The sequence below is a fragment of the Triturus cristatus genome, chromosome 8 (genome assembly GCF_964204655.1).
Source record: "Triturus cristatus chromosome 8, aTriCri1.1, whole genome shotgun sequence".
In the NCBI taxonomy this organism is placed as follows: domain Eukaryota; kingdom Metazoa; phylum Chordata; class Amphibia; order Caudata; family Salamandridae; genus Triturus; species Triturus cristatus.
Window position 1 is genome coordinate 37,266,750 of NC_140591.1, and position 246,644 is coordinate 37,513,393.

Here is a 246,644-nt window from a genome sequence, read left to right on the forward strand (position 1 = left end):
ACAACAGGGTTAACTTTGGCCCACTTGATTCTTACCCCATTAGATCTCTCTGCAACTATATCTCTAACAAAACTGCTGGGGTCTGGATGTATGTACCCCCAGGTCAGTAATGTTACAGAGATACTATTATGGTCACTTACTGCTTGCTCTGTTATCCATAAATCGATATATGCAGTGTTGCAGGAGACGAGAATATGGTTGATGTTCGAGTGGGCATCCCTACCTTTAAAAGTTGGGCATTTAATGTTGCCCTTTTTCGTGGAGCAGTCAAGTAGTTCTCAGTCCAGTTTGGCTATCAAGTTATTGAGTGCAGTTCCATAATCGTTGTGTGGGAAATGGATATATGGTATACTGGCATTGAGGTCTGGCTCCCCCAAGAAGCCACATGTCCTTTGTTTTGCATATGGGCAGGCCTGTATATTAAAATCTCCAGCCCATATGAGGACTGGTTGGCTCTTAGATAGGGCCAGCATCTTATCAATCTCTCTCCCAATTTCATATACTATAGGACCCCTGCGTGCATCAAAGGTATTATTATAATAATTAATTATAATTAAATCCTTGCCCGTAACATGCCCCAGGCGTAGTAACTGGGCGTAGGGGGCCACCTCATGTTGAGTGTTAGGTTTAAACTTGATTAACTTGGTTGATGTTAAAATTAAAAGGCCACCTTTCGCCCTTCCTGCAGCCGAGTTCACTGCCAGTACCCAATGAGATGTGTAGCCTTCCACATGAATTGGTTCTTTATACCAGGTCTCTTGGAGACATATAATGTCAAACCCTTGCGTAATGAAGTCATTCCAAAAAGGAGTGTTCAGCTTCGCACTGAGGCCGGCTATATTCCAGGTCGTGATGTTAAGGCCTCCGTCTGGTAATATAGCATTCTTGAGTGTAATGTGGCTAATTGTCGATTTGACGACACCTGCCTTAGGAATATTTTGTTCTACTGCTGATATCCTCAAGAGTGCTTCATTGGACTCCACCACGTGGGGTTTTCTAAATATGGCACTCGATCTAGCCCCTAATGATGCTTCCCTGTTAGTGGTGTGACTATTGTAGTCACCTACTGCCCTCTGTAAAATGGGTATATTATCAGATATACAACAACCCAGGGAGAGCAGGGAACTACTTAGTGCCCCTCCTCTACCCCCCAGTCAATCGACGGCCTCTAAACTACTAAACCGGTTTTGCATAAAAATAGGGTCTAGGGGAAGAGGGCGTCTAAACCAACGCCCTTGTGGCCAACCCCTCCCATTCCTATGGACAATTGTCCACCCGTCCGGTTTTATAGCAAAGTGGCCAGGGGGATAGAAGTAAGTCAAAGGAAGGGCACTAATAGATGCACCTCAGTTAGAATGACTCCAGTTGCAAATGTAATCAACTATTTTGGGGTCATCAAAGTTGATTAGAATACAATCCCCCCTTATATTTTTCGCCAAATGGCCAACCCATGGCACCCGCCTAACCATGAGTATCTTACAGGTTTTGTGCGATGGAAGTGGTCTATTTTTGTTGAGCCAGTGCACAACCCTGTTTCTCAAAGTTATGGGGGATTCAACTTCGTGTTTACCCAGTTCGGGGACCCCTGTTAGGATTACAACAAATGGGGAAACTTCAGGAGGCAGATATGGGATGTTTTCTCCCCTTGGGGTCTGGGGTATAGAAAGCCTAGAATCCTGTTTGGGCTGGGTTGTATTATACTGAGCAGGTTGCATCTGATCGGGCACTACTATGGGTTTATTAGTTGCGATTAAATCCTGATGGTTTGAGGGTAGTGCTGGCTGGTTATGAAAAACTGCCGGGGCATTTTCTGCTCTAGAATTATCCAACAATTTGGGAACCCCAAGTTGGTCAATGTTGTTTACAGAATCAATGTGACCCCGAAGCCCTTGTTCAATCCTAAGTAAGTGAAGTTCGATCTTATGTATTCTTTCCTCTATAGGGCAGAGGAGAGACCTGATTGCATCATAAATGTTAGATAGATCAGAGGTCCTTCCCTCGTCCCTATCTATTACATTTGTCCCCCCACTAGCTTCCTGGCGCACCATTCTAGCAGATAATGAGTGAACTGGGGGTACGTCATTATCTGCTAGTACAATCAGAGGGAGCTGCTCCAGAGGAGCGGGGGGCATTCTAGAATTTCTCGGGTGACTCACAGGTTTTTTTTGTTTTTTTTTACCTATCTTGCCCTTCCCACCATTTATGGAGGTAAACCCTTGCTTGTTTTTAGGGACGGCCCCAGGATGCCTCACACGCAATTGCCTGGTGCTTGGCTCCGGCACTGTGCTATGGGCAAACGGCAGTGAACAGGGGGAAGTCAACAGTGAGTCAGAGACCGTGGATTGTTCTCCCATAGGAACAGCAACTGTTCCGCTGGGTAGCAAATCCAGGGTCGAGGAATCAATTTCGGAGCGTGGGGTAACAAGACCTTTAGAAGCTTGTTGTAAAGGGGAGCACACATTGGCAATATGGCCCATGGAGGACCTCCTAGCCGCCGCAAGATCCTGTGAGACTCGGCGTTCCAGCAACGTAATTTCTTGGTCGATGACACAGTTAACCTTAAAGATGAATTGGTCCATACTTCCAGTAAGATGAATATTTGGCACTCTACCTTTAGTGTCTTTAGCTGGCATAATGAAGGCAAAAAGTCACAATAACAGGTTTGGGCACAGTGGGCTTCACAGGTCGGGCAGGAGGTGGACAGGACAAATGAAACCAGCAATCAGAGTAACTCCCACAATATATCCTTATCAATGACTCTCCTACAGAAGAAGAAATAACTGCAGTACCTTAAGGCATATGCAGGTGATGCGTCGTTAGAGGGGTCGCCCAGTCCAGTCAGCTCCTGTCAGTGACGGGCAAGGACGGGGTACCGGCAGTGGAGATATAGAGCCCAAGCGCCTGGGTCTAAGGCTGCTGGGAAGTGGAGTCTTTTCCCCCGCGTGCCGTTTCCCTCACGGCGGTGTTAATTGCACAAGGATACGGTTTGGCAGCTTCTCTGCTCCCGAGTATGGATCACAGCTGTGGCCGTTCCCCTCACGGCGTATTCAGGCAGGCTCCTCTCAATAAGCACATTCAAAATGCTCGTATTAGTTCAGATCTCGGGTGCCCTGGACTTGCGGGAGTAGATGGTATCTTTTGGACCTACAGGACGTGTATTTTCATATATCTGTTCTGCAGTTCAAGGAAGGGCAGTGACATTATCAGTTTACACTGCTCTCCTTTGTCTGTTGAAGGTGGTCTCGCCACAAGGAGTCATAGACCATCTCCAGATCACTGTAACCCTCTTGACATCATTGGGGTTTGCAATCACTGAGCCAAAATTGCACCTGACTCTTTTGCAGAGACTGCAGTTCATTGCAACTATCTTGAATATAGTGCAGTTTAAGGTTTTTCCTCTGCCACGAGTTCAAGACATTCAGGCTGTGATCCCGATGTTTCAGGAGATCTTGTTGAGTGCTTCACGGAGACTTCTTGGCCAACTAGCCTCTTGCGTTTCCTGTTCAACTGTACCAGAAGGCACATGCAGGCTCTGCAATGGATTCTGAAATTCCAGTGGGCCCATTAGCAAGGAAATCTGTTGGATGGCATCCAGTGTTCAGAAAAGAGTGCTTCCTATCATTAGTGGCTGCTTGATTAAACTTTGTCCAGCATCATGGCCCTCTCCTTCTCCCATATTTTATAATGATGATTGGAGAACTCTGTTCCAGTAGGGGTGAGTGGGGTCCTGTGCCTGGGGGCTGTACATATCTCTAGTCGGTTGGAGTGTCTAGAGCAACTCCCTGATCGTGAACCACCTGACAGGATCTTTGAATGCCAAAGTGGACGAGCTAAGTGACGGCACCTGGCAGATCACGAATGGCGGCTAAATCTCAAGGTGGCACAGGGCATCTTCTAGCAGTGGGAAGAATCCTGGTTAGGTATTTTCTCCACCATTGAGAAGGCACAATGTCAAAAGATGTGCATGTTAGTGTACCTGTGATAGCACTCACTAGGACATACATTGTGTCTGAGCTGAAACATGGGGCTCCTCTACGTTTTCTACCCCTGCCTCTCCTTCCCCAAGCTGCCAAAAAGTTTAGGAATGTCTGTACCCATGTCATGATAGTGGCTCTGGATTGGGCAAGGCATGTATGGTACCAGGAACTTCTGGGCGTGAGCATCTGCCTTCAGTCCATGCTTCCTCTTCAAGAGGATTTCCTGTTGCAGGAACATGGTATGATCCTTCACCTGAACCTGTGAAAGCTACCCCTCCATGTATGGAGATTGAGCAGCACCTGTTAACTGTGTTTGGTTTGCAACTTGATCTAGTGGATGCCATCCTCACCTCTAGTTGCCTTCCACACAGTCCATTTACACCAAGCTCTTGAACAAATGTTTTGCCTGGTGTGGTTTCGGCAAGACAGACCCCTTACTAGTAATGCTGTCAAATCTTAATCAGTTATTTTGTCTTTGGCCCAGTAAGGTCATGTAGTGGCCATTACTACAGGGTATTTGTAAGCCCTTTCAGCCTTTCTACGTTTGCCGGTTTAAGGTTTACTTCTCTAGATCATATATATACGAGTAATGAAATAATGGATTACTGACTAACAAAAATTTCCATTTTCAAAAAAAAGTTGTTTCCGACGTGGACAATTAAAGACCACACAAGCCATCATCCTATTGGCCAGTCCCTTGAATTTAAAGTAGTTGGGATGGAATGTTCAGCATTCTTTCTCCTAAACATAGAAGGAGCAGCAGAATGTGAAATGTGGGTGAAATATTGTGGCTTACATTGTAGTAAAATGTGTAAGTAAGTAATTTTATTTTTGACCGTTCGATTATTTAAAATCTTTACAGTAAAACCAACTAAAATCAGCACCCACCCTCCTTGCCTCTCCTTCCCTCGAGGCATCCATCTGCCTGGACCCCTATGTCCAACAGTCACTTTTTTGCTGCGAGATCCCTTTTTGCCGTTGAGCATGGGGTTGATTTCATGTTGCACAAGTATTACGCTAAAACCTATTAAAAGTGACTGTCTGTCTCTTCTTTGCCCTTTGAGGATGTAATTACCAGTTCCTTGTAGTCTGTCAAACATTCTCTGAAATTCTGAGAGCGTGCGAGTTCGCACAGCCGTTCTATGTAGTAATGTATTTATGAACGCACTTCTTAAGCCTGTCTTACATATTGCCATTCTTGCGAGAATATAGGTTTTTGTTTCCGAGGGACACCAACCTCCTACAGTATAAAGATTGAATAATAATGGGGACAGTACGCAACCCTGCTTCAGGCCATTGTTGGTTTCGACTCTTGATGATAAGGTTGTGGGGCTTCTTTTGACCTGGACCTAAGTCCCCTCAAAAGCTTCAGTGGAATCCCCCAGGATGTCAGTTTTCCCAAAGTCTGCCTCTATCAATTCTGTCAAAGGCTGTGCTGTAATCTATGAAACAGCAGAACAGCGGCGAGTGCCTGTCTTTGACCACTTGTTTAGAGAGGTAGGCCAGGGCCAAGATGTTGACCATTGTTGAGCTGTTTCCCTGAACCCGGTCTGATGGAATGGGAGAATTCTGTAATTGTTTTCCCAATCCTCCAGCTCTTTCAGTAGTAATTTCGCATAGGCTTTGGCTTCTACATTAAGCAGGGCTACTAGCCTATAGTTGGCAAGATTAGAGTGATCGCCTTTTTTATGGATGGGAAAAAGAACTGCTCCTTTCCATGATTGTGGTATCATTGCCATTGAATACGCGTGTTTGTATAGTAGGGTAAGAATTGAGGCAAAGAATGCTTGAGCTGATTTAAATGCCAGGGCCGGAATGCCGTTAGGTCCTGGGGCCTTAACGTTTCTCATTGTTCTGATCATCCTTGTTATCTCTCGTTCTGAAAAGCCATTGCCCTCGATCGTCTTTGGTGCTACTTCCAGTTTGCTTTTAGAGTGGCGTTCCATGTCATAACTTATTTCCGGGGTCTTCTTGGAAAGGACATACTCTGCAGCTGGTAAGTCTCTGGAGTATAATCCCTTTACATACGCTTCCCACTCGTTGCTTGCGATATTGTTCTCCTTTCTCGTAGTTTGGGAGTTCAGACGGTTGATATATCTCCATAGTTTGGTGGTGTTCTTTTCTTTTATCAAGGCGAATACTGTGAGCCATTTCTGTTCAGTATCCTTCCTCTTGTACTTGCCTACTTTTTTCCTGTAAGCTGTTCTCAGTACAGCTATGGGTAGCGCTCCTGGCGGTGTTCCTCTTTTCTTTTTTGCCCTGAGTGCCTTCATGAGGGTGCGTGTACATTGACTTAGGCACTTTGGTACTTGTGGCTTCTTGGGAGATGATGCCTTGTTGGAAAGCATTTTTTGCAGTGGTTTCCCCCCAGTTTCTGCCATAAATCATCCGTCAGGGCTTCCCAGTATCTTATCACCCTCGGGTGGTCCTCCCTTAACAAGCATGCTTCCCACGTTGATGCCCACTCCTGTAATTTAATTCTGAGCTTAGTTATCCATTTTATTCTTTTAAGTACTCTGAAGCATTCGTCTCCTGTGCATTTACCCATTACTTTCTGGAGGTCTGCAGATTCCATTCCCAAGTGGAAGGTTACGCATAGAGGCCTGTGGTCACTTTCCGCTCTGTCGTCAACCGTAAAATCACTCAACTTATTGGCCAACTTCTCATTAGTTAGAATGGAGTCAATAGTGGATATATTCCTAAAGGTCGGTTTAGGGCACCACATGGGTGAGCGTAATTTCTTCGTCTGATGAGTCGAGTGGAGTTTAAAGTTTTTAAGAAGAGAGAGCAACGGGCCAGCCTGGTGCCCTTTGCTTAGCATGCCTGAGGCCCTTTCCAGTCCTCTCAAATTGAAATCACTGGCAATGATCACATTGTGATGCTTATATTTGATTAACTTCTTCCAGTGTGGTGATGAGGAATTCCATACCAGCTTGTGTCAGTGCCGGATTGATATAACAATTTATTAACAGCAGGCGAAACGGCTGACGCCTTGCCCTGATCCCATCAATTGTCATGGCTTGCAGGTCTGGAGAACTTACTCTTATGTCTGTGATTTGAGTTTACTTGCATGGCTTATAAAGATCGAGAGACCCTCTGATGGCCGTCCGAAGATGTTTTTTTGTGGCAGTTATCCGATGTTCGTGGAAGCCGGCTGTGAGGGTTGATGTCATTGCCCAAGTTTCTTGGCAGCATGTGATGTCCCCTTTTGCAAGGTAGTCCTGTGTTTCCTTGTTCGCTGCACTTTTACTTAGCCCTGCAATGTTCCATGAAATAAGATTTAATTCTTGGTGGAGGTCAGTGTTTGTTGGTTGATGTTGATCTTCTCACCCCACCATTTAGGAAAGATTACATTTCAGAGATCGACCGACAATTGATGGACTGCTCAGCATATGAGGCAGTCAAATGTAATCCTATGAGTAATGTAACCAGTCTCATGGAAAAGAAATTGGAATTTTGGAACACTCAAGGATTGATTACTGTAGCAGAATGTAGATATCTCTTCAATCCCACACCTACAGCAGCTTGCATTTACACTTAACCTAAAGTCCATAAGGGGAATACATTTCCACCTGGTAGGCCCATTATTTCTGGGATTGGCTCCCCAACAGAAAAATTGTCTGAGTACATTGATCTATTCTTACAACCTCTAGTACAGAATCTTCCCTCATATCTTAGGGATACTAAGGACTTACTAAGTAAAGTGGAAGATTTTGAGTGGACAGATGGTCATCTTTTTGTTACGTTGGATGTGAGTTCTTTATATACATGTGATGGAGCGGGTAGAACAAAATTTTGTATACCCCCCCCCCATTCTGCATGATTATATTAATCTGAATAATTAACTAATAGTAATCTTATTAATTGGTTTGCAGTGAAATACTTATCAATCATATTAACAAAAGAATTACACGTGGGAATTGCACTTTGCATGGCTGTATTCATTGTAAATTCACTTGTGTACGCATACTAATGGTAGAAAATTAGAATATTGCATGATATATGTTGCTTTGGTGATGTAATTGTGATTTGTGCTTTATTAAGTGCGTATAAACCGCTTTGAGTGTTGCTTTCTGCTAGATAATTACACACACATATGGGTATTAGCGAAGGGATAACATTTTATGAGACATTTCTATGTTTTAATTACGTTTTTGTGTTTCTTTTGCTTAAGTTGCCCATTTCGGTCTAGACAAAATGGCTGAACGAGACGTTGAACGTGACTGCCCCTGACAACACGAGGTTCTGGGTGAAGTGCGCAGGCGTCACCGCCAGCAGCAGTGTCCTGGACCTGACCCCGGGAGAACATGTACCTTTCAAGGTCTTTCCGGGAACTTCGCCAGCAGCAAAGACAATGGACAATTTAAAAACCGGAACCAGCAATTGCGATGAGTTTATTACACAGACACCATGAGAACTTTACCCCACGACCCCAAGTCGACCAATCAGGACTTTCTAAAACCCCGATCTTGATACTTTTTGACATTATTTTCATTATAAAAGTAGGTAGGGAATTGAACTATAGGCGAATGCTTCTTTGATGAACTCGATTTCCTGACGTTATGCTGACGGAGAGGACGGTGACACTGCTGGACAGCTCTTATCCTGAATCTTTGAGAGACTGAATTGCGGCCTAACTTTGCTGAATAAAGATTTTTCCCCGACCTGACTGACTTAGAGGACGACTTTTAGCCAGATTAGGTAAATATGATTTTCTGCAATGCTGATGATGATTTCTAACGATTTTGCATTATTTCTTAGATAAAGAATACTTGATTAATTGACATGCGTTGTGTTGATTATTTGGAGAAGAGAATTAGGATAAGGTGTAGTGTATAGATAGATGAGTTTAATCACTAAAACCATAGAGAACAACTAAATGATTCATTGCCTTATGAGAGGAATATCTTAGGGTTGAAGTCAACGTACGTCGAGTAAGGTAAAGGTATTCCTTTCATGTCAGCGTGTGGAAGCTTATTCCTCTAGGAAGCAGATCAACGGAGTGTGAGTATTGGTGTTATGGGCCCCACCAATGAATGTATTTGAGTGAATTTACTGTTGAGGTATTTGGTCTGTGACAAAGGGGGAATTTGATGTTCCACGGTGCAACAGTTTTTCTGGTAGCAGAGTTATGGTTTTATTGTTTTGGTTTGGTGATTATTGCATGTAAATAGCTTATTGATTATTGGATATTGGTTTATGTACTAACACTCTATGTGAGTCGCATTGAGTTTTATGTTGTTTGCACGGCTCCTGGGATGTAGGAAGTCAGAAGTTTGTAACGGTTCCGTAGTAGAGCAGAGGTAAGCACTGTTCTCGGGAAAGACGGAATTGTTGTTATCCTGTAGTTACACAGGAAAAACGTGTGACGATTGAAGTTGCACGACGCATTGTCTGGGTTCGATTAGGTGACATCGCCGTGTGTTGCCATTAGAGACATTTTCTGTGTGAGAAAAGTGTGTAAGATAGCGAAGGTTACCTGTGAAATTTTGGCCTTAGGTACCAGGAATCCAAATGGCATTCCGATAACGCTTATCACTGGAAAGGTAATAGGTATTCTCTGAGCTTGTTAGAAGGACAAAGTAGAGGGAAGCGCTGCTTTGTTAACGTATGTCATAATTCTGTAGTAGGACAGACTGTTCGCTGTTCTCGGGAAAGACAGGATTCTGTGTGAATGTACTACTTTTTCATGTGTGAAAGTGCGTGGATGTAAAGGCATTCGGGTTAATTGTGAAACTCTAGTTTTATTTCTCAGGAGCATTGGGTCTCCAACTATGTGTCTTAATTCTGGAGAAACGGTTAGCTAATGCTTGTTAGGAGGGTGAGGTAGAGGGATGTGCTACTTTATCAATGGAAGTAACGATTCCATAGTAGGGCAGAGATAAGCGCTGCTCTCGGGAAAGACGGAATTCTCGTGAGAAAGGTCTATTGCTATTCTTTGTTTAGCGAAGCGGACAATGGTGGCGCTTTATGTTGTTACTAACAGAATTGTAGAAATTGAAACAAAAACTTACTGAGCTGATTTGTGAAGGAGGGGTAGACAGGAGCAGGAGCTGCCGCAGCGGCTGCTGACGTCAGAACGACCGTGCTGGGATTGGACAGTCGGTCAGAACCGTAAAACGCCCCGGATTGGTGCGTTAGTGTGCGCCGCGTTAGGAGTGGAGAAATACAGGGTGACGTAAACGCTCCCTATTGGTGCGTTAGTGAGAGTCACGCTACGATTGGACAGAAAGCGGTACAGTTGTAAAAGAGACTAGTGAGACACGGAAGAAGGGAAAATGTATTACGATCCACCAGAAAAGGAGAAAAAGTCATGGTTTGGTAGAATTAAGAAGTGGTTGAAGAAGGACAAACCGATTGCAACTAGGTAAGGACAGTTTCTTCCTCCACCGAAAACCCCTGCATCCTTTATGGTTGCGAAATATGGATATCACACTTGTATTTGGTTAGATAATTGGGTCAAGTATACCGAGAAGGACGGAGTGTTGGCTTTTCTGGAACATGGTTCATTTAATTTGGCTGTTTTGAGAAATTTAAGAGAGAAAATGATGAATTTAGAACCGAGACCTAGACCGACTCAATTTGAGGCTTTGACGGAGTGAGAAGACGAGATGCATGACCGAGAAAGACAAAGAAATGGTAGAGGATATAGGTACCTGTTTGGCAGATCATACAGACATGAGATGCATGATGACCGAATGAGATGGTGGCAGAATGCGAGTATGACTGAGGGTTTGTTTCCCGTAAGAACTGCAGGAGAGAATGAAGGACGAAAGTGCGTAGAAAAGAGACATAATGTGGAATTGAGAGGGTATGGAATGAATGAATCAGAGGATGATGTTCTTGATGACATGTTCTATAAGAATCCACCTCCTTATCGACCAGAACCAGAAATATTAACCCCAAGTGCCCCAATGAAAGAAACAGTACGAATCATAAAATCGGAACCAGAGTTCCAAGATTTGGGAAGAAACAATTCCATTAGAGAGGTAGAAAAGAAGTCTGGAGGAAAATTAGATGGAGAAAATTCTGTAGAACTAGCAAAAACGACCCTAGAATTAACTGAGAAAATAAGAGAATTGACTAAGAATTTAGAAGCGGTAACTGTTCCAGTAACGATAGGTCCAGTAATGCCTATTTTTGATAAACAGAAAGATAGCGAACATTGTTTGACAGTCCCTTATAAAAGTAGTAAACTAATTGACCACCCAAGAATAGTCAGAGTGAGAATCCATGGAGACAGACTATGAGTATGATTGAACCGAATTTTTCAAATAACCCGTTTTTAGGTCAAAATTATGCAGAAAAGCGTATGACTATGATAGAGACAGTGTCAGAAACTCAAAAAGATTGTGGACAAGGAAATGTAGAAGAGCAAGTAGGACCATCAACAGAGGAGTTGAGTGAGTGGTTGAGAAGCTTACAAAAGAAAGACAAAGGATCCCAGTCAATAGATGTGGCCAAATTACGAATGGTACTGGAAGAATTAATAGTAGGAACTATCCCGACAGAGAAGTTAAAAACTTACCAAGATGAGGAGTTGTTATTTCTGTGTAAAAGCGTAACATGGAGAGCAAAAAGTCTTCATGAAAGATTAGAAGAAGTGGCAAATGAAATGGGTATTTATTATTGAAAAGGTAAAAGCACTACAGAAACCCTATTGAGTAGATTTCACCTGAGAGTTATCTTGTCAGATATTGGAGAAGAAGCGGATATTCAGGACAACCTGTATGTTGAAAACGAAGGGAAAGTGAAAGATGATGAAATGCCAAACTGAATGAGACCAGAAAATTACTGATGGAAAGACAATAAAATACTGAAAAAGACAAAAACTGGTAGAACCACGTAGGTGCTTAGAATCCTTGGGTTAGAAACTAGTTGTGAAGTAGAAGAGGCTAAGTCAAAAGACACGGCTCATTTTAGAAAGACGGCAAACATAGAAAGTAGCAAAAGTAGATGTATCTTCCTTAGAAGATGGTGCAAAATGTGTTGTTGTTGTACAGGATTATTAATGCTTCTTTTGAGTGTTCTTGCTCTACTAATTTCATTTAAAGTTACTGTAGAAGGTGTCTGGGTGAAGATTGGTAAGAAAATATCAGCTATTAAAGATTTTGTAGTAAAATTAGGTAGTACATTTATAGGTACGATATTATTTCCATTAACATGTGTGATTTCCTTAGTATTAATAATTAGACTAGGTTGTATTTGTTGTAGAAAGAATAAAAACCAGAAAAGAATAAGAAGAGAAAACTTAAGGAGAAGGGATAAGAAACAAGAAAGAGAATTTGAAGAAATAGAACTAGAAGAGATAAAGGAAAGCATGTATAAAACAGCAAAAAGAGAAGAAACAGGGGAAACTGAAATATGAATGAAAGAAGAAATCAATTTAAAATTCCGTAGAGGGATACAACATTTTTGGTTGGTGTGGTGATATAATCACCAAAGGGGGGATTGATGGAGCGGGTAGAACAACATTTTGTATATCCCCCCATTCTGCATGATTATATTAATCTGAATAATTAACTAATAGTAATCTTATTAATTGGTTTGCAGTGAAATACTTATCAATCATATTAACAAAAGAATTACACGTGGGAATTGCACTTTGCATGGCTGTATTAATTGTAAATTCACTTGTGTACGCATACTAATGGTAGAAAATTAGAATATTGCATGATATATGTTGCTTTGGTGATGTAATTGTGATTTGTGCTTTATTAAGTGAGTATAAACCGCTTTGAGTGTTGCTTTCTGCTAGATAATTACACACACATATGGGTATTAGCGAAGGGATAACATTTTATGAGACATTTCTATGTTTTAATTACGTTTTTGTGTTTCTTTTGCTTAAGTACTGCTCATCTCCTGAGGCGGAAAGCCGGGAGAAATGGTCTAAATCTTGGTGTGATTTTAAAACTTTTAACCTGCATTTCGTGTGATACTGTGCTTTTTTAACGAACTAAGGATCCTACTCACCACTCGCCCAGTGCACTCCTCGGCTGACGCCATCGGTGGGGAATCACTGCGGCCACGCCCACCAACCTTAGGCCACGCCCCCTCCACCCAGTATTTAGGCGCGCTGACTTGCTAGCGCGAACAGAGTACTGCTCATCTCCTGAGGCGGAAAGCCGGGAGAAATGGTCTAAATCTTGGTGTGATTTTTAAAACTTTTAACCTGCATTTCGTGTGATACTGTGCTTTTTTAACGAACTAAGGATCCTACTCACCGCTCGCCCAGTGCACTCCTCGGCTGACGCCATCGGTGGGGAATCACTGCGGCCACGCCCACCAACCTTAGGCCACGCCCCCTCCACAATATATAAAATGTGTATCTTCCGGAAGCGCAGCGGACGAGCGCAGCGGGCGCGCTGATTGCGTGCCGAAGGCGCGCCTAAGGCAAGCCCGTCTGCGCCCGTCCGCGACCCGACTGCGCACAGCGCCAGCCACGCTGCCGGTATAATGCCCCACACAAAAAGGATAGTCATGGCCCGTGAGGACCTATTGGCGCTGGACACGGCGAAACCTTGTCAGGCGACTAGACTCGATCTGGCCCAGTCGGATCTACCATCCTCCTGTCGGAGGTGCGGCAATTTACTGGACATCGCCCCGCCTCTATCAAAGACATGCGCTAAAACATCATTTCGCACGACTGTTACAAATACCCCCCCCATTCTGTTCAGATCAGCACTGTTGAACTGTAGATCTCTCCCCAAGCATGCAAACGACATTAGCCTACTTATTATGGAGTCTAAATGGGATGCCTTGTTCCTTACAGAAACCTGGCTAAACATAGATAACATGGCTTCGATCCCTATGGCAACACCCCCGGGATATAAATTGAGTTTTTCAAATAGAGAGGATGACAGAAGAGGCGGCGGAGTGGCAATTATTTTCAAGGACACACTCACTTTAACGTCCTCGGCTCCTACCACCATCCCAGGCGTAGAAGGGCTTCACTTCTGCTTTCAAATTAACCCCCAGCTATCTCTAGCTGGCTTGATTATCTATAGACCCCCGGATTGCCCCTCCTCACGCACCGATGAACTTCTGGATTTAATTACCCTAAGCTCCCTAGCTCACCCACACTTTATTGCAGTGGGCGACTTCAATGTCCATGCTGATAGGCCTGACTGCCCCCAGACCACTCAACTCATTGCAACGTTGCAAGCTGCCAATCTTACCCAGATTACCTCAGGACAGACGCACCGGGCTGGCCACATGCTAGACCTCATTTTCTCCAACATACGGGATTCTACAACTCTCCCACCACAACCATTAGTATGGACAGATCATTTCCTAATTCCCTTCTCCATCTCCCTCCCATCCTACTCTCAGAAATCAGGCAAACGCTCGTACATGCGTAGGAAATGGGATAAAATATCTGAGGATACCCTATGCCCGGCGCTGGCAGCCGCCCCCCCCAACTGACTTCAGACGCTAACGCTGATGCAATGATGCTGAACCACTGGATAGGTAGCACAGTGGAATCCATTGCTCCTGCCAAAATTGCTACATCTCGAAGAGAATCTCCTACCGCCCCCTGGTTCTCCACTGAGCTGATGGCAATAGAAAGCAATTGCAAAAAGCTGGAGCGCCTCTGGAGGACAAATTATTGCGTAGCAGCTAAAACTCGCTACAAAAAAGCCCTCCGAGGTCTATATCGATCCATAAAAAAAGCTAAAAAATCATTTTATGCGACCTCTATTCAACAAGCCGAACAATCTAGTAAGGAAGTATTTAAGATTGTTCAATCCTTCCTCAAACCGAGGGCCATCGAGACTGAGATTACCCCATCAGAGAGACTCTGTGTGGACATCTCAGATTTTTTTGATAATAAAATCGCTCAGGTTTATGAGTCCTTCTCTACCCCGGTGCATACAGCAAGGGCAGACACAGAAATAAAAGGCTTACCCCCCCTCCCCCTAACACAATTCCATCTTATCTCTCGCGATGAGGCGCTGAACGAATTAAATAAATGCAAATCAGGAGCCCCGGACGATCCCTGCCCACCAAAACTTTGGAAAATTATGTCGGATGCGACTGTAGATCCACTCCTTCACATATGGAACACATCCATTGTAACTGGCACGTTCCCAGATTGCTGGAAACATGCCACACTTCTCCCCCTAAAGAAAAAGCCTAGTGGTGCCTCAGAACGACCGTGCTGGGATTGGACAGTCGGTCAGAACCGTAAAACGCCCCGGATTGGTGCGTTAGTGTGCGCCGCGTTAGGAGTGGAGAAATACAGGGTGACGTAAACGCTCCCTATTGGTGCGTTAGTGAGAGTCACGCTACGATTGGACAGAAAGCGGTACAGTTGTAAAAGAGACTAGTGAGACACGGAAGAAGGGAAAATGTATTACGATCCACCAGAAAAGGAGAAAAAGTCATGGTTTGGTAGAATTAAGAAGTGGTTGAAGAAGGACAAACCGATTGCAACTAGGTAAGGACAGTTTCTTCCTCCACCGAAAACCCCTGCATCCTTTATGGTTGCGAAATATGGATATCACACTTGTATTTGGTTAGATAATTGGGTCAAGTATACCGAGAAGGACGGAGTGTTGGCTTTTCTGGAACATGGTTCATTTAATTTGGCTGTTTTGAGAAATTTAAGAGAGAAAATGATGAATTTAGAACCGAGACCTAGACCGACTCAATTTGAGGCTTTGACGGAGTGAGAAGACGAGATGCATGACCGAGAAAGACAAAGAAATGGTAGAGGATATAGGTACCTGTTTGGCAGATCATACAGACATGAGATGCATGATGACCGAATGAGATGGTGGCAGAATGCGAGTATGACTGAGGGTTTGTTTCCCGTAAGAACTGCAGGAGAGAATGAAGGACGAAAGTGCGTAGAAAAGAGACATAATGTGGAATTGAGAGGGTATGGAATGAATGAATCAGAGGATGATGTTCTTGATGACATGTTCTATAAGAATCCACCTCCTTATCGACCAGAACCAGAAATATTAACCCCAAGTGCCCCAATGAAAGAAACAGTACGAATCATAAAATCGGAACCAGAGTTCCAAGATTTGGGAAGAAACAATTCCATTAGAGAGGTAGAAAAGAAGTCTGGAGGAAAATTAGATGGAGAAAATTCTGTAGAACTAGCAAAAACGACCCTAGAATTAACTGAGAAAATAAGAGAATTGACTAAGAATTTAGAAGCGGTAACTGTTCCAGTAACGATAGGTCCAGTAATGCCTATTTTTGATAAACAGAAAGATAGCGAACATTGTTTGACAGTCCCTTATAAAAGTAGTAAACTAATTGACCACCCAAGAATAGTCAGAGTGAGAATCCATGGAGACAGACTATGAGTATGATTGAACCGAATTTTTCAAATAACCCGTTTTTAGGTCAAAATTATGCAGAAAAGCGTATGACTATGATAGAGACAGTGTCAGAAACTCAAAAAGATTGTGGACAAGGAAATGTAGAAGAGCAAGTAGGACCATCAACAGAGGAGTTGAGTGAGTGGTTGAGAAGCTTACAAAAGAAAGACAAAGGATCCCAGTCAATAGATGTGGCCAAATTACGAATGGTACTGGAAGAATTAATAGTAGGAACTATCCCGACAGAGAAGTTAAAAACTTACCAAGATGAGGAGTTGTTATTTCTGTGTAAAAGCGTAACATGGAGAGCAAAAAGTCTTCATGAAAGATTAGAAGAAGTGGCAAATGAAATGGGTATTTATTATTGAAAAGGTAAAAGCACTACAGAAACCCTATTGAGTAGATTTCACCTGAGAGTTATCTTGTCAGATATTGGAGAAGAAGCGGATATTCAGGACAACCTGTATGTTGAAAACGAAGGGAAAGTGAAAGATGATGAAATGCCAAACTGAATGAGACCAGAAAATTACTGATGGAAAGACAATAAAATACTGAAAAAGACAAAAACTGGTAGAACCACGTAGGTGCTTAGAATCCTTGGGTTAGAAACTAGTTGTGAAGTAGAAGAGGCTAAGTCAAAAGACACGGCTCATTTTAGAAAGACGGCAAACATAGAAAGTAGCAAAAGTAGATGTATCTTCCTTAGAAGATGGTGCAAAATGTGTTGTTGTTGTACAGGATTATTAATGCTTCTTTTGAGTGTTCTTGCTCTACTAATTTCATTTAAAGTTACTGTAGAAGGTGTCTGGGTGAAGATTGGTAAGAAAATATCAGCTATTAAAGATTTTGTAGTAAAATTAGGTAGTACATTTATAGGTACGATATTATTTCCATTAACATGTGTGATTTCCTTAGTATTAATAATTAGACTAGGTTGTATTTGTTGTAGAAAGAATAAAAACCAGAAAAGAATAAGAAGAGAAAACTTAAGGAGAAGGGATAAGAAACAAGAAAGAGAATTTGAAGAAATAGAAATAGAAGAGATAAAGGAAAGCATGTATAAAACAGCAAAAAGAGAAGAAACAGGGGAAACTGAAATATGAATGAAAGAAGAAATCAATTTAAAATTCCGTAGAGGGATACAACATTTTTGGTTGGTGTGGTGATATAATCACCAAAGGGGGGATTGATGGAGCGGGTAGAACAACATTTTGTATATCCCCCCATTCTGCATGATTATATTAATCTGAATAATTAACTAATAGTAATCTTATTAATTGGTTTGCAGTGAAATACTTATCAATCATATTAACAAAAGAATTACACGTGGGAATTGCACTTTGCATGGCTGTATTAATTGTAAATTCACTTGTGTACGCATACTAATGGTAGAAAATTAGAATATTGCATGATATATGTTGCTTTGGTGATGTAATTGTGATTTGTGCTTTATTAAGTGAGTATAAACCGCTTTGAGTGTTGCTTTCTGCTAGATAATTACACACACATATGGGTATTAGCGAAGGGATAACATTTTATGAGACATTTCTATGTTTTAATTACGTTTTTGTGTTTCTTTTGCTTAAGTACTGCTCATCTCCTGAGGCGGAAAGCCGGGAGAAATGGTCTAAATCTTGGTGTGATTTTAAAACTTTTAACCTGCATTTCGTGTGATACTGTGCTTTTTTAACGAACTAAGGATCCTACTCACCACTCGCCCAGTGCACTCCTCGGCTGACGCCATCGGTGGGGAATCACTGCGGCCACGCCCACCAACCTTAGGCCACGCCCCCTCCACCCAGTATTTAGGCGCGCTGACTTGCTAGCGCGAACAGAGTACTGCTCATCTCCTGAGGCGGAAAGCCGGGAGAAATGGTCTAAATCTTGGTGTGATTTTTAAAACTTTTAACCTGCATTTCGTGTGATACTGTGCTTTTTTAACGAACTAAGGATCCTACTCACCGCTCGCCCAGTGCACTCCTCGGCTGACGCCATCGGTGGGGAATCACTGCGGCCACGCCCACCAACCTTAGGCCACGCCCCCTCCACAATATATAAAATGTGTATCTTCCGGAAGCGCAGCGGACGAGCGCAGCGGGCGCGCTGATTGCGTGCCGAAGGCGCGCCTAAGGCAAGCCCGTCTGCGCCCGTCCGCGACCCGACTGCGCACAGCGCCAGCCACGCTGCCGGTATAATGCCCCACACAAAAAGGATAGTCATGGCCCGTGAGGACCTATTGGCGCTGGACACGGCGAAACCTTGTCAGGCGACTAGACTCGATCTGGCCCAGTCGGATCTACCATCCTCCTGTCGGAGGTGCGGCAATTTACTGGACATCGCCCCGCCTCTATCAAAGACATGCGCTAAAACATCATTTCGCACGACTGTTACAAATACCCCCCCCATTCTGTTCAGATCAGCACTGTTGAACTGTAGATCTCTCCCCAAGCATGCAAACGACATTAGCCTACTTATTATGGAGTCTAAATGGGATGCCTTGTTCCTTACAGAAACCTGGCTAAACATAGATAACATGGCTTCGATCCCTATGGCAACACCCCCGGGATATAAATTGAGTTTTTCAAATAGAGAGGATGACAGAAGAGGCGGCGGAGTGGCAATTATTTTCAAGGACACACTCACTTTAACGTCCTCGGCTCCTACCACCATCCCAGGCGTAGAAGGGCTTCACTTCTGCTTTCAAATTAACCCCCAGCTATCTCTAGCTGGCTTGATTATCTATAGACCCCCGGATTGCCCCTCCTCACGCACCGATGAACTTCTGGATTTAATTACCCTAAGCTCCCTAGCTCACCCACACTTTATTGCAGTGGGCGACTTCAATGTCCATGCTGATAGGCCTGACTGCCCCCAGACCACTCAACTCATTGCAACGTTGCAAGCTGCCAATCTTACCCAGATTACCTCAGGACAGACGCACCGGGCTGGCCACATGCTAGACCTCATTTTCTCCAACATACGGGATTCTACAACTCTCCCACCACAACCATTAGTATGGACAGATCATTTCCTAATTCCCTTCTCCATCTCCCTCCCATCCTACTCTCAGAAATCAGGCAAACGCTCGTACATGCGTAGGAAATGGGATAAAATATCTGAGGATACCCTATGCCCGGCGCTGGCAGCCGCCCCCCCCAACTGACTTCAGACGCTAACGCTGATGCAATGATGCTGAACCACTGGATAGGTAGCACAGTGGAATCCATTGCTCCTGCCAAAATTGCTACATCTCGAAGAGAATCTCCTACCGCCCCCTGGTTCTCCACTGAGCTGATGGCAATAGAAAGCAATTGCAAAAAGCTGGAGCGCCTCTGGAGGACAAATTATTGCGTAGCAGCTAAAACTCGCTACAAAAAAGCCCTCCGAGGTCTATATCGATCCATAAAAAAAGCTAAAAAATCATTTTATGCGACCTCTATTCAACAAGCCGAACAATCTAGTAAGGAAGTATTTAAGATTGTTCAATCCTTCCTCAAACCGAGGGCCATCGAGACTGAGATTACCCCATCAGAGAGACTCTGTGTGGACATCTCAGATTTTTTTGATAATAAAATCGCTCAGGTTTATGAGTCCTTCTCTACCCCGGTGCATACAGCAAGGGCAGACACAGAAATAAAAGGCTTACCCCCCCTCCCCCTAACACAATTCCATCTTATCTCTCGCGATGAGGCGCTGAACGAATTAAATAAATGCAAATCAGGAGCCCCGGACGATCCCTGCCCACCAAAACTTTGGAAAATTATGTCGGATGCGACTGTAGATCCACTCCTTCACATATGGAACACATCCATTGTAACTGGCACGTTCCCAGATTGCTGGAAACATGCCACACTTCTCCCCCTAAAGAAAAAGCCTAGTGGTGCCTCCGACGACTTGAGCAACCTCCGTCCCATCTCTCTGCTGGCCGCTCCGGGAAAAATGCTCGAAAAACTGATTCAGCGTCAACTGAACAGTTTTATCGGGAAAAACGGAACCCTACACGAAACACAATCAGGTTTCAGGACTGGGTTTAGCACCGAAACGGCCCTCATTGAGGTTGCCGAGTCGATTAGATGGGCTTTAGACACAGGGGCATCAGCTATGCTGGTGCTCCTGGATCTTTCGGCCGCTTTCGATACGGTGGACTACGCAAGACTAATGGCAAGGATGCAGGACACGGGCTTGGGGGACAAGGCGCTGCTTTGGCTTCAATCCTATCTAACAGATCGCTCTCAGAAAGTCGCACTGGGTGCCTTCTCCTCCAAACCAAAACGCCTGTGGTGTGGCGTCCCCCAGGGGTCGGCACTCAGCCCGCTCCTTTTTAATGTCTATCTAGCCCCTCTTTTCACCCTGATTGCCAAATGGGGGGTCAAGGCAATCTCATATGCTGAGGACACACAACTAGTTTTTCCATATGTTGAGGTATCAGAGGCAGCTTTTAGACAAATAAGGGGCTGCCTTCAAGACGTGGCCAAGTGGATGAATACCAACAAACTTAAGCTGAATGCATCCAAAACAGAGGTTCTATTTTTTGGGAAAAATACGCATCCTCCTTCAGACCTATGGTGGCCCTCCAAAATGGGTCCTGCCCCAGCCCCTGGTACCAATGCGAAGAACCTGGGAGTAAGATGGGACGTGAATCTCTCTTTTTCTTCGCACGTTCAGCAGGTTACTACTGGATGCTTTCACAAACTCAAGAACCTCCAGAAATTTCTGACTCTCCTACCTGCTGAATGTCGCAAGATGGTGGTACATGCAACGATCACGTCCAGACTGGACTATGCAAATGGCCTTTACCTTGGCCTGCCCAAATATTTGGTGCAGCGCTTACAGATCGTGCAGAATGCGGCTGCGAGATTAATAAAACCAATCCCTTTCAGACATCATATCTCTCCGCACCTGCGCGAACTGCACTGGCTTCCAATAGCAAGCCGAGTAAAATTCAAAGCTCTTACCTTGGCGTTTAGAGCTCTGAAAGGTACCTGCCCTACTTACTTAAAACTCAGACTCCCCCGTTACCATCAGGAGAGACATCTACGCTCTAATTCTCGGCTTCAGCTAACCATTCCACGAGTTAGGAAGGCCAGACTTGGGGGCAGATCTTTCTCAGCAGGCACGGCGAAACTTTGGAACGCCCTGCCTCTGGCTATTCAGTCTGCCTCAACAGAAGCAAGTTTTAAGAAGCTCTTAAAGACCTGGCTTTTTGTGCAATAAACTTACACCATCTCACCTAGCTTCCTCCCTGTTGAATGCACTCTCTTAGCGCCGGGACACCTCCTTGAGAGGTAGCTGTTCGCGCTCTACAAGCATCTGTATTATTATTATATTAAGTTGCCCATTTTGGTCTAGACAAAATGGCTGAATGAGACGTTGAACGTGACTGCCCCTGACAACACGAGGTTCTGGGTGAAGTGCGCAGGCGTCACCGCCAGCAGCAGTGGCCTGGACCTGACCCCGGGAGAACATGTACCCTTCAAGGTCTTTCCGGGAACTTTGCCAGCAGCAAAGACAATGGACAATTTAAAAACCGGAACCAGCAATTGCGATGAGTTTATTACACAGACACCATGAGAACTTTACCCCGCGACCCCAAGTCGACCAATCAGGACTTTCTAAAACCCCGATCTTGATACTTTTTGACATTATTTTCATTATAAAAGTAGGTAGGGAATGCTTCTTTGACGAACTCGATTTCCTGACGTTATGCTGACGGAGAGGACGGTGACACTGCTGGACAGCTCTTATCCTGAATCTTTGAGAGACTGAATAACGGCCTAACTTTGCTGAATAAAGATTTTTCCCCGACCTGACTGACTTAGAGGACGACTTTTAGGCAGATTAGGTAAATATGATTTTCTGCAATGCTGATGATGATTTCTAACGATTTTGCATTATTTCTTAGATAAAGAATATTTGATTAATTGACATGCGTTGCGTTGATTATTTGGAGAAGAGAATTAGGATAAGGTGTAGTGTATAGATAGATGAGTTTAATCACTAAAACTCATAGAGAACAACTAAATGATTCATTGCCTTATGAGAGGAATATCTTAGGGTTGAAGTCAACGTACTTCGAGTAAGATAAAGGTATTCCTTTCATGTCAGCGTTTGGAAGCTTATTCCTCTAGGAAGCAGATCAACGGAGTGTGAGTATTGGTGTTATGGGCCCCACCAATGAATGTATTTGAGTGAATTTACTGTTGAGATATTTGGTCTGTGACAAAGGGGGAAGTTGATGTTCCACGCTGTAACACATGTATCCCGAGAGAAAAGGGTCTAGAAGCAGTCCAACATTTTCTAGACACCAGAGATGCCAACCTACATGAACACAATGTCATGCTCATCGACTTAATAACCTTAGTCCTAGATAACAACTTTTTTCTACATGAAGGCAAATGGTTCAGACAAACAAGAGGAGTGGCAATGGGCGCAAAATGTTCGCCATCCTTTGCAAATCTTTACATGGGTCTATATGAGAGGATCCATGTTTGGAGACATTGTCCAACCGTCTATACTGAAAACATCATTCTGTGGACTAGATATATAGACAATGTGCTTCTTTTTTGGTCATGTACAGAGGAAGATTTGATTAGTTTCATAAATGTTCTAAATGACAATAATTTCTTTGTACATTTCACATATCAGTCAAACAACAAAAGTATTGACTATTTGGATACAACATTATATGTGGCAGGACAGAACATTAGATCCAAGGTATTTCGTAAAGAAACAGCATGCAACTCTGTTTTGCATGCAACTAGTGCCCATCCCCAAATGCAGACCAGATCAATCCCATATGGGGAAATGATCAGAATAAGACGTAACTGCAGCACAGACCGTGATTTTGAATTTGAACTTGAGAACCAAGAAAGGAGATTCATGAATAGAGGCAACTCGGGACAGACTCTGGCCTCTGCCAAAGAAAAAATTAGCAAGATAAAATGATCTGACTTGCTACGTGACACACAACAGACACAGAAAAGAAACAAAAAAGATCGAAGAAATAAACCTGCTTTGGTGGTTCCCTATAGTGCAGCCAGTTCGGATCTTTTTCGGCTCATGAGTAAACATTGGCATATACTTAGAATGGATGCCACTTTAAATAAAGAAATTACAGCTAAACCAAATATCATACACAGCAGGGGAAAAACACTTAAACAGACGCTGTGCCACAGCTATTTAAGACCTAAGCTTATTAATACCTGGATGCCTACACCACCAATTGGTTTTCATAGATGCAGACAATGTAGTATCTGTCACTTAGCAAAAAACAAATTAACTGTATTTAAGTATAATACACATAAAACATATAAAATCAATGAATTTATTACCTGCAATTCAAAATATGTGGTGTATTGCATTGAATGCTGCTGTGGTATGATATATATAGGCAGCACCATACGCCCCTTAAAAGAACGTATTCAAGAACACGTTTGAGCTATAAGGAATAAAAATCTGGAGTACCCATTGGCTGTACACTACAATGATCAACATATGACAGAGGGCAAAATAAACATTGCCTTCCATGGAATCCAAGGACATGTAGGCATGTAAAATCTGGCAGCTTCTGCTTGTGTTTCTTTGTGTCAAAAAATAGCAAGAGTGTGCCCAGGTCTGTCACCCTCTCCATACCTGCGAGCCCGGGAGTGCTTGCCCAGAAACCTTACCTCCCTATACCAGTGCTTAATTTGTGCCAGTGCTTTCCGGTGCTTAGCACCGGCACTTATTTATCAGGGCCGGGTCTAGAAGTCAGGGCCAAGTTACAACTCACATCAACGGCTGCACAACGTATGTAGTGTCACTGTCAGCCAATATAAACAACTGTTGAAACACTGTCTTTCTAGTGAAGATCTGAACTGATAATAAATCCATGCCTTCCGTCTGTTTTGCCGGTGGATGGACCACTGTTTGGGATGGATTTGGTCCTGTCCAGCCGCAGGTGCGTGTGTAACCTTAGTGACACAGACACAGATCCTAATCACGGTGTTAAAACTGCTCCTCTTGTAAGATTAATTGCGCCTGCTTTAGTGCACTTGCGTGATTTGAAAAGGCACAGAACTTCCAGGTATTGAGTGGAAAGTCAGTGCAGGGTATTGCTTTCATTATATAAATGTTATTAGGGGCAAGCAGGGGCAGCGGATTGAGGATTCACACACTTCCCGTACTTTACGGGAGGGTTGGTGCCCGGACAATACTATCTCTGCAGAGGCACCTATCTTCCTAACGAAACGCATCAATTACCTGGACTGTTTTTGTGGCATTGAAGGCTTACTTAATTTTACCAAGAAGCTCTTTAAACTAGCGCCGCCAAACCTGCTTTCTGTTACAGCTCCCCGGGTCACGTCAGGTCCCACTTGGACACACTGTTACGGAGGAGCCATGTCCGGTCGGCGCGCATTCTGTGGCAGGTTGTTGAATTTCCTGTCTGCCAGTCGGGCCCCAAAGCACCCAGGATATCAATGGCCTGCTGCAAAGCCTAGAGTTAAAGGAGGAAGCGGTGTTTAAGGATTGACCACCTGCTCACTTCCTCATGACCTGGACCTGTGCTGTTGCTGTGCGTGCCCTGCCCAGGCAGAGCCCAACTTATGCCCTGGACTCACCCTGCCAGCGTGAGTCTCGTAGTGGGAGCAGGTGGCACAGGCTGAGGCTGCACTGCAGCATGGCTTGCTGTCTGACTGTGAAAAAGAGACAGGCTAGTGATCCACGTGGAGCCACGCCTGTAGATCCTCTCGGTAGATCATTCTGACAGCTGTAAAGAGATTCAGGTAAATCAGATATTCATTTATTTAATCTGCTACTGCTGACATTTAAAAAGTTTGTGTAACAAGAATTGAGAGGGGACTCCAGCACGGAATAACCGCGCGCCTTGGAAAGGGGCGCACTAACGTGTCTGTCTCTGCTGTAAATGAAGGGCCATCTAAGGTGGAAGTTTTGTCTCAACTAGCAGTTTTGCTGATTTATTAGTGAAAAGGGTTTAATAGCCGTGCTTGTTAGTGGCACTATGAAGCAGCAGCCTTTGTTTTCCCAGCGGTTAGAGTTTTGACTACTGGCAGTTTTCACTCTGACCATAAAGCAGCACAGAGGGTTAATATGCCTACTGCAAAGAAAGTCTACCAGCATATTGTATTGTATTGAACTGTATTGTATGTAGCTAACTCAGTGGGTTGCTGCATTTGTCACAGAGATCTCTTTGTTACATATGGATCAGCCGCTAACTGGAGCGGAGTTTGGGGTGGAGGGTGCTGATTATTTAAAAATTAAATAATAGGTATTTAAAAATTAAATAATAGCCTTAACTGCACCTGCTGCAGAGTTCGACTTTCTTCTTGCTCAAATGAGTGTGATTTCTGATATTTGTTTATTTCCATAGACTTCATTGTATGATTTTGGTCGCAAGAAAGTGCCACAAATTTATTCATTGAATGACCCTCACAAATCCACTGAATCTATGAAAATGTCACACATAAGCAATCTGAAACATTAGCAGCTATACTCAAATGGGTGCAATTTCTGATATCTAAATGATTCCTTCGTCTTCATTGCTTGATTTTGCTCACGAGAAAGTGTCACTCACATTTGTTGGAATGTCACTCATAAGTACACTGAAATTATGAAAATGTCACACAAATCAATATGAAACCTTGGCAGCTATGCATAACGTCATGAGGCACGCATGCACATGCACTACGCACTAGCCAGCAGTCCGACACAATTAACTGAAGTAGCAGCATGCCGTGCAGCGTGCAGCAGCAAGCCTCTTGAAAAAGGCAGTAATCAAGTAATTAACTAACTCTGCTTTTACCTGAGCATGCCACATAGGTAATTGAACGGTGGAATCTGCTTGTTCTTCAATTTTTTCTGACCGCAGTTTCTTCACGGGCACCTGAAATTTGGCATCTGTTTATATTGCAGTGTTCAGTGTCTGCCATGTCTGTACAAGTCAATGAAAGGTTTGATTGGTTTGTCCTTGAAGCTTCATTGTGCGGCTGGCGCTCGGTGATGCAAGTTCGATTTGCACAGTGTGACTGTCACAGGCCAATTAGTAGCAAAGACAAATGATTTAAGTGGTCTAATGCTGGAGTGAGATATTGGATTTATATGCAAATTAATGCTCTCCGGCAGTCAGGCCACAAGCCCGATAAAGAGAGATATAAACAGAGCGATGGGAAGTGTAGGATGAGGACGGGTCCTTGCACTTCCTTTATGCAAGCTCCTCGTGGTACCCTCAGGTGCCAGCTTGTCACACTGCTTATCAATGCCAGACAAGGGATTATCCAGAAAATGAAAATACCTCCCTATTTGACTATCCCTGTAAAGCGCCGGTGAGCAAAGAGGGACCCCACCATCCCTTGAGGTTTTCAGGGGAGTTTGTGCTTAAGAAACCTTTTTTCATAGCTAATGATAAAAAATAGGGTTTTAAAGAAATTCTCCAAACAAAAAATGGCGCCTGAATGCTTGCCCATGAAAAAATACAAAACGTATTTTCAGTTTGCTGAGTCTGACTGTTGGGGTTTCCTTCCTTTTGTCACCCTTTCTCGACTTTTCCTTTCATTAATGTTTTTTTCCTTTTCTCACCTCTATACTTTTTGTTTCCTTTTTGAAAATTCCAGCCTTTGTGACCGCAAAACTCTTTCAAAATCAGCCTTATGTGGGTAAATGTAAAGTCTGCAGTGCTAATAAAAACGAATGCTGACAGTATAACACCCAATGTAACTCCAGGGAACATGTCCAGTCCTCAATTCAAATACTTAGTTGTTTCAAACACTAAGTGTTGAAGTTAAATTGTATTATATATTTAATGGCAATCGAACTTTGATACTGAGTAAACAACACATGTCTTGTGTTGGGCTGCAAATAATGACCAATGGAGGGAGCTAGTAAGTGCATATTTTGTTACATTAGTCACCTTAAACCACCAACCTCCTTGATGCCTTTCAAAAACATAAATGTCACATACACAATGATTAGCATTCAGCACATCTTAAGTCAGCTGTTTCCATATGATATACACAAATGGACTAGGACACAGGTTTGTAGAATTGCTTGCATTTGTTTGAAAGAAAGAGATATGCAATTATGCCATCCAGGTGTTAGATATGTCAGCACAGGCATGCTTGAGGTAACATAGAATGTTGTTACAACTAACTTTCTTAACTAGGATGGCACTGAAGCCATACTGGACAATCTATGCCACAATACATCACTGCTCTCTGCGAGTTGGTACCAACCAAAACAAGAAACACTAAATTTGGCATTAATTCCACTAAAAATGTTTCCATGTGGTGCCGGTGGAGCTGAAACAAACCAGTCTCAAACTGTAATGCAAGTTGCACAAGACTATTTTAACTGAAGATAGCCCCTCTCTAAAAGATACCTGTAAGGCCTCCATAGTGCCATAAGGAGAGCAAAAAAGTTTTAATTTACAAACTTCATCTAGCAGGTCTGACTGAATAAGAGAAATCTTCAGCATCTTTCAAGAACTGTCTAACCCAGATACCCAGAAGAACAACCCCTGCGCATCACAACAATATTGTGACAAAACTCCTGGATTTATTTTGTTCACAATTAGCACCATCAGTGACTCCAACATTACTGCCCTGTACCATCTGCCTGATGCTCTCTCTCCTTTATTCACAGTTTTCATACTTTCTCTGCCTCTGTATATATGTGCTATATTGCTATTGCTTCACTGCCAGCACTTAACTTTCCCTGTTAGCTCTGGCATGACATAATAATGGCATTTTATTTAGGAGCGTCGGCATAAACAATAGGAAGATGGGAGCCCATAAGGTAGTAATTATAGGAGTCAACTTTCAGTGCATTAGTCATTTCAGCCTATTTATTCCAAAATTGTGCTTTAAGTGCGCTTTTTGATTTAATTTTTCTCATAAAGGTCTCGGGCTGGGGGAACCTACTATCAGACCCTTACTTAAGGAAGGCTCCATTGCTGAAAATTCAGATGTGGTATTACATCTGGCTTTCAGCAGTGGCAGTTGAGGATGTGGGTGGGGAGAAGTGGGTGGAGCCAGTGGAGGAAGTGGGTGGAGCCGGGGGAAGGGGTGTGGTCTCCTAAACAAATTTGAGCACCTGCACTTAATGTTTTACAAATTAAGCACTGCCCTATACGCCGCTTCCTGGAACTTAAGTAGAAGGGAACGCATGGAATTCAGAATGTGTTTGTCTTTAGTGGCTTCATAGCGTGTCTCCAGGGAGAGAAGGTCAGGCTCCAGCATCACACCTCTGCCACTGATGGATTTGAGAATTCCATGCTGCTTAGCCATACACTCCCCCCTGATAACAGCCTTCAGGGCCTCCCAAAAGGTGGCAACCGAGTCGACAGAGCCTTTTTTGAGTGTAATATAATCATTAATGGCGGCACGTATCTCCTCCTTGAATGCAGTATCTTTGCAGGTTTTTGGGTTGAAGACGCCACAACGGTCGTCGCGTCCATCTATCTGGAAGGGTAATTTGCAACAGCACAGGGTTGGATAATGTTCTAGGTAAGTGTTGAATGCTTTTTGCCCAACCTTTAACTTCGTACGATCCCACCCAGAAGTTAAGCCGCGAGGAAGTACAGTGAACAGATAAATGAAAGGTGTACTCTCGAGACTCTCCATTCAAAGATCGCCAAATATTTACCATATCAACTGCGACATAATGTCAAGGAAAGCAGTACGAGCCCTAGTGAGATGTAGCTCATGGTGATCAGAGCAGTCGACTTCGATGTCAAATAAAAGATTATGGTCTCCCCCAATAAACAATTGTGGACTAATCACCACACACTGCTTAAGTACGGACTGGAATAAATCAGGGCTGTCAATATTGGGCCCATATGTGTTCAGTAGTGTGAAGTGTGTGTAACCATAAAGAGCTTGTACCAGAAGGTATCGACCGCCAGGGACCACGATGGACTTGAGATGTTGAAAGGGTACCGGTTTACGTATGACAATAGCAACTCCCCTAGTATAGGAGGAGTATGATGCAAAGTATTGTCCTCGAGTGGTGGAGAATCACTCCACCCATCCTCCCTGTCCCCCTGGGGCTGATCATCAGGAGGCGTGGGCTATCGCGTCCGTCTACGCACCTCGAACGCCAGGTGCTGCTGTTTGGTATCTCTTTTGCCCATTGTTCAAGCAGTGAAGTTAAGCAGTGAAAGCATGCACAGCCAAGTAACATGGTGATGTTATTCAGGTAGGAGACACACACCAGAAGATAGGCAAGGAGCCCTTGTCGCTGCCAGAGGACGAGCCCCTCACTGGACAAAGAGCGGGGTGCTGGTCACGAACACCCCCAATGTAGCAGTATCGGACCTTAGTGACAGTAAAACAACTAGGCCCCACAAAGCATCCAGAAGGTAGCAGTAGAGTGCAGGGTGCGTCTCACCCTCCAGTCAGCAGGTATATGCAGGATAGTGAGTTGATCACTGCTTAAGCTAATGCCTATACCATTGGAAGCCCAGTGTGCATACAAGACGCCAATCCAGTGCTAGGAAGACATTGGTAGGCCGTAACTAGGCTGCAGGCCCACACAGCAGCCAGCGGGCCAGGCCGTCCAGTCCCCCCGACTCCACTCCACTCCATTTGCACTGGTTCGACTCCGCGCAGCCCTCCGCCTCCGCAGCCAAAAGCAGACAGCGGCCACTCACTCTGGGAGTTGGGGAGTCACGGGCGGGGGGGCCGCAGCCCAGGTGGTCTTCCTCCGTCGCTCTCCCGCTAGGCACCCCCGTGGGCCCCGGACAGGTCTGCAATGATTCAGGACATCTGGTAGGCTATATGCATCTTAATGCCGATGAAGGGACAAGTGACAGAGAGGGATAAACAGCAGGAAATTTGCTGCGGCCGGCGGAGCGGCATCAAAACACCACCAACTTGGTGTAGTATGAAGCCACCCCCTCGTCAAGTGCTTTTTACTCAGTTTCAGCACTGCTGCTGACATGTGACTGAGCTCCCACAACTATACCATAAATGCACATACAGAAATAGTTAGTGATTTCCAATCATTGTTTCATGGACTAGGAAAGCTTAAGACCATTAAAGTGCAACTTCACATTAATAAGGACATTGTTACCCAAAGAAATTCGTCGGATTGCTTTGATCTACAGGAAGTGGTTTAGAAACAACTGGAAACGCTCGCTGTTGAAGCTTGATATCATTAAGCGCTCTACTGGCCCACTCCATGGGTTTCACCCATAGTGGTAGTGCCCAAAACAGACAGACAGGGTGCCATGCACATATGTGTGGATATGCACCAAGTTAGCTAGGCAATTGAGAGAGAAAGACATTCAAGTAAACACATCACAGACCTAATTACACACCTGAATGGCGCCAAAGTCTTTTCCTGCCTTGATCTGAACAAGGGGTATCATCAACGGGAAAAATTGGAAAATTGCAGGTACATTACTACCTTTTCGACCCATGTTGGTTTGTTCAGATACAAGAAACTAACTTTTGGGGGTGTCGTCAGCTACAGAACTTTTTCAGGATGTCATTTGCCACAGAATACGGTCTGTCATACATGCGTTCAATTACATTGATGATATACTGATGTTTGGAGCCAATAGAAAGTAACTTGACAAGGCTCTTACACAAGTATGCCATTTACTTGCTGACGCAGGTCTCGCTTTGAACCCAGACAAGTTTGAGTTTCACAAAACAAAGCTCAACTTCTTTGGACATATCTTCTCTGAAAGGGGAATGACACCAGATCTGGCTAAAGTACAAGCTTTATCGCCCACTAGTCGCCCACCGAATGTTACTATGTTGTGATATTTCCTTGGCATGGCCAGTTACTGTTCCAGGTACATTTGTAACTTTGCACAGTCAGGGCCCCCATGAGGGACTTAACAAAATGGAATGCTTTGTCCAAGTGGCCACATGAATTTGATCAAAGTTTAAGAACATCAAACACACAATCAATAATGCTACTGAGATTACCTATTTTGATCCAAAACGACATACTGAGATTGGGTAAATGTCAGCCTGGTGGGGTTGGGTGTGATCCTCGGCAAGCAAATGGACACAACAAAGCTCAGACACACAGTGTGGCTTATGGAAGCACAAGCCTATCGCAGAACAAATGTGCTTATTCACAACCTAAGAAGGCCTTGCTGTTGTGTGAGCTTGTGAACACTTCCATCTGTTCTCATACGAAAAACATTTCACTCTTGTCACTAACCACCAGGCGTTGCTCACCATTTTCGCACATCTGAAAGCCAAGAGACCCCCTCGCATAGAGAGGTGGGGGTTGCGACTGCAAGAGTATGATTACACTTTTGTGCATAGGCCAGGGAAAGATAAAAAATCTGCCATTTTTTACGAGTGCCATTGCTCTGTCAAAGTGCATCGTCGAAGGCAGATAAGGCCTGTGTTAACTTCATAGTCAAGTCAAGTACGCCTTACGTGTTACCTGTGAAACAAATCCTTGCAGCTACGAACACAGATCGAGATATGCTTGCCACCAAAACATTATTACACAACAGTCCTGGGGGAAAATACTTGACCACTTACGGACGACTTTGAATAGCAAAAGTGTGAGAAAAGAGGTTTCTGTTACGCAAGGAGGCATTATCTTGCAAGGTAAGAAAATTGTCATTCCCGAAAGTCTGAGACAAGAAGTAACTGAACTCGCACACAGGGCTCATTGGGGCATTGTTGCCACAAAGAGAGCTCTCCGAGACTGAGTGTGGTTTTGTTGTCTTGATTATTTAATAAGAGTTGAGAAAGTATTGGAGGCCTGTCATTTGTGTAACTGTTTATCTCCCAAAACAACACAACACCCCCTTAGCATGTCTGACCTTCTGGAGCAAGTGTGGGAGAGGCTCGCCATTGATTTCTTTAGACTTCTCAACAATAGACATCATCTCATGGTAATCATTGATGGGTACTCATGATTTTCCCTTGTGGAAGATCTGTCCTCCACCACATATGACAAAGTCATTTGGACATCAAATGACAGTTTTGCAACATAGGCTGTTCCTTCCATTCTGAAGTCTGACAATGGCCCGCCTTTCAACAGTCGAGTTTAAAGACTTTCTCATGAACATGTGTGTTAAACATTAAAAAAGTACACCTCTCTGGCCACAGGCAAACAGGGTTATCAAACGTTTCATGGGCACCCTAAAGAGAGTAGTTCAGTGAGCTGCGATAAAAGGAAGTGACCTTAGATCAGCTTTGTGTTCATCCCTTTGTGCTTACAGATTTACTCCCCATTCCACAACAGGTAAAAGCCATGCCACCTTGATGTTTGGTAGAGACATGGTAACAAAATAGCCGCAATGGACAAATCATAGGTTGGCTGATGCTGACGAGGTCCTTAACACGGATTCTTTGCACAAGTCCAGGATGAGGACCTATGCTGATATGCGCCAATGTGCTCAGTACATGGTTTTCAAGGAAGGAGACCGAGTCCTGGTCAAACAAAAACGGAAACCCAAGTCTGATGCTCCATTTGACGCTGATCCCTTGAGGATTGCGACAAGTAAAGAACATATGGTGACTGCTCAATATCCTTGAAAGTCTATCACATGAGACTCTTCATACTTCAAGCGCCTGCCACGATGTTAATCGGCGCCAGATATTAGAAGTGTGAGTCCACAGAGCCCCACTAATACACCTGCCTCTGCATCACCCGACGCAGGCACCTCTCCTCCGCCTCATCAACATCACATGACTAGACCTGGCAGGCTGGTTCAAGCCCCTCGATGACTCATTGAGGAACTAAGGACGGCCCAGAGGGTATACTATGCTGCTATCAGAGAGGCTAAAGGTTGCTCCCCTGATTTACTTAGCAGAGGAGCTGGGATCCAAGATCATTGCCTATGCTGATGATACCCAGCTCCTCTTCACCTGGAAGAAAAATAACCTGTCCCCGGACAAAGTGAAAAGCTGTCTCTCTGTTGTTTTTAAATGGCTTGCACTGGCACAGTTGAAGTTCAACGAGGACAAGTCGGAGGTACTTCTGTACAGATCCTTTCCCCCGCTTTTTAGGGAGGCTCTTTGGCCCACTGAATACCCCTCGCCTAATTCTGTCGGCAACCCTGCTAAGAACCTGGGGGTCTGGTTCAGTGAAGACCTCAGGTTCTCCATGGAGATAAAGAAACTTACGGGAGTGTGCTCACTGAAAACACTCAGAAAGTTTTTCCCCCGGTTACCTAGGCCAGCTAAGGAAATGGTGACTCGTGCTCTAATCCTGTCACGCATTGACTATGCCAATGCTTTGTACATTGGCCTGCCTAGCTACCATCTAAAAAACAATACAGAATGCGGCTGCTAGGGTTCTGCTCGGTATACCAGGAAGATCAAGCATGAATCAACACATATGGGATCTCCATTGGCTTCCGTGGCCCGCCGTGTCCAGTTTAAAGCCCTTACTTTGGCGCATGAAGCTCTACACGGATTGGGACCTCTTTACCTTAGGAGACGCTTTGCCTTCTATGTTCCTCGAAGACGTCTGCGTTCCTCTGCGCAGCGTCTGGCAGTCATTCCCCGCATTTGCCTTACTCGTATGGGGGGCAGCTCCCTCTCTTTTAAGGCGGCTGAAGCTTGGAATTCTCTACCGCTGGAACTGCGCAACTTTCAAGATACAAGGCTGTTCAGGAAGCATCTCAAAACCCTGCTTTTTGATTAAGCCTAGGTATGCTTAGCCTCCTCTGCTTTCGACAATAGCACTCCGCACCGGGACACTCTCGAGTATCCGTGCATGATATAAAAGCATCATAACATAACAATGTATATATGTAATACAGGGGAGATGTAGTGTCTTGTGGGTATGTGTAGTAGGTCCCTTCTGATCCCTGAAAGATTCCGTAGTGGAAGATCAACAGGTGAGAGTAAAGGTGACATAAGAAGATAAATCTCATAAAATATTGCATTTGTGGTGGGATAGAAGGTATTTTAAGGAAAATTTATAATTCTGGAAATAAACGTATAGACAAAAAAAAAAAGGAAATAAAGGAATATAAAACGTTGAAGTATGGCATCAGGCAACATGTATAACCTACAGCCACCAGAAGCATTTTAAAGGGTACAGGTGTACCAAGTGTGAAATGGGAAAATTGGAAAGAATATTTTTGCAATTACATTTCCACATTTGACAAAGAGGATGAACCACTCAAACAGGAGGAAAAGAAAAAAAAATTGTTAAATTTTTTGGGTGCAGGAGGTTTGACAGTGTATAACAATATTACTAAGAAAGTAAGAGCAGGAGGTGAGAGAAAAGTTTACGATGAGGCAATGGAGGACCTAGATGGATACTATAAACCAACAGTATGTGTTGCGGTACACAGATATAAGTTCTACAGAAGGAAACAAGGAAAAGAAGAAAGTATTGATGATTATGTGTCGGCGCTTAAGAACTTGGCACTTTCATGCAAGTTTGAAAATATGCATGATGATTTAATTAGAGATCAGATTGTGATGTGTGCCGCAAATTCGAACATACAAGATGCATTATGGGCTAAAGGAGAAAAACCACTTCAACAAGTTATAGAAATTGTAAAAAAAGCAGAGTTGACAGGTAGATGTGCAAAGGTGGTAATCAACTAAGGGAAAAATAAATCTGAAGAAACAAGTGTAGTGGCAAAGATAAGTGGGAGCAAGACATATTCGAAGAACAAAGTGAAGGATACACCTAAATTTAAAGGTAATGCAGGTCAATATGAACAGTTGAGGTGTTACCGATGTGGTAGCGGAAAACATTTGGCAAATGATTGGAAATGTCCAGCAAGGAACAATAAATGTACCCAGTGTGGAATCATTGGCCATTTCCAGAGAGCATGCAAAAGAAAAGTTAAAGAGAAAGTGAAATTCGTAGAAGACGAAGAAGAGGGAGAGTCCGAGCAAGAATCCTCGGACGAATCAGTGTACAACTTATGTATGCTAGATATAAATGAGGAGACTACTAAGGAGGATGAGGAGAAGTGCAGGAAGAAAAAACCCACGTGCTTGGTGGAAATTGGAGGCGTGAGTATTAATATTGTAGCTGACTCCGGTTCACCATGCACAATAGTTAACCGTGAAGTTTGGAAAGAGAAATTCAGAGGCAAGGTGGGAAGACAATTAGAGAAACCGGATATCACACTCAAGACATTCACGGGCGAACCAATTGAACTAATGGGGTTCAAGGAACTAAAATTCACATTCAAGGAAAGGGAAACTAGCAGCAAATTGTATGTAGCTGTCACTGGCCCATCAGTACTTGGTTGGAAGGACCAAGGCAAACTCGGAATAACTCTCAACCCTAACAGTGTTGAACCTGTCCTGGTGACACAACAGGAGGACTGTGATTTGGTTAACAAGTTTCCAAAAGTTTTTAATGGAAAAATAGGTCAACTTAAAGGGTATCAACACGTAATCAAGCTCAAGGAGGGTGCAGTACCTTGTTTACATAAGGTGAGACAAATTCCGTTGTCTCTAAGGGAGGAAGTGAAATCCGAAATAAATAAGCTACTTGATGCAGAAATAATTGAAACAACAGAATCGTCAGAGTGGGTCGCACCTCTGGTGGTCGCAAGGAGGGCCAACGGAAAGTTGAGATTATGCATAGATTTGCGCGACCTCTATAAAAACATTCTAATCGACCAATTCCCTTTGCCAAGAATAAATGAGATGTTGTCTCTTACTAAGGATATGACTGTATTTTCTACAATTGACTTAGCTGCTGCATACCACCAGGTACCACTACATCCCGAGAGCAGACACCTTACCACCTTTGTTACACCCTTTGGGTGCTTCAGGTTTAAAAGGGTACCTTTCGGACTAGCATCTGCAGCAGCACTGTTCCAAAGACTGATGCATGAGATATTCAAGGGAATAAAGAACTTACTCATCTTCCAAGATGACATTCTCATAATGGGAAAAGACCAAACGGAGCACGACAAACGGCTGGTACAGGTACTAAAAACTTTGGAGAAAGGTGGGTTGACGGCAGAATACAAAAAGTGCAGGTTCAGCAATGATTCCGTCACTTACCTAGGACATGAAATCACTAAGGATGGTGTAAAACCCAAGAAGGAGTTGATTAAGGCCATCAAAGACGCTCCAGTGCCACAGAATAAGGAGGAACTCAGAGCGTTTTTGGGTCTGGTGGAATACTATTCCAAGTTTGTAAAAAACTTTTCAATGAAAACTTACTGTATTAGAACCCTTCTAAAGAATAAGAACAAATTCGAGTGGTCACAAGACTGTGAAGACAGTTTCAAAAACCTAAAAAAAGAGATCTGTGACGCACCACCCCTTAAAGGTTTTGACAACGATCTAACATGTGTAGTCACCACCGATGCAAGTGGCAAGGGTATTGGGGCGGTCCTTACCCAAGTGGAGTGCGATGGAAAAGAAGTCACTATCGCTTTTGCCTCCCGATCTTTGACGCCAACGGAAGAAAAGTACTCCGTCATAGAGCGTGAGGCACTAGCATGTGCGTGGGGACTGGAACATTACAGACAGTACATATGGGGGAAAAGAATCATTTTACGTAGTGACCACAAACCATTGACAAAAGTACTCACTGTGAAGGGATTATTCAATGCGTCACCTAGGTTGGCAAGATTGTCTATAAAACTATTGGATTACAACTACGAAGTGCAATACTTGCCGGGAACTAAGAACGTTGTTGCAGATTTTCTTAGTAGGTTACCCTTGCAGAATGTGGAAAAAGCAGTGAAGGAGGAAGAACCATGTGTCGCAAGCGTAAATGAAGAGTTTCCAAGTATAACTATGGAAGCATGGAAGGAAGAATATGGAAAAGATGGAACCTTAGGTGAGGTTAGAAGACTCATCGTAGTAGGATGGCCCAAGAAAGGGGTCATGAGGAAGGAATTGCGAGCCTTCTAGGAATTAAGGAATGAGCTATCTGTGGAAAATGATTTGATTTTAAGACAGGGTAAAGTGATACCCCCTACTACTTTAAGAGAGAGACTTATTGACATATGCCATGAGGGTCATCTAGGCATAAATAAAACAAAACAAAGAATAAAGAGCTGGTATTGGTGGCCTGGGTGCGACATTCAAATTGAGAGAGCGGTGAGAAACTGTATACCATGTGAGAATTCAGATAAAACCCAAACTACCCTAAGACCTCCACTCCAACCGTTAGAGTGTCCTAACATGGCGTGGGAGAGAGTTGGAGTGGATATTATGGGTCCGGTAAGATGGCTGGAGGAACAGATGTATGTAATGGTCTTAGTTGATCACTTCTCTAAATGGCCGGAAATTAAGGTTTGTAGGAAGGTGGATGCTTCTGACATTGTCACATTTTTGGACAGAATATTTAATAGAGAAGGCATACCAAAAACTATTGTCAGTGATAACGGAAGTCAGTTCACATCTGACATTTTCAAAAAGTTTATAGACAGGAAAGGCATTAAACACAAAACTACAAGCATCTACCACCCAGCTGGCAATGGAGCCGTAGAGAGGTTTAATAGGGTGATAAAAGGCATCATCCAGTTGGCAAACAACAATAGAAAGTGCTGGAGAAAAGAATTGGACAAAATGGTATGGGGTTACAGGATAACTCCAGGAGAAAAAACCATGGTAAGCCCGTTTGAGATTATGAGAGGAAGAACTCCCATATCTAAGGATAATATCGGGTGGCTCAAAAGCGCAAGGAAATCAGAATGGTCTGTAGAAAAAGTGAGAAAGAGGATACAAGAGGATACAAGAGGCGAAAGACCAGAGTAAAGGAAAATTTGACAGCAAATATAAATGCAAGGACATCAACCTGGAAGAAGGGGATAAAGTGAGAGTAAGGAGAAGTGGTAATGTTGTTAAAGGACAAAATAGGTTCTCGAATCCGTTATTAGTGGAAAAAGTGTTTTGCAATTCAGCACTTCTTAGTGATGGAAAAGTATGGCATGCCTCCGCATTGTCTGTTTGTAAAAGAAAGGAGAGTGAACAAAGAGACACATCGGGACATAAACAAAAGAGAACGGATGAGGATAGTATAGGGCATGACAAGCTGGGTCGGATAGAACTAGATTCAACAGATTCGGAAGAAGATGGAGATCACATGTTACAACAACATGTGAGACAAAACAGTGGAGACAGTCAGAGAAGTGAAGTTATCTAAACCGTAGGAGTTAACAGAGAACTGAGTACAAGCGAATCTGAGGCATCCATTGGACATGGTAGTGATAACGAGATGGAGGGGGAACTGGAGGTTGTTGAGCCTGGTGGAGAAAGGTGTGTTCCAATGACCAGTACCACTAGAGGTTCCATGGGGTCAAGTGACAGGCAGGACCCAAATCAAGAACCGGGGTGGGAGAAGAACAATTTGGAAGAGGAGGCCACCACAAGTAGATGTGGGCGCAGCGTGGTTAAACCCAGCAAATATAAGGATTTTATTTGTGAATAGTCTTACGTGTTCTACATCTGTTATTGATGTTTTCCTTCCTTACTTAGTTCTTCTCTTTTCTAGAGGAGGAGATGTGTTATGTTGATTGCTTAGTTCATTTGCATCTTGCTTGGCTCCTTCCACCGCGCGCCCCTCCCTCCTGCGCGCGGCAGCCACCAGCTGGAATGTTGACAGCTGGACGTTCTAAGGTGACAGTTGGAAGTATCGTCATATGTTAGGTGTTGCACTTAGCCTCCGGTTGAGTGTGTTGTCCTGTAGAGTAATAAACCTACTTACTGCTAAACCTTCTGACGTCTCATCCTTACGCAGTCACTTGGGTGTGTCTGGGTAATAATAGTTTATGACACAGTGCGTGCAGTTAGTGGCACTCTGTAGAAAAAGGACGTGCACTACAGATCCCCATGTGTGGCATGGTCATTTGCATGCTACTGGGCTGGGGAGAACGTTACATATGCTATACCATGTCATAATGTATGGATTGATACCAGCTGAGCTATCTATGTCCTACAGACCTCTGACCTATTATAATCCTACGGTTTACGGCGTGGTAATGCATGTATACGTTTTTCCTTAAACTCAAATACACAAATATTTACAAAATAAAGAAACTTTACACTTCTCGCCCAGCCTATATGTTTTTGACGCATGGCTTTTTCATATTATTTCTGGACCAATTCCAATAAATTATGTCACATTTTCGAGTGCTGGGACGGTGTTAAATTCGACCCCCCAACATCCTTTCCATTCGGGTTTCGGTTTCTTCTCTTCCTTCGGCCGCAGCTGGTTTCAGCCTCGAGACCTGGTCAGAGTCACTGCAGTCTGTGTTACTGCTTAGTCCGTTCTCTTTCAGTTACTCTCAGCTCCAGACCGGCAGGCACGTGATTTCCTTTTCCGGTTGTCAAGGGCAGAGACAGCACCAGCAGTGAATGCAGTCACTTCCGGCCTCTCCCTCCGACTTCAGCAGCTGTAGGGTTGAAAGGATCCTCTGTCTGTGCGGTGACCTTCATCTTCGGATCTCAGACATCACCCCCGGCCTCAGATTGTCATCGTCACCGTCCCAGGCCGAGGGAGAGAGGGCTCTGAGCAGGTGTATGCGCAGGTAGGAGTCTTCCTGTCCACCTCTCCCCGCTTCTCGACAACCTTAACTCCCCACTCCCCCACTTCAAGTTATGGCCTCTCCCCGCCTGCGGCCCTCTTCACCTCTTCCCACCTCTCCTCCTCTCCCCTCTCCTGTGCAGCCTCTCTCCTTCCCACTTCTCCTCTGCAGCCTCTCCCCCTGCCACCACTCCTGTTCAGCCTCTCCCCCTGCCACCTCTCGCAGCCCCTCCCACCCCTCCTGTGCAGCCCCTCCCACCCCTCCTGTGCAGCCCCTCCCACCCCTCCTGTGCAACCCCTCCCACCCCTCCTGTGCAACCTCTCCCCCTCCCACCCCTCCTGTGCAGCCTCTGCCCTTCCCACCTCTCCTGTGCAGCCTCTTCTCCCCCCCCACTTCTCCTTTTCAGCCTCTCGAAGCCCCACCCCTCCTGTGCAGTCTCTCACCCCTCCTGTGCAGCCTCCCCCCCCCCTCCGACCCCTCCTGTGCAGCCTCTCCCCCTCCGACCCCTCCTGTGCAGCCTCTCCCAGTCCCACCTCTCCTCGGCAGCCTCTCCTCTCCCCGTCTCACCTCTCCCTGTCCCATATCTCCTGTCCCTCTCTTTGCCTCACACCTCGGCCCAGAGAAACCCTCCCTCTCAGCATGGACTCACAGAGGAGGTGCCTGCGGAGCAGATAGTGAGGGCATCATCTCTCTTCGCGGTGGATGGAAACGGCTGCTGTAGTCTGAAGAGCTGCATGGGCTTCCCTTCTACTCCAGTTGTTGCTATCTCTTCTACACTCACCCGGACTGTGCACAGAAACTCCCCTGCTGCGGTGGGGAGCACGAGGTGCAGGCAGGGCAAGACCGTATCTGTCCCAGGGCGGGGTTCTATGTTCACATATATAGCGCTTGATAGCCCTGACAAGGTGTAAGGCACATGTTAAAAGAGCACAGTACACTTTTCTGTGGGTGCGATATGGGTGGACAAGCTACTATGGATGGGGAGTGTTTTAAAACACCGAGGTTCAGACTTATATATTTCTATGTTTGCCGCTGCACCTATTCCTGATTTAGAAGTGAAACTGAGTGGGTAGTGGGACACTAATGCCCTGGATGGTACAATCTGTGTGAGACAAGTGTTGTCTATGTTGTAACTGTTTTGGCATTGTGCCTTTATGGCAAAGACTGACCAATCTATGTCAGAGCAAATATTTAGCTGAGCATCAGTGTACGGGCAAAGTATGAGAAAAGATGTGCTATACATGCAAGTGGATGCCTAAACGTTTTGGCTTGGTCTCTGTTGGATGTGAGCATAGGAAGTGCCCAGTCATGAAAGGATGCTATCCTTGGGGAGGGTACAACCTTTCATCATCTGCAGCATGGGTGCTCACAAACTGTTTTGCATCGGCCAAAAATACTGTGGTAGCTTCTGCATTAGGGTGTTGGGCTCAGCCCTTCTTATTTCAGGTCTGTATTGTTTCCCCATAAATGTTTGCTCTTAATAAGCTCCTGGCTGCCTCACCTTCCCCCAGCGCATCATGGGGCAGGCAAACAATAATAGGACGGCCACTGCGCATCTCCCCTAGCGGCTTGCCTGTTTTTCAGTCTTTGATTTCCGCAAGAGAGGTGCTGCAGGAGTAACCTCATCATGCTGATGAAATTCAGTCTTAACATAGCTGCCAAGGTTCCAGATTGCTTAAGTGTGACATTATCAGATTTCAGTGTAATTAGGAGTGACATTTCAATGACTATGAGTGACACTTTCGCGCAAGCAAAATCAAGCAATGAAGACGAGGGAAGCATATATAAATATCAGAAATTACACACATTTGAGCAACGGTGAACTCTAAGAAGATCTTAAAACTACTGCAATTGACCTATGGCTTTGTTGTTACTCCATATTGGTGACTGCTGTAATTTCTACTGTAATGCTCTTTGTCTATCATATATTGTTAGAAAGGATAGACGGACCGGGAGGGTCGGCCGGGGTCAGGAGGAGAGGTCTCCGGGGAGAGCCGTCTCCAGCGATCGTACAGACAAGTAACTTCCCCCCCACAGACAGATACCACACACGGATAAGGTTCAGTGTTCTTTATAAGCACTTCTTAAGGTACGGTTGAATGGTACAAGGAGGTCTGGACTCAGGGGTCCCCTCGATTCAAGTCTCTCAAAGCAGGGTAAGGGGTAGCGGGACAGTCTGTCTACCAGTCAGGTAGTTTGGATGAGATGATGATTAGCTCACAATCCTCGAGCTTAGTTGGTGCGGGCCGCGGCAGCGCCAGCAGGTCCCGGAAAGATGGTCGATGTACGGTCCGCGGCAGCGCCAGCAGGTCCCGGTGAGGATGGTCGTTACAACGGGCCGCGGCAGCGCCAGCAGGTCCCGACGAGGATGGATGTTGTAGAAGGCCGCGGCAGCGCCAGCAGGCAGGACGATGGTTCACAAGAGCGGGCTACGGCAGCGCCAGTAGTCCGTCAAGGCTGAGTTCTCTCGGTGTCTCTCGACTCCAGGATACAACTGCCTTCCTGCTCCGGAGTTGCCCCAGTTATAGGGCAGGCGCTCTTTGATGTCCGGACCCTCGCACTTGGAGGTCGGAGGGCCCGGGATGAAGGTGTCCAGACACCCAGCAGGGGGTGGAGCCCGCGCCTGGGGGAGCTGGAGGCGATCGGCACCTGGCGGGGGAAGAGCTCTTGACACTTCGTCCTCCCATTGACCTGCCAAGTGGTCCGCTCACCTCCCGGGTGGATGGTGGTGCCGGGCTGTCGGGGCCGGTCAGGCCCGGGGTTAGGGTCGGGGCGAGGCCACGCGGCCTCGTGGTGCAGGGCCCAAGATGGCGGCTTGAACCGGCCGGGGGAGCCGGTGGGGCTGGTCCCCGTGATGAGTAGAGGTCCGAGGGCAGAAGATCCGTCGGGAGACGGGGTACGGGTGCTTTTCGTGGGTTATGCCTGGTGGGCCGGAGCTCGGGCCCTGTCGTGCGGGGAGGGAGCAAGCCCTTCGTGTGGCCTGTCCAACATGCGTCCCCCCCCAGCTGAAGGCGGGGAGAGTCACCCATCTCCTTGGGGACTCTCTTCGTCGAGGCGGAAAAAGCGGGACAGGCCATCCGCGTTGGCGTGGTCTTGGCCTGGTCGGTGCTCCACAGTGAAGTCCATTCCCTGCAGGGAAATGGACCAGCGCAAGAGTTTTGGGTTCTCCCCCCGCATCTGCATCAGCCACTGCAGGGGTCGATGGTCGGTTTGTACCCGGAAGTGGGTACCGAAGAGATAGGGCCGGAGCTTTTTGAGGGCCCACACCACTGCGAAGGCCTCCCTCTCGATGGTGCTCCAGCGTTGTTCTCGGGCCAGGAGACGTCGACTGATGAAGGCCACCGGCTGGTCATGACCTTCGGGGTTTAACTGAGAAAGGACGGCTCCGATGCCGTGGTCGGAGGCGTCGTCTGTACCATGAATTCCCGACTGTAATCGGGGGCCTGGAGCACAGGGGCGGTGCATAGAGCGGCCTTCAGCTTCTCGAAGGCCGCTTGACAATCGGGGGTCCAGTTAATCCGCTTCGGCTGGTTCTTGGACGTGAGACCCGTGAGGGGCCCCACGATGCTGCCGTAGTCCTTCACGAACCGCCGGTAGTAGCCGGTGAGCCCCAAGAAGGCTCGGACCTCGGTCTGGGTGACGGGGGGCTGCCAGGACTGAATGGCAGCAATCTTAAGTTGTAGCGGGGCCACCAGCCCGCTTCCCACTTGGTGCCCAACAGGGGTGTGGAAATTTTTCCAAAATCTACTTGGCCAAGGGACAAAATGTTTCACCAATCTACTTGTCCTGGGAAGGTAACTGCTTGCCCCGCCTATTCCATAAATTACTAAGGGAGGTCTGCACAAAGAGAACCTGCAGTGCAACATACTTTGCAATATATATTTCAAGTGCAAGTCCAATTATACAATGCATGGTCATGCACTCTTAAATGCAACTGTTGTAGGGTGGCTGTACAGCATGCGTGCAGATGTGTCAGTGTGCACTGCACCCAATTATCAACTAATTTGCATGTAACACTTTCATATTAAGACAAATAGTACCTAAAGGCAGAGTGCAGACTTATAATTTACTACATTTCTGGAAGTGTTTTTGGCACAGACAAGACTTTGTCGAAATATGAACCTATAGGATAAAAGGGTGTTCTCCATCATAGGGCGAACTCATAGCTGTCCAGCTTCAAAAATACTCAGATGTGATGCTCTGATAAACTTGTGAATGGGAATAGCTGCACTTCTTGGCAGAGCTTATGAACGGTTCATGGGGCAGCAAAATCAAGTAGCAGATGTGCTGCGGCTCACTGAGGCAGGATACTTAAGTACAAATACACAAGAGGCAGTAATATAGGCAGTTAAATCAATCTCTTATTTTACACTTCTGGTCAGGTGTGGTGTGTTTATATTATTGTGCACTCACCGCTACATCTCTACATTCTTCTCCCACACAAAGAGCATATGCAGCACTGGCAGTAGCAGTACAGGGTTCTCTCTTGCATATAGTAATGGCAGCAGCTGAGTAAGCTACCCTAACATGAAAAAGTGCAGCTCACCAACTGATGTTCAAGTTTGTCTCTCAGATCTGTAGGACATGTAGCAGCAGTGATATCTTTATACTCACACAGCTGGAAAGCAAGCGTTGGTCTCACAGAGAAGGGAAGGAGTGTTAGTTTGAAAAGACAGTAAATCTAGAAGTGCAGAGCTGAGCATCATTGAGACAGGGGCTAGTGAGTAACTGCAACCACTCAAAATGTCATGTCACACCTAGCAAGGATGCCCAGGCTCAGTCACAGTAGAGTTGGAAACTTTGTCCTGACCTCTTGGATAGTCAAATGGTATCTGGTGAATGAAGTTTGTTTATTCTTCAGCAGATTTAGATCCAATAATAACTGAACAAACACCCAAAGCGCCACTACTTTATTTTACTTTCCTCTCATGACACATCAGGGCTGGTGGCTTAGTGGACTAATGTGTCCACTGTAAGGCTCTGTGTTTGACCTTATGGTCACAGGTTCAAATCCTGCTGGCTCCACTTAGCCTTTCATCCTTCTGAGGTCGATAAAATTAGTAACATTGAGTTGGGTAACAATAAACAAATGTTATTCAGCGCCAAGATACCCTTCTGGGTGAACATGTGCTTTAAAAATGCACGTTAGGTTATCAAGCCAGGACACAGGCGTAAACACTTAGGCTCTTGCACTGCATGTGGTATAAAGTCCGAGTTCAGGATTCTTTCCTTTCACCTTTAAAACTGGGAAAGCTTCAGAATCTGCTTCATCTGTGAAAGGAAAGCACCATGCTTGTCATGTGAGCCTGGTGTGGGCATTTAATTTTTGCAAAGGTATTGGAGTGCTTTTCATGAGCACCAGTTACATTACAAAAGGTCATGAGCATTTTTGTTTAGGCCAGAGCAGATTAAGTGATCTGCCCAGAATCACAGGATGTTTAGCAATGCTGAGACTTGAACCTGGTCCCCAAGGTTCAAAGTCGGCAGCTCTGGCTGTAACTGGGGAGTTGGGAGCTGGGTGGGTATGTGTGTGTGAAGGGCATAGGGATGGTGGTTGGTAAAATGGTGGGGCAGTCCCACTCTCTCTTTAAAATAAGGGGACTCGTTGCTCCCTTCTTTCAGTCTGGAGTCTATGACAGGAGGCCCTCCGCCTACCTCTTCTCCTGCCCTGCTCTCCAAACCCCATGGCAGCAAGTCCTGAATACTGTATTCAGAGGGCAGTGTGAGTGCAGCAGTGGTATCAGGCACAGCCTGCGAGCTGTCTGCTCAGTGGTTGAAGTGCATTAAAAAAAAAAGTATGGGAACTGTGATGCTGCATGAAAAGGGGGAGGCAGGGTTAGAGAGTCTGGGGGGGGGGGTCAAAGTAGTGGCTAAAAAAAACAAATATTTTCTAACTTTTTGTGGTCTTTCACCTTCAGGTAACTACATGTATAATGGACAGCTTTAGTTGAAATGAAAGTTACGTTAATCAGTGGGATATTATGAAACCTCTATTAGTTCATGCACTGACCAACCCATTAACATTTAGTACAACAGGCAGAAATCTCTCTGACAGACCGTCCTAGGCACTGGCACCCACATGTGCAGACAGCACATGCATCTCTATGGAACGGTGACTGTGCAGGTTTTGCTGCAGAGTTCTGATGCTAGCCACAAGCATCCATCTTGCAGGACACTCAACTCCACCAACTGTCAAAAGAGCCGGGCCAGCCCTGGATTATTTGGGGTAGAGGTGGAGGCTGTGAGATGCCTGTACACAGGGTCTCTGCTGAAGGAGGTTCTGGTCACCGCAGGTGAAAGGGGCAATGACACAGCTCTTTATCCGCAGGGGCCTGTCCTGGAGGAATTGATTCCACCTAGTAGTGACACTGAACCAGTGTCAATGTGGGCTTATGACCCTGAGATCTCCTGAAAATCATTTCTGTACTCAGAATGAAAAATAATGTGGATGGGCGTGTGAAGGCATCGAGAGGGATTTTGGGCTGGGAATGAGGTTGAGGGGCAGCAATAGGGGGGGGAACAACAGTCTAAACATTCTTAATGTACCTCCAACGTACCCAAGCATTGAGGGCTCTTTGTCTAAATAGATCACATCACAGGCAAACTATGACACTTTCAGATTACAGCCTCCATTCCCTGTAAGAGGACAGCTAAGGAGGTCGAGAGTATGCTGCAGTGATTGGTTTGTAACCTACGTGCCAGATAGGAGTATGGTAGTTTGGTAGGCTTTTGCACCTGCTACCACATACAAGGTAAAAAGACCCCTGCAGTTCCCCTGCTCCGACCCCAGTGGGTTAGATCATAGGAGGGGGATTTGGGGAGGAAGAGACAGGGCCGATGCGCTTGCAGCACGTGGCTGCAGGCAGCACTCACGATCCTCACGAGCCAAGCAGTTTTTCAAAAGATAGTTAAACAGACACATGTTCCAAAACATAGCAGGAAAGAAAGCATGAAACATTGGCCCGTGAGAGAAAAATAAGGCGAGGGAGAGTGAATGAGACGAATAGTGTTACTCATGTCACAGTGTGTGCAATGTGAGGCACACACACACTATTGATTCGGGACCCTGGAATTTCAACATCTTTTCGTCTTTACATATATTATATGTAACAGCACACAGCGGCTCACTGTTCACCACCTTAATTCTCATACGGGCAAAAAGTAGACTAATTCGATCACGCACTTTGCAGGTAACAGATAGCAGCTTCTGTCCCTAAAGGAAATTAATATAAATCAACCATCCGCCCCATCACTTTTTTTTGTTGTTGTAGGTTCTTGGTAGTTTAATATTTACTTGCTGACAGCTCCTTATTCCTCATTCTTTACCTTTATGGTGCACACAGCCAGGTCTTCTGTGAGTTGTCTGGCTTTTTCTCCTCAAGTTTAGGGCTATTCCTCTCCTCAGTTGGAAGTCCAGCAGCTCTTCCTTCAGGGCAGGAAACAACAATAGTATTTTGAGAGTCCGAGGCTATGTCTGAGCCTTGAGGGCACCCTGGTCAATTACCCGTTCGGAGGTGGGATCCAGTGCTCCTTCCAAATCCACAGCGAGTACGAGGAACTGGCTCCGGGAGACCAATCTATTCAGTTCTAGGGGGCATTGGAGGGAAGCTGTCTTCATCTGTTTGCTTCTCTTGCCCCAATCGCCATCCAGTTCTGGTGTGTAATGGAGCCGGCCTGTTTTTCTTCACCCTGCAATCATCGTTTTCATTAAACGGCTGCAGAATGAGGCATCCGAGGCCAAACTGTTTGTGGATTACCGTGGGGCAAGGAGGGCTCCGAGGCGACCCGCGAGGAGGCACAGCACTCCGGCTGGGGCGGTACGGGAAGGAAGTGAATGCGAGGGAGGGAGAGGGAAGATGGAGAGAGAAGAGGAAGAGAGAGAGCAGACAGGGACAGCAGATAAAGAGAGAGCTAGTGAAAAGGAGAAGAGAGGGGGCAAAGCAATAAAGGGGGCAGAGAGAGGGAGAAGCAGAGGGAAAGAGAAGGGAGAAGGGCTAACGCAAAGAGGAAGAGAGACAGACAGGGGGAGCAGATTAAGAGAGTAAAAAGCAGAAGAGAGAGAAAGAAAGCCGTCCCATCACTTTTCAAATCCACCAGCTGTAATGGGCAATACAGGGTAAAACAAACATATTGCTCATTTGCTATAATGCTACCGTGTGGTTTAGCTGAGATACTGATCACGGGAATTTGAAATGTTTTCAACCCGGTACAATTCCTTAACGCCACATTTAGTATAATATGAGCCGTTGCATAGCAGAGCTCCACTTACAGAACAGTCAGCTCCAAACCCCAAGTTAGCGCGCTCGGTTTTCTCTCCTGGATTCTGAACTGAGCACTAGAATAATACTGTTATTTTCACTGCAATCCGTTGAGCTCTCAGCAGGATCTTTGCATTTTTTTTCCTTCGCGAGCAGAGAGAATAAAGTTAACTGTACTCCTACGCCCCGCCCCCTGGTGCCGCAAGCTCACTTGGCATTAACTGGGTAACATTAATTACACTCTTTCTCCTCACCTCTGTCTCAGGTCGCGCCACCAGCACCAAAATATTTCTGCTACCCTCGTGTTAAAATTGAGACAGCTTCCTCGTGGTTCTGCATGTCCACCCCATTAAGCTTGAGAAAGCGAGACTACCGCTTATTGAGACTGACTTTCCAGTCCCCCAGCCAATCACTGGCGAGAGCCCAGTCCTGGGCTGCTAGCCAATCACAGGCTTCAAAAGTGTCTCCGGCTCTCTGGCAGCCTTTCTGATTGGCTGCAAGTCCCAGAGTGCTCCGACCTGTATTATGCATGCGGTTTAATGTCTACTTGTCCATCGGACAAAATAGACATTAAATCTTCTTGCCCGTGGTAAAAATCAACATGGCTCGGGCGTCGGGCGATATGATTTCCCCACCCCTGTGCCCAAGGTAGGTCACAGACCCTTGGCCAATTTGGCACTTGCCGGCCTTAATTGTGAGGCCGGCCCGCTGGAGGGCCTGTAGGACCTCTTGGAGGTGACGGAGGTGGTCGGGCCAGTGGTGGCTGTATACAGCGATATCGTCCAGGTAGGCAGCGCTGAACTCTTCGAGCCCCGCCAAGACCTGGTTCACGAGGCGTTGAAACGTGGCGGGGGCATTCTTCATGCCGAAGGGCATGACCTTGAATTGGTAGTGGCCATCGGGGGTAGAGAAGGCTGACCGTTCCTGAGCCCTGGGTGTGAGGCCGATCTGCCAGTAGCCCGCTGTTAGGTCGAAGATACTGAGGTAGCGGGCGGCCCCCAGCCGGTCGATCAGCTCGTCTGCTCGGGGGATCGGATGAGCGTCGGTCCGGGTGACAGCGTTCAAGCCCCGGTAGTCGACGCAGAATCTCAGTTCAGGTGCGGTGCCGGGGGCAGCGGCTTTGGGGACCAATACAACCGGACTGGCCCAGGGACTGTCTGAGGGCTCGATGACCCCGATTGTGAGCATCTTGGCCACCTCCTCCTGTATGCAGGCCCGTACCCGATCTGGTACGCGGTAGGCCCGGTGTCGGACAGGGGGACTGTCCCCGGTGTCCACGTCGTGCAAACACCAAGGGGTGACCCCGGGGGTGAGGGAGAACAGGGTAGCGAACTGCAGCAGGAGGTTCCGGCAGCCCTGGCGTTGCTCCGAAGTGAGGGCGTCAGAGAGCCGGACCCCGTCCACGGAGCCGTCATTCTCCTGAGTCTTCAGAAGATCCGGGAGGGGTTCGGAGTCTTCCTCTGCCCCACTGTCCGTAGCCATCAGGAGGCTGAGTTCTGAGCGCACAAAGTGTGGTTTGAGTCGGTTGGTGTGGAGGACCCGAAGGGGGTTCCGGGAGGTCCCCAGGTCGATGAGGTAAGTGACGGGGCTTTTGCGCTCGACCACTTTGAAGGGCCCCGTCCACTTATCTTGCAAGGCACATGGTTCGGTGGGGGACATCACCCATACTTGTTGTCCAGGCTCGAACTCAACGGAGGAGGCATTGTGATCATACCACTTCTTCATGTCCTCCTGGCTGGCCTCGAGGTTCGCCTTGGCCATCTCTCTGAAGCGCCGGGTCTGATTGCGTAGGGCCAGGAGGCATTTGAAGACGTCTGGAGGGGTCTTTAGGGGGGCCATCTCCCAACCTTCTTTTACTAGGCTGAGGGGCCCTCGCACAGGGTGCCCGTACAGGAGTTCGAAAGGGCTAAAACCGAGGGACTTCTGGGGAACTTCGCGGTAGGCGAAGAGGAGGCACGGGAGTAGTACATCCCACTGGCGACGGAGGGGCTCTTCCAATCCCCCAATCATCCCCTTGAGGGTGCGGTTAAAACGCTCCACTAGTCCGTTCCCTTGTGGGTGATAGGGGGTCGTGAATCTGTAGGTGACCCCGCATTGTTGCCAGAGGGACTTCATGTATTTGGATATAAAGTTCGTGCCTCGGTCGCTGACGACTTCTCGGGGGAAGCCTACCCGGGAGAAGATCCCCATTAGGGCCCGGCCAACCACCGGAGCCGTCACGGTCCGTAGGGGCACCGCCTCGGGGTAGCGGGTGGCATGGTCCACCAGTACTAAGATGAACCTGTGTCCTTGTGCCGTGCGGGGGTCCAGAGGCCCCACGATGTCTATCCCCACCCTCTCGAACGGGGTGGTGACCACAGGGAAGGGTTGCAGAGGGGCTTTCAGCTTCCGACCACTCTTCCCGCTGGCTTGGCATGTGGGGCAAGATCGGCAGTGGTTCAGGACGTCGTTCCTCATCTTCGGCCAGAAAAAGTGGGTCACTAGGCGGCTGTACGTTTTATCTTGGCCCAGGTGTCCAGCCAGGGGGACATCGTGGGCCAGGTTGAGCAGAAAGTCTCTGAAGCGGAGAGGTACCACCAGTACTCGACCGGCCCCCAGCTCGGCGATACTTTGCTCGCTGTATAGCAGGTCGTTATCCCAATAGACCCAGTGAGTTCCGGTGGAGTCCCCTGCGTTCTGGGCGCTGGCTTGTTGGCGGAGTCCCTCGAGGGAGGGACAGGTCTTTTGTTCCTGGCGGAACTGTGCTTGGGTGGGCCCCCCCTCTTGACGCCACTGAGCCAGGTCAGGAAGGTCCTGGGGTTGCGCGTCCCCTTCGGCCGTCGGGTCTGGGAGGCTGGCCTCGTCGTTGTCTTCTACTGGGGCGACTGGGGGCGGAGGGGCTGGCCATTCTGGTTCTTCTGATCGAGGGACGGCACGGGCGGCCATGGACCGGGTGGTTATGCAGGCCCAGTCCGGGAGGCCCAGCATCCCCAGGTGCTCTCTTCTTTCGACGGTGGCCCACGGGGAACTCTCGAGGTCATTCCCCAGGAGGCAGTCCACGGGGGCATCGTCCCGGACCGTCACCTTCAACAGGCCGGAGACCCCTCCCCATTCGAATGGAACGCAGGCCATTTGACACATACTTTCAGAGTTGTCTGCCGAGCGGACGGGGCAGAGAATGTTCGGCAGGATCTGCTCGGGCTTCACCAGGTGACAGCGGACGGCCGTCACACTGGCGCCTGTGTCACGCAAGGCCTCGGCTCGCTGTCCATTAATGGTCACCCACTGACCGTATTTCCTGGTGTTAGCGGGTAGGGGAGCCCGCGGGACCATGTCTCTTCCCCCTAAGCACGCCAGGACCATGGCGGCCGGTTCCCACTCTTGCTGGGCCGGCTCATACTCCTCTGGTTCCTCCAATGATCGCTCTTCCCCCAGGGCGGCGGCAGCTACCTGGCGGGGCTTGGGTGTTTGGTTCTGCGGGCAGCTCGGGTCATTGGCGTAGTGGCCGACTCGCTGGCATCGGTGGCACGTGACGTTGGCTCGGACCCCAGGACGCCACGGGGGGTTGCCCCGACCGGCTGGAGCCGGGGTGCTGGCCACGGGTGTTGCGGGCAAGGCGTCTCTCCCTCGCCCCTGGCCCCCTCCTCCTCCCCGAGGACGGTGCTGGCCTTGGTTGTTTCTGTTCTGTTCGTGTGGCCCCCTCCGGCCCACTCGGGTGCTTTCCCATCGGTCAGCTTCGGCGGCGAGCTGCCGGGGGTCAGTCAGCTTACTGTCGAGGAGGTGCTGCCTGAGCTCGACGAAGCAGTTGTTCGACAGGTGCTCCCATACCATCAGGTTAAAGAGTTGTTCGTAGGTGGTGACCTGGCTCCCCTTTATCCAACCCTCGAAGGCACGGCTGAAATAGTTCACGTATTCTACCCAAGTTGTACCTGGGATCCGGGTGCAATCCCTGAACCTCTGGCGGTACATCTCGGGTGTGAGGCCGTAGCGGGTGAGGAGGGCAGCCTTCATGTGGTCGTAGGACGACATTTGGTGATCTGGGAGCTGCAGTAGGGCATCGCGCCCCTCGTTGATAAACCTCCCCCAGAGTCCGGCTCCCCAATCACTCCGGTCGATCCGGTGGGAGGTCATGGCGATCTCGTAGGCTTTAAACCACTGTTGTATGTCGTCTTCTCGGACATACTCGCGGACAACATCCTTGGGGATGTGGACTTTTTTCTCGATTGGCCCCGGGGTGTGTGGTCGCTCAGGCACCCCCAGTTCTTTATTCTGTTTCCGAAGTTCTATTTCCGCCAGTTTGCGCTCGTGCTCGAGCGTTATTTTTTTCTCCTCCAGCTCTCTCTGTCTCTGCTTCTCTTCTCGTTCATCTCGGAGCCGCATGTGCTCGAGGTTGAGTTTCTGTTCAGCTAACTTGAGTTCCCCATCCATCTTGAGTCGTGCCATTTCCAACTCGTGCAATCTGGTTCTTTCTCTTTCTCGGATCTCCTCCTGCGAGAGGCCCGTTCCCCGCTCCTCGGGAGCTGTGGCGTTCCCCTCTGGTGTGATGCTGCTTTGGTCGGAGGGTCCGGCGACCCCAGTTTCTGTCCACGACTCTAGGGCGTGCTTTAGATCATCTTTGGTACTCAGGCCGGTGGTAGCAATGCCAAGTTCTATGCAGAATTGTCTCAGTTCGCGGTGGTTGTATTCTTCTAATTTATCCATTTGGAATTTCTCGGTGGAGTTGCTATCTTTGGCTGACATCGTGTTGTTGTCGTGGGGTGAGCTACTCTCTGTACGATTACGCGTTGATTCGGATCGCGCCGCTGGCCACCAATGTTAGAAAGGATAGACGGACCGGGAGGGTCGGCCGGGGTCAGGAGGAGAGGTCTCCGGGGAGAGCCGTCTCCAGCGATCGTACAGACAAGTAACTTCCCCCCCCACAGACAGATACCACACACGGATAAGGTTCAGTGTTCTTTATAAGCACTTCTTAAGGTACGGTTGAATGGTACAAGGAGGTCTGGACTCAGGGGTCCCCTCGATTCAAGTCTCTCAAAGCAGGGTAAGGGGTAGCGGGACAGTCTGTCTACCAGTCAGGTAGTTTGGATGAGATGATGATTAGCTCACAATCCTCGAGCTTAGTTGGTGCGGGCCGCGGCAGCGCCAGCAGGTCCCGGAAAGATGGTCGATGTACGGTCCGCGGCAGCGCCAGCAGGTCCCGGTGAGGATGGTCGTTACAACGGGCCGCGGCAGCACCAGCAGGTCCCGGAAAGATGGTCGATGTCCGGTCCGCGGCAGCGCCAGCAGGTCCCGGTGAGGATGGTCGTTACAACGGGCCGCGGCAGCGCCAGCAGGTCCCGACGAGGATGGATGTTGTAGAAGGCCGCGGCAGCGCCAGCAGGCAGGACGATGGTTCACAAGAGCGGGCTACGGCAGCGCCAGTAGTCCGTCAAGGCTGAGTTCTCTCGGTGTCTCTCGACTCCAGGATACAACTGCCTTCCTGCTCCGGAGTTGCCCCAGTTATAGGGCAGGCGCTCTTTGATGTCCGGACCCTCGCACTTGGAGGTCGGAGGGCCCGGGATGAAGGTGTCCAGACACCCAGCAGGGGGTGGAGCCCGCGCCTGGGGGAGCTGGAGGCGATCGGCACCTGGCGGGGGAAGAGCTCTTGACACTTCGTCCTCCCATTGACCTGCCAAGTGGTCCGCTCACCTCCCGGGTGGATGGTGGTGCCGGGCTGTCGGGGCCGGTCAGGCCCGGGGTTAGGGTCGGGGCGAGGCCACGCGGCCTCGTGGTGCAGGGCCCAAGATGGCGGCTTGAACCGGCCGGGGGAGCCGGTGGGGCTGGTCCCCGTGATGAGTAGAGGTCCGAGGGCAGAAGATCCGTCGGGAGACGGGGTACGGGTGCTTTTCGTGGGTTATGCCTGGTGGGCCGGAGCTCGGGCCCTGTCATGCGGGGAGGGAGCAAGCCCTTCGTGTGGCCTGTCCAACATATATGGTCCAACACCATCGTGTAGTATCAATAATTTATATGCCTAATATCATCTATTTAATTCCTAAAGCACTCTAACATCTTTCGGTCCCTCTCTCAGAAACAGTTCATTTGCTTTATAGTTCTGCTCATACCAATGTAGGGTGTCGGGGCACTTCACATCAGACACACATTATACCAGCACGATGACTCTTTCGTGGGTACTCCAGTCATAATTCCAAGCACCTCTCCCCTGACAACAGCTGAAGTGTTTAATAGGTACTTCATCCATCAAGCAAGCAATAGTGTGGGGTGAAACTGAAGTGCTTTGCAGTGTTCACAAGCAACAAGCATTCTGTCTGGTGTACTGCAAGAAATCGAGCACAAATATATAATTAGCAACTGGGGGCTCATGCCAGTAGGATATTCGGAATCAAAACAATCCCACAGTGTCACCTGTGACCTTAGTACTAACACAGGCCGGCACTGACTTCAGGCTGCAGTTGCCTGACCATGCGCTGCCATTCATTGTGTAAATCACACAGGCTGGTGGCACTTACTTGGGCAGTAGTCATAAAGTCCGGAGGAGTGTGGCGGGTGGCGCTCTAACAAATGCTTGACACGCGACGCCGTCTCTCTGTAAGGCAGTGGCTGCAGGCTTACTTAGGCCGCAAGCCACTGCGCCTCGCGGTAATTTGGGTTTGCCGGCTGGCCGCCTCAATTATAGTCACCCTCCTAGCTGGCAGGCCAGTTAGTCCCGGGGCTGGGCCGTCCAGTGACACGCAGACTCTCTCCTGGCGGCCGCTGCTACCTGGGTGGGTCGCTCACTCCTCGAGTCAGGCTCCCAGGTCTGGCCTTGTTGAATTGAGGGGGTTAAGTAAAACGGCTGAGTGATAGGGCACGGCAGCGCCGGTGCGGAGCTGCAGGCAGCGCAACGCTGCAAGCGCCATATTTGAATAAATTTGCGGAGCCGCGCAAAACACTAGGCAGCTGGCACTTTCGTTTACAACCTTCCCGGACCGGCTATGGCAGTAGGATGTGACGTCCCTCACGCGCCGGCCTCAAGCACACAATATGATTGGCCGACTGCTCCGGGGGGTTTTGGTTGCCCAAATCTTATTTACAGTATCCTTCTGAGTGCTCTTTTTCTGTAAACAGGCATTTAAATCTTGCTGTGCATTCAACAGCAAATGTCAGGCTTTGTCTTCCGGGTAGCTTGGTGTTTACTTTTCTTTGTCTTACTTGAAAGTGAGAGGATTTTGGTGACATCATGCTGGCTACAGGGGGTTATTCTTGTAATTCTGAAGTGTGGTGGAAACAAACATTTTAATACCATCAATACACGAGGTGATGATATCTCCACACATTGTTTGTGCGCTGTATAATTTTATCAGTAAAACTGTATGTTTTTGCAAATGTAATGGCATTTCAATTAAAGATGTGTTGTTTGTAATGACAGTCCATTTTACCCCATGCCTCTCTACTCTGCACCACTACACTCTGCTTTGCAGCACTCCACAGTACGCCACTACGCACTGTCACTGCACTCTACTCTACATCATTTCACGCCTCTCTACTCTGCATCTCTCTACTCTGCCTATGCACTCTACCCCACTCTACTTTACTATGCACCACTGCACTCTACGCCACTGTGCTCTACAACTCTGTGCCACTGTGCTCTACACCATTGTACTCTAAATCACTGCACTCCACGCTACTCTGTTCTACTCTGCGTCACTGCTCTCTTCTTCAAACTACTCTACACGACTTCATTCTACACCATAGCACTCTCCGCCAATCTACTATACACCACTGCACTCTAAGACAGTCTATTCTGCAGCACGGCACTCTGACACTGAGCTCTATGCAACTCTACTCTGTGCCACTGCATCCACGCCACTGCACTCTATTCTACACCACTCCATTCCACTGCACTCTGCGCCACCACACTCTACTCTGCATCACTCCACTCTACACCACTGCATACAACCCCGCACCACTGCATCGTTCCACCCCACTCTACTCTGCAACACTGCATTCTCCACTACTGAAATTTACGACACTCTACTCTGCACCACTGAGCTGTGTGCCACTCTACTGCCCTCTATGCCAATTTGCTGTGCACCACTACACTCTGTGCCACTCTATGCTAAGCCACTCTGATGCTCCACTCCATTAAACTCTACTCCACTCTGACAGTCCACTTTACAACACTCTATGCCATTCTACAACACTCCTCTACGATGCTCTACCCAACTGTCTCTGCTTCATTCCACTTTAGTCCACTCTATTCCACGACACACTACTCTCCACCACTCTGCCACTCCACTCCAAAACACTCTACTCCACTCTATGCCACACCACTCTACGCCAATCTACTCTGCTCTACGCCACTCTACTCTACACAACTATACTGTACACAACACCCAATATGCCACACCACTCCAGAACACTCTATACCGCCCCCCAAAACTCTGCTCCACTCTACACCCTCCTACTCTACGACACACTCTTACCTCCACAACACTATATGCCATTCCATGACACTTAACTCCACTCTATGCTACTCGGCTCCTCTCTACACCACTCCACGACTCTCTACTTCACTCCACAACACTCTACTTTACGACACTCCACTTATGCCACTCACTTTTAGCGATGCTTAACAGCAGCCAACATGGTGTACAACAAGCCAATAGCTCTTGCACAGGTGAGGTCTATTTCCTTCGCAAATGCTTGTTATTTTAGGTATATAGTTGAGTGGGTTACTGCTTTTGACATAGAGAGCCTTTTATTACTTACAGATCATAAATTACAATCCTTCTAATATAGAACAGTGAGCTATGAACTCGCCTCAAGAAACTGCATGCAGACTGCAAGGGTTTAGAACTTTTTTTTTCTCTCAAACTGTTGTTGTTATATGGTTGCTAAAAAGACTTTTTTGGGTTAGAAATAATGTCTTATTAGTACAGACAACCCCAAGCACTGTTACTTTTTAAATCCTGACACAGGCCTGTATATTCATTTTTGTTAGGCACTGGGAAATTGAGTGATCTGCCCAGAATCACAGGATGTGGAGCGTTGTTGCTGAGACTTGAACCCGGTTCCCCAGATTCAAGGTTGACCACCCTAGCCGCTAGGCCACATCCTCTCCACATATAAATCCCTACCAATAAAGCCAATGTGTAACTCCTACACATTGAAATCATCATTGTCTTATGTGCCATCCTTGACATTGAGTTACACCCATGTATGATTTATTGTCTTTGTACAGTCTGTGCGTGTGATTAAATCGCTGTGACATGCTACATTAGGATAAGGAGCGCTATAAAAGAATTAATTAAAGAAATTAGTAAGTCCTATTTAAATTGCTATTCATACAGACCAATACATCTGGCATTCTTGCAGTGCAAGCACATCTCTCATATTCAGTCAATCAATCACAGACATTTATATAGCGCGCTACCTACCCGGAGGGTCTCAAGGCGCTGGGGGGGGAGTGCCGCTACTGCTCGAATAGCCAGGTCTTGAGCTTCTTCCTGAAGGAGAGGTGGTCTTGGGTCAGGCGCAGGTCAGCCGGGAGGGAGTTCCAAGTCTTGGCGGCCAGGTAGGAGAAGGATCTTCCTCCTGTTGTCGTTCTTCGGATACGGGGGACGGCGGCGAGGGCGTGGCTGGCTGATCGGAGATGTCGTTTGGGAGCGTAGAAGTTGATGCGGTTGTTGAGGTAGCTCGGGCCTTGATCGTGTAGGGCTTTGTGTGCGTGGGTGAGGAGGCGGAAGGTGATTCTTTTGTAGACGGGGAGCCAATGCAGGTCTTTCAGATGTCCGGAGATGTGGCTGTGACGTGGGATGTCGAGGATGAGTCTGGCTGAGGCGTTCTGGATCCGCTGGAGTCTCTTCTGGAGCTTGGCGGTCGTTCCGGCGTAGAGGGCGTTGCCGTAGTCCAGTCGGCTGGTGACGAGGGCCTGGGTGACCGTCTTCCTGGTCTCGGTGGGGATCCACCGGAAGATCTTCCGAAGCATGCGCAGGATGTAGAAGCATGACGAGGAGACGGCGTTGACTTGTCTGGTCATGGAGAGGGAGGAGTCCAGGATGAAGCCCAGGTTGCGTGCGTGGTCTGTCGGTTTGGGTGCGCAGCCCAGGGCGGGGGGCCACCAGGAGTCGTCCCAGGCGGAGGGCGAGGAGCCCAGGATGAGGACTTCCGTCTTGTCTGAGTTCAGTTTCAGGCGGCTGGTCGTCATCCACTCGGCTACGTCTTTCATCCCTTCGTGAAGGTTGGCTCTGGCGGGGTCGTTGGTCAGGGAGAGGATCAGCTGGGTGTCGTCGGCGTAGGAGATGATGTTGAGGTTGTGTTGGCGTGCGATGGCCGCGAGGGGACTCATGTAGACGTTGAAGAGGGTGGGGCTCAGCGAGGATCCTTGAGGGACGCCGCAGATGACTTCGGTGGCCTCTGACTTGTACGGTGGTAGACGGACTCTCTGTGTTCTTCCGTCGAGGAAGGAGATGATCCATTCCAGTGCCTTCTCCTGGATTCCGACGTTGCTGAGGCGCTGCACTAGGGTGCGGTGGCAGACAGTGTCGAATGCCGCGGAGAGGTCTAGGAGGATGAGGGCTGCTGTTTCTCCGTTGTCCATCAGGGCTCTGATGTCATCGGTGGCAGCGATGAGGGCGGTTTCGGTGCTGTGGTTGGCTCGGAAGCCAGACTGGGAGGGGTCGAGGGATCCATTCGTCTCGAGGAAGGCGGCCAGCTGCTTGTTGACGGTCTTCTCTATGACTTTGGCTGGGAACGGGAGGAGCGAGATGGGGCGGTAATTCTTGAGTACGGTGGGGTCCGCTGTAGGTTTCTTTAGAAGGGCGCTGAGTTCGGCGTGCTTCCAGCTCTCCGGGAAGGTGGCGGTGTCGAAGGAGGTGTTGATGATGTCCCGTAGGTGGGGTGCGATGACCGCGTCGGCCTTGTTGAAGACGTGGTGAGGGCAGGGGTCGGTCGGAGATCCGGAGTGGATGGAGTTCATCATGCGAATGGTGTCTTCGGTGCTGATCGGAGTCCAGGCGCGGGCGGTGGTTCGGTTGTGGCGTGCGTCGGTTGAGTGCTGAAGCTGTTGTGTATGTCCGCGATCTTGTTGTGGAAGTAGGAGGCGAGGGAATTGCAGAGGTCTTGCGATGGGGTGATGTCGTTGTTTCCGGCGTTGGGGTTGGAGAGCTCTTTGACGATGTTGAAGAGTTCCTTGCAATTGTGTGCGTTGTTGTCCAGCCGGTCCTTGAATGCAGTTTTCTTGGTGGCGCGGATCAGTTGGTGGTGCTTCCGGGTGGCCAGCTTGAGGGCGGTCGTGTTGTCCGGTGTTGGTTCTCTTCTCCAGGCTTTCTCGAGGGCTCGGCAGTTCTTCTTGGAGCTCTTGAGTTCGTCGGTGAACCATGGGGCCTTCTTGCTGCCGGGTCTAATAGGCGGGGTCCTCAGTGGGGCGAGTTCGTCCGCGCAGTTGTTGATCCACTTCGTGAGGTTGTCGGCGGCCTGGCTGGGGTTCGCTGAGCTGGCGGGGGGGGTGCCGGCTCAGGGAAGCGGCGAGCTGGTCGGCTGAGATCTTGTTCCAGCTTCTTCGAGCAACCGGTTGCTGGTGGTGGTGGATCGTCGTTCTTTGGAAGGTGAAGTGGACGCAGCTGTGGTCCGTCCAGTGGAGTCCAGTGGCGTGCTTGAAGGCGATGTCTTTGCTGGATGAAAAGACTGCGTCGAGTGTGTGTCCGGCGAGGTGGGTGGGGGTGGATACCAGCTGCTTGAGTCCGAGGTTGGCGAGGTTGTCGAGCAGGGTGGTGGTGTTGCGGTCGTTGTTGTTCTCCAGGTGGAAGTTGAGGTCCCCCAGGAGGATGTAGTCAGCGGAGGGGAGGGCATGCGGGCTGACGAAGTCGGCGATGTCCTCGCTGAATTGTGTGCGTGGTCCCGGGGGTCGGTAGATCAGGGTCCCCCTGAGGGTGGTCTTCGGGTCGGTGTGGATCTGGAAGTGCAGGTGTTCGGCTGTTTTCAGGGTGTCGTCGGTGTTGGTCGAGATGTGGATGATGGCGATGCCTCCTCCAGTCTGGTTGTCGCGGTCTCTCCGGGTGATCTTGTATCCCTCTGGGATGGCGATGGCGATGTCGGGTGCTGAGGAGTCGTTCATCCAGGTTTCCGTGAGGAAGGCAACGTCAGGAGCTGTGGTGTCGAGGAGGTTCCAGAGTTCGATGGCGTGCCTGTGGACGGAGCGGGTGTTGAGCAGGATGCACTTGAGGTGGTTGCTGCTGGTGTTCGGCTTGGCGGGTGCTGGTGTGGGGCAGGTCCGGATGCAGGTGAACTTGCAGGCGTGGCAGCTGAAGGGTCAGTGGGTGTGCTTCGGGGTGGCTCGGTAACATCCAGGGATGCCGCCGGTGTTGAGTGCGCTGAGTTCGGTGGCGTTGTAGGACAATCGGGTCGTCTTCCGTCTGTGGGGGCCAGGGGTCCTGGCACTGGGCGCGGTCCAGGGGTCCTGGCACTGGGCGCGGTCCAGGCGCGGACGGGCGCAGACGGGCTTACCTTTGGCGCGCCTTCGGCGCACAATCGGCGCGCCCGCTGCGCGTGACCACTGCGCGTTCGCACGGTCGCCATATATGGCGAAGTGCGAGGGGGGGCGGAGCGGCTGGGAGACGGGAGCGGGGAGGGTACAGAAGGAGAAAAGGGGCGTGGTTAGCGGCGGTGGCGGGAAGCGGGGAGGGAAGAGACGGGGGCAACAAGAAAACAGGCAAACAGGCACTACAGAAATACAAATTTCCAATACAATACAATAAATACAGGGGCACAGGGCAAGAAAGCGGGGCCCAGGAGCCTGCAGGTCAGGCGAGCACGGACCACGCCGCTCGGTGGCAGGGGGCGCGGTCAAGCGGCGGCAGCCGGGGCAGCGAGGCAGGCAGGCTGGAGGCACACGCAGCAGCTGGTGGCCGTGCGGCGCGGGGGGTGTCCTAAACTAGGTCACTGAGCAGGGACTGAACAAAGTCAAAAGCTTAAGTTATTCTGAAGTGATAAACTGTGCGTCTTTTGTTTCTCCTCTGTTGAATTGGTGTCTAGGAATTAGGCTCAAGATAGCTCTCTGCCAGAATTATACTCAAACAAAAGGAGGGCTGATGGCACTTTACAGTCGGCCTTTGTTTTGGGCTCAACTGGAATCTAAAATAAGCAAGCCCCCTTGCTGCCTACTCGTTGCTTCTCCAAATAGAAAGCAGAGATTGTGGCGGTGCTGCTAAATAGTGTCCCTGTGTTGACAAATTACAACGGGACAAATTCAGCATGGTTCACTGGGGCCAGACAAATCCCCGATCTGATTCAATAATAGCTGCCGGATGGATCCCCCTGCTTATTTTAGAGAGAAACTAGGTTCCTATATATGGAGCCCAGCACAATTCACAATGAATTGGCTCTATAGTAACAATAAACATCACCATTATCATATAGTCTTCAAAACCCAAACCATCTCAACTGCTTGGTTATCCTATTTGGTGCTTATTCTCAAGAGAAATCAAGTTCTTTAATCTGGAGCCTGCAACCAATCATGACCAATTGGTTACATATTATCAAGAAACATCAACCTTGTCGTCTAGCATTAAAAATACAAACCATCTAATTTATCACTCTTATTAAGCTGCAGGGTGTTTGGCCCACATTATTTTCTTATTGGCCGCCATCTCAAGAATGTTGAGTCCGTTAAGCCAACAGTGTTCTCTCTCGGATAGTAGTGTTTCAATGTCTTCTCTAGGATATGGTTTTCCTTCTGACTCTATTATCTGGAATTGAATCTGGCTTAAATTATTACCATTTTTATAGGAATGTTGACCACAAGTGCTTTTTTTATTAGATTTCGGTGAGACCTTGCACATGCTGTCTCTTCAAGGCATGTTGTTTTCTGTTAGTGGGCTTGGAGACTGCCCATTACTTACCATTGCATGGCTTCTTATCCAATCTCCATTGCTTGCTTCCTGCTGGCCGCCTCTGCGTTAGCCACCTCCCTCTTCTTGGATGTGACAATCCCCTAGAGCACGACCCAAGTACGTGTCTCCTTACACTGCTCGCACTTTTGGCAGGTATTTTTTTTTTTGTTGTAAATTTGTTTTATTGATGTTCATAGAACATACAACTATAGGACTCATCATTGCATTAGTACCTTACACAGTTCGCTTATTTTCAACATTGAGCAATCAACACTTGTTGACGACAATACAAAGAACCCATAGACACAATTATACCCATTCAACTTCCACAGTCCGGTTTGTCCATTTTGGTCGGCAAACTGAAAGTCTTGCATATTCCGTTTGACAACTAGCCACAAGCGGTAAACTGTCCTATCTACCAAATAAGTGCGAATGACCTCCCTTTCGAGAGTGCCCCAACTATGTGTTTGGACGGGTGTGTCGTTATCGCCACTAACAGAAGTGAGGCGATAAATATTGTATAATTCCCAAAAGTTCTTGGGCCTATTGCGTGGGGGGAGTAGCTCACCGAAAACCTCTGTCTGCGTACTACAGAATGTCATGTTGTTCTTCCATTGGGTAAGCGTAGGGAGTGGGCCTCGAAACCAGTTAATTGCAACCCTGCGCTTGGCCATCAGCATTCCCATGTCAACCAACCTACGGGTCCCTTTGGGAATACGTTTAGAACAACCTAATAGTGCAAGTGTAGGATCGGGGTCTGGAGCCAGTTTCGTGATCTGACCTATTTCCTTGAAGACTGAGACCCAAAAGGCAGCTATGCCTGGACATGCCTAGGCCAGGTGAAGGAAGTCTGCAAACTGAGCATGGCATCTGTCACAGTTCGTGTCCTCTCGCAAACCGTACCTGTGTAGCCTCTCCGGTGTGTAGTATACCCTGTTTAGATATTTGAAGTGTACCAGACGGTGTCTGTCATTGAGTCAGATACGCTTTGTGCTGGTGCAACAATAGGTCCACATAATATCGGTTATTTCTATGTTGAGGTCTCACTGCCACGCTAATCTTGCTTTGGTGTAGTGATTGGCTCTCTATAACATGAACGCCTTGTAAATGGTCGCTACTATGCGCTTGGGGGATTTCGCTTGTATAATGAGCGTTAAGGCCAATAGTTCCAGTGGTTCTAGATATTCATCCCCCAGTAACTCTCTCAATGCATGTCATGTTCTGTGAAATTAATATCTCGTCAGTATAGTTGGTGCGGACTCAGTGTTAAAATCCTCCCACTTTCTAGCAACCCCACCATCAAACAACTCCCCAACAGTGCGTACACCCAGAGTGTGAAGCGCTTGCGTGACCCCTATTTCTCTGCATTGATGCAACCACATACACCAATCTAGCAAAGCTGCTGGGGAATAAAGGATCGCGCCAGCCTGTAATTGCAATAAATAGTGCCAGGCATGTGTTGTGGCATTAATAGAGTCTCATATGCATATCCTACGGTCGGTGGCCTGAAACAGCAGCGAAGGGAGAGGCAGCTGGGCCGCCACCTCCAATTCTATACGTAAGTGTGGTATGTCTGGGGAGCCATGCATCCAGTAGTATGCATATGCAGCTCTGTAGTATAAATTAAAATCCGGTGCCCCCAACCCGCCCAAAGAGTAAGGCAGTACCAATATCTGCCACTTCACCCGCGGCTGCTTACCTGCCCATGCCAATCTAACCATGAGCGAAATAAGGCGATCAAAAAAGACTCGCGGGAGAACCATGGGTATATTGGTAAATAAAAACAGTAGTCGTGGGAGTACTACCATTTTCATGATGGATATTCTGCCAAGAAGGGAAAGAGGCAGCCTTATCCACTTCTCAACATCATCTTCCAACTTGCTAAAGGCTGTCCCATAATTCTCCCTAAATACAATGTCGGAGTCCGTGTGTACTTTAATGCCCAAGTATCTTACAGCTTCTGTGGTCCCCAGCAGGGGATAATCCAGGTCAAATTGGGGGGCTGCGAAGTAAGAGGAAAGATAATGGACTTCGGCCAGTTGACATGTAGCCCCGAGAGGCCACCAAATCGCACCACCTCCCGTAGGACTGCCGAGAGATTTGATTCCGAGTGTCTGATGTACAGGAGTGTATCATCAGCGTATGTGCATACTATGATTTTGTAACGTGGAAAGCATATACCCAGATTATGATGGTATTCCCGTAGTGCACAGGCTAGGGGTTCTGCCACTAAAGCGTTAAGCAGCGGAGATAATGTGCAGCCTTGTCTCGTGCCCCGGAAATGCTAATGGGGTCGGTCACTATATCGCCTATTTTAATATGGGCCGTGGGCTTGCTGTAGAGTGTGCCCACTAATTTGTAGAAAAACCGGGCTCACTCCCATCCTAGTTAGCACCTGTGTCATGAATGGCCACTCTACTGAATCAAATGCCTTCTCTATATCCAGGAAGACCGCCACAGCCGGTGTTTCTGGCCTGATGTGCTGCAGGGCTCCAAAAACAGTTTGTAAGTTATAGGTTAAATTTCAGCCAGGAACGAACCCCCGCTTGTTCCGGAGCGACTAAGATTAGGACTAAGGGGACCAGATGGTTAGCTAGGATCTTTGCAAATATCTTCGTGTCCACATTGAGGAAGGACAAGGGACGATACGATACGATCCCGCCGCCGCTGACCCGTAGCTCCGCCTCCCCTCCTCTCCCATTGGTCCTCCCGGCTGACCCTCCCTCCCGGCTCCTACCTATGACGCCCCCTCAGCGACCGCGCAGCGGACGCGCCGACAGTGCGCCAAAGGTAAGCCCGTCTGCGCCCGTCCGCGCCTGGACCGCGCCCAGCGCCAGACCCCCTGGTCCCCGCGCCCGCCAGCCCCCCCCGCAGGACCTACGACTTCGCCACGCTCATCGCACTCAACACCGCCCGAGCACCTGGATGCTACAGAGCGTCCCCGCGACGCACCCATGGACCCTTCGTCTGCCGATCCTGCAACTTCTCCTGCCTCCGAACAGGCGCTACGCCCACCAAGACGGACAACAGCAACCACCTCAAGTGCATCCTGGTCAACACCCGCTCCGTCCACAAACACGCCGTGGAACTCTGGAACCTCCTCGACACCGCATCTCCAGACGTCGCCTTCCTCACGGAAACCTGGATGAACGCCTCCTCAGCCCCCGACATCGCCATAGCCATCCCGGACGGCTACAAGATATCCGGAAGGATCGCATCAACCAGACCGGAGGGGGCATCGCCATCGTTCACAAAAGCACCATTCGCATCTCGACTGACTGCATCGACGCATTCAACGCCGCCAAATACCTGCACTTCCAGATCCACACGGACCCCAAGACTACCCTCAGAGGCACCCTCATCTACAGACCCCCGGGACCACGCGCACAGTTCAGCGAAGACATCACAGACTTCATCAGCCCTCACGCCCTCCCCTCCGCCGACTACATCCTCCTCGGGGACCTCAACTTCCACCTGGAGAACAACAACGATCGCAACACCACCGCCCTGCTGGACCACCTCGCCAACCTCGGACTCAAGCAACTGGTCTACTCCCCCACCCACTACGCCGGCCACACGCTCGACCCTCTCTTCTCATCCAGCAAGCACGTCACCTTCAGCCACTGCACCGGACTCCACTGGACTAACCACAGCTGCGTCCACTTCAGCTTCAAAAAGAACACGGTCCACCACCACCCGAAGCAGGTTCCCCACAGAAACTGGAGCAAGATCACCGTCGACCAGCTCACCACCTCCCTCAGCCAGAACCCACCTATCAGGACAACGGACCCTAACACAGCAGCCCTCGACCTCACGCAAAGGCTGACCTCCTGTGCCGACGACCTCGCCCCACTGAAGAACCCACTCACCAGGCCCAGAAGCAAGAAGGCCCCCTGGTTCACCAACGAACTCAAGGACTCCAAGAAGGCCTGCCGCACCCTCGAAGGCCTGGCTCCTCGACAAGACCACAGACAACATGACCGCCCTCAAACTCGCCACCCGCAGACATCACCAGCTCATCCGCACCACCAAGAAGAAATCTCTGAAGGAACGACTGGACAAGAACGCCCATGACAGCAAGGAGCTCTTCAACATCGTCAAGGAGTTCTCCAACCCCAGCACCGGCAACAACGACATCACTCCCTCACAGGACCTCTGCGACTCCCTCGCCTCGTACTTCCACCGCAAGATCGCCGACATCCACAACAGCTTCGGCGTTCCACCCCCGCACCCATCGACCGAACCTACACACCCCGCGGCCATCCTCCAGACATGGACCGAAGTGACCCCCGAAGACACGACACGCATGATGAACACCATCCACTCCGGATCTCCGACCGACCCATGCCCCCACCATGTCTTCAACAAGGCCGCCTCTACCATCGCTCCCCACCTCCGAGACATCATCAACACCTCCTTCGACACAGCCACCTTCCCGGAGAGCTGGAAGCACGCCGAGCTCAGCGCACTACTGAAGAAACCAACAGCGGACCCGACCGACCTCAAGAACTTCCGCCCCATCGTCAACAAGCAACTGGCCGCCTTCCTCGAGACGAACGGATCCCTCGACCCATCGCAGTCCGGATTCAGAGCCAACCACAGCACCGAGACCGCCCTCATCGCAGCCACCGACGACATCCGAGCCCTGCTCGACAACGGTGAAACAGCGGCACTCATCCTCCTTGACCTCTCCGCAGCATTTGACACTGTCTGCCACCGCACCCTAGTCCAACGCCTCAACGACACCGGCATCCAGGGGAAGGCTCTGGAATGGATCATCTCATACCTTTCCGGCAGAACACCGAGAGTACGCCTCCCCCCGTTCCGATCTGAGGCCACCAAAGTCATCTGCGGCGTCCCGCAAGGATCGTCGCTCAGCCCTACTCTCTTCAACATCTACATGAAACCCCTCGCTGCCATCGCACGCCAACACAACCTCAACATCATTTCCTACGCCGATGACACCCAGCTGATTCTCTCCCTCACCAGAGACCCCGACACTGCCAAAGCCAGCCTACACGAAGGGATGAAAGACGTCGCCGAGTGGATGAACATCAGCCGCCTGAAGTTGAACACGGACAAGACAGAACTCCTCATCCTGGGACCGTCGCCCTCCGCATGGGACGACTCCTGGTGGCCCCCGGCCCTAGGCACCGCACCCAAGCCAATGTACCACGCACGCAACTTGGGCATCATCCTGGACTCCTCCCTTTCGATGACTAGACAAGTCAACGCCGTCTCCTCATCCTGCTTCCACAACCTCCGCATGCTCCGCAAGATCTTCCGATGGATCCCGACCGAGACCAGGAAGACTGTCACCCAGGCCCTCGTCACCAGCAGACTAGACTACGGAAACACCCTCTACGCCGGTACAACAGCCAAGCTACAGAAAAGACTTCAGCGTATCCAGAACGCCTCCGCCCGACTCATCCTGGACGTCCCCCGTCGCAGCCACATCTCGAGCCACCTGAGAGACCTGCACTGGCTCCCTGTCAACAAGAGGATCACGTTCAGACTCCTCACCCACGCACACAAATCCCTCCACGACCTAGGCCCAAAGTACCTCAACGACCGCCTGACCTTCTACACGCCCACCCGCCTGCTACGATCCGCGAACCTCGCCCTCGCCCCTCGCATCCAGAGAGCCACCGCCGGAGGAAGATCCTTCTCCTACCTGGAGGCTAAGACATGGAACTCCCTGCCCGTCCGCCTGCGGCTAACCCAGGACCACCTCACCTTCAGGAAACGGCTCAAGACCTGGCTGTTCGAGCAGTAGCAGACCCCCTCCCCCTAGCGCCTTGAGACCCTTCCGTGAGTAGTGCGCGATATAAATTCCATGATTGATTGATTGATCACAGTCCTCCAAGGGCTTTCCAGGTTTGAGGAGAGCTACTATCACAGCCTCTGACATGGAGGGTGGCATTTGTCCTGTAACACCCATGTCGTCGAAAAGCGTAGTTAGTTGCGGAAGCAATTAATCTATGAATGCCCTGTAGAATGTAACCGTGAGTCCGTCGGACCCTGGAGCACTCCCTGCCCTCATACTAGTTAAGCAGTCAGTATCAGACCACAGGAGGTAGCCCATAAACCACAGTGAGACTGGGGCAGTACATGATAACAGACAACAATGTCTCAACGTGGAATTCAATGGAAGGACAAGTAATTCAAAGGTGAGCTGTATGTTACAGTATCAAAGGAATGAATCCATACACAGAGGACAACAGGAGACCAAGTTGGTAGGAAAGAGTTGTATTTTCAACACATGATGAACATATTGCGTCATATGTACATATCATATAGGTTTAAAAAGCACTGCGTGACACTTAGTGAAAGTGTAACCGAAAAAATACTGTGCACAAGTGCTCGTGGAGTTTGTGACGGCGCAAGTGACACATAAAGTGGTATATACAGCGGTGAAACGGCGCAACAAGGAGAACAATGGTATTTTGAATATGCCAAAGTTAGGGCATTTACACAGTAAATGTATGGGAATTCAAAGGACAGTAAAGCAAATGCCCATGTTTGCAAATGCGCCAACAGTAACGCTGTTGAAGTCGACGGCGTTTCGGCCCGTAACACTCAAGGCCATCATCAGGACTGGTTACACATATTTTGGACAGTGCTAGGGTAAAGAAAAACAATTCTCAAAAGCTGGACCAAAACGAGGGAGAAAGGGGGACAGTCGTGCAGATGGTTGTGAACACGGCGACGTATAGTGGCCGTGGGTACGGGTCTAATGTGTGGCCATGGGCCAAGGAGCAGTGATCGGACGAGTAGTGAGAGCGGGTATCACGACGGCGCGAGAATCGGGTGAGGCGTGCCCGAGTGGGCAGAGGTAAAGTAACTAGAGACCGGGGCCAAGAAATGGTGAGCTGTGTGGTAGAATTATGCATAGAACTGATAACGGAGTGAAAAGAAAGAGAAATCGCACAGGTTGATGGTGGCAGGGGTGCAAAGGAGTGCCACAGTGAGGGAAAGCGGGAAGTGACAAGGGGCAAAACAATGGACAAGGGACTTACTCGCATGGAAGGGGCGAGCCGGGTGAATCGGCAAAGCTGGACCCCGTGTGGAGTCAGGCGGGTCCGGGGAAGTCCAAACTGGAAGGGGTAAGGAAAGCTGGTGGTGAGGAAAAGAGCAGGTAGGACGTGGGGAGGGAGACAGCAGAAAAGATAGGAGTGACAAAACACTTACTCCTTCGGAAAGGGCGAGCCGAACGAAACGGCAACGCTGGACCACGTGACGTTAGAAGGGTCCGTGGTAGTTCAGGCTGGAAGGGGACAAAGGACAAGGGGTGAGGAATAGGCAGGGGGGAACAGTGGGAGAGAAGGGAGTAAGGGAGACACTTACTTCGGGGGGGAGGCGGAGAGCAATCAATGAAGAAGCTGGAAAGGAAAGGGGAAGTTAGAAACGGGGCAGATGGACGGTTCCGGGGAGAAAAAGCGCGAGCGGAATCTACTTACATTTTGTCGAGGCGAGTGAATCACCGAGAGGGGGTCCGTGAGGAGGGGCGTGCCGGTGTGAATCAGGCAAAGAGTGAAGACGGAAGTGCACTGGCGAGAGTTTATGAGGTCAGTGCTTCCAGGTCACGAGGAGCGTCAACCAATCCACGGGAAGGAGCCGGTGGCAGGACGCGCGCGGATGGGTGCTGGGGGATGATAGGCTGGGGGGTGCTGAAAGGGGAGTGAAGCGGAAAGGTCACCAGTAGAACGAAGAAGGAGTCATGGCAACCGGTGGTGTGATAACCCGCAAGGACGCGTGTATCGCTCGAGTGGGAAAAAGAGGAGTGAAAGGATAACATTAGAAATGAAAACAATATGGTCAAATCAATAGACCCAAAGCGAACCAAATCTGGACGAATAGCAACTTATACAGAATCTTATACTTATACAGAATCTGTATAAGTTGCTATTCGTCCAGATTTGGTTCGCTTTGGGTCTATTGATTTGACCATATTGTTTTCATTTCTAATGTTATCCTTTCACTCCTCTTTTTCCCACTCGAGCGATACACGCGTCCTTGCGGGTTATCACACCACCGGTTGCCATGACTCCTTCTTCGTTCTACTGGTGACCTTTCCGCTTCACTCCCCTTTCAGCACCCCCCAGCCTATCATCCCCCAGCACCCATCCGCGCGCGTCCTGCCACCGGCTCCTTCCCGTTGATTGGTTGACGCTCCTCGTGACCTGGAAGCACTGACCTCATAAACTCTCGCCAGTGCACTTCCATCTTCACTCTTTGCCTGATTCACACCGGCACGCCCCTCCTCACGGACCCCCTCTCGGTGATTCACTCGCCTCGACAAAATGTAAGTAGATTCCGCTCGCGCTTTTTCTCCCCGGAACCGTCCATCTGCCCCGTTTCTAACTTCCCCTTTCCTTTCCAGCTTCTTCATTGATTGCTCTCCGCCTCCCCCCCGAAGTAAGTGTCTCCCTTACTCCCTTCTCTCCCACTGTTCCCCCCTGCCTATTCCTCACCCCTTGTCCTTTGTCCCCTTCCAGCCTGAACTACCACGGACCCTTCTAACGTCACGTGGTCCAGCGTTGCCGTTTCGTTCGGCTCGCCCTTTCCGAAGGAGTAAGTGTTTTGTCACTCCTATCTTTTCTGCTGTCTCCCTCCCCACGTCCTACCTGCTCTTTTCCTCACCACCAGCTTTCCTTACCCCTTCCAGTTTGGACTTCCCCGGACCCGCCTGACTCCACACGGGGTCCAGCTTTGCCGATTCACCCGGCTCGCCCCTTCCATGCGAGTAAGTCCCTTGTCCATTGTTTTGCCCCTTGTCACTTCCCGCTTTCCCTCACTGTGGCACTCCTTTGCACCCCTGCCACCATCAACCTGTGCGATTTCTTTCTTTTCACTCCGTTATCAGTTCTATGCATAATTCTACCACACAGCTCACCATTTCTTGGCCCCGGTCTCTAGTTACTTTACCTCTGCCCACTCGGGCACGCCTCACCCGATTCTCGCGCCGTCGTGATACCCGCTCTCGCTCTCACTACTCGTCCGATCACTGCTCCTTGGCCCATGGCCACACATTAGACCCGTACCCACGGCCACTATACGTCGCCGTGTTCACAACCATCTGCACGACTGTCCCCCTTTCTCCCTCGTTTTGGTCCAGCTTTTGAGAATTGTTTTTCTTTACCCTAGCACTGTCCAAAATATGTGTAACCAGTCCTGATGATGGCCTTGAGTGTTACGGGCCGAAACGCCGTCGACTTCAACAGCGTTACTGTTGGCGCATTTGCAAACATGGGCATTTGCTTTACTGTCCTTTGAATTCCCATACATTTACTGTGTAAATGCCCTAACTTTGGCATATTCAAAATACCATTGTTCTCCTTGTTGCGCCGTTTCACCGCTGTATATACCACTTTATGTGTCACTTGCGCAAAATCCGTTTGAAAATGTTCTTTTCTGAAATAACGGAAGCAGTATCGGCAGAAATAACTGGACTAAAGAGGAAATCCACCTTTTGTCCAACAGGACCTAAGGTCCCCAAAGAAATTGCAACTTTTGAAAGAACCATCTTATCAGGTATTCAGGCAATGGAGAGTAAAAAAAGCTTTGTCAAGTATAACTTAGCTAAAAAGGAGAAAGATGCCCTAATTAATCTGCAAAATGACAGATCCATTGTGGTGAAGCAGGCGGACAAAGGTGGGGCAATTGTCCTCTGGGATGTCAACAAATATAAGAAGGAAGTACTCCGCCAGTTGGAAGACGTGTCCTGCTATCGGAAAATTAAAAAAGACCCAACTAAGGAACTACAAGACCAACTCTTCAATATTATCGAGGAAGGTTTTTCACAAGGATTCGTGGGCCCCAAAGAACGCTCTTTTCTTAAAAATATGAATCCGAGGATACCGGTCTTTTATGCCTTGCCCAAACTTCACAAAAATGAACTTGATCCCCCAGGACGGCCTATAGTATCCGGCTGTGAATCACTTATTGAGCCAGTGGCTCAATATATTGATTTTTTCTTGAAACCATTTATAGATCAAGTACCGGCCCATTTGAAAGACACTACTGCCTTTCTTAACAGAATAGCATCCGTGCAGTTTAACAAAAGCGAACAACTGATGGTTTCAATGGATGTGGTCTCACTCTATACCCAAATTCCCCAGGATCAAGCGTTGGAGGCCTTAGAGTGGTTTTTAAGTCAAAGAGAAAGACCGGTACAAGTTCCTACGGAATTTCTTCTGTCTCTGGCCAAGTTTGCATTATCCAAAAATTACTTTGCTTTTGACTCACAGTTTTTTTACCAAACAAGAGGCGTGGCTATGGGCTGTCCTTTCGCCCCGGAGTTGGCTGTACTATTCATGGGTCTATATGAAAACAATTTCATATACAACAACAACCCGTTTGTAGCAAACATATCCAACTACATGCGATATATCGACGATATTTTCCTAATTTGGACCGGCACACAGCAAACACTGAACGAGTTTATTGGGTGGCTCAACGGAAGGACAAATGACATCAAATTTAGTAGTGTTTCGTCAAATGAATCAATCACATTTCTGGACGTCAAGGTAGTGGCTTCGGATGGAGAGCTTGAAACAACACTTTTTCGCAAACAGACAGATCGGAATAAGGCACTACATTATACGAGCAACCATCCTCGCAGTCTGCGACAAAATCTACCTTATGGTCAGTTCTTGCGAATCCGCAGGAACTGTACCAAAAAAGAGGAATACTTCATGCATGCCAACAAATTAAGAGACCGCCTTCTTGAAAGGGGATATCCGAAGAGATTACTTAAACACTCTTTGAAGAGAGCTTGGTGGACACCAAGAGAGACATTGCTGGAGCAAAGAATTAGAAATAAGGGCAACAGACCAGTCTGTGTAACAACATTCTGCCCTAATAGTCACCAACTCCGGAAACTCATTCTAGGCAATTGGCATTTGATAAAGGACCTCCATGATGAATTTTCTACCCCTCCAATGTTTGCTTACAAAAAGGAGAAAAGTGTAGCAAACTACATAGTTCGTGCTGCCCTACCTAAAGAAGAACAGCGCACATTAAGGAGCATGCTCAATTTACCGCCAGTAGTTGGTCACCACAAATGTGGTACATGTATATGTTGTGAGCAGACCATGGAGGGCGATGTATTTTCTTTCAACAACATACACTGGAAGCATAACACATTTAGCAATTGCAAAACTAGGAATGTTGTCTATGCAATAACGTGTTCCTGCCCAAAGTTGTATATTGGGAAGACAACCCAGGAGGTTCGTCAACGTATCACCCAGCACAAATCCAGGATTAGACGACGAGTGGAGAATGCCCCATTAGTCTATCACTGGGTTAATAATTCACACAGCGAGGATGATTTGAAATGGACGGTCCTGTCCAAGATTGAAAGAGACCCGCGAGGAGGGGACTTGGAAGGCCAATTAAGCCAACGTGAGGCATTATTAATCATGAAATTCAATACGGCGATCAATGGCCTTAATGAAGTGGTGGAGATATTCAGACCAATTTCTTAATCTGACAGACAACATCGTCTTTTTGTCACCACCGGTGCGTCTGTGGGCCCTGCTGTCCTTAAATATGAAACTACGTACGGCTTTTCTGTCAACTTTGTTTGACAGTCCATGGACATTGCCGAACATTTTGCAGCCCCTTTTTAGGATGCCTTCATCTGTTCGATATGTAATAACATGTATACATATTTTTTTTTTATTCATTTTTGAACACACAACTTTAGAAGTTTGAACCACATTGCCCAGCAGCCACCTGGCGGATGTTTTTATTAACCTACTGCTACCAGTTTAAGCATACTCCCATAATGTATTTCGAGTCTTTTTCGAATTATGTCCCCGCCTTCTAAATCACACCCCTAGGGGTGCTAAGTTCGAACTACATATACCAGCAACCTCTGTGTCTGGCAGTTTCAAATCATCACAAGTTCCCATGATGCAATGTGTTTTTTCACTCATGGTTTTGACACGTTGAGAGACAGACGGACGAAAGGTGCACTCCCGGTAAGCTGGCGGGTATACTAAGAAATAAGACGGTTTAAAGGACGTGAGGTTGTGAGCACTTTTGTCTCAGCAGGTTTTACGATGACTTACACCGCTTTGTTTATCTTCAGATACCGGCGCGGGAAAATCATTCGAAATGCACAGATTTACTTATCCAAGTAAGTGTTGCACTTCCTTAGGCTGGTTGAGGTCCAGGCCTTCAAAGCTTTTTGACGGCAGTTTCGGGTTTTAAATGGTTGATGATGTTAATAATTGGAGCCCGTTTCTCCCTCGCTTTAGAAAAGCCAACATCTAACTAGTGGTAGCCGGAAAGGAGGACACGTTCCCCTGATCCAGTAAGTTGAGTTAGTATTTTTATTTTAACCCAAGTGTGTTGTGTGTCCTGTGCTATACGTTTTGTCCGTTTTTAGCTATGAAAGAAACTATAATGCAGTTGATTTCTTGTTTAGGTTCCTTTTTATTGGAAACAACTTGGATCGATTTCAGGCAGATAGATTCTGATATTCCAAGGTGGGTGATGTAAGGCCGTAATGGTGCTTCGTAGGTACTCTGACGTTAAAGTTTTATATCCTAAAACGTTTTTTATTATTTATTTCAGAAATTGGTTGGTCCTGAGGAGAACCCTATATTCAGTGGTTCGAAACGCGTCGACCAGTCTAGTCCTTGTTTTGCACCGCTTTTCAAGATATTTTTGTTTGCCTTGTGTATTTCAAAAGAATTTGATCAATTCATGGTGTTTAACGAAAAAACAAAATGTTTTTTGAGATGGAAAATTGAGATGTAATCAATCTACAAAGTGAAAGAAAGGTCGCTACAAGGACCCAGTTCTTTACAGTGTTTGTTTGTTTTGGTGTATGCATGAGTATATTGGCCATGAGTGTTTGATGAGTGTTTGTATGATTGTTTGATTCACCGAGGGGAGCATTATTTATGTGTTGTTGTATCACAAGTTTTGTAGAGTTTGTATTTATGATCTGAGCGCAATGAAGCATTGTTTTCAGCGCTAAATCAATTTGGTTATGTGAAACTAATTAAAATTATTTCCGTCAAATAATAAGGAAATTCAAAAAAACCCTCCTCTTATGTTTCATTTCTTATTAGGAGCTATTAAGGTATCCGGTTGAGTAAACCTCAGCTTGAACTTTTTGTTCTGTTTTTCTAGTCACAAACTCCACGAGCACTTGTGCACAGTATTTTTTCGGTTACACTTTCACTAAGTGTCACGCAGTGCTTTTTAAACCTATATGATATGTACATATGACGCAATATGTTCATCATGTGTTGAAAATACAACTCTTTCCTACCAACTTGGTCTCCTGTTGTCCTCTGTGTATGGATTCATTCCTTTGATACTGTAACATACAGCTCACCTTTGAATTACTTGTCCTTCCATTGAATTCCACGTTGAGACATTGTTGTCTGTTATCTCATACTAGTTAAAGCAAGAATGATTTCGTCTCTCTCCATGGGTCTCATAAGGAATTCCCTATGTGTATTGGAGAGCCATGGGAGTTGTATGTGTACCAAGTAATCCATGATCTCTTCGTCCGTTGCAAGGTGTCTGGAGACCTATAGAGCAGTATAATATTGTCGGAATCTGTCCGCCACTTCTGTGACCTCAGTCAAAAGCTCGCCCTCCGCAGACTTAACCACCACCGTATGCTGTACCCCCCTTCGTTTTTTAAGTAATCGTGCTAAAACTGACCCCTGTTTCTCACTCTCGCCATATGCCCTGGCAGTGGCATATTTACCAACATGTTTGATCTCATCCTCTGCCGCCGTATTATATTCTTCCAGCAACTCTGCAAGTTTCCCCCTAACCAAGCTGTCCGCATCAATCAGCAGACAACACTCTAAAGCTTTGATTTTTCCCTTTTAAGTCTGTCAGGCGATTACGTATAGATTGGAGAACCCCCGTGTGCTTTGATATAGTGATCCCCCTAATATAAACTTTAAAAGCTTCCCAGACGACTTGATAGTCATCCACAGAGCCCATATTCTTATCAAAAAAGGTCTCAATGGCCTCTGCTAGTTCTTCTTTGAATACAGCGTGTAGTAGAGAGTAGGGGGGAATGCGCCAAGTGAATGGGGTTATACGCTTGCTAGGGGAGTCTATTATCAATAGGATCGGCGAATGATCAGAAAGTGTTCGTGGTAGCACATGGCACGAACGAACCTTATCGCAAAGGGGGCTAGCCGCAAGCCAATAGTCTATACATGTATGTAAGTTATGATATGCTGAGTAGTGTGTGTAGCCTCCTGTGTTTGGATATATCAAATGCCACACATCTCTCAAGTCAAACCTAAGTAGCATACTTTCAACCTCTCTGGATGCGACTGTAATGTGTCTCACAGGACCCCCCGATCTGTCTAAATTGGGGTCACAAACCAGGTTGAAGTTGCCCCCCCCCCCCCTCCACAGCTGGAGAACGGCGTTATGACATCCCACTCTATGTGCCAGTGTAGTAAAAAACTCAGGATTATCAAAGTTTGAAGCAAAACCAAAGGGGATGATGGACGGAGTGTTGAACATTGCAAGCACTCACCACCAGTCAACTGATCTGGGTTTAATCCATCATCATTCTTTAGCTCACTCCGCCACCCCAGTTCAGACATGGCCATATGCAAATCAGTCTTGACCCTGTGCCTCATGGGAACAGTCCAGCCCGAACTGCCAAGCCATGCCTTCCCTGGACCGGAAACAAGCATCCTGGGACCGGTTTCTGGCTCACCAGCTGTCATCAGCCAGGCTAGATTGAATCCAGTGGCAAAGTGAGCAAGGGACCCACGTCTGGGCATACCCTGCCAACTGGCTTGGCAGTTCGGGCTGGACTGTTCCCATGAGGCACAGGGTCAAGACTGATTTGCATATGGCTGGGTTCAAACTGGAATGGCAAGGTGAGCAAAAAAACTATGGATTTAGGCCCAGATCTCTGTACTGGGGTGAATGTATGACATTGATAAATGCAAACACGACAGTTGATGGACAGAATGCAGAACAAAATTTGGACCATATATATTCATGATATGTAAATCCATGCCCTTGCCGCAGCACCTAGTAATTACATATCTGCCATCGGCATCCGTGTGCAATGGGTGAATGGTTAGAGCGGATTTAGGGTTTACCCAGGTAAGCATGCCCCGCGCATGCGTGGTGAAGCCTGCAGCATGGATATTACCTTGCAAGCCCCTACTGCGTAGCATGGGAGAAGTAAGTGGGAGCTGTGTTTCCTGCAGAAGGGCCACATCTATATTATGCCTCGTCAGATAAGAAAGGACTTTACGAAATTTTCTGTGATCATTTAGTCCCCTTACATTTCATGTGAGTGCTCGAAGTGTGTCTGCTTGGGGATCTCGACTGCCCCCATCTATTTGTGATTTGGGATCCGTCATCTTCGCCATATCTCAGTAGTGTGTGAAACTGTGGCACTGCATAGCAAGTGTGGTCGCTCAAGATCATGTACAATACAACGTCTGAGTCTCAACAACCCCCCACCCACATCAAGGCCCCCCCCCAACCAGGACCTGACGAAAGAATACTCATAACATCTCCTGAAACCAAACATACATTGCGCTGCATCGAGCCAAAAGGCAACTGTCCCTTCCACCAATGAGCAACGAAAACAATTCCCCCTAGTGTGGATTACACTTGCAGGCGGAGGTTGCCGACTATGCACCGTCGGCTTACTAGGCAGCAGTTAACAACCCTCCGCACTCCCACACGCTAATTTTAAGCATTAGCAAAGGACTCACGCCTCCCCCGCACATATTATAACAATGAAGCTTTGTAAGTGTCCAAATCCGCAACTCCGCCAGTCATTATTGAGTAAAACCACTGGAGTAGGCATGTTCAAAACAACAGTCCCCCTAATTCCTCTCCCAGTGCATCCCGGCTGCTAGTATCTTAAATAAACAATTATAGCAAACTACTTTTCCCCCCCAATGACATGGATCCTATCTGTGTTAGGAACAAGCAGATATCAGTCCTGCTCCTCCATGGAGCCGCCAACCGCACCAGCCGAGCCCTATCTGGGCTGTGTCGCTGTCCCCTGGTCCAGTCTTTCATGGCCTTTTGCAGTATATTGGGGTCTGTAAAGATGTGCGACTTGCCCTGGCGGTTGACGTGCAGGCGGGCCGGATACCGCATTGCAAAGTCAATGTTCCGTTCTCTGAGCTGCTTCTTGAGTGGCACAAACTAGCGTCTCGCCTCCTGCACTTTTATAGTAAAGTCTGAAAATAAAGCGAGTACAGATCCCTCATAGCGCAAAGTTTGTTTCTCTCTTGCAGTTCCTAATGCCGCATCTCTGTCACGGTAATTTAACAACTTTGCTATTATTGGCCGTGGAGGGGCACCAGGTGCCGGGCGCGGGCCCAAAGAGCGATGTGTGCGCTCAACCACAAACATGGGCGAAAATATATCAGAGCCTAGGAGCGTGACCAGTAATTTCTCTACGAACTGTTCCATGTTGCCAGTAGCTGTCGATTCCGGCAGGCCAGTAATTCGTAGGTTGCATCTTCGAGACCTCGCCTCTAGGTCTTCGATATTATCCTGTAGAACTTGTAGCATCCTGTCCATACTTTTGTGGTCTGAGTCTGTTTCAGTCTGTGCCTCTTCCACTTCGGAGATGCGCCTTTCTGCCATGTCGATGCGTTCAGCTTGTTTGTCTAGCCTTTCGGACATCCGGTCCATGCAATATGAAAGGGAATCAATCTTTGTTCCTAATACCGTAAGTGTATTTTGCAGGCCCTTTTCCATCGAGGCAAGCATATCCTTGATATCTCCATCTTGTGACCCTCACTCCCGCTCATCGTCTTGCTCTTGGTCATCAGCTGACTGAGCACGTTCTCTAGGCTTGCGCTGCTCAAAAGACATCTATTGTGTTTTATCCGTTCTGCCCATTGCCGCCCGCAACAGTAGAGTCCAGAGGAAACAGTGCACCAACAGCCAGTGATTACGTATGTGGCGGCAGATGTATGACAAGAGGAGAGGGTCAATGGTCCACCACAGCCCGTCGCACCTCTCACAGAGATGATAGCCAAGCACACTAAACCACTTCAAAGGCCCCCGACCCACCGGTATTGGCGACGTCAGATCTGTGAGGCCTGGGCCTGGCATATCCAGATGTACCACACCGATCAGTGTGAGCTCCCAGCAACACAGTGCAATGGGCGTCAAATCAGCAGATGTCAGGGAGACCCCTCGTGTTGGCGAGATGCAGAAACAATGTCTGTGGTAACTGTGGGGAGCAGTACTAGCAGACACACCAATTGACAAGCGCCTTAAGGGAGGGAAAGCCAAAGGGGTAGCAATACACGGTCCTCTAAGCTGTTCACCTCACAGTGAGTTATGGTGAACATTGCCAGTGGCGGGTCGCACCCTTCTCATTCCGCCTTTCTGTCAGGGTCAGACGGCAGGAGCGAGCTTTCCCAGTCACGCGGCAGCGCTCCTAGGGACTGGAGCGTGCCCCCAGGCAAGGATGTCGCGTCTCGCCCACCCCACCTCCGAGCCGATCACAACTGCTCCCCTCAGCCGCTAGAACCACTCCGGTAAAGGCGACTCGCCAGGAAGGCGTGTCGGCACCGCTCTTCGCCTCACACTGGGACAGGGCGTCGCACACCGCGCTCTACCAACCACAATCCCTGGCAGCGCTGTGGGCGATATACGCTGCCAAAAGCACCGACCTGCTCCTTCCGGTGCAGTTACCCGGCCTGGATGCACTTCCGGCTGGCAAGTAAGCAAATAGAGACCGGGGATGTGCTGCCTGGTCCGCTCGCAGCTCCGCCTCTCGTAGTTCTCCATGTACCCCTTATCACAGCGCAGACAGGAAGCTTCAGTATACAGCGAATCCCTTTAGCTACGAAATGCTGCAATTTACGGGAAGCGCTGCCCCAAGTGAATGCAGAATAAATTGAGGATTGTGTAAGAGAAATGCAGAGCCTCTCTGTTAGGCGGCCATTTTCAGCGCCGGCAAGCTCCGCCTCTCTTGGCAGGTATTTTTTTATTTTTGTTGAGCCACTCTGAGTGCATCTTTTGTAGCTGGCTCTGTCGTCTGCTCCCTCCCGTTGTCTGTGTTTACTTATTATCCCTCCTTCCCATTGCCGTACCCCCAGACAGCACAATAAATGAACCAGGAGGCCATATACCTTTGTTCCGTCCCCTGACTTTTGTTGCAACTTTTATAAAGAGTGAACTCGAACCGAAGGTTTCGGAGCGCTTTACACAAGCATACATTCATTTTGTGTAGGCACTGGACGATTAAGTGATTTGCCCAAAATCGCAGTATGTTGCGCTGGCACCAAGACTCCAACCTGATTCACCAGCTAGCCATAAGGCCACTGACTCTCCCCATCTCAACTGTTTCTTTTAATCATTCCAAACGTCTCTTTACTTGATTTTTTTCTTAAGGTATGTTTCCCAGTCCCTGCACACCTCCAGACGCACCGGACAATTTGACTGGCAGTACCTTTAACCATACCGACATTGGAAAGAAGGTGTGAACGTGTCCCAGCTCTGCCATCCTTTCAGGGGCACCAGACTGACTTTTCCAAATCTTACCAGTATTTTAGTAGCTAGTCTGACAAATTTAACCTGGCAAGACATTATGCGCGACTGACTGCCACATCCAGGAAGTATTTGGTTGCCCGCAGTCTGTGATTGAACAATAGTTTCCACTACCGATCTCCCTGGAGATAGCTAGGGGCGTTTAGGGGACATGTGCGATGCAAGGGGGTGTTTAGGTTAGCGGGGACGTGTGCGATGCAAGGGTGCGTTTAGGTTACAGAGGTGACATGCGCGATGCAAGTGGACGTTTAGGCTACAGAGCGGACATGCTTGATGCATATGACAATTCTCTGAGGGCCTGTACCTCCTCACACCGAGAAGTACCACTTAGATCAAGGGAGACAAGCATGAGGGGCTTGAGTCTGCGATGCTGGCTCGGAAGGGATGGGGTGCTGTAGGAGGGGCATCATATGACGGGACGCTGCAAAGGTGTAGGAGGGGCAGTGGCATTGCTAATGTTATTTATTTTTGCACTGGGAAACTTGCATGTGAATCCATCCCCATCCCTCTTTCTTCTACTCCCACCCACCACCCCATCCCTATCCATTCTACATAATGCCACACAATGCCACTACACGTAATTCAGCACCACTGCATGAAACATAATTACATTCCACATAATTCAACTCCATAATTCAACTCAACGCCTCACAATTATTTCCCACGCAATTCAGCAAAACATCCACACCACATAATTCCTTTCCATTCAACTCATTTCGCATCTCACAATTCCACACCACACAATGCCACTCCACATCATTCCACTCCATGCCACTTAATCACAGCCTAACAAATTCCACTTCACAGATTTCTACTCCACTATATAACCATTGATCTGTTTGTGATACAACTACAATGTCAGATTTTCCTTAGCCTGGATTAGCAGTGTCAAGGATTGAAATCATTTCTTGGTCAAGATAAGAAATTATAGCATTTGGTGCAGAGATGTTTGGTTTCTGTGATTGGTGGGCAAGTAACTTAGGGGTAGGAGAAGGCAGATGACGAAACAGGACTATCAATAGAAGGGTGTGACGCACCTTCAAGTTTTTTGTTCTTAGCATACCTATGAGCCACCCTACCTTTACAACCATGGCATCTCTATTTTACAAAGCATTATGGTGATGGTTCTGGAATGTTACTCAAGTTAGTATACAATGCAGACCCTCTCCTCCAATACCACCTCCAAACTTTAGGTGCTCTGATGGTTGTATCAATACTCTTAGAGGCTTTAGCTTTTGGTTTTCATTTGAGCATCCGATAGCCTCAGACCCCCATTTATGGGCAGCTGTTGTGAAAGTTGATGTATTGTTTGACTGGCGGTGATTGTCACTAAAATATTTCAACCATGCCACTTATCACCCCAAACGGTCTGGGATTTTGTGTGTTCCAACATAGAGTGGACCTGGACTGGCTGTTTGGGCTGGACTGTTGCTATTGGAGCAGACCAAGACTGATTTGCATACGACCGAGTCCGGTCTGAGGTGTCGTGGGGTAGAGGGGATAAAAAATGATAGACTGCGGTGTGCTCCAAATAATTACATGTGGATGAGATTAATCCAAGCTTTGCACTCCTCTCTTTTTTGAATTCCTCATATTGTTGCCTTGTTTGCAGTTGCTGAGTAAGAGAGAAAGCACAATGTTATTTTAGACTCTCTAAAGTCAGGAACCCCATCCTATCAGTCATTAGTGCTAAACCTGGACTCAAGGCACAGACACAATCATACAGACAGAAACTCAGAGACACGTACACAGACATGGAGAATCATACAAAGACTCCCTCTCATGTTCAAGCTGTGTCAAAAATAAAATAATTAATATGGTTTAGTTAACAGTGCTAATATAATAGAATGGTTCCTCCCCCATGAGTGGCGAAGGCGTGGACTTGAACTTGTGAAATGGGTCTAGGGGGCGTTCGAACGAATCGTTCATCACAATCGCATAAACCGCATCCGTAGTGTCCTGTGAAGGCAGTATGAAAAGTGTTGTAATACATGCCCAACGATGAGGTGAATGAGGAAATGGCTTGATCCTAATAGTATAATGCAACTTGACTGAATCAAATGCGAACACCTCCCCCCCCCCCCCCCCCCTCCCTCCGACCGACATAGGCTGCAGACATCCCATCATCGAAGATGACATAGGGAAGCTGCTTGAGACATGATGGAGACACAAAAGCAGGCAAACATGCGTAGTCCACAAACATCCCTTAATCAAAACTGATGTAGAGGAGCAGCTAGAATGGTCCAAAGCTTTGATTGCTCTCAACGTAACAGCCCAAACGGGTCTAAAACAGACACAAACAAGGCCAGATGCAAATCCACATAGATGCCAGATGCAAAGGCACAATCTCTCTCATGCACACTCCCCCTCTCCCCACTCCCCCTCTCCCCCCCCCCCCCCCACACATTTTGAAAATAGACAGACTGTACATGGACCTCGAGGGGGAGGGGTTTGGGGAGACTTTGGAGTTTGTGTTTGGTCTGGTAACAGAGGACAAATACAAGGGTGTCTGACTGATTAAATGTCTAGATTCCTAATCTCTACAAAGTGTTTAAATATCTCACTGAATTGTTTCTAAGGTGTGCCTCAGGCTTCAGTCCTACAGACTCTTCCTCCTAGAGACCAGCTGTGCACTCCCCCTCCAGTGCCCCCGGATTAAGCAAAAAACCCTCAGAACTATCGGAAAGTCTATTCCTCTCCACTCCCTATGTATCGCTGTTCTTTCCAGTGGTGTTTTCCAGCTTTTCTTCTACTTTTATGTACACTTGTATCACTTTCCCTTTATTTCTCCTGTCTATTTTATCCTTTCTTCTGCATTGTTTATTTTTCCTATGCGCTCTTGTCTCCTTGCCCCCAACTTTATCACGAGAATAAGGTCCTTTATTAGGCCACAAAGACTCGCTTGTAAAATGAAAACAAAAAGGTTATCTTCAGACTGGGCCTGTAAGCAGGATTCTGTGAGCAATAGTCCGTTTTCCCACTATCCCTACAAAAGAACACGTAACCTTCTTTTTTTTTTTTTTAATACCAAAATGGATCCGGAAAGAAATAGACATGTGACAGTGCTTTATTTAATTTTTAAAAGGAGAGTACCTCATCCTCCTTATCTTTTTTGTGTAGAACATTTTGTTTTTTGTAAAGATGGTTAGTGTAGGTGGCAACAGAGGACCTTGTCGGGGGAAGCAACGGAAAGTGGGTAGAGCGGGAGTGGAAAAGCAGCACATGAGGGAAAGCAACATAAGGACGAGAGGAGTAGCAGCAGAGTGAGAAAGCATGATGGAGCGCGAAGTGGGGGTAGTTTGGTGGGGGTGAAGCAAATGAGAGAGAAAGTTGGAAGACAAATGCGCTCTCATGAAGTATTTAAGTAAAGAAAAAAGTAGTTAATTAAAGGGAGCAGTGAAAGGATACATGGTAAAGAGGCTATGCTCCAGGAGAGAGACCAGCACAAGGACTAGAACCGCCATCAAGTTAGAAGCCAGCAAATGAGTGACGACAAAGTAACCAATGGTAAGCAGTAGACGATCAATAAGCACAGGTAATTTGTTGGTAACCCCACAATAGGTCTTTTAGGCTCGACCTATGAAAACAGTCTACCTAATAAAATTGTCCATTTTTAGATTTTGTCTGCACATCGCTTGCCAAATCCCTTGTGATTTAAATTAAAACATTAAAAAGGGCTTTGAGCCAGCCAATTTCTTACCATTGTTTGGCTTCCACATCGCTCTTGTGTCCCTGCTTTCTGTTGGTCTGTGCCTCCAGCTTCCTCCTGGGCTTCGTGTCTACATCCTTGCCCTGGAGCCTGGACCAAGTAATGCGTCCTTTGGCCAGTGTTCTTCTATTGGCAGCAGGTACCTGTTTAATTTACTTTGCAACATGCACTCTTAGTGCATGTCTCTGCATTCCCTCTCCTTGACCACCATCCTTCTCCCACTGTCCATGGTGTTATATTCCCCCCTGATGTGTTTCCCACCCTTGTTGCTTGACCCCCACCCACCCTCACTCATTGGTTGGCTCCCACGTCATTCCTGTTTCTTTACTTCTTATTTGTCCACACATTCCTCCTCACCATTGACTTCCTCCTGGGCTTTGAGTATACATCCATGCCCTGGAACATGGACCAAATACTGCTTCCTTTGGTCAGTGTCCTTCCACTGGCCGCCGGTACTCCTTGTTTTACTTACATTTCAGTGTGCACTCTAAATGCATGCCTCTGCAGTTCCTTTCCTTCACCCTCCTCCCACTGTCCATGGTTTTACGCCCCCAACTCTCTGTGGTATCAGCCTTCCCCTGTCCCCGATGTTTTTCCCAAACTTGTTTTGTTTGACCCCCCACACAGTGTCTGCATTAGCCCATTGAGCTAACTGACATTGGCATTTTCTTTAGGGAAGTGGTTGCGCTTGGGTAATTTTCATACACTGTCATCATGTCTTGGGTGTTCTCCCAGTCTTGTGCTAGCGTGACAGATACGAGTATGCTCTGAATTAATGCCTTAATGGTTTGCCAGAGCGCATCTTCCCAACAAGCTCCGCTCTGGGAAGCTTCATGTTCTGGCCAGCTGTTCATCCCAAACCTCTGACTGTACAGAGCAGTCCTGAGTGAACTTTAATTTCCTACAACCCGCAGTAGGCCCGTCTTCCTATTCCCTGTTTCCATTTAAACACATAAAACAGGATGGAACCACTCTGACACGAAGCAACTGCATATAGTTTAAAGTGCAATAAAATAATGTTTAACCAATTTGAAGGCTGGAGATTTTAGAATAGTGAAACTCTTAGCCAAGGAGCAGCAAATGCACGTTATTAGGCAGCTTCGAACAGGCAAGGCCGCTCAGTGGGTTCTGTTTGTGCCTCAGAGAATATACTACACTTTCAGAGCATAACAGTTTTTATTTCAATTTTGTGAAAGTACAGACAGCCCAATTCTGCATGTGTTGGGGGTGGTGTCTCCTGATTTTATTTTGTGTGTGGAACTCTCCCTGTGATATTCATCACTGCACCACATCCCTGTGAAAAGCACAACATGCACCCACAGCTCAACTAAAGAACAGTACTGGGGGGTAAGATCAAAGCCACAAAAGAAATAGAAATGACTCGGGTGGCACCAAGGGTTAAATCACATGCTGCAGCCTTTCACCCTTAATCACTTGACAAAAAAGACGTCTATACCCAGGCCGGAATTCTGGGACGAATGTATTCTAATTAAGCCATCGCTCTTCTGTCCCAGGATCTTTCATTCACTGTGAGCAGACAGCTGGCAGAACGGTACCACAATATGTTATCTTAAATAAATGCATCTTGACCGCATCCTCCCTCTCCTGGCTTCCATAATGAGTCCTTTTCAGTGTTTTCTCTAGCCCTGGACTCAGTACATTTTACTTGAGGGTGGGGGTTGGGTGGGGTGGGGATCTACATGCCTCACCTCTAGTGATTCTGGGTTAAAACCCCTTAATAAAGGGTGCAGCGTGCAGTCTGTTTTGTGGATTGCAAACTCTGCTGCGGAATGTTAAGTTGGGTGTTTATCTGCTTAACTGCTGATTCCTGGGTGATCTTGGGTTGCACCACCACCTGTAGCCTCCAGGGGCAGCACACACACCCTACGAAGAGTCATTGTAGACAAGTAGTATCTGACAGAAGACTATGGTCCAGACAACTCTAGTTAAAGAAAAAAGAAACTCTTTAGGCTTTCAGTTGTTTCATGAGTACTTTCTCGTGGCTTTTGTTGGTCTTCCTCCTTCGTAAACCTCTTGTGACAGATTTGCGGCTTCTTCTTTCTGGGGCTTCAGCCTGGAAGACCGGGTAGCTCAGACAGAACAGACAGAAGTGATAGATAAATGTGGGTTCTTTTACCTGTTCATGTATTGCCCTGATCCTTCTATTCCTTCTGTTTTCTTCCTTTTACTGTCTCTGGGACTTTCTCTGCAAAATTTTCCTTTGATTTTTTTCATTTTTTCATTTGCTTTCTTGACTTCTGTGCTACCACTTCTTTAAAAAAAAAAAAAATGCTTTTAGACCCTACTATGCCTGAAAACATTAGACCCATCTCACTGCTTTCTTTTTCTCTAAGGTTTCAGAGAAATTTGTAAATCAGAAGCTCTCTACTTTTATTGAGGCAAACGAGCTTCTCCATAGGACACAGTTGGGCTTCCGGCCCCTTCACAGCACAGAGTCTGCATTAGTGCTTGTCTCTGAGTCCATCTGCCAATTTGTTGATAGGGGTGATGCTGCAGCGCTGCTGATGCTGGATCTCAGCGCAGCCTTTGATACTGTATCCCACAAATTTCTACTTTAACGACTGTGGATCTGCGGCATCAGCTATATGACCTTGCAATGGTTTGCTTCTTTTTGCAAAACCGCACCTTTCATGTTGCACAAAAACCTTTTTTGTCTGAGGTTTTTGCGTTGCAACAGAGGGTGCCTTATGTTATGTTATAACATTTTATAAAGCGTGACCGCTGCCCCAGCAGAGAGGCGTCCCAGCGCTGATAGAGAAACGGAAGAGGCAGACAGAAACAGGCCTATGGCAGTGAAAGAGGTGTGTTTTAATTGCCTTCCTGAATTCTAGATAGTTGCTCAGGCTACGAATCTGTACAGGCAACGAGTTCCAGAGTATTGCCGGCATTGTACGGAAAGAACGTCCCCCAGCGCTCACCCTCCTTACCCGGGGGACCACAACCAGGTGTTGCCCCAAGGAACGGAGTTGGCGTGTGTGTTCATATGGCAGCAGCAAGTTGGTCAAGATTCCTGGGCTGGCATATTTCAAAACCTTGAAGGCTGTGCAGAGAGCCTTTAACTCAATCCGCCTGGCCACTGGAATCAGTGAATGGCATCTGTCACAGGACCGGCTCTACGGGGACCAAGAAGGGTTCTGGCAGCCGCATTTTGGACCCTCTGTAGTCTTAGAATTTCTGCTTTGTTTGCCCCAGATGGCTCCTCCTTGAACCCTACTTTATTCAATCTTTACATGCGCCCCCTGGCTGATATCATAGCGTTGCATATCATAAGCCGTTGTACACAGCTAATTATCATCCTGTCACAGGACGAAGCTAACATGGCGGCTCTGTTAAGGACCTGTCTGATGGATTAGGCTGAGTGGATGGACCTCAAATGTCTCGAGCTCAATGCTGGGGAAACAGAGGTCCTTATCCTAGGTTAGCAGCTGTCGATTTGGTCCTCCACTTGGTGGCCTGATTCGCTTGGATCCTTACCTGCCCCAAAGCCTAAATTCAAGAACCTTGGCATCTGGTTCGATGCTAGGCTCTCTTTTGATATCCAGATTACAGCCTTAGCTGGCAAGTGTTTTGGGATCCCAAAAAATCTCTAAAAGTTCCTTGGACTACTCCTGGAAGCCCCCAGAAATACAGTACTCCAGCCTGTGGATATGTCCAGGCTGGACATTTGTAAAGTCCTGAACCAGGGAGTCTCATGGTATCGGCTGATGAGACTTTAGCGTATACAGAACGCGGAAGCCGTTTGCTGAAAAGGCTTTCCTTTAAAGCAATGTGCTATTGCTACTGGGCTCCTAACAATAAGGGCCCTCGATATTTGCATCCTTTTGCTAAACACTAAAAAGAGCACCCACTGGATGATGTTCCTTTAGTTTTCTAGCTGCCAAGATGTAGAGCTCTCCTCCCCTTTCACTCAAACAGCAAAAAACTGAACTTTCGTTCCGCAAAAATCTAAAGACCTGGTTGTTTAGGTCAGTCTGATTAGAGATGTTTTCTTAGCATGCTGTTTGGTTCTAACGTTCAAGAGCGAGACCTTCGCGCTGGGATACTTTGGAAAAAGTAATAAGATGCCTTACAAATCATATTATTGTTATTATTGAGACTTCCAGTTATTGGTTTGGAGGGTATGACATGCTTCAAGTTGTAGAAAGTCTGTATGGTAGACTCTGTAGGGTGACTATAATCTGAGGATCTCTGTGCTTTAAAAAAAATAAATCTGTGAGGGGTGCAGACAGGAGGGAGTAGTTCGGAATAAACAGTCTATAATAACCCAAAAGGCCTAGAAAGGCTCACATCTGTCGTTTGTTTTTTAGGAATGGAACCTCAGTTATAGCCTTTCACCTTTTTTTCCCGTTCCCCAGTAGGTATCCCTTTGTCTGCTGAAGTGTTTTTAAAATGGCAGTCAGATATTTTAAATGGTCTGCATTGGGGACTAAAGATAATGATGTAATCTTAATATGGACCAGCATGTTGTCAGTGTGGCTCTAGGATTTGATTCTTAAGTCTCTGGAAGCTGGCTGGTGCTCCATGCAATCCAAAGGGCAATACTGTGAATCTATAGAGACCTTGAGGGGCAGAAAAGGCAGTTTTTTCTTTAGCCTCTGTTCTCAAAGAGACCTGTCAATACTCTTTTGTAAGGTTTATATTGCATATATACCGAGGGTTTCTGAATTGGTCATTCATTTAATCTATTTTTGGAAGGGGGTAGTTATCAAACTTTGATATTCTTTTGACCTCCCTGAAACCTATATAAAAGAGGATGCAACTGTCCGAGTTGGCAATTGGGGCTATGGGTGAAGACCAATCGCTAAAGGATGGATTTATGACAGACGTTTGGGTTAATCAGTTAAATCTGGTTTGTAAAGCGCTGCTTATCACCTGTGAGGGTATCCAGGCGCTGGTGACTTCCTTACGAATAACCTCTCATCTAGCTTCTGGTATTCTGTATGGTCTCTGTTTTATCACCACCCCAGTCTCTGTGATTATAGCTTGCGCAAATCTGCCAGGTACATCTGAGAAATTCTGAGGATGGACGCACGGCACTAGGACCATTACTAATTGAGAAGTCGTCCATGGTACTGCCGTGGCCCGGTGCAGTACTTGATAAATTATCCCCAGGAGGTGAGGGTCCAAACCATTTTTTTGAATATTAATGTGAAAAGTTTGGGCATCGGTTCAGAACATTTGCAGTCTACATTTGATCTTCCCTATCGTTTCGACTATTTTGTAAGGGTCTTGCCATTCGGCTCCAAGTTTATTCTCTCTAGAAGGGAGCAATACTGAAACCCAATTGCCTACTTTTAATTCTCTCAACTTTGTCCCTTGTTCGTAAAAGAACTACTTGATCTATAGGGAATTATCTAGTTGGATTTCAGCCAACTCATGCAGTCTTCTTAATATGGATTTTAAATGTACATTATATTTAAGGGTCCCTGTTTTATGTTTTTGCAGATTAATACAGACAGAAGACCATTTATTTTCCTGTCTATTTATTTTTAAATGTTGAGAAAAATGGAAATTGTGTTGTTTTTTTGACTGATTCTATTTACCGTCAATCATGATGGCCAGGCCCATAGCTGTGCGGATTGAAAGGTGAAAGGGTTATCATCTGAGTGTGTTTATATCACTGAAACCTGTCAGGCATTCAGGCATGAGTGCATATTTATTGGTTAAGTAAATGTAGAAATATACTTGTTTCAGCTTCATTTTTTCACACAACCCTAAATAATAATGCAAATATACAGATAACATTAGCAGGAAAAGAAAATATGGATAAATACAGACATAAATGTCAATAAAATAAATACTCATAAAACCGGTCGCTCTGCGAATATTCCAAAAGTGTTTTATCATCCTGGGAGGTTTCTTTTCGGGCATCCAGAGTCATTTCCAAGAGTTCAGAGTTTCCTCCCGAACAGTAATTCGGAGAAAGAGCAACCTAAAACTATTCTGGACTTGGTTGCGAATAACGTATAGGGCCAATTACAATAATCGTCCCAGTCCTGTCCTTCCCTGGTCATCATCTTTCTAAGAGTTTGTTTTAGAGTACCATTATATTGTTCTACCAGCCCACCAGTATGAGGTTGGTATACTGAGGTGAGCTACTGCTTTATCCCCAATATGGCAATTTATTTTGTATCAGTCTGGAAACTGGATACCCTGATCAGCTAAGAGCTCTTTGGGAAACCCCACTCATGAAGATATTTTGATTTAGATGTCTGGCAATGATTTTGATAGTGGTTTCCTTTATTAGAAGTGCTTCCATATAGTGGGTGGCATAGTCAACCAAAATGAAAATATATTTATTCCCTTTACTTGATATGATGAGAGGTCCTACCAAATCTAATCGACTTGCTCAAAAGGGGTTCTTGTTATGGGCATGCTTTTCTAAAGGCACTGCTGTAAGTTTATAGGCATTCTTTTTTTGACAAATTGAGCAGTTGTGACAAAAAGATTTGATATGATTACAGATCCCAGGCCAGTAAAACTGTTCTAGGTTGGCTTGGGATGTTATTTCTAGTCTAAAATGCCCTGCCAACTTAAATGACCAAGGAAAAGGACTTACTCTTGAAAGCAATCATGGACTAATAACTGAGGCTTATCTCTTATTTTATCCACTCGGCACAATAGAACCTTTTGTATAAAAAAGCGGGGGTATACCTGATTCCTTCGTTTATCATTCTCTTGGGCCTTTCGTCAACCATTCTGAAGGGAACTGTCATTGACTTGGGCAGTCTTATAATTTTTGTCCAGCTATCATAGTTCCGTAGTGAAAAAACTGTCTTTGGGGCCCCTTTTAAAACATTTTTTTTTAATCTCCATCCAGGTTTTTTTATTAATCTCTTAGCCGCCCCTGGGGAATCTAGTCCCGCATGGAGAAAAAGGAGTCTGTTCTAGCCAATCCTGCTCTCGATTTAGGAAAGTCTTTAGAAGGTTGAGAAATAGGGTTATCGGTCCCTATAACGGGATCTTCAGGTAAATTGTGACTACTTTTGTGACTGGTTTTCCCTGTAGGTCCTCTTATAGGGACTTTAGCTATTTTGTCTTCTCGCTGATCTCCATGCACACATTTGATAACAACCTTCGTTTGAGGAATTATCTGCTGTGGGGCAACAACCCGGTAATAGCTGGGACCCGCTTCCTGCGTATAATAGATTGGTCAGGGGTGGGGAAATCATATCGCCCGACGCCCGAGCCATGTTGATTTTTACCACGGGCAAGAAGATTTAATGTCTATTTTGTCCGATGGACAAGTAGACATTAAACCGCATGCATAATACAGGTCGGAGCACTCTGGGACTTGCAGCCAATCAGAAAGGCTGCCAGAGAGCCGGAGACACTTTTGAAGCCTGTGATTGGCTAGCAGCCCAGGACTGGGCTCTCGCCAGTGATTGGCTGGGGGACTGGAAAGTCAGTCTCAATAAGCGGTAGTCTCGCTTTCTCAAGCTTAATGGGGTGGACATGCAGAACCACGAGGAAGCTGTCTCAATTTTAACACGAGGGTAGCAGAAATATTTTGGTGCTGGTGGCGCGACCTGAGACAGAGGTGAGGAGAAAGAGTGTAATTAATGTTACCCAGTTAATGCCAAGTGAGCTTGCGGCACCAGGGGGCGGGGCGTAGGAGTACAGTTAACTTTATTCTCTCTGCTCGCGAAGGAAAAAAAATGCAAAGATCCTGCTGAGAGCTCAACGGATTGCAGTGAAAATAACAGTATTATTCTAGTGCTCAGTTCAGAATCCAGGAGAGAAAACCGAGCGCGCTAACTTGGGGTTTGGAGCTGACTGTTCTGTAAGTGGAGCTCTGCTATGCAACGGCTCATATTATACTAAATGTGGCGTTAAGGAATTGTACCGGGTTGAAAACATTTCAAATTCCCGTGATCAGTATCTCAGCTAAACCACACGGTAGCATTATAGCAAATGAGCAATATGTTTGTTTTACCCTGTATTGCCCATTACAGCTGGTGGATTTGAAAAGTGATGGGACGGCTTTCTTTCTCTCTCTTCTGCTTTTTACTCTCTTAATCTGCTCCCCCTGTCTGTCTCTCTTCCTCTTTGCGTTAGCCCTTCTCCCTTCTCTTTCCCTCTGCTTCTCCCTCTCTCTGCCCCCTTTATTGCTTTGCCCCCTCTCTTCTCCTTTTCACTAGCTCTCTCTTTATCTGCTGTCCCTGTCTGCTCTCTCTCTTCCTCTTCTCTCTCCATCTTCCCTCTCCCTCCCTCGCATTCACTTCCTTCCCGTACCGCCCCAGCCGGAGTGCTGTGCCTCCTCGCGGGTCGCCTCGGAGCCCTCCTTGCCCCACGGTAATCCACAAACAGTTTGGCCTCGGATGCCTCATTCTGCAGCCGTTTAATGAAAACGATGATTGCAGGGTGAAGAAAAACAGGCCGGCTCCATTACACACCAGAACTGGATGGCGATTGGGGCAAGAGAAGCAAACAGATGAAGACAGCTTCCCTCCAATGCCCCCTAGAACTGAATAGATTGGTCTCCCGGAGCCAGTTCCTCGTACTCGCTGTGGATTTGGAAGGAGCACTGGATCCCACCTCCGAACGGGTAATTGACCAGGGTGCCCTCAAGGCTCAGACATAGCCTCGGACTCTCAAAATACTATTGTTGTTTCCTGCCCTGAAGGAAGAGCTGCTGGACTTCCAACTGAGGAGAGGAATAGCCCTAAACTTGAGGAGAAAAAGCCAGACAACTCACAGAAGACCTGGCTGTGTGCACCATAAAGGTAAAGAATGAGGAATAAGGAGCTGTCAGCAAGTAAATATTAAACTACCAAGAACCTACAACAACAAAAAAAAGTGATGGGGCGGATGGTTGATTTATATTAATTTCCTTTAGGGACAGAAGCTGCTATCTGTTACCTGCAAAGTGCGTGATCGAATTAGTCTACTTTTTGCCCGTATGAGAATTAAGGTGGTGAACAGTGAGCCGCTGTGTGCTGTTACATATAATATATGTAAAGACGAAAAGATGTTGAAATTCCAGGGTCCCGAATCAATAGTGTGTGTGTGCCTCACATTGCACACACTGTGACATGAGTAACACTATTCGTCTCATTCACTCTCCCTCGCCTTATTTTTCTCTCACGGGCCAATGTTTCATGCTTTCTTTCCTGCTATGTTTTGGAACATGTGTCTGTTTAACTATCTTTTGAAAAACTGCTTGGCTCGTGAGGATCGTGAGTGCTGCCTGCAGCCACGTGCTGCAAGCGCATCGGCCCTGTCTCTTCCTCCCCAAATCCCCCTCCTATGATCTAACCCACTGGGGTCGGAGCAGGGGAACTGCAGGGGTCTTTTTACCTTGTATGTGGTAGCAGGTGCAAAAGCCTACCAAACTACCATACTCCTATCTGGCACGTAGGTTACAAACCAATCACTGCAGCATACTCTCGACCTCCTTAGCTGTCCTCTTACAGGGAATGGAGGCTGTAATCTGAAAGTGTCATAGTTTGCCTGTGATGTGATCTATTTAGACAAAGAGCCCTCAATGCTTGGGTACGTTGGAGGTACATTAAGAATGTTTAGACTGTTGTTCCCCCCCCTATTGCTGCCCCTCAACCTCATTCCCAGCCCAAAATCCCTCTCGATGCCTTCACACGCCCATCCACATTATTTTTCATTCTGAGTACAGAAATGATTTTCAGGAGATCTCAGGGTCATAAGCCCACATTGACACTGGTTCAGTGTCACTACTAGGTGGAATCAATTCCTCCAGGACAGGCCCCTGCGGATAAAGAGCTGTGTCATTGCCCCTTTCACCTGCGGTGACCAGAACCTCCTTCAGCAGAGACCCTGTGTACAGGCATCTCACAGCCTCCACCTCTACCCCAAATAATCCAGGGCTGGCCCGGCTCTTTTGACAGTTGGTGGAGTTGAGTGTCCTGCAAGATGGATGCTTGTGGCTAGCATCAGAACTCTGCAGCAAAACCTGCACAGTCACCGTTCCATAGAGATGCATGTGCTGTCTGCACATGTGGGTGCCAGTGCCTAGGACGGTCTGTCAGAGAGATTTCTGCCTGTTGTACTAAATGTTAATGGGTTGGTCAGTGCATGAACTAATAGAGGTTTCATAATATCCCACTGATTAACGTAACTTTCATTTCAACTAAAGCTGTCCATTATACATGTAGTTACCTGAAGGTGAAAGACCACAAAAAGTTAGAAAATATTTGTTTTTTTTAGCCACTACTTTGACCCCCCCCCCCAGACTCTCTAACCCTGCCTCCCCCTTTTCATGCAGCATCACAGTTCCCATACTTTTTTTTTTAATGCACTTCAACCACTGAGCAGACAGCTCGCAGGCTGTGCCTGATACCACTGCTGCACTCACACTGCCCTCTGAATACAGTATTCAGGACTTGCTGCCATGGGGTTTGGAGAGCAGGGCAGGAGAAGAGGTAGGCGGAGGGCCTCCTGTCATAGACTCCAGACTGAAAGAAGGGAGCAACGAGTCCCCTTATTTTAAAGAGAGAGTGGGACTGCCCCACCATTTTACCAACCACCATCCCTATGCCCTTCACACACACATACCCACCCAGCTCCCAACTCCCCAGTTACAGCCAGAGCTGCCGACTTTGAACCTTGGGGACCAGGTTCAAGTCTCAGCATTGCTAAACATCCTGTGATTCTGGGCAGATCACTTAATCTGCTCTGGCCTAAACAAAAATGCTCATGACCTTTTGTAATGTAACTGGTGCTCATGAAAAGCACTCCAATACCTTTGCAAAAATTAAATGCCCACACCAGGCTCACATGACAAGCATGGTGCTTTCCTTTCACAGATGAAGCAGATTCTGAAGCTTTCCCAGTTTTAAAGGTGAAAGGAAAGAATCCTGAACTCGGACTTTATACCACATGCAGTGCAAGAGCCTAAGTGTTTACGCCTGTGTCCTGGCTTGATAACCTAACGTGCATTTTTAAAGCACATGTTCACCCAGAAGGGTATCTTGGCGCTGAATAACATTTGTTTATTGTTACCCAACTCAATGTTACTAATTTTATCGACCTCAGAAGGATGAAAGGCTAAGTGGAGCCAGCAGGATTTGAACCTGTGACCATAAGGTCAAACACAGAGCCTTACAGTGGACACATTAGTCCACTAAGCCACCAGCCCTGATGTGTCATGAGAGGAAAGTAAAATAAAGTAGTGGCGCTTTGGGTGTTTGTTCAGTTATTATTGGATCTAAATCTGCTGAAGAATAAACAAACTTCATTCACCAGATACCATTTGACTATCCAAGAGGTCAGGACAAAGTTTCCAACTCTACTGTGACTGAGCCTGGGCATCCTTGCTAGGTGTGACATGACATTTTGAGTGGTTGCAGTTACTCACTAGCCCCTGTCTCAATGATGCTCAGCTCTGCACTTCTAGATTTACTGTCTTTTCAAACTAACACTCCTTCCCTTCTCTGTGAGACCAACGCTTGCTTTCCAGCTGTGTGAGTATAAAGATATCACTGCTGCTACATGTCCTACAGATCTGAGAGACAAACTTGAACATCAGTTGGTGAGCTGCACTTTTTCATGTTAGGGTAGCTTACTCAGCTGCTGCCATTACTATATGCAAGAGAGAACCCTGTACTGCTACTGCCAGTGCTGCATATGCTCTTTGTGTGGGAGAAGAATGTAGAGATGTAGCGGTGAGTGCACAATAATATAAACACACCACACCTGACCAGAAGTGTAAAATAAGAGATTGATTTAACTGCCTATATTACTGCCTCTTGTGTATTTGTACTTAAGTATCCTGCCTCAGTGAGCCGCAGCACATCTGCTACTTGATTTTGCTGCCCCATGAACCGTTCATAAGCTCTGCCAAGAAGTGCAGCTATTCCCATTCACAAGTTTATCAGAGCATCACATCTGAGTATTTTTGAAGCTGGACAGCTATGAGTTCGCCCTATGATGGAGAACACCCTTTTATCCTATAGGTTCATATTTCGACAAAGTCTTGTCTGTGCCAAAAACACTTCCAGAAATGTAGTAAATTATAAGTCTGCACTCTGCCTTTAGGTACTATTTGTCTTAATATGAAAGTGTTACATGCAAATTAGTTGATAATTGGGTGCAGTGCACACTGACACATCTGCACGCATGCTGTACAGCCACCCTACAACAGTTGCATTTAAGAGTGCATGACCATGCATTGTATAATTGGACTTGCACTTGAAATATATATTGCAAAGTATGTTGCACTGCAGGTTCTCTTTGTGCAGACCTCCCTTAGTAATTTATGGAATAGGCGGGGCAAGCAGTTACCTTCCCAGGACAAGTAGATTGGTGAAACATTTTGTCCCTTGGCCAAGTAGATTTTGGAAAAATTTCCACACCCCTGTTGGTCTATTAATACCATTTTTCCATGAGTCCTTTGTCTTTCCTGTTCTGTTTACAGAATCTGTCTGTGCATCGCAGTTGTCCACACTTGAAACACTGGGTTCTTGTATTCCCTCCTAAGCCTTGTGGAAGGGTTTAGAGGAGTGGAGAGTCATTTTTATATGTTACCGATTTCAGGGTACCTGGGAGGATGCTGCTGCAGGGGGTTTCAGATGTCTTACTGGTTCAAAAGTATTCTTAATGTTTTGTACTCTGTGGCGTTCTCAAGAGTCAATCTGGCATGTGGTCTTAAGCACTTCTGGGTTGAAAGTGGGAGGTCTTCCATGAATTGCTCTAGATATATCTTATTTATGATGTCCTCTTTGGTACTTTCATGTGGTTTCAACCATTTATGCGAGGCATCCATTTGCTTAAAAAAAAAGTGACCTGGGTGTGTCTCGAGCATTCCCTTTCTCCCTCCGAAAATCTAGTCAGTAACTCTGCTCATCTTTCCCCAGTTGCTCTAGGATCATCCTCTTAACTTTTTGATAAGGAGTATCTCCCATAGAGCAGGCAGTCTGATAAGCCGCTTGAACTTCCCCAATCAATATGGGAGAAAGGTAATAAATAGGTCCACCTGTTCCTTTGCCAGCAGCTGGCCTTAGCAGCTCAATCAAAACTTATGAGAAAGGCGGTTGGATCTCCCACCCCCCTTGTGAATTTCTGTAAGGAAATGGTAGGCCCAATCGGTGTAAGTCGTTCGCTTTAAGAGATTCCCGTGGCTAACTGTAGTTGGTTTTCCGATAATTGATAAAGCTGCTCTGCCTGTATTTTGAGGGTATACTGTCAGCGGACTTAATATATCGTTCTAGTGCCCATTACAGTTTTTGCTGTCATTCAACTAGGTGATGTACTAGGTTCCTCATCTTGTTTCAAATGGAGGGTGGAGGGGAAACCCACTTCTGACACCAAGTTTAGCCGAGTAGGGTCTGACCAAAGTCTACAGTCCAGACAACTCGGATTAAAAAAAAAAACAATTTAGGCTTTGAGTTTCTTGAATGTAAAGTCCTTTCCCTTGGCTTTTGTTGGTCTTCCTTTGTTGTAGACCTCTCGTGACAGATTTGCTTCTTCTTTCAGTGGTTTCAACGTGGTATCGCGGACAGAACAGACCGAAGTGGCTGGTAAGTGTAGGTTCTTTTCCCTGCTCATGTATTGCCCTGACCCTTCTAGCTCTTCTTTTTTCATATGCTTTCTCGAGACTCCCCTTTTTTTGATCTGCATAAAATAAATAAACAGAAAAAAACACAATATCCCAATTCAAACTTCACCTCTGAATAACAAGTGCTTTACTAATAGAAGGAAAAGGAGCAATACTTTCTCGTGGTCCCTTTCTTCCTGAGGCTTCTATGACTTTCTTTCCATAATGACTTATATGCCTCTTTCCCCACTCCCTCCATCCTTAACCACTAAGCGCTTGCTCCATTCCCATATACAGACACCGACCTGGTCGAGCCACACTCTCCGGTGATCGTGGCTAGGACCGAGCATCTCTCCGGGCCTGCGGACCCGTGGGAGGTCCTTGACTGGAGCTGAAGCCTCCTGAAGTCCTCCATCATCACGGTGTTGTCCTCTGGCTCCTTGGGGTTCTCACGGAAAGGTTACTAGCCGCTTGGTGCCAATCTCGCTTCCTCATGGTATTCCAGGATCTCTTTCCCCGCTCTCCACACAGCTGGTTCTCAACTTTTACTCACTCTCTTCATCCGGTCTCCGCTCCTCATCCTCTCATCCCTGTCTGTCTTCTATCTCCCTCCAGCTGCCTGCCTCCAGTCCTTTCTCTTCCTATGGGAAGGATGTACATTCTTTTCCTGTTTTTGTGTCTTTCCCTTGTTTCTCCCATTGTCTTTCCCTCTTTTTAATGGTACTGTTTGTTTTCTCTTAGGCGTCGCCGTGGATGACCCAGTTTCCACTAATGCTGACCTCGCTGGTAAGTATAAGACCCACTCTTGTTTACATTCCCCTCCCTGGTCACAGTCATCCTAAAGGGTTATGGAGTGAATACTGCACATAGCACATGTCACTCCTCCTTTACCTCTTTAATCGCAGGCATGCACACCAGCAGCATCGAGTCTGCACCGATCTGAAATATGTAAGTAAAAAAAAAGACAAATTCAATAGATTTTGCATAGGATAAACCTACTAGCTTTGCCAATTAATTGTATTTGTATCAACATGATGGCAAACAATAAGCACACATTTTAATATGAAGTTTTAAATAGTTTTATATGATTCAAGCTACATTTATTTTATCACATGCATTAAATCAGTGATACTCTAAGTAAAGCCCGGGGGCCGCATGCGGCCCTCCTGACCTTTACATGCGGCTCCTGGGCAGTAGCAGCAGCAGCACTGGGCTACTGTTTACTCGACTCTGCACTAACATGGAAACATTTTTTAAATGTACAGCAAACACTTATTGAAAGGTTAATTGCAGTTAGGGAAAGGAAGTAACTAGGCCTTTAACTTTAGGAACACCTTTTTTTTTAAAGACTACTACTAGATAGACCTGCTTTGCTTCCCCTACTTCCACTTTATTTACCCCACCCGTCCCCGCAGGCATCTCTGCGGCCCTCAGTCACACTATAGACCAAACTTTGCAGCCCCCGGGAAAATGTTTGTGAGTACCCATGCATTAAATGGTCTTTAAATAGGCAGCATTTATAAAATAAACTTTGTACCACCTAACAAGCACAAAATAAACTTTGCAAACCTAATAGTTGTCGTATGTTATGTTAAAACAATTTGTGAAACGCGAGGCTACTCGATGGAGTGTCCTCGCGCTGGCAGAGGGAGGACAGACAACAAGAGATGGGACTAGTCGTTAAAAAGATGGATTTTTAGTTTCTTCTTAAACAGTTCAAGACTATCAGCCTCAGGTATGGAGGAAGACTTCCACGCGCGGGAACCCAAATAAGCAAAGGGTCTCCCACCCATCCGAAGACATAGATAAACTCAACACTTACTTTGATTAAGTGCCACACAGTTTTGCAATAGTCTGTTATCATTTACGTCACCCGTTTACAATCTATGCTGCTTTTGCTTCACAAACTGTATTTATGTATGAATATGTATTTAAAATGCTTTCAGTCTCTATCCCTCCACATCTATGATGCTAATTAAATAAACATGTCCCACAAGTAGAAGTACCTGGGTCCTTTTTTAGAGTTTTGCTGATTTGATACTCGTCTACCAAACTCTAAATAAAGCCGGTCATTTTTAATCTGATTATTGCAGAACATAATTCTTCTGGTAGGCATCTTTTAAAAACAAATTGGCAGATAGAATTGAGGCTTTGATATCTGTATCTTCGAGTCCCTTTTCACTAGCGATGTTGCTAACAAGTGCCACCCGTTTTTAATTTGCTTATCTATGTTGACACTAAGGTGTAGCAATCTTTTACTCATGCAGTGCGTTTGCAGCAAATACACCCACAAAAGACTGTTTAGGGCAAAATAAAAGTTGATGGATAGAGCAATTGAATTAATCTTAGCTTCTGGCAGTTACTCGTGCTACATATCAATCCGTCGTTTTTGCACACCATGCTACCTCAGTTTGAACCCAAACATATGCAAATCAGCCTTGACCCAACTCCAGTTGGAACAGACCAGCCCGAACTGCCAGATTAGGGCCTCCCTGAACCGGTACACAATAACCCCGGACTGGTTTCGCTCTTATTAAGGCTCATCAGCCAGTGCCAGATATAGCTTGGTTTCAGTGGCACAGCGAGCCTATGTCTGGGCCCACCCATCGCACTTAGGGCAATAAACAAGGTGATAGCTGGAATGCCTTCATTCATCTCAGCCACTGGCAATCACTCGGGCCCTGCATCCCAATTTGTCGTTTTTCGCTCACTATGAAGATTTCAAGGTGCGCGGTGTCTGACGGGGATGAGAGGAGGCAGTGCTGTGACGTATAGAGAACTTTCTATGCTGGTTTATATCTATATCACTTAGAAATAGATCCAGCTCAAACGACACACTTTTTAGAACTGGGATGTTATTGAACATATGACCACCTGCGATTTTGGAGTAGCTATTACACTAATGAGGCATTCCTTGGGTAGTACATGGGCATACTACCACCCATGGGTTTTGAGGCAAATCCCAATGAAAGTGACAACAGGCACACGTCATTTTGATTGCATCTTCCCATTTCGTGGAGCCTTCAACTGGCTCCGAGTTGAAGCTAGGATCCAACTGAAGGTGGCATGCTTTGACTCACAAAACCTTACACAGTTCTGGTCCCAAATACATAACTAGTAGAATCAAACTTTCAAGAGGTGGAAGGGATTGTAGAAGTGCAAAAACCCTCATACTTGAACCACTCAGATAAAAAAAAGAAATCTCACAGCCACACTTTCGCCGGATCTGCTCCTAAAATATGAACTCACTAACACCCTTAATGAGGGCAATTACCTTATGCAAACTCTTCAAAAAAGAAGTTAAAGCTGTATTACTAGACAGAAATGTGACATTAGGGAATTTATTTTGAAACTGTTCTTTCACAGCTTTGTATATTGTACCCTACTATTCTTGACATCCTGTGTTTCGTTTCCTATGAACAGCGTTTCATAACCTGATATTGTATCCTACTTTTTTGTACCTCGTTTTATACTGTATCCTACTATTTTTATAACCCACTTTTGGACTCCTGTGTACAACCTTACTTAAGTGACCTATGCCTTACTGTACCCCAACCCTCATTCAACTCTCTCTTTGTACAGCACTCTGACAACTCGATGGCCATGTTCGCGTTTTATAATGCACTATAAAAATAAAAAGTGTAGACCGGGATTTGTGCTTAAACCTTGCACTGGGCATAAGAGAGCAGAATGTTTTTACTTTCTCCATACTTTTCAAGCTTTGCATCCGTGCTGCATTGTACAGCACGTGTACAGAGTTGGAAGAGTAGTAAGGCATTGGTATTATGCTGGAAAGCTCCCCTACCAGTGCGAAACCTATGCTTGTTGGAAAGCACACACTCTTGCACTGTGGTGAAAGGTTGTGTGCATTGACGTATAGCAGCCTGAAGTGCGCCAGTTCTGAAGAAGGGAAAAACACCACCACATCTTTTTACTTTTTTTATCTGCAGTGCAACAGGTCAGTTACAGCCCGTAAAAGCTCTGGCCAGCATGGTTTCCAATCGGAAACATATCCATTATAATAGTCAGTGCGTCATACAAGTGAATTAACTTCATGGCAGCATCTATAATTTTGCAACCATTCAACACATTTGGCCTCAAATCACTTACTTTAAATCTTTGCATGTTTACTAGGGCATCCCCTTGCATCGTACACTGGCTTCTCTTGCTGGGAGCACCAGTGTACTCCTCATCCCCACAGCGACAGTGTAGGGGGCTTGGAGGCCTTTTAGTGGGCAGAGAATCTCGGTCAGCCCGTGAACCACCCACCCCATCATCCACCTCCCAACAGGATCAACAAGGGGGAAAGCTCTAGTGTTAGGCCCAGCACATCCAAAAGTTTGGCAACCACGGTTTCCCAGTTTCATGCAATAATGTACCCTGTGTGCCCTTCTCCTCTCTGTACCCCGTGTGCCTGTGTGCCCCTTTTTTCCCCCTGTACCTGCGCTGCCTGCCCCGGTCAGCACACTCCTTCCCTGCGCCGTTTTTTTCCCGCCGCTGCCTCCCGTGCGGCCCCGCCCCCCTGCCCCTACTGGTCCTTCCAGTTGACCCCTTCTGCCGTCCCTCCTTCTTAAGGCGACCGCTGCGCGGCGGAGTCAGTGACCCTTAACCTCGGGTAGGTCACTTCCCCTGCCGCTGCAGCTCCGCCTTGCTTCTTCACCTGACGCCGGATTGCTAGACTGTACCCCGTGTGCCTGTGTGCCCTTCTCCTCTCTGTACCCCGTGTGCCTGTGTGCCCCTTTTTCCCCCTGTACCCCGTGTGCCTGCGCTGCCTGCCCCGGTCAGCACACTCCTTCCCTGCGCCGTTTTTTTCCCGCCGCTGCCTCCCGTGCGGCCCTGCCCCTACTGGTCCTTCCAGTTGACCCCTCCTGCCATCCCTCCTTCTTAAGGCGACCGCTGCGCGGCAGAGTCAGTAACCCTTGACCCTCTGGTAGGTCACTTCCCCCGCCGCTGCAGCTCCGCCTTGCTTCTTCACCTGACGCCGGATTGCTAGACTGTACCCTGTGTGCCTGTGTGCCCTTCTCCTCTCTGTACCCCGTGTGCCCCTTTTTTCCCCCTGTATCCCGTGTGCCTGCGCTGCCTGCCCCGGTCAGCACACTCCTTCCCTGCGCCGTTTTTTTCCCACCGCTGCCTCCCGTGCGGCCCAGCCCCCCTGCCCCTACTGGTCCTTCCAGTTGACCCCTCCTCCCCTCCCTCCCTCTTATGGCGACCGCTGGGCGGCCGCGCAGTGGACGCACGCAGCGGGCGCGCCGAAGGCGCGCCTCTGGCAAGCCCGTCTGCGCCCGTCCGCGCCTGGACCGCGCCCAGCGCCAGGACCCCTGGCCCCCGCCGATGCCAGACTACCCGACGGACCTACGACGCCGCCACCCTCAACGCACTCAATGCCGGCCGGAACCCTGCCTGCTACCGAGCCACCCCAAACGCACCCACGGACCCTTCACCTGCCAAGCCTGCCGATTCACCTGCCTCCGGACCAGCACCACCCCCGCCAAGTCGAGCACCAGCAGCAACCACCTGAAGTGCATCCTGCTGAACACCCGCTCCGTCCACAGGCACGCCGTGGAACTCTGGGACCTGCTTGACGCGACAGCACCGGACATCGCCTTCCTCACCGAAACCTGGATGAACGCCACCTCAGCACCCGACATCGCCATAGCCATCCCGGACGGATACAAGATCACCTGGAAGGACCGCATCAACCAGACTGGAGGAGGCATCGCCATCGTACACAAGAACACCATCCGCATCTCGACTAACTCCGACGAAACCTTCACCGCCGCCGAACACCTGCACTTCCAGATTCACACTGACCCCAAGACCATCCTCCGAGGCACCCTCATCTACAGACCCCCGGGACCACGCACACATTTCAGCGAAGACATCGCAGACTTCATCAGCCCGCACGCCCTGCCCTCCGCCGACTACATCCTCCTAGGGGACCTCAACTTCCACCTGGAGAATAACAACGACAGAAACACCACCGCCCTGCTGGAAAACCTCGACAACCTCGGACTCAAGCAACTGGTGAACACTCCCACCCACTACGCCGGTCACACGCTCGACCCCGTCTTCTCATCCAGCAGGCACATCTCCTTCAGCCACGCCACCAGACTCCACTGGACCGACCACATCTGCGTCCACTTCAGCTTCAGAAAAACTACAACCCACTACCACCCGCAACAGGTTCCCCGCCGGAGCTGGAGCAAGATCACCGTCGAGCAGCTCACAGCCTCCCTCAGCCAGAACACTCCCACCAACACAACGGACCCCAACGAAGCAGCCAGCAACCTCACCAAGTGGCTGACCGCCTGCGCCAACGACCTCGCACCACTAAAGAACCCTCCCAGCAGGCCCGGCAGCAAGAAAACCCCATGGTTCACCGAAGAACTCAAGGAATCCAAGAAGAACTGCCGCACCCTCGAGAAAGCCTGAAGGCTCGACCAGACCATAGACAACAGGACCGCCCTCAAGCACGCCACCCGCAAACACCATCAGCTGATCCGCGCCACCTAGAAATCGGCACTCAAAGATCGACTGGACAACAACGCCCACGACAGCAAGGAACTCTTCAGCATCGTCAAAGAGTTCTCCAACGACATCACGCCCTCGCAAGACCTGTGTAACTCACTCGCTGCATTCTTCCACCGCAAGATCACCGACATACACAACAGCTTCAACACACAGACCACGCACCCTATCACCGAACCTACGCCCGCCACCACCACCCTCTGCAACTGGACCCCGATCAGCACCGAAGACACCACCCACACGATGAACTCCGTCCACTCCGGATCACCAACCGACCCCTGCCCACACCACGTCTTCAACAAAGCCGACGCCATCATCGCACCCCATCTCCGGGACATCATCAACTCCTCCTTCCACACCGCCACCTTCCCGGAGAGCTGGAAGCACGCCGAGCTTACCGCCCTCCTGAAGAAACCAACGGCGGACCCCACCGACCTCAAGAACTACCGTCCCATCTCGCTCCTTCCTTTCCCCGCCAAAGTCATCGAGAAGACCGTCGACAGACAGCTTGATGCCTTCCTCGAGACGACCGAATCCCTCGACCCCTCGCAGTCCGGGTTTCGGGCCAACCACAGCACCGAGACCGCCCTCATCGCAGCCACCGACGACATCAGAACCCTGATCGACAATGGGGAAACAGCGGCCCTCATCCTCTTGGACCTCTCTGCGGCGTTCAACATCGTCTGCCACCGCACCCTCGTGAAGCGCCTCAGCAACATCGGAATCCGAGAGAAAGCACTGGAGTGGATCATCTCGTTCCTCGCCGGAAGAACCCAGAGAGTCGGCCTCCCTCCGTTCAGATCAGAAGCCACCGAAGTCATCTGCGGCGTACCACAAGGATCTTCACTCAGTCCAACCCTCTTCAACGTCTACATGAGCCCCCTCGCAGCCATCGCACGCCAACACAACCTCAACATCATCTCCTACGCTGACGACACCCAGCTGATCCTCTCCCTCACCAACGACCCCACCACCGCCAGAGCCAACCTACACGAAGGGATGAAAGACGTCGCCGACTGGATGAGGAACAGCCGCCTTAAACTGAACTCAGACAAGACGGAAGTCCTCATTCTGGGATCATCACCCTCTGCCTGGGACGACTCCTGGTAGCCCCTGGCCCTGGGCACCGCTCCCAAACCAACGGACCACGCACGCAACCTGGGCTTCATCCTGGACTCCTCCCTGTCGATGACCAGACAAGTCAACGCCTGTCTCATCTTCAAGCTTCAACGCCCTGCGCATGCTCCGCAAGATCTTCAGATGGATCCCCACCGAAACCAGGAAGACCGTTACCCAGGCACTCGTCACCAGCCGACTGGACTACGGGAACACCCTCTACGCCGGAACCACAGCCAAACTTCAAAAAGACTCCAATTCATCCAGAACGCCTCCGCACGACTCATCCTGGACCTCCCCCGACACAGCCACATCACCGGACACCTGAGAGACCTGCACTGGCTCCCCGTCAGCAAGAGAATCACGTTCAGACTCCTCACCCACGCACACAAGGCACTCCACGACCTGGGCCCCAAGTACCTCAACGACCGCATGACCTTCTACACGCCCACCCGCCAGCTACGATCGACCAGCCACGCCCTCGCCACCATTCCACGCATCCGCAGAGCCACCTCCGGAGGAAGATCCTTCTACCTGGCTGCCAAGACCTGGAACTCCCTCCCCACCCACCTGCGGCGAACCCAGGACCATCTCTCCTTCAGAAAGCAGCTCAAGACCTGGCTGTTCGAGCAGTGACATACCCCTCCCCCAGCGCCTTGAGACCCTCCCGGGTGAGTAGCACGCTTTATAAATGCCATTGATTGATTGATTGATTATTGGGACAAGTCTACACCACATGAAAGAAATCCACTGGGGTGTGAGAGCAGCGGGTTCACATGGGGCTGACCAGGAGGCTCACTCTGAACAACCTGGCAGGGGTGAGGTGTACGCAGTGTAAATAGTATGTTTGCACTAAGCGGAGCCTAGAGGGCATTGTAAGGACTCTGGGAGCCATCGGCGCGTCACGCCACTCCTTCTCTTCCAAGGTTCCAAGCCAACTCTCCCAGTGGGTTCTAAGAGTACCTAGAGTTTCCGGGGCATTAATAATCCGTGTGCGATAGATCTGAGAGATGCCTCGGTTAGGGCCCCCATCATTCTCTTGGCCTCCATTGCGCTGAATTGCGGGATTGACGTGCCTGGGGGAATATGTACTCATAGTGCGAGTCGCAACTGCAAGAATTTGTGAAATTGCGTCTTGGACAACGTATACGTCTATTGGAGATCTTACAAGGAGGATCTATGTAGGCCTGTCCAGACGTCGCCTATTTATGAGATGCCAGTGGCATCCCATCGAGTGGACCCCTCTAACGCCCCCCCCCCAACCATGTACCATGGCACAAGGGGGTGTGACGAAGCGCAGCCCTCCACCCACTTAACCCCAGCCGAGTCACTTCCGGAAATGCACTGGGGGTGGCGCAACCATAGAACTTTGCCATAATTAGTGAAAATTCCACTGAGGCAAGTTCCAGCCTGACCACCCCCATTGAGCCAGTCATTGATGACCAAGAGGTGTGACGGTGAGTAGTACAAATCCAAGTTCGCCATACCAAGGCCCACGTCATATGGAGCGTGAATGACAATTGGAAAAAGCCAGACGAGGCCTAGCATTATATCATAGACAGCGATAGCTACTGAATCCCGCTCTCTGAACCAGTGATGAGAAATCATGTGTGTGAAATTTTGGAAGAGGTACAGAAATCGAGGCAATGCCATCATTTTTTACAGAGCTATTCTCCCCATGACGTTCAACGGTAGTGTCTGCCACCTCTTCAGTCAGTTTTACGAGTTAGAGGTGATTTGTTAAGGGACCATGTCAAGTCCGCATTAAGAGCCACCTGGATGCTCAAGTAGCGGAAACTAAGGCGATGGATCAGGATAGTTGTTTGCCAGTCCACAAAGTTTTGCGATGGCGGTAGTTGGATTAGTATTGATTTGGCCGTGTTGATGACCAATCCCGAGGCTTCTGCAAGGAGCTGCAGAAGTCTGAGAGCCAGTGCTTGTCGGGCTCGAGCGCTACAATAGAACGTTGTCTGCGTAGAGTGCAATGTAGTCTTCATGTCCCTTGTCCCATCCCCTAATCTGCACCTTATGAGTTGAGCGAAGTGCTCAATTGCAAATGCAAAAAGAAGTGGGGCAGGGGGCAGCCTGATGAGGAAATTTGTCAGAAACCACCTCAGCTTCATAATAAGGAACTTTTGACACCAAAGTACTGGATTTCAAAAGAACCAGGGGCCATATGTAGAAAGCAAAATTCGCCGAATTTCGGCGTTTGCGATCACAATTTTGCTAAGTGGGATGTAGGAAGGAAAATCTGCATACAAAATAAGGAATCGCAAAATTTGCGATTCCTTATTTTGCAAATGCATTTAAGGAATCCCAAATAGCGATTCCTTAAATGCAATGTAGAAAGCACCCAAGTTGTGCTATTTAGGCTTAAGGAATCGCAAATTACCACCAACTTCAGGTTGATGGTAATTTGCGATTTCTTTCAATAATGCAGTTTTTAGCATTATTCAAAGTGCCATGTGGCACACATACATGCCCTTTGGGCATGTATGTGCGCCACATGTGCACCCATGCTCTTTACAGGAGTGCAAAAGGGTGTCATGTTGACACCCTTGCACCCTTGAAATTGCATTCTCAATTTGCGATTCTCTAATTGAGAATCGCAAATTGAGAATGTCTTCCTATTCATTCCTATGGGCCTTTTAGCCCATAGGAATGAATGGCAAGGTATTCCTTATTTGCGATTCTCAATTAGAGAATCGCAAATAAGGAATAGGTGGGATTCGCAAACAAAATTGCTAATCCTACCTACATAGCGTTTTGCTATTCTCTAATTGCGATTCCCTAAAAATTGCAATTAGAGAATCGCAAAACACAGCCTACCTACATATGGCCCCGGGTCTTTAAAAACTGCTAAAGACCTTTCAATTTTTTTATATGAGTGCTAACAAGATGGTTGTAGTTTAAGCTGCGGAGAAGGGCTGAAACAGAATTCCTCTTCCGTCCCACTTTCCAGTGTGCTCTAGCTTGAGTCAACTGAGAATTGCACAACTGTGGGCACTGGTTCTTTCTAGTCTAGATTGAACGAGCCCAGAGACGTGTACTGCACACAACACAACCAATACCCTGAGGACGCTTCTCGCATGAACACCATACTATTATACATTATTGAGCCTGTCGGTATTCCCTGTTTTAACCGGCCAATACTATGAAGCTAGGGAAAATGAAGATGACCACACAATACGGAAAGAATTCTCAATAACAAGTTATCTACTGAATTTGGCTGTGATATATAGAGACGGTGGTCACTTATGTTGAAAATTTATGAAACAAGGCAAACTATATTTCTTAGAAATGCAAATGGCCACATCACGCAAACAGCAACACAAGTCATGACAAAAATTCTAAGTAGGTTCTAAAATGCTAATTATTATTTGTACAGTGGTCAACAGCAGGATAAGCATGTTTTAGCTGCGGGCAGATACACATGACGACAACAAAGGCGTTGCTTGGTCCAAGCAGGGAAATGAAGGAAAAAAACAGTCAAAACAACGAAGAAAAGACAACGTTTCTGCATTTTTAACATTCTCTTTTCCAAATATCTGGAAACCTTGAATTATCTAATGTGCTGCAGTACTCCAAGAAGTGCTGTAAATGGTTTAGGAAACGAGCGCGATGGAAGTTTGCACAAGCAGTTCGTGAGGTACCCGAACAGTATTCTGGCTCCCTGCTGTAGAAACAGGTGAAAGAAGTGCCAAATTGGGTCCAATAAGCAGAGCGAGGAGAGTCCATCGTGGGTTCTTTACAAATATTAACACACCCCGCTGTCCAGTCTCGGCAATGATAGCCTTAACTAAACCTTTTGTTGCCAAACACATTCTTAACCCAGGCCTCATGAGAGAACTTTTAGTTAAAGGCAGACATTTACACCAATGTGCTGAAAACAAAAAAGTAGAACTTCAGTGTGCGGATAGTGTGGGCAAACTAGTGGGGCAGAAACATAGTCAGTGTTCACTTTCCTATAAAAGGGAAAAAAACTACAAATAAAAAAAAGACAGAGGACATACAGAAACAGCATGTATAAATTGGTGAAAACATTGGCCACGGCCCCCTAAAGATTGCATTAATCCTTGGTAATGTGACAACAAATATGGTCTCCCTCCCCCCACCTCCATCACACCAAACCCCCTCCTAGGCTTCACCCTATTCTTCCCACCAGGAGGGCAGTAATATAGATATAAAAGCATTCAGACAAAAAAGGGAGGGCCTTAGAAATGTTAATTTAAACACCTCCCCCTTCCTTTTCAACAGCAAAGGCAATTCTCTTAGTGTCTACACCCTCACGACATAAGCCCCATTAGCAGGTCAGGAAAAGGCTTGTATTAAGAATCATGGTATGTTCGTGGCCAAGCAGCAAGCCCTCACAGCTATCTTAAAGTTACTCCTACATAGCTAATTGAACTAAGAAAAGGGATGACAGACCAATTTTCAGCTCGTGTATAGAGAATGCTACCAGCATTTCCGCAATGGCTCGACAGCAACTTTTTTTCAGCATGACATCACACAGCAAAGGATTATCGAGGTTATGGCAATATGGGCCAGCATGATATGAATTCAGCAGACAGCATTGAATCTTAAAAACGGGTTGATCACTTACAAAACTGGTCAGTTAGCATTAGCAACCGCTCTGGATCCTGACAAAACATACTCTTTCTGTGATCTTAAATATAGCTCCTAGTCTTTGGCGGCCTGTAACGGCCTCTAATGTTCAAGATTAAAACAGCTCCAGGTTACGACTTGATATAATTTCTAAGAACACCCGGGACAAACAGATTCTCCCTCATGCAGCCTGCCCGCTATCGAATGTATCTTTCTTCTGCACATGCCTATACACGAAACACTGCCAACCCTACGATGTTAGTGAGAGCACACTGAATATGCACATAGGTCTCAGTTAAAGTCGCCAGAGGTGTGATGTGGCATTCTACACAACTCTAAAATAGATAATTAGGTCGCCTGAGATAGAAAAGCTATCATCTTGCACCGTGCATGCTTTACAAACCAGTTCCTTGCCAATAAAGATGTCACAGGCTGTATGAGGAGCTAGGCATGGTTATCTATTTGGCTTTGCTTTTCTATGGGGCTGTTGGCAACTTGATTTCACTAACCACAACACGATACACTGCGGATTAGAGTTTTCCACCTGAGCGCGGCATACAATAGGCATCCTTTGAGCATGTGCTGATGAGTGGTGACTAAAGTTGAAAGCAGGAGTATAATATAAAATTTGTTCATTTACAGCATTGGATGGACGCCGATTGTCATGACCTTCTCCGCAATGTGCATTAGATGCAGTAGCACTACGGCAATCCCCAAAATGCGATTTATAGCGATCTGCACAGGGAAAGCAGCCAGGACCAAGTGACAGCGGGTGGAGGATGATTGGGGTCGGAAGAAGAACCAAGATAGGCACATGATTTACAGCTCTTAGCTGCGCACGTTTGGAAAGCCAAAACAAGTCGCAGCAAAGGGAAAAAAGTAGTTCTGAAAACATGCTATACTGGTAACTACTGGAGTAATACTGTAATTTGTGAACTCTCTCGGTGAGGGATAAATACTAGAGGAGGTATGACCAATGAATGCCATAAAAAAAATAGGAAGAAAGAATAGCAGAGTGACAATAGAGACCGCAAACGGCAAGCCTACGGCCAGGCTATAAGCCCAGAGAGTGAATACGGCATGTCTCGAAGAGATAGCCCATGCACTGCTTAGGCTCAACCTAAAACTTTGCATGTGAACATGTAAAAATGGAAGTGTTTGTGCGTAGGGCCTATGCAACTAATCAGCACCCACTCCTTGACTGTAAGGTGACTAAATATATGCTAAACATGAAATATACATGTAGGCTAAGTATGAAATATACATTCTTAAACAAACACACTATATATGTATTGTAAGATGAAGTCCTATAATGTACGCTTAATAAAAACCTAATGAAATGTATCAATTTAATAATAAAAGTGCATTTTGATTTTCAAAAAGGTTGCCAAATTAAAATTGTTCAAAAGTTCTGAAAGTTTGGGAAAAATCCCGTTCCCAGCATCCGCAGACAATGTTTCCAGTGGCACCCCAGTAACTAATTCCAGAGAACAGACCTGATCGTGTCCCACCCAGACACTGGCAGATGAGAGAGTGGCAGCCAGGAATGTTTCCGATGATGATGAGCCGTATTCCACATCTATTGGTGGCTCACAGTATGCATTCTGTAACAAAGGCAGTCTCCCAGGACATCCGTGCAGGTGGATTCTTAACGGACCCATCAGCAACTCTACATCCGTAGATTGAACGGTTTGTATGATCAGACATAAATCCATTGCTCACTCAAAATTGTGCAATATGCAGTGGAACACGGGCTGTCCACAATTAACCCATATTGCCTGAAAGGACAAAGACTAATTCTCGTTCAGTTCTTGAAGCAAGGGTGCGCTAAAATACTGCATCTTTCTATCCCAACACAGCAGCACACGTCCCAGTGCCATTCTCATTTGGCCATGAGGTAGAACATCCATTGCGGATCAGCAAAAGTAGAACCAGAATGCCAACACCCAGAAATAGGACGAGTGGCAAACCTCCAAACACGCTGGACACTATGGAGTGTATGAAAGACGGAATAACTCTGAAAATAGTCTGGAACATACTGACGAAACCAGAGCCAATCACTTTTAAAAAAGTGTGAAATTCCTGCGGTATTTGATTAATTTAATATGTGATGCACAAGTTCTCCTAAATGTAGCGAGGTTGGTGCAAAGAAGCGATTTAATTTTTGCCGTAGACATTGCAACTTAGAGATCAAATATCTCTCTTGCAGATGTTAGCAAGACTTATTTCTGAAACAATAAGGCTTTCAGTCAATGTAGACTATCAAAGTTCACAGTGGAGATAGCAATTCGAAGACAAATTGTCTCCTGATCTGTGCAGGCTAGTGTAAATAAGACATTGCCACAACAGTCACTATCCGGTAAACACTAACCACATAGGGTACATCCGGTGTCATCCCACAGTAACCTTGATCATTCATCATCAAATAGCTTCCATTGGAAAACAACCTACATGTTTGACAAATCCTAGCAGATGGAAACCCTTTCAGATAACTGGCCATGATTGCTTTGAACCCATTACATGCCCCATGAAGTGCTAACTCCCTGTAAACCAAGAACGACCAAAAGTGTTTTCACAGTCTATACCGCTAAGAAACCCTTTTGACATCCGTAATCGAAAGGTTGGGCCCATGTTTTATGCCGAAATCTCTCCCCCCCCCCCCCCCCTCCCCCCGACGCTTCATACCTGCCAGCCTATAAATGTTTCAAACCGTTCATGAAGAGAAAATGTGGTATTGGCAGAGATATAAAGCTGTGTATTATCCAGCTCTTCAGATGGTGTTTCTGACACTGTGACTGGCAGCATTTCTAAATGCTCTATGTGTAACATGGTGTACATCGTGTCTTTCTTTGCCATGATTTTCTGTTTGTTGGTCAAATTATAGGCCAAAAAGAAATCGGTGATGTTAAGTGTCGCCATTGTACGCAACTACTACGTAAGGTTTCCAATGTCCAGCTCAATAACATTATTGATCGGAGCTGACTCTGTCCATGTTGTAAAAGGGACATATCACTTTGTATTATGTCAATAGCTGATTATACAGTGTTACTCGGAGAGTAATCCCTATTGGATAATGTAGTCACCCCATTGTCCACAACTGACAAAGCTTTCTCTAAATTAACTCTATTTGGGAAACTTTCCAAAGCGCATTGTATACAGCATACCGAAAGCGATTGACGTGGCTTCCTGTGACCGAATAAAACATCCAGTAAATCTGTGTCATTGGAAAGGAGAGACGGGTGTGTTTTCACTTCATCTAATTTAGAGTGTTGTAACCAATCAAGGCATAACTTCCCCACTCTATAAGTCGTTACTACTCCAGTGTTGTGTTTGCACATAACGAGGTTCAGGTCTGTTTATTCTAAAGCCCTTCATGTTGTTAGGAAAACGTGCATTGCTCCCATTGTTGTCTAATGGTCACACTAACCACCCAAAAACCAAAGGAAATGATGGCAGTTCGGGCTGGACTGTTCCCATGAGGCACAGGGACAGACTGATTTGCATATGGCCATGTCTGAACTGGGGTGGCAGAGTGGGCTAAAGAACGGTGATGGATCAAACCCAGATCAGTTGACTGGGGGTGAGTGCTTGCAATGTTCAACACTCCGTCCATCATTTCCTTTGGTTTTTGCACACTAACCACCCTTCAGGACTGGAATGTAAAGAATTGTATGTACTGTTCTCAGGCACATTATTTAACTCTTCCTCAGTAGCTTGTCAGTTGTTGCCAATTATCTAAATGTGGAAATGTGAGAATGGTGTATTTAAGGTCTTTTATCTTAGCTAGAATGAGACAAGCGGTTTGTTGCACCGTTTTGTTAAAAAATGTATGTCGCAGTATTAAGCATGCTCTAAACAAAGCCTAATTTCCCTGTACTTGACAATCTTTTGATCCCCAAGCCGATTTTAAGTCAACTTTGTCTTTCCAAAAGCTAAACCCTTGTATCGACACCTGGGAAATAAAGGACGCCTAATAAATTAATTCTGTTTCTGTTAACCTACTTTTCTATGCCGGAAATGGGACAAGTTCATAATAATAAGACACTTGATCAGTAATGTTGATGCCTGAAAAATATGCAAACCTTTGTGCATATGTTTTTGAACTACCCACACTGGGTGTAGGGCAATGTTCCCACTGTGTGAAATTAAATACTGCCTTTGGAGTACTAGCTCTATGTAAGAAATTATATGTATAATGGTGAAAACAGTACATTTCATCATAATTAGACGTGCCGCTATACAAATCTTTATTTTCAAATACAGTATAATGTTCTAGCTCGGTGAATAGTTTTCAAATCCCAATCATCCACGATGTTACCAGTTGTCCTAATATCTTGAAGCGTCAATTTAAAAACATAGGGTATTTGTAACGTTTGTAGGTCCACATATTTCAAAAGGAACTTTATCCCATACAAAACCATCAAGCACCGGAACAGCTGAAATGTTCACAAGGGACAGGTCTCTTTACAGTTTGTGTGGTGTAGAATTAGGCTTCAATACCTCCACTACAGGTTCAACCGCAGAGTGTTGTGGGAGATAGTGTCCATTTAGGAGCAAAAAGAACACAATTACACAGCCGAAAAGAAAAAGCAATGAGGTGCAATTCAATTGTAGATCAACGGTGGGATAAAATACTTTGACTTGAGCCAAATCAGTTTTGCACTGGTTCCATGTGAACTTTCAGATGGATCCGAAAAAAAAGTCATCAAAATCGATGAAATAACCAGAAGCAGTTTGTGTTAAGACTGGGACTTCATGCGGTGTTGGTGAGCTTGTAACCGGCTCCACTGGTTGAACATCGTAAATAACTTTGTTACTGCCATCAGGTGTAGACTTTTGCGGAGTTGCATAAGAAACTTCAATGTTTGTTGATGTGACTGGAAGTAGCATAACTTCAGTGTAAGATCTCGCCAGCCGGGGTGTGATGACTTCATAGTAGGTTAAAGCTTGCAAAGGGATTTCCTGTATAGTAGTGAGAGGAGGCGGGTAGCTACTCAAGATCCCTTGTGGCCTACTATTTGACACTGGCCACATGGTGTGGTTTGATCAGGTCTATGGACACAAACCTTTTGTGTTTACAAACAGCAAATGGTGGTAAAAGTACAGTTTGGGTACCTTCCACTACCAGGACAGACACAGGTGATCTGTATGATAGGACAAATTATTTTTTAGGCACCATCTTCTCACGGACCAGATCCCTGATCTTTGGAATCCAGCCAAGAGTTGCCAGTTGAAACCCCACTTCACCAGTGGCGGAACGTTTCTTTACTTCGTAGCTGTTGTCCTCACGGAAGTCATTCAGTTGCTTCAAGACAGCCAAACATTTCTTGATATCAAAAAGTGTTTTCACCACCACTGGCACAGAATTGTCTATGTCAGACGCACACATCAGGACCCCTAAAAGGATCTCACAGGCAGTCTGACTACCCAGGATCTTCTTGGCAGATTGTTTAACGCTCTCTGGACCCCATATAGGTGGTGAGTCCAACTACGACCTGAACCTAATACTCTAGCTGTTAAAGACTGCTTTAAGTCATGGTTCTTCCTCTCCACAACACTATTTCCCTCAGGGTGATATGGTGAGGAGTACTGCACAGCTATACCCAATATTTTCCATTGAATCCCGGGAAGCCTTAGAGGCAAACACAGGTCCTCGATCTGAAAGTAATGCAGCTGCTGCATATGTCTCGATAAAGACTTGCAAATCTTTTATAACAGTTTGAGCGTCAGCTGATCGATGTGGCCATACCCATAGGAATCAAAAAACGGAATCCACTGCTAGTAGTATGTATTTAAAATAGCTGTTACTTCATAATGGCGTGCAGTGGTCCAAATAAATGCAGGCTAGAGGCATGTTTTGAAATTAAGAGAGGTGTCTGTGGTGAACGTGCTATGGTTGAAACTTTAATTTGTTGACATATGTCACATTTAAGGACATATTCCTTGTTATTTTTGTTGAGGCCTGCCCACCAGTATCGTTGCTGCAGCAGTGAAACTGTAGCTGCCACCCCTGCATGAGCAGAAGGCAAACCCTCGTGAGCGGCTAATATAAACTCTGGCCGTGGTAAACGTTTTGGGTAATGGTGTGCCACAACATGAAGCTGTGACAGCAGTCATTATGTCCCCATCTATTCTCATGCTGGAACGAGTCATTGCAGCAAGGACAGCAGTTTGCACTGCTGCCTTTGTGGCTTCATCAGCCATTGAACTCCCTACAAAGTGTATAGCTACACGTTGGTGACTCAGTGCATAGATAACATGAGCCTATGGCAAGTTTGCATTCAGATTTGCCACCTTTCCACATTGCAGTTTATGCTTGATATTATAACCTTTTGAGTCTGTGAATCCATTTTGGCTTCAATAATGTAAGTACTGGTTGTAAGACTGGAGACAGTAATATGAATCGCACTCAGTGACTGCGGGGAATTCGGGATCGGTATTTTCTAGTGCCAGAATCATGACTTTTAGTTCAGACAGCTGTGCAGTGCAATCAAACCCCAATGTTTTTAGAGACTGGAATTCGCCATCCCTCATTTTATCCTTCACTGCTGCACAAGCGGAAGTGTATTGATGTTTTGTCCCCAGTGCAGGCTGGGCAGAACCATCCATATATACAATGAAGACATACTGAAGAAGAGGCATAATTTGGCTGGGCAGTGGACATTCTTGTTCATAGTGCAGGTATACTTGTGTTTGTAGTGTAGAGTCAAATATGTAGTCTACATCAGTCGCTGTCAGAGATTTGGCCCACTGTATCCATCTAGGGTGTAAGGCTTTTGAGTATTGAATGCTGGCCTTTGTGACAGCCTCTAAAGTCGCAACGGGAGTCATGACAGTTATGCATTTTCCCTCAGCCAATGATCCTTCTCTTGTGGAAATGTGGATTTTCCTGATCAGTTATGTCCCCTATCTTGGACCCCAACGGTTCTATATGCATGTTACAAGTACATGTATGTTCCCTCCAGTTCCAGTTTCTAAGACGCAAACATATGTGTGTCTACCGTCGACATGTTCTCTGTCAGATCCGCCATCACAGGGCTGGATATTCGATTCCTAAGTATGAAAGGCCACCGACTTTATATGGCTAAGTTACCTCATTTTTACAGTTCAGGCAAGTAGGCCCGATTCTGTCCTCAAAGCCTTTCCCTGCTCTCTGCCTCTGACAGCTTCAGCTTGAGCTCGCATCTGTATCCATGAACTTTGTCCTACTCCCTGTGCAGCTAACGGTGCCTGCCTCGGCCAGTTTTCGCCTGTCTGCCAAGAAGTTGTATTTCACCTTCGAATTATCTATTTTGCTCTTCAGCCGATGCATTCCTGTCCAGTGATTTAGGTAAACATTTCCTTTAGCTCACAAGCAAAGGACTCAGCCTTTCCGTCCTCCTGCAAGTGATTCATAGCCCTGTTGCCATGGAAAGTTTTCTATCCCTCACATCTCATATAGACACTTAGACGCTTGTACACGCACACAGTCAGTATAGAATAGATTCTGTCCGAGAGTCTCTTCCTTGTGGATAACATAGTTCTTTAAACATAGGATGTTAGATATGATTTGGGATTAGGTTGACTTGACCCTCAGACTTCTCGTCTCCACATGTAGAGCTAAATGTCAAGTCCCCTTCACCCCCTAGTTGCACGTCAATTACACGTCATGCTGCCGCGCGCGCATCTATGCCAAGTATTATCTTATAGATCCACCTATGTCTGATAATTCTAACCAATCATGTTTCTTTTATTCCTTATTACGCCTAGTTTCGATTACGTACCTGTTTTGTCACTTTTCTTATCAAATGTTACGCCTTCTACATTCGTTTCATTGTAATGCATTTATTATAAAAATACATGTCTGTCAATAAATTATTGTACTTCACTTCCTGAACCCTCGTGGTGACGGAACCTGAAGGCCGCGACTCGAGTCGGCCATTTTGAATGGAATAAAGCCCATTAGAAAACCTCTTATACCACGGATTCTGCCTCTTGTTATTTTGAGCTATTTTACTTTATTTAAGATCCCGTATGAAATTCAGTCCGGTATTTTTATTTACCACATAATGGCGCCCGAACAGGGACACTTTCTCATCTCACGCGCCGGCGGTGCGTTGCAGGCCCGGTCTCCTGCCACAGCTGGACGGACCATAAACGCGTACCAGCAGGATTTCCTGTAAGCTCCCTCCGGTCAAGCGGGGGCGACTGAGGCTGCGATCAACCCAGACGAGGCGGTGAGAAGTGCGAAGTATCCCGACCAGAGCCTAGCTGAGAGAGCAAGATCCGAGGTATACTGAGGCCCACCAGGTTTTCCGAAATCCCGACGTCCAGAGGGTCCGCTGTCCGCAGTTATCGAGTCCTGTCCATTCTCTGAGGCCTTCCGTTTCAAGGAGCTACTCGGTGAGTACCATCGCCGGGGAGGCGTGTTGACGCGCACATAGGTTGTGCCGGTCAAGACGGATTTGGGTACACAAATCCGGTCTGCACTGTTTAGCAGTGTATATGTACTGTTTAGCAGTATATCAAGTATTCCGAAGTATTCAGTTATTGTCAAGAATTCAGCGTGGTGATTAGTTAGGCAGACTGTCATCATTGTCGATCATTGTTATAATGTTTAATGTTTAAAGTATTCAGAAATGTCTTGCATATTGTGGTATGAATGACTGTTCATTGTTCACTGTTCATTTATTGTGTTTTTCGTATTAAGAAAATTCAAGAGTAAGTATCAGATCAGTTGTAAATATGCCGCTCTTCTCGAAGTTAAGACAGATTACTACCAGAAAAGGGGTGCTTGAAGAAGCAGTTCCTATTCCTCCTAGGGACACCCCAGGGCATTTTATGTACCATAAACATGGCTTAGATGCCATATTGTTTCTTGATCTATGGGTAGATTATACCAAGGGATTACCGGAAAGTCAAAGGTGGCCCGCAGCGGGAACCTGGGATGCAGAGTGCATCATGAAAGTGGAGGAAGAGTTATGGAAAAGAAAGGTCAGACAGTCACAGAAAGACGCTGTTGAGTTATGGCGTAAAGAATCTCATAGACGAACAGAAAAAGCACGTAGACAAGAAGAGAGGAGTAAAGAAAGTTCAAATAAAGTTCAAGAAAATCTATTAATTGAGGAAGGTATCCGAGTGAAATCAGAACAAGTAAATAGACAAAGAAATGCTCTTATGAATGGTATGTATCCCCTTCTAGCCGAAGGACTACCTAAGGCTGTTACAGAGATGCCAAAAGACTTGCCACCCCCATTATTTCCAATTAAGGTACATCCAAAAGGGCATCCCAGAACCGCAGAAGATGTTTTTCTTTCCTCATATCTAGACGACGCAGCTCCGGAGTATGCTAACGCCACACCACATAGACCGTCTGGCGGAAGGGTTCAACGTCAGGATCAGGTATCTGTCCCCGTGCAACAGCAAGTCCCGATACAAGCTTCGGCAAGCACATCTGTTTCCGCATCTGTCTCCGCAGTCGATCCTATAGGGGTATCGACACCCATAGTTGCTGTGTCACGTTCAACGAATCCATTCACACCCGACGCCCCAGATGGGGCCACGGGAGGTGCTAGCAGTACCTTTACACCACCCAGAATAAATAAACTTGTTTTTCAAGAGTCAGCGCATTCACGTACACCTAAATTCGTAAGTGAACGTACGCTTAAGGAACTCCTTGTAAATTGTAGATATGACCCGGTGGTTGGTAAAGAGGACGAAATGGTCCTGGCATCATTACGTATTAGGCGAGCCGCAGAGTATTTAGCGAGGTTACCAGGGATGACCACGCATCTGGATAACATATATCATTTTGTTCAAACAGGACGAGATCCAGGATGTATTAACAGAGCTATGGAATTCCAGAAAGTAGAGATACAGGGGGAACTGTTACGTTTCCTCATAAACTGTGTAATCAGAAATCAAGATCGTCCGGGGGTAGACCCGAATGCAATGCTTATTCTTACAAGATGGAGTCAGAATATATCAGAAGGGAGACACGATAAGCAAAATTGTATAATAGCCATGTGCCGAAAAATACGTAAAGAAATAGAGCGTATTCATGAAGAGAGATTGGGAACAGACGAGTTCGAGCAAGATCAAGTGTCCGAATCAGGGAATTCCGCAAGACAGTCAGAGACCATAGCCTATGTAGGCAGAGGAAGATCCTGTGAAAATACTAGATGTTTTTCTGATCCCATACACTCTGTATGTCCAAATAATAGCAGAACGTATCCGACGCCTGTAATAAATCTGAAATCTCCTGAACATTCGTTTCAAGCCGCAGATAAAATACTACGAGAACGAAGAGGTTACCACCTCCTCGATTCCATGGATGAGCAAGAATTAGCCAGATCAGCCGTTCACTGGATTGACAGTCCTGAAAAATACGGTGATGAGACCGTAGCACACACGTTTTTTAATCTCAGTGCAGATGAACAACGTTTAGCTGGAATATATATGATTCAGCAACTCCTCATATTATATAAGAGCCAACATGCTGACCCCGGTCCTTTACCTGATATATTAACGGAACTACTCACGAACAGATGGAGAGGTTCTAGTAACAAGCTAATTAAAGAGATATTAGTGTCACGTAAACAGTATGTCCTTTTTGTAAGTCCAGATTCTCTCTCCCTGCCCCGCAGAGAAAGAGCAGCGTACTATATGGATAGGCAAAATCCTTTACGAGAAGTGCACCCAATAAAAGGCGAAGACAATGAGTTTCACCGTGTATTTGTTTACACACCCATATCAAAAATGGAATTATTAGAAATGAAGAAAGTAGTACCTAGTCATGATAAAGACCCAGCGGGTTTCCACCGAGAAATTAAAGACATGTTACTGATGGGAGAGTACACCTTTCCTGATATTATGACGATATTAAAGGTGCTTTTGCCTGCTGGCATTTATGAAAAACTGAAAGAAAAAGAGTGGGAAGTAGGAGACCAAAAGATAGACTGGACAGCATTAGCAGAGGAAGAAAGGGGCCGAGCTGCAGGTTCAGGGCTCGGGGATAAAGTTAAACTGTTACCAGGTTTACTAGTACAGGTACTGCCACGTTTATTAACTACAAAAAAGGAAGATTGGGGTGCAATTACAGCCTGCAAACAAAAGCAAGATGAAGACACAAGCGATTATTATGCTCGATTTGAAAAATGTTTTGGTATAAATAGTGGTATAAAAGCAAGTAGTGACTCATATCCACATTTATTTGTGACAAAATTAGTGGAAAATGCGTTGCCTCCAGTGAAGAATAGAATATTGAAATTCGAGAGTACCTGGCAAAGTAACACTCCGTCGCAAATGCTACAAATGTTACAGTATCATCACAATAGAATAAGGGATGAACAAGAACACGAGCATAGACGCATGAAGGATACAAAAATGAAAATGCTAGTTTCTCAGACAGTACCAGCAGATGGTCACAAAAAGGGTGTGACACATTCTGGTGATTCTGCAGTTCCTGTAAAAGGAACCTGCAATTACTGTAAACAACTAGGCCATTATGTACATGATTGTCCAGTCCTGAAACGTAATATAGCTACAGGTATTGCAAAAGAGAGACCACGATTAGTTAGACAAGATCAGAATGAACAAGGAGCTATGCAGCATGGACAGTCCATGCCAGTTCAGCAACAGTCCATGCCAGCCTCACAGCAACCCATACAGTTTGTGCCAGCTGCACCACCGTTGCCTGCTACTGCCACACAAACCACAACACGACAAATGTATCAGACTGCACAGTATGAATACCCTGAGTATCAGCGTTACGCATGAACAAGCCTAGAGAGGGAAGTTGACTTACCGCTTATCGAGATTCCTGTAGATCAAGAAGGACCTTATGTACATAGTGAATTATTAGGTCAAAATAGAAAATTCTTACTCGATACAGGGGCAAGTCGAACAACAATAAAACGTAGTGAAGTTCCAGGGGCACCCCTCTCAGGCTCTCAAAATGTTTCCCTTGGTTTTTCGGGAAAACCTATTGTTAATGAAGTATCACAGCCTCTACCACTTACGATAGGACCTTTGACACGAACTACAGATTTATTGCTTACTAAATCATGCCCAGAAAATCTGTTAGGAATTAAGACTCTGAAAGCACTAGGAGCCATAATATGTTGTTCTCCGGAAGGAGTAAGGTTGTTTTTGCGTGATTTTAAAGGTCACTATGTGTCTAGAGACATGGATCCCCGACTACAGACTTTACCAGTACATCTATGGGCACAAGGCCCTACGGATGTTGGCTGCATGAACATTACACCCTATCGAGTTACATTGAAAGCAGGAGTGGTACTACCACGAATGCGACAATACAAGTTACCGCATGATGCTGTAGTGGCTTTGCTGAAAATCATTGATGAGCTGATTGCCCAGGGAGTAGTTGTAGAAACAGACTCCAATGTATGTAATTCACCGATAATTCCGATTCTTAAACGAACTGATCCTACTGCCCCACCAGTATACCGATTGGTTATTGATTTGCGTGAACTAAACAAGTGCATTGTACCACAATTCCCTGTGGTCCCTGATATATCATCATTGTTGACAGCAATTGATTCCGAAGCAACATTCTTTACTGTAATTGATCTCAAGAATGCCTTTTTTAGCGTCCCAATAGATCCGGAAAGCCAATATTTGTTCGGATTCAGTTTAAATGGGCGCAGCTTTAAATTCTCACGCGCTCCCCAAGGATTCACAGAAAGCCCCAGCATCTACAGCCAAGCACTGAAACGAGAACTTGACAGTATCCACATGCCAGTCAATACTGCACTGCTTCAATATGTCGATGATCTGCTGATCACCGCGAGAAGCGAGCCAGAATGTGAAAAAGCTTCTCTGACAGTTTTACATTTCCTAGCCGACAAGGGGCACAAGGTGTCCCCTTCTAAGCTGCAATTCTGTGTTCAGCGAGTTATTTATCTTGGTCACTCGCTGTCCAAGGAGGGAAGGCAGCTTACACCAGATCGCATCCAGTTAATTGCTAACATGTCAATACCCCAGACACAAAAGGAGGTGCGAGCTTTCATAGGCCTCACTTCATATTGTAGGCAGTGGATCCCTCAGTACGCATTTCTAGCAAAACCACTCATTCAGTTAACCACACAGGAGGCAGCCACATCGACTGTTCTCCCTTGGACTCAGGAACATACACAAGCTTTTGAAAGCCTAAAGGAAGCTTTATGTCAAGCACCTGTTTTAGCAACACCATGTTATAGCAAACATTTTACACTCTTTGTTACAGAACGCGAAGGTACTGCCTTGTCAGTACTCACTCAGGATCAAGCAGGATCACGCAAGCCATGTGCTTATTTTTCCAGTACATTAGATCCCGTAGCTCAGGCTTTGCCTGCATGCCTGAAATCAGTGGCAGCGACAGCTTTAGCAATCAGACAAAGCGATGCCATAGTATTAGGACACCCATTGACAGTTCAAGTACCACATGCAGTAGAGGTTCTTGTGAACCGAACACAAACACAACACTTGACCATAGCAAGACTTACCGGTTATGAACTGACATTGTTTCAACCACACATAGAGATCCGACGGTGTAATACATTGAATCCTGCTACACTATTACCTGTAATTGGAACAGACCCACTAGCTCATGATTGTGTTGAAATCATTGAAATAAAGACGAAACCTAGACAAGACTTGACAGACGTTCCATTGTTAGATCCAGACCTGACGTTGTATGTAGACGGATCATGCATGAGAGCAAGTACAGGAGACTTAGTGGCCGCGTATGCAGTCACAACAGACACTGAAGTTATTGAGACAAATTGTATAGATACTTTGTCAGCCCAAGCAGCAGAACTTATTGCCCTAACACAAGCCTGTATTCAAGCCACATATAAGAAAGTTAATATATACACTGACTCACGTTATGCATTCGGAGTTGTACACGACTTCGGCGTGCTGTGGCGAGAGAGAGGTTATTTAACCTCCCATGGTGCCCACATTCAGCACGGACCCCTCATTCATGCTTTGTTAGACGCAATACATCTACCCACTGCTATATCGATTATGAAATGTAAAGCACACACGAAGGTTACTGATACCATTTCTCAAGGCAATGATTTAGCTGACAAAACAGCTAAACAGACTGCTCAGAATCGCACATTAGACATGACAAAGCCAATAGTTCAGACACCAACACAGTGTATGACAATTAAGGATCCCACACTTGACGTAACTGACATACAGACACATGCCACAGCAGAAGAAATAAAGAAGTGGACTGAACTAGGAGGGATCCAGACAGATCAAGGATGGATGACGAAGGAGAAATCTGTATGGTTTCTCCCTGATTCCATGGTTCAAGCCATTATAGCTACAGTTCACAGTCCAGCACATTTAGGAGAGAAGGCTATGCTAGACAGCATTCAGCACATTTGGTTCAACAAACATTTACGAGCAGCAGCTAAACAAAAAGTTCGTACCTGTATGATATGTTGTCAGTTTAATCCAGGAAAGAGTGTTCCCGTAGAGCAGGGTGGATTTCAGCCTCCTGACCATCCTTTTGAAGTCCTCCAGATGGATTATATTCAGATGGAACGTTGTCAAGGATTCAAATATGTTCTCGTAGTTGTCTGCGCTCTCTCCCGTTGGACAGAGGCGTATCCCGTATCAGATTACACTGCCCCGACTACTGCCAAGCAGCTAGTTCGAGAATTCTTCCCACGGTACGGTTTACCACGTGTTGTATATTCAGATAACGGTCAGCCTTTCTCATCCGAATTAATGAAACATGTCTCACTCTTGTTGGGATATCAGTGGAAATTCCACTGTGTCCGACACCCCGAGGCAGCAGGTCTCGTAGAAAGACATAACCAGACACTGAAAATCAGACTGTCCAAAATATGTAGAGAGAAAGGTGTCGACTGGATAGTAGCATTACCAGTTGCACTCTTTTACATGAGAATGGTAGCACACTCTAGAACAGGGCTATCCCCGTATGAGGTGATCTTCGGTAGACCGCCGAATATGTGGGGGACGCCTATACCACGCAAAATAACTGACATTGACTGTAACATGCTGACAGATTACTTGGCTTCCTTGATGTCTGCACTACAATCTTCTCGTTCACAGGTAGCTGCAGCCTTTCCCGACAACACTGAGGCGAAACCCCATGACGTTGTTCCGGGTAATCTTGTCTTTGTGAGAAATTTCGACAGGAAAAATCAACTGGAGCCCAGGTGGAAAGCACCCAAGTTGGTCCTGTTGACCACAAGAACAGCCGTGAAGATCGAGGGACGCAAAGGGTGGATTCATTCAAGTCACGTAAAAAAATTTCATGGACTACCTTCAGATATAGACACTGTGCCCTGCACTCCCTCACAGACTGATTCAAAACTTCCTTTTGTTGAACAGAATGACTCTCAGTGCTATAAATTAAAGCTTAGGCCCAAACAGTCGAGCAATTTGATTGTTTAAGTCCTCTCCAAGGTGAAGCGGTTGAATTGTCTCCGACATGTATCCCTTGGACCTGAGTAGAGAAAATACCCGAGAAATGTTGAAACGACAGGCGTATTGTAAATCACTGCGTAGCTACTGTATGAGGACATTATTAATTTTGTTTTTATTGAGTATTTTAGTAATTATTACGAGTGTGATTTTGCACATATATCATCCTATCTCTAGACATGTTTATAATGTTGCTGCAGAACATTCTTTTAGTGACCTACCGCCACATGAATTATCTTATAGACTTGCGCTGCGCAATAACACCTTCATTAGTATGTTACATCATTCCCATCAGACTAGTAATGCGACCAATTGTTGGGTGTGTGGCCGACTTCCTCCCTATCAGAATAACAAAGGAGTTCTGCCTTTCTTTCCACATCCATTCACACACAATGGCTCCTGTGGAGCATGGTTTAGTTTATTAAATTCCATAGACCCAGACACAGCAGTTTATCAACAACATTGGATATGGGGAAATCTGAATCTAGTTTTATTCAAAGTCTGTCACCCTAATAAGGAGGGTCACCCCAGTAGAACAGGAACTGATTTAGAAAATGAAGTGTATAAATTAGGTAATTTTACGCCTAATCTTATGATTTTGAATGTCAAATCCGAAGTTGAACTAATTCTGCCCACTATGTCAGTATTTCCAGTAAAGGGTGAATTATGTGTGAGAAAAGTTGGTTCCATACACATGGGCCATAGCCAATGCGTTACTACAGTAGAATATAGTGATCAAGGCAAATCTTCATTTAGAGCTTCTCGCCATTCTTACTTCATATGTGGTCAGACGGCATATATGCGTCTGCCTCTAGATTGGGATGGTACCTGTTACATAGCATTCCTTTTGCCACCTGTTTTCCTAGCTCCCCCTGATTATTATCGAAATGTTCATTTAGTACACAATAGAGAGCGAAGAGATCTCCCAGTTGTCGATTATACTGAAACGGCATGGGACAAGTATGTAGATTTCAATAAAGGTATCTTTCCCTATATAGGTACAATATCAAATAGTAAGCTGATACGCAGACTCACCAAGACTCTTGAAGCTGTAGTAAACGAGACTATAGCCGCCCTAGGCAATCTGACAGAGGAACAATCAGTGATGAGAATTGTTGTTCTCCAGAATCGTCTTGTCCTTGACGTCATCCTGGCCGATAGGGGCGGAGCTTGCAGGGTCATCGGATCCAGCTGCTGCATATTCATACCAGAAAATTCGCCATCTGTATATAAAGCTATAACACGTCTTCATAAGATTGTAAGCCAGATACACGAAAATCCAGGCACTTGGACGTGGTCCGGGTGGTTTTGGAGTGTGATATCAGCCTGGGGATGGAGAGTTTTATCCTTCCTAGGTATTGGCCTTCTTATGCTCTTCAGTTGTTGTTTATGCCTGCAAAGTGGACCAGCGATTTGTGGTCTGTGTGCCACATCATGCATTCCATATCACAGGTCTCGTTCAGAATGCCGGAAGGAAGAAGAAATGATGCTCCATGAGCAAATCAATGGAATGATGAAGATTGATGTCTCGTGAAGGGCAAGAAGGGGACAAGGAGGGAATGTGGAAATGTGGATTTTCCTGATCAGTTATGTCCCCTATCTTGGACCCCAACGGTTCTATATGCATGTTACAAGTACATGTATGTTCCCTCCAGTTCCAGTTTCTAAGACGCAAACATATGTGTGTCTACCGTCGACATGTTCTCTGTCAGATCCGCCATCACAGGGCTGGATATTCGATTCCTAAGTATGAAAGGCCACCGACTTTATATGGCTAAGTTACCTCATTTTTACAGTTCAGGCAAGTAGGCCCGATTCTGTCCTCAAAGCCTTTCCCTGCTCTCTGCCTCTGACAGCTTCAGCTTGAGCTCGCATCTGTATCCATGAACTTTGTCCTACTCCCTGTGCAGCTAACGGTGCCTGCCTCGGCCAGTTTTCGCCTGTCTGCCAAGAAGTTGTATTTCACCTTCGAATTATCTATTTTGCTCTTCAGCCGATGCATTCCTGTCCAGTGATTTAGGTAAACATTTCCTTTAGCTCACAAGCAAAGGACTCAGCCTTTCCGTCCTCCTGCAAGTGATTCATAGCCCTGTTGCCATGGAAAGTTTTCTATCCCTCACATCTCATATAGACACTTAGACGCTTGTACACGCACACAGTCAGTATAGAATAGATTCTGTCCGAGAGTCTCTTCCTTGTGGATAACATAGTTCTTTAAACATAGGATGTTAGATATGATTTGGGATTAGGTTGACTTGACCCTCAGACTTCTCGTCTCCACATGTAGAGCTAAATGTCAAGTCCCCTTCACCCCCTAGTTGCACGTCAATTACACGTCATGCTGCCGCGCGCGCATCTATGCCAAGTATTATCTTATAGATCCACCTATGTCTGATAATTCTAACCAATCATGTTTCTTTTATTCCTTATTACGCCTAGTTTCGATTACGTACCTGTTTTGTCACTTTTCTTATCAAATGTTACGCCTTCTACATTCGTTTCATTGTAATGCATTTATTATAAAAATACATGTCTGTCAATAAATTATTGTACTTCACTTCCTGAACCCTCGTGGTGACGGAACCTGAAGGCCGCGACTCGAGTCGGCCATTTTGAATGGAATAAAGCCCATTAGAAAACCTCTTATACCACGGATTCTGCCTCTTGTTATTTTGAGCTATTTTACTTTATTTAAGATCCCGTATGAAATTCAGTCCGGTATTTTTATTTACCACACTCTCACCACAGCGGTCTGAACAGCAGTCAGTATTTTTTCAGTAGGTGCACAACAAATTTCACCATTGGCGTATCAATGTGATGTATGTGCAATTGATACTGCCACCTTCATTAAAGGTGAGATATGTGTTTTCTGTGGTCCCCACCTCACACCGATGACCAAGTATGTTGTGTTTACACATGTATGTAAGTGTTTAGCTGCCTTCTTGTCAGCTTGAACTGCACACAGAATCTGTGTGTGCTCTGTTGTCCAATATGAGCTTGAAAAGTCTGGACGAATCAATTCATAAAACAGTTTAATCCATTGTGCATAATCTGGTATGTATGTATTATGAAAATTTAGAAATTCTAAAAGCGATTGTAACCTTTTGTTTGAGCTTGGTGGTTGTGAAAGCGTGCATTTCATTAAGAAGTGTGGCGGTAAGCTTTTGCCTTCTATTGACCACTCTTATTCCAGAAACAGGACACTGGCATAAGCAATTTTTGATTATTTTACCATTTTGAATTTGTATCCATCCATTGCAAGTTCCACGATCTACTCTGACCAGATGTGCATCTGAAGCATCATATGTGAGGTATATCTCATGGACATATGATAATGCTTCATTGGTAAGTCTTTGTAACAGTTCTGTTACATGGGCAAAGAACAAACCTGGGATGTTCTTATACCCTTGAGCCAAATGGGAAAAAAAAACTTTTTGTGACCTTAGCGTGGTAAATGCTGTCATATACCTATTTTCAGGTGCTATGTTTGGCAGAAAAAGCCATTTGAAATGTCTAATGTGGTTTTGTATTTTTTGCACACTGTTATTCATTAGTGCTGCACTGTGGGCATTTTGAACTGCAAATCTGCAAGTATGACTGCTTGTCTATAGTCTAAGACTAATCGATGTGAGCGATCTGGTTTTGCTACTGGAAACAAGGGATTGTTCATTGGTGAGTTACAAGGCTCAATTATGCCTTGATATTCTAGCTGTGTGAGTATTTCCCGAACTGCCTTTTGAACCTCATGTTTTATCGGGTGTTGTGTGTGGAATTGTGGGCTGGACCTTATGGGTATTACCTGATAATGCGAATCCTCATCCCAGGCCCCGTGTTTGCAATATAATGCTGGGACTTGTACAAGGGCCCAATCCTTGGCATACGCTTGTTTTAATGATTTAGGAACAAGTTTGGAGAACGTTGGATGGATCTTTTCACTGGACTCCTGTGGAGAAGATCGACCCTATGGTTAAAATTTTTCCTTATTAGTTTTTTTATTACCCCATCCTTTTTTTAGAAGACTTATGTGCCTGTTTTGAGTTATTCTTTTCAGAATTGCCCTTAATTTGTGGTTTACTAGATTTGGCTCCTAAACTATCTTGGACTATTCATGTGTAGGTTTCATCCTCCTTCCTGTACATGCTTTCCACTTTCCCCTGCAGACTCTGTACTGCTTTAATGTACGTTCATATGTTTCCAATCTTTTTTAAACATTCAGCAGGTCCAGCCATTTCTTTCACCCTGTAGATGACTTTCACCACTTCCATATTCTTAAAGGGATGGAGATCTTTGTATCAACCTTTCAAAGTTTAGCAATATGAGGTCATGTATAATGCTCCCAGAATGCTCTCTGATTTGATGCAGATATTTGCAGAACCTTGAAAACAAGATTGAGGATTCTTTGCTATCAAAATAAGATTATGGGAAACAAAAATATACAATCATTGGCAAAACCAGTAGGTCTAAAATTGGTGATCAGCTTTTTAGTTCTATCTATGTGTGACTTGTTTTGGGATGGTTTTTGTGAAACCTTATTAGTGTGGGTGCTGCCGGGCCCTCACCATTATAATAAACATTGGCAAAAGCAAAAATAGTTTTTGGTCTCAAAAAGCACACACTGCCACAGTAGTTACTGTCGCTGAACTAAACTACTTTGTGTGCTGATATGCTCCTTGTGAAAGAGCAGAATGCTGTCGCTCACAGTGAAGCCAGCCGATACAGAGAGACAGAGGCAGAATTTCAATAAACACAAAAGGTCATGGTCAACGCCAGACCAAATTAGGGGCCCAAGTATTAAAGATGTGTTTACGCTATTACAAGCTAATCTCAAAAGAGATTTAAACCTTTTGCTTTCTTCTATAGAAAGCTGAAATTTCTTACCCCGGTCTGAGGCACGGTCACTTATATGCACCGTGAATATACTGGTTAAGCTCACAGCACCTATGTATTTCAGCCAATGCCACTTTACAGCACACCAATGAACATTCTGCTCATTTTATGTGATCTGATTCCAGTAAAATACCATCAGATAACTGTCGGCGTGTGGGTATTGCGGGCCGGAAAGTCAGACGAGGAGGCCAGATATAGTGGGCTATAGTTTTGTTTTATTGAACAGAAGTTCTGTTTACACAGGTGTAGGGTTTTGATGTAGCTGTGGAAGAACTCCTCGTCGCGGTCGGGTCGTCGGGGTCGGTGTTTCAGGGACGTCTCCGTTCTTGGTTGTAATCGGCGACCCTAGACAGTGTGGAAGTTCCTCGGAGGACCGGAAGAGAAAGAAAGAGGAGCCGTTAGTCCTGCTGGGACTCAGATGAAGACGCTGGCCCCGTTACCACAAGGTGAAGAGGAGTAAGCAGACTGTGTGGGGAAAGGGTAAGAGGGGGAAAGGCAGGGGTTGGTAAAGGAAGAGTGCTCGGAAGGTTCGTGAGAACAGGGTCTGTACACGGTGTAGGGTGCTGTACATAAGTTACAAGGTGGCGGGACGGGATGGTGAAGAGAGAGAGGCTATATATAAGGGAAGATTATATGGGTACATAGAGTACTCTAACAGACTGAGGGTATGGTGGAAGGTACTCACGCGCTCCGCCGTAACTCTCCTCCGAGTTACGGCCGCTCTCCAGCTTCCTCCGTGGGACTCCACCACTCTTCTGACCACTCCTCGAGTTCTCCACTTCCGTCTTCGTTCTCCACGTGCTCGCCAGCCGAGAGTTCCTGCCACGATCTTTCGACCCCTCCAGTCTCTTCGGATCCGCTTTTTCTGTGGGCGCCTGGTTGTAGATAGGCGGGACTTCCGGGGCATCGGGCGACTCCTTCCGCTCCGTCGTCACTCCTGATTGGACCCTGAAAGAGAGAGAGGGGTGGGGATTCCGTTGTCACGGACGCTTTGGAGATCCTTCGGAATCGGGAATCCGGGAAGGGACAGTTCCGGAGAGGAGGTAATCCGGGTGGTGGGCGTGAGGGATTGGGGACCGGGGGAAAGGATCCGTCACATCCCCTTCCCCTAGGAATGTTTCGTGTACTTGTTGAGGACACGGGATAACGGGACAGGTAGTCCGCGTTCCCTTGGTCTGCCCCTTTTCGGTGTACTGTGGTGAAACGATAGGGTTGGAGGGCAAGGAACCAGCGGAGGACTCGGTCATTATGTCCTTTGTTTCGGGCCATCCATTCCAGAGGGGCATGGTCGGTGTATATAGTGAACTCACGACCCTCTAAGTAATAGCGGAGACTGTCCACTGCCCACTTAATAGCCAGGGCTTCTTTTTCTACCACAGCGTAGTTGCGTTCTCGGGGAAATAACTTCCGGCTGAGGTAGAGAATGGGCTTCTCGTTACCAAACAGGTCCTTTTGGGATAATACCGCCCCCAAACCCTGTTCGGAGGCGTCAGTCTGCAAAAGGAAGGGTCGCGTATAATCAGGGCTCACAAGCACGGGACCGGAGGTCAAAGCACGTTTGAGGTCGGAAAAGGCCTCCCATAACAAGGGTGTTGGGTTTTGGAGCAATGTCTCCGTGGCTGCAGAGTTTTTTAACAGGTCTGTGAGAGGGGCTGCTCTTTGTGAAAAATTGGGTACAAACCTCCGATAATACCCTAGGAGGCCTAGGAACGCACGGAGGTCTTTTTTCGTTTTCGGGAAGGGGAGGGAACGGATGGCTTCGGTTTTGGTAGATTGGGGTCGGATGAGGCCCTCCCCCAGGAGGTAACCCAGATATTGTACCGTTTGTGCGGCCAGGGTGGTTTTGGCGGGATTGATTGTGAAACCATATGACCCCAGGGAGGTGATGACCTTGTACAGGTGGTCCAAGTGTTGTTCCCAGCTATCACTATAGATGATTATGTCGTCTAGGTATGCCCCCGCGTACTGGGTGTGGGGTCTTAAGACGTGGTTCATGGCTCGTTGAAAGGTGGCGGGGGCCCCATGAAGGCCGAACGGGAGAACAAGGAACTGATACAACCCCTCAGGGGTAGAAAACGCTGTTTTCTTTCTGTCCTCTTGCCTGAGGGGTATCTGCCAATACCCTTTACAGAGGTCTAGCGTGGAGATGAATTGCGCATTCCCTATGCGTTCGATCATCTCGTCGACGCGCGGCAGGGGATACGTGTCAAAGGATGAAATTTTGTTGACCTCCCGGAAGTCAATGCAAAATCTGACTGATCCGTCGGGTTTAGGAACGAGGACGATTGGAGAGTTCCAGTCGCTTACTGAGGGTTCTATTATGCCCATCTGCAGCATTAGTTCGGTTTCTTTTTTTATTACCGCCCGACGGGCTTCAGGAACTCGGTATGGCCTTTGCCTGACCACCTTCCCGGGTATTGTGGGTATAGTGTGTTCGGTGATGGTCGTATGACCTGGTACCGAGGAGAACACGTGCCGTAAGGGGTATAGGTGATTTTTGAGGTCGTGACAGTGTTGGGGTGTTAGCCCCGAGTCTATGCAGGGGGCAAAGGAAAGGGGTACCTGTTCTACGGTGGTAGAGAGGACGGGACGGGGGCCTTCCCATTTTTTAAGCAGATTCACATGAAAGATCTGTTTGGTGCCTCGTGTAGGATCCAGTTCTATTTCATATGTGACAGGGGTTACCTGTCGAAGCACGGTATACGGGCCCTGCCACTGCCCTAGGAGTTTGTGATCAGAGGATGGCATCATCAACAGTACCAAATCCCCGATGGCAAAGTTCCGGGTTTTTGTCCCCTTGTCATACTGTACTTTCTGTTTATTCTGGGCATTTTCCAGGTTTTGGTGAACGATGTCTCTCATCATTGCCAAGTGGGTTTGTAGGTTGGATATATACTCAGGGAGGGGCCGAGTGCGGTTAGGCTCGGCTTCCTGGGCCATATCTAACAGGGTACGTGGTGGCCGGCCATATAGCAACTCATATGGTGAATAGCCTGTACTACTCTGGGTTTTGCAACGTATAGCGAACAACGCTAGGGGCAACATATCTTCCCATCTTTTGGCTTCTAACCCCAGTAACTTCTTCAGTGTTTGTTTCAAGGTGGCATTGTAGCGCTCCACCAGCCCGTCGGTCTGGGGGTGGTAAGCCGAGGTCCGGATTTGTTTGATACCTAGTTGTGAACAAACCTGTTTCATTAAGGCTGATACAAAGGGGGTGCCCTGATCGGTTAGGATCTCTCGGGGAAATCCTACTCGGGAAAATACGGAGATGAGGGCTTTCGCTATGTTCTGGGTAGTGGGTTGTCGTAAGGGCAAAGCTTCCGGGAAGCGTGTGGCGTAGTCTACGAGGACCAGGGCATATCGACAGCCGCTACGAGAGGGCAACAAGGGGCCTATGAGGTCCATCCCTACTCTACTAAACGGGATGTCAATGATAGGGAGAGGTTGTAGGGGTACCCGAGGGGGTCGATATCTACTGTTTTTTTGACACACCGGGCACTCCCGGCAGTATGTTTTTACTTGTTGGTGGACCCCGGGCCAGTAGAATCTCTCTAGAATGGTTTGGCTGGTTTTTTCGTCACCAAAATGTCCGCCCAGCAGATGGCTATGTGCGAGAAACAGGACCTTCTCGCGGAAAGGGCCGGGGATCAACAGTTGGGCCTTTTGCTGGGCCCCTCCCTTTCGGTATAACAACCCCTGTTTCTTGAAGAAGTAGGGACCTACGGTAAGAGGATCCTCGTTTTCCAACGCCTTAGCCCAGGCTTCCTGCAGAACGGGGTCTTCTTGTTGGGCTGCTCGAAATTCTTGGTCTGTCTGCCATGGATGTTCGTCCGGGATCGCTGGGAAGACGTCGACATAGTCCCTTTTCTCCTTCTTTTTCTGTGCTTTGGTTTTCAGGAGCTTGGGTTGTGTTGTTGGAGAGGATGGCCCCTGAGGAAAGGGTGCTTCTTCCCACCATTGGTTGAGGGAATCCGTTGAATCCTGAAGAAGTCCGGGTAATCCGGGATAGTCACTCCCCAAAATGGCTTCTTCGGGAAGAGAGGGAATAAGTCCTACGGTGAGGGTGGTTCCCGGATCCTTTGGATGTTGGACTTGGACTTGGGTGGTGGGATATCTTCTCGTATCGCCGTGCACACATTGAATGGCAACCGTTCCCGAGGGAGGTTCGGCGGGTGTCTGCAGGGCCTGGGGTCGGAGAACACTCTGTCGACATCCAGAGTCTGCCAACGCTGTGAGGGTTTGTCCATTTATGGTTACGGGTCGGTGGAAGGAGGGTGGTTCAGAACCGGGTACGGAACAAACGTAGTTCCTGGCCAGACCAATCTCCATGGGTTCTTCTTTGTGGGGACACATGCGAGCGATGTGACCAAAACCTCCGCACCCGTAACATTGGGGTCCAGGGTTGGTAGGTCGCGTAGGCACCGGTGTGGGAAACAAATGGGTCATCACGGGTCTTTTAGGTAGAAGAGGGCGGAGAGGTCTGATGCCGGTGGTGAGAGGAGGTTTCTGGGGATGTTCCTCCTTGCCTCGTGGGGTCTCCTGTGCTCGACTGTAGGCACTGGCTATGTCCACGGCGGTATCCAAGGTGAGACGGGCATGTTGACGTACCCACCTTTGGGTACCGGGGTGTAGAGACGAGAGAAATTGTTCTAGGTGGATCTTTTCCAGGATCTCTTCCTTGGTGGACGTTTCGGGTTTCAGCCACCGAGATGTCAGGTCCTTGATTCGGAACGATAGTGCTCGAGGAGTCTCTTGTGGCCTTTCTTTGACCTGACGTAACCTCACCCGGTAGGCCTCTGCGTCGATGCCCAATCGTTCCAATATGCACGTTTTGATATCCGCATACGGAGTGGTGCCTTGCACGTTGGCTTGTTGGTAAGCGGCTTGTAAATCACCAGTCAGTAAAGGGCCCAGGTAATGGCCCCAACGGTCTACAGGCCATGACGCAGCCTGGGCTAACCTTTCAAAATTCGTAAAGAAGAAATCCGGATCTTCTCCCGGCACGAACTTCTGGAGGACCACCGAGGGTAATGAGGTTGTGGGTCTCTGCTGCTCGAGGGCGGTGGTCAATTTTCCCATGGCTTGTTCGTGGGTGTCTCCCTGGCCTTTCAGGACATCGTGGAGTTGCCCACGATCGTTTTCGGCGGTTTTCAGGAAGCGTTCCATCAATGTCCCTAATTGTTCTTGGGAGGTAGCCATCCTTTGCAGTACGGCCTCCATGTCTCCAGCTGATCCCACTTCTGACACCACCTGTCGGCGTGTGGGTATTGCGGGCCGGAAAGTCAGACGAGGAGGCCAGATATAGTGGGCTATAGATTTGTTTTATTGAACAGAAGTTCTGTTTACACAGGTGTAGGGTTTTGATGTAGCTGTGGAAGAACTCCTCGTCGCGGTCGGGTCGTCGGGGTCGGTGTTTCAGGGACGTCTCCGTTCTTGGTTGTAATCGGCGACCCTAGACAGTGTGGAAGTTCCTCGGAGGACCGGAAGAGAAAGAAAGAGGAGCCGTTAGTCCTGCTGGGACTCAGATGAAGACGCTGGCCCCGTTACCACAAGGTGAAGAGGAGTAAGCAGACTGTGTGGGGAAAGGGTAAGAGGGGGAAAGGCAGGGGTTGGTAAAGGAAGAGTGCTCGGAAGGTTCGTGAGAACAGGGTCTGTACACGGTGTAGGGTGCTGTACATAAGTTACAAGGTGGCGGGACGGGATGGTGAAGAGAGAGAGGCTATATATAAGGGAAGATTATATGGGTACATAGAGTACTCTAACAGACTGAGGGTATGGTGGAAGGTACTCACGCGCTCCGCCGTAACTCTCCTCCGAGTTACGGCCGCTCTCCAGCTTCCTCCGTGGGACTCCACCACTCTTCTGACCACTCCTCGAGTTCTCCACTTCCGTCTTCGTTCTCCACGTGCTCGCCAGCCGAGAGTTCCTGCCACGATCTTTCGACCCCTCCAGTCTCTTCGGATCCGCTTTTTCTGTGGGCGCCTGGTTGTAGATAGGCGGGACTTCCGGGGCATCGGGCGACTCCTTCCGCTCCGTCGTCACTCCTGATTGGACCCTGAAAGAGAGAGAGGGGTGGGGATTCCGTTGTCACGGACGCTTTGGAGATCCTTCGGAATCGGGAATCCGGGAAGGGACAGTTCCGGAGAGGAGGTAATCCGGGTGGTGGGCGTGAGGGATTGGGGACCGGGGGAAAGGATCCGTCACAATAACTTTCTGTTATAATCCGTGATTCAAGGACTGATTATTAAGCCTATATAGAATGATTCCACTATAGACCCACAGACCAGCGGGACAAAGACACCTGTTAAAATGTATTATAGTGGTTAGTGCACAACATTATTACTAGTGTCAAGCACAAATCGGTGTGGAACACATTTTTACCCGTGGAGGCACTAAGGAAGAGGAAATATGTTAATGGTCAATCTGCTATTCCGGGCGGCACATGGACCCGTTTTCTTACATTCTGACTGGCCCGTTACTTTATGAAGCTTGTGCCAACCCCTGTATGGATTTATGATTAAAGCGGGCTTGTTCACATATGGGTAATACCGCGAATGATAAACTCTGACTTCGGAGCTAAATTTCAGCAGGTCAAACCTATTGGGCTTTAACACCTGAAATATGCCCAGTAATTAAGAGAACACCCAGTATTTGATGCAGTAAATACCATAATCACAGTTTATTCCTCAAAAAGTTGTAATTGGTGATAAATATTGCACCTGGTCAATCCCGAACCCTTCAATGTCTGATTGTTTTGGATGCGTCAATTATTGCATCAATTCATAATGGAGGCCTTAGTTGGACATCTCACTTTTCACCAGATCTCAAGCCTCATTCCCCTTTTAGCAGGTAGGTCCTCCCCTAACCCGATTGTCATAGCATTCCCTTCCTTCTCTCAAGCTAGCACGATCCACAAAGCAATATAAAGCATTGAGGTGGGCGTTTGCTGGATGGTAGGTCTGCTGGACTTCTGTGTTTGCTACAGAAGGTGCACAGAGTATATGTATGTGTGTATATATATATATATGTGTGTTTTGCTGCGTTTCTGTGTGTGTCGCCATATCTGTAAGGTATGTGTTTCTTCAGAATGTTCTCTTAAGGGAGTTCCACTCTCTTTCCCTCTGTCAACAAGGTATGTCCCCCGCGATGTGTGTCTGTCTGCAGAGTGTGTATATTTCTTCAATGTGCGTGTAAAGGTGTGGGTGTTAGTGGAAGTTGTGTATGTTTCTGCAGGGTGCTGTTTGTCTGTGCAAGGGGTTGTCTGTAGGGTGTGCAGGGCTTTGTAGGGGTGAGCTGCTGCCGGTGTGTTGGTGTTGGCAGGAATTATGTGGCTGTAGATGCCTGTCTTTTCTGAAATGTGTATGTCTACTGAAGTCATATCTTTGTGCCTACAGTGTGTGTGCTACACCAACCTTTTGCACACGTTTGGTACTTGTTGCTGCAGAGATTGTGACTTCCGTCTGCCTTCTACCTTCCTTGAGCACTTTTTGCCTCTTTTTTTTTCTTTTTGCCTCATTCTCCCTGTTTTGACTTTCCTGCTTTTTCTTCTGTTCTCTTTTTTTCCCCGACTTTCCCTGCTGTCTGCAGGTTCCCTCTTCTCTCTTTTTGCCCCCTTTGTAGCCTTCTCACACTTTTCTACCTACCCGTAGTTCCTGTGGTTTCCTACTTATACCTCTGGATAATTCCCTCTCCCAGACATAGTTAATGGCAGCTGCAGCGCCAAAGACACGCTGGTCTGCACCTGTCTGCACCCCTACCGTGCCCTGTGACAGAACCCTAGTCCTTCTCCCGCCTACCGCAGCCCTAGACGCTACTCAGCCACAGACCTCCATCCCCTTAACACCGGAAAACCACCTGATCGATGCTCCTGCACCTTCCCCTCTTAACACTGGAGGTTGCACTATCATGCCAAGCTTGCCGGTTCAGAAGAAATATGAACCACAGAGCTCCAAACCCACTGCCTGCAAGATGACCTTTCCAAATTCTTCACCAGCTCCAATACCTGGATCACCTTCTGCGCAGACTCCCCAACCAAACTCAAGCCAATCACTGCTCTTAGGAAAAGACCTCAAGCGAACTGAGACTCTTGTGGTAAATAATTTAATTACCGGAACTTAATTTGATGCGGAAAATCTATAATAATAGCTCAGTAAAATAAGAGGCAGAATCCGTGGTATTAGAGGTTCGGAACGGGCTTTATTCCAAAATCAATTCGAATTGAGGACTCCATATTCCATCACCACGAAGGTTCAGGAAGTGAAGGACCCCACTTTATTGACAAGTAATCATTTATATACAATAGGCCTTACAGTGAAACAGATGCCGGAGGCGTAACAGTTGATAACAAAGATAAGAACATACATGCGTAACTAAAGTGGGTGTAACTGGGCGTAACTAAAGAACGTCATCAGATATGATGTCATAAATGGGTGGTTCCATGAAAGAATTTCGCAATGTCAGCAGAAATACTTGGCAGAGATGCGCGCGCAGCAGCATGACGTGTGATTGACGTGCAACTAGGGGATGAAGAGGTTGACATTTAGCTCTGCATGTGGAGACAGAAGTCTGGGGTTATATCAACCTAATCCCAAATCATATCTATTATCCTATGTTTAAAGAACTGTGTTATCCAGAAAGAAAGGACTCTTAGGATAGAATCTTATTCTATACTGACTATACTGACCGTTAGTGCGTGTACAAGCGTCTAAGTGTCTACACTAGATGCGAGGGCAGAAATCTTCCATAGTAATAGGGCTATGAATTACTTGCATGAAGACAGAGAAGCCGGGCCCTTTGCTCGGTAGCTGGGAGAATGTTTACTTAAACTACTAGACAGGAATGTATTGGATAGGGAGCGGAGCAAAGCAGATAATCTTGAAGGTGAAATACAGTTTTTGGCAGGCAACAGGCTGGAGTCAGACACCGTTAGCCGCGCAGGGAGTAGGACAAAGTTCATGGGTACAGATGCGAGCTCAGACTGGAGCTTTCAGAGGCAGAAGGCAGAAAAGGCTTGATGGCAGAATCAGGGCCTACTCGTCTGAACTGCAAAATGGGATAAGTGAACCATATAAAGCCGGTGGCCTTTCATACTTAGGAATAGAATATCCGGCCCATTCATGGCGGATCTGAAAGAGGACATGTTGACGGTGGACGCACATGTGTTTGCGTCTTCATAACTGGAACTGGAGGAAACATACATGTACTTATGGTTTATACATGAAACCGTTGGGGTCCAAGATAGGGGACATAACTGACCATAAAAATCCATATTTCCACATTCCCTCCTTGTCCCCTACTTGCCCTTAAGAGATATCAATCTTCATCAATCCGTTGATCTGTTCATATAGCATCATTTGTTCTTCTTTCTTCTTCCGGAATCTTGAATGAAAACTTGGATGTGGGATACACGAGGTGGCACACAGACCACAAATCGCTGGTCCACATTGTAGGCATAGACAGCAACTGAATAGTATGAGAAAGCCAATACCTAGGAAGGATAGGACCCTCCATCCAAAGGTAGATAATACACTCCAAAACCAACTGGACCAAGTCCAGGTGCCTGGATTCTGGTGTATCTGGCTTACAATCTTATGAAGGCGAGTTATGGCTTTATATACAGATGGCGAATTTTCTGGTATGAAAATGCAACAGCTTGATCCGATGACCCTACAAGCTCCGCCCCTATCGGCCAGGATGACGTCAAGGACAAGACGATTTTGAAGCACAACAATCCGCATAGCAGACTGCTCTTCTGTTAAATTGCCTAAGGCGGAAATAGTTTCGTTCACTACTGCTTCAAGGGTTCTGGTTAATCTACGTATCAGCTTACTATTGGTAACTGTACCTATATAGGGAAAGAGACCTTTATTGAAATCTGTGTATTTTTCCCATGCTGTCTCAGTGTAATCGACTATTGGGAGATCTCTCCGTTCTCTATTGTGTACTAAATGAGTATTTCTATGATAATCAGGAGGAGCTAGGAAAACAGGTGGCAAAAGGAATCCAATATAGCAGGTACCATCCCAATCTAGAGGCAAACGTATATATGCAGTCTGACCACATACAAAGTAGGAATGGCGAGAAGCTCTAAATGTAGATTTGCCTTGATCACTGAATTCTATTACAGTGGTGCATTTACTGTGGCCCATGTGTATAGAGCCATTCTTTCTTATACATAATTCACCTTTAACCGGAAATACTGACATAGCGGGCAAAATTGGTGCAGCTTCGGATTCAACATTCAGGATCATGAGATTAAGCGTGAAATTACCTAATCCATATACTTCATTTTCTAGATCAGTTCCTGTTCTTTTGGGAAGTCCCTCCTTGTTAGGGTAACAGGCTTTAAGCAAGACTAAGTTCAGATTTCCCCAAACCCAGTTGTCTTGATAAACTGCGGAATTCGAATCTAGGGAATTAATTAAACTAAACCATGCTCCACAGGAGCCATTGTGTGTGAACGGATATGGAAAGAGAGGCAAAATTCCATTATAGTTCTGATAGGGAGGGAGTCGGCCACATATCCAACAATTTGTAGCATTGCTAACCTGATGGGAATGATGTAACATACTAATAAAAGTGTTGTTGCGCAGCGCAAATCTATATGACAACTCATGCGGGGGAAGTTCACTAAAAGAATGTTCAGCAGTAACATTATGAACATGTTTAGAAATAGGATAATATATGTGCAACAATATACTTGCAGCTATTATTAAAAGACATAAGAAAAACAAAATTAATAACGTCACTGTGCAATGACTACGCAGTGATTTATAGTACGCATGTTGTTTAATTCGCTTCCTTCGGTGTCTTTCTCTATTCGGGTCTAGGGGATTCATGTCAGGGACAAATTCGACCGATTCACCTTGGAGAGGACTTAAACAATCAAATTGTCTGACTTGGTAGACCTTAATTTTAGTCTGTATTGTTCTTTGTCATTCAGTTCAACCAAAGGAAGCTTTGAGTCAATCGGTGAAGACACGCAAGGTGTGTCATTTACATCGGACGGTAGTCCATGAAATTTCTTGATATGACTTGAATGTATCCAGCCTTTTCGACCTTCGATCTTCATGGCTGTCCTTGTTGTTAACAGTACGAGTTGAGGCGATCTCCACCTAGGATCCAGCTGGGACTTTCGGTCAAAGTTCCTCACTAACACCAAATCCCCTGGAATTACGTCATGGGGTTTCACCTCGGTGTTGTCGGGAAAGGCTGCAGCTACCTGTGAACGACAAGATTGTAGTGCAGACATCAAGGAAGCCAAGTAATCTGTCAGCATGTTACAGTCAACATCAGTTATTTTTCGTGGTATAGGCGTCCCCCACATATTTGGTGGTCTACCAAAGACCACCTCATAAGGGGATAGCCCTGTTCGAGAGTGCGCTACCATTCTCATATAAAAGAGTGCAACTGGTAAGGCTACTACCCAGTCGACACCTTTCTCTCTACATATTTTGGACAATCTAATTTTCAGAGTTTGATTATGTCGTTCCACGAGACCTGCTGCCTCGGGGTGTCGGACACAGTGAAATCTCCACTGATAGCCTAACAAAAGTGAAACGTGTTTCATTAGTTCGGAGGAGAACGGCTGGCCGTTATCTGAGTAGACAACACGTGGTAAACCGTATCGTGGGAAGAATTCTCGAACCAACTGTTTGGCAGTAGTCGGGGCAGTGTAATCTGAAACCGGGTATGCCTCTGTCCAACGGGAAAGAGCACAAACAACTACAAGAACGTATTTGAATCCTCAACATCGTTCCATCTGGATATAATCCATCTGGAGGACTTCAAAAGAGTGATCAGGAGGCTGAAATCCGCCCTGTTCTACGGGAATGCTTTTACCTGGGTTAAACTGACAACAGATCATACAGGTACGGACTTTTTGTTTAGCTGCTGCTCGTAAATGTTTGTTGAACCAAATGTGTTGAATGCTGTCTAGCATAGCTTTTTCTCCTAGGTGCGCTGGACTATGTACAGTGTTAATGATAACTTGGACCATTGAATCAGGAAGGAACCACACAGATTTTTCCTTCGTCATCCATCCTTGATCCGTTTGGGTCCCTCCTAATTCAGTCCATTTCTTTATTTCATCTGGTGTAGCATGTGTCTGTATGTCAATTACGTCAAGAGCGGGATCCTTAACCGTCATGCAATGTGTTGGTGTCGGAACTATTGTCTTTGTCATGTCAGACGTGTGGGTTTGAGCAGTCCGTTTAGCTGTTCTGTCAGCTAAATCATTGCCTTGGGAAATGATATCAGTAACTTTCGTATGAGCTTTACATTTCATAATTGATATTGCAGTGGGTAGATGTATTGCATCTAGTAAGGCATGAATAAGGGGTCCGTGCTGAATGTGGGTACCGTGAGAAGTTAAATAACCTCTCTCTCGCCACAGCACGCCGAAGTCATGTACAACTCCGAATGCATAACGTGAATCAGTATATATGTTGACTTTTTTATTCGTAGCTTGAATACAGGCTTGTGTCAGAGCGACGAGCTCTGCTACTTGAGCGGACAAGGTATTTATGCGATTTGTTTCGATAACTTCAGTATCTGTTGTGACTGTATACGCGGCCACTAACTCTCCTGTACTTGTTCTCATACATGACCCATCTACATACAACGTCAGGTCTGGATCTGACAATGGGACGTCTGTCAAGTCTTGTCTAGGTTTCGTCGTGATAGTGATAACTTCAATACAATCATGTGCAAGTGGGTCTGTTCCGTTTACTGGTAACAGTGTGGCAGGATTCAATGTACTACAACGTCTGATTTCTATATGTGGCTGAAACAATGTTAATTCGTAACCAGTGAGTCGTGCTATAGTCAAGTGTTGTGTCTGTGTGCGGTTCAAGAGAACCTCTACTGCATGTGGTACTTGTACTGTCAATTGGTGTCCTAACACTATGGCATCGCTTTGTCTGATTGCTAAAGCTGTTGCTGCCACTGATTTCAGGCACGCAGGCAGAGCCTGAGCTACGGGATCTAATGTACTAGAAAAATAAGCACACGGTTTGTGTGATCCTGCTTGTTCCTGTGTGAGTACTGACAAAGCAGTACCTTCGCGTTCTGTAACAAAGAGTGTAAAATGTTTATAGTAACATGGTGTTGCTAAAACGGGTGCTTGACATAAAGCTTTCTTTAGGCTTTCAAAAGCTTGTGTATGTTCCTGTGTCCAAGGGAGGACAGTCGATGTGGCTGCCTCCTGTGTTGTCAACTGAATGAGTGGTTTTGCTAGAAATGCATACTGAGGGATCCACTGCCTACAATATGAAGTGAGGCCTATAAAAGCCCGCACCTCCTTTTGTGTCTTGGGTATTGGCATGTTAGCAATTAACTGGATGCGATCTGGTGTAAGCTGCCTTCCCTCCTTGGACAGCGAGTGACCAAGGTAAACAAGTCGCTGGACACAGAATTGCAGCTTAGAAGGGGACACCTTGTGCCCCTTTTCGGCCAAAAAATGTAAAACCGTCAGTGAGGCTTTTTCACATTCAGGTTCGCTTCTAGCGGTGATCAGCAGATCATCGACATACTGAAGCAGGGCAATGTTGACTGGCATGTGGATACTGTCAAGTTCTCGTTTCAGTGCTTGGCTATAGATGCTGGGGCTTTCTGTGAATCCTTGAGGTGCGCGTGTGAATTTAAAGCTTCGTCCATTTAAACTAAATCCGAACAAGTATTGGCTTTCCGGATCTATTGGGACGCTGAAAAAGGCATTCTTGAGATCAATTACAGTAAAGAATGTTGCTTCGGAATCAATGGCTGTCAGTAATGAAGAAATGTCTGGAACTACGGGGTATTGTGGTACAATACATTTATTTAATTCGCGCAGATCAATAACCAATCGATATACTGGCGGGGCCTTGGGATCAGTTCGTTTAAGAATCGGGATTATCGGGGAATTACATACATTGGAGTCTGTTTCCACAACCACTCCTTGGGTAATAAGTTCGTCAATGATTTGCAGTAAAGCCACTACAGCATCTGGTGGTAACTTGTATTGTCGCATTCGTGGTAGTACCACTCCTGCCTTTAGTGTGACTCGATATGGTGTAATGTTCATGCAACCAACATCTGTAGGGCCTTCTGCCCATAAATGTGTGGGTAAAGTCTGCAGTCGGTGATCCATGTCTCGGGACACATAGTGCCCTTTGAAATCACGTAAAAACAATCTTACTCCTTCCGGAGAACAACATATTATAGCTCCTAGAGCTTTCAAAGTTTTTATACCTAACAAGTTTTCTGGACATGATTTAGTAAGCAATAAATCTGTAGTTCGTGTCAAAGGACCAATCGTAAGGGGAAGAGGCTGTGATACTTCGTTAACGATAGGTTTTCCTGAAAAGCCAAGGGAAATATTCTGTGAGCCTGAGAGGGGTGCCCCTGGAACTTCACTACGTTTTATTGTTGTTCGGCTTGCCCCTGTATCAAGTAAAAATTTTCTATCTTGGCCTAATAGTTCACTGTGTACATAAGGTCCTTCTTGATCTACAGGGACCTCAATAAGGGGTAAGCCAACTTCCCTCTCTAGGCTGTTTCATGAGTATCGTTGATAATCAGGATAGTCATACTGTGCGGTCTGGTACATCTGTCGTGTCGTTGTTTGTGTGGCAGCAATAGGCTGCGATGGTGGAGCCGGCAGAGACTGTTGCGGAGCTGGCATGGACTGTGCATGCTGCGGGGCTCCTTGTTGGTTCTGATCCTGTCTAAGTGGCCGTGGTCTTTCTTTTGTATTACCTATGGCGATATTATGTTTTAAAACTGGACAATCGTGTACATAATGGCCTGACTGTTTACAATAGTTGCATGTCCCTTTTACAGGACCTGTTGAAACACTGGACTTTGTCATACCCTTTTTATGACCGTCAGCTGGAACTGTCTGGGAAACTAGCATTTTCATTTTCGTGTCTTTCATGCGTCTTTGTTCATGTTCTTGTTCCTCTCTAATTCTATTGTGATGGTACTGTAGCATTTGTAACATTTGTGACGGAGTGTTACCTTGCCAGGTACTCTCGAATTTCAATACTCTATTCTTAACTTGGGGCAAGGAATTTTCAACTAACTTTGTCACAAACAGATGTGGATACGATTCGCTGCTTGCTTTTATTCCACTATTTATACCAAAACATTTTTCGAATCGGGCGTAGAAATCACTAGTGTCCTCGTCTGGTTTTTGTTTACAGGCTGAGATTGCACCCCAGTCTTCCTTTTTCGTAGTTAATAAACGTGGCAGTACCTGTACTAGTAAACCTGGTAGTGTTTTGGTTTTCTCCCCAAGCCCTGCACCTGGACCTCGAGCTTTTTCTTCGTTTTCTAATGCTGTCCAATCTATCTTTTGGTCTCCCACCTCCCAATCCTTTTCCTTGAGTTTTTCATAAATGCCCGCAGGCATTAATACCTTCAATATTGTCATAATGTCGGGGTAGGTATACTCTCCCATGAGTAACATGTCTTTAATTTCTCGGTGGAAACCCGCTGGGTCTTTGTCATGACTGGGTACCACCTTCTTCATTTCTAATAGTTCTATTTTAGATATGGGTGTGTATACAAACACACGTTTAAACTGATTGTCCTCTCCTTTTATCGGGTGCACTTCGCGTAAGGGATTCTGTCTATCCATATAATACGTCGTTCTTTCCTTGATGGGCAGTGAAACATGTTCGGGACATACAAAAAGAATGTACTGCTTTCTGAATTCTAGTATTTCTCTAATTAGCTCAGTACCTGAACCTCTCCATTTATTCGTGAGTAATTTAGTCAATATATCAGGTAAGGGACCAGGGTCGGAGTGTTGGCTTTTATATAATATAAGGAGTTGTTGAATCATATAGATACCAGCTAAACGCTGTTCATCTGGGGTGAGGTTCAAAAACGTGTGTGCTAATGTATCATCACTATATTTTCCGGGACTATCAACCCAATGAACGGCTGACCTGGCTAATTCTTGTTCGTCCATAGAATCGAGTATATGATAACCCCTTCGTTCTCGGAGTAGGTTGTCAGCGGCTTGGAACGAATGTTCGGGGGACCTTATATTTATTATAGGAGTTTGGAAATTTCTGCTATTATCTGGACGTACCGGACGTATCGGATCAGTGAAGCATCTAGTATTATTGCAAGATCCTCCTCTATTTACATAGGCCATGGTTTCTAACTGTCCTGTGGGCAGTTCTAATTCTTCCTCGTCTTCGGTTTGTTCAGGTTCGTCTACTGCTAATCTTTCTTCGTGTATTCGTTCTATTTCTTTGCGGATGTTTCGGCACATAGCTACTATACATGATCGTTTATCATGTCTCCCCTCCGATATATTCTGACTCCATGTGGTAAGAATTTGCATTTCTTTCGGATTTACCCCTGGTTGGTCTTGATTTCTGATCACACAATTTATGAGGAAACGTAACAGTTCCCCCTGTATCTCCACTTTCTGGTACTCCAAGGCTCTATTAATACTTTCGGAATCTCGTCCTGACTGGACAAAGTGATATATATTTTCTAAATGTGTAGTCATTCCTGGTAGCTTCCCTAAATATATAGCAGCTCGTCGGATACGTAATGATGCTAGCATCATTTCGTCCCCTTTTCCGGGCACAGGGTCATATCTACAATCTATTAGAAGTTCCTTGAGCGTGTTGGGAGTTACTAGTTTGGGCGTACGTTGGTGGGCTAATTCTTGAAAGGAAAGTTTATTTACTCTGGGTGGCGTGGAAAAAATGTTTGATGTACCTCCGGTAGCCCCACCTGGGGTGCTGGATGTGAAAGGATTCGTTAAACGTGATATAGCAACTATAGGTGTGGATACAGATGTCGAAGCAGATGTGCTTGCCGGAACTTGTGTCGGAGTTTGCTGTTGCGGAGGTACAGACGGAAGAGGGTCTTGGCGTTGAACCCCCTCTGCAGGCGGTCTATGTGGCGCAGCATTAGCATACTCGGGAGCTGCGTCGTCTAAATAAGAGGAAAGAAAAACATCTTCTGCGGTTCTGGGATGCCCTTTGGGATGTACTTTTATCGGAAACAATGGGGGTGGCAAGTCTTTTGGTATCTCCGGAGTAGCCTTAGGTAATCCTTCGGCCAGGAGAGGATACATACCATTCATAAGGGCATTTCGTTGTCTGTCTACTTGTTCTGGTTTTACTCGAGTACCTTCTTCAATTAATATATTTTCTCGAACTTTATTTAAATTCTCCTTACTCTTCTCTTCCTGTCTACGTGCTTTTTCTGTACGTCTATACGATTCTTTACGCCATAATTCAATGGCGTCTTTCTGTGATTGTCTAGCTTTCTTTTTCCATAATTCTTCCTCTACTTTCACGATGCAATCTGCATCCCAGGTCCCAGCTGCGGGCCACCTCTGACTTTCTGGTAATTCCTTGGTGTAGTCTACCCATAAATCAAGAAATAATATGGCGTCTAGGCCATGTTTATGATACATAAAGTACCCTGGAGTGTCCCTAGGAGGAATGGGAACAGCTTCTTCGAGTACCCCTTTTCTAGTTTTGATCTGTCTTAATTTCGAAAAGAGCGGCATTTTGAGAACTGATCTGATCTGATACCTAATTTTGAACACGTTCAATACAACGAAACACAATAATGAACAGTCATTCACACCACAATATGCAGAACGCATTTAAAACATTTAACATTTAATGAACAACAATGATGGCCGTTCACTAAACATAATACTCGATACTAACTAGATAATTCTGACTTCATATACTAGACATACTTGATATATACTGCTAAACAGTACAGATACACTGCTGAAACAGTGCAGACCGGATTTGTGTACCCAAACCCGTCTTGACCGGCACAACCTATGTGCACGTCAGAACGCCTCCCCGACAATGGTACTCACCGGGTAGCTCGGAACGGAAGGCCTCGGAACTGAACTGAACTGGACTCGGACCGGACTGGACTCGACTCGATACTTCGGAACTTCGGAACTTCGGAACTGGTGGGCCTCTGTATACCTCGGATCTTGCTCTCTCAGCTAGGCTCTGGTCGGGATACTTCGCACTTCTCACCGCCTCGTCTGGGTGTTGATCGCAGCCTCAGTTACCCCCGCTCGGCAGGAGGGAGATACAGGAAATCCTGTGGGTACGCGTTGTTGTCCGTCCAGCTGTGACAGGAGACCGGGCCTGCAACGCACCTCCGGCGCGTGAGATGAGAAAGTGTCCCTGTTCGGGCGCCATATATGTGGTAAATAATTTAATTACCGGAACTTAATTTGATGCGGAAAATCTATAATAATAGCTCAGTAAAATAAGAGGCAGAATCCGTGGTATTAGAGGTTCGGAACGGGCTTTATTCCAAAATCAATTCGAATTGAGGACTCCATATTCCATCACCACGAAGGTTCAGGAAGTGAAGGACCCCACTTTATTGACAAGTAATCATTTATATACAATAGGCCTTACAGTGAAACAGATGCCGGAGGCGTAACAGTTGATAACAAAGATAAGAACATACATGCGTAACTAAAGTGGGTGTAACTGGGCGTAACTAAAGAACGTCATCAGATATGATGTCATAAATGGGTGGTTCCATGAAAGAATTTCGCAATGTCAGCAGAAATACTTGGCAGAGATGCGCGCGCAGCAGCATGACGTGTGATTGACGTGCAACTAGGGGGTGAAGGGGACTTGACATTTAGCTCTGCATGTGGAGACAGAAGTCTGGGGTTATGTCAACCTAATCCCAAATCATATCTATTATCCTATGTTTAAAGAACTGTGTTATCCAGAAAGAAAGGACTCTTAGGATAGAATCTTATTCTATACTGACTATACTGACCGTTAGTGCGTGTACAAGCGTCTAAGTGTCTACACTAGATGCGAGGGCAGAAATCTTCCATAGTAATAGGGCTATGAATTACTTGCATGAAGACAGAGAAGCCGGGCCCTTTGCCCGGTAGCTGGGAGAATGTTTACTTAAACTACTAGACAGGAATGTATTGGATAGGGAGCGGAGCAAAGCAGATAATCTTGAAGGTGAAATACAGTTTTTGGCAGGCAACAGGCTGGAGTCAGACACCGTTAGCCGCGCAGGGAGTAGGACAAAGTTCATGGGTACAGATGCGAGCTCAGACTGGAGCTTTCAGAGGCAGAAGGCAGAAAAGGCTTGATGGCAGAATCAGGGCCTACTCGTCTGAACTGCAAAATGGGATAAGTGAACCATATAAAGCCGGTGGCCTTTCATACTTAGGAATAGAATATCCGGCCCATTCATGGCGGATCTGAAAGAGGACATGTTGACGGTGGACGCACATGTGTTTGCGTCTTCATAACTGGAACTGGAGGAAACATACATGTACTTATGGTTTATACATGAAACCGTTGGGGTCCAAGATAGGGGACATAACTGACCATAAAAATCCATATTTCCACACTCTCCTAAGCCATTGCAAGCAGTTAGAATACTTTGCGAGACATACCAACCACAAAAATGACAGCAGCACCTACATACCAGCTCTGTTTCTTCCATCAACTAGTTATATCCACCAAACACTCAGCACTGACTGATCGAATTGACACCAGCTCCAGAAACACCAAAGAAATGCTTGCCATCCTTTGATGGGGTGGCGGTCGTGGAACTGGCGGCTGGGGACGTGCAGTCCTGCACTATGCAGTCACACTGCACTGCTTTCACTCTACACTTCACTTTTCCTGGGCAGCCGCTCCTCCTGCAAGAATGGCTGACTTCATCCCTTTCTCAGCAGGCAGGCTGGCTTCTGAGTGGATCAGAACAGGGAATGCAGCAAGGGTTGCACTGACGTGATGCCCCCTCACTTCTGGGAAGCTGGCTGTGTCGGGCAATAACCAGCGCTGGTTGCACAGTAGTCTTCTGAGTACTCCTTGGAGCAACAAGTGGGTCAGTGGGTCCCACTTCAATTCAATTAATTCTTTATTCGATTTTACAGGTAAAATGATAAGACATAAAATATCATAAAAATGTACTTACAGATTATCATAGTCTAACTCATTCATGTTTTAACACCCCCACCAAAAAGCGTACAAGAAAAAAGCAAACATGAGGATAGTTTAAAAGCTGTAAAAACAATAGAGCAGGCCTAACTTGGGTAAAATTCATTGGCTTTAAGATTGGAAATAAAAACTTTTGCCGCAGATTATTGTATTGCAGACAAAACACAGTGGTGAGTAGAGTATCGTTAATTGTTACATTATCACAATCACAGCGGGGCAGGTCCGAGTACAAAAGACAACTGTAATTAAAGGGGATAAGGCGAGGAAATCGGTTCAACCGGATATGGGTCAGCAGAGGACGCTGATGGCGTGTCATATTCCAGGTTAAATATGGTTCTATATTACTGACAGTTTGTACTTAAATTGCATGCCGCATAGTGTTTAGTTAGTGCAAAATCCTTACGCTCTGATGCCAGGTTGTCTGTAAGCGCTGGTACTGCCTTTATGCCCTCAGACCTTGTCAAAGCAAAGGAATGATCATACAGATCGGACTGCCCTAGGGCCACATACCTGACACACATGCCAGCCATAGGATCTGCTAAAACTAAGTTCCATCTTTAACCAAATGGAGTTCCAGAGCTTTAAAGGGCCACGGCGTAGCTGGTCAATGATAACGTCTAAGCCTAACTCCTCATGAACAATTTCAGAGGATATACTTTGGGGGACCCCTAAAAGACCTCTTAAGAATTTATTTTCAGCTACCCGACCATAACCCCATATTCCTGTACCGTAGCTCACTAAAGGGATGCACTTGGCCCTGTAAATTTCCAGGACCGATTGGATGTGAGTGCGTCCGACCCGACGGGAGAAATCTTTAATACGGAATGTCACTCTATTAAAAGCCGTAACATTCTGGGATATAAGTGAGTGCCACTTAAGCTCTGAGTCTAGTAGAACCCCCAAGTACTTCAAGTTTTCTACCTGGCTGATATGTTGGCCTTCAACTACGTGTTTCTTTGTTTTAGTGTTAGGGGGGCCGAATTTCATAATGTGAGACTTAGAGAAATTTGTCAACAAATCAAGGCTGCTCATGAAATTAATAAAAAGAGTAAGGAGTTTTTGTAAGCTATTAGCAGTGTGGGCAATTAACACCGTGTCATCCGCATAAAGCAAGGCACCCGCCATTAAAAGACTACCTCCTGCTTTAGGAACGTCAACACCTGGTGCAGACAAGGCTTGCTCTATGTGATTAATATCAAATATAAATAAAAAAGGGGCTAAAATACAGCCTTGTCCCACCCCACGAGGCAATTTTAAGTGCTTAGTGCATTCCTCATTGGGACCTAACCTGACGCTAGCTGAAAGGGCAGTGAGCAAATCACGCAGGAATCTTTTATTAAAACTGGATCTACGTCCATCTGTTCCATCAAGGACCAGAGCTTGGAGCGATTGATTCTGTCAAAGGCAGAGCTAAGGCCATGAGGACCCCCCCCCCCCTTTTTAACCTTAGTGTATTTACATGTTAATAAGTAAAGATTAAAGGTTTGCTCAATAGTCCCCCATCCGGGGTGAAACCCATATTGTAGGTCAGTTAGAAAGCCTCTGTCCTCAGCCCAATCAGCTAGGCGGTTTAATAAAATCCAGCCGATGATTTCACCTCTGAGACAATGAGGGGAGTGGGCCTAAAACATGTTGGGTCTGATCTATTGCCCTTTTTTAAAACCAGGACTATCATGGAGTTGGACCGGGTTGATGGAAGAGGGCTGTGGCGGCTGCTGCATTTAGATGTGATTTCAGTAGTGGGGCCTATAGGTCAATACAGTTTTTAAAGAGGTCCCCTCTGACCCCATCAGTCCCTGGAGCCTAATTAAATGGTAATTGGGAGATAGCGGTGCTGACCTCAGATAGGTTAAAGATTATGTAATCATCTTTCTGGTGTCAATTAATGGGGCCGACTCTTCATCTAGGTTATAGATAGCTGCAAAATGGTCGACCCAGGCCTGAGAACGGATGGGACAGTCCTGGTTGGAGAGTTGATCGTTACTAAAAAGGGGGGAATTAACAATGCTCTAAAAGGCAGAGCTAACGCGTTGTCTACTGGCAATTTGTACTCGCGTCTCCTCTTTAAGTTGGGCCTTACGTTCCTTGCAAGCCGTTCTAAGGGCTGCCCTGGCCTTCCTAATCTCTGCTTGGCATCGTGGCTTCACCTTCAGAAGATTCCAGAGATCCTTGTGGGATTTGGAGCACCGGTTGTCAAACCATTTTTCTGTATGCGTTCCCCGAGATGTGGCTGTTTTACAAAGCACAGATTTAATGAACCTGCAGATGTTAACAAATGATGTTAAGTGGTAACTCCTCTTCGGACAAACCTATACAGAATTCCGTATGACACGAGGAGGTCAATGTTTGTGTAAAAACCTCTGGGACATAGTGGCCTACCTCACCCTTCAACCCTGATCCGTCCGGGTCAGAGGCTCTTTATATAAGGATATTGGACCTGGTGATTTGTTATTCCAGAGAAATAAAGCTGTTACTGGATTATGATCACCTAGGTGATGACATAAACCTTAAAATCTAAAAGTGCAGGGAAAAGGCAACTAGAAACAAAAATATAATCGGTAACAGCAAAATGTCCCCTCCCCTTAAATGTAGGCATTCTCTCGTATTGGGAATCCTGAGTGCTATCCATTAGGTTTCTTAAGTTAAACTCTGAAACAAGGCTGCTTGTGGCGTCGCCTAGGTGGGAATGTTTAAAATGCACCAACTTTTCTGATGAGCCTTCAAGGTTGGAATCCCTGATCATTGTACATGATTGACAGGGGTGCAAATTAAAGTCCCCGGTGATCATGATTAGAGTGAAAGGTGGTTCCGCTGAGTAAAAGTAGTCCATAAGTTGCTTTAAGGCTAGCGATTGAATCTGACTCCTCTTTGGATGTGACAGCGTTGTAAAAACCATTAAGAAGCAATCAACGCTTGTTGGGGAGTGTAAAAGAGTACCCTGGGAGGTCAAGGAGGAGGACTTTAAAACCTCTACTGTGCTCTAGTCTTACTAAGGTTATTAGACCACCCGTAGCCCGTCCACTAGAGGAGTGGGTTGCTGGGACGAAGTAAGAGGAGAAACCGTCGAGTTGTAAACAACCTACAGTTTCCCACGTTTCCTGTAGACAAATTATGTCATAACTCTTTATCATACAATGCCACCCTACATATGTGAGCTTACTCTGTACCCCGGCAATGTTCCAACTAAGAAGCGCAATAGTGTTTGGTTTCCTAGTAATATGTTCCTGGTTTAGAGTGGCTAGAGTCTGAGTGCCAGTTGGAAGTGAATGGTCCAGTCAGTCGGGGTTTTCCAGCTCACTCAAAGGGAAAAAACGGTTGGTTAATTATAGGGTGGGGGTGACAATGGGGGCCTGAGGTTAGTTGTCTCATGGCGCGACTTTAACTGGATGGAATGCCAATCTTTCCTGACGAGGGCATCAGGATTAATGGGCGTATAAAAAAAAAACAAGGGGGGAACGGATATTTGATCCATTGGATCACCTTTATTCCTCAGAGCATGGAGGGTCAGGCCAGCTCATGCAGGATTGTTAAAGTTCACTATAATACAATCGCCCACAAAAGATTTATGAGTTCGACTCAGCCAACTCACCCTCCTGGCCATTATGATTTCTTCAGCCAATGTCTGAGTGGGATGTTGGAGAGCATTTACCCTGTTTGCCAACCAATGAACTACTTCGTTCTTTGCAATTGGATAGTAATACTGGAGGGGCAGTGTATAGGAGAAACAGTTGGAAATGTACAGGGGGCAACCAAACCCGAATTAGAACGACTACCCTGGATGGTAGACTGGGCGTTAACAGAGGCTCACTGTCCAGGATTGGCTATGCAGGGTGGTACAGTTTGAAAATCAGCTCTCACCTTTGGAGATAGTTGTGAAGAGGCAGTAGATGGAGCCTATGCCCGGGCATGATCCTGAGAGGGCGTTTCTGCCCTTGCAATATCCATAAGGTTTTTAGGAAGAGCTCTACTACCAATATGGAGGTCGTTGAGCCAGCTGCCAATGCTTATTTGGTGGTTGTTCACTGTCCCATTTAAAGACCCCACTGTTTGCTCAAGAGCGCTTATCCGAGCGTCAAAAGAATTGTGACAATCCTGGTTTCCAGGCTTTTAAAAGACCTAACAAAAAAATTGTAATCTGACTACACGCTGTATGATTGACAAGCCCTTCCTTGGGCTGGTTGTGGCCTTCCTCATGGTTTTAACAGAAGAGGGTTGTCCTAGGGTAACAGTGTTGCGTCAAGTGCCCATTTCATCAGGTTTATCAGAGCATTTCAACGTGATTTCCATCGACTCCGGCTGAGAGACCTGAATGCTAGGACGGCCAACTGAAGGGACATGAGGGGAGAGAAGGGGTGTTGGTGAAACTCCAGCGTTAGTCTGAGTCAGAGTAGGACCAGCCTCTCACCCCTGTCTGGGCAACTGGGTCTTGTGTGGTGGTCCGGCGATTAGCTGCCAGTTCTATTTCTGCACTGAAGATCTCATCCGTTAGGTCCCCCATCACCTGAGTCAAAAAGGACGGGATCGATGAGCTGGCTCTAGGCCTGGACTGAAACAATTTAAAAGGGTGAATGGGAAGAAACTTCTTGTGACGGAACAAACAATCTAGCAGGCCGCAAAACCACGAGCACAAAGTCACAAACCGACCCCAGAAATGCAGAGGGCATGTTCACTCTCTAAGTCCTAAGGGCTCCTCCATCCGGGCACCAAAACAAGGGGGGTGGCCAAAGCCAGCCTCTTCCGGGCTATGGCGGGCCCATCCAGGCCCAGTCTTCGCCAGGCATGCCCCACGCTGTGGGACGCCTATTACGAAGATATTCTGCACTACCACACCAAGCAAAACACAGCATGACTCCTCCCAGCGCTGCGAGACGCCTCTTCTGAAGTTATCCTGCACTACCGTGCCAAGCAAAACACAACGTGTCTCCTCCCAGCTGCGTTGGAGGCTCCCACGTTGCGGGACTCCTCTTCCGAAGTTATCCTACGCTACCGTGCCAAGCAAAACACAGCGTGTCTCCTCCCAGCAGCGTTGGAAGCTCCCACTTGTATGCAGTCATGAGAAGTGGATACACTGTCTTCACTTTCAGAACCGTGGGGTTGGTTCTCTTTTCAAGGGTCTTCCACGGTCTGCTCTCAAGACACAGTCTTTGTGTAGAGTGATGATCTTCCCAGCATAGTTGCTCCAGCTTGGCGCACCCACAACATAGGCATTTTCAAGAGGAAAAGAGAAGACTGGTCTCATCTACGGAATTCTTTTCACCACGATTACCCGAAGCAACAGCAGTCATACCCTTCCCTTCACCATATATCAGGTGGCAGTGCTACATGATGGCTAATCAATAGTTCCTCTAAGCAACAAGTCTAATTGAAATTCTAAAGCAGTCTTGTTTCCTCTTCCCCACTTCAGTATCTAGATATTCTCCCTCCCGCTTCAGGAATGTCAGCAGGACACTTCAACTGTCTGGGAAAACAACTTCAACTCCAACTTGTGCTCAGTGCTAGACATTGGGTATCCACAGTGGCTTTCACAACCCTTTACTCTGGCTCACTCATGCACCATGCATGCTCCAGGCCAGCCACATTCAGTAATATGCACAAAACACACTTCAGATGCTTGTGCTAGAACCTGTGTTGATGCATGGACGTGGAACTTTACAGAAGTAGGCCAGGAGGCTTCCAGTCGGTCACACAGATAAAAAGGTCTGGCAATAACTCTACGTGCTAAATCCATGACAGTGAGAGTAGTCACGGTCTTGTAACTATGGAGCCACAAAACACAGTATACTGCGACTATAACTCTATATGCTAAACCCATAACATAGTGAGTAGACGCTCTCAGTGCATTGAAAGCACTCTTGATTCACTCCTGATAAGGGGACAGGCTTAGAATTCTGCGCACATACCTGATTAATGTGAGGTTAGTCTAAAGTGTAAAAAAAGACTATTAGATGTAAGCAGTAGGCACTTAGACAGGGGAACAAAACTGCATGCAGGGGACATTCTCATCCCAACACCAGAGTTTTTTTTGGGGGGGGGGGTTCTTTCTCATATGACGATCTTCACACTTGTGTATGTGTGTGGTCTATGACACTGTCTTGTGGATCTGCTCCCATGTATGTGTGCTGTGCATCAGAATTCACCTACTGCAAGTTCTAATCCTGGAAGAAATTTCATAGTTACCACACACTGCAGAGATTTGTGTGCAAAGTATTGTTCACAGGTTCTAATCGTAGTTATAGATAAGGTTAGTATGGTCAGTGTTTATCTTGTGTTTTCCAGGTTGAAATCCTAGTGAAATAGCTCCTCCACATAGTGTACTGACAGAATGAGCTTGAAGTCAGCAGAGTCCTACTTAAAATAACCCGCAAAAGATGTATTTATAAAGTGCACCTGTATCCCACCCATCTGCCCCTCCAGCCCCCTCCACCCCCGTGCTGAGCCCTTTTCTGGCTATTTGAGGTAGTTCACACTTGGGGCTCCATACATTTTTTTCCCCACAATATGTGTCCTTTTTTCCAACATCCTCCGGTTTTAACAGTACTTGAGGTTTGTGGATTCCCCTGGAGGGGAAAGAAAAAATATAGCTAAATGTTGAATTTTTTAGGAAAAATAGGAAAAAAGGGATCAGGATAAAAGTGTCAAAAAACCTAATTTGTACCATTGTTTTGGCATTTTTCAGAGAGGTAGCTAATTGTTCCTATGTTTGGTGCTCGTAACCTACTTCCAGTTTGTGCTGGAAAGCAGTGTGAAATGAAAGTGGTTGTATGTGTGGCTTCCTCAAGATTTTCCCAAGGAAAATAACTGTTGAAATAGAGAAATAGATATTGAAAATTAGTAGGGAAAAACAGCAGTTTGTGTCCTATTGATCTGTAACTTTTTGTCACAGTGGCCGATTTACGACAGCAATATACCATTACGTCTGCTAGACCCTTCTGGGTGTGGGGATATATAGGGTTTGTAGGTTCTCCAAGAACCCACGGTACCCAGATCTTCACATTACGATGGTTTTTCATTGTGTTTCGAGTATAGACCAATTCCTATAGTGAAATAAGTAGAGTGAAAAATGGGTATGAAGGAAACCTATGTATTTACCAAATCCGCACAAGATATGAAGTTTAGGAGCAGTGGTTATTTGTACATCTCTGAATTTGTGGGCACCCGTTCTAGCGTATGATTTTCCATACATTTCTGTGATGGACACTTCCGGAAACCGCATGAATCCACAGAATTCCTACCACCCACTTTAGCTCGCTTATGCCAATAAGAACGCGGTCCCACTTATGTGGCTTGACCTAATGCCCGCAACAGGAATGGATCAAACCAAGGTCAATGGGAGCCCTTGGAGCAATGCAGGGTTGTAGAAATTTTGTGGATTCTTGAAGATTTCCAGAAGTTTCCACCACAGAAATATAATGAAAATGTGTAATTTCAGACAAAGTTTGAGGTCTGTAGGGCATTGTGGATAAGGAAATCTCATTGGATTCACACAAGTACACCACCCTGGAATCCCCTGGTTATTTACTCTCAAAAAATGCCTGTGGTTGGTAGGTTTCCATTGGTGAAGGCTGAACGTGGCCCCAAATCGCATAGCCACCCATATTGCTGATCTCTCCATGTAGCACTTTTGGCCCACCTACACATGTGAGGTACCGTTTTTATTGGAAACTTGGGGGAATGTTGTGTGGTAGAAAATATTTGGCTCCCCGCAGATTGCAGAAGTTTTCCTCAAAGTAATGTGAGGAAAATGTGTTTTTAGTACATTTTTGAGTTTTGCAGGGCATTGTGGGTAAGAAAATGGTACAGGGTGCATGCGAAGCACACCACCCTGAACTCTCCCAGATGTCTAGTTTGGAGAACTGTCTGGGTCTGGTGGGTTTTTCCAGGTAGCAGACTACCCAAGCCCAAAAGGTGCAGCCGTTCACCATTGCAGGTGGGATGATACTGGGAGTTTGTCACACTCTTCTGGCCCCTTTGTAAAAATAACCTCCAAAATAATCAAATGTCCTCTTGCTTACCACCGGGATGGAATGCTTTGGTCCTCAGGGGAGCAGAAAGACTGGGGTTTTAGGGGTGAAGGTGGGGCCTGATAAGATGAGAAAGACCCACCTCATTTTATTAAAAATATATATCGCCTTTGGGGGGCGGGGGGCAGAAAGACTCATCCCCCTTAAGTTAGGATAGAGTCATAACCTTGCCGGGCAGCCCCCACCCCTCTATTTGTTTTTATTTTCCTTTGCATCTACTGGACTTTCTGCCCTCCAAGGGGCCTGATCGGGGTAATTACCCCCATCTGGACCCAAAGGGGACAGAAAGACTGTTTACCCTTTTATTATGGGTGGAGGCCAGACCATGCCCATTCTGGGCAGCCCCCACCTCTCTGTTTTTATTTAAAAAATAAATCCCTAGTGCCTTGTGGGCTTTGGCTCCCCCAGGTGGGCAGATTGGGGACAATTGCCCCGTCTATTTACCCTTTTACTAGGGGTAGGGGTATGGCCATGTCCAGTCTGGGCATCCCCCATCCCTCTATTTATAAAAACAAATAAAATCCTCAAAGCCTACCAAGCTTTCTCTGCCCCCGAGGGGTAGATCTGGGGCAATTGCATTGCATAACATCTAGAGGGAGCACAAGCCCTTGCCCAAGGGGCCACTCCCCCGTCACTGCTGTTCTAGTCGGTAGATCCCTGCTTGGGGATCGCTCCCTTGTGGAAGCAAGGATCCACTGGGCAGAGTTACTTTTGGAAAGGGGAGATTCTCCCCTTTCCAACAATCCCTCTTCCATTAGAATGGGTGCTCGGGGCTGAGATAGTGAAAGTAAAAAGAAGCCCATCTGCTCATTTTACTTTAGCTTTTACCTGCAATGACATCAGATCCTCCTGCTCGCTAATCGTCATTGTAGTAAAAACAAATAAAATGGATCAGAATGCTCGGGAGAAGCCTGATCAAAAACCCTGAGGTTGACAATACTATTCTGTGCTGTTTATTCCCTCTTGACGACTGCACCAAGGGCACAACAAGCCATTTAGCAATCAGTACTGTAAATGCTGTTTTCTTCTTGTAACCTGATTTGACTAGAGAGATAGCGATTATATGCACACCTGCTGTAAATCTAGGAGTACAATATGGGACTCTTGAAGGATCAAGGTGTGACCGCACACTGGTGGGCCTAGACACCATGGTTACTAATAGGAACATAGCATGTCACTGGCTTTCCCCAAGTCCACCCACGCTGGTGGCATGGTGTACTGCCATGGACTGATTTGTGAAAATGAAAGAATGTGTCTGTGCCCACAAAACCATACTAAGATCTAGGGTAAATGGTGCTGTTACTATGGACTGATGTCGTATAGGATGGACATCTTGTTTATAATGGTGTTAATATCATTTGGCACTTGAACACATATATGGCTTATATTGGCTTGTTCACTTTAAAAGTAGTAAAACTAATAAAATTCTGTGTGGCGTGACCTAGGGGGTCCAACATGACAGATGGGCTTTAGGCAAGCTCCTGCAGCACACAACACTATCTGCATCAATCCTGCTGGATTACTACATCTAGACATGTTTTAGAGGCCCGCATAGGCGGTGTAGCAATGACCTCGCAGCCCTTGTATTGGAAGAGAGGCGCCTAGAGGATTATAAAATGACGGAGCCGCAATCGCCAGTGCGTAAGGCCTATGGCCCTGGTTGCAGACTGCAGTAGGCTGCGTGAGGTGCACCGGAGTGATCAGGGGCCGGCTTCAAGGAACCTCTGGCCCACTGAGACGGAAAGGATGGTGGGATATGCGGTGGCAGTGACTGCATCCACACGAGTGAGTGGAGCCAGGGACCCTGAGTGGGTCGTGGGGGAGTCCCTGCGATTGGAGTGACAGAAGGGGCCTGAGCTGCCAGGGCCTAGGCGGATCTTCGGGAGAGGGTCTGGCGGCCAGTAGTGTAGATCCGGTGGCTTGATGGGCACTGACGCTAGCTCACAGTGCCACTAAAAACCCCTCTAACCAAGAAGAGAAGAGTTCTTGGCAACTATCGAACATGACAACCCTGATCCCTCAGGATCGTGGAAACCTTGTATTACTTTTCGCTCAGTCACTCGTGCTCACTTTGTCTCAGAGAGATACACAGAATAAACGGTGGGGATGTTTTTCAATAAGCATTTATTGAACCAGCATCATTCTAGTGTAAAAGAGGTGTGCTGAAACAACCATTAGACAGTAACAGATATAAATGATTATAAGCACCAACAGAGTAAATGGATGGTAGATTTCTACCATTGTGCTAAAACAATGAATACAGACAAGTATATAAAATACATGACAGTAAAATGCGTACTCCTACGATGCAACCGTAACTAAATGTACCAAAATATACCTAGCACGTATGTAGGTGTAAAAGCCAAGAATCCCTCTAGGATAAAGTCAACCCCATTACCTGAAGTGAGAGACTGTGGGACCCTGTCTTGGTCTCGAGATGGACACCCCACTGCGAGCTGGAATGTCTGCGTGCAGGAGGCTCAGCGTCTCGCATCAATGTGCGGCATGGAAGTGGTTTTCTCCTCCGACTATCTCAGTAAGATATGGTGTTTATATACCCGAAGTAGTACCATCAGGGGTTCTACCTTGCTGTGTCATGTCGGACTTAGGATGACGGAAGTAATTACCCTTGTACATAGATATTATGCAGGAGATGGTAGTCCTGCTGGGTTTCCAAGAATCTTCATGCATAATAGATGAGGCTAGTTTTCCGGGAAAACCTCACGTCCTGTATGCAATACCGTAACTAGGTAAAAGGTCAGTCCCATGAACCGTTATGTAGTGTAATGGTAGCGGAGAATATAGGTGAAAGGTGAAGTTGCTACCTAAGCATATATTGGGGTACCTATATGAAACATAATAGAGCCGGACGGACTCTACCCACACAGGGCCTCTCCTACACGCTTTTGAAAAAAGCTCACTTGAGCAAACACAACAAGCAATAACCGCCTGCAAATTGGGTTCCCCCATGGACGCATGTCCTCCTGTGGTCCTCCCTAAGATCATTGACATTGTCAATCCGGTAATTAACAATTTAGTAAACTCATCACTGGCCACAGGTATAGTTCCTGCGGAATGGAAACTGGCAATAGTCAAACCACTTAAGAAAAACAGAACATGGATCGATCCATACTTTCAAACCTCCAACTAATATCATTACTACCCATTCTTGACAAAATCACAGAAAGACCGGTCAATATACAACTAACCAACTTCTTCAAGAACGCCAATATACTACACCCCCGCCAATCTAGCTTCTGCCCTAGACACTCCATGGAATCTTCACTACTAGAAATAGTTGACACACTGAAATTAACCCTAGATAAAGGTAAAAAGGCGGTGCTGATTCTTTTAGACCGTACTGTCGCATTTGACACCATCTCGTGTGACATTCTCCTCACCCAGATAAAGAATAGCGGCATCTCCAACACAGCTCTAGCATGGATAAAATCGTTTCTCACCAATCAAAAACAATCAGTGGCCCTAGGAACTTTCCTTTCAACAGAACGCCCCATCACATCGGGCGTCCCAAAGGGCTCATCTCTCAGCCCAATGTTGTTTAATATCTACATGGCCCCGCTCATCTAATGATAACCTCCTTTGGCATTAAAACAACATCATATTCAGACCACACACAGCTGATCCTGGCCTTAGACAAAGATTCTAATAATGCAGAACTCAATTTTAAACTATTCCTCACAGAGGTTATCCGTTGGATGAAGCTCAACCACCTTAAATGCAACACGAATAAAAGCGAGATCCTGCTGATAGGGAAGGACAATCCATTCGAGCCGAGCCAATGATGGCCTGAAAATGCACCCACCCCACCAAACATAGGAGCAGTAGCTAAGAACATGGGAGTGAAATTTGATGCCTTGCTCTCGTTCCGAACTCATGCCCTGACGGTGGCAGGGACGTGCTTCAACATAATCAAAACACTTTAAAAAGTTATTTGACTACATTCCACTGTCCGTGAGGAAGACAGTTGCGGTGGCACTTATCCTGTCTAAACTGGACTACTGTAACAGTTTACTTACAGGAGTTAACAAACCAGTACTAAAGAGACTACAGGTGGGACAGCATGCACCAGCCCGCTTAGTGTTGAAACTGCTTTGTAGATCATCTTCCTCAGCAGCCCTAAAAACCCTGCACTGGTTGCCTATGCAGAAGAGAATCCTATTTAAGGTTCTGCTAGTCACTTTTAGAGCCTCCAGACAATTAGGACCCAAATATCTATCGGACAAGTTTACCTCCTACAACACTGCCAGGAGACCTAGATCCTCATCAGCAAATTTTCCTAAACCCCCTATCTTTAGGTGCAAAACCAAAGTAGGTAAATCTTTAGCTGCTCTAGGAACTAGAGCCTGGAACCTCATGCCTACACACCTAAGGCTGGTGGAAGCAGAACCACAGTTCAGAAAGTCATTGAAGAGTTGGATCTTTGGATCCTCAGATACCTTCTGCTCATCGCTCATTTAAGTGATGGAACGGTCTTCCTTTTCCTCTCCCACATAGCGCCAGGATGCTCCTTTCGGAGTGATAGTCGCGCTCAATAAATAATCATATCAAATACAGATGTGGGTCAATATGCAGGGCAGGTATGTTTTAGTACTCAGGACCATCTGCAGGGAGTTCATGGTACTAGGTAGTGTTCATGCACCCCCACCCTTTAGTCAAACATTTGTGGAACGCTTGGTAGACTTAAGGGGGTCCACACCAGACGGTTTAGCAGTCATCGATGGGGATTGGAATGATGTGATACATCCCGAGCGGGATAAGTGGAGGTCCTTTGAAGTACCCGGGGTGATGTCGGAGTCCCGTCTGAGGCCATTACTAGATATGCTGGGATGGGTTGACTCATGGAGGGCTCATCACCCAATAGATGTGAGGTACACCTTTCTTTCCTCGGTCCATGGCAAATTTTTCTGGCTTGATTATATTTCCATCCCCAGAGGTCATGTTCACAGAGTTTCAGAAGTGGTGATCATGCCCAGGGGGCTCTCAAATCATTCCCCGGTGGGCCTCCCCAGCGGTCCTCCTTGTAGGCCCGTGAAGTCCTCCGATCCGATGGAGGCTGTCCCCGTGGCACATGCACGACTAGTCCTTCACATATCCATGAGGCTTTGAATGACTACTTTTCACTTAATGAGGCGACTGCCTCCTTTGCTGAGGTTCTGTGGGAGGCAATGAAACCCACTATACACGGTATTGACATTTGCTTTTGCGCAGCAGAGTGCAAACGACACAGGCAAAAATTACTGCAAATGGAGGCACATATATTGGAATTGGAGCGGCTTGGGCGGGAGGGAGATGGTGGAGGGGCGCGCAGACAATTGGGTCTTATGCAACAACAGTATCAGTAGGAACTAATGGAGCAGGCCAAGCGTGCGTGGCTGGCCTCACAGAGTAGGATTTATCAGTGGGGCGATAAGTTGGGTCGGCTATTACATAGACTGTGGCAGCATGCACTAGCACCTGTTCAGATATCCATAATACGTGACCGAGATGGCAGGGCGCTTACTGATCCGACAGAGGTGTCCCATAGATATAGATGTGCAATTCAACAATACAACCAATATTTGTCATACACATTGAAACAATGCAGTAGACCTGAACATACCAACACCTTTCCAAACAGATGTACAAAACAATAATTTACATAACTAAGACCTACTTCAAACAATGCATACAAAAACCAACATGTGTGTTATCACTGACATTAAAGCTTAACATAATAAATCCCAGTCCATACAGTTATTTTTACAAAAACCAGAGGGAAAGAAAAACATTTTTTTTTAGAATTAGACTGTTTTTTATGGGACCTTCAATCACAAACCTATCAGATTGTCTATCAATACGGGTTCCCTTGAAGCCAACACTTTTTCAAGAACAGTGAAACACCTCTCTGGTAGTTGGAAACTTGTTGATGTGTTTTGAATCCACAAATATTTTGATAAAACTGGGTAATCATCAGAACATCGAACTGGGGATAATTATTCTTAACTCTGTAGTTCATTTGCGTTTCATGTACTTGAAGACTTTTGTTGGAAAAAACAGAGAAGACGGCACATCACTTTCACTTAAATAATGGCTTTATTTTACAACTGATGTTGCAAGAATTCTGCAGAGAAATAAAATTTGGTTTTGAAACGCTGTAAAGCAGCCGCCCTTAGGGAAGCCATTATTGAAGTGGAAACTCTACCCCTCCCGGAGTACCAAATTGTTAGCGTGAAATCTTAAAGTTAATAAATTCCCCATTTTCAAACACACAACCAGTCTATGTGCATTCACACTGTGTCCACCAGGTCATGTTCACTTTCACACGAATGTGGCAGTCCCTCAAAAGAGCCTTGGGACGATATAGGCATTGCCTGGCCACTCTCTGCAGTGAACCTACAGTTACCATTCTCATTTAAATGCTACCTAATTGTCTTTTCAATCTATGGTTTGGTTTTCATTTTGAGAATGATTCTATTTTTTTTCAATTAGATGTGTTGTGTTTTGTGTTCCTTGTAATGTTATTCTTTCCTAAGATATAAACATGATAAAGTGTAAATGTATTCAATAATTGTCTTGATATGCCCTAGGACTTAAGCTGTAACTCACTGGCCAGTCCCTACAAGCTGTAAACTATTATATGGAGGCTTTTGTTCCTATTCAGAGGAACATTAACATGCTCATACGGGACTGTTACTTTTGGAGCACGAACAAGGCTGATTTGCAAATTAATGTTTTGTCTTTAGTAGCACAGTGAGCTAAAAGCAATCAACTGAATTGCTGCCTAGAATAATACCAATGACAGAGAGTAATTCAGACATTCACTTTTTTACTTTGCATTAAAGACCTAGGACCTGATTTAGATGTTGGCAATCTGGAGGTCCGTCCACTTCATTTACAGGCAGGCGGGCCTCCAGTGTGTAGAAAGCGGAGACTACAAAGTCTCCTTTTCATGTATAAACCTCTGACAGCCCTACATAGAAAGGGCCGTTGGAGGTTTGGCAGTTTGCATGCTTGATTAAGATTATAAACTGCCACCTAAAAGGTGATGGTATATAAAAAATGTCAAACATTTCAATGACACCCATGCCATGGGACAGCAGTCCCACGATGGTGGTGGGGGGTTCAGGTTCATTGTTATTTTTTTCTTTCTTTCTTTCTTTCTTTCTTTCTTTCTTTCTTTCTTTTCAAAAACAAAATCCGGCTTTGGGATTTTATTTTTTAAAATTAAATAAAATTACATTAAAATTGAAAGTGTGCAATTCCCTGATGCGGCCTGAAGGCACACTTTCAATGAGTTTACAGGAACTGCCATGATGGTGGGTCCTGTAAATGCAAGAGATGTCTGCTGGGCTGCAAGGCATCTCATCTCAAAATTTGGCGGGAGGAGTACCCTCGCCATGTTAAGAGAAAGGTTCTCTGCATGGTGACGGCACGAACACCGTCCGAAAACATCTAATTCAGGCCTATATTGTACAACTTATTAGAAAATAAGTACTTATGATGTCTTCCGCATAGTGTTCTATGTGTTGCTTATATATTTAGAGATTACAAATATTTTTGCATCCACAGAGAGCAGATTTGTGAACATGTAAGATGAAGAGTAAAGAAGAAAATACATGAATACTCGAAAGCTGTCCGATATTCAAGAAGAGCTCGAAATAACGTCAAACCGTAATTATGGATAAAACAGCACAGTAAGAATCTTGTATATGAACAGACAAATCCTGCAAGAAACATCAGGTGCAATCCAGTGGCTTCAAGACGCTGAGGACCCTCATGCTGCCAAACCCAAAACATTGAAAACCACAACAATGATACGGGTACAATACAACCAGTATTAAAAGATTCCAGATGCCGCCCGTCGTCTGAGATAAGTATTAGATAGGTACAACTGTGCTCCACTTCCTAACATGATAACAACAATACTGTAGTATTAGACCATTATAAACTCTGTTTTGAATGGACCCTGCAATCTCTAGAAAAAGACGATAGACGTACAAAATATGAATTGTGAATCAGACATCCGAAGGCACAGCTAAAGAAAGCTTTGGCTATATACATTAATGCATACTATCCTAGAATGTAAAGACTTTTTAACGAGGTTTGTTCTTTGTATGTTTCATAAAGCTATACGTTTTATTCTTTGTTCACAGACTTTAAAAATATTAACTTGGGTTAAAGACACACGGCCTAATAGATAGATATATTATCAGTTTGGCAAGCTTTCCAAACTCCATTCAACATTATAAACAGGTAAGCATACATTGCAAGTACTACCCATTTGCAGTTAATGTTGAATTACAGTTAGTTTGTCAGCAAGCACATTAGTCAGTCGGGGAACACATTAACATAAACTATGCCAAAATATAACTGACCCTTTGACACTAAACCTTAGAGAAAAAACATGAAAACATGCATACACAACAAACTTAAGAAGATCTTTGGTTTCTCCTCTGTACTAAAGCAGCATCAGCAAGCATGCACTGGGGAAAAGCGATAAAGACTCAGTGAATGCGTCAAAAGTATTCATCAACCATCACAACTGAGAGTTCATTCGCAAACAAAAACTTAAGAAAAGCATACAGATGCCTACATCCCTACATTGTCATCAGCAACAACTCAGTAAAAAACCTATTTATATAAGATGAGTTTAAATGAGCAATCTGTTCTACAGGTCATATATCGAACACATACAAGAGAAAAAAGAAATACATGCAGTGAATGTGGAAAGAACTTTACTCTCTCAGGGCATCTAAATATCCATCTTCGAACACACACAGGAGAAAAGCCATACAGGTGTAATGAATGTGGAAAAAGCTTTACCTCTTCATCGACATTAAAGAGCCATGTGCGAACACACACAGGAGAAAAACCATATACCTGCAGTGAGTGTGGAAAGTGCTTTGCTCTAGCAGGAAAACTAACGGTTCATCAGCGAACCCACACAGGAGAAAAGCCTTACTGCTGTAATGAATGTGGAAAAAACTTTGCTTATCCAGTTTCACTAAAGAACCACCTGCGAACACATACAGGAGAAAAACCATACACCTGTAGTGAATGTGGAAAGAATTTTAGTAAGTCCACAAATTTAAAGACCCACCGGCTAACACACACAGGGGAAAAACCATTTGTTTGCAGTGAATGTGGAAAGCGCTTCACTCAGATATCTGGTCTGAAGAAACATCAGCGAACACACACAGGAGAAAAACCATTCAAATGCAGTGAATGTGATCGGAGCTTTACTCAAAGAGCAACCTTAATGCACCATCAGAGAACACACACCAAGGAAAAACCATACACATGCAGTGAATGTGGAAAGAAGTTTCCTTTCTCAACTAGCTTGAAATGCCACCTACGAACACACACAGGGGAAAAACCATACTCTTGTAGTGAATGTAACAACAGCTTCACTGATTTATCAAAACTAAAGATCCATCAGCGAATACACACCGGGGAAAAACCATACACTTGCAGTGAATGTGGTAAGAACTTTAGTCTGTCAGGAAACCTAAAGGTCCACCAGCGAATACACACAGGACAAAATAAATCCTACACCTGTAGTGAATGTGGAAAGTGCTTTGCTGCGATACATAGTCTGAAGAAACATCAGCGAACACACACAGGGGAAAAACCATTCACATGCATTGAATGTGGTAAGAGCTTTGCTCAAAGAGCAAACTTAATGCTCCATCATAGAACACATACACAGGAAAAGCCATACACATGCAGTGAATGTGGAAAGAGGTTTCCTTTCTCATCAAGCTTGAAAGGCCACCTACGAACACACACAGGGGAAAAACCATATCCTTGTAGTGAATGTAACTATAGCTTTACTGAGTTATCAAAATTAAAAATCCATCAGCGAAGACACACAGGAGAAAAACCATACTCCTGCAGTGAATGTGGGAAGAACTTTCGTGTGTTAGGAACCCTAAAGATCCACCAGCGAACACACGCAGGAAAAAAAAATCCTACACCTGCAACGAATGTGGAAAAAGCTTTACTAAATCAGCACATCTAAAGAGCCATCAGCAAACACAAGGGAAAAACCATACACATGCAGAGAATGTAGAAAGAGCTTTGCTCATTTGCCTTAAAGATTTAGCAGCATATCCACACAGAGAAAATACCATACCTATGCAGTGAATGGGTCAACATACCTTAACTGTCATCAGGGAGCACACATGGAAAACAGCATAAAAAATATAGGATGTTTTTCAGTTACTCATAAATTCTCTAAGATATCACCTGTAAATCCACACATGTCGATCTGGGAAGAGATTCCATGATTTATTATACAGAATGGTCAATTAGTGAACACACAAAAATGTGTAATGGATGTGGGAAGAGCTTCTATTGTTTTGCATCTATTTGTGTATAAGCAAATTCGCACAGAGGAAAACCCATACACATGGATCGAATATAGGGTGAGTTTCAGTCTGTCATCAATTTATAAGTTGCTGTCAGTAAATACAAACCCATCCAAGAAAATAATTTGAGCTGCAGTAAATCTGGGAAGAGTTTGTCACTTTTCAACATGCCAAAGTGGAAGGTTTGTGAAAAAACCATATCTGGACCTCAGTAATGTCGGATACATTTTCCATTACTGCCCTTCCCAACCTTGGAAAAACAGAACATCTTGAGTCCATCCTCCCGCTGTTTCTGATGCCTTATGCGTGCTAGAAAGAGAGAGATCTCGGTGCTCCTATTGCTCAATATCTTGGTAACCTTTAACAATGTTGACCATGGGGCACTTTTTCCATTCCATCCATGCACCTGCAGATGGGGATTGCTGTAATGAATTATGTAAACGTTAACTTCAATTTATAATCTTTGTAATTTTGTTTTAACTGACATCCCCATGACATTGATTCATCTGTTCATCCCAATGGTGTCACTATTTCTTTTTTGATAGAATTGTCTGTGTATTTTTATAATTTTTTTAAACATGCTTGGTTTCACTTACTGTTAATGCTATTTGTTATATTAGTAAACAACAGTCAATGTGCAGTGCACACTTGGGCGCAAGAATACTTTTGGAAACATAAAAACATTATTTTTATTTCTTATAAACTCTGGGAGAAGCAGTGTGCTTCCAAGGTTCAACATAAAGGACTGTACCAAACCTGTAGGGGATAAGAGAAGGGAAAGAAGCTTATTTTTAGGGAGTAAGAGCATGCACGCAACCAGGATGGACATGGCACTATAAGCTGGCTCTCACCGGCCGGACTAAAAGCCTTTGCAACTAAGAATACAACTTGTGCCGTTCTCTTGCTCTGCAGGACTAGAGGTTCATGCCTCGCTTATACTGAGAGCTTTTCTGGCTCTTACTTTGCGATGTGTATGGTGCTTTTTATGTGGGTTTCCTGCACCAATAATGCATCACCTTTAATCTCAAACTTCTGTCACCCTTGGAAGGAAACGGAATAGCTTTGACTAGACCGGCTCCTTCTATGTTTTAATGGGAGCTCAAAGGTCTTTTTTAATAAGGATGTTTTTCATGTCTTTGTGGCTTTTGCCCACCGTACATATTGCTTTATTAAATTTCAGGAACAATTGTCTTTTATTGATTTTGAAGAAAATTCATTAATCTTAAACCTTTAGTACGTTTGCAGAAGTTTGATTTTATGTTTGTCTCAAGAATCTAAATCTATAAATAACTTGAATAAATTAAAACAAATACCTTCGTATCCTCCACTTAAATCTTAAGTAGATGAGATAGAAGAACCATCACTAATTAAAACTTTAGCAGAAATCCAGGCAGTTCGTAGCAATACAGATATCAGCCTAGATATTAAATATACTATAAAGGATCTTGTCTTGTTTCACAAATTTCTCCCAAAATTTACCCATCTGCTTGACTTGGAAAATCGCAGAAGACCATATATAATCTCCAGGTTTTTAACCCTCCAAAGTCCCATGAGAGCCTGTCATGCTTATGTGAAAATGTTCCTATACAAACTGTTAAACTTTAATTTTGTAGAGAGATTTGAGGTTGATAATGCTCCTCTGTCACCTAGGAAGGCAAACCAGTCTAAACCAGAACAACTTATTTTCAAAGTACTACGTCATCACTACCATGTCATGATAAGGAAAGCGATCTAGGAAATTCCTTATGAAATGGTGGATGGTAATACGATCTATATTCCACCAAGACTTTGAAAAAGAAATGGTAAGCATTAGTAATCAATTTACTACACTTTCACCAACTCTGAAATTTAGGATATAAATATGTCCTGTTTGACCCCTCGACCATGCAAATCTTTTAGATGGATCAACAAAACCCTTCAGTAATCCCAAGGGCGTAATTGAGATTCTTGATCAACGTCATCCTATCCATATGAGGCAACAAGATATTGTTGATTTCTAGTCTATTTGATTCATACTGCTGTGTCCTCTGCCACACATCTATTGTTTGTGGCTGGTTCGTAGTGTGGCATCACTTCTCCATCTTATGCTTGCTCCGCTGGGCTTCACTATTATTGAACATTCCATCATTAATGTTTGTTTGTTCTGTGTTGTATGTATTATTTGTTTTAATATGTTCAAAGATTATTTTATTACTATTTTTATTAATACTTCTCATCTCATTCATCTTTCTCTTCTCTGATTCTTTCTCCTCCTTTGTTATTTTTATGACCTTAAATTGTCAAACCTAAAATTGTTTTATTAAATGTTAAACTCTTCAGACATAGCATGCCTGAAGCATAAAGCATAGACAGATCAATGAATATCTTTCTAGGCATAATACAGATATTTGTATGATTCAGAAAATTGATGTGAATGATACGATTTTATCCTCCATGGTTAAAGGTCATTTTGGATGTTTTGTTTTTTCTCCGCTGACAAAAAGATCAAGCATTTGCAATGTAATCGGTCTCGAATTGTTGAGAGTTTAAGTTATTGGAATTGTAAATGACAATTCCTTTTATTTATTTGTTTAAAAAACCAACTCATAAATAAAAGGCATTGTAATTTAAAATCCCAATAGTTCAACATCTTGCAAATGCTTGTTTTTCTCTATTTCTGTCTGTCTCTCATTTCTTATATCAAATGAAAGAAAGAAGCATGCATTGTCCACAGCACGCCAGATGCACCCAGCTGCCCTTTCTTGTTGAATGAGGCTCATCAAACATTGTGTCTTGTCTCTTCGAGTTGAGTGAAACTGCAGCTTTAAGGATGATAAGCAGCAGCCATGGATTAGCACCCGAGGCTATGGATGACTTTAGACCTGAGACAGAGCGGCACGGAAAAAAGAGAAATTAATTCCATTCGGATATTGCTGCAGGGCCCAACATCTTTATCCTTGCGAGATAGAAAGAGGGCAGGAGAGGGAGAGCGGGGCAGACCGCTTGGAAGGACACAATATATACCCAGGAGAGAGCACAGCGCACACCGTTTATGGGAGGGTGAGCTGTGTGACCGACACATACAGCTTATGTTGTATTGCAGCAGTTCGGTTTCTCCATACTGAGCAGTTTTAGATCAATTTCTCTCCTTTTCACCCGTGCTTTAGCTTATAATGTTTACAGCTAAAGCGCAAGTGCATGTGGGGGTGACTCCTGGATATAGAATGACTTCATAAAAGGGGAATAGTAACTCGCATACCCTCAGTGCCTTTCACCAGTCTCGAGATTAAATCCCATTTTGCACACTGATCATGCTGGTAAAAATGTCCAAGGCGTAAAGAGTTGTGGGGAGGATTCCATATGAATGTTGTTTGTTATGACTGCATCTTAGTGTAATGAATGTAACCCAATTCGGTTGGTAAATCATAATCTCCAGAAAGTGCGTAGCGCTTACAATTCTCACGCCCAGGCGCATGTAAGCGGTTTGTATTATTAATAGCCAGTCAGCTCAGAATGCAGAGCCTTTGTGGGACTGTTTTTTGCCTTCACTCCATTCTGGCCTTTCTTATAAAATGCCTTTGTATATTCAATGGCAACTGTTCTGGCGCGTAAAATAGACTTAAATAATGTCGTGTGTATGCGAGATCCAATTGTAATTCTGAATATAAAGGCAGAATATAGCAGATATTTTGAACAATAAAATAGACACATCCTGGTTATTTGAAAAAACAGATAAAATATAAGTTTTGTTCATTTTGCCTTGCTTTGACAATATGCAACTGTAATCTGCCAATTTATTAAAACGCTGTGTCTCTCTGTTTTAAAGTCCTGTTGACTCCTAAGGTGTCAAGTCTTGGTTTGCGATTTATAAGATATAGCAATGTTTAAAGGGACAGTCGCATATTCCAGCGTGCGTAGATTTTACCAGGTTTCACTCATTGCTAAATGTAAACAAGTCATATTTTAAAGTATTTGTCACTGCCGGCCAAGCTGCATGTAGTCCATGCCTGTGCTGCACAGAGCGCACCAATGCGATTTTATACCGAGCGGATCAGAGCCTGGGGTCAGCTCACGCTGCTAAATATTGCTGACCGTTTTTTCTTTTATGCCTGGTGACGTCTTGCTGCTTTTGTGAGCAGTGTTATCTGGTGAGGTTAAGTAAAGACACTGGGAAGAGTGGAGGAGGAGTGGAAGGGCCCTACTAGCAGATGGGACCTGGAACAGGGGCTAGGAACTCCCTTAAATAGTTTTGTATTTAGTCAATATTTATGATCCTACAACAGATGAGCCAAATTTTTGGAAAGCTGTTACTTCTGAAATTGTTAAGCTTCACCGTATTCCTTTAATTACTAGATAAGGCTCTATTTTTAGACCAGACACACTATTGAGTAGACTTTCTGTGACCAAGTTTAAACCTTGAAAGTTTCCTGTTTGTAATTGTTTTATTTTGTTTTCAAAAACACAAAATTATTCAATATTTGTAGACTTCATTTTCCCACTGGTATAAAATGTACCTTTTTCTCGAATCCTTGTTCGCCATATAACAGGATTGATCAACTACTGGCATCTAGAACAGGGTTCTCTAAAGTCAGTCCTGGAGGGCTGGATCCATGCCAAATTTTTCGAATATCTCCATTTAGATAAATGTAGTTACCTTAACTATCTGGCATGGATCCTGCCCTCCAGGAACGACTTTGGAGAACCCTGATCTAGAGGTTTATGCCAAACATTCCCCTGTCCCAAGATGCATGCAATTGGTATTTAAGACCACGGCATGATATATTTTTTAATTAAAATAGGCCAACAGTAGCTCCATAAATCCTGCTGAAAAATGAATGCTGATATTCTTCTCGAAGATGAATGCAAAACAAATTAATACATTCTTTTACGCTATTTTTTATGTTGATACAGACAATGACATGTCTAATATAACCATGTGGGATTTGTTCAAGGCTTATAATAGAGGTTTAGCTATCTTACGGTTAATGAAAACAAACTATTCTCTCATCAATAACTAATTTATAAAAGGAGATTACTAAATAAGAAAGGCTATTTTCTCCTCAAATAAGTGGTTTATAAAATACAACTACAAAAATTAAGATACAAACATGGTGGTCTGCACATATCGAAGAATAGAGCAAAGATTTATTTTCAAGCCAAAAGATCTAGGAAACTCCTTGCTAATTGCGTAATAAACATGATAAACCAACAAAACATGCTATTCAATCAGATTTCTGACAGTTGTGGACATCTTTCAAGGATATTTTATCTTGACTAAAGACAACAAAGATTCTTTACGTGTCCTAATTTCTCTTTCGCAATTCAATCTGCCAGTGCTTCACTTAATTCTTGATAATCATCTGCCCCAAATGGCATTTCTGCTGAGATGTATAAAACCTTCACTGCACAATTAGCATCCTATTTTCTTGGGCATTTTGCACAATATGCAGCTGTAGCTGGTTATTTTTCTGAAGCCTTGATTGTAGTTTTTCCTAAGCCATATAAAAATTCCACAATTGTTTCCAAGTACAGATCAATATCATTAATCAATTAGGATTGTAAAACCCATGCCAAATGTCTTGCTAATTGTACTTGGTTAGCTAATTCACACTAATCACGTTGGTATTATGAAATACAGATTATGTGTGTAGAACATCATACTGGTTTGCCATGGTCTTTCATCTATAGTAAGGACCCACCATCAGACTAACTTGCAGTAGATGCAGAAAAAGTGTTGATTAAGTTAATTGGCACTTTTATGTCGGTTTATGGTGCTGTTATTTTGGTCAGCTTTTATGAACATGATTGGAGATTGTTATATTTCTCCTACAGCTTAAACTCTTAGATAATGCTCATATTTATAACTCCTATCTCTTTTAAAGAACTAGACCGGGTTTTCCCCACTTTTCCCCTTCTTTTTATATTGGCTATTCAACTTCTACTTAACCTTATATGGAACTCTCCTCATAATAAATGTCTTAGGCTTGTCAACATTATTGCTAAGACTTCAGCATATGCTGATGATCTATTATTTATTTCTGATCCAGAGACATCAATCCTGATAATACTGAACAGAATTAAAAATGACTCACTAGTTTCAGATTATACCCTTAATGTAAATATGATAGCATTGTTTCCTCTTACTGGATAATGCACATCAAATATGATTAAACAATATAATAGTGTCTGATGTCCAAATAAACTTGAATACCTCAGAATCCTTTTTGCAAATACTTTACAGTATACTTAAAAATGAATGTGTTATTCAAAAAGTTAAAATGGGAAATGAATCTTTCTTAATTTGACTTAGTAGGGGTGAATTCAGTCAATTAAAAATGGTGGTTGTCCCGCAGTTGTTGTATGTGCTATTGATGTTACCTCTTTAAGTCTCATTATCCTTTTGTAAATGGTTGCAGAAAATACTATCCAACTTAATTTTTAATAACAAATCCCCAGGAAAAAGTTATTTAGAACTCCAACATGACATTAACAATGCTGATTTGAGACTATCTAATTGTTACGATAACCACACTACCTTTATTGTATGAGTGGGTTCCTCTTTGGTTCAAAATGCTATGTTAACCTCTACTATTATGTGAGTTAAACTTGAATACCTAACTAATCACTTCCCTAATTTCGATTTTAACTATCTTCATTATAAAAACAAACAATCTCCAGTTATTAGAGCAACACAACTAGCTCTCTTGTATGATCAATTATTTTATACTAGCAATAAACATTCTAAACAGACCTCTTTGTGGATAAATCCTGCTATTAAACTTCATAATAATATAAATTATTGGAAAAATTGTAGAGATCCCAGAAATTTTTACTTCTCCAAAGTAAGTCAAGTTAATGATTTTTTTTTTTATCATTTACTGATTTACTACAAATGTTTTTTCTACCTTCCTCTGAACTCCCTAAAAATGGAATGCCATCAATTCCATTCTTCGTTCCATAATGTTATTCCAGTTATAGTACCTAAAATAGAATTGTCTTTAAATATTTTTCATCACTATGATCATGTTGCATAAAGGTTTACAAGAAAATATTATCCCTGTTTCCTTATATTAATCAGATCTCTATTTTTATACTGTTTATGGGCTCCTGTTAGACTGTTCGAAGCTAAACTACTGGATTGTTATATTTGCTGGCTTTGTCATGTTACTAATTGTTCTTTGAAACATTTATTATTTGACTGCCCATTGTTATATATGCTTTTCAGTCTGACGTATGGGCTATTATTTGTAAAATATCAATATATGCAATAAATTGTCATATTCTGTTGTAGGTAAATTGTTTGCTCTATCGTCGTGCATATCTGTCACTAACCAGGCAATATTTAATCCATTAAGTTTAATTGTAAAGATGCTAATTTATTGTCTACACATACCTGGTGGGCATGGATCATATTTACAACACAAGGTGATAGAATGTCTTCTCATCCTACTCTTACATTACATAAACATGATATTTTGAGGAGACCACTCAACTATTATGTTTTTCAAAATGTATACCTTTCCATCGGTATTAATGTAATGATCTAAATGATACTGTGTATTTCTAATACTGTAACTTCATAGCTATCTTATTGTCTTTTGATATATTCTATTGATATGATTCATCAATGCTTCATATGACTTTATAAGTACTAGTATTTTGTTATTGTTTCTTCTTTCTGTACTTTTTTTCATGTTTATTGTACTGTCTGATTACAAAATCTCAATTAAATATGTTTAACTCAAAACTTATTTTTAGAAAAGTAGAACCTTATGGAGAGCTGTACATAATGTGTACTCCTTTTAAAAAATAAAAAAAGCTACACTAAATGTAGACGCAATCATCAGACACCCCACAAACCTCTATATTAACTTGATACTATCTGATCTCTGTTGACAATGATTTGGAATGCGGGGGTACTCCAGGGCTCAACCCCATGTTACTTAACGTCTGTATTGCCCCCCTTTTCAGTGGTGGCTCAAGCCTGGGGATTTAATATTGTGTCGTACGCTGGAGACACCCAGTTGATGTTTGCTTTCAATGACCTAGACAACTCTGCTATAGACCATTTTCAAGGCTGCCTTCTGCAGTGGCAGACTGGATGTTTAGGAACTGCCTCTGCCTAAACTTAGAAAAATCTCTGAGATCCTAGTCTTCAGCACCTCTTCTCTGCTGGATATGGAGATAATTTGGCCGTCTGAACTGGGCTTCCCTCTTGCCCCCACCTCTGTGGCCAAAAACGTAGATGTCAAAATTGGCACCTCACTGTCCTTTACACCGCCAGTCAATGCCACAACTGGTACATGCTTTGCTCAAGTTTCTACCAGCAAACACTCGCAAATGTATCACTCATGCCCTAATAACATCTAGGCTTGATTATGCAAATATTCTGCTCCTAAGAGGAACCTAAAGGGCGTGTAAATAGACTACAATGCCACAGCTCGCCTGTCCCTGAGTGTACCAAAATTAACTCAATCCGTTAGGGACCGAAAATACTCCACTGGCTTCCTATCAGTCAAAGAATTCAATTCAAAGCACTTTCATTCACTTATAGAGCTGTGAATCTGACAGGCCCAAGTTACATTCAGAACCAAGTGAAAACATATCCGCCCCAAAATGCTCACCAAAATTTGCTTGTCGGCCCAAGAATATACAAATCCAGAGCCGGGGGCAGGGCTTTCTCTTATCTGGCACCCAAACTGTGGAATTTGTTTCCTGATTGTCATAGGAATATACAGACAGAGTTCATGTTCAAAACCTAGCTAAAAAAAGCACTTTTTTAAAGAACTGTGAATGCTCCTCCGGTTTCTGTCTTAGACATTTCAACTATTCTTTCTGGTTACTTTACCTGCAACTAGCCCTGGAACGCTCCTGCTGAAGCAGCTTTCGCACTTCTATAAAACGTCATTCTTTGCACAACCAAGGCCAACATGCTTGATTAATGATGTGAATGCTTCACGTGAAGGTCTATTGTGGAGATCATGCATACGGTCTGCAACACTGGAGAACTGTACTCTATATGGAAGATAAATCAGCGAAGGCTCAGTATAATGTACAAATAGGTTCTTTTTCTTTCACTGTCTTTTTAAGTTTAAAAAGTTACTTTATACAGGTAATATTTTCATGGTGATGAGGACTTTTTGTGAAATACTTGTTTTGAAACTAATGTTAAACAAAAGGCCCTAATCATGTTAATAAATCAAACAGTATCTGTGTTGCTGCACAGAGACTAATCTGTTCTCTATGGGCAGTGGGGCCGTGACACTTGAGTAGCGAAGTCTTGAGTGAGTCCACTCCCATCCATCATCAATGGTAATAAATTGCAAGTTTTGCTCAGCAGCTTTGCATGTTATGGTTTATTTAATGCTGTGTTTTCATGTGCAGTAGTGTTAATTGCAAAGTTATTTAACCATGTTAATGTTAACTGGTATTTATATAGCGCCAAATCACCGGCATGTCTCTTAGCGCTTGGAAACCATAACCAAAGCACAATGAGTTACAGCTGTACAATGAGTAAGAATGACTGTAAACAAGTCTTTTGTGTAGGGCCAATGATTTAAGAATGGAATCTTTGATGCATCAGGCCTCTCAAAATCAAGCAATGTTACTAGACCTATAGGTTTAATGAATTCAGTGATCTACTCAACCTATCTGTAAAGTACTTGACCCGTAAACTTGTCCAAAATTGTGTGATCCTAGGCAAATATTTTATTGAGTCACCTTTTTCTTCATTATCATATACAAGGGCATCTTCAACTGTGTGAGTTCAGTATGTCTGCTGTGCAAAATACTCTTTTATTTGATTAACTTTTGCTCCACGTATAATATAATTCTAGCCCACATATAGGATACACGTGGCCCCTGACTTGTCTCTCGGTTCACTCATAGCATTGTCACCAAGATAACAGAAATGGTTCTTAGTTCATATTTGTTTTACCGATAGAACTATATTGCCTACGCAATGTGTGGGAATCTGGTTTCATCAAATATTTATCATTTGCACATCACCAAGTAATTTATTTTGATCCTATCAAAATCTTGGTTTCATGTCACTTCAGAATTACAAAAAAAGTGCTTTCCCAGTTACAGGAAAAGCTTTTGATGTATTTGTTCAGTTAATTTACAAATGATAAATATGTTGTATGCCCAGCACAATTGTCAGACAGTTTACTTTACAAAATCGTATAACTTTGCAGTCCAAGATAGAAAAGTAAACACCAATATCCAGGATAAAATGAGCTGCAATTTGTTAGAAGACATGCTCTGACATTTGACCTGTCTTTGAAAACACAGCAAATGTGATGAGATAAAACAAGATTTAAAGACATCTTTGCTGCTCATTCACTTTCTAAATGAACAGAACACCTGTTCTTTACCAGCTTCAGCTCTCTCGTCAAACTGGGCTTGTAGGCCCTAAAAATAGCTTGCCGTGATTAAATCACACTCGCCATGGCAAGTGGGTGACTAGATTTCTTACAGCCTGGGCATTAAGCATTGCCTCCTCAGTGCAGTAAAACTGTTATAAAGCCACATAATTGCCTTTTTTGCCACATATTTTAAATAACTGTGCCACATAATTTAGTCCTCCATTGCCCCATAACTCAGTAACCCTGATAATGTTAAAACTTTGCAGAGTGATTTAGGGGTATGTTGATGAAATCTATTCTTCACTTCGAAAAATTTAATATTTTCCATAGTTCATGGTTCCCTCTGGGTTTTAGTAGCACAGTAAAAACACTCAAAGGTGATATCTGTAGTGAGAATTCTTTTTATTACTATAATAATTATAATGTTAACACCTGCAACATACAAAGAAAATGAGTATTTACTTATGTTTATACTTTGGAATCTATTTTAAATTTGTAGCTGTTATTTACATTGTAATGATTCTTAACCAGAACAAAATCAGTTCACTTCAACAGCTTGCATTTCACCTTGGAGCTTAGGGCCAGATATACAAAGCTATTTTTAATTGTAAACCCTGCAAGCAAGGCTTGTCTGGCCATGCTGGGTACAGGGTGTTTTTCTCCAGGAGGCTGGAAGGGTGGGGGGCCAGTTTTGTAGCAGTTTTGAAAGCACCTGCTGCAGTGTGTGTCCAGTAGGTTTCAGGCAACAATAAAAGTGTCGAGATAACTGGGGATTAATATTCCTGCTGGAGAGACAAGTTTTGTCTAGTTACAGTTTTGACTCATCTAGTGTAGTGCAGAGGGTTAATATTCTTGCTGCAAAGGACGTGTACTAAGCATATCACAGAACAGTGTTTTATGTGCATAGCACAGTGGGTTATTGCTTTTGTCACAGAGACCCTTTTGTTACTCTGCAGTTCATAAATTACAATCATAAACTAGCACAGTAAGCAATGAAGGGTCATCAAAGAGGTGCATGTAAACTGCATGGTACAGGTTTTAAAGTTATGGTTTCTTCGGAGTCTGTCATTATCCTAATGTTGCTCAAAAGGGTTTGTTTGGGTAGAAATTAATTCCTATTAGTAGAGCTAACCCTAACCACAGTGTTATGTTCTGAATCTTGGGTTTGTGCTTCTTCAAACCAAGTACTCTTAAAAAACGCCTGCCAATATGTATGACATGAATCCTACACCTTGTAGTCCCCTTTGTCTCATGTAACATTTTCAAAGCACTTATTTGCACACGTATGATTCATTGTCTCTGTATTTGTGTGATGTAAAGTGCCCTGACACCCTACACCGGTATGAAAGGTTCTATGAAATTAATTAAATACATGTGAGATAGGGGCTACGGAGAGATGTGGGACACTGTTGGATGGTGACTGTGAGGGAATCGTTGATGAGCTTTGATATAGATTGTTGAATCCTGGTGCACTGTAAGCTCATAGTTTACTATGCTTTTAAAGCTAGCACAATTGAATATATAAGAAAAGTGTGTTGCAGAAAATGCAATTTTTGCCCAAATTTTCTTGGGGAGACTACCCCCCACACCCTCCTTGTAGTGGTCATGCTCGTTCGCTGCATCACTTTGCACTGCATGGCGGCTGGTCTGACAAAATTTGCCAGTGCTGCTTAGGGACCCTGCCTGTGAGTCATAAAATCACAGGATTTGCAACAGTTATATGGGTTTTTGCTATATACTAAACCCACTTGGTGATTTGGAAAAGCCTTTCCGACTCGCAAAACAGGTTTACTGACTCATTCTGAATCACAAATAGGAAAGGGCTTCTATCTGAGTCATAATGAGAGGTTTGCCGCATTAATTTCGTTGCAAATCATTGATAATGTTATCGATTCCTGAAAGAAGGTAGTAACCAATTCGGAAAGGAGAATCTTTCCCCATTAGACCGCTTCCCCTTTTGGAATAATGTCAGGCAAGAGAGTGGCTCGGGGGATGGGGTAAGATTAGAGGAGCAGGCAATGGTCCCAAATAGGAAACTTTGATTCTTACTTTTTAAAAAAAAATTATTTATGTGTGTGGGCTCCTTTAAGGAAGGCAGGCAGCTATTTATTTTTTTTTAATAAAAGTTTCTCTTTTGGGAATGTAAACACAGGGATGATGGTCTGCTGTTCCTTGCAGGTCATCATCCCTCGGTTTATGCAAAATAACAACCTCCCTATATGATTCTGCGACTGGTGATATTGGGACTCAACCTATTAGTACATAATATGCAAAAAAGACAATTCACAATTTGCAACCACTATTTGCAACCGGTTTATTTGTACATCCCTTAATCTCAAAATGTCTTAGCATTTCTAAGCAAAAGCTAAAAGTACCACCCATGTCTACACCTCAAAGACCTAGCAGTATTTACTTGTTACACTTAATGCTTTCATTCATTCAACTCAAATATAATTTTCCGCAAAAGGAGGCAAATTCATGAAAATAATTTCAGCAAAACACAAATGAATGGTACATCATGCATCATCTGCAATCAGCCCTCATGATGGGGAATTAAAGACAAAATGTACACAAGTACTTTAGTGGTTACAAAGTTTTGTCTATTCAAAATACCGGCACAATGTGTGATTCTGGTGTTTGGGCTCTGGACACCACTCTGTCATGCAACAAGAGTGCCCTCCTGCATCTAAAGGTGATCTGGGACTGAGAATCACATCACGGTCATAAGAAGTTGAGACACTTGTGTAAGTCCCTGTCCCATTTGAGGGCATGGGCGCAGACTCACTCTTACTCCCTGGGCTGCACCATTTGTATTGTATCTAGAGAAAGAGTTTAGTCTATTAAATCACACAAATAGTTTTATACACCAGACATGCTGTAGGAAGGTGGAATCTGACTATATGGTTGCCCCCAACTTTGTGCCTGGTATTTGGATGGTTTTTGACTAGTCTGGCTGGGATCCTGCTATCCAGGACCCCAGCCTATCTGCTTCCTCCCTAACACTGATGTGAGTACCTTAGGTACATACCAATTGGATACTGAGGACACCCTATCAGCCCCTTGTAGATGGTACCCAGGGCATGAGTCCCTCAGAGGCCTACCAGGGGCTGCAGCACTTATTGTGCCACCCCTGGGACAGCCATACCAAATGACACCACCAGACCACTACTGTAGTCTGGGTAAGGTGGTGCTTGCACTCCTTACAGGGATATAGGTATCCTGTATCCCACTTAATACAACACATATATCCTCATAGGTCACCCCTAAAGCAGGCCTTGCTAATCCTACAAGGCAGGGTGCTGAGATATGTGTGAGGTGGGACCCCTACCTGAGTAGGGCCCCTCTGCAACCTTCGTAAAATCATTGCTGGGTTGTTTGTAGTGTAGCCATACCATATACTCTTAACCGCATTATAAGTATATCGCGATAGCGTGATAACTTGAGAATGGCTACACAGAACCATATTGTGTTTGGTGTCAAACATGTAGGAATCATACCCCCAGTCCAGCCATGGGCATGAGGGCACGATTCCCCCCTGCTAGAGGGGCGTTATGGGAAAAGCTGCAGAATTTAGACACCAATTTAAAAGTGCGCACGTAATACAAAATGGATGCTACCAGCCACCCACACGACTCTGGCTGCCTGTTGCTGGGAAAAACCCCAGCCTCGGCAGCTGGACAATAGGGATACTGTTGCAGGGAGGTGCTACCACCTCCCCAGACAGGCTATGTGGATTGGAACTGGGTGGGTGCACCATAGGATGCCTTTCAGAGTTGCACGTAGGCTGCTACAGCGCCTACATTCTGCATACACCGCCTGGAACCGGTTCAGGGGCAGCCTGCCCCTCGCCCAGGCGGGAAAAACACAAAGGGGAGAGGGTGTAGCCACCCTTTCCCGCCTAACCTCCCATTGGTGGGCTCTAAGCTGGACCCTCCCCTAATCCTTTGGATAAAGGTGAATACTGTGTCCCCAGAGCCTCAGATTAATCTTAGACTTCACAGACTTGACCTCCGACGAGCTGCTGCCCAGCTGACTGAAGAAATCTCCCTTGGGGTAAAGGAGTTACGCCCCCCCCCCCCTTGGCAGGCACCTGAAACACTGCAAGTGACCCGGTTGGAACTTTGCTGCTCCTTCGGACATCGACGACTCCTCTCGACCTTGAGGTGGGTTATCTAGCATCCCAGAGGCCAGTGAGTGTGCCCAGAAGGTCTGAGCACCGTGGACCGCGTGGGTGCCGAGATCCGCAATACCCCAGGACACCGGCCACCTCTTGCATAGCACACGACCCTGACCAGTGGGGAAGTTGTGCTTTGGCCCAATATTGAGCCAACCTCTCAGCAGCAACTGTGCCAAAGATCAGCGCCCTAGCCCACTCCTGTGGCCCGTGGGCACCCTCTAACGCACGCTAAATTGCTGCCTCCCGCGGTCCCTTGTCTCTCGACTTTGGGCCCTAGCGGAGGTCAATCTTTACATTTAAGAGTTCCCCTGGTTGCTCCAGGCCTGCTCTACAGTCTCCTCGAAGGAGACCTCTCTCAGACCTCGTGGGTCTGCACCAGTAGCTGATTTGTTCATCTTGGGTGGGTTGCGGTTGCCAAGGCTTAGTGGATCCAATCCGGACATTGACACCGCAGCGACCCTCCTCCTTCGTGGGACAATCGCCCTCCAGAAGCTGGCCTTCCTTGAAGCCTCCCGGAGCCCGTGGCTGCAGATCCAAGCTACACCTTTTCCACTTGAAGCACCCGACATTGAAGGGCTCTTTTCCTTGAGCTCCCTGGTCACTGTGCCGTGACCCAGACTCTGTCCCCTCTGCTTTCAGGTTCTCCTCTTCAAGATCTACAACTTGATTCTTCACGACATCCTTATTGACCCCTGATTGATATAGGCTTTTTGGACGTTACTCTTTTGTGATTGTCCATTTAAAGACTCATCTATTTGGAGAAGTGTGATAGTTGTGTCCTCTCAAGGAATCTATGCTCATGATGTTCCGCTATGTTCAGGATGTTCCTTTATTTTGTAAATTTTGAATGTCTTGTACAATCTGAACAATCTATTGTATTTCTGTATTGCATAAAATGTCAACAAATGCAGGGTGTAGGATGGAATGCTTGAATTAATCTCAGGCAGTGGCAATCTCCCAGAACCACATCCCAATCCGTTGTTTTTTCCCCACCATACAATCCTAGTTTGGACCCAGCCACTTGAATATCAGTCTTCATCTTGCTCCAGTAGGAATAATCCAACCTGAAATGCTGGCCTGGTCCCCTCTGAACTGGAACACAAGCCACCCAGGACCTGAAGAGGTGAACAGGCTCCCACAGTGACAGACCAAATACTCCCAGTGATAAAGACCAAAATAATCACAGATTTGTCAGATTTCTAGGGGGAGTGGATGGGACTGGAACAAGTGGATTTCTTGAAAACAGCTGTTCTTAACACAGCCTGAAAATGCTTCCTCTTGCTTTTTTTTATAGAAAGGGTACATAGGTCGATAATTAGTAGGGCTCCTTGCTCCGTGGCTACTGATTGCATGATTCCCCAAGAAACAGGAAAGAGAGCTTATTTTTTGTAAGACTAGAGCAAAAGGGGTGACGCTGACCCACCTAGAAGAATGGCATTCCCAAATTATACCTCTATGGGTCAGAAACAACAAAAAACCTACGACCATATAAAGCAAAGACAGAGACCCCTGGCATTAAAATATATGCTTCTATATGCCTCCAAAGTCAAGGTGAAATTCCAGGCCAAAGCCTTCTTTGAAATACCAGTAGATGCCTTGACATAGCTTCAGGAATGACCTAGACTGCTCTGCTTGTAACAGAACACAGGCCTCCTCTGCCTCCCTGACTGTGAGGCCCAGGGAGTGTCAAACTCTCCCAGAATGACAGACGAGGACCAGGGGACAAGTGGGGAGTTCGCTCCCACTTCATTCTAATGCCAAAGAACTACGTAGAACAAATGTCTCCTCTGATGCGGATGAAGACTCCAGGACAGGCGACAAGAAGAGGCGCAGAAAAAGAATAGATCCCACAAAGTTAGGAGACTAGAGGGAAAGATCACCTAATATGATTACTACACCAAAAGATGACTGGTCCTGAACATAAATGGAACACAGCTGAACAGTGTTAACAACTGGCTGACAATACAACGGAGTTGATTAGGGGATGTACTTGAAAGAACAGCCCTCCTGGCTCTTCTGAAGCTGGCCAAAACCATAGCGAGCCACCAAAAGAGGTGGGTCACTTAGTATTAGTTGAAACAACCTCATCTCCCCCCATCACCTAGAAGGAGCGTAGAGGAGCGAGCACTGGAAAGAGTTGCACGAGAGTGTATTGAATCTCAAATCACTATAGTCCCCTGCTTAGACCTTAAAATCAGGATTCTATCTTGGAATATCGCTGGTATAAACTCAAAGATAGGCAACCCAGAGTGGTCCAAGTTTATATCAGAATATGATGTTGTATTATTCCAGGAGACCTAGTCGCTTGTGTCTACATTGTTCCCAGGGTTCTCGGTCTATAATGTAGCAGCAACTAAGGGGAACAGGGGTAGACCTTATGGTGGTCTCTCCATATGGGTCGCGACGTATCTAGATTGCACTATTTCTGAATCGGATTTCTTTTCATTGGATCTTCAAGGTCTGGTCCTTTTTTTTTAAACCTAATTTTAAATTAATTCTTATTAACGTTTACTCACGTCCAACAAGCCTATCTCAAGATTCTCCGATTTTTGATTTACTATCTACTTGTATATCAGATTTACCTAAACATGATAGATTAATAATTGCGGGTGATTTTAATTGTCAATATGAACCGCTTGTTGATCTCCCATATATACTAGATAACGAGGAAGATAACTGTAATCTAATACCAGACCCCCAAATCCAGAAGGTAAAGGCATGGACTCCATTAGTTATGCAAATTAATGCATTTGTCCTTATGCATTCATTGAGGGCCTGTAATGGTCGTTTAAAATCAGACCAGCCAGGGAAACCTACCTTTAAAAGGGATAATTATTCTTCCCTAATAGATTACATTTTGGTGGAGGTATCTTCTTGGAACAGCATTGTTGATTTTTCTGTCATCTCTCGATTTGACAGCGACCACGATGCGTTGTTGCTTGAGCTATTAATCCCTGTCCCTCAAGTATCTTCTACTACTGGCCCTACGGCTGACCAGAATCTTCTTCTGGATAATAATAAAAGAAGAATTAGATGGGACTCAGTTAAACGCACTCCGGATAAATTGCTAGAACTTTATGGGCTGATCCTTCTTGAAACTGAAAGGTTATTCACTCCACTTCCAAGCGTTTGGGATCTACAAGCGGTAGAATCAACTTATCTGCACCTTACTTTGGCTCTTAAAACCTTTTTTAATCCTTCCACAAGTAAATCCAGGCCAAAACATGTTTCTAATTCCTGGTATACTAAAGCATGTAGGCAGGCTAAAACTGCTCTTATTAATGCAATTAAAACAAACAACAAGGCTATATTGAAGTCCTCTAGGAAGTTCTATAATGAGACTATTAAAAAGGCAAAAAAAACATGGGAATTTGAAAAATGGGAGGCCCTTAAGACTGCTCTTTCCAATAAGGATATGAGGGGATTTTGGAAAATTATCTCCAATACAGGTAATGAGGACGAACGATCCCCGATTCTCCCGAATATTGCAGCATCTGCTTGGGAAGCTCATTTTAAGTCTTTGTACTCTATTGGAGATGACCTGATTGTTGTGGAGGGCCCCCTCCCGTTAGCCCAATTTGAACCTTTTAATGAAATAACGGCCTCAGAAGTGGAGGGTGCCATCAAAACTCTTTCCACGTCCAAAGCACCTGGCCTTGATAAAATCCCTGGGGACCTATATAAAGAAGAACCCTCAATTTGGGTTCCATATTTATGGACCCTATTTAACGCCATTATGAAAGGTATGAGTATCCCAGACACATGGTTAGGAGCCGAAATATTTCCCATATTCAAAAAAGGATCACCATTGCTTCCTGTAAATTATAGGCCAATTAGCCTAATAGATGTAGCACAAAAGTTGTTTGCTAGAATACTACTCAATCGTTTGCATTTTTGGATGGAAGACACGAACATCTTGAGTGACTTACAGGCAGGATTTAGGAAAAGGGTGTCAACTGTTGATCAACTTCTAAGGCTGCAATTATTATTCTAGAAGACAGTATCAGTGGAGGGTGGCAGCCTCTATCTGATATTTGTCGACCTGAAAGCAGCATTTGATATGGTTCCAAGGGCTAAGCTCTGGGCTGTATTACATGAAATGGGAGTACCCTTGGATCTATTAGCCATGATCATTAGACTGCACACTGGCAACTATGCGCAGGTCAGATATGGCAAGGCAGGCCAACTAACCGCGCGCTTTCCAGTCAACAGAGGAGTCAGGCAGGGATGCGTACTAGCCCCTACCCTGTTCTGTCTTTATGTTAATGCTCTGATAACCCATATCAACAAGACGGGCCGTGGTGACTCCCCCAGACTCAATGGTAGAAGGGTCCCAGTCATGCTTTTTGCAGATGACACCCTTCTGCTATCTAAGTCCCCGATGGGCGTCCAACGTGTTTTAGATAGTTTTTTAGCATTTTGTATCGACCACGGGCTCGAAATAAATATTTCGAAAACTAAATACATGGTTTTTAATCCAGCTAATACAACTCGACCTAATCCCACACTCAATGGAACAACTTTAGAAAAGGTCTCATTATTTGAATACCTAGGAATTACACTCTCAGAGTCTTTCTCCTGGTGTGGTAAATTTAAATTACCTAGACTTAATTTATGCGGTAAAATTCAATAAGAATAACTCAGTAAAAATAAGAAGCAGAATCCGTGGTATTTGAGGTTATAAAAGGGAATTTATTCCTTACAAAGGAATTATGGTTCGAACCAGGCAATCGAGTTCCGTCACCACGAAGGTTCAGGAAGGGATCAGCAATACATTATTGACAGGTTATCATATTTATAGCAAAATGTATTACAGTAAAGACATATGCAGAAGGCGTTACAGCTGAGAAGAAAGATAAGAATACACATACGTAATGAAAAAAGGCGTTACAATAGGCGTGCATAAAGGCGTATACTAGAAACGTCATTATGATGATGACACAAGTGGGTGGATCCATAAGAGAATCCTACAAAGTCAGCAGAAATACATGGCAGAGATGCGCACGCAGCCGCATGACGTGTGATTGACGTGCAACTAGAGGGTGAAGGGAACTTGACATTTAGCCCTACATGAGGAGACAGAAGTCTGGGATGTCAGGTCAACCTAATCCCAAATCATATCTAATATCTTGTGTTTAAGGAACTATATTATCTAGAAGGAAAGGTCTTTTCGGACAAAGTCTGTTCTATACTGACTGCTAGTGCGTGTACAAGCGTCTAGGTGTCTACATGAGATGCGAGGGGGCATGGGCCTACCATGGTAACGAAAGTCATGAATTACTTGCACGGAGACAGTAAGGCCGGGCCCTTTGCTCTGCAGCTGGAGGGATGTTTACCTAAGCTACTAGACAGGAATGCATTTCTCGAGGAGCGGAGCAGATAACTTGAAGGCTGAATATAGTTTTGGCAGGCAACAGGCCGGGTCAGGCACCGTTAGCCGCGCAGGAAGTAAGACAAAGTTCATGGATGCAGATACAGGTCCAGGCTGGAGCATTCAGAGGCAGAAGGCAGGAAAAGGCTTGATGGCAGAATTCAGGGCCTACTTGCCTGAGCTGTAAAACGTGAAAAGTGCACCATATAAAGTCGGTGGCCAAACATATTTAGGAACGGAATATCCAACCCATTCATGGTGGATCTGAAAGAGGACATGTTAACGTTGGACACAATTGTATTTGCGTCTTCATAGCTTGAAGTGGAGGGAACATACATGTACTTGTAGCATGTACATGGAGCCGTTGGGGTCTAGATAGGGGACACAATTGATCATAAAAATTCATATTTCCTCATTCCCTCCTTGTCCCCTACGGACCCTTCATGAAATATCGATCCTCAGGAATCCATCAATCTGTTCATGTAACATCATTTGCTCTTCTTTCTTCTTCCGGGATTTTGAATGAGAACTTGAACGTGGAATACACGATGTGGCACACAGGCCGCAAATCGCTGGTCCACATTGTAGACACAGGCAACAACTGAATACTATTAGAAGGCCAATACCTAGGAAGGATAGGACTTTCCATCCCCAGGCTGACAACACGCTCCAGAACCAACCGGACCATGTCCAGGTGCCTGGATTCTGATGTATCTGGTTTGCAATCTTGTGAAGACGAGTTATGGCCTTATATACGGATGGCGCGTTTTCTGGGATGAAAACACAGCAACTTGATCCGATGACCCTACAGGCTCCGCCCCTATCGGCTAGGATGACGTCAAGGACAAGACGATTTTGGAGAACAACAATCCGCATCGCAGACTGCTCCTCTGTTAAGTTGCCTAGGGTGGAGGTAATTTCATTCACTACTGCTTCAAGGGTTCTGGTTAATCTACGTATCAGTTTACTATTTGAGACAACACCTATGTAAGGAAAGAGACCTTTATTGAAGTCTGTATATTGTTCTCATGCTGTTTCAGTGTAGTCAACAATCGGGATATCTCTCTGGGGTCTATGGTGTACTAGATTGGTATTTCTATGATAATCAGGAGGGGCTAGAAAAACAGGTGGCAGAAGGAATGCAATGTAACAGGTACCATCCCAATCTAGAGGTAAACGTATATATGCGGTATGACCACATATGAAGTAGGAATGACGGGAAGCTCTAAATGTAGACTTGCCTTTATCACTGAATTCGATCACAGTGGTACATCTACTATGACCCATGTGTACTGAACCATTCTTTCTTACACATAATTCACCTTTAACTGGAAATACTGACATAGCGGGCAAGACTAGTGCAGCTTCAGATTCAACATTCAGAATCATGAGGTTAAGTGTAAAATTACCTAATCCATATACTTCATTTTCTAGGTCAGTTCCTGTCTTTTTGGGAAGTCCCTCCTTGTTAGGGTAACAGGTTTTAAGCAAAACTAAGTTCAGGTTTCCCCATACCCAGTTGCTCTGGTAAACTACAGTATTTGAATCTAAAGAATTAATCAAACTAAACCATGCTCCACAGGAGCCATTGTGTGTGAACGGATACGGAAAGAGGGGCAGAACTCCTTTGTATTTCTGATAGGGAGGGAGTCGGCCACATATCCAACAATTTGTAGCATTGCTGGTCTGATGAGAATGGTGTAACATACTAATGAATGTGTTGTTGCGCAGCGCAAATCTATAGGACAACTCATGTGGAGGTAGTTCACTAAAAGAATGTTCGGCAGTAACATTGTAAGCAGAATGAGCACGCTTGAAAATAGGATAGTACATGTGCAACAGTATACTTGCAGCAATAATAATAAGACTTAGAAAAAACATAATCAACAATGTCACTATACAGTGACTATGAAGTGATTTACAATATGCATGTTTCTCGAGCTGTTTCTGTCTATTTCTCTCTCTAATTCGGTCTAGAGGATACATGTCAGAGACTTATTCAACCGATTCACCTTGGAGAGGACTTAAACAATCGAATTGTCTGACTTGCTAGACCTTAGTTTCAGTTTGTATTCCTGTGATTCGGTCTTTTCAACCAGGGGGAGTTTTGAATCAGTCTCTGGAAGGGGGCAGGGCTGAGAGTTCAAATCAGATGGTAGTCCATGAAATTTCTTGATATGGCTCGAGTGTAACCAACCCTTGCGACCCTCGACCTTCACTGCTGTCCTCGTGGTTAGAAGTACCAGCTTTGGTGTTTGCCAACGAGGCTCCAACGGGCTCCTCCTGTCGAAGTTTCTGATGAAAACAAGGTCTCCAGGAACCACTTCATGGGGCTTTACCTCGGTGTTGTCGGGAAAGGCTGCAGCTACCTGTGAACGGCAAGATTGTAGTGCAGACATCAAGGAAGCAAGGTAATCTGTCAGCATATTACAATCAACATCAGTTATTTTACGAGGTATAGGCGTCCCCCACATATTTGGTGGCCTACCGAAGACCACCTCGTACGGGGATAGCCCTGTGCGAGAATGTGCTACCATTCTCATGTAAAAGAGTGCAACTGGTAAGGCTACTATCCAGTCGACACCTTTCTCTCTACAGATTTTAGAAAGTCGTATTTTCAGGGTCTGATTATGACGTTCCACGAGACCCGCTGCCTCGGGATGTCGGACACAGTGAAATTTCCATTGATAGCCTAACAAGAGTGAAATGTGTTTCATTAGCTCGGATGAGAACGGCTGGCCATTATCTGAGTACACGATATGGGGCAAACCATACCGTGGGAAGAATTCGCGAACTAACTGCTTGGCAGTAGTCGGGGCAGTGTAATCTGAGACGGGATATGCCTCTGTCCAACGGGAAAGAGCGCATACAACTACGAGGACATATTTTAATCCTTGACATCGTTCCATCTGGATATAATCCATCTGGAGGACTTCAAAAGGGTGATCGGGAGGTTGAAATCCACCCTGCTCTACAGGTACACCTTTACCTGGATTGAACTGACAACAAATCATACAAGTTCGGACTTTCTGTTTGGCTGCAGCTCGTAAATGTTTGTTGAACCAAATGTGTTGAATACTGTCTAACATAGCTTTTTCTCCTAGATGTGCTGGACTATGTATTGTGTTAATGATAACTTGAACCATTGAGTCGGGGAGAAACCATATGGATTTTCCCTTCGTCATCCATCCCTGATCTGTTTGGGTCCCTCCTAATTCAGTCCATTTCTTTATTTCCTCTGGTGTAGCATGTGTCTGTATGTCAATTACATCAAGGGTGGGATCCCTAACTGTCATGCAGTGTGTCGGTGTCGGAACTATTGTCTTTGTCAAGTCAGTTGCGTGATTCCTATTCTGTGCTGTTTGCTTAGCTGTTCGGTCTGCTAGGTCGTTACCCTGGGAAATAATATCGGTGACTTTTGTATGGGCTTTGCACTTCATGATAGATATTGAAGTAGGTAGATGTATTGCATCTAACAGAGCTTGAATGAGGGGACCGTGTTGAATGTTGGCACCGTGAGAAGTCAAATAACCTCTCTCTTGCCAAAGGACTCCGAAGTCGTGTACAACTCCGAATGCATAACGTGAATCTGTGTATATGTTAACTTTTTTATTTTTGGCTTGGATACAGGCTTGTGTCAGAGCAATGAGCTCTGCTGCTTGAGCTGATAATGTGTCAATACAATTTGTTTCAATGACTTCGGTATCTGTCGTGACTGCATAAGCGGCCACTAACTCTCCTGTACTTGTTCTCATACATGAACCATCTACATAAAATGTCAGGTCTGGGTCTGGTAATGGGACGTCTGTCAAGTCTTGTCTGGGTTTTGTCGTAATAGTAATGACTTCGATGCAATCATGTGCCAGTGGGTCTGTTCCACTTAATGGCAAAAGTGTGGCAGGGTTTAATGTACTACAACGTCTGATTTCTATGTGTGGCTGAAACAATGTTAGTTCGTAACCTGTCAGTCGTGCTATAGTCAAGTGTTGTGTTTGTGTCCGGTTCAAGAGAACCTCTACTGCATGTGGTACTTGTACTGTCAATTGGTGTCCTAATACTATGGAATCGCTTTGTCTGATCGCTAGAGCTGTCGCTGCGACTGATTTTAGGCATGCAGGAAGAGCTTGAGCTACCGGATCTAACGTGCTAGAAAAGTAAGCACATGGTTTGTGTGATCCTGCTTGTTCCTGAGTGAGTACTGACAAAGCAGTACCTTCACGTTCTGTAACAAAGAGTGTAAAAGGCTTACTGTAACAGGGTGTCGCTAAAACAGGTGCTTGGCATAAAGCTTTCTTTAAGTCTTCAAAAGCTTGTGTATGTTCTGGAGTCCAAGGGAGGACAGTCGATGTCGCTGCCTCCTGGGTTGTCAACTGAATGAGTGGTTTTGCTAGAAATGCGTACTGGGGAATCCACTGCCTACAGTACGAAGTGAGGCCTATGAAGGCCCGTACCTCCTTTTGTGTCTTGGGTGTTGACATGTTTACAATTAACTGGATGCGGTCAGGTGTGAGCTGTCTCCCCCCCTTGGACAGCAAGTGCCCTAGGTACACAACTTGCTGGGCACAGAATTGCAGCTTTGAGGGGGACACCTTGTGCCCTTTGTCGGCCAGAAAATGTAAAACCGTCAGTGATGCTTTTTCACATTCGGGTTCGCTTCGGGCGGTGATCAGCAGATCATCGACATACTGAAGCAGTGCAGTGTTAACTGGCATGTGGATACTGTCAAGTTGTCTTTTCAGTGCTTGGCTGTAGATGCTAGGACTTTCTGTAAATCCTTGAGGTGCGCGTGCGAATTTAAAGCTTCGTCCATTTAAACTAAATCCGAACAAATATTGGCTTTCCGGGTCGATTGGGACGCTAAAGAATGCGTTCTTAAGGTCAATTACAGTGAAGAACGTTGCTTCTGAATCAATAGCTATCAGTAATGAAGAGATATCTGGGACCACGGGATATTGTGGTACAATGCATTTATTCAATTCGCGCAGATCAATAACTAATCGATATACTGGCGGTGCTTTTGGATCAGTTCGTTTAAGAATTGGAATGATCGGAGAATTACATATATTGGAGTCGGTTTCCACAACCACTCCTTGTGCAATGAGTTCGTCAATGATTTGCAGTAAAGCCACTACAGCATCTGGAGGTAACTTGTATTGTCGCATTCGTGGTAATACCACTCCTGCTTTGAGCGTGACTCGATATGGTGTAATGTGCATACAACCTACATCAGTGGGGCCTTGTGCCCATAAATGTGCAGGTAGATTCTGTAACCGGTGATCCATGTCTCTCGACACGTAGTGACCTTTAAAGTCACGCAAAAATAGTCGTACTCCGTCCGGAGAACAACATATTATAGCTCCTAGAGCTTTCAATGTTTTTATACCTAACAAGTTTTCTGGGCAAGATTTTGTAAGTAATAGATCCGTAGTCCGTGTCAACGGACCAACTGTAGGTGCAAGCGGTTGAGATACTTCGTTAATAGTAGGCTTTCCTGAAAAACCAAGGGAAATATTTTGTGAGCCTGAGAGGGGTGCCCCTGGGACTTCGTCATGACTTATAGTTGTTCTGCTTGCCCCTGTATCAAGTAGAAACTTTCTGTCTTTCCCTAATACTTGACCCTCTTGATCTACAGGAACCTCAATAAGGGGTAAGCCAATTTCCCTCTCGGCTATTTCATGTGTAGCGCTGATAATCTGGATAGTCATTTTGTGCATACTGGTACATCTGTTGCGTCGTGTTTTGTGTTGCGGCAATAGGCTGTGGCTGTGGTACCACTACGGTCTGTTGTGGAACCGGCATAGACTGTACATGTTGAGGTGCTTGTTGTTGGATCTGGTCCTGTCTAGGCGGACGTGGTCTCTCCTTGGTTTTACCCGTAGAGATATTATGTTTCAGAACTGCACAATCGTTTATATAATGACCTGGCTGTTTACAATAGTTGCATGTCCCTTTAACGGGAACCGCTGAATTACTGGACTGTGTCGCACCCTTTTTATGACCGTCAGCTGGAACTGACTGAGCGACGAGCATTTTCATTTTCGTGTCTTTCATACGTCTTTGTTCGTGTTCTTGTTCTTCTCTAATCCTATTTTGGTGATACTGTAACATTTGTAACATTTGTGAAGGAGTGTTAGCTTGCCAAGTGCTCTCAACTTTCAATACTCTGTTTTTGACCTGTGGCAGGGAATTCTCGACTAGTTTTGTTACAAAAAGATGTGGATATGAATCACTACTTGCTTTCAGGCCGCTATTAATACCAAAACATTTTTCAAATCGGGAATAAAAATCACTAGTGTCTTCATCGGGTTTCTGTTTACAAGCTGAGATTGCTCCCCAGTCTTCCTTTTTCGTAGTTAATAAACGTGGCAATACTTGTACTAATAATCCTGGCAATGCTTTTGTTTTGTCCCCAAGCCCTACGCCTGCAGTTCGGGCATTTTCTTCGTTTTCTAATACTGTCCAATCAATCTTTTGGTCTCCCACTTCCCATTCTTTTTCTTTGAGTTTCTCATAAATACCGGCAGGCAATAATACTTTCAATATTTTCATAATGTCAGGATAGGTATAATCACCCATGAGTAACATGTCCTTTAGTTCACGGTGGAAACCTGCTGGATCTTTGTCATGGCTGGGCACTAATTTTTTCATTTCCAATAGTTCTATTTTAGTTATGGGCGTGTACACAAACACGCGTCTAAACGTATTATCATCATTCCTGACTGGGTGTACTTCGCGTAAGGGATTCTGTCTGTCTATGTAATACGTTTTTCTCTCCATGGAAGGAGCTGGATCATGTTCTGGACATAAAAAGGCACTATATCTATGTCGGTATTCTAGAATTACTTTAATTAGATCGGTACCTAGACCTCTCCATTTATTCAGGAGTAGTTCTATCAGTATATCAGGTAGGGGACCAGGATCGGAGTGTTGGCCTTTATATAATATAAGGAGATGTTGTATCATGTATATACTAGCTAAACGCTGGTCATCTGGGGTGAGATTCAGAAACGTGTGTGCTAGCGCATCATCACTGTATTTTTCAGAACTGTCAGCCCATTGTACTGCTGACCTGGCTAATTCTTGTTCATCCATAGAATCGAGCACATGGTACCCCCTTTGTTCTCGAAGTAATTTATCAGTAGCCTGGAATAAGTGTTCAGGGGTCCTTGGATTTGAGATAGCTGTTTGAAAAATTCTGTTACATTCTGGACGTATCGGACGTATCGGATTGTTAAAAGATCTTCCTTTTCCCACATAAGCTATCGTTTGTCTAGCTGGTAATTCTAATTGTCCTGTGTTCATTTCTGACTGTTCCTCCTCCTCTTCCTCTGATTCAGTTTTATCTGCTTCTAATCTTCTTTCATGTATTCGTTCTACTTCTTTTCTGATCTTTCGGTGCATGACTTCTATATTCTTCTGTTTATCATGTTTTCCGTCTGCTATATTCTGACCCCATCTGGTAAGTACTTGCATTTCCTCCGGATCTACCTCAGGCCTATCTCTGTTTCTGATCAAGCAGTTTATGAAAAAGCGTAACAATAATTTTTGCATGTCCACCTTCTGGTATTCCATGGCCTCGCCAATACTTTCAGGACCTTGCCCTGTTTGGACAAAGCGATATATTTTGTCTAGATGTTCAACCATTCCTGGTAATGTCATTAAATAGTTTGCGACTCGTCGTAAACGTACTGAAGATAGCAACATTCTGTCGTGTTTACCTGGCACTGGGTCATATCTACAATCTGTAAGAGGCTCATTTAATATATTGTCATTAGCTCTTTGAGGTGTACGTTGGTGTGCTAAATCCCTATAAGTCAATCTAGTTGCTGGCGGTGGCGTGGAAAAACCTCCTGTCGCACCTCCTGAGGTGCCAAGTCCAAAAGGATTTGTTGGGTGTAGGGTAGAGAGTGTGGGTGCAGGACGGATTGTAGAAACAGATGGAACGGTCTGAACGTGAGGAGGAGTTTGTTGCTGCGGAGGTGGGTGCAGCTGTTCTTGGGGTTGAGCGTCGTTAACAGGTGGTGTGCGTTGCTGCGCACCATTAGCATAGTCGGGGGCTGCATCATCTAAATAGGAAGAAAGGAAAATGTCCTTTGCGGTCTTGGGATGTACTTTAATCGGGAGTAATGGAAGTGGCAGATCTTTTGGTACCTCCAGGGTGGCCTTAGGCAAACCCTCGGCCAGAAGAGGATACATACCATTCATAAGAGTGTTTCGTTGTCTGTCTACTTGTTCTGTTTTTACTCGGATACCTTTGTCAATTAATATGTTTTCTCGGGCTCTTTCTGAATCTTCCCTACTTTTCTCTTCTTTTCTGAGCGCTTTCTCTGTGCGCCTATGCGATTCTTTACGCCATAGTTCAATGGCATCTTTCTGTGACTGTCTGGCTTTCTTTTTCCATAATACTTCTTCTACTCTCATGATGCAATCTGCATCCCATGTTCCAGCAACGGGCCATCTCTGACTCTCTGCTAAATCCTTGGTGTAGTCCACCCATAGATCAAGATATAATACGGCATCTAGGCCATGTTTATGGTACATAAAGTACCCTGGAGTGTCCCTAGGTGGAATGGGAACAGCTTCCTCGAGTATCCCTTTTCTAGTTTTTATCTGTCTTAATTTTGAAAATAACGGCATCTTAAACCTTGCTACTTTATTCTTACTCGGACTTGAACACAATAATTACAATAAACACAATAATGAAGATCGAACAATCACTCATACCACGACATTTAAAACATATCACAAACTCTTTAGAAACGAACAATGATAATTAGAATAAAACTAGTTAACTGCATAATACTAAATATACTATATGTACTGCTAAACAGTACAGATACACTGCTAAAACAGTGCAGACCAGGTCTGTGTACCCAAACCCGTCTTGACCGGCACAAACTAATGTGCACGTCTAGATGCGTCCCCAGCAACGGTACTCACCGGGAAGCACGGAACGGAAGGCCTCGGAAACTGGACTGGACTGGATCGGACTGGACTCGACTCGACTCGTGACATAGATACTTCGGAACTTCGGAATCTGGTGGGCCTCTGTATACCTCGGATCTTGCTCTCTCAGCTAGGCTCTGGTCGGGATTCTCCGCACTCCTCACCGCCTCGTCTGGGTGTTGATCGCAGCCTCAGTCGCCCCCCCCCAGTTGGCCTGAGGGAGATACAGGAAATCCTGCGGGTACGCGTAGTTGTCCGTCCGGCTGTGGCAGGAGACCGGGTCTGCAACGCACCTCCGGCGCGTGGGGTGTGAGAGGTGTCCCTGTTCGGGCGCCAATTATGTGGTAAATTTAAATTACCTAGACTTAATTTATGCGGTAAAATTCAATAAGAATAACTCAGTAAAAATAAGAGGCAGAATCCGTGGTATTTGAGGTTATAAAAGGGAATTTATTCCTTACAAAGGAATTATGGTTCGAACCAGGCAATCGAGTTCCGTCACCACGAAGGTTCAGGAAGGGATCAGCAATACATTATTGACAGGTTATCATATTTATAGCAAAATGTATTACAGTAAAGACATATGCAGAAGGCGTTACAGCTGAGAAGAAAGATAAGAATACACATACGTAATGAAAAAAGGCGTTACAATAGGCGTGCATAAAGGCGTATACTAGAAACGTCATTATGATGATGACACAAGTGGGTGGATCCATAAGAGAATCCTACAAAGTCAGCAGAAATACATGGCAGAGATGCGCACGCAGCCGCATGACGTGTGATTGACGTGCAACTAGAGGGTGAAGGGAACTTGACATTTAGCCCTACATGAGGAGACAGAAGTCTGGGATGTCAGGTCAACCTAATCCCAAATCATATCTAATATCTTGTGTTTAAGGAACTATATTATCTAGAATGAAAGGTCTTTTCGGACAAAGTCTATTCTATACTGACTGCTAGTGCGTGTACAAGCGTCTAGGTGTCTACATGAGATGCGAGGGGGCATGGGCCTACCATGGTAACGAAAGTCATGAATTATTTGCACGGAGACAGTAAGGCCGGGCCCTTTGCTCTGCAGCTGGAGGGATGTTTACCTAAGCTACTAGACAGGAATGCATTTCTCGAGGAGCGGAGCAGATAACTTGAAGGCTGAATATAGTTTTGGCAGGCAACAGGCCGGGTCAGGCACCGTTAGCCGCGCAGGAAGTAAGACAAAGTTCATGGATGCAGATACACGTCCAGGCTGGAGCATTCAGAGGCAGAAGGCAGGAAAAGGCTTGATGGCAGAATTCAGGGCCTACTTGCCTGAGCTGTAAAACGTGAAAAGTGCACCATATAAAGTCGGTGGCCAAACATATTTAGGAACGGAATATCCAACCCATTCATGGTGGATCTGAAAGAGGACATGTTAACGTTGGACACAATTGTATTTGCGTCTTCATAGCTTGAAGTGGAGGGAACATACATGTACTTGTAGCATGTACATGGAGCCGTTGGGGTCTAGATAGGGGACACAATTGATCATAAAAATTCATATTTCCTCAACTAGACAAAGCAGCTATGCGGCTTGCCCAATTATCTGGTGCGATATTAAGAATTTCTAAATATACCACATATAGGGCTCCTGGCCCTGCCGCAGAAATTTACAAAGTGCAAGCAAGAAATGCTGCTCTATATGGGGCAGAGTTGTGGGGCCATTCCCAGCTGAAAAGTCTGTCTCTAATAGAGAATAAGTTCATTAGACTTTTATTGGGCCTACCGCAAAGCACTCCTTTAATCCCATTACGTCTTGATCTGGCAATACGACCAATAGATGAAGAAGCAGGCCTACGTCCCTTAACATATTGGCGAAGACTTTGGCTCACAGATGAGCTAGGATCTTATTGTCGTGACCTTAGCTCAATAATTGCACTTAGCACTTCTAAGAAGTTTCCCTGGCTTGTTTACATCAAGGAAATGTGCTTCAGGATTGGTTTCCCTGAACTTTGGACTAATCCTGGGGCATTTTCTTTGATGCTTCCTCGCGCAAAACTGGTCCAGGCATATAGGCAGTATAGGCTAAGTGTATTACAACGAAATGAAACTCTTGGTAGTCTTTCAAGACAGTTTTTATTAAATAAAGACCAGTATATCTTTGAGCCATCCCTGAATGAATTGCACCCACCTCTGGCAAGGAAACTTTACATTCAATTTAGGTTGGGCACCTTACCACTTAGGGACTTTACTAAAAATTGGTCCAAACGAATAGAAACAATTTGCCCAGCCTGTGGAAGGTCGACCGAGACACTAATCCACGTATTGTTTATCTGCGTTGCATATAGAGCTCCCAGGAAATATTGGCTCATCCCTCTATGTAGGAGTTTAGGATTTACAAGATGTACTGAAGCCTATCGCATCTTAGCCAGTGATACAAGTACTGTTGTAGTGTTTGCTGTTTCACGTTTTTTACATGCAATGTGGATTAAGCGTCTTAGTTTTAAATAATCTTATGCTGCTATGTATATTTTGCCCCGGTCTATTTTAAAACCATTTTTTAATGTTTTTATCTGCGTCTAAATGTGTTTCTTAAAATGTATTTTATGCAACTTTTATGATCTTCTGATCGAAATAAAGTTTACAAATGGCAATGGAATTATTTCAGGTTGTTGTGGGGTAAATAAGTAGGTGTAGTTTAGTTTGGTGTATTAGGGAGGGGATTGATCAACAGGCCTTTCCACAAGTTAAAGTGGGTGTGGTTCTATGGTCAGTAAGTACTGGAAATGTGGTGAAGGCAGTTGTTACAAATAGGAAAATGTTGGTGTTAATGTTTATATGCTTGAAACAAAAGCTGCCATTGTCTGCACACCCATTCTGGGCTTTGATATGGGTTCATGATGACTAAACAGAGGACCGACATAATTGACCGTTCTCTCCTGGGTCGTCATCAGCTTTAGAAGTAAAATCAAAAGAGGGGTTGCTCAATATGTGGTATTAATTCAGGAGTTTCACTTGGTGGGAACGTAATATATAAATTGCTGAAAAGAGATCAATATGTTACCTTGGTGCATGTGGGCTTCTCCTGAGGTTTAGAGGGGTGACAATATTATGTTCAAAACAACAAGAGAGAGGGAAGAAAAATTAAGGAGCACTCTCAGTCCCCCGAGATAAATCTGATCATAACAACAGAAGAGTGTGCCTTTTGAACAATGGATGTAGAGCACAACAGAAGAATCCAACTAGGCGCTTTATAAAGCCCTCACTCACCAACCTAGTTGGTGACATGCTTCATCATTGGGCCCCACCAGGAGAGGCCGAGTGCCACCCTACTGTGCTACAACGCCAGAATTACTGCGGAGCTGGTTGTTTGTGTTTAGTGAATAGTGAAAAAGTGAATGTTAAAAGTATCTCGAATTGTGTCAAAAAAACAAATTTATTAGAAGCCAATCGGACACAATAAAAACAAAGTGTAGGACAGTTGGGCTGAATAAATTGTTCAGCAAAGTCCACTAAGAAGTGGTCAACATGTTTATGCCTATGTGTTGTAAATAAAACAGGCATTCGTCAGGACCGTCAAGTGTTAACCCCGGCGGTATGGGCAAGCTAAGGCCCACCCTAACCTGAGGTTATAAATGTGAAAAGGTAAAAATGTATGAATATAAACATAAGATCTGGTATCCCTCGTGTTTGAGAGGAACCGAGTTTATTCTGGATAAAAATGACATACACAGACAAACATAAAAAGAAAAGACAAACATATAATAGTTAGCCAAGATTTGCTAAGTTTGTCGTAGTTGGACATACAGAAAATAGTGCTCTACGCAGTGCACTTAGGCAGTAACGTTTATCCATACGTGCTGCTGTAAAAAACAGTGCTCTTAAGACAATAAACCAAACTCAATTGATTGGTAAAATCTCACAAGAGAATTGAGTAATATAATATGCCCATCGTGAATTGTACCTATAAACACGATACTGTGTATATATTTATTTTTATAGTTTTATATAGCGCTGAATCACCCCGAGGGGTATCTCTGCGCTTGGAAACAGATGACTGAACAGGCCCGAGGATTAGAAAAGATGGGTTTTTAGTAGCTTTCTGAACTGTAGGAGAGGCATTTCACCGCGAAGGTGCTGGGGGAGACTGTTCCAAAATCTGGGAGCCAGATAAGAAAAAGCTTTGCCTCCCATACGCGTCTTGTTGATTCGGGGAATCGAAAGAAGCATTTTTGAACCAGATCTGAGAGAACACCCTGGAGTGTAGATGTTAAGTTTTCTAACAAGATAGGAGGGGCTGAGCCTATTCAGAGCTTTAAATATCATACAGCCCATTTTGAAGTCCACTCTTTTTTTGACTGGTAGCCAGTGCAAATTAGACAGCAGGGACAAAGAGGGGGTCCTAGCGGGTGCCCCGATTACCAAGCGTGCTGCCGTGTTTTGTATTACCTGTAATTTACCCAGTGAGGCTACATGCGTAGAAAGAAGCAAGGCATTGCAGTAATCAATTCTGCTCATAATGAGTGCCTGTATCAGGGTCTTTCTGGTGGAAATGGGGAGCAATGGAAAAATTCTCCTAAGCCGGCTCATAATATGATAACAAGTGCCAACAGTAGTATTAATGTGGGTATCAAGGGTGAGTTTCAAATCAAGTTTGACGCCCAGATTTTTGACCTCCTCCTAAGGGGTAGGGGCTTTGCCCAACTCCTCGGGCTACCCGCTGGGCGACCAGCTGATAGTCGCACCCCCAAACAACATAATCTCAGATTTTTCAGAGTTTAATTGGAGGTAGTTTGTTTTCATCCAGGAGGCAATTGCACTCATGCCCTGGGAGAAAATGTGCTGTATGTCAGATCTATTTTTATCGAAGGTGAGGAGGAGTTGGGTATCATCTGCATAAGAGATGGGATTAAATCCCAGTTCCCTCATAAGTATAGCCAGGGGGTCACGTAGATGTTAAACAAAGTCGGGCTCAGACATGAGCCCTGGGGGACACCCCTGGTGACCTGTGAGGGAGCAGAAGAGAAAGAACCAAGAGTCACAGCCTGAGTTCTGTTGGTCAGAAAATCAGACAGCCACTTCAATGCAAGTCCTCTGATCCCAATCCCCTGTAATCTGGACAGCAGGACTCGATGAGAAATGGTGTCAAATGCTGCTGAAAGGTCAAGCAGCACCAGAAGTGCCGCTTGACCTTGGTCCAGAGCCATCCTGATGTTGTCTGTTACTTCCACTAAGGCAGTCTCTGTGCTATGTTTAGCACAAAAACCAGATTGAGAAATATCGAGTGCACATGTGGACTCAATGAAAGCAGATAGATGCTTATTAATGTGCTTTTCTGTGATCTTGCTCTGTAGGGGAAGCAACAAAATCGGATGATAGTTGGTTAGTTCGTCAGGGGAGATTTTTAGATTTTTGCGTATAGGAATAATTTGAGCATGTTTCCAACTTTGTGGTAGGCTGCCAAATGTCAAAGAGCTATTGATAATAGAGCATATAGGAGCGGCAAGCTGATCCGCAAGTTTAGAGGCGACTTTGACTGGGATAATATCCAGGGGAGATCCAGATTTGGTGCATTTCAGAAGTAACTGTACTTCAGTGCAAGTAATGATGGGAAAAGTGAGTAGGGAAGGCTTTCCACTGGCAGGGTCATGAGTAGCTGCATCGGAGACAGGGGAGGAGGTATTGGAAAGTGTGATTTTTTTATAGATATTTTCAATCTTTTGTATAAAAAAGGTAGAAATGCTATCACATAACGATTGGGAAGAAATGGCCCTAGTTTCGCAGGATTTAGGATTGGTAAAATCACGTACAATTTGGAAGAGCACTCTGGAATTGTTGCCAGCATGTTCCAGTATACAGGCAAAGTGCATTTTGCGAGCCATTTTAACGTGATTGTGGTATGTGGCTAATGCCGCCTTATAAATGGATTTGGCTTCTTAATTATGTGAGCGTCGCCAAATACGCTCTAGCTTCTTGCAAGAACTTTTCTCTTCGAAAGGGCAGACGAGTACCAGCTCGTATCGGAATTTTTGGGTGAGTGTGTAAGAGGTTTCAAAGGAGCCACTTTATCAAGTAATTTGATTACTCTAGAGTTAAAGAGGTCAAGTAGCTGGTTAACATCACAAGACATGCTATCCCAGTCCCACGTCGAGAAAAGCGAGGAAAGATGATTAGCCATCAGTTTATGCCAAGGTCTATACTGTCGAGTAGCAGGGTTATTAGTAGCGACAGGGGAATGGTCAATGGGACCAGAAAGTTGAAACACTATGCGTAAAGCATTTATACATAGTGCTGTTGGGCATTAAATATTTACAAAGGAGAAGGAGCGGATATCGGGAAGAAAAGAGGCTCCCTCGATATATTTTTCTTCCTGTTTCGTTCTGATTTGATTTTATTTTATCATAGCCCACACAGTGTTGATTCTTTGCCATTCAGGGAGACTAATAACGTGAGAGGTTCTTTCTGATCCTTTGTCCTCCGTGTGATCTAATAAAGTTTCCTCCTCACGTAAACACTAAGAAATCTCGAAGCGCATGTATTTGCGCGATGTTGTCTTGACAACCAACTTTGGGACAGCTATCCATACGATTGGTCTAACGTTGGGCTTTGGAGTTTCCCAACTCCTGATTGGTTCATAGCATGTGACGCCATTTGGCGCACACATGATTACGCCCACAGTGACGCCTCGCTTCTGACTCGCGAGCCTCTTTTCTTCCCGCATAAATACAAGCCGGTTTCCCCGCTACATTGTCATCGGGGTCCGGTTTAAGAGGGATTTTGCAGGCACCAAGTGGGTGTTTAGCATTGCAGGCGTGAGTCCTCCATGACCGCATGATAAGATAATTAACGCGGTTCTATGGTTCTTCTGCTGTAACTGACTACCCTTTATTCTTTTTTCTTTTTAACTCTTTAGGGCAGGGGTCTTCAAACTGTGGGGCGCGACCCCCAGGGGGGCCGTGGAGTGATGCAAAGGGGGTCGCACCTTCCCAGTCACACTTATGCCCAAGGGCTTCAGCCCCCCTCCCCCCTGCGTCTTCCCCCGTCCTGTGTCTCAGTCCGTGCTGCTGCAGTGAAATTTGAGCTGCTGGGGGCTCAGCTGGGCAGTGTCTGGAGTCTTATCTCCAGCACTCCCGTGTTTTTCACAGGTCTTTAAAGACCATTTGCATATTTATATGCGTTTGCAAACTGGTTACAGAGGCTTAGGTTTTTACCCTGGTTCCAGTACCCCCTGGGTCCCCACTCAGCCTATTCCTTACATTTGTATTTTACATTTACTGCTGTAGTGTGAGAATGCATTTCATGGAAAGGAATATAAAGTAGGCTTGCCAAAAGAAAAAAAATGCCTGCCCTGTTTTGTTTAAAGAGCCTGCAAAGATCTCCTCTTGGCACTAAATAGACTTAGAAATAAAAAAGTATGTATGCATTCCTTCTATGACTTTTCTGTCTTTGTTCTCTTTAATTCTCAGTCATGGATCATTGAGGCAACCCTAGAACACAATTAAAAGTGCTTTCTATTTATATTTAGGTGACTGCTTGTTTTGTACCGACTGGGCCATCAAAATAATGAGTAGGCAACCCTAACCATAGGACTGGAAGTTTGTTGCAGGATCAGCACATTATATATTTCCTTCACCCTCGATTAATGCCGCAATAGTTTAAAACTCTACGCCGCCATCAATAACATGCTGAGTTTCTTCATGGGTCTGGGAATGCACCCTGCATTCAGACAACTCATTCCTCTTTCTCGCCCTTCACTTTCACGCTCACCCTGCACGCACAGCGATCACAATGCACTCACACTGATCACCATGCACTCACACCATTCACCCGCTCACCTTGCACTCACAGTGATCACTCTGCACTCACAATGCACTTGTGCTGCTCTCCCTATACCTCACCCTGCAGTCACACGAGTACACTACTCATCCTGCACTCATGTGACACTTCACTCACCTGTCCCCCTCACTACTCAATATGCAACTCACTCAAACAAGCCCATCAGTAATCATTCATTCCATGCTGAACTTGCATCCGCACCCAAATTTATACGCCACCTCACTCACCCTGCAGTCACTCCTCTTGCCCTACTCTCACACTGTTGCATCGCTCACCATGCCCTGACATGGGCACTCTTGTCACCCACACAGGGCAGAGGGTTAATGTGCCTGCTACAAAGAATATGTACCATGCAGATCACAGAAATTAGTGTGAGTAAACTATGAGTACTGCTATAAAAAAATAAATGTTTGTCAGAAAGGTGCTATAGAGAGATGCGGTGCATTGTTGGTGAGTGGCAGTGAAGGAATTCATGGAGAAGGAGGAAACGGGGGTGGGGCATCAAAAAAGACTGTTGCACCGGGTGCGACCAGTGTTCGGTCCAGCCCTGACTAGGAGTGTTAGCCCCCCTCTCTCTGAAGTTCTGGTCTAGTGGCTCCCCTGCTTCTGCCTATTATTATTTACATTTGTAGTGCGCTACTGTTACCAAAAGATGTCCTGGGGCTAATAACCATCGACTGCCTGAAGGAAAAGGAGAAACACACAGAAGGAGAACCAGCCAAATGGGGTAACCTACAGAGCATAAAGAAAGGTTTTTATATCTTCCTAAAGGATAATAGATTCTTGGTGGGGCGAAGCAAAGGAGGGTGCATGTTCCATAACTGCGCGGCCTGCATCAAAACAGCGAGACAGACAACTCATGCCTTCTTGAATTAGGGAACAATAAGCAGAGTGACACATGCCAAGAGGAGCATACGGGTCCGACCCGTATGCTTGGTGAGGAGAGATGAGAGGATGAGAGAGGAGAGCAAGGGAGTGAGAGAATTTGATTGAAGAGGTCAGGGATGAGGAGAAATGTGAATTGCCGAAGAGAAGTGTGGACACGCAAGAAGTGACTGTGAGCCAAAGGGGAGGGCTTCTGTTAGAACAAAGGGGAGATGTGAAAGAGGAATGGGGGGGACTGGAGAGGTGTAAGAAACAAATAGACAAAAATTTGAATGGAGAGATGAGGTGAATGAGAAGTGCTGAGGGGCACGAGAGGTGACAGGGCCAGAGAGGCCATGAGATCAATGTGAGAGACTGTTAGAGATGAGGGCAGTGAAAAGACAGAATGGCAAGAGGTGATTAAAGGTGAAGTGAGAGGTTGAATGGGGAGAGTTCAGAAGTTGTAAAAAGGGGTGAAAGAAAATTGGTTGCAAAGTGAGAGAGGGATCCGGGGTTAGGAGAGGAGAGAGGGATGGAAGGGAGGGGGTGAGAGGAAAGCTGCATGGGTAAACTGTTTAACTCTGCACAAAACTGCCAGGGTTTTAAGGGACCCCTGCTTCTCCCGGTCAGGGCCAGGTGAGCTTCTAATGTGGCAGCACGTTTTCCTGCGTAGTGGAAGGCCCTTCACAAAGGTTGACTTGAAATCTTTCTGATGATAATTGCTGTATTTTGGCTATAAATGGGTACTGATTGGGTGAAATCTTTCCTCTGGGTTACTGTGTGTAAAAAATGTCAAAATAATGAAGCAATGCTATCCCAAAATACGCTGCATCACATAACCTCATTTACATTTTCATCCCACACAATGTAGTCAACAGGTTTAGAAATTTTTGTCAGGAGGGGGTCCTTACGCCTCAAAATGTTGACAGGGGGGTCTCGGCAACCAAAAGTTTGAAGACCTCTGCTTTAGGGTGTGCCATTGTTGCGACCACCCCCCTCCCGAGACCCATGATGTAGTTAGTGACTGCATCCCATGTGAGACATCCCCTCCTTCTCCTTTGTAAATATTTAATGCCCAACTGCACTATGTATAAATGCTTTACGCATAGTGTTTAACACACAATATCGTGTTTATAGTAAGCCTGGGCAAAGCACTACGCTACGCTCGCGTAGTTTGCGAAGTTTGCGCTACTTCGCACTACGCGAATTGCACGTAGCACAGTGCAAACATGCGTAGCATTGCGTAGTGCAGCTGTCATTTTTTGCTTGCTCGCGGTCCTCAACATCAAGTTGGCGACCGCGAGCAAGCAAAATGGCATCCCGGCGAGACTCTTTCCTTGTTCGCGATCAGCAACATCAAGTTGCCGATCGCGAGCATGGAAAATGAACATCCCGGCGAGGTTTCTCATTGCGAGTGGCCGCGTATGCTCGCGACCGCTCACGATGAGAAACTACCAGTCTGCGTTGAGAAATCTGCCGCTCGAGTAAAAATCTACTCGAGCAGCAGAAAACTACAGCTCGCACTGTGGAAGATGCCGTTTTCAATGATTGCACAGTGCCGGATGCTTGTCCGCACTGTGCAATCATTGAAAACGACATCTTGCACAGTGCGAACAGGGTACTACGCAGTTCGCGAAGTGCTACGCGTAGCTCGCGTAGTGCGAAGTGCACTTTGCGTAGCTTCGCGTAGTGCAATTTCGCGAACTACGCCCGGGGTTAGTTTATAGGTGCAATTCACGAGGGGCATATTATATTACTCAATTCTCTTGTGAGATTTTACCACTCAATTGAGTTTGGTTTATTGACTTAAGTGCACTGTGATGTTTAACCCCTTCAGTGCCCGCCCCTTTCCCCGCCCAGTGCCGGCCGTTGCATTAGCGGGCGGGGTCTATGACGAGCTGGACTCGTCATGGGCACAGCGCCACCGCGGCCCATGACGAGTCCAGCTCGTCATGGGCACTGAAGGGGTTAAAGCAGCACGTATGGATAAGCGTTACTGCCTAGGTGCACTGCGTAGAGCACTATTTTCTGTATGTCCAACTATGACAAACTTATCAAATCTTGGCTGTTATATGTTTGTCTGTGTATGTCATTTTTATCCAAAATAAACTCGGTTCCTCTCAAACACGAGGGATACCAGATCTTATGTTTATATTCATAAATTTTTTCCTTTTCACATTTATAACCTCAGGTTAGGGTGGGCCTTAGCATGCCCATACCGCCGGGGTTTACACTTGACGGTCCTGACGAATGCCTGTTTAATTTACAACACATAGGCATAAACATGTTGACCACTTCTTAGTGGACTTTGCTGAACAATTTATTCAGCCCAACTGTCCCACACTTTGTTTTTATTGTGTCCGATTGGCTTTTAATAAATTAGTTTTTTGACACAATCGAGATACTTTTAACATTCACTTTTTCACTATTAACTAAACACGAACAACCAGCTCCGCAGTAATTCTGGCGTTGTAGCACAGTAGGGTGGCACTCGGCCTCTCCTGGTGGGGCCCAATGATGAAGCATGTCACCAACTAGGTTGGTAAGTGAGGGCTTTATAAAGAACCTAGTTGGATTCTTCTGTTGTGCTCTACATCCATTGTTCAAAAGGCACACTCTTCTGTTGTTATGATCGGGTGACAATATTAGTCAGGAACCAACAAGAGCAGAACAGGTGGGTGGATCCTAATGGATGTTATGCTGCAGTTGAAGGGAGGTGGGGGAGGCACAGTATTATATTGATCATAGGCTGTGCACAACCCCAACTCCAAGGGGGAGTCCTTGTAAGGGCAGTCTGCCTGCTGATGTTGCAGATGCACATTATAGGAGGGGACTTGAGCAATGTCATGGCGGTAAATATAGCTAGAACAGCCACACACTGACTATTCATGCACACCAGATTCTGCTCTCACAATTGTTTAGAAAAAAGGGACTCACTAATATGTGAAGGTTGAAGCACCCAAGAGACTGGTTGTAATCATTCTTCTCAGGGATCCACAAAACATTCTCCCGACTGGCCTATATATTCCAAAATTAGAAAACCCACCAATGGGAATGTGGTGCTGTTGGCTAGGGGATTATCAGACCATACACCACTCTTGAGAACGATGGAAGAAATGGCCAAAGGCAGTGGCAGTTGGGTATAGATTAAATGCTTAGGAACTGCTGGACTCCATGATCACGGCAGAATTGAGGGCAGATACAGTACTGCATTTTCAGAAAGGTGAAGGATCAGTTAACTCCCTGAAAAATGTAGTCAGAATCCTACAAGGCAGTATTGATGGAGAGTAGTCAAATTGCCACTGCAATAAAAAAAAAAAAATATATATATATATATATATATATATATTAAAAGTTGAGAAAGTACAGCCGTTGGACCTAAGATAGGGTGGGAAATTGTGCTGGAGAATACGGCCCAAGCTGCTAGGGCCGTACGAGAAGCATAAAGGTTCCTGTCAAACGGAGCTAAATGATAAAGCGCACTACAGTACCTGGCTTGGCAGTTTAATTTATAAGAAGTAGGAGATAAGGCAGGTAGGCTGCCGGCCTGGCTTGGTAGACTTGAGACTGCCGCATGGTGGGTAGGCAAAATTGCCACGGCCACAGGGGTTTGATAGCAACAGGCAAAGATATAGTAGAAGAATTTGTGCAACATTATAGCCTTTTATGAGACGGAGCGTTTGGAGGCTGAGGAGGAATACAGGAAATCTGCGAACCTTTAAATGTCAACCTTGGGGCTGTTGGGGAGGGAGAAAGAGAGAATGTGGTGGAAGAGCTTTTTCTGGAAGAGGTCGGCGAGGCTATCAAATACATGAAGAAAGGGAAGATACCAGTCCCTAATGGAATTCCAGTGAAATTGTTAAAGAAGATTTCCACTCAGCTGGGTGCTCATATACAACACTTACTTAATGAAGGTAGAAACATGGAAGCTTTGCCCCCAATCTCACCAAGGTGTTTATAATTCTGATCCTCAAAGAAGGGAAAGCACCTGGCTACTGTGCATCACACCATCCAATTTTACTCTTAAAAGTAGATGTGAAGTTCCTGGGACAATACTGGCGACCAGGTTTCTCCTATTCACGTGAATCAAGTGGTTTCATGCCTCAGTCTCCCACAAGGATGTCAGGTCCAGTCTAGTGAGTGATAATCTCATTGGATGCGAAAAAGGCATTCAGTGTTGCCCTTTCTCTTCCTGGTGTTGCCTAGGTTTGGATTTGGCCGGGTTTTTGCGACTGGGTGGCACTCCCACACCAAGGCCTATTGTTCGTGTAAAAGGAAGACCTCCTCGAAATACCCCCTGAGGAGAAGCAGGGATTTCTGTGTCACCTCTGCTGTTTACCTTGTGTGTGGAGACACAAGCATGCTGGGTGATCTTGTTAGAAGTGATTAAGGGGTTTTGACTGCGCATAGGTTTACAGGAGAAAAATATATATTTTTACGCTGACAACATTCAGAGATACAATGTTACATGAGTTTTTGCTGACTACGGCAAATACTTGAGGTATAAAATAAATTGGCAAAAACATTGAATACAAAGCCAAAACTGGAGTTTGGAAGTCCCCTCCCTCCCCCCGAGTATGGGAGTCTCATGTGGGATTTAGATATCTGTGTACATATGTGACACTGGATCTTTTTGTGAAAGAAAATCTATAATCAGACATCTGTCTTGATGTGACTTTGTGTTGGTTGTTCCCACTGACACTATTTGGAAAAATAGCACTCTTTAAAATGATAGTGCTGCCAAAGCTGGTATGGGTCATAGAGAGCACACCTGTTCCATTGGCAGTGGAGAATTTAACAGAATTAAATATGAAAGTGTGAGTACTGCTGCGTGTTGGGGCACTCCAAGAACCGCATTGAACACATTGACTCGGTCAGTTTACAATGGAGGGAATTACATTACCTAACATTAAAAAAAATATTGGGTGACCCGAATCTCCCCAATAAATGGCTGGACATTTCACATACGGCGGAACCATCTATTAGGTTGGAGAGGGCAATGATGGAGAAACCGACTTCTGATGGATAAATCTACCTGCAGATCATTTGCCTTTTGAATATCGCAGGCACAAGACTGGAATCGAAACCTTTTCTCCAATAACTCCCTCACGCTGCCAGCCGGTGCCGGTTTCAAGTCGGCTCTGCACAAAGCACAGTGTTACATCACTGGAGCCATAAAGCACCCCTGTCTGCGTGCTGATGTCAGTTCCCCTTTTTCTGCTCCATCGACACGTTCCTGAAAAACTCTCCTGAGAGTAAAAGGGAATCGTTCATTTGACAATTCCTCATTCTCATCATGTTTTTAGGTCTCGCCTGACCCAGCGCATGCGCTGGTCTGGCGAGACTTATTGAGAGGGCTCCAAAAAGTGCTACCAGGCCAGCCTAGAGCTACAGAGCATGTGCGCGGGCGCGCGCGCCGCGCTTTACCGCGATTACTTTCACTTTCGCACCGCAGGGCCGCTTTGCATAGCCAATAGGTCTCGCTTTTGGGACCTTATAAGTATTTAGTTATGCAACTATTGCATGGCTAAAGACTTATAAGGTCCCAAAGGCGAGACCTATTGGCTATGCCAATGCTTGTTAGATTCTGTTGTCGAAATGTCCCAACCATAATAATCTGGGTTCAGACTATGCAGAGACTGTGAATATCAGATGTCAATTCAAGACCCTCACAAAATCTGTCTCTGGAAGTTGGGTTTGGACCATGATGTCGATGGATGCGAATCCTATCATAATATGCATCCCAAGGCTCTGAAAGAAAGGAAAGCTAAAATGTTTATGGTCAGAGCTCAGGAAAAAAGCAATGTCATAGGAAATCATGTCCGAGATCAAAATCACCATCTTCTCCATCCTCCAAAACATCCTGGAGGAACCATATAAAGAAGAGATGGCATGGATTGAGACAAAGATCTTCAAAGAGCAGGTCCTCTTCCCCGAGACCGGCGACTCCTCATCGTCCATATTCTGCCATTGAACGCCCTCTGGAAGAGGAAGACACATCTGTGCCGACTACGATCGACCTGACACCAGCAGCACCGAAGGAACCAATGTCAGCTTTGCATCCAGTTCCGCCTGTGGTGCTGTCTTCAAGGCCCCAATTAGGAACCCAGTTCCCTAGATTAAAAAATCCGGGGGATAGACTCTTCAACATTTCTGAACACCATCTTCTGTGTATGTAATAGAGACATGGGCCCATATGTACAAAACTTCCAGTTTACATTTCCTAAATAGCAAATCCTAAGAAATCGGTATTTATGAAATGCAAGATGAAATGTACAAAAATAGCTATTTCCTAATAGTGATGCCTACAGATTCACAATTGCTATTTAGAAATTGCTATTTAGAAAATGTTAAATCATTCTTTCCTATGGGCCTAAAGGCCTGGTACGAATGGTTTTGCATTTCCAAATTTGTGATTACCTAACATGAAATCACAAATTTGGAAATGCAAGACCAAGGCTGTCTGTGGGCCTAAGGCCCCCCTCCCTTGATGCACTCCAAAAAAGAATTGCACATGTGAAGTGCTCAAATGCCCTAGGGGCAAGAGCGCGCTCCATGGCACTACCAAAACTGTAGTTTTGTGTGCCTTTTCCTAATTTGCACAGGGTTACTATCAATGTGGAGTCAATGATAATAGCTTTTCCTAAATGCCCATTTTGCATTTAGAAAATACTTTGTACATGTGCTTAGAAAACTGCCAATAGGAAATTCCCTATTACGATATCCAATTTAGGAAATCGCAAAATGTGATTTCTACTGGGTAAAAACCGCATTTCGGAACCGCGTTTAGGCCTGTGTACGGGAAGGCAGTACTGCAGTTCTTAATTGACCAAAATTGCGAGTCACTTCATTAAGAAATGCAATTTCCTTTAGTACATATGGCCCATGATCCCCACTGGCGTGCCGTTTGGCCCCATGGGTTCTCTGTCCTATAACATAAGCAGAATTCCGACGCTGTTTCAGTCAACTATGTTTACTCCTTTCTACCCTTTGCTAAAAGCATCTTGGGCAATTTCTCTATAAGCTCCTACATCTACAAGATCGGTGAAGAGAATCACATCCCTTCCTCTTTCGGCGCCCAGTAAAAGGTCATCAGCCAAGGAACCTAACATCCCATCGGCGCTGTTGTTGACACTATCTGTGTCGCAGGACACTCCACCGACTTCGCAGCCCCTGATGCCATCAGCCACTCCGATATCTCCTCCACTTCAACTTTTCTCTTTGCTGGCCTCAAATCTTCAATCAGATAGCTGCCTATGAGACCTAATAGGTCAAGAAGAGATGCGCAAGGGCTTCTAGAAGAAGGAGGATTTGCGATGGGTGACTTCGTTCCTCAAGATGATCCAGATGATTGGGACGATGATCAGTATGACCAACCATCCCTAGACCCCACTTCAGAGGGCCTGAAAGATGCAAGTGACTTGTGGCCAGATGTATCAAAATTGGTTTTGGCGAGTCTGTCATTGCGAATTTTACCGATTTGCAATGTATGTAGGTTTCAGATTTTTTTTTTGCGATTCCTTCGCATTCCTTATTTTCGAGTCGCAAATAAGGAATGGCTTTCCATTCATTTCTGTGGGCCTAGAGACCCATAGGAATGAATGGGAATTGCATGTGCAATTTGTGAGTACCCAATAGGTACTCGCAAATTGCGCATGCAATTTCAAGGGCGCAAGGGGTCCAAAAGACCACCCTGATGCACCCCTGAAATATGCATGTGTGCACATGTGGCGCACATACATGCCCTTAGGACCACATGGCACTTAGAAAAATGCAAAAAAGTGAATTTTTCAAGGAATTTGCAAGTTAGTTGGTGGTAATTTGCGATTCCTTAATGCAAAATCGCAATTTACGATAGCTACATGAATTCCATTTAGGGAATCGCAAATTGCTATTGCCTAACTGCATTCCCAATGAAGGTATTTGCAAATAATTGTGATTACCCATATTGCAAATTCAAAATGTTTGATACATTTGAAAACGCATTTTTGCGTTCGCAAATGGGCCGATTCTGCGAATCAGCCTGTTTGCGAACGCAAAAAACGTTGATACATCTGGCCCTTAGATACATCTCCGAAATGGATGCTAGTATCTCCCTCAAGTCTCCTCCTCCAGAAGTCACCTCTCACCATTCTGTACTAAGAAAGGTTGCTGATATGTTGGATGTAACTCTACCGACAGCAGAACTTAAACCTAATATTTTAACTGAAGTCCGTAGTTCCTCTACACAATCATCTGAGCCTCTTCTACCATTCAATGAGGCACTATCTAACCTATGCTGGCATTTTTGGAAAAAACAACTACCTTTACTGCTGTCTCTAGATCAGTTGCAAAAAGATTCAAACCAGCACCAGGAGATCCCATATTTCTATCAGTTCACCCTTCTCCCGAAAGCTTATTGGGTTAGGCCTCATCCAAATGACCCCAGAATTTATTTAGTTAGAGTTTTAAAGAGCGCGAATCAGACCCATGAGGGTATCGGAGCGCATTACAGGATTGACAGGTGGTATACAAAAGACGTAGGAGGGGTGGATACAATTGGGATAAAAACAGGTAGATGCATTATACAAAAAAAAAAAAGTGCCGGGTAGGTATCATCTGGAAAGACCATGGATAATGCCATAATAGTGGGTGGAAGAAAGTCGCTGAGGTGAATGTAATGCCAGCGTTAGGAGACCAATTTGCCCATTAGGAAAGTTTTGGCCTCTTTTTTGAAGCGTGCCAAAGAGGGAAGTCTCCTGATGGCAGATGGGAGTAAGTTCCAAATTCTTGGTGCGGCCCCAGAGAAGGCCCGATTATACGTTTTTTTTTCCGCAAGTGTGCCGGTTGGAGCAAAAGGTCTCTGGCAGACCGGGAGTTTCTGGGCAAGAAATACAGGGGAATTGGAGTATAGAGCCTTGTGAGTGATGCAAGCCTGCTTAAGTTGGATTCTGGCCTCGAAAGGAAGCCATTTTAGAGCTTTAAGGTGGGGAGAGATGTGGTTGAATTTATTTGAACCTGTTAGGAGTATGGCGGCGGCGTTGAGGCAGGCTTTCAATGGGGCCAAAGAGCTCTTGGGTAGACCTGCGAGGCTAGATCATCCATATTCTAGTCTGGAGATGACTAGTGCCTGGATTGCCATTTTTAGATCGGGAGTGTCGAGGAAGGGTTTTAGGTTTCTTAGGTAGCTCAGGTGAAATATGGCGGTTTTGGCCATCGAGTTGACATGGCCATGCATATTCAAGCTGCAGTCTAGGGTTATTCTAATGGATTTAGCAGAGTCCACAATGTTAAAGGGGCAGTTTAACGCTGTGATAGCCTTGATCCATTCTTGAATGTTTGGGTTGGTGTTGGTTGGGGAGATTAGAAGAAATTCCATTTTGTTTGCATTAAGTTTGAGCTGGTTAGAGGGGAGCCAATGCACAGTCAGCTTCAAGGCCTCATTCAGGGAGAGAATGTCCTCAGAAGAGATTTTAATGTAGATCTGTGTGTCGTCGGCACACATGTGGTAGGCGATATTGGCGGTGCGTAGTACCTTTGTGAGCGGTCCAAGGTAAAGATTGAAGAGGGTTGGGGACAAGTTGATCCTTGGGGGACTCCAACCGTGATCGGAGTGGGAGCGGATAAGTTACCGTTGATTAGAATTCTCAGTGAGCGATTCTGGAAGAAGGACCTAAACCATTCGAGAACGGTGCCATCCAATCCCATCCTGAGTTTGAGGCGTTCAAGGAGTGTTTCGTGGTTAACCGTATAGAAAGCCAAGGATAGGTCTAGGAGGATTAGGAGACAGGTTTTGCCGTGGTCAAGTGCTTGGAGGGCATCATCCATGATGTGGAGGAGGGTGGTTTCAGGGCTGTGTCCAGGTCTGAAACCGGATTGGAAGTCATCTAGTAGGTTGAAGTTGGTGATGTGTTGGCTCAACTGCTGTTGCACACATTTCTCCAGAACATTCGCTAGAAATGGGATGTTGGATTTAGGTCTATAGTTGTCAGGTGATGCAGGATCCAGCGTAGGTTTTTTTAAGATGGGGACGACTTGGCTGGCTTTAAGATAGTCTGGTATCGTTCCCTGTAGGAGGGATGCGTTGATTATTGCAGTCCAAGAAGGGATGATAGCGTGAGAGGCAGCGGCTAGGCAGTTAGAGGAGAGAGGATCGTTTTAATGGTTGTTCTGGTTTACTGAGGATAGAATTTTTGAGACAGAGTGTTCGTCGTAGACTTTGAAGTTGGACCAGTGCGCTAGGTTTTTGGATGAAGTCTTGGAGGGCAGCGTGGAGAGAAGAGGTAGAGCCAGCGTGGTTTAGGAGCGCGTTGCGGATTTAAGTTTGTTTCCTTGGGCAGAGATTTTGTCACAGAAGGAGGAAAATTCCTTGCATGATATTAGCGCTTTAGGGGTTTCTTTGGAGATTTTAGCCAGTTTGTTAGATTGATGTTTGACTAACTCGAATAGCTTGCGAGGTCTATTCTTGGCGTTCTGTTCTGAAGTATTCTTTTTTTGAGTTGAGGATTTTCGTTTTGTAGGTATTTCTGGACTGGCGGAGAAGTTTTAGATGGGATGCTGGCGGTTGCTGTTTCCAGTTGCGTTCTGTCTGCCGGAGGAATCTCCTCTAATCGTTGAGGGATCCGTTGGACCAGGGGTTCCTGTCTTTGATCTGGGTTCTTTTTAGTTTTAGCGGAGCAAGGCCATCAAGAATGTTGGATATAGTTGTGGAATAATAATCAGTGAGGTTGTTGACCGTGGTGAAATGAGGAGGGGGGGAGGTCAGTCTCACAGCGGGCAGCCAGTTTCCCGTGATCAAGGTTGTAAGAAACGGGCTCTATATATACTGCACCAAAGTGAGGTACAGTGTGTATAGAGCCCAAGAGTCCTCAGAGGTAGGCAGAGGTTAAAGTTAGATAGAACCTTACTCTCTAAAGTGGTAGCTTGGTCGAGCAGTAAGGCAGTATCAGAGGACAGTGTTAAGCATTTGATGTACACACTCAGTCAGCAAATGAATTCACACACTCAAGAACTGAACTCTAGGCCAATTGTTTTTGTATAAAAAATATACTGTTGTTTATTTTTAGAACCAAGCAAGCCTGGAACAGGTAAGTATTAAATACTTTTCAGTAATAAGTTACTGGATATAGAACTGTTTGAAAATGCAATAGGAATGGTACTTTGTTTGATTTATAGGGGAGCAGTAGTATGCAACACTTAGCAAATACAGTACTCTGGAATGAATAGGCTTTTTCAATAAATTGCAGGTAAGTTACTTTTCGGATTACTTTTTCTAACACAGTGCTGGATCCTAGATTGAGCACTGGGACATTTCCTGAAAACAGTTGAGAAAATGCGTTTTAGTTAGATGTACGATTTTTAAAGAATATTCTTGTATTTCAAAAGTTGACAGAAACTTTTTCACAGAGAACCACCAATGTTATCCTATGGAAGGAAATTCAATTCACAGGTAAGTTGCTTTTACGTTACTTTTCCTACTCAGTGCTGGATACCTAGATTCAGCACTGGGACATTTCCTGAAAACAGTTGAGAAAGTGCGATTTTTAAAGAATATTCTTATTTTTCAAAAGTCGACACTTAGAAACTTTTTAGGAGAAAAAGTGTCAATGTTATCCTATGGGGAAAAGCAGGTTATCGGTTTCGAGGTAAGTACTCGGTCTTTGGAGTTGGGGTTCTGGGGTTAGACTCAGGGGTCTTCCAGGGTCAGTGATGCACTGCTGTTCTACCCTCTGTGGCACTAGGGCGGCCGGGTGCAGAGTGTTGAGGCCCAATGTTATCCTATGGAAGATAGGGGGACTCCGGTTGGTGACTGCTGGCTAGCAGGCCACAGGGTTGTGGGAGCAAAGCTCCTAGGGTTTAGCTCAGGGCAAGTTGGGGACCAAAGTAGCACCAAAGATGCACTCTCAGTGGCACTAGGGTGGCCGGGTGCAGGGTGCTGTTTTGAGGTCGGGTGCACTGTTGATTTCAATGGAGAGTCTCCGGGACAAAGAAACACTGCAGGATCGGGGGCGAGGATCTTCCAGGAGCGACCATCACTTTGAAGGGTAAGTTGGGATGTTGAGGGTTGGTTAGGCACCGCTGGTGTGGGCACACAAGGCCGTGGGGATTCGGGTGCAGGGGTGTCTTGGGACGTTGGATTTTCTTACCCGCTCTGGTCGCGGTAGGGGGGTCCTCCGGATTGAGGCTGCAGGACATCGTCAGGGGGCTTGAGGCAGGTCAGGGGTTGCCAGATCTCGGGTCAGGATTGACGTGGTGACCTCCTCGTGGTGTTTTCCACTCAAGCTCAGGCCGGATTCGGCAGGTGCAGAGTGGGCTGGATTCGCGGTTCCTGGCTGGCACCAGAAGCTGCAGTTTAAACACGTCCGGTGTTCACCGGAGAAACAGTCTGGAAAGTGAAGGCAGGCAGGTCCTCCAGGGTTTGTGAGGTTGCTGGCTGCTGGAAACGCCGGGATTTTGCAGGAGCGGGTTCGAAGGGAGACAGACCTGTTGGGCTGGGGCCAAGTCAGTGGGCGTCGTCCTCTTGTTAGCTCTGCACGGCTCTTATTATTATTATTATTAATTAAATTTATAAGGCGCACAGCTACCCTTTCCAGGGTTTCCCGGCTCTTCATCCTTCTTCTTATCTTCTTTTCGTGTTGTTGCTGGATCTGAGGAAGGAAGGTTCAGGGTGCCCCCTAAATACTAAGTTTAGGGTAGTTACAGGTAGGTAAAGGGCAGGAACCAATGGGTCCCTTCCCTGGGGTGGGTACACCCCCTATTCTGCCACTCTCCAGTGGGAGAGGGGCAGGAGCCTGTCCCTGGTTGGCTGAGTCCCCCTATCCTCAAGATGGTGGGGACTCGAGGTTGTGCTTCACCTTGCCTCCCCCACCTGAGGGGTGAAGTTGGCAGAGATGGGCACACCTCTTTTCCTCACTTGTTTTTCACACCGGTTCTCCCGCCCAAAGTGGGTGGTAGAGCCAGTGAGGACCAGTTGCTGAAAGCAGCAAATGGTCTGGAGAGGCTAGCAAAGGCGGCATGCCTTTGAAGCTTCTCCTTTGTGAACCCTGCCCATCCTGGGGGAGGAGGCTTGGCACCTCGTCCCAGGATGTGCATTGTTTCAGGCCCCCAAGAGCAGCAAGCTCTCAACCCAGGGGTCCAGAAACATGTCTGGTGGTGGCAGCCTAAGCAGCCACTCAGTCGGGTCACTAGGAGTTGGTCGAGTTTCAGGGGGCATCTTTAAGATGCCCTCTGTGCATTTTACATTAAATCCCACACTGGCATCAGTGTGGGTTTAATGTGCTGAGAAGTTTGATAACAAACTTCCCAGTCTTCAGTTTAGCCATTATGGTGATGTGAAGTTCATTATGACAAACTCCCAGCACCATATACTCTTAATGACAGCACTGCACTTACAGTGCCCATGAATGGACTTGGGCACTGTAGGGGTACAGGGCTCATGCACCTATACCCTCACCACTGTCATAGGGCACCCTGCTAGTGGGGTGACTGATGTATGCCAGGGCAGTGGTTTGTAGGCATGGCACACAGGGGTGTGTGCCATGTCGACTCTTCACTTTGTTCTGCACAAAGACACGCAGCCTGCAAAGGCAGTGTGTGAGTGTCAGGGTACAGGGCCTCTAAGGGTGGCACAATAAGTGCTGCAGCCCTTAAAGGTCTTCCCTGGCCACAGTGCCCTGGGTATCTGTGGTACCATTTACCAGGGTTAGTTTTGGGGAAAGAACATAGGCCCTGATAACCTGATTGGCTGGGACCCAGGGCACACCAAGAAAAAGTGCATCAGTAGTCTGGCAAAAAGTGGGGGGTTTACTGCAACAGGAACCCACTTTCCTGCAAAGGTTCTTGGTGTCTCTAATCCAACGTTTGGGAATCACAGGTTGTGGTGACCATGTCTTGTGGGTGCCAGGCAGAAGGAAGGTGATAGTGTGGTGGTCAGACCAATCACATGGGTCTATAGAGATAAGCTTGACCGCTGATTCCTTAGATATGATCCAGTCTAGAGTGGCACCTTTTGAGTGGGTTGGGAGTGAACAGGCTTGGGTATGGGCTTGGTCGGTCAAGAAGTCTCTGATGGAGTTGACCTGAGGGTCCTTGGGGTCGTTCCAGTGTAAGTTGAAGTCGCCAAGGAAAATGTCATTGGAGTTAGGGGAAGCCTTGGCTGTGATCATTTCCATAAGGTGGACAGTGAAGGTGTCATTCCTGCCTAGGGATGGTAAAAGATCAGCAGTCTGCCCAGTTCGGTGGTGTTGTTGCATATGGAAAGTGCCACGTATTCGCAGGAGTCTGTAGGATCAGCCAGAAGTTCAGCAACAAGGAGGTTAGAGTGGTAGATGCAGGCAATGCCTCCCCTTTTTTAGTTGGATTGCCTGTCCAGCCTTATGATGTTGTAATTGGGCTGGACTAAGAGGTCTAGGTAGGACGATGAGGATTCATTGAGCCAAGATTCAGTCAAGACCTATTTTTGGCTCAGGATGAGATCGGTGACATCAGAGGCATGTTTTACTGCTGATAGGCAGTTAATTAGGAGGCCGGATAGAGGGGGGTCGGAGTGTGTGTCGCGAGTAGGGGCGGAGATGGGTACTAGCGCTAGGTTGCTATTGTTCACTCCTCAGTCGCGGAAGGTGGCTGATCTGTTGGGGTCGATTGCAGCCGTGCGGATAAGGTGTTTGTCACTCAGATCTGCGGGCCATGGGGTTATCAGGGCAGATTCATAGCTAATGAGGAGGTCTACAACTTCTTCCTCCGTGAGGTCTAGAGGGCTAGGCTTAACAGGGGCAGGTTTGTAGATAAGGAGGAGGGCCAGAGTTTCCTCCTCCAACAGGTGCCAAGGCTGCTTGCAAGGACACCGGTATCTCAGGGATAGCGGTAATGGGTGAAGAAGGGGCACGGAGGAAGGGGAGGGAGTAGAGTTCTGCGAGAGCTTGAGATTCGAAAAGGAAAGTTCGGTGAGGTGCAGGAGGTTCTTTAGATCCAGAATGGAGCTGTGGATGCTGAGGGTTAGTTGGCAGCTCTGCAGTGGGGAGTATCAATATCACTATAAGTGGGATGCTCTTGCGGGCTGGGGGCCGAAGGTATGGGAGCGATTCTGAGGGACTGCTGGTAGTCAAGTATTGAGGCTAAGTCGACCAGTGTCATGAACCCTTGCAGGAGTTTCCATATCCATAAGGGAGGGGAGATTTTGCGGGTAGGAGGTTAGAGGTTTGGGGACACTTCTGTTGGCATGAGCTGGTAGCATGGTAGAAGGGCTAGGTCGGCTAGTCGAGAGCCCTAGGGGGAGTTTCAATGAGAGAGGGAAGAACTTGCAGGCAGGAGTTCAGTCGTTTAGCACGCATCGGTTTGCATGCGCTGGTGGCATGGTGGTGGGGCTAGGTCGACCTGTGTTGTGAGCCCTAGGAAGGGTGGTTTGTGAAAGGCTAGGTACCCTTGACGGATTGGGCAAGGGATGGTGCGGGGGGAGCGTGGACGGAGGAGGGTCGTGCCCATATTCTTGGAGGAGGGTGAAGAGGTCTGCAAATTTATTGAGGTCTGTGAGTGGAGCTTGGATCAAGATGATGCCGTTTTTGTATAAAGTGATGGTGAGGTCAGCATGCAGGTTAGTGGATAGTGCGATCTTGAGTTTATTGCCGTAAGGAATGTTCCTGGCTTCGTGTACCTTAAGGAGGTTCGAGAAGGCTTTGCGCCAAAGAGATGTTTTCCTGGAGTAGAAGATAAGGTCATTTTTGACTGTGCCCTTGTCCGCGCTAAATCACAGGTCAGAGATCAAGGTCTCGGGGTGACTTTTCAGGATGGAGTGTTTGAAGGCTTTAGCGGCAGTTTCGGAGAGATTAGGAGGATAGACAACGGTGTAGAAGTTGTCGCCTGTGGAGGACAAGCAGGGCCCTGCCATGCTGGGGAGAGTGGGGAGACTCCCGCCAAGGAGGTCTGCAGAATTGCCGGGCTCTGGCCGTGAGGAGAAAGCTCTGGGGCCTACACGAGAACTCCGCAGCCTAGCAGGATGTCCCGAAAGACGGGGGCGGCAAAAGTTTAAGTGGCTGGACTGAATGCGATAGAGTAGGTTGATTTAGGGGAGGCAGGTGGGATACCACTGTTAAGGGAGGCCGTTGCAGGGGTGGGCGTCTGCAGGTGCGGGGCTGATGCGGGGGGGAGGGACTCTCCGGAACAAGTTGCCAGAAACCTGGGCCAGTCCAAGGCGAAGAGTTGCATTCCTCACCTGGGACAAGAAGCCTGTGACATCCAATGTAGCAATGAGGAAAAAAAGAGGACACAGCCCCCACTGCTGGTCCTGGGCAAAGCGTCGATCCTTCAGAGGTGGAGGGGAGGACTCCGCAAACAGCGCGCCGTAAGCTGCCAAGCCGTGGACCCTGGGCTCCAGGCAATCCCAGGGGACTCAAACCGTTAGGACTCAGGGCAGGACTCCCTACTGACGATGCTGGGCATAGGAAGAGTTGTTGCGGGTGGCGCTTGCAACTGGGAGTCACCCACTAGGACCTAGAGGCCTCGATTTTTTAGACGTGGGCAGGCGCTGGCCCAGGCGAGCCCACCTCAGGCAGCCTAAATCATAGGCAGGACGGAGGTGTAGCAGTGATGGAGGCTACAAATTAAAATCAAGAGCAGGCTCTGGCCAGGATGAGCCCACCAAGGCAGCCGGAATTGTAGCGGTGGGTGAAGGTTGCAGATTCAGAGATTACGGGATCAATCAGTGCCAGCAATCACTGCCGGGCAGCCAAACTCAAGGCCGGATAGAAGGGCAGCAAAGCAAGGCTGAAAGATGGCGCCGGAGACCAAATGGTGCTGGTGATCACAGCCCCCCTGCCGGTAAAGGGCGAGCACGACGATACTCTGGAGAGTTGAGGAGAAAGATCAACTGACTAGGTGCTGGCCGCAGGGTTCCTGTCCAGTCCTCCGGGATGCGAGACGACTGTGAACAGGCAGGGACTCATCGCTGAGCTCCTCAAGCCAGCGGGGAGTCCGTGCAGATGGCGCCTGCATACAGGGTCACACCCCAGCACCAGGAGACTTTGATCCTCGGGAGGCGGGCAGGCACGGGAATCAGGAGAGCCGACACCGTCAAAACCAAGGGTTTGCCGCCGTGGGCATCTGCCTTCCAGCAGCCGATTAGCCATGGAGCAAGAGATCAGCCAAGCAGTGCCGGGTCCGGGCAGCATAGGCACCTACCGGAGCAGCAGCGGCAGTCGATCCAGCGGGTAAGTTGGATGTTAAAGTCCACTTCAGTGGTATGGTTCGGAAGGGTGCACAGTCCGTTCCTGGGGGCAAGCGGGTGGAGTGGTTTTTACGGGGATAATTATCAAATTGGTAGTCCCCAAACCGGGAGCTCCTCGGGAGACTCCTTCTTGGTGGCCATCTTGCATATCTATGAATCATTTCCCTTAATCCTAGCAGATAGAGAATGTAAAAATATGGAGCATATTGCAAAGAAAGTTTTCTCAGCGGGTATCATTGCACTAAATCCCTCAAGGTCAGTTGCTGGCTAGGCAGATATGTAACCAAGCAGTCACCACCAAGCTCTCAGAAGGTTTTAGGGGGCACCTCTCGGAATTAGTTGCAAATGAACAAACAACGGGCAAACACTTTATGCAGTGAAGCGTGAATATGGCTAATACAGTAGCCAGGGTTAAAAGTTCATCAGTATACCTTTGCCACAATGCTTGGCTCAGGAATTCAGGCTTTTCGCAGGACGTCCAATCAACACTAATGGACCTACCATTTGATGGCTCCCGACTTTTGGGAGCAAAGGGCCAACTCTTCTCTAGGATAATCTAAGGATAGGAAGGTAACAGCTAGATCGTTAGGTCTACAGACAATACAAAAAATGTAGTGGCTTTAGCTGGGGATTTTTCTTTCGGAGAAGACAACAATACAGCCTGAAACAGTCCAATCTGCTTCATCAGCAGCAAAGAGGATGTGGTCGAGGATGAAAGCGAGCTAATCCTCTTTCCCCTCTCTTCCACTTCCTACACTTCCCTAGCTACAGCAGGGAAGCAGCCTTAATTCTGTTATACCAGATCCTTATCAAACAGTTGAAGGACGGGTATTGCACTTTCTTCAAAAAATGGAAATCCATCAAGTCAGACCTTTGGATCTTACAAATTGTAGAAAAATTCGATACTCTACCCTTCCATAACAGCCCCATTCCATACGGCCCCGTTGAAATTCTCGCAAATACTCCCAACAGGAAGTTCATTGCCTTCTACTCAAAGGTGCAGTGGAATTGGTTCCAGAGCAGGAAAAGGGACGGCGATGCTATGCCTGATATTTTCTGATCCCCAAAAAGGATGGCGGGTTACGACCAATCCTATCTCAGGATTTTGAACTGGTTCCTCCAACAGGAAGCTAAAAAGGCTGTTCCTAGCTCACGTTCTGCTAGTGCTGAATGCGGAAGACTGGATGGTGTCTGTCAATATGCAGGATGCCTGTTTCCACTTCCATCAACACAAGAAGTGTCTCTGCAGGTAGGATCAGAACATTATCAGTTCAAACTCCTACCTTTTGTCCTCACTTCCGTACCTTGAATCTTCACAAACGTGATGCCAGTGGTAGCAGCTCCCTCAGAAGGAAGGGAGTTTCTATATTCCCTTACCTGGATGACTGGCAAATCAAAGCCAAGACTACGATTTGCTGATTCACCACTTACAAGAAATAACTCGATTTTTGTACGAACTCTGCTTTTCGGTCAGCAAAACCAAGTCACACCTGTTGCCCTCTCAGCCCATACTATTCACAGGACAGTATTAAATACAACATCAAATCGAGCCTTTCCTCCACCTCAGAATATTCAAGATGTTCAGGATATAATTCATATGTTTCTGAATGGAGCGATCATTCCAGTTCTGTTAAGAAATGTATCTGAAATTCTCTCTTTTGCCCTCCACTTCAGTTGGAACAGTTAAGGTTTACGTGTCTGCCTTAACAGCTTTCCTACACTTACCGGATCAAGCATCGAGGTTCAAATCCCCAATTATGTTACTATTACTAAGGGGGATTACATATAGTAACCCTTGTTCTCCTTTTTTATGCCTCAATGGGACCTACATTTTGTTCTTACTTTCTTAATGTGTTCTCTCACTGCACCCCTTCACACTTGTCCCTTAAGGTTGTTATTCTTCAAAATATTTTTTCTGGTTGCCATTACATCAGCAAATGTGTGTCGGCGAACTACAATACTTTCTTAATGTGTTCTCTCACTGCACCCCTTCACACTTGTCCCTTAAGGTTGTTATTCTTCAAAATATTTTTTCTGGTTGCCATTACATCAGCAAATGTGTGTCGCCGAACTACAAGCGCTGAGTGTAAATCCACCCTTTACTTCCTTCTTTCCAGACAAACTGGTACTACTGACCAGGACTGCCCCTCCCACTTGGGGCAGTCCATTACACTCTCCACTTTCTATCCTCCTCCTCCTTCTGGGAAGTAAGAAGAAAGCATCTGTAGACTTGGCACCAAAAGGGTGATCAGCTTCTATATTGTTAGAACCAGAGAATCCAGACTCGGTGATCAAATCTTCATTCGATACATAGGGAAAGTGAAAGAAAAGCTATTCATAAACCAACAGTCTCGAGATGGGCCATCCTGTGTATCAAAATCTGCTACTCCATGGCTCAAAAGGAGTCACCTGAAGGTATTTGTGCTCATTCTACTAGTACTAAATCACTTACTTCTGCCCTAGCCAAAAGGGGTTTCTATAACAGATATATGCGAAGCTGCAACTTGGTCCTCCCTTCACACGTTTGCAAAACACTACTGTTTGGATTCGGAAGTGATAAGGTACAGTAATTTAGCTCGCTCAGTTCAACACGACTTCAGCCATGCTCCCACCTATGAGTGTGGTACTGCTTCGGAGTCCCATTCAAAAGGTGATGGATCTGCAGATAGAGGCATCCATCAGAAAAACAAGTTACCTACCTTTGCTAACTCTTTGACTGGTGGATACAAAGTCTACTTGCAGATTCCTCACCAACCCACTTTCCTCCCCGTAGCATGATTTTCTATGCCAAGACTTCTTCTCTCTTCTAATTTCTACTTATAGCGGTTTATAAATGTTTGTTTTATAAATAGTTATTTTCTTACATTTTAAATAATACATGTAGCAATCATTTTCTATTGATAATCTTGAGAACCGCACCTATCTTAGTAAGTTATTATCTGTTAGCCTCAAAGGCACAATAACAAATGAATGGTAATTAACGTCAGCATGCTGACGGGTGCTTTATTGCTTTGTATTGTTGAGTTGTGTGTCTGATTTATGGCTTCCTTCATCATTGTGGTCATAGACAGTCCTACAAGTCTGGTAATTACAAGGCATTCTCAAAGAGGTCTAAAGCATTTACTTTCTTATTTATAAAGTTGGGGGGGTTTACCCTGGTCTGAGGCCTTCACACTTGCATGCAGAGATTTGTTTATAAAGTGTTGTTCACAGTTTACAATTGTATGTATAAATAAGTGGATTAATGCACCTATGGTAGTGAGGTCAGTGTTTACCTTGTCAAGTTGTGATTCAAGTGGAATACCTCCTCCCCATAGTGTACATACAAAATGAGCTCCAAGTCACCTGAGTCCTACGATACTAAAACATTTATTTATAAAATGCACCACTATCCGAAGACCACCTCAAATTTCCCCCAGAGCATAGAATGTGAGCAATTGTTTGCAAAAGGACACAACCAGTACTACAGCTGATTCTAGAAAGAAGAATACTCTTCTGTGCTGTTAATCCCTTTTTAAAGGCTGTGCCAAGGACACTGCAAGACCTTTACCAATCAGGGCTGTAGATCCTACTTATTTGCTTGTCAATTGATTTGATAAGGGACACAACCATTATTTGCACACCTGCTGTAAAAGTATGAGCACAACAAATATACATGCATGAGCACAACAAATATGCATGCAAGGGCAACATCATTTAGTATTACTAGCCAATTCTTGCATGCACAACACAGGTAAACTGGACATCCTGAGAAACAAGGTGCTCTCAATCCCCCACCCCAGTACCAGGGCCATCTTCTGCCACTAGATTTATAAATCTCAGCCATCATAAGTGCTAAGACAGTCATTGTTTTTTAAATTCATTTTATTTGTGTTTCAAAACAAACAGTCAAACAAATAAACAATTGCACAGATATTTGCACGGTCTCAAATCCCATGCCTCAATGGGGAATGAATAGTTCCACTCAGTTCAATGTGGCGAATCTATCGCAATGAGTCTCGGGGGTGAAGGGGTCGAGCACCATCTTAGCTTTCCATAATCTCTATTAGCACCGCTCAATCCCTTTCTCTACTCCGGGCCCAGCTGGTCGCCCCTGCAATCTGGTATCATTAGCTCTCGCCGTTCCAACCGCCCCAAATTTTCTCTAATTTCCATGGGCACCCTCTTCCCTTATATATCAGCTTTACCTTGACACGGCATATGTTAACTGCCCTTTCCTAATTCCGCAGCGACGGGTTAGTTTGGTTCCTCTACAGCCGTGCAATCTCCCTTTTTGCCAGCAGGAAGCCCAAGTTAGCCAGCAATTGTTTTGTAAGAGGAGACATCTGAGTTCTGCCATACCACCAGCAAGCCTAGGGTTGCCTGTCTGTCAGTGGGTGCGCTTGTGGCGCTTTCCAGCCTCTTAATAGCTCCCTCACAGAAAGGGAATAACTTTGGGCAAGCCCATATGGTATGTATGAATGTACCCTACTGGAAGCAGGTACGCAGGCAAGTGTTGGAATGGCTTAGTGTAATAGCTTCTTTGTAGTATTTTCAGCTAAATCAGCCAAAAATTGCTACTGCACACTAGATCCTGTTCATATATGAGGAAGATTACCTTGGTGGTCATTTGGCAGTTCAGCAACCTCCTCTCCAACATTGATTCCTCTTTAGCTTCCTCCCCCGGTGATATCTGTGCTTTCAGTGTGTGGCGCAGATGAAACTATTTAAATACCTGTGTTGGCACCATCTCATACTCTGTCCTTAGATGTGCAAATGGTACAATACCATTTGCGTCCCTCATAGCTTCCAAGCTAGAGAGGCTGATATCGTCCTATTTTCTGATGCTTGGGAATGTTGTCACTGGGCCCAGTCTTGTGCCCAGCCACAGTGGGGTATTCAGAATCAATATCCTCTCCCTTTCTTTTCCCTTAGTAATCTATGCCATGTAGTTACCACTGTTACCGGGGAGGAGGGGGAAAGCAGGGGGCATCGGCCGAGAGCTCTTCACTGTGCAATGCATGCAGATAGCCCCTCCCTCCCAGCCAGACAATCCAGTCGGAAGGCGGTATGTTTCAGCGGTACATATGCCCATTTGTTGACAACACAAATCTGTGCCACTTCATAGTATTTACCTACGATAGGTAGTGCTATACCCCCATCACCGGTGGACCACTGAAGTGTTTGTAGTGCTATTCATAGCATGCAGTTTAGTCAGAGCAGGTATCTCAGGAGACTATTTATTGCAATGAAGAAAGTGTTGGGCAAGGCATATGGGCTATTCTGCAGTATAAAGGTGAATCCAGGCAGTGCTATCATTATAAATATTGTTGCCCTTCCCAACAGCGGCAGTGCCCTCCAGTGCGTCACATCTTTGTCTAGCTTATTCACCAGTGTGAGCAGGTAATCCTCATAGTGGGTGTCCTTATTTTTAGATCTACAGACCCAGGAATTTCAAGCAATGGGTGGCAAACTTTAACTGCATTAGTTGGTGCCCCTCCACTTCCAGCCGCCCATAATTAATAAAAGGGAATTCACCCAATTTATCCCAAAGCCAGAGAAGTTCCCATAAATAGTGAATATCTCACCTACCCGCCAAACAAATTAATCCGTGGGAGCTAGGTACAATAGAATATCACCCAGCATAGAGCGATAGCCGTTCCACCCATGTGTGAGCCACTTTCCAGCCCCAGAATTAGGTGTTGACTGAATCCATGCTGCCAGAGCTTCTATCACTAGGGCAAATAGCACTGGTGAGAAGGGGTAGCCCTGCCTCCTGCCCCTCTTTTATGGGGAATTCCCGAGAGCGGACCCCCTTGACTTTGAGATGTGCCCTGGGGTTAGTATAGAGCAACCTGACCCATTTCAAGAAGCTGGGACCAAATCCCATCTTGCTCATAATGCTGAATAAGAAGGGCCATTCCACTGAATCAAACGCCTTATTTGTATCCAGTGAGTCTACCACCAACCATGCCCTAACTTTTACTATTGCGGCAGTGTTGTTATAAAGACGTCAAAGGTTAAGTTTGGTCGTTCTATGTGGCATAAACTCATTCTGGTCTAGGTGTATCAAATCCAAGATTACTTCTCTCAATCGGTTTGCCAGTACTTGAGTCAGTAATTTGGTGTCCAAGTTAAGCAGATATATCAGCCTGTAGGAGGCCCGCTTGTCTGCAGATTTTCCAACCTTGGGCATAAGAACAATGGTTGCTGTGCACATAAGGTCAAGGTGTGCCCCTCTCTGTCGATACAGCCATTGTTGATGCAATAATGTTTAGAGCAGCCTGTCCAATTAAATGGGCATCATCTTGTTTTGGGTACAGTGATTATCAAGCTACCTGAATTTACTTATTACAGAGCATTTATGTTACGTGTTGGTATGTTTTGTACGAACAAGAATAATACCACTTTCTATTACAAAATTTTGATTTTAGCGTTGTTCAAAGCATTTAATTTGTGCTAGTTTTATTAAAACATAATAGAGATCTATTCATGTTGTCTTTGCTCAAATGCATAATTTATTTAGGGAGTTGATATAATAAGTGAAATTCTTTATAGGCCAGGTAGATTTCATTAGCATTTTCCCCTTTCGGTGGATTTATTGTGTAAATAACTCCACACCCCAGCAGTTTGATGCAGTGTTTTGTCACATCTTGATAATGACTGCTGTATGACTAGGAGAGGAAATACAGGCATATGATAGCAAAGACAAGCACAGGATGGGTATAATACGTTTTGAGGTATTTGCATAGTGTGACATAAAGCAATTAAACTGCCTTTTAATGCACAGTATAATGAATGTGCCATTTCATTGTTTCCAAGCTGAAGGTTCTTGTATCATGACCTTAAAACAGCGTCTGTACCTCGATGGTCATTGCAGTACTGCTATTTTACTTTATCTGCTATCTTTGTGAGCAGAGTTTTAATCACTCATAATTTCTACACTGCCACCAGTAACAACTCAATTGAAAACTTATTTCAGTGTATTGAATGTAAGATGACTTTTAATGAGTCATTGGCTCTGTGGGGCAAGTATCAAACACATACATCTAAAAACACAGACACAAGCAGTGAAAATGGAAATAGCTTTACTCTCTCACCAAACCTAAAGATCCATCAATGAACACACGGAAAAATCATACACCTGCAGTAAATGTGGAAAGAGCTTTAATGTCTCAGGAAAACTAAAGACCCATCAGCGAACACACACCTGGGATAAAACATACCCTTGCAGTGAATGTAGCAAACACTTTACTGATCTATCAAAACTAAAGGTCCATCAGAGAAAACACCCGTGGGGGAAAACCATACACATGCAGTAAATGTGGTAAGAGCTTTACTCAAACATCAGACCTAACCATCCATCTGCGACACCATACAGGAGAAAAGTCATACACTAGCCAAGAATGTGAAAAAAGCTTTAGTACAGCCTCAAATCTAAAGTGCCACTTCTTAACATATACAGGAGTGTGAGAAGTTGGCCTGGTATATGATGTTCACTGGTTAAAGTGACCACCTTGTACCATGCCAAGCAACCCTTATGGTGTGGTTGTAAGTCAACCTTTTCGGACTAGCTGCCCTAGTGGTAGCGTAGGCTAAGCAGTCTTTGAGGCTAAACTCGTGAAACGTGTTAAGCAGGCTGTTTTACCAAATGTAACCCCCTTTTATACCAATGAAAGGACACCACACAGATATATATTCAAAATATATATGTATTTATTTCTCAAAGTAACCCCTAGACTCTTTATGAGCACAGGAGCACAAATCGTCAAACAAGATTACAGTAGAATACACAGAAGTTGCACTTTATATGGATAGGCCCTGGTGGCCGCTCAAACCATATACTAAAATAGTGGTATAAGTACCACGAACAGAAAAGGGAAAAGGCCTAGGGCCTCTAGAATCGCTGGGCCTACAAGGAGCTAACTTCAGTTAGTGACCCGGAGGTCCACGGGTTGCGTGTGCAGAGCAAATAGTCACACGCGAGCTCCCATAGGTTTTCAATGGGTGCGTAAAAAGTACAAAGTTACTGCAAAAGGAATCTTCCGGATGGACTATGAACTCAAGATTGGAAACACAGACACTAGAGATGATACTCTACACTTGGGCACTGGAGTGCCAGCTTTACCTCACCCACAGGAAGCGGGTGCGTAGGTGTCGAAGTGCGTCGGGTTTCTTCTATCTGTTCAATGGAGCCTGTGGACAAAGATGCTGCAGGCGGTCGGTCCGGAAGGGATGCGGTGGATCCAAGGGTGGATCGGAGTTGTAGAAGACCTGTAAGCAGAGGGGACAGTGTTCACAGTCACTAGCCAGTGACCAGCGTGGCACCAGGTGGGTACCAGACGATGTCGGGTGCAAACAGGAAGGAAGGTGTAGCTTGTCTCTGCAGCCACGTGGTCCCTGAAGGTCGACAACGTCCAGGAGTCAATTCACGAGCTGTCCCACGCAGGCTCTCGCTGTCGGCGGTGTCGGCAACTTGGTCGAAGCAAACAAGCCTTGGCAAAAGCAATTGTTGTGGAAAACGAAATAAGCTGATGGCTCTGACCAGCAAGGTCAGAGGGATTGCTCCTTTGGAGGGGAGCAAGGGCCAGTCTGGAGCAACCAGACCAGCGGTGTAGTTTTTGAAGTTCGTCGCCAAGATGGCCACTAGCCAGCGGGCCAGCAACTGGTTAGGCGCGTCGAGTGGCAAAATGCAGAAGGGCCCCACGCAGATCGTGGAGATGCTGGAGGGCTCACCTTTGGTGCAGATGCTGCTCGGGTGTTGTGCTTCTCTGATCCCAAAGCACAACTTGGAGGGGGCCTCGGTTGTTGCGCTTGCAGCTTGTCGTGGTCTTTTCAAGATGGCTGGCTCCACGTGTCTCGGTGCCTCCACGGGTCTCCTCTTCTCAGGGACTGTGGATCGGGCAGTGAGAGGTCTGGAGGTCCAGGTCTTGTCAGTCTCTGGGCTCGGGCTCCGGCGGGAGGCGGCGGCAAAGCAGACGTTGATTCGCTGGATGGTGCTTGCGTTAGCAAGGTGGTCACTCCCTGACCACAGGGGAGATTGGCTTCAGTCCTCTGTGCGGCAGAGCGTCGAAGTTCCCGTCTTCTTCTTAGTTTCAAGTTGATTCCAGGATGTCTGAAGTCTTAGGACACAGCTCCTACCTTTAAGCGGATTCTAGGGGCCGGACTACCTGCTAGGTCCCTCCCTAAGGGTGGGACCAGGAAGGGGGGTGGTTACACCCCCAATCCTTTGTCCAGCTCGCCCCAGGCCCGGGACTGGTGTGCCCCAGGACCGGATTGAACTGGCATATGCACCGAGGCTCCTTGTGAGCCTCAGGCATGTCTGGTTTCTTTCAAGCCCTACCTGACCAATACACAAAATCCTGTCTGGGGTGGTGCATGCACCTCCCCTGGCAGGAAACCCTTTGTCCACACCTCCCAAGCTGGAAGGACTTCCAGCAACAGGAGGGCAGACTTGTGTCTGTGGTGGCAGCATCCATTTTGTGGAGCTGAGGCTATGTCTGATTTTACCCGGGTTTCAGGTACTGTACATGTCGTGTCCCTCTAGAAGGGTGGAATGCTAACCCCGTCGCCAGAATTGGCGAGGGGTTAGTATTCCAATTCGTATGACACCTTACTCGACATGTTTTGATAAAGCCAAACCAAAGATAGCATTTAACCGCGAGGTTCATAATGCACTTAAGAGTATATGGTATGACGATATCTGGAAACAGTAGAAGGAAGTTGTTCCGACCACTGCAGACAGGCTCAGCTCATGCCAGAGCACCATCTCACATGGAACCAAGCACTCTGCCTTCAGGATTGTTAAGGCCTGCCATAGGAGTGACTTATAGGTTACCAGGTGTCCCATTTAAGGTTAGGTATAGGTATACTACACCTAAGTAAGAGGTGGTTACACCAACTTACCCCAGCTGAGTGATCAGCCAGTTGTGTCAAATTTGTTAGGCCAAGCCTGGGGTGGCATAATACATGCTTCAGCCCCTGGCAGGCCTTGGATACACCAATGCCCTGGGTACCTAGTGTACACTGGTACAGGGGATGATAGGGTGATCCACTTCCAATTGGTTATGCACCTAGGGTGCATAGTTTTATTTAGTAGAGAGAACAGCAGGCTGGGGGTCTGATTGGCAGGCCCACAGCCTCAATATGTCAAAAACCAGTGAAGCAAAAAGCAAAAATTTGGGGTGACCATAGGATAGCAGACCCTACTCTCCTACACAACCCCCCCCCAACGCAGGGACATTAAACTAGCCTTGACCAATCTCGTCTTCATGTCCTAAGTGGAAGTACCTGGAGAGACCATCTGCATTCCCATGGTCAGTACCTGGCCGGTGCTCCACTGTCAAGTCCATACCCTGTAGGGAAATGGACCACCTAAGCAGTTTAGGGTTTTCACCCTTCATCTGATTTAGCCACAAGAGGGGCTTATGGTCGGTCTGAATCTTGAAGTGAGTGCCAAACAAGTATGGCCTCAGCTTCTTCAGGGCCCACACCACAGCAAAGGCCTCCCTCTCAATAGCTGACCAATTCTCTCTGGGGGTCAACCTTCTGCTAATAAAAGCAATGGGTTGGTCTTGACCATCTACATTAAGTTGTGACAGCACAGCTCCCACACCCAACTCAGAAGCATCTGTTTGGACAATAAACTCTTTGGAGTAGTCAGGACTTTTCAGGATAGGTGCAGAGCACATGGCCTCCTTCAGGTCATCAAATGCCTTTTGACAGCTTACTGTCCACTGAACCTTTTTGGGCATCTTCTTGGATGTCAGATCATTAAGAGGAGTCACAATGGACCCATAGTTCTTAACAAACTTCCTATAGTACCCAGTCAAGCCCAAGAAAGCTCGAACTTGAGTCTGGGTGGTTGGAGGGGACCAGTCCTTGATGGATTGTATCTTACTCTCCAGTGGTTGAACTTGGCCTCCACCTACAAGGTGGCCCAAATACACAACCTTACTCTGCCCTATCTGGCACTTAGTAGCCTTGATAGTGAGGCCTGCCCTTTGCAGAGCCTCAAGAGCCTTCTTCAGGTGGATCAGGTGATCCTCCCAGGTGGAGCTAAAGACAGCAATGTCATCAAGATATGCTGCACAAAAGTCATCCAACCCAGTAAGGACTTGGTTCACCAGCCTTTGGAAGGTGGCAGGTGCATTCTTCAGACCAAAGGGCATCACCACAAATTGATAATGCCCACCTGGGGTTGAGAATGCTGTTTTGGCCTTATACTCCTCAGCTAATCTGATTTGCCAATAGCCAGCTGTCAAGTCAAATGTGCTCAAAAACTTAGCAGAAGCTAGTTTGTCTATGAGCTCATCTGCCCTTGGAATAGGGTGTGCATCTGTCCTGGTGACAGCATTGAGACCCCTGTAGTCCACACAGAACCTCATCTCTCTCTTGCCATCTTTGGTGTGAGGTTTGGGGACCAGAACCACTGGGCTAGCCCAGGGGCTCTCTGAGGGTTCAATGACACCTAATTCCAGCATTTTATGTACCTCAGCCTTTATACAGTCCCTGACGTGGTCAGGTTGTCTGTAAAGTTTGTTCTTCACAGGCAGACTGTCACCAGTGTCCACCACATGGGTACACCAGTCAGTTTGGCTAGGTATTAGGGAAAACAGATGTTGAAATGATTGTAGAACTTGTCTGCATTCAGTCTGCTGATGGGCAGTGAGGTTGCCTCCAAGGGTCACTCCTTCAACTGAGCCATCTTCAGGGTTCTGAGACAACAGGTCTGGGAGAGGGTCACTCTCTTCCTCCTGTCCCTCATCTGTAGCCATGAGCAAGCCCATGTCTGCCCTGTCAACATATGCTTTTAACCTGTTAACATGGAGTACCCTGTGGGGACTCCTGGGAGTTCCTAGGTCTACCAAGTAGGTGACCTCTCCCTTCTTTTCCAGGATTGTATGGGGTCCAGACCATTTGTCTTGGAGTGCTGCTGGGGCCACTGGCTCCAACACCCATACCTTCTGTCCTGGCTGAAACTCAACCAAGACAGCCTTTTGGTCATGCCAAGCTTTCTGTAAGGCCTGGCTTGCCTCAAGGTTTTTGGATGCCTTCTCCATATACTCATTTTAAAGAACAAAGGTCCTTGGCATAAGAGGAGATAGTTTAAATGTTTCAACATAGACTACAATGAGCACTATGGAGGTTCTTCCAATGTCCAGCCGGACAGAGGAATATTTATTCAAGTAAGATAACAGGATGGACAAAATACAAGGCACAACAGAGATGGCGAACGGCACAGTCCTGTACCGAGCGTTTGAAAAGAAGGTATAGGGAGTATAGACACAAGAAGGAAACAGCAGGCAAAAAAGGGGGGAAGAGCAAAAGGCGGCTTACATTTACATAATAATACTGTGTAAGCTCAAACCAACAAACAACCCACTCATTTTGTCACAATGGTTGAATAGTGGTGTTTGCTACAAAGGTCGACGTTTCGATCCCTAGCTCTCAATACTATGGGATCATCATCAGGACTAGAAAATGAACTGTTGCCTGATAGATAGTGTCAAGGAGCCTGTAGGGTAGTAAGACAGGAAACAAAGAAACAACAAAAAATGATAAATAAACAATAAAGCAAGTCCGCCTTACTTTGAGCATATCTAGTCAGGAGACCGTTGGAGGGGTGTAACAATTCGCTACGTGAAGAGGGTGAGTGCGTGTGAATGTGATGGTACACATGCGGAAGGAAATGGCAGCGTTGTTGGGTGCAGTGGCGCACATAGTGAAGACACGACCGAGGAGGTCAATGACGGTGAGGGAGCAACAAGAGACGTGAAGAGTGCCCGTAGGGATCAGTGAGAAAGGATGTTAACGATGCGTGACCCAATAAGGAAGGAAGTTGCGACCAGAAAATGATGTATGTCATACCGAGAGAAACGAGGGTAAAACCACTAATGGTGGAACGAAAGGGGGTGGCGCAGTGCTGTTGGGAGCGAGTTGGTGCTGACGAGGAGGGATCCGTGTGAATTAAATGGACACGGCTCAAGTATGAAGGGGTGGTCTGTGCTAACCTGGGAAGCAGCTCGGAGTGGACCTGGGAAAGCTCGGTGGGTGCCAGGAGCAGCTCAATGGGTGCCTGGAGCTCGTCGGCAGTAAGCGAAAGCCCCACGAGGGCGTCTGGATGCTGGAATGGAGGAGTGAAGAAGGCTCCTTGACACTATCTATCAGGCAACAGTTCATTTTCTAGTCCTGATGATGATCCCATAGTATTGAGAGCTAGGGATCGAAACGTCGACCTTTGTAGCAAACACCACTATTCAACCATTGTGACAAAATGAGTGGGTTGTTTGTTGGTTTGAGCTTACACAGTATTATTATGTAAATGTAAGCCGCCTTTTGCTCTTCCCCCCTTTTTTGCCTGCTGTTTCCTTCTTGTGTCTATACTCCCTATACCTTCTTTTCAAACGCTCGGTACAGGACTGTGCCGTTCGCCATCTCTGTTGTGCCTTGTATTTTGTCCATCCTGTTATCTTACTTGAATAAATATTCCTCTGTCCGGCTGGACATTGGAAGAACCTCCATAGTGCTCATTGTAGTCTATGTTGAAACATTTAAACTATCTCCTCTTATGCCAAGGACCTTTGTTCTTTAAAATAAGTTATTACCCGAGGTCCCTAGGCTACCAGAACGGGTCCCCTTGTTCTTTTCTCTACACTTAGCGCAATCGCTGGATTGCAAGGGTTTGATTCCCTCCCCACCAATCTCTTGGTTCGGCCATCCTAGTTTTTATGAGTGTCTTTCAATTTAACCTTCCATTTTTGTTTCGAGTCCCCTTCCTTACACCACAGTATGTCAGCTTTTGCACCGTTGTATACTGATGATTACATTAAACAACTTTGCTCAGGTCCATCGTTACTCTCAGATGCCCCCGAAATACCCACCCCTTCCAACTCCTCAGTCCCAGATCAATTGGAGAAACTCAGAAAGAAGCAGGTCCGTTTACAATTAATGATCCTCATGCTCACAGATTACCTCAAAGCAGAAGTCATCCCTCTAGGTCTGCAAGTACGTAATATCCCTGGGATCTTTACCGACAACCCTAAATATATTTCCAACTTCAGCTACATCGGAACCACATGTTCCCGCCACTGGCTAGTACTCGGAATAGATATCGCCACTGAAACTCTGAAAGAGCTAGAGACCGAGATCTCAGATATACTCAAACAAATTCAAGATTCTAACGCAACCTCTGATGCCAAAAAACTGTTGGAACAGATTGAGAAAACTGTTGCAGATTTCCATAGAATCGAACAGAACAAGAAAGCTAACAAAATAAAGAAAGACATAAAAACCTATAACATTCAGACTACCTACCCTTACTTGCAAAAAGACTTCTACACTAATAGGTCCTACTCTACACATCAAAACAACCGTCCGTGGGGCCGCTACAACAGACGCCACAACCTAGTAGGCTTTTCAGATACGTCAGCTGATTCATCCGACAACTCGGACCCAGGTGAGGGAACTAGTACCACCAGACGTGGAGGATTAAATCAAAACACTTTTTTAGCCAGGGGCCAACAAGATCAACCCCAACGAGGCAGAGTGAAGAAAACTCAGCGGTGGTACAATCCACCGGGAGAGAGACGCACACGCAACAATTTTTACCAATGGTAATGACAGATACTTCTGCCAACCAACATACTGACGTGATTCCCATCTTCAATCTCTCTTCTCACTCATTGACCCCCGACGAACTCTCTCTCCTTAAAAAAGGTTTATCCTTTGTTCCTACAATTCCACCCAATTTCATGGACCTACAAACCGAGCTTCTCAGATTTTTCCGGCGCATCCGCCTACAAGCATTTTTCCAACTGCACCCTATGCCAGATCAAGTGGCCAATACTCCCTTCCGGCCCCCATCCACTTTCTCACCATCAGCCAGTATGGTACCCCCAGAGGTAATCACCTTTGAGAAAATGTTATTGAAAGATCTCTCTAATCTACAGAATAACAAAAGGTTCATCCCATTTAACATTACACGCAAAGAGAAACAAGCTATCACCCAGTTAAAGAACACCGACTCCTTGATAATCAAAAGTGCAGATAAAGGTGGTGGAATAGTGCTCCAGGAAAAAACAGCGTACATATCGGAGATCCAACGCCAACTTGACAACACAGAACACTACCTGAAGTTAGCATCGAATCCCACTAAAGAGATTCAGGGTTTGATCCTCAAGACAACCACAGAGGGTCTCCATGCTGGCTTCCTTTCAAAAAAGGAGTTTAATTTTCTCAATGTCAAGTCAGCACGTACACCCGTTATATACACGCTCCCCAAGGTCCACAAAAATATTTCAAACCCTCCAGGCCGTCCCATTGTTTCTGCCTGCGGCTCAATCTTAGAACCACTGGGGTCTTATGTAGATTTCTTCATTAAAGACTTTATCCCCACCACTCAATGTTTTGTCCGAGACTCGATGGCAATGATTAACATGATTGAGCATCATCCATTCGATCCTTTGACTGAAACTCTGTGTACCATGGATGTTGAGTCATTGTACACTAATATCCCTCAGACTGCTGCCCTTCTAGTAATCCAAAGAACACTAGATTCACGTCCACGCCCACATGCTGTCCCCAGCAATTTCATACTACAGCTTCTTGAACTTTGCTTAACCCGTAATTTTTTCAGCTTCAATAACACCTTCTATCAGCAAATCAAAGGCACGTCAATGGGGGCTATTTTTGCCCCAAATCTGGCAATACTCTTCATGGACCAACTAGAGACTAATGTCATTCTGACTGCCTCCAATCCGTTCTTCCCAGGCATCGTGTTTTGGCGTAGATACATCGACGACATCTTCATCATTTGGAGACAACACGTCGATGTTCTACGCCAATTTTTACATTGGTTGAACAACAACTGCTCTGGTTTATCTTTTACCACCACCACTGACACCGCCTCCATAGCATTTTTAGACCTTACGATTTTTCATGACAATGGTGAACTACTCACACGCCTCTTCCGCAAGCCCACAGAACGCAACACCCTTTTAAATTACACCAGCAATCACCCTAGGGCTCTAAGGGATTCATTGCCGTACTCTCAATTTTTGAGAATAAGGAGAAATTGCTCCTGTAGGGCTGACTATTTCAGAGAATCAGCTGTTTTGGCGTCCAAACTAAAAGACAGAGGCTACCCAAAAAGAATCGTAAAAAATGCTTCAAAAAGAGCCTGGTATTGTCCCCGGGAGGTGCTTTTGACTCCTAAACCTAAAAAAGAACTGCAGAGAATTGCCTGTGTGACCACTTTCTCTCTGGTATCCAACAAATTGAGAAAAGCGATACTGCACCACTGGCCCATTCTAAATGCAGGGAATCTCACTATTGATAAACCACTATTCGCCTTCAAAAAAAGCAAGAATCTGAAGGACCATCTGGTCAGGGCTGCACTACCTGTCGCTCCCAATACTTCTCTCCTTGCCAGTTGGGGTCTGTCCCCCATCATTGGTCATTCAAAATGCGGCTCTTGCAATGTCTGTGTGTTCACCATTGAAGGAAAAAGTTTCACATTTGATAACATTACAGTGCATTGTCAAGCTTTCACAAATTGTAATTCCTGCAATGTCATCTACCTTATCCAATGCCCTTGTTTGAAAATATACATTGGACAGACCACCCAAAGAATCAAGACCAGAATCTGTCAGCACAGAAGCCGTATCCGATGCAAGACACAGAACGCCCCCCTGGTCGAACATTTCACTGAGGCCAATCACAATGAAGATGATTTGCGCTGGACTGTACTCAAATCACTGAAGTTGCCTCCAAGAGGTGGCAATATGGCGCAACTTTTAAACAGAGAGGAACTAAAGACAATCATTCTGTTTAACTCCATCAACACCGGACTCAATAGGACAGAAGACTGGACATCCTTACTGTAATCAAGTGCAATTTGTGAATCACCTGTTTTCCTCGCCCCAGTCACTCTAAGATAGCCTGACTATCGTTGTTGGAACTCCATGCCTAAACCTAAAACGTAAATTCATGCAAATAATGTTCAGCTGTCTTTTTTCCCCCCCGCAACCCTATTGCACCCGACCGTTGACAATTGCTATAATTAACCTCTAGGTAAACTGTGATTACCTTTTATGTGTTCCTTTGCTCTATGGCTTTTCTCCAACTGGTTCAAGCTATCAACTTCCAGTGACAATTCGCTATTCCGAAAAGCATGCTCACATAGCCCCTCACCACCTTTCCTTCCCATTCCATCATGGCCCCCGGCCTTTCTCGATCCCTTTCTTAGTCCTCCCTCGATTTCGCCCACCCCCCTGGCCCGCCTTAAAACACCCACAGTCCCGCTTGCCCTTTGCTATCACGCCGAACGGAAAAGCAGATCCTTGCTTCCTCCGGCCGCCAGCTACTCATCGAGAGGTAAGCCTTGCTCCACACGCCATCCGCTAGAGCGCAAATTGTGTGCTCCTCCCTGTAATCACTCTAAATTCATTTTCTCCCAGCTCCGGTCCCGCGCTGTCTGGCAGCCCTATCCGCTGCATATACTCTCTACCTCTGGCCATTGAACACTCGGTTCTGGCCCCTTGCGCCCTGTTTGTATCTACAAGGTAAGCCCGTTCTTATGACGGCCCCGGAACTTACTAGCCGAAATTGGTTGGGGTCCCGCCAACACTTTCCTTGCCTTCCCCAGCTCCAGCCCTCCTGAACGCTTGGTTCATCCGTCGCCCACTGTCCCACAATACGACCAACTGTGGACCACGATCAAGGTAAACACCTCCCTGGTCTCATTATCCTACGGACTACGCCCTTACTTGGCTCACCCCTTCTTCACTCCTCCATTCCAGCATCCAGACGCCCTCGTGGGGCTTTCGCTTACTGCCGACGAGCTCCAGGCACCCATTGAGCTGCTCCTGGCACCCACCGAGCTTTCCCAGGTCCACTCCGAGCTGCTTCCCAGGTTAGCACAGACCACCCCTTCATACTTGAGCCGTGTCCATTTAATTCACACGGATCCCTCCTCGTCAGCACCAACTCGCTCCCAACAGCACTGCGCCACCCCCTTTCGTTCCACCATTAGTGGTTTTACCCTCGTTTCTCTCGGTATGACATACATCATTTTCTGGTCGCAACTTCCTTCCTTATTGGGTCACGCATCGTTAACATCCTTTCTCACTGATCCCTACGGGCACTCTTCACGTCTCTTGTTGCTCCCTCACCGTCATTGACCTCCTCGGTCGTGTCTTCACTATGTGCGCCACTGCACCCAACAACGCTGCCATTTCCTTCCGCATGTGTACCATCACATTCACACGCACTCACCCTCTTCACGTAGCGAATTGTTACACCCCTCCAACGGTCTCCTGACTAGATATGCTCAAAGTAAGGCGGACTTGCTTTATTGTTTATTTATCATTTTTTGTTGTTTCTTTGTTTCCTGTCTTACTACCCCACAGGCTCCTTGACACTATCTATCAGGCAACAGTTCATTTTCTAGTCCTGATGATGATCCCATAGTATTGAGAGCTAGGGATCGAAACGTCGACCTTTGTAGCAAACACCACTATTCAACCATTGTGACAAAATTAGTGGGTTGTTTGTTGGTTTGAGCTTACACAGTATTATTATGTAAATGTAAGCCGCCTTTTGCTCTTCCCCCCTTTTTTGCCTGCTGTTTCCTTCTTGTGTCTATACTCCCTATACCTTCTTTTCAAACGCTCGGTACAGGACTGTGCCGTTCGCCATCTCTGTTGTGCCTTGTATTTTGTCCATCCTGTTATCTTACTTGAATAAATATTCCTCTGTCCGGCTGGACATTGGAAGAACCTCCATAGTGCTCATTGTAGTCTATGTTGAAACATTTAAACTATCTCCTCTTATGCCAAGGACCTTTGTTCTTTAAAATAAGTTATTACCCGAGGTCCCTAGGCTACCAGAACGGGTCCCCTTGTTCCTTTCTTCTCCATATACTCAGCCATCCTGGAGCGGAGACCAAGTACATAGTCCACTATGTCTTGTTTAGGCTTTTTGAGAGGTAACTCCCATCCTTCCCTCACTAAACACAGTGGGCCTCTCACAGGGTGCCCAAACAACAATTCAAAGGGGCTGTAGCCAACTCCTTTTTGTGGGACCTCTCTGTAAGCAAACAGAAGGCAGGGTAGAAGGATGTCCCATCTTCGCCTGAGCTTTTCAGGTAATCCTTTGATCATACCCTTTAGGGTCTTGTTGAATCTCTCAACAAGCCCATTGCATTGTGGGTGATAAGGAGTGGTGAACTTGTAGTTGACACCACATTCCTTCCACATAGCTGTCAAGTATCCTGACATGAAGTTGGTACCTCTGTCAGATACTACCTCCTTAGGAAACCCCACTCTGGAGAATACTCCCAGCAGGGCCCTGGCCACAACAGGTGCTGTAGTGGTCCTAAGGGGAATTGCCTCTGGATACCTGGTGGCATGATCCACTACCACCAGTATAAATCTGTGCCCAGATGCAGTGGGAGGATCCATGGGACCCACTATGTCTATTCCCACTCTTTCAAAGGGGACCCCCACCACAGGTAGTGGTATTAGGGGGGGCCTTTGTTGTGCCACCTGATTTGCCACTGGCTTGGCAGGTCACACAGGAGCGACAAAACTCCTTGGTATCTTCATTCATGTGAGGCCAGTGAAAGTGAGGGACAAGCCTGTCCCAAGTCTTGTTCTGGCCTAAGTGTCCTGCTAAAGGAATATCATGGGCCAAGGTAAGAAGGAAGCCCCTTAATTGCAGAGGTATAACCAACCTCCTGGTTGCACCAGGCTTGGGGTCTCTAGCCTCTGAATAAAGGAGCCCATCATCCCAATACACTTTATGGGTACCTTGAGCATTCCCAGCAGCCTCAGCAGCAGCCAGCTGTCTGAGGGGTTCAAGAGAGGGACAGGATAACTGAGCCTGCCTCAAGTCAGCCCTTGAAGGTCCCCCTGTCCCCAGAAACTCAAACTGATCAGGTTCAAGCTCTTCAGGGACAGTTCCTTCAGGGTTCTCTAGATCAGCTTCCTGGGAAGGTTGATCATCACTCTGAGGCAGGGGGGAAGGCACAGCCTTGACCCTCATGTTCTTCTTCTTGGTAGGTGCTTGGTCCATTGTTCCAGGATCCAAGACCTGTGGTTCAGTAAGGCACTTTTTGGCCTGTGACCTGGTCACAGCAAGGACATGTGGTGATATACCTAACATCTCTGCATGTGTCCTGTACTCCACTTCTGACCATAGAGAACTCTCTAGGTCATTGCCCAACAAACATTCTACTGGGAGGTCTGCACTAACCACAACCCTTTTGAGGCCAGTTACCCCTCCCCATGAGAAGTTAACAACTGCCACACTATGGGAAGTAGTGGCATTGCTGGCATTGGTCACCAGGTAATTCTCACCTGGTATGTACTGTCCAGGGTCCACAAAGCCTGGTGTCACCATAGTGACACTGGCACAGGTGTCCCTGTAGGCTTGAGCCACTTTTTCATTAATTAAAGGAGTCTGTCTGTACTTGCCCAGGTTACTGGGGCTCACAGTTAGGGACAAATCAATGTCCCCATCACAGATCAGGACTGCCTGTGTCAGGGTTCTGTCTAAGTCAGAATCTCCTTCAGTTCCCATAGTGATTCCCACTACACCCTTTGTCTGGGGACCAACACTGCTAACAGTAGTACTGGGAGCAGGTGCCTTAGGGGCAACAGTGTTGGGGGCTCCACCCTTTTTGCAATCACTAGTCCAGTGAGTTGTATTTTTGCAATGATTGCACCAGGGTTTCTTTTGACCTTCTTTCTTCTTTTTGGACTGTTGGGACCCACCCTCCTTAGCAGTAGTTTGGGGCCCTGTTGAAGACTTCTGGTCTTTAGATTTCTGATCTCCACCCTTTTGGTCTGTTTTCTTCTGATCACCCCCTTGGCCCTGGTTCTGGTTCTTTTGCTTAACCCTGGTTCTGACCCATTTGTCTGCCTTCTTTCGCAATTCTTGGGGAGAGGTCAGATCAGAGTCAACCAAGTGTTGATGCAGTTGCTGGTTTTGACAGTTATTTAAAATCTGTTCTCTCATCATCAAATTATACAATCCTGTAAAATCAGATACCTTACTTCCCAGCAACCAACCCTCCAAAGCCTTAGTGGCACATTCAACTTATTCAGACCAGTCCTGAGTCTGTGTCTTTTGGGTGTCTCTGAACATTAACCTGTACTGTTCAGTGGTTAAGCCTAACCCATCAACTAGGACACTCTTCAGGACTCTGTAATTTCTGACATCCTCTTCTCTAACAGTGAGGAGTCTATCTCTGCCTCTCCCCTCAAAGGAGAGCCATAAGATTGCTGCCCACTGGTCTTCAGGAACCTGCTGTACTTTGCAGGCTCTCTCAAGAGCAGTTATCCATTTGTGGATATCATCCCCACTTTTGTAGGGGGGCACAACCTTGGACAGGTTCCTATTATCAAAGACCCTATCTTTGTCCCTAGGGACAATGCTGCCACCAGTGGGTATAGACCCACTCTCTCTAGGTTGCCTAGCCTTGTTCAGTTTCTCTTCCATCAGGGCTACTTCTAGCTCCTGTTTCCTGATCCTCAGCTGGGCTTCCTGCATTCTGGCCTCATGCTCCCTCCTCTGAGGGGTGGTCATCCTTCTCCTGGAGTGACCTTGAGAGCCTCTAGAGGTATGAGAAGCATTAGATTCACCTGAGTGATTCCTTTGCCTCCCAGACCCCTGGTTAAGTCCACTGGGGAGATCCAATGGGATGATCCCATTGTCAGTCCCCAATAGCCTTAAGTTAGCTGGGCCACGTATAACACTTGGCACTGGGCTAGTTCTCCCTTCATCCTCACTACCTTCTGTATCCCCACCACTTTCTTCCTCTGTAGTATGATTCCCCTCTAAGGGAGGACCATTGGAAAGGGGTACCTCAGTAGCATCTTCAGAAGGGGGGCCTCCTGTTCCTGTCCCTAAGGGGCCTAACTGGGAGGCTTTCCTGAGAGCTTTCTGATCTTCATCAGCCTGTAAAAGCTCTCTGAGTTCAGCAGAAGTAGGATTCTTGGGCTGTTTAAGGCCCCTGATATTTGCCAACTGCCTGAGCTCATTTTGATTAAGGGTAGCAAAGATGGATGGTGCCCTCTGGGGGTCACTCTCAACAGAGATGGGTACATTGGACCCCTCTGCCCCAGCCATTGCTCTTAAGTGTGGGTGGATGTGTTGCAATCTCCCTACACTTGGGTTTACCTACTAAACCTATCTAGTAGTTGTAGTCAGGGTGTTCTACTCCCTTTGCTCTACAACAACTAAGTTCAGTAGAACTTAAGTATATCTAATCTTGTTTTATATGTACCTATAGGTACCTATGTGATCTTTCAATTGGTAACCAAGAGATTACAATGGTAAAACACAGCAAGCTCAAATCCAACCGCTGCTCACCAATGTGAGAAGTTGGCCTGGTATATGATGTTCACTGGTTAAAGTGACCACCTTGTACCATGCCAAGCAACCCTTATGGTGTGGTTGTAAGTCAACCTTTTCGGACTAGCTGCCCTAGTGGTAGCGTAGGCTAAGCAGTCTTTGAGGCTAAACTCGTGAAACGTGTTAAGCAGGCTGTTTTACCAAATGTAACCCCCTTTTATACCAATGAAAGGACACCACACAGATATATATTCAAAATATATATGTATTTATTTCTCAAAGTAACCCCTAGACTCTTTATGAGCACAGGAGCACAAATCGTTAAACAAGATTACAATAGAATACACAGAAGTTGCACTTTATATGGATAGGCCCTGGTGGCCGCTCAAACCATATACTAAAATAGTGGTATAAGTACCACGAACAGAAAAGGGAAAAGGCCTAGGGCCTCTAGAATCGCTGGGCCTACAAGGAGCTAACTTCAGTTAGTGACCCGGAGGTCCACGGGTTGCGTGTGCAGAGCAAATAGTCACACGCGAGCTCCCATAGGTTTTCAATGGGTGCGTAAAAAGTACAAAGTTACTGCAAAAGGAATCTTCCGGATGGACTATGAACTCAAGATTGGAAACACAGACACTAGAGATGATACTCTACACTTGGGCACTGGAGTGCCAGCTTTACCTCACCCACAGGAAGCGGGTGCGTAGGTGTCGAAGTGCGTCGGGTTTCTTCTATCTGTTCAATGGAGCCTGTGGACAAAGATGCTGCAGGCGGTCGGTCCGGAAGGGATGCGGTGGATCCAAGGGTGGATCGGAGTTGTAGAAGACCTGTAAGCAGAGGGGACAGTGTTCACAGTCACTAGCCAGTGACCAGCGTGGCACCAGGTGGGTACCAGGCGATGTCGGGTGCAAACAGGAAGGAAGGTGTAGCTTGTCTCTGCAGCCACGTAGTCCCTGAAGGTCGACGACGTCCAGGAGTCGATTCA

The 246,644-nt window shown here is 45.8% G+C and overlaps 1 pseudogene across 1 annotated transcript; it reads left to right on the top strand.

Annotated features, from left to right (window-relative positions):
- Positions 1–39,430: 39,430 nt before the first annotated feature.
- LOC146799909 (uncharacterized) lies at positions 39,431–176,337 on the top strand (annotated as a pseudogene). Its single transcript, XR_014967596.1, has 4 exons — positions 39,431–39,767; positions 97,598–97,641; positions 98,400–98,444; positions 165,811–176,337. The product of XR_014967596.1 is annotated as an uncharacterized LOC146799909 (transcript).
- Positions 176,338–246,644: the final 70,307 nt, after the last annotated feature.